Genomic DNA, 263898 nt, shown 5'->3' on the forward strand with positions numbered 1-263898 from the left:
AGTAACTCAGCAGGCCAGGCAGCAAATCTCTGGAGAAAAGGAATAGGTGACGTTTCGGGTCGAGACCCTTTGCCCGAAAAGTCACGTATTCTTTTTCTCCGGAGATGCTGCCTGACCCGCTGATTTACACCAGTGGCGCGGCGGTAGAGTCGCTGCCTTACAACGCCAGAGACCCGGGTTCGGAACCTGACTACGGGTGCTGTCTGTATGGATTTTGTACCTTCTCCCCGTGACCTGCATGCGTTTTCTCTGGGAGCTCCGGTTTCCTCCCACACTCCAAAGACATACAGGTTTATAGGCTAAATGTGTAGGATGGAACTGCAGATGCTGGTTTAAACCGAAGATAGACACAAAATGCTGGAGTAACTCAGCTAACTCCCAGCTAACAATGATCTATTCTACATGTTCCGTCATCTCCATTCCCTTTGTCCTATTTTCACACCTTACACTTCCTTATCTATATATCTCCCTCTCCCATGACATCAGTCTGAGGAAGGGTCTCAACCCAAAACGTCACCCATTCCTCTCTCCAGAGATGCTACCTGTCCCGCTGAGTTACTCCAGCATTTTGTGTCTATCTCAGGTTTGTAGGCTAATTTGTTTGGTAAAATTGTAACTTGTGTATAGTGTGTATAACTAGTGTGTATAGGATAGTAATGATGCATGGGGTGATCGCTGGTTGGCACGGACTCTGGGGGCCGAAGGGCCTATTTTAAACTAAACTAAACTAAACAAGCAGAAGGGGGAAATGTGACAAGCTGTTATAGATGGCTTGGTCTTCTTTGTATCTAATTTGAATCTCAGCCCTGGCCCCGACTGTTCTATATTCCCAGTCTTCGGCTCCATCCACATACCTAGCCCTTGTTTCCAACAACCAGTCCCAAATATACACCTGGCCCACATTCCCAATGTCCAGACCATGCCCCTCACCAGGTTTACAGGGGAGGTTGAACAGGCTGGGGTGGAGTGCAGGAGGATGAGGCATGATCTTGCAGAGGTGTATAATAGCATGAGAGGAATAGATCTGGTAGAGGCACAGAGTCTCTTGCCCAGAGTTGGGGAACCGAGAACCAGAGGGCGTAGGTTTAGAATGAGGGGGGGAAGATTTAATAGGAACCTGAGGGGTAACCATTTTTCACAAAGGGTGGTGAGTGTATGGAATGAGCTGCCAGAGGAGGGGGTTGAGGCAGGTACTATCGTGATGTTTAAGAGGCATTTGGACAGGTACATGGAAAGGTTGGGTTTGGAGGGATATGGGGAAACACAGGCAGATGGGACTAGTGTAGATGGGGCATGTTGGTTGGTGTGGGCACGATGGGAGGAAGGGCCAGCTTCCATGCTGTAAGACTCTATGACTCTGTGACTCCATGACCATTCTGATTTGGAAACATATTTTACCTTTCTTCAGTAAAATCATGGCTGATTTTTTACCTCACCACCACTTTCCTCCAATTTCCTCATATGCTTTGATTCCAATGATATAACAAAATTAATCAATCTCTGTCTTGAATAGACAACTAATTCCGCAGTAATGCAACAGTCACAATCCTAAGCAACCTCCTGCAATAGAAAATCATGTAATAAAATCAATGTGTCATTGGGGCAAATAGATTAAGGGCGAGAGTTTCCGGTTTCCCTTAACAAAGTCACATTTCACTGCAGAGTTTACAAAAACAAAGGACTTTTTTAGTAACTTTGTATATTTGTGTAATGACAAGCTAAAATCATCATATCATATATATACAGCCGGAAACAGGCCTTTTCGGCCCTCCAAGTCCGTGCCGCCCAGCGATCCCCGTACATTAACACTATCCTACACCCACTAGGGACAATTTTTACATTTACCCAGCCAATTAACCTACATACCTGTACGTCTTTGGAGTGTGGGAGGAAACCGAAGATCTCGGAGAAAACCCACTCAGGTCACGGGGAGAACGTACAAACTCCTTACAGTGCAGCACCCGTAGTCAGGATCGAACCTGAGTCTCCGGCGCTGCATTCGCTGTAAAGCAGCAACTCTACCGCTGCGCTACCGTGCCGCTGTATATTAAAATGGCTGTATATTACATTGTTTAATAGAGTAGAAAGGAACTGCAGATGCTGGTTTAAACCGAAGACGGACTCAAAAAGCTGAAGGAATGGATGACGTTTCGGTGGAGACCCTTCTTAGATGCTGCCTGTCCCGTTGAGTTACTCCAGCATTTTGTGTCTATCTATTATTTAACGGAGTATCATTGCACAAGTGTCAATAGGAGCGATTGCTTATCAATTTCAATAACCACCCGCAATGAAAGTAGCAGCTGTATTCTGAAGAGAAAATGGTGTCTGATTGCTGCAGGAAGACTACATGGAAACATGTTTTTACAAGACAGCTTTTTTTCTGCTTGCCAATTTCAAAAGTAACCTTTAAGTGATCCTCCAGTTCCTGATCGGAATCGTTAGGCCTGCATAATATAAATAGTGATCCCTAATTCATCGATCATGATGTACTCAGTGGCTCTGCAGCCAATGAGCAGCACAGCAGTACAACGGTGGAGTTGCTGCCTTACAGGATCCGAGACCAGGATTCGATCGTAACTATGGCTGCTGCCTGTACCGAGTTTGTACGTCCGTCCCCCCGTGACATGCGTGGGGTTTTTCCGGGCGTTCCGGTTTCCTCCCACACTCCAAAGACGTATAAGTTTGTAGGTTAATTGGCTTCGGTAAAAATTGTAAATTGTCCCTAGTGTGTGTAGGACAGTGCTAGTGTACGGGGTGATCGCAGGTCGGCACAGACTCGGTGGGCCGATGGGCCTGTGTACTGCCTAGGTGAGGTCTGCTGTACGATTTTACCGGGTTGTATGCAAAAGCAAAGAATTTCACTGTACCTAGGTACATGTGACAATAAAGTATCGTTGGATCATTGAATCAATAGACAATAGACAATAGGTGCAGAAGGAGGCCATTCGGCCCTTCGAGCCAGCATCGCCATTCAATGTGATCATGGCTGATCTTTCTCAATCAGTACCCCGTTCCTGCCTTCTCCCCATACCCCCTGACTCCGCTATTCTTAAGAGCTCTCTCTAAGAGCAATATCTACATACAAAAGAGAATTATTTAATGTGAAAAGCATTGGTGGCACAGCGGTATAGATCGACCCAGGTTCGATCCTGACTACGGGTGCTGTCTGTACAGAGTTTGTACGTTCTCCCCGTGTGTACGTCCTCCCACACTCCAATTAAGTTTAATACTTAATACTTAAAGCCTCTTTGAAACCACCACAGAACTACCCCTCCCTAGAGATGGTTATCATCGGGAATACACAACTGTGAATCATTATTTACTACCAACACTGATTGCCTTCATATTTGCCTTCATATTAGAGCTGAACAGTAGACAGTAAATCTGTTTGAATGGACTCACAGTGATGAAAATGATTCGTTTTTTTCTCACATTGCGTTTTGTGAACAGTAATTAACTTCAGTGAAATGTATTAACCTGATTTTTGTCACTTATTATTCTCAATGAAAATAAACGCTGCACTTGCTAATCTGATGTGATGTGTCGAGAGACAACTTGTGAACCGCATGTATCTACATAATTTCCAGCCAGCTTCTCCCACCTCACCTCTATTTTCAGTCTCTGGAAAGTTTCTGACCCGAAACGTCACCTATTCCTTTTCTCCAGAAATGCTGCCTGACCCGCTGAGTTACTCCAGCTTTTTGTGTCTGTCTTCGGTATTAACCAGTTTCTGCAGTTCCTTCCTACATAACTAGGAAGAAACTGTCCCTGAATCTGGAGGTGTGCATTTTCACACATCTGTGCCTCTTGCCTGATGGGAGAGGACAGAAAAGGGAGTGTCTGGGGTCAGACTCATCCTTGATTATTTAGTTTAGTTTAATTTAGTTAAGAGGTATGGGGTGGAAGCAGGCCCTTCGGCCCACTGAGTCCGCACCGACCAGCGATCTCCGCACACTAACACTATCCTACGCACATTGCGGACAATTTACAGAAGACAATTAACCTACAAACCTTACAAACCTGTACGTCTTAGGAGTGTGGCAGGAAACCGGAGATCCCGGAGAATACCCACGCAGGTCAATAGACAATAGACAATAGACAATAGGTGCAGGAGTAGGCCATTCGGCCCTTCGAGCCAGCACCGCCATTCAATGTAGGACAAATTTGGTAGGACAAATTAAAATAGGACGTATAGGGTAAATGGTAGGGAATTGAGGAATGCAGTGGAACAGAGGGATCTGGGAATAACTGTGCATTGTTCCCTGAAGGTGGAATCTCATGTGGATAGGGTGGTGAAGAAGGCGTTTGGTATGCTTGCCTTTATAAATCAGAGCATCGAATATAGAAGTTGGGATGTAATGTTAAAATTGTACAGGGCATTGATGAGGCCGAATCTGGAGTATGGTGTGCAGTTCTGGTCGCCAAATTATAAGAAGGATGTCGACAAAATGGAGAGGGTACAGAGGAGATTTACTAGAATGTTGCCTGGGTTTCAGCACTTAAGCTACAGAGAGAGGTTGAACAGGTTGGGTCTTTATTCTTTGGAGCGTAGAAGGTTGAGGGGAGACTTGGTAGAGGTTTTTAAAATTTTAAGAGGGACGGACAGAGTTGACGTGGGTAGGCTTTTCCCTTTGAGAGTGGGGAAGATTCCAACAAGGGGGCATAACTTCAGAATTAAGGGACAAAAGTTTAGAGGTAACATGAGGGGTAACTTCTTTACTCAGAGGGTGGTGGCTGTATGGAATGAGCTTCCGGTGGAAGTGGTGGAGGCAGGCTCGATTTTATTATTTAAGAGTAAATTGGATAGGTATATGGATGGGAGGGGATTGGAGGGTTTATGGTTTGAGAGCAGGTAGATGAGACTAGGGCAGAGAAAGTGGTCGGCGTGGACTGGTAGGGCCGAACGGGCCTGTTTCCGTGCTGTAATTGTTATATGGTTATATGGTTATAATGTGATCATGGCTGATCATTCTCAATCAGTACCCCGTTCCTGCCTTCTCCCCGTACCCCCTGACTCCGCTATCCTTAAGAGCTCTATCTAGCTCTCTCTTGAATGCCACAGATTTACAACTCTCTGACTGAATTTTTTTTTTTCCTCATCTCCGTTCTAAATGGCCTACCCCTTATTCTTAAACTGTGGCCCCTGGTCACGGGGAGAACGTACAAGCTCCGCACAGACAGCACCCGATCGATTCCAGGTCTCTGGCGCTGTAAGTCAGCAACACTACCGCTGCGCCACCATGCAGCTCAATGATGGTGGCTTTGCCGAAGCCGTGTAAATTATTCCGACACCATAATAAGTTGCAGTATGTAACTTTGCAACAAGAGTCACGAAATAATTTCCTGTGGAATAATATAATCCAACTTCATACCCAAACAGAATCCATCCCATTATTATCACTAAATCCTCTGTAGGTTGTAAATATATTTCGGGCATGGAGTAGTGTTTTACTTCTGCTACATGGCACATTTAACAGTACTGAAGTAACAAGTCCCTGGCTCATTAGTACAGAACAGGTACAAGAGTTTTTCTCTAACTCACTTTCCATCGCTGCTCCTGAATGACAGTAACAGAGATAGGATGCCATCCCCAGGGATGTAAAAAGCAGTTGGCAAAGCCAGCAATAGTAACAGCAACCTCCATTTCATTACCCTCAGAGGGACATGCTGAAGAAGGTTGTCGCAATTAAAACTGGTTTTCTTCAGAATAACCTTTTGAGTACCAGATGTCATGTTCTCCTTGTATTGCAGTTGCAAAAATAATTCAGTGTACGTTTCTACCAAAGATACTAGAGGAACAAAATGGACCACTCAGTTGAAATCGCCTATACTGAAGTGTAGTACGCAAAGGAGCAGAACGGCCGCCATTTTAGTAGGCGATCCCGCCATTCGCTATGCCTCTCACAGTGTAATCAGTGTTTTGGGGGAACAATATGTGTGACGATACCATTAAAATGCAGAATATATCTCATCTATCAATTCACAGATTTTTGATATTTTTCTTTTAAAATGTTTCTGCAAGTTTCTGCCTACTAAAATGGCGCCATGACATACTACGGTTTTTAGGGTTGAGTGGTCTATCTTGCTCCTCTAGTATCTTTGGCTTCTACTCTAAAATTATTTATAAATAGAAAAATTTGAAAACTATGATGTTGCAACAAGACGTATTTATTAGATAGGGTCATAGAATCTCAGAGTCATACAGCATGGAAACAGGCCCTTTCGGCCCACTGAGTCCATGCCGACCAGCAAAATTGCTCCACCATGCCGACCAGCGATCGTCCTGTACACTAGCACTATCCTACACACGAGGGACAATCTACAATCTTTACTGAAGCCAATTAACCTACAAACCTCCACATCTTTGGAGTGTGGGAGGAAACCAGAGCACCCGGAGAAAACCCACGCAGGTTACAGGGAGAACGTCCAAACTCTGTACAGACAGCACCCGTAGTCAGGATCGAGAAAATGTCTCTGGCGCTGTAAGGCAGCAACTCTACCGCTAATCCTAAACTGATCCTTGACTGCTGAAGAAAGCAGCAGCTTCCTAATTTACAGGTTTATCTGATTTCCCCGAGGACGTGTCGATGTGCTGAAACTTTTACCTGTGCTCCAGTATTTCCTTACTGTGTTTCACATCAGTAAGCTCTTTTTGGCATTTTATGAATAGCATTGCTCCAGCAATCTGTCAACAGTGAAAGTTAAGGCTAATTATTCACTCAGCAATGTTGCTTGGTCATTTAGATAATTCCAGAGATATCAATATTGTTGAATTCCATGTGGAAAATGAGCCTGCTAGAGGCCCTTTGGAATGTAACAAAGTACATTGATTCCATGTCCACAGTTCAGAGGAGATTCATTGATAAAGCTTGTATGGATCATGCAGAATGTGATTAATTTAGATAGAAACTGCCTGTCACACTTCCCAACATCCACTATTTGTTCCTCATCATTTCATGTTCAGTCGAACGCAAAAAAAGAGTCAAAAACACGTAAATCTTTTTCCCAGGAATGGAAAAATCAAGTGCTAGAGAGCATAGATTGAGAGTGAGAAGGGGAAGGTTTAAAAGAGATGTGTTTAGTTTAGTTTACTTTACTTTAGTGATACAGCATGGAAACAGGCCCTTCGGCCCACCAAGTCCAAGCTGACCAACGATTACCGTACACTACTGCGGCACGGTGGCGCAGCGGTAGAGTTGCTGCCTTACAGCGAATGCAGCGCCGGAGACTCAGGTTCGATCCTGACTACGGGAGCCGTCTGTACGGAGTTTGTATGTTCTCCCCGTGACCTGTGTGGGTTTTCTCCGAGATCTTCGGTTTCCTCCCACACTCCAAAGACGTACAGGTATGTAGGTTAATTGACTGGGTAATATGTAAAAATTGTCCCTAGTGTGTGCAGGATAGTGTTAGTGTGCGGGGATCGCTGGGCGGCGCGGACTCGGTGGGCCGAAGAGACTGTTTCCGCGCTGTATCTCTAAATCTAAAAAAAAATCTAAAACTACACACTGGGGTCAATTTTACAGAGGCCATTTAATCTTGAAACCTGTATAACGGCCAGCTTCTCGTCTATCAAATTAGCTCCCAAGCTGCCGTTGACACAGATCAGGTAGAACGAAAGTTTATGACGCAAGCAATCACAATAACAGAGACCTCCACAACATTTAAAACAGTTAGTCGTTCTTATGTGAAGTTGCAATATAACATATTGGCATACCTCTTGTCATCGACTTGTTATTGATTCGCTTGGTAAAAATCTATATCCTACCCCAATAGACAATAGACAATAGGTGCAGGAGTAGGCCATTTGGCCCTTCGAGCCAGCACCACCATTCAATGTGATCATGGCTGATCATTCTCAATCAGTACCCCGTTCCTGCCTTCTCCCCATACCCCCTGACACCGCTATCCTTAAGAGCTCTATCTAGCTCTCTCTTGAATGCATTCAGAGAATTGGCCTCCACTGCCTTCTGAGGCAGAGAATTCCACAGATTTACAATTCTCTGACTGAAAAGGTTTTTCCTCATCTCCGTTCTAAATGGCCTACCCCTTATTCTTAAATTGTGGCCCCTGCTTCTGGACTCCCCCAACATTGGGAACATGTTTCCTGCCTCTAACGTGTCCAACCCCTTAATAATCTTATATGTTTCGATAAACATATATCATCAATCTATGCAATAGATACGAACTGCCGGATCTATCTTCGGTGGAGATTTCTCACTGATCTTCTTGTCAGTAAGTTCTACAACTGACTACATATTGGCTGTGATTCTATCAGCCGCTTCTTCCCTTGAACTGTTGAACACGTCGAAGCTGGACTTTCTCTGACTCCGCCCAGCCCATACGTAAACATAGCATCAACATCTTAGTGTCCAAAATACAGCAGGATACAAAGTAATATAATAATGTGCAAAAATAACTAATAAATGCAAAATGGCTCCTACAACCTGTATTCCTTTGGAATTCCTTAGAGCGCCAGAGACCCGGGTTCAATCCTGACTACGGGTGCTGTCTGTACAGAGTTTGCAAATTCTCCCCGTGACCTGCGTGGGTTTTCTCCGGGTGCTCCGGTTTCCTCCCACACTCCAAAGACGTACAGGTTTGTAGGTTATTTGGCTTTGTATAATTGTAAATTGTTCCCATTGCGTGCAGGATAGTGTTGGTGTGCGGGGATCGCTGGTCGGCGCAGATTCAGTGGGCCGAAGGGCCTGTTTCTGCACTGTATCTCCAAACTAAACAGTGGGCCGAAGGACCTGTTTCCACGCTGTATCTCTAAACTATATACCTGTAAAAACTTTGTGGAAAAGTATCACTAAGATCAAGCTGAAGCTTGACAAGAATAAAAATTGCCAAGAGCAATGCAAACTCTTTGCTAAAACAGGCATAAATATACAGTAGAAGAGCACAAGAATAATCCAGGCTGAAGGTGACGTTCAAAGTCGGCAGCATCTTAACACCTTGGTGTCACCCGTCTGACAATTAGTGTGCATGATGAGCTTTGCAACCCTGTCTACTTTTGCTGATAAAAGGCACCTGAATTGATCTTTGCATTTACTGAAATAAAATTATTTTAATCAAAAAGGTCTCAGCTAGAATCAATAAAACGTACCAGCTATTTCTCAAAATTAAATCCGTTACACCTAGAGTATTTTGCATTCTACTTGGTAAATTCTTGATAAAACCTTCAACTTGGATTTTTGAGTGTAATCTCCTTCGTGTGTGTGGGATAGCGTTAGTGTGCGGGGCTCGCTGGTTGGCGTGGTCTTGGTGGGCCGATGGACCTGTTTTCGTGCTGCATCTCTAAACTAAACTAAACTCAGTAGGTCAAGCAGCATCTCTGAACATGGAACATGGTCCCTTCCCGAAGTGAAAGATCATCCATCCATGTTCTCCAGAGATGCTTCCTGACCTGCTGTGTTAGTCCAGCATTTTGTGTCTTTTATTTGCTACCATGTCCTTTTTCTCTGATTCTATCATTAAAGTTCTTATTTTGAACGATCCTGACTTTCTTCCGATCAAACCATTATCGTCAGCTGCTCCCGTGAGCTTTATATTCCCATTACTCACATAAGGTGGCACGGTGGCACAGTGGCACAGTGGTAGAGGCTCGGGTTCGATCCTGACTACAGATGCTGCCTATATGGAGTTTAGATGTTTTCACTGTAACTGGGTGGGTTTCTCCGGGTGCTCCGGTTTCCTCCCATATTCCAACGACGTACAGGTTTATAGATTAACTGGCTTCCATAAATTGTCCCCTAGTGTGTAGGATAGAACTAGTGTACATTCTCCGGTTGTGGCTCTGCACGGACTCGGTGGGCTAAAGGGCTCGTTTCCACACTGTACCTCTAAAACTAAAACTTAACCTCATCCACTTTTGAAGTTATTTACGCCCTCAGCACAGCCTCCCATTTCCTTAGTGCAAAGACTGCTTACTTCTAGTGTGAAGAAAGCTCCCAACGTGAAACATCCATTCCCTCCACAGATGCTGCCTGACCTGCTGAGTTCCTCCAGCATTTTGTGTTTTGCTCAATATTCCAACACGTGCAGTTTCTTGTGTCTGAACCTTCAGCTCTATTACTTCACTTGTACATATCAGAGCTTCTGTTCCATTCTTGATGAAGCCTGACCCCAAGCCTTTATTACCATCAGCACCATTCTGCTATCCCAGCTGCCTATCCATTCCCCAGTCTCAGGTAGACACAAAACGCTGGAGTAACTCAGTGGGTCAGGCAGCATCTCAGGAGAGAAGGAATGTGTGTCATTTTGGGTCGAGACCCTTCTTCAGTCTGAAGAAGGGTCTCGACCCAAAACGTCTCCCATTCCTTCTCTCCTGAGATGCTGCCTGACCCGTTGAGCTACTCCAGCATTTTGTGTCTACCTTCTATTTGAACCAGTATCTGCATTTATTTTCCTACTCATTCCCCAGTCTCAATCAACTTCAGGGCATGCATCAATCAAAAATGGAAATGTGTGTGAATGTTATTCGAATAACATTTGGGACAGCACGGTGGCGCAGCGGTAGAGTTGCTGCCTTACAGCGCCAGAGACCCGGGTTCGATCCTGACTATGGACCACGTGGGTTTTCTTCGAGTGCTTCGGTTTCCTCCCACACTCCAAAGGCTTACAGGTTTGTGGGCTAATTGGCTTTGGTAACATTGTGAATTCTCCTCAGTGTGTAGGATAGTGTTAATGTGCGGGGATCGCGGGTCAGCGCTGACTCGGTGGGCCGAAGGGCCTGTTTCCGCGCTGTATCTCTAAACTACAAAGTAAACAATACAATACAAAGACAAAACTTTGATTAAATTAAGAGAGAAACACAAGAAATTGCAGACGCTGGAATCTTGAGCAAAACACAGAGTACTGGAAGAACATAATGGGTCAGGCAGCATCTGTGGAAGGAATGGACAGGCAAAGTTTCAGTTGGGACTTGAAACATCGCCTGCGCATTCTCTCCATAGATGCTGCCTGCCCCGATGAGTTCTTCCAGCATTTTGTGTTTTGCTCAAGATTGGTTTAAACCATTGTTTGAAAATTCTTATTTTTCTTCCCTCGAGTTTTTAATTGACTTTAGAGAGGGATTAGTTTCAGGACAAACATGTACTGTGAAGTTAGGCAATTATGGATTACTCAATAAATAAGACAGTTCAATGAATTACATTTGAGGCATTATAGAAATTAATACTTAAAACATACTGCTAAAAAACACACACACAAAATGCTAGAGGGCTTTTCTTTGCCGTAGGATATAGCAAGACACCGGTAAAATATAAAAGATAACATTGAACAAACATTAAAAGCAGGTCTGATACTCAGGAAAAGGAATGATAACACCATGAGATGAAAAGACACAAGAACACTTATTCATTTAAATACTAAAACTCTTGTTTGTTTGTTTATTTGTGATCGAACTACAGCCAAAACGGTACACGATAGCGCAACAATTTTAGGCCCACCTTACTCACCGTCATCGCTTTAATGGCAAAGCAAGTAGTTTTATTGAAATCGGTGTTATATTTTTAAAGTTATTGACATTTTAAAGTTTAAATCTATCTCCTAGGGAGGGAGGGGGGAGGGAGGGGGAGGGAGGGAGGTGGGGAGGAGGGAGGGAGGGGGAGGGAGGGGAAGGAGGTGGGGGGAGGGAGGGGGGAGGAGGGTGGATAAGGGGGTTTGGGGGGGATGGAGAGGGGGAAGGGGAAGTGGAGAGTGGAGGGGAGGGAGAGAGGGGGGAGGGGGGTAGGAGAGTGTGCTGCACCAATGCAGGAGAGGGTTGGGCCCAACGGGTCCACTTGGTCTTGTATTTAACAAATCTTAAAGTAGGGCAGTAGCAAGCAAACTTGGATCGGGGTGGTTGTGAGTGGGAGAATGGCAAGTTGGTCGATGAATAACATTGAGGTCTGGACTGGACTGCAGATCGGATAAATGTTTGGGAGAAGGGACTGGTGTTAATAAGGTAAAAAGACTTTGTGGATGGGTGGGTAGTGGGCAGAGGTTGGGACCACTGTTGAAAGGGTAAGCCTTGGCTAATTGGAGGATTGGAGGGAAAACAGACAATTGGGAAAAAGATCAGAGTGGCACAGTGGCACAGTGGTAGAGATGCTGCCCAACAGTGTCAGAGACCCAGATTCGATCCTGACTGTTCGAAGTTTGTATGTTCTCCCCGTGACCGCGTGGATTTTCCCCGGGGATTTCGGTTTCCTCCCGAAAATCTCCTGGATGGTCATAAATAATTGTTAATACAAGCACTGTGGACGTTTTCACTGAAAATGGCTTGAATTTCCCCCAAATAATTTTATTTGGCCCACATTTCAGAAAAGGTAAATCCAACCTCTCAACTATTTTGTGTCAACGTGGCTGAACCACAGATATGGAATCGGATTTGTGCCCTGGTTAGGCCTATAAGTAGACAGGGAGGCAGCCCTGAACAATAGCAGTGTGTTTATCCTTCTGAAGTGGAAGAATCTTAAACCAATTTTCATGTTCTCCTTCTTGGAATTCGCTAATCGGTTCAGCAGTAAAATAGTCTTCTTCGCATGGCAAACTGCTAAAACATCTCTGAGACAAACTTCTGAGGGGGAGACTTTGCTGAGCCAGCAATATAACCCACTTACCTAGCAGAATTACACGTGAAAACCACTTAGCATTGAAAGCGTAGTGAGATTTGTTTTTGGCGTTTCAACTGGCTCTGCTTTGAAGACATAGCAAACCATCAGCTGTTTTATTGCTGTCAGTTCAGGACTCATTAGTGTACAGTTATAGCAGCAGCAGCAGAACCTCTCCATGCCACTCTTCATGAAAACTTGCTCTGGGTTGCTCGATGCTGCTATTCCATATTCAGAGAAAGAAAGTTTCCATTTCTCAGTCCTGACACTTTTCACTTTAATGAGCAGAGATTCATTTAAAAAAAAGAGCCTTGCTCGTACCCTGAGCTGAGGAATAGATGCCTATAAAATACATGGATTCAGTTATTGCTGCTTCTGTCTGACACTTTGCACGTTGAGTAAACAAAGTGCGGCTGATTCCAGGGGTAAATTTAGTTTCGCTTGGAGCTGCAGCGTGGAAACAGGCTCTGCGGCCTACTGAATCCGTGCCGACCAGCGATCACCCATTCACACAAGTTTAATGCATCCTACATGTGTAAAAAACTTGCTTCGTACGTCTCTTTTCAACTTTGTTCCTCTCACCTTAACGCAACACCCTCTACTCTTTTGCATTTCCATCCTGGGTAAAAGATTTTACCATCTTCCCTATCTGGGCAGAACGGTGGCACAGCCTTAGAGTTGCTGCCTTTACAGCGCCAGAGACTCGGGTTCGATCTTGAGCACGGGTACTTGTCGATACAGAGTTTGTACGTTCTCCCCAAGAACGTGGGTTTTCTCCGAGATCTTTGGTTTCCTCCCACACTCCAAAGACGTACAGGTTTGTAGTTTAATTGGCTTGGTATAAATGTGCGATTATCCCTAATGTGTGCAGGGCAGCGTTAATGTGCGGGGATCGCTGGTCGGAGCGGACTCAGTGGGCCAAAGAGCCTGTTTCCACGCTGTATCTCTAAACTAAAAAGCTAAACTATCTATGCCTCTCATAATTTTACATACTGTTATTCTGCTCATTAAAGTTATGAGGGGGCGTGGCTGTGTTCTGCAGCTGTGGCTCACCGGCAGTCTCTCTGTCTTTTTTTTGTTTTTGTCTTTGTTATCGTTTAAATGTTTCTTTTGATTTATTTTTAACTCTGTATATGTGGGGGGGGGGGTTGGGGGAAACCTTTTTTTCCAATTTCCTCCTCAACGGAGATGCGACCTTTACCGTGTTGTGTCTCCGTTCGTGCTACGGCCTAACACCGTGGAGTCGGCGGCCTCCAGCTGGGATCGACCTTGAAGACTCCGGTCGCAGGGCCTGGACTTACCATCTCGGAGGCTTCGGCCGTGGGCCCTGCAGACCGCAACATCGGGAGTTCGCAGGTCCCTGGCTGGCGACCGGCTTTCGGGAGCTCCAGCCGTAGCAGCTTCGACCGCCCCGAAGCGCGAGGTTTGATTGACCCGCTCGCAGGCCCCTCATCGCCCTGCGTGGCCTGGCCGCGGCACTTTCCATCGCCCGGTGGGGGCTCAGGACCTTCATCGGCCTGCTCGGCTCGGCCCTGGGACTTTCCATCGCCCGGTGGGGGCTTCAAAAGTCGGGAGCCTCGATCGCCTCTTGGCACCACGGGAGAAGAATGAGGAGGAGATAAGACTTTTCTTTGCCTTCCATCACAGTGAGGGTATGCCTGGAGCAATCACTGTGATGTCTGTCTGTGTTAAAAATTGTAATTGTGAGTCTTGTGTTCTTTATTGTCTACTGCCGGACCCTGACGTGAGAGGACGCTGGCGCTATTTGTTCACCGCTTCTCCGTCAGGATAGTTTGTCGGTTTGTTTTTATGTCTTGACTGTTTTTGTAAAGCGTCTTTGAGCATTTGGAAAAGCGCTATAAAAAATAAATGTTTATTATTATTATTATTATTATTATATACCTAATGCATTTACAATTGTATGAATGAAAGAAAACACTCCCTCTAACGTTATTCAAATAAGCTACCTAGTGAATCGACACGGCACTAACACCTAGACAGGTCTACGCTACCTTCTGTAAGGAGATTACTCCAAATGAGGTCTCACCAAACCTGTTCCTTGTGTGTGTACTCTATCTTCCTGCAAAAACTCAACGCACCTTATTGGCTTTCCTTATTGCTTGCTGTCTTACGTTCTGCATCTGACGGATTCGTTCTCCAAGATCCCACAGCACTCCACCATTTTTTATTTTCTCGCCACATAAAAAAACATTGCGTTTTTTGATTCTTGTGTTCATATTATCAATTATTCCTGCGTTGCACTCGATTTGCAACCTTCCTATCCACTGGCTGACATTTTATCCATCACTTTGCTTCATCACTCTCTATCTCACTTTGCTCGGTATTGTTGACCCAATCAGGGTAGCTGAAGACTAAAGCAAGAGTTTTAGCACAACTTAATCACTATTAGCACACAGGCTACATAAGCATGCAAGCAAACCATTGTCTACTAGGAACTTCTACATCTAATTTAGCGTTCCAGCTTATCATTTCTTACATTAAATCACCACTCTCTGGTTGACTCAGGTGCTGCCCGTGTGCATGAACGGGCCAGATTTGCTCTGTTGGTAAGGAAAATAGTCTTCTTTGAGCATTGAACTCAGAGCCCTTCTTCATGCGATGGTTTAGTTTAGTTTAGAGATACAGCACGGAAACAGGCCCTTCGGCCCACCGAGTCCGTGCCGACCAACGATCCCCGCACACTTACACTATCCCACGCACACTAGGGACAATTAACAATTGTACCAAGCCAATTGACCTACAAACCTGTACATCTTTGGAATGTGGGAGGAAACTGGAGACCCCGGAGAAAAACCCACGCAGGCCACAGTTTAAGAATAAGGGGTAGGTCATTTAAAACGGAGATGAGGAAGAACTTTTTCAGTCAGAGAGTGGTGAAGGTGTGGAATTCTCTGCCTCAGAAGGCAGTGGAGGCCAGTTCGTTGGATGCTTTCAAGAGAGAGCTGGATAGAGCTCTTAAGGATAGCGGAGTGAGGGGGTATGGGGAGAAGGCAGGAACGGGGTACTGATTGAGAGTGATCAGCCATGATCGCATTGAATGGCGGTGCTGGCTCGAAGGGCTGAATGGCCTACTCCTGCACCTATTGTCTATTGTCTATTGTCTATTGTCACAGGGAGAATGTCCAAACTCTATATAGGCAAAAGCCCGTAGTCAGGATCGAACCCAGGCGACCTGCTACGACTGTGACAGTCACCGGCAGTCACCTTAAACAACACCTAAGTGGGACAGGGCCTTTACTGAACAGTTTGCAAAAAAAGTAATTTCACTGCACCTAGCTACACATGATATTGTCCAAACACTGGGACACAGGCGAAGAGAAAATGGTGTGCATTCACAGCAAATATATTTGTAGAAAGGAATAGGGGCTGTATTCCCAAGCTGGAGCCCTCTGAATGCCAATGAGCAGTAAGGGGAGGGAAAGCAATAAAAAGAAGCTTGTGTCAGGCATCAAGAGGTGATTACTGCAAAATGGCTCTCAGCTAAGAGCATAGAAAGCACAGAAATTGAATTAAAAAGGATATTATTAAATCAAACAGAGAGCATGAAGAAATGTAGAGAAGTAAAATTAATAAAACCCAAAGTTGCTTTATAAATATATGAAGAGCTAGCAAGCTAACAAGTTGGGATCCATTAGCAACTAAAATGTCAACCTGTACAGTTTTAGAAGGCATGGGTATGGTATACATTCCATCTACGGTCATAAAATGGCGACACGGTGGCGCAGCTGTAGAGTTGCTGCTTTACAGCGAATGCAGCGCCGGAGACTCAGGTTCGATCCTGACTACGGGTGCTGTACTGTAAGGAGTTTGTACGTTCTCCCCGTGACCTGCGTGGGTTTTCTCCGAGATCTTCGGTTTCCTCCCACACTCCAAAGACGTACAGGTATGTAGGTTAATTGACTGGGTAAATGTAAAAATTGTCCCTAGTGTGTGTACGATAGTGTTAATAGTGTTAGTGTGCGGAGATCGCTGGGCGCGCGGACTTGGTGGGCCGAAAAGGCCTGTTTCCGTGCTGTATATATATGATATGATAAAATAGAGGAGCTATGCGGATATTATTATTATTATTAAAGAGGAGAGTGAAAGAGTAGATGAGATAAACATGGAAAGGTTGGACATTTTAAGAGATTCACATTTTTGAAAGTGATAAAACACCAGACCAAGGTACTGTGTGTGGGTAAGAACTGCAGATGCCTGACATCAGTCTGAAGATGGGTCTCGACTCGAAATGTCACCCATTCCTTCTCTCCAGAGATGCTGCCTGTCCCGCTCAGTTACTCCAGCATTTTGTGTCTGCCAGACCAAGATAACCTCTGTTCCACTCTGTCAGGTAAAGCAAGGAAGGAGATTATGTAGTGGCTGATCCTTCACTTCCCTGTTTTGTCTCACTACAGGAAGAAAGAAACTATATTAATCAACCAACAATATTAATCTTCCCTCGGATCATTTATCAAGGACAGTCAGCATAGATCTATCAGACAAACTTGATTACACTTTTTAAGGAGATAACAAAGAGGATTGATGAGGGTAGCATGCTTTAATGTGGTCGACATGGATTTTAACAGTGTTTTTGATACAGTTCCAGAAGACAGATTGCAATCTAAACGTGAATGGCAAATTGGACCCAAAATTGTCTCAGTGGCAGAAAGCAAATTGTAATGATAGTCAAGCATTGTTGTGACTGGGAAGGCTATATCTATATAAAAATATAGTGATCTGTGTGTGCAGGTAGTCCGTAAAGCTCAGCGGACCATCGGAACACAGCTACCAGCCTTGGAGAGCATCCACACACATGATGCCTCAGAAAAGCCACCAGCATCCACAAAGACTCTTCACACCCCTGCAACAGTCTGTTCGAACTTCTACCATCGGGCAGACGATACAAGGCCTTCTACGCCCGCACCTCCAGACTCAGGAACAACTTCATCCCCAGGGCCATAGCTGCTATGAACCGGTCCTGCTGAGCCGGATGGTCACATCGCACAGTGAACTGGCACAGATCTACTTGCACTTTATTCTGTTTTAAAACTGTTGTAATTTGTTTCATTGGGTTGTTTAAATTAATACTGACTAGCTAATTAATTTATTGCATCGTATGGGAGGCGCATTCCCAATCTTGTTGTACCCCTGTACAATGACAAAAAAGATATATTGTATTGTATTGTATTGTAAATTACCACTGCACCATCTCTGCCGGTCACTTAAAAATGTGGATTTTATTCGTCAGCAAAGTTCCACAGGACTCAATGACAGATAGTCCTTTAGAGTCATAGTCAGCGTGGAAATTGGCCCTTTCAGTCCAACTTGCCCACACCGGCAACATGTCCCAGCTACACTAGTCCCACCTGCCTGTGTTTGGCCCATATCCCTCCAAACCGGTCCTATCCATGTACCTGTCTAACTGTTTCTTAAACGCTGCGATAGTCCCTGCCTCAACTACCTCCTCTGGCAGCTCGTTCCATACACCCACCATCCTTTGTGTGACAAAGTTACCCCTCAGATTCGTACTAAACCTTTTCCCCTTCACCTTAAACCTATGTCCTCTGGTCCTCAATCCCCCTACTCTGGGCAAGAGACTCTGGGCATCCACCCGATCTGTTCCTCTCATGATTTTGTGCACTTCTATAAGATCAACCTTTGTTTGAGTATCAGTGATACTACACAAAGGAGAATAATTACACTAGCGCTTGGTCTACCAATTGCCTGCTGGATCTCTAAGTTGCTAACCGTTTTAACTCTCCTTCCCATTCCTATCGTGACCTTTCTGTCCTGGGCCTCCTCTATTTCCAGAGTGAGGCCAACTGCAAACCGGAGGAAGAGGACCTCATATTCCACTTTGGTTCATAAGTTCATAAGTATAAGAGCATAATGAGGCCATTCAGGCTATCAGGTCCACTCTGCCATTCAATCATGGCTGATCTATCTTTCCCTCTCAACCCCATTCTCCTGCCTTCTCCCCATAACCCCTGACATCCTAATCACGAATCTGTCAATCTCCATCGTAAAGATATCCATTGACTTGGCCTCCACAGATGAATCCCACAGATTCACTACCCACTGACTAAAGAAACTCCTCCACATCTCCTTTCTGTATGTACATCCTCTTACTCCGAGGCTATGGCCTCTGGTCCTAGACTCTCCCATCAGTGGAAACATCCTCTCCACCTTCAATCTATCCAAGCCTTTCACTATTCGGTACATTCACTACTGGGCAGTTGCCAACCTAACTGTATGAACATTGAGTTGTCCTATTTTAGATGACCAACCTACAGAGAACCTCCCACGAGCCTCTCCTGCGCTGATTCTTGAAAGGCTATCCAACAGGTAAAATCCCAAAACAGATACAGTCAAGCACCATTACAGTCTCTGAAATGTCTCATTTCCCATAATCAGTCAGCCAGGCAACAGATAATGATTGTACTAGAAAACAGCCCTGAGTGGAGAATTTTTGCAACGCAATGGCACCAAGGTGAAATCCTCTTTCTCCCAGACAAGCTGCTAAGCAAGACACGCTCATGCACATCAAACCTCCACCAAAGTAATTGAATAACTATAATTGAGCCATCTGGATCAATCGGGCTTTGATCTAACCTACTTGTGCTTTGTCCAGATTCAATACCGAAAAGGAACAAGAAAATGAAGAAAATATGTCGATGAGGGATTTTGAGGTGGGGGGGGGGGGGGGGGGAGGGGAAGGCTGAAAAATATTTTGGACGCCATCTTAAGCTCCCCTTGTATATTAAAACATTTTTGGGCAGCATGTTGGTGCATGGGTAGAGCTGTTTCGTTACAGTGCCAGAGATCCGGGTTCAATCCTGACCACTGGTGCTATCTCTGCAGAGTTTACACATTCTCCCTGTGACCACGTGCATTTTCTTAAGGTGCTCCAGTTCCTCCCATATTCCATAATCGTGACGGCTTATAAGTTAATTGGCTGCTATAAATTGTCCCCAGAGTGTAGGACATAGAACTAGTGTATGGGTGATTGATGGTCATGTTCACGTTCATAAGTCATAGAAGCATTTGTAGACCATTCAGCCCATCGGATCTACTCTGCCATTCAATCATGGTTATCTTTCCCTCTCAACACCATTCTCCTGCCTTCTCCCCATATTCCCTTGACACCCTTACCAATCAAGTATATGTCAATCTCCGCCTTAAAAATACCCATTGACAACCTCCACAGCCGTCTGTGGCAATGAATTCCACAGATTCACCACCCTCCGTGCTGTCTGTAGGGAGTTTGCACGTTCTCCCCATGACCTGAGTGGGTTTTCTCCAGGATCTCTGGTTTCCTCCCACATTCCAAAAAAGTACAGGTTTGCAGGTTAATTGGCTTGGTATAACTGTAAGTTGTCCCTGGTGTGTGTAAGATAGTGTTACTGTGTGGGGATCGCTGGTCGGCTTGTACTCTGTGGGCCGAAGGGCCTGTTTCTGCGCTGTATCTCTAAACTAAACTAAACTAAACTAAACCAATCCATCAATTGGGAAGGAAAATAAAACCAAGATGCTCACCAGAATTAGCACAGAAGGCCTAAATGTCTAAGCACAAAATGCTTCAGGCAGTTTGAGCCTTCAAGATTATCACCTAATGATAAAACAATTATGTTGCCAAAGGGTGTTCCTCTTGCCAATCCATCAGCTCCAAGTCGCATTAATGTAGAAAAGGTTAAACTGGATTGGCTTTGTTCCAGGTGAAATCACCGTGGCAGTAGCTGCATTCCTCAAGTCAAGAGTGTTTTATTGTCATGTGTCCCAGATAGGACAATAAAATTCTTACTTGCTGCAGCACAACAGAATATGTAAACACAGTACACTGTAAACAAGATGATAGACGAGAGAGAAACAAAGTGTGTATGTACACAGTGATGTGCTGCTGCTGCACACTTGTGCAAGACAAGAGTCGGGACAGACCACACACTGGGAAGGATGCACAAGACTGTTTCACACCCTGGGAAGGTATCACAACATGCTGGAGTAACTCAGCGGGTCAGGCAGCATCTCTGGAGAGAAGGAATGGGTGACGTTTTGGGTCAGAAGGGTCTTGACCCGAAACGTCACCCATTCCTTCTCTCCTGAGACGCTGAGTTACTCCAGCATTTTGTGATACCTTCGATTTGAACCAGCATCTGCAGTTATTTTCCTACACAACTCACACCCTGGGAGTATTTATTCACAAAATGCTGGAGTAACTCAGCGGGTCAGGCAGCATCTCAGGAGAAGAATGGGTGACGTTTTGGGTCGAGACCCTTCTTCAGAATGATGTCAGGGGGGAGGGACAAAGGAAGGATATAGGTGGAGACAGGAAGATAGAGGGAGAACTGGGAAGGGGGAGGGGAAGAGAGGGACAGAGGAACTATCTAAAATTGGAGAAGTCAATGTTCATATCGCTGGGCTGCAATCTGCCCAGGCGAAATATGAGGTGCTGTTCCTACAATTTCAGGTGGGCCTCACTATGGCACTGGAGGAGGCCCATGACAGAAAGGTCAGACTGGGAGTGGGAGGGGGAGTTGAAGTGCTCAGCCACCGGGAGATCAGGTTGGTTAAAGCGGACTGAACGAAGGTGTTGAGTGAAACGATCGCCGAGCCTGTGTTTGGTTTCGCCGATGTAAAGAAGTTGACATCTAGAGCAGCGGATACAATAGATGAGGTTGGAGGAAGTGCAGGTGAACCTCTGTCTCACCTGGAAAGACTGTTTGGGTCCTTGGATGGAGATGAGGGGGAGGTAAAGGGACAGGTGTTACATCTCCTGCGGTTGCAGGGGAAAGTGCCCGGGGATGGGGTGGTTTGGGTAGGAAGGGACGAGTGGACCAGGGAATTACGGAGGGAACGGTCTCTGCGGAACGCAGAAAGGGGAGGGGATGGGACGATGTGACCAGTAGTGGGGTCCCGTTGTAGGTGACGGAAATGTTGGAGGATGATTTATCTTCTGCCCTGGGAGTATTAGTTCGAGTCTGCATGAGAATGACTGGGATAAGAGGTCAGCTGCTTTGCATTCAACAGTTCAACAGTTCAACAGAGCTTTATTTGTCATTCGGTACCAAGGTACCGAACGAAACTACATAGCAGTCACACAAAAAAGAACACAAGACACATAACCCCAACACAAACGTCCATCACAGTGATTCCAAACACCCCCTCACTGTGATGGAGGCAACAAAACTTCCATTCTCTTCCCCACGCCGACGGACAGACAGCTCGTCCCCGACCGACCCGCACAGTCCCCGCAAGGGGGTGGAAGTCCCCGCGGCCGAGTCGCACCGGGCGCTGAAACGTCTCGCGGCCGAGCCGGGCGATGGAAGGCCCCGCGACCGAGCCATGCGCAGCTAAGTCCCGCGGCCGAGCCGCACCGGGCGATGTTAAGTCCAGCGGCCGAGCCGCACCAGCGATGAAAAGTCCCGCGGCCGAGCCGCACCAGCGATGTAAAGCCCCGCGGCCGAGCCGCACCGGGCGATGTTAAGTCCCGCGGCCGAGCCGCACCAGCGATGAAAAGTCCCGCGGCTGAGCTGCACCGGGCGATGTTAAGCCCCGCGGCCGAGCCGCACCGGGCACTGTTAAGTCCAGCGGCCGAGCCGCACCGGGCGATGTTAAGCCCCGCGGCCGAGCCGCACCGGGCGATGAAAAGTCCAGCGGCCGAGCCGCACCGGGCACTATTAAGTCCAGCGGCCGAGCCGCACCGGGCGATGTTAGGCCCCGCGGCCGAGCCGCACCCCGCGCCGTGAGGAAGAGACCTAAAAGAGAAAGGTTTCCCCCACCCCCCCGCCACCCCCCCCACCCACACCCCCCCCCCCACCCACACCACCACCCCCCACACATACACAACCAAAAAAAAAAAAAAAACCATCCCAACACCGACACACAACAAAAAAAAAGGAAAAAAGACGAACAGACTGCTAGCGAGCCGCAGCCGTTAGGCGCCGCCACTTCAGCTTTTGAGGGTCACCTGGATTAACAAGATTGATAGTACCGGTTTCCACAGCTGTATACCCAGAGCCTTGCAAATCGGGCTTGCCGAATTGCCTTACACTTTATCTTACGTGACACATGGCTAATATGCTGGCCTGCAGGAAAGAAGCATTTGTGGCTTAATAGGATGCCAAGTTGAAGTCCCATTTTGCTAATGGCCCGTGAATCTGCTATAATTTAAACAAGCAGCTGAACTGTTCCGATGGCATGTTTTCTCACTTCCTATCAGCAGAGTGGCAATCAAGACTCCCTAGCTGCAACGTTCCCCAGCATCGCGCCTGTTGTTTGGAGGGGCCGCCGCGGGAGCGCCCTTGAATCCAACTTGGCCGGTGGTGATGTGCAACTGCTGCTGATGCACACTTGTGGTGCAAGCCACGAATCGTGACAGAACCCACACTGGGAAGGATGCACAAGACACTCTCACACCCTGGGAGTACACAGCTTAGGCAGGTGTGACATTCATCTGCCATCCATGCTGACAACACAAGTAAATCTTACGAGTAAATCTCCAGCCATCTTACGTGTTGAACTTGTTGTCGTTGTTGTTCGTCCTTCTGGTTCGAAGATGACCATGACTTCACTTTCAGTTGGAGGATTGGCGACTGTGGGTCCGGAAGTGACCGGTGAGGCCAATCCGGGCCCGGAAGGCACGCCCACACGTAGGACACAAGTGGATGGGTGCTGTAGTGGAAGTGGAGGTAGCCCGGGCCTTGCGTTTCCTCTGGGCCTATGCAGTGCGTCTGTCCTCTGCTGCACGGGCTCCTGTGGTGAGCTTGCTATGCCAGGTTGGACGGTACAGAGCAAGAGACTCCCAAGTGCTGAGGTTGATGCCCAAGTCTTTGAGGGACACTTTGAGGCAGGCCTTAAACCGTTTCTTCTGTCCCCCTACTGAGCGCTTGCCCTGACACAGTTCCCCATACAGAAGCTGTTTTGGCAGTCGACTCTCGGGCATTCTGGCGACATGGCCTGCCCATCTGGCTTGGGCTTTCCGTAGGAGGGTGTGGACACTGGGGATTCAGGCCCATTCCAAGACCTCTGTGTCGAGAATTTTGTCCTGCCACCTGATGTGAAGGAGTCTGCGTAGGCAGCTCAAGTGAAAGTGGTTGAGTGAAGCTCAAGTAGCTCAAGTAGGCAGCTCAAGTGAAACTTACAAGGAAAATATAAGGGCAGCTGATGGAGCCGCTACCTCACAGCTCCAGAGACCCGGGTTCAATCCTGACCTCAGGTGCTGTCTGTGTGGAGTTTGCAGGTTCTTCTTGTGACCCCTGTGGGTTTTCTCTGGGTGCTCCGGTTTCCTCCCAAAGACGTGCTGGTTTGTCGGTTCATTGTCCTCTGCAAAATTGCCCTTGGTGTGTAGGGAGTGGATGTGAAAGTGGGATAATATATTAGGGTGAATTGGTGATCGATGGTCGGCATGGACTCGGTGGGCCAAAGGGTCTGCTTCCATGTTGTATCTCTAAACTAAACTAAACCAAAAACTCGACCATTTAACAAGTTGAAGACTCCCACCACCACCAACCATACAATTTAAAGGAGTCAGCTCAGTGGCACAGTGGTAGAGTTGCTGCCTTACAGCGCCAGAGACAATGCCTTACAACACTAATGTTCGAACCTGACTATGTGTGCTGTCTGTACAGAGTTTATACGTTCTCCCTGTAACCACATCATGTGCTCAGGTTTTCTCCCACACTCCAAAGATGTACAGGTTTGTAGGTTAATTGGCTTTGGTAAATTGTAAAAATTGTCCCTGGTGTGTGTAGGATAGTGTACGGGATGATCGGTGATCAATGGAACAAAGGGCCTGTTTCCACGCGGTATCTCTAAAGTCTAAAGTAAAGGTCATCAAATGCTGGTTAGTTGCTGGCGGACTTGTTTGGAAAGTTGACTAAGGAACACGAACGTTGTGGGTCGTGAGATCGCGAGGGAGGTGTTTGACAGAGGCGAGGATTTTTTCTTCAACACAAGGCTTCAGCCGAGCCCAGCTTCCTCCAGGGATGAATCAGAATTAATGGACATTCTTTTAGGAAGGAGATGGGAAGAAATTTAGTTGCTGAGAGGGTGGTGAATCTGTGGAATTCTCTGCCGCAAAAGGTTGTAGATAGAAGGTCAGTGGATATTTTTAAGGCAGAGATAGATAGATCTTTGATTAGTACGGATGTCAGAGTTTGTGGCATGGGCAGGAGAATGGGGTTAGAAGGGAGAGATAGATCAGCTGTGATTGAATGGCAGAGTAGACTTGATGGGCCAAATGGCCTAATTCTACTCCTATCACTTATGACCATATCAATGCTTTCGTTACCATTCTTCATCCATGACAGGGAGCATAAGAAACTAATTAGAAAATAAAGAAAGAGAGGTAAAGGGGCACTTACTCATAAGGCTGAGTTTGAGTTTCGTTTATTGTCACGTGTACCGAGGTACAGTGAAAAGCTTTTGTTGCGTGCTAACCAGTCAGCGGAAAGACAATACATGATTACAATCGAGCGGTCCACAGTGTACAAATACACGATAATGGGAATAATGTGAAGTACGTTTAGTGCCAAGATGAAGTCCAGTAAAGTCTGATCAAAGACTGTCTAAGGGTGTCCAATGAGGTAGATAGTAGCTCTGGACTGCCCTCCAGTTGATGGTAGGATAATTCATCCACCATGGGTTGCGTGAGTGATCCTTCAACAACCATCGAACGTTGCAGAAGGTGACTTCATTTCACTAAGGGTGTCCTCATTGAAATACGTCAGCCACAGATTCTACCATAGACACAGAACGGTTTAGCTAAGCTCCATTAAGTTTATGGCTCCAGCCAGACTGTATCAACAGTCATCTGCAGCATCTCGCAGCTTATAGCAGACTGTGGTATTATGGAAGTCACATGTGTGCTCTGTCCCCGCACTCGAGAGCACCAGGCAAGGGGAGGAGTACAGGGTATCACCTATCTTGAATACTCTTTGCCATATAGCATGTTTGCCTCAGACGTTGTGGGATGAAGGGCCTGCTCCTGTGCTGTACCTTTCTCTGTGTAGGGAGGAACTGCAGATGCTGGTTTATACCGGAGTTACACACAAAGTGCTGGAGTAACTCAGCGGGTCAGGCAGCATTTCTGGAGGAAAAGAATGGGTGACGTTTCGGGTCGGGGCTCTTCTTCAGTCTGAAAGTAGAGGAGGGGAGGTGAACTGGAGGTAGGAATAGGCCAGAACAAATCAGAGCCGGCAACAGATGACCAAGGGAGTGTGGAGCCTATAATGGCCCATTGTTGGCTGGGGAAGGGATGATAACGAAGGGATACAGGGATGCGAACAGTGGAACTAGTAGGATGACTAAGGGAGAGGAAGGGGGAGAGAGAAGGGATGCAGGGGTTACTTGAAATTAGAGAAGTCAATGTTCATACCGCTGGGTTGTAAGCTGCCCAAACGAAATAGGAGGTGCTGTTCCTCCAATTTGTGTGTGGCCTCACTCTGACGGTGAAGGAGGCCCAGGATAGAAAAGTCAGCATGGGAATGGGAAGGGGAGTTAAGCTGTTTGGGAGCTGGGAGATGGCATAGGCCAAGACGGACTGAGCGTAAGTGTTCAGCGAAACGATCGCCCAGTTTGCACTTGGTCTCACCAATGCTAGCATGCTCTTTTTGGTTGGCCTGCAAGAGAATCTGTTCTGAAAATGTCAATCATAGCTCAATATCTATTTTATTTTCACTATTAATCATTATAGAGGTTTACAATATCATGAGAGGAATAGATCGGTTAGGCGCACATGGTCTCTTGCCCAGAGTAGGGGAATCAAGACCCAGAGGACATAGGTTTAAGGTTAAGGGGGAAAGATTAATTAGGAACCTGAGGGGTAACCTTTTCACACAAAGGGTGGTGGGTGTATGGAACGAGCTGATGGAGGAGGTAGTTGAGGCAGGTACTATCGCAACGTTTAAGAAACATTTAGACAGATGCATGGATAGGACAGTTTTAGAGGGAATATGGGGCAAACGCAGGCAGGTTGGACGAGGGTAAATGGGGCATGTTGGCCGGTGTGGGCAAGTTTGGCCGAAGATTGTGTTTCCACGCTGTAAGACTCTATGACTCTATAAACTCCAAAATATGAAGGAGTCATCTTTTACATAATCCGATTCTTCCAAAATACTAAACAAAGGATGATGTTGAACTTGGTGTGTCAGGAGTTGCAGATGTCACTGCCTATTCACAAATCTAACCATTAAAGTCTTACACCCATTTAAATTGCATCAACGTCTCATTATACTTAATGGCCTATTCTTAATTATTCAAGTCATTCCAATTTACTGGGAAGATGTAACAAAAAGTAGATGTAGCATTCTCAGGTCTCAAGTGAAATAATAGGAAATTTCAAATGTATAGAAAAGTATTTTATTTCAGTGCTTCAGTAAAATTAGGATCCTCTTTCCTGATGGTCTGCTCCTCGGCTTTTCAAATTGCAATCATAGGTCCAGTATCCTATCTTTGTCCCACCCCCTCCCCTGACAAGAGTCTGAAGAAGGGTCTCGACCCGATACGTCACCCATTCCTTCTCTCCTGAGATGCTGCCTGACCCGCTGAGTTACTCCAGCATTTTGTGTCTACCTTCGATAGGTCCGGTAATGTCATTTGGGAATCCCCTATCATCTCCTCTCTTGCAAACTTCCCAAAGAAGTACAATGAAAATGAAAATGCCTCCGACATTCCCTTCTGATTCATTTAGGGTGATTTATTTCCAATTAGCCCATAAACCATTTTTTATTATTATTTTATATTATTGTATTATTATTAAATTATCAACATATTATTGTTATATTTTTGTTTTTTACATATTGTATATTGGGCTAGTGTCAATATATTCTGTGGGATTCTTTGCCACAGAAGGCTGTAGAGGCCAAGTCAGTGGATATTTTTTAAGGCAAAGATAGATAGATTCTTGATTAGTACAGGTGTCAGAGGATATGGGGAGAATGCAGGAGAATGGGGTTAGGAGGGAAAGATAGATCAGCCATGATTGAATGGCAGAGTAGACTTCTTGGCCTAATTCTACTCCTATTCCTTATGACATTATATTATATTATATTATATTATATTATATTATATTATATTATATTATATTATATTATATTATATTATATTATATTATATTATATTATATTATATTATATTATATTATATTATATTATATTATATTATATTAATTATTATTTTATTATAATATAAATTATTATATATGAATTATTATTTTATATAAATTATTTTATATAAATCATTTTGTGATGTTACTTACATGACTTCATTTGAATTTGGATGCAGTTTGAATTTGCACAAGCACAGAAAATGCTTTGAATTATCTACAGTGCATTAGTTCAGGAACAAAGACAGGTCATCAGATTAAAGAGCATTACTACCTGTTCTTCACTCCTGCACAAAGAGAATTTGCTCTTGATATTGAAATGCTGACAAAAAAAATCTTACATCAAAAAGATATTCTTTGGTTAAACATCCACTGTATTTGTTTCCTTTATAGGGGAGTACATTGTATAGAAGAACTTGATCAAAAACAGTCATTCTATTTACCAGCAAGAAGTTATCTGAAATTTGAAGCAATCCTTACCGAACTTAAGGGCGGCACAGTGGCGCAGTGGAAGAGCTGCTGCCTTACAGCGCCAGGGACCCGGGTTTGATCCTAACTGCGGGTGCTGTGTGTACGGAGTTTGTACGTTCTCCCTGTGATCGCCGTGGGCTTTCTCCGGGTGCTCCAGTTTCCTCCCACATTCCAAAGATGTGCAGGGTTTTTTTTTTGTGTTTTTTTTTAAATCAAAAATATTTATTCAAATATTAAAATAATATATACAATACAATAAAACCAAAACAGAACCCACCACCAGAATACTATACAAACAAATATACCAATTGAAACTATTATACAATTATATTACAATCCCCATCCAGGATACATCCAATCCCCCGCGGTGCCCAGCGGTCCTGGAAATCCCCCAGGGTGCCCGTGGACAGCGCGTAGTCCCTCTCCAACACCACCCGGGCGCGGATGTAACCCCGGAAAAGGGGCAGGCAGCTGGCTCGGGCAGAGCCCTCTTCCACCTGGTGCCGTGAGTCGCGGATGGCCAGTTTGGCCAAGATGTGCAGGTTGGTAGGTTAACTGGCTTCTATAAATTGCCCTTAGTGTGTATGATTTGAAACTGGGTTAACATGGAACTAATGTGTGGGTGATTGATTGTCGGCGCGGACTCGGTGGAAACCTTGACATGAGAGGGGAGATGACATCCAGTATTAGCTGCTCTTTTAGTTTTGAGAAGTAATGGACTGGCTTGAAACAGCTCAATTTGTTATAAATTAGTGCTAGACGCTCAACTTGAGTTAATGCAACGTGACAATAAATTGATGGCCTGACGGGCGTGTTTCCACACCGTATCGCTAAACTAAACTAAACTGAACGGAACTAAGTTCAGGTCAGACTGTTTTCAAGTTTTTAAGCTAGATGCTTACTTGGAGAGAGAAAATGGGCCAACTGTTGGTAAATCATTCCATTAATGCATTCAGCAGTAGTGTCAAGGAAATATCTTCAATTGAAAGTTTAATTGAAAGTTTAAATATTAAAGGCTGGTGCTCATTAACAGCACAACATAAAATAAAATTTATAGAACTCGGCACCTAAATATATAAAAACTACACAGCAAGGCACCTCACCAAATCACACATAGCAGGCACACTGCCAAACCTAATCGCACATTGCTGGGGAAAAAAAACAATCATCAATAATTAAAAAAGATATGTTGGAGGAATGGTGTTGAAGCATCCTATTCCAGGAAACTAACTAGTCGAAAATTATGGGGGAGAAGATAAATAAATGAATCAAAAAATAATAAGCTGTATATTAACTATGGCCTGCACTGTGTGGAGACAGTTTACCCCTCATAGAGATTCCATCACCACTGACATTTATTGCAGTTGCTAAATTCTATCATAAACAAGTGCAAGAAAATGTCTTTGATGGCATTACTTTAGTGAGAACCAATATTTAGTCGAGCACATAGTAAATAGTCAAGACTCCATTGAATGTGAAGTTAGTGCAAAGTGAACATAAATTGAACCTTAAGTATCTAACAGTTATGATTTTTTTTAAAGCAAATTAAGAGCTAAATTGGATGGTACCAGAAAATGTGCAGAGGGACCATGCTACCTGACTGACCCATGCCTCAGTGACAAAGCATAGGTGTGTGAATTATTCATGCTGCCTGTTCAATTCAATGATTCCAGCAACCAAGGCAGTGATAACTGCACAATTCATTGCCGTGTTGAATTCACCTAACTTGAGTGGCTAGCACTAACTTAAACCAACTTGCACTGTTTCAACCTAGTCCATTACCTCTCAAACTAAAAGAGCAGTTAGTACTGGAAGTCATCACCCCTCTCATGTCCACTTCAAGTCCCCTCTCCTACCAATTTAAACATAGAAGCCTGGGCGACACAGTGGTGCAGCGGTAGTGATGCTGCCTTACAGCGCCAGAGACCCGGGTTCGATCCTGACTACGGGTGCTAGTCTGTACGGGGTTTGTACCTTCTCCCTGTGACCTACAAGGGTTTTCTCCGGGTGCTCCGGTTTCCTCCCACATTTCCCAGAAGGGCAGGTTTGTAGGTTAATTGGCTTGGTATAAATGTAAATTATCCCTAGTGTGTGCAGGGATCGCTGGTCATGGCCCGGCAGGGGCCTCAGGTGTCAGAGTCTGGGTCGGCAGAGCGGCCGACGGAGCCGGCGGCTGGGGCCCGGGTCGGCACCACAGAGGCGTGAAATGGGGCATCGAAAGCAGTGACGCCTCCTTCAGTGGCGGTGAAGCGGCAGCAGCGGTGAAGCCTCGCGACGACGAGGCCTTGGTGGTGGTGAAGCCTCGCAATGATGAGGCCTTGGTGGCAGTGAAGCCTCGCAACGATGAGGCCTTGGTGGCGGTGAAGCCTCGCAACGATGAGGCCTTGGTGGCGGGGAAGCCTCACGACGATGGGGCCTTGGTGGCGGTGAAGCCTCGCGACAATGGAGCCTCGGCGGCGGTGAACCTCGTGACAATGGAGGACCACCGTGAGGGGAGAGGGGGAGAACAATGGAGGACCCAGCATGGGGAGACCGTCATGAGGGGGAGGGGGAGAACAATGGACAATAGGGGGGGAGGGGACAAAGGACAATGGGGACCAGCCGGGGCGACTCGGCTTGGGGGGGGAGGGGAACAAAAGGGGGAACCGGCGTGCTTTGTAACTGTCAGCGCCATAGGTGACTGCTGTTTGTATACATTGTGTATTCAAGCACTGAATTTCACTGTGCCTCGTCGCATGTGACAATAAAGTATTCCTTTTCCTGTTCCTTAGTGGGCCAAAGGGCCTGTTTCCGCGCTGTGTCTCTAAAGTAAACTAAACAAAATCTAGAAACACCCTTTAATGCAGTTCCAAGAGATTGCTGGTGCTGCCTGTCTCATGAAATATTAAATCAAGATATATCCACACTCCAAGGTGGATAGAACAGATTCAACAGAACTCTTCAGAAGAGTTCTACCTTCAGAAGAGGTCAGAAGAGAAGAATTCTACTCCTAATACTGCTGTGGAAGACCATCTTGCTGATGCATGATAAAATACTGTGTGTTAATCGAATCAGGGTATCTCAATTTGGCCAAATTAGGATTGAACTGACATTATAAATTACCATCCCAGCAGGTGCACTTAATTATGTATGTCCAATTCACCCACTCAATTAGAGGCATTTTGATTCTTTGGAGACCAATTATTTAGCCAATAATCGTTGCCAAGAAGAGTTAGCACACAGAATGAAGGCCAAACCAAACCAATGATCTCAAGTGGACAATGTTACAGTACATGTGCCATTGTTAATGCTGAGCATGTTGCTACAAGTCTCTGGCACTGTAAGGCAGCAGCTTTAGAGTTGCTGATGCAGAGGTCCTGCCTTATAGCGCTTACCGCACCAGAGACCCGGGTTCGATCCCGACTACGGGTGCTGTCTGTACGGATTTTGTATCTTCTCCCCGTGACCGCGTGGGTTTTCTCCGAGATCTTCGGTTTCCTCCCACACTCCAAAGACGTAGGTTAATTGGCTTGGTATAAATGTAAATTGTCCCTAGTGTGTGTAGTGTGCGGGGATCGCTGGTGATTGAGGCCTTGGTGAGCCGAAGGGCCTGTTTCCACGCTGTATCTCTAAACTAAACTAAGTGAAGCTAAATTCTACCACTGCGCCACTGTGCCACCCCTCGTTGGACAGGTGTGTGCCGATACTATTTTAGTAGCAAACTCTTGAGGTTGGCCTGATTGAAGTCCACAGCTGTCATGAACAAGGCCTTGGGGTACTTCCCCTTTCAAGGCTATTGACAGCGATGTATAGTTGACCCAGTACAGGCTTAGCCTCAGCATGGTACTGGCATGTAGACTGCTGTCTGGATAACATAAGTGAATTCCCACAGCAGGTCTGCCTTGTCTGAACACCACGATGAGCTACATAGAGGTAAAAATAACCCATGCCATCGCCTTGAGGAAAATAGAGAAAATATTCTTTGTGTTCCTCACAAAACAGTAAAACTCTTTGTTTTGCGTACCATCACAGTGTATGCAAAGAGTCGCCTTGCATAGGGCGCCGACAAAGTTTCAACGTATTCATTACAGTCCCCAATGGTCCCTCTTTGTTCTCGAACCCCCTTCCCCCCCCAACACAAGGTCCCTCTTTGTTCTAGTCCGACCTTCGGCACCCACCGCGGGCCCATCCGACCTCTGGTTGGCCTATATTCCTGATGCCTGAACGAAATAAGAGAGAGGATAGCTGTTTGTCTTTGGCTCCTCTAGTTTGCCGTGCGGCACTGTGGCACAGTGGTAGAGTTGCTGCCTTACAGCGAATGCAGCACCGGAGACCCGGATTCGATCCCGACTACGGGGTGTTGTCTGTACGGATTCTGTACGTTCCCCCGTGACCTGCGTGGGTTTTTTCCGAGATCTTCGGTTTCCTCCCACATGAATGAATGAATGAATTAATTAATTAATAAGTTTATTGGCCAAGTATGTGCATATACAAGGAATGTGCCTTGGTGCTCCGCTCACAAATGACAACACAAACAAACGGTTAACAATTAAGAATAAAGCATAACCACATCGAAACAATAAGGATACAACATTACGGTCTAAACATGTGTGTGAAAATAAACCAGAGCAATAAAGAGACTACAGACTTTGGTTATTGAGTAGACATTCCAAAGACGTACAGGTTTGTAGGTTAATTGGCTTAGTAAATGTAAAAAGTGTCCCTAGTGTGTGTAGGATAGTGTTAATATGTTGGGATCACTGGTCGGTGTGGACCCGGTGGGCCGAAGGGCCTGTTTCCACGCTGTATCTCTAAAACTAAAAAACTAAAAATTACCCGAATTCGATCCCGAACAAGATATCTTGGTTGAACAATTAGCACAACATGATTACTACCTCTCTTCACTTATTTTATCTTCATTATATTGCCTCAGCACCACAATATTGGCTAGGCTTTGAAAATACTTCATTGATTGGAAAAGTGTCTCCAAATAGGCTGAGGTCATGAAGGACGCAGGGCAAGAGAGGTTTTTGGTTGTGTTTCCAGAAGACACTGCTGCATTTAGACTTTTAGACATTAGAGATACTGCACGGAAACAGGCCCTTCAGCCCACCGAGTCCGCATCGACCAGCGATCCCCACACGTTAACATTACCCTACACGAGGGAGAATGAAAACATTTATACCAAGCCAGTTAATATACAAACCTGTACGTCTTTGGAGTGTGGGAGGAAACCGAAGTTCTCAGAGAAAACCCACGCAGGTCAGGGGGAGAACGTACAAACTCCGTACAGACAGCATCCGTAGTCAGGATTGAATCCGGGTCTCTGGCACTATAAGTGCAGCAAGGCAGCAACTCTACCGTTGTGCCACCTTGTCCTTATTATATTGCCTCAGCACCCTAATATTGGCTACCCTTTGAAAATACTCCAATGGATGAAAAAGTGTCTCCAAGAAAGAGGAGCCAGCCCTGCCCTCACAGCTGCGGCTTGCCTGCAGTTCGTTTGTCTTTTGTGTTTTTTGTTGTTTTTGTCTTAATTGTAGTTTAAATATGATGTAGTGTTTGTGGTTGTGTGTTATGTGGGGGGGGGGAGGGAACTGTAAAAGTGTCTCACCCGAACGGAGACGCGACCTTTGTTTCTGTGTCGTGTCTCCGTTCCCGCTGCGGCCTACCATCGGCCATGCAACTGGAGCTGGCGGCCTTCGGCTGGGACCACTTGGGCTCTGGTTCGCAGAGCCCGCGGCCCGGATTCACCACCTGCGGCGCTGGCTGCCTTCGGAGGCTGCGGGAGCAGCTGCGACTCGTCTCCGGAGGCTTCGGCGCGGGCCGCGTGGACGTCGGAAGCCCGCAGGCCCCTGCCCTGGGTGGGGGCCGACATTGGGAGCTCCGGCAGCGGCAGCGGCAGCGGCAGCGGCAGCGGCAGCGGCAGCGGCAGCGGCAGCGGCAGCGGCAGCGGCAGCGGCAGCGTCTTCGCCCGCCCCGAATCGCGGGGCTTGGGTCGGCCCTCAGCGGACCTTTCACCGTCCGGCGCGGCGCTTCAGTGTCGGGAGCCCCGACCACCCCGACGTGGCAACTCCAAAAGCCTGACCGCGGGAGAAGACGGCAGGGGAAGAGAAAAAGACATTCTGGCCTTCCATCACAGTGAGGAGGTGACTGGAGGAGACTCACTGTGATGGATGTTTCTTTTGTTTGGTTTATGATTGTATGTGTTATTGCATATTTTTATTACTTATTTTATTGGTCTTATTGTTGAGCTGCGGGTAATTTTTAATTTCACTACACATTTATGTGTATGTGACAAATAAGTTGACTATTGATTGAAATTAGTTGGCGTCATGTACAAGAGAGATTTTTGGTTGTGTTTCCAGAAGACATGGCTGCCTATGAGATGTGAGTGTCCAAAATGGTAGCCATTTTAATTGAAGCACAAACAACATGGAGGTGAATCGATTGACTCTTCCAACCCTCCTGTCTGGTGAGGTTTTTAGAAAACCCCATAGCTTGGGACTTGCTGATTCCACCTTAACGGGGGAGAGAGACTGAAACTTTTTCCTCTTGTACTTCTGCTCTGCTCTTTCCTGAATAAGTGCTGACAGTAGAATTGCAGCAACGACACTTTTGAAGATTAACACCCCTGATTAAAACAGAATCTCTAATTTACATTTGAACTGCTTGCCTGCACAGAAAAGCAGAGCTACCAGAATACCCATGATAATCAAATGTACAAATGACAGCATTCCAAGGGAAAAAACTGTATGAGGCTATTTAAAATTACTACTATAAGTCAGCATAGATGTTTTCTCTCTGTGTCTCATCAGCTTTTTCATTCTGACTTCTCCAGCTCAAACTGAATTTTATCCAGTATTTTACTCATTTCCCTAAAATGAGCTATTGTGTCATAAATCTTCCTGAAGCTTAATAAGTATTATATATTCTTGATGCTTGAGGGAAATAAGAGAAAGGATAGCTGTATAAGTTCATAAGTTCTAGGAGCAGAATTAGGCTATTCAGCCCATCAAGTCTACTCCGCCATTCAATCATGGCTGATCTATCTTTCAACCCCCTTCTCCTGCTTTCTCCCCATAACCCCTGACAGTCATACTAAGCAAGAACCTGTCAATCTCTGCCTTAGAAATATCCATTGACTTGGCCTCCACAGCCATCAATGAATTCCACAGGTACATCATCCTCTGACTAAAGAAATTCCTCCTCATCCCTTTTCTAAAGGTACGTCCTTTTATTCTTTTATAGACCTTTGGCCACTCTAGTTTGCTCTACCATCAACAAGATATCTTGGTTAAACAATTAGCACAACATTATTATTATCTCTCTTCATTTGTACATGTTTTTCTAATAGTTTTATATTCAGTCAAATTGACCAGGGAATCACAGGGTACAAATATGTCCCAGCTATAAATACAACATCATGCTTCCCACTCATTGTACTCAACGTTTGCTGTTCAATTCCTTTGACTATGATATTTCCTCTTTAGTGCAAGCACCCAAGGATGAATGTTTATCCCATAGAATCTCACAGAGCAAAGATGACCATCTGGCCTGTGGTGCCTACGCCAGCTCATTGAAAAAGTTCTCCAATGTAGTCTGATTTTATACAATTTACCAATTTATATCCCCTTTCGGCCATTCTATATTCTAGGGGGCAACATCATGTCCAGCTCTGAATTGATACGTGATTAGAATTTACTTTAGTTTAGTTTAGTTTAGTTTAGAGATATAGCATGGAAACAGGCCCTTTGGCCCACTAAGTCCACACCGACCAATGTCACACATTCACACGAGTTCTGGAAGACCAGAGGCTTGTCGGTCAGCGAGATCCTGTCTGAATGCTCGGTGGGCCGTGGCCCCACCCAAAGGTTCCTCGGTCTAAGTCCCACCTGAAGGGAGCTGAAGACATCAGACGCGAGGAGCAAGGGCCAGTAGGAAGTAATGCCTCCAGCGCCTTCTAGGTCGACATGCAAGAGACTCCCCCCCTGAACCCAAAGATGGCCGGACGAGGAGAGGGACGTGGGCCAACCGGACTTCGGGCTTTGGAAATGGACCAAAACATGGCAAGGCCAGCATGTGTAAAAATGCAAGAAGAATTTAACTGTGCAGTTGCATATGTGACCAGTAAAAAACCATTGAACCATTGAACCATCCCACTTTCTCATCCACTCCATACACATAACAGGCATTTTGACAGAGGCCAAAACACCTACAAACCTCAGGTATTTATTCACAGAATGCTGGAGTAACTCAGCAGGTCAGGCAGCATCTCAGGAGAGAAGGAATGGGCGACGTTTCGGGTCGAGACCCTTCTTCAGACTGATGTCAGGGGGGCGGGACAAAGGAAGGATATAGGTGGAGACAGGAAGACAGTGGGAGATCTGGGAAGGGGGAGGGGAAGAGAGGGACAGAGGAACTATCAAAAGTTGGAGAAGTCAATGTTCATACCGCTGGACTGCAAGCTGCCCAGGCAAAATATGAGGTGCTGTTCCTCCAATTTCCGGTGGGCCTCACTATGGTACTGGAGGAGGCCCATGACAGAAAGGTCGACTGGGAGTGGGAGGGGGAGTTGAAGTGCTCAGCCACTGGGAGATCAGGTTGGTTAAGGCACCTACAAACCTCCATCACCTGGTGAACAGGATAGAACCCCATGTCTCTGGCGCCGTGAGACAGCAGCTCCATCAACTGTGCCACTGTGCCTCCCACTTGCACAATAAGTACTAGATGCTGACTTAGGGCCTAAATTATAGGGAGTGGTCAGCGGTCAAAGACTTTATTCCTTGGAATGCAGGGAGATGAAGGGTGATCTTATATAAAATCATGAGGGGAATTGATAAGCTGGGTAAGGTAATCAACAAGTCGTGGCCACAGGTTTAAGGTGAGAGGGGATAAATGTAATCGAAACCTGAGGGACAACTTCATCTCACAGAGGGTGTATGGAACCAGCTGCCAGAGGAAGTAGTTGAAGCAGGTACAATAACAATATTTAAAGACATTTGGACAGGTACATACATAGGGATGGTTTAGAGGAGTATGGGCAATACGCAGGCAAATGGGAACTAGCTTAGTTGGGGCATTGTGGCCAGCAGGGGCGATTTGTATCGCAGGGCCTGTTTCCATGTTGAACGACTCTATAAGATGAGGAGAAGTTTCTTTAGTCAGAGGGTGGTGAATCTGTGGAATTCTTTGCCACAGAAGGCTGTGGAGGCTACGTCAGTGGATATTTTTAAGGCAGAGATAGATAGATTCTTGATTAGTGTGTAGAAGTTGATCAGTCTGAAGAAGGGTCTTGACCTGAAATGTCACCCATTCCTTCTCTCCGGAGATGCAGCCTGTCCTGCTGAGTTACTCCAGCATTTTGTGTCTACCTTCGATTCTTGATTAGTACAGGTGTCAGAGGTTATAGGGAGAAGGCAGGAGAATGGGGTTAGGAGGGGTGATAGATCAGCCATGATTGAATGGCGGAGGAGACTTGATGGGCCGAATGGCCTAATACTACTCCTATTCCTTATGACCTTATGACTCTATGCTGGTCAGGACCATATCTTTGTGTTAGCTGCAATTGATATATAATGTTTTATTTGTGCAAAGTACACATCTATTTGTTGGTTTACAATATCAATTAAACTCACGGTGATATGCAGCCCAAGCAATAAACACTAGAATGCGGCAGTCACTTAAAAGATTTCCGCCTTTCAACTCTGCTAATGGAAAATATTTGATGGCATGTGCACTGTTTATCACTTGTTGGATTATGACACTAAAACATTTGCTCATCTGAAAAATGCAAAGCTCCAGATTTCAAGATTGTTTCATTCATAAATTCTGATTCTTCTGTACACAGTCAATGGAATGTTTCCATTGTATCTTCAGGGCCTTGACGATATCAAAACTCTGGGCTTTTCGTCAATGTTTTCAAGTTCCATAAGGCAAATTAATTGACTAGGACACTTGCCCAAGCCACATTTCCCACTGAGTTACTCCAGCCTTTTTGTGACTGTCTTACTTTAAAATTAAGACAGACACAAAATGATGGAGTAACTCAGTGGGACAGGCAGCATCTCTGGAGTGAAGGAATGGGTGATGTTTCGGGTCGAGACCCTTCTTCAGACTTTAGTTTAGTTTCGAGCTACAGCGCGGAAACAGGTCCTTCGGGCCACCGAGTGCACACCGACCAGCGTCCCCGCACACCTGTACTATCCTGCACACACTAGCAACAATTTACATTTATACCAAGCCAATTAGTTTACGAACATGTACGTCTTTAGAGTGTGGGAGCAAACCGGAGCTTCCGGAGAAAACCCACTCAAGTCACAGGGAGAACGTACAAACTCCGTACAGACAGGCACCCGTAGACAGGATTGAACCTGGGTCTCTGGCGCTGTAAGGCAGCAACTCTACCGCTGCGCCACCGTGCCACCCGCATCTCAGCTTTGCAGGATTTTTTAATAATTTGACCTGCATAAAAGATTTGGAACTGATTTTCAGTTCAGTGATCTCTTTCCAATTAAAATGAATTAAGATTGGTTGCCATGCTGTTTATTGCTATGTTCCCCTGCACTGATGCAGTTATTGTTAATAAGCCAAGCATTGAATATTTATATTAGAAACATTCATATCTATTTGAATGCCATTAAATCTTATATCTGACATTGACCAGCTCTAAGGGGAGTGTAGTTCTCGATGAGTTTTGACTTATTTTAGTGTATTGTGTTCAGTTTTGGTCACCCTGTTAGAGGAAAGATGTTGTTAAGCTGGAAAGGGTGCAGAAAAGATTTACGAGGATGTTGCCAGAACACATGGGCCTGAGCCATAGTGAGAGGTTGAGCAGGCTAGGACTTTATTCCTTGCTATGCAGGAGGATGAGGGGTGATCTTATAGAGTTGTCTAAGATCGTGAGAGGAAAAGATAGGGTAGAAGCACAAAGTCTTTTATACAGAGTAGTGGAATCAAGAACCAGAGGACAACGGTTTAAGGTGAGGAGGGAAAATAGATAATAGAAACCTGAGGGGCAACGTTTTTACACATGGAAGAAGCTGCCAGAAACTGAGGCAGTCACAATCACAACGTTTAAAAAACGTTTGAACAGGTACATGGGTCGGACAGGTTTAGAGGGAAATGGGCCAAATGCCGGCAGGTGGGACTAATTTTCCAATGTTCTATCGATTCGGGATCTCATTTTCCAATGTTCTATAGATTCAGGATCAGTTCCTGTGGATTGGAGGGTAGCTAATGTTATCCCACTTTTCAAGAAACGAGCAAGAAAAAAAACAGGGAAATTATAGACCAGTTAGCCTGACATCGGTGGTGGGGAAGATGCTGGAGTCAATTATTAAAGAAGTAGACAATAGACAATAGACAATAGGTGCAGGAGTAGGCCATTCGGCCCTTCGAGCCAGCACCGCCATTCAATGTGATCATGGCTGGTCATTCTCAATCAGTACCCCGTTCCTGCCTTCTCCCCATACCCCCTGACTCCGCTATCCTTAAGAGCTCTATCCAGCTCTCTCTTGAATGCATTCAGAGAATTGGCCTCCACTGCCTTCTGAGGCAGAGAATTCCACAGATTCACAACTCTCTGACTGAAAAAGTTTTTTCTCATCTCAGTTCTAAATAGCCTACCCCTTATTCTTAAACTGTGGCCCCTTGTTCTGGACTCTCCTAACATTGGGAACATGTTTCCTGCCTCTAACGTGTCCAACCCCTTAATAATCTTATACGTTTCGATAAGATCTCCTCTCATCCTTCTAAATTCCAGTGTATACAAGCCTAGTCGCTCCAGTCTTTCAACATATGAAAGTCCCGCCATTCCGGGAATTAACCTAGTAAACCTACGCTGCACGCCCTCAATAGCAAGAATATCCTTCCTCAAATTTGGAGACCAAAACTCCAATAACGGCAATGTAAGTAATAACGGCACATTTGGATAGCAATAAAAGGATTGGTCCAAGTCAGCATGGATTTATGAAGAGGAGATCCTTCTTGACTAATCTTCTGGAATCTTTTAAGGATGTGACATGTAAAATGGATGAAGGAGAGCCAGTGGATGTAGTGTATCTGGACTTTCAGAAAGACTTTGATAAAGTCCCACACAGGAGATTAGTGGGCAAAATTAGAGCACATGGTATTGGGGGTAGGGTGTTGACATGGATAGAGAATTGGTTGGCAGACAGGAAGCAAAGAATAGGAATAAACATGTTTTTTTCAGAATGGCAGGCAGTGGCAAGTGGAGTGCTGGGGCCGCAGCTATTTACAATATATATTAATGATTTGGATGATGGAATTAAAAGTAACACTAGCAAATTTGCAGATGACACAAAGCTAGGTGGCAGTTTGAACTGTAAAGAGGATGTTAGGAGGTTGCAGGGTGACTTGGACAGGTTGAGTGAGTGGGCGGATGCAGGGCAGATGCAGTATAATGTAGATAAATGTGAGGTTATCCACATTGGTGGCAAAAACAAGGAGGCAGATTATTATCTCAATGGTGCCAGATTAGGTAAAAGGGAAGTGCAATGAGACCTGGCTGTCCTGGTACACCAGTCACAGAAAGTAAACATGCAGGTACAGCAGGCAGCGAAGAAAGCAATGGCATGTTGGCCTTCATAATGAGAGGATTAGAGTATAGGAGTAAAGAGGTCTTTCTGCAGTTGTACATAGCCCTGGTGAGACCACATCTGGAGTATAGTGTGCAGTTTTGGTCTCCTAATTTGAGGAAGGACATCCTTGCTATTGAGGCAGTGCAGCGTAGGTTCACGAGGTAAATCCCTGGGATGGCAGGACTGTCATATTGGGGAAGATTGGAAAGACGAGGCTTGTATTCACTGGAATTTAGATGAGAGGGGATGTTATAGAAACGTATAAAATTATAAAAGGACTGGACAAAGAAAAATGTTCCCAATGTTGGGGGAGTCCAGAACCAGGGGCCACAGCCTAAGAATAAAGGGAAGGCCATTTAAAACTGAGGTGAGAAAAACCTTTTCACCCAGAATTTGCAGAATTCTCTGCCACAGAAGGCAGTGGAGGCCAATTCACTGGATGAATTTAAAAGAGAGTTAGATAGAGCTCTAGGGGCTAGCGGAATCAAAGGATATGGGGAGAAGGCAGGCACGGGTTACTGATTGTGGATGATCAACCATAGTCACAATGAATGGCGGTGCTGGCTAGAAGGGCCAAATGGCCTCCTCCTGCACTTATTTTCTATATTTCTATGTTTCTATGTAGTGGAGATGGGGCATGTTGGTCGGTGTGGGCAAGTTGGGCCGAGGGGCCTGCTTCCACGCTGCATGACTCTTGTTGGAAAGGAAGCTAGGCAAGGTATAAAAATGGCAGCTTCTGTGACACACTCACAGATGGACACCCTTAAACTGATAGCAAAATCAGTGGCAAGTGCCAGCAGCACACTTGCAAATATTCCACCCCGATCGCAAGGAATGTCTTTATTCCGCACTTTTTCAGAGATTATTACCGTTTATTGCACTGAAACAATGTTCTTCACATCAACTCTTTGCAAGTTTTTCTTCATCTTCTGAGATCTTTTATCTCTCATGGCTCATGTGAAGCGAATTGAGATATCTTTTGTAATAGTAAAAATGCTATAAAAATACAAATAGCCTTTTTTTTTTTAACCAGCTGTGAAAATTGTTTCCCCAGAGCATTTAAACATACCATTTATTTCTGTAACGTAAAAATTGTTAATGAACAAAACTGAAATTCTAGATTGGGAATGATTAGCAAATAACAGCTTGTCACAAAATAATATAAACTTTTGATGAGATTGAATTGCCATTTTGCAAGTTACGTTGCATGGATTTGAAAAGCACTTATGCAAACCCTGGATAATACCTCCCAGTGGCATTCTGCCATTGTTGTTTCCCCATTACTATTATCCCAATATACTCAGCATTTTTGATGAGCTTTCTCTGATTAGCATTATCTCATTATCATCAATATTTCCCACAGGTCCTCTCTCTCGCTTGCTGCATTAACATAACTATTAGCAGTGTGGGTTTTGTCTCATGCTCTCTCGGTCCCATGCTCTTAGACCACGACATAGGAGCAGAATTAGGCCATTCGGCCCATCGAGTCTACTCCGCCATTCAATCATGGCTGGTCTATTTCCCCCTCTCAACCCCATTCTTCTGCCTTCTCCCCGTAACCTTTGACGCCCATACTAATCGGGAAGCTATCAATCTCCGCTTTAAAAATACCCAATGTCTTGGCCTCCACAGCCGTCTGTGCCAATCAATTCCAATGATTCACTTCTCATCATTTTTTATTGTTCCTTCGCTTTTCTTCTCTGTTTTCTCTCTTTTTAATCTCTTATTCTCTCTCTCTCTCTCTCCCTCTCTCTCTCTCTCTCTTTCCCTCAGATGCATTTTCCTTCACCCAGTTTTTCCTTTCATTGTGGGATCTTTGATTTCATCCCACATCCCAAAGATGTGCGGGTTTGTAGCCTAATTGCCCCTTGTGTGTCATAAGGTCATAAGGTCATAATTGATGGGAGCAAAATTAGGCCATTCGGCCCATCACGTCAATCATGACTGATCAATCTCTCCCTCCTAACGCCATTCCCCTGCCTTCTCCCCATAACCCCTGACAACTGTGTAGTAAGTTATGTGAAGGTGCGATAACCTAGAACTGGTGCAAACGGGTGATCGATGGTCAGCATGGACACAGTGGGCCGAAAAGCCTGTTTCCATGCTGTATCTCTAAACTAAGCTAAATTGTACTTTCTACTAACATTACTGTGCAGCAACCTAGCAATGGGTTCTGCCTGTTCAATGCAAAACCAAGCACACGTAGCTTTGATTCCCAAGGGTTGTCAAGCGGAATTCAGCTTAGCATTACTTAATCACATTCTGTCATTATTTTTACTTTACATTTAAAAGTTCTTCCTGAATAAAAGTGCAGTGATTTTAGCTTTGGGTTGAAGATCTCAATTGTAAATTGATTCACTCTGCCATTTATCTCTGTGCAATCAATAAACCTTCACAACTTCAGTGTTTACTCTGGAAGTGACAATACTGGAATCGATATTGGAAAATTAACATTGAGCCACTTCCTGGCTAAAAGGGACGCATTTAACATTCCTTTAAATATTCGCCTCTGGGTGCTTGTTCTCTGCTGTTAGAATTTTCCGCTTTACAGAAGAGGCTTGTGAATAAAATCCATGAGAGGAATAGATTGGGTGGACGCACAGAGCCTGTTGCCCAGAGTAGGGGAATCAAAACCAGAGGGCATAGGTTTAAGGTGAAGGTTAAGGTGAATACATTGTCATAATAAGCAATAGATATTTTAAATGCCCTAAATTGTCTTTGGGTCCAGACCTACTACCACTTGTTCCAGCTACTTGGTTATTAATACCATAAATAATTTTGGATTTGACTTGGGAGTCAAGGGTGTTTAATGTTTAGGCGGGATTCTGGTCTCAGAGGCATCAGTCATAATCATAATCAGTCATCCTCCGCAGATTGTAGCTTCGCATATTTGCCTCCTCAGTGAAGCATATATACCAAATTTACGAACCTGCGCTTCCTTTTACACTGAGTGGGATTACTGTTGCAACTACACGTCATCTGTGGGGTGAATCCAACCAGTCTAAACCCAGCTGATTTTTCCATACTGTCCCCAACGACCCTCACCAACTTCTACAGATGCACCATGGAAAGCATTTTATTGGGATGCATCACAGCTTGGTTTGGGAACAGCTCCATCCAAGACCACAGGAAGTTGCAGTGAATTGTGGACGCGGCCCAGACCATCACACAAACCAGCCTCCCTTCTATTGACTCCAGCACTCTGTGTCTTCTCTAACATACAGTACTTACAGTTGTTCCTCAGAACCACGCTGCATTTTATTTAAAGTGCTTAACCAAATACAGCTGACAAAGGTTTTTTTAATCCAAAACATTATTAAGCAGAGAACAAAGAGGGACCCAGAGTGGGGGGGGGGGGGGGGGGCACGAGAACAAAGGGAGACCATTGGGGGATTGCATCGAACACTTTGTTACTTTGTTGGTGCCCTATACATAGCGACTCTTTGTATACCTTGTGTATGGTACGCAAAACAAAGAATTTCACTGTGACATGTCACATGTGATAACAAAGCATCAATCAACCAATCTGTTCTCAATCCACGGATGCTGCTTGACCGGATGAGTGTTTGCAGAATTTTCTTTTTGTAATTTTAGCGTTCCAGCATCTGCAGGGTTTTGACTTTCATTTCATTCGAGTAGGAATCCAATGCAAAGTCATTAACTTGAAGAAATGAAACCTCAACAATCTTTCTACTTTTTCCATTTTAATCTTTTTATGAGCTCATGTTCAGTCAGGATAAAAAAATACATTCCCCTCTGCATGTACAATTAAAGTTTTTTTTAAAATTAAGTGTTCGTAGTGATTGAATTTCCTCGAGGAGTTTTTTTTTCCCAATCACTGCAACCCCAGTGGAAAATCTGCAGATATCCCAAGGAAACTCGGTAAAGAGTATTTATATAAAGGGTATTATGTGGGGCACTTCATCAGCAATGGATTGTAATCCCATGAGTATGGTTTCTAGAAGTTAATGGTGATGACTGAAGGGGTTACATACATGGCTCACGAGATGTGGTGTAGGAACATTATAGAAGCATAGTTAATGGGATTTGATAGTGCACTCATGTGATTGTATTAAAATATATAACCATTTATATATTCTGCTTAATTCTGGATGTTCTTGTAGCCCCGAGCATTTTGCAAAATCAAGGTCCTTGTTCGGGTCATTTAATTTTGACCACTATGGGTATGTTTTATTCAACACTGTTGGTTCTGACTGGCATCCAATCTTGTTTGGAGATTATGTTTTATAGCGCTACTAGTTTAGTTAAGAGATGCAGCCTGGAAACAGGCCCTTCAGCCCACCGCGTTCACGCTGACCATCGATCACCTGTTCACACTGGTTCTATGTTTTCCCACTTTCTCATCAACTCCCTACACAAGACGGGCAATTTACAGTTGCCGACTGTCCTACAAACCCACAGGTCTTTGGAACATGGGCAGAAACTGGAGCACCTGGAGGAAACCCACACGGTCACAGGGAGGACGTGTAAACTCCAGCTCTCTTGACTGCTCACTAAACCAGATTGTGGTAATCAGAATCAGAATCAGAATCAGAATAACCTTTATTGTCATCCAAAAAAACAAGTCTTTTGGACGAGATTTTGTCACCCACAGTCCAACAATAAGAGCAATAAAAATAAGCAATTACACACACAATCACAAACCAACACAAAGCAAACAAAAAAAGAGAAACATCCATCACACCCTTCCAGTCACCTCCTCACTGTAATATGTGCATCATTGGCAGAGTATGAAAGTTTGAGGTATGAAAGTCAGAGTATGAAAGAATTAGGAGGTTGGTGATATCAGTTCTTGAGTGAAAGTCATTTGAGGATTTGATACCAGGCCTGACAAATAGGGCCATGAAGGTGAAGCTAATGCCTGATGTGTTCACCATCGCACCATCTTGTTCAACTGCACAAGGAACCATCATTGGGATGCTTCACAGCTTGGTTTGGGAACAGCTCCATCCAAGACCGCAAGAGAATGCAGAGAATTGTGAACGCAGCCCAGACCATCTGCACTTCACGCTGCCTCGGCAAGGCCATCAGCATATGCAAGGACAAGTCTCATCCTGGTCACTCCCTCTTCTCCCCTCTCCCATCAGGCAAGAGGTATAGAAATGTGAAAACGCACAACAGATTCAGAGACAGTTTCATTCCAGCTGTTATCAGGCAACTGAACCATTCTATCAAAAACTAGAGAGCGGTCCTGAGCCACTGTCTACCTCATGGGATTCCCTTGGACTATCTTTAATCGAACTTTACTGGACTTTATCTTGCACTAAACGTTATTCCTTTTATCATGTATCTGTACACTGTGGACGGCTCGATTGTAATCATGTATAGTCTTTCCATCGACTGGTTAGCACGCAACAAATACTTTTCACTGTACAGATGCTCCCCGACTTATGATGCCTTGACTTACGATATTTCGACTTTGCGATGGTGCAAACGGCAGCGACCCGTAGCGAGCCGCTGCTCACTTCCGGCCACGTGATCACGTGTATTCAATGCATTTCGACTTACGATATTTTTGGTTTCCGATGGGTTTCTCGGAACGTCACTCCATCGTAAGTTGAGGAGCACCTGTATCTCGGTACGCGTGACAAAAAACTAAACCCAAAAACCTAAAGTAAAATCGAATACATTGCTACCACCACCCTCGCACCATTGCAACCAACATCACTATGAGATATATAAAGAACCCCTCAATTAACTCAAGGGGCATTTAGACAGGCAGATGACTAGGCAGGGGATGGAGAGGTATGGACCAGGTGCAAGCATAAGGTCATAAGTGATAGGAGCAGAATTAGGCCATTCAAGCCCATCAAGCCTACTCCGCCATTCAATCATGGCTGATCTATCTTTCCCTCTTGACCCCATTCTCCTGCCTTCTCCCCGTAACCATCAAGCAGATGGGATTCATCTAATCGTTTAAGAGGCTTTTAGATAGGCATATAGAAATGCGGGGAATAGAGGGATATGGATCATGTACATGTAGATGAGATCCGTTTAACTTGGCATCATGTTCGGCACAAACGTTGTGGGTTGAGGGGCTTGCTCCGGAGTGCCATGTTCTCTGTTCTATGATTTGCAGGTTTGATGATCATTGGGCTGGAACTCTGTCCAATGGAGAAAACTGCGGTAAATTATGTGCTTCATGCAATTCACAAGCATCTTGGCACATCACAAAGTGCATTAGAGCTAGTAAATACGTCCTAAAGTGTATTCAATGAGTTAGTAATGGAAACACAGCAACCAACATGCTAGCTCCCATACATCGCAAGTTGACAAAGGCCAAATAGTCTATTCACTTGTAGTACCATCAAGTAGTAACATTTTTTTTTCATTTTCCATTCTAAATTTCCTGCTGGTTAATATTTATTCAACTGATCATTTTGTTTTGTAGCTTCATCTTATCATACTGGTGATGACTGACGAATGAATGAATGAATGAATGGCTCTGAAAATGTTTAGTGTAGTTTCGTTTGTTATTGATGTCACATGTACTGAGGTTCAGTGAAAAGTCATTTTGTGTACGAGGGAACTGCAATTGCTGGTTTACACCGAAGATAGGCACAAACTGCTGGAGTAGCTCAGCGGGACAGGCAGCATCTCTGGAGAGAAGGAATGGGTGAAGTTTCGGGTCGAGACTTTTCTTCAGACTTTTGTTTTTTTTGGTGTCCAGTCTCTCTTCGACGAGAGTTTAGCAACATGCTCTCTCGCTGCTCCCCCTCTGTGATTACTCTCTCCCTCTATCTTCCTGTCTCCACCTATATCCTTCCTTTGTCCCGCCCCCCTGACATCAGTCTGAAGAAGGGTCTCGACCCGAAACGTCACCCATTCCTTCTCTCCTGAGATGCTGCCTGACCTGCTGAGTTACTCCAGCATTTTGTGAATAAATACCTTCGATTTGTACCAGCATCTGCAGTTATTTTCTTATACTACCTGTTGCTCCACTGCGATTTCTCCTCAAGGTATGTCCACTTTGAAGAGGTTCTCCAGTCTCTCTTCGACGAGAGTTTAGCAACATGCTCTCTCGCTGCTCCCCCTCTGTGATTACTCCTGCCCTCCTACTCTCTCCCTCTATCTTCCTGTCTCCACCTACATTCTTCCTTTGTCCCGCCCCCCCTGACATCAGTCTGAGGAAGGGTCTCGACCCGAAACGTCACCCATTCCTTCTCTCCTGAGATGCTGCCTGACCTGCTGAGTTACTCCAGCATTTTGTGAAAAAAGACAATACATGATTACAATCAAGCCATCCACAGTATACGGATGCAGGATAAAGGGTGTAATGTTTAGTGCACGATAAAGTCCAGTAAAGTCCGATTAAAGATAGCTCGAAGGGCTCTGGTGAGGTAGATGGAAGGGCAGCACTCGAGGTCATTGTTAAACCTGGGTCACTGGCGCTGTGAGGCGGCAGCTCCACCTAACACTTCTCAAAAAGAGCTTCAGAGATATTGACTACTTATTTTTGTCTTTGTCAGCACATATGAGTTAACAGGACCTATTTTTCGCTTGGAAAGTAAGAGAGCAAAATGGAGAAAATAATTCAGAAGAAGGTTAACTGTGGTAAAACTCTGCTCTATTACCCACTTAAGGGCTGCTGCTTACTGTGCTCTACTTAACATAGGTGGGCCGCACTGCACGCACGCCCCTGAAACTCAACGGTTAACTAGAAAAGTCGTTAAACTATTGGGCACTAAAATAAATGAATTAAAAAGTGCGAAGGAGAATTAATTGAAACTGCCAGTTCAGCACTACTGAGGTCCCTAGCAAGCTTGATTAACGGAGTTTTACTGTACGTGGCAAGGTCATTTCTATTCAGCAATAGCTTGTTCCGTCTCGCAGCCAAAATGTCACGATCATTTTCTTTCCATTTTGTCTGATTTTTACTTTCTCAGGAAAGAATAGATCCCATTTGCACTCTTAATCGTTGCCTCTGTGGCATTTTCCCTGCTCCCCACACTAAGCTTCAGAGTAAATGGATCAACATAGAAGCTCCCACTGATTTTGATTGCAAATGAATATAAATGAATGACAAAAAAAAACATTTGCGCAGCGGATAGAGCTTCTGCCTCACAGCGCCAGAGACCCAGGTTCGATCCTGACCTCCGGTGCTGTCTGCGCGGAGTTTGCACGTTCTCACCATGACCGCGTGGGTTACTTCCGGTGCCCCGGTTTCCTCCCACATCCCAAAGACATGTGGGTTTGTTGGTTAATTAGCCTCTGCAAAATTGTCGCTAATGTGTAAGGGAGTGGATGGGAAAGTGGGATAACATAGAACTAGTGTGAATACATGCAAAGAGTAGATGCATCGCTAACAAGCCCAGCATCGAAACATATAAGATTATTAAGATTATTAAGGGGTTGGACACGTTAGAGGCAGGAAACATGTTCCCAATGTTGGGGGAGTCCAGAACCAGGGGCCACAGTTTAAGAATACTGTAGACCATTTAGAACGGAGATGAGGAAAAACTTTTTCAGTCAGAGAGTTGTAAATCTGTGGAATTCTCTGCCTCAGAAGGCAGTGGAGGCCAATTCTCTGAATGCATTCAAGAGAGAGCTAGATAGAGCTCTTAAGGATAGCGGAGTCAGGGGGTATGGGGAGAAGGCAGGAATGGGGTACTGATTGAGAATGATCGGACATGATCACATTGAATGGTGGTGCTGGCTTGAAGGACCGAATGGCCTACTCCTGCACCTATTGTCTATTGTCTATTATCTCCTTCCTAAAAGAACGTCCTTTGATTCTGAGGCTATGACCTCTGGTCCTGGACTCTCCCACTAGTGGAAACAGCGTTCCGTGAACGGTGGGCTCGAGTGCCTCACAGAGATGCCTGGCACTGTCTGAATTTGATGGTAGACGATGGCAAGCTGCATGGAAAGCAGTTTTGATTCATGTATTATTTTGCAAACTATGAATATGTAATAGAAGCTGCTTATTACAGGGAATAACACGAGTGGTGGACTCAGCCCAATCTATCAGGGGTGTAGCCCTCCCACTATCTCTTTGGTTTCTTTGGAAACTCTCTGCTCTCATTTACTTTAATTGCATTTCTCTCCACAGCTTCTAATTTCTTCTGCTTTTCTTCAACTTCTCTGATTCCTGGATGATTTTATTCTATTTGACTCGTCCCGAACTCCGTTTCAGCTTATTTGATCTCTCACTGACTACATTGATTTTTCTTTTTGGGTGGGGTGCTGCTATTTAAGCTAGCCAACTCTTTTAGACTTTAAACTTTAGTTTCAGACTTTAGAGATGAACAACTTGCCAACAAATTCTCAAAACTGGTCAATAAGTTATTTGTTTCGAATTGTCGACAGGAAATAACACCATGTATTTACAAGATTTCAGTTTAGCTTAGAGATACAGCGCGGAAACAGGCCCTTCGGCCCACCGAGTCTGCACCGACCAGCAATCCCCGCACATTAACAATATCCTACATACACTAGGGACAATTTACACATGCAGAAAGCCAATTAACCTACATACCTGTTTATTCACAAAATGCTGGAGTAACTCAGCAGATCAGGCAGCATCTCGGGAGAGAAGGAATGGGTGACGTTTCAGGTCGAGACCCTTCTTCAGACTGATGTCAGGGGGGCAGGACAAAGGAAGGATATAGGTGGAGACAGGAAGATAGAGGGAGATCTGGGAAGGAGGAGGGGAAGCGAGGGACAGAGGAACAATCTAAAGTTGGAGAAGTCGATGTTCATACCACTGGGCTGCAAACTGCCCAGGCGAAATATGAGGTGCTGTTCCTCCAATTTCCGGTGGGCCTCACTATGGCACTGGAGGAGGCCCATGACAGAAAGGTCAGACTGGGAATGGGAGGGGGAGTTGAAGTGCTCGGCCACCGGGAGATCAGTTTGGTCAATGCGGACCGAGCGCAGGTGTTCAGCGAAGCGATCACTGAGCCTGCACTTGGTTTCGCCGATGTAAATGAGTTGACATCTAGAGCAGCGGATGCAATAGATGAGGTTGGAGGAGGTGCAGGTGAACCTTTGTCTCACCTGGAAAGACTGTTTGGGTCCTTGGATGGAGATGAGGGGGGAGGTAAAGGGACAGGTGTTGCATCTCGTGCGGTTGCAGGGGAAAGTGCCCGGGGTTGGGGTGGTTTGGGTATCATATCATATCATATCATATCATATCATATCATATCATATCATATCATATCATATCATATCATATCATATCATATCATATCATATCATATATATACAGCCGGAAACAGGCCTTTTCGGCCCTCCAAGTCCGTGCCGCCCAGTGATCCCTGTACATTAACACTATCCTACACCCACTAGGGACAATTTTTACATTTACCCAGCCAATTAACCTACATACCTGTACGTCTTTGGAGTAAACCGAAGATCTCGGAGAAAACCCATGCAGTCACGGGGAGAACCTACAAACTCCCTACAGGCAGCGCCCGTAGTCAGGATCGAAACCCGGGTCTCCGGCGCTGCAAGCACTGTAAGGCAGCAACTCTATCGCTGTGCCACCATGGCTGCCCTGATGGTTGTGCTTGATGGAAACTGGGCGCTATATGAGGCAGCAGTTTTTCAATGGCATATTTATAGTTTTCATTTTATATTTCATTAACAATCCAGATGTTGGTGAGTTCCAAGGGTAATTTTCGTTTTTTAACCAATAAAAAAACAGAATTGTGCAAAAGTAAACATATTTTGTCTGGGCACGGATGAAGAGAAGGTTTATACTTCTAAAGCACTTCCTGCATGTGTATTAAGATTTTACAGACAAGCAGAACTTTGGCAGTCCTATGGTTTCTGCTGCGAGCATGAAAGGGTAGATTTGTATCAACACCAGGGGTCTCACGCATCTCATATTTATCTATTCAGCGATAAACTGGAAAAAGATTCTACTGATAAAACACTATCAAAATGTCGGCCTTTGAATTTCATGCCAAAGTCAACTCACTTTGTACCATTCAGTGTGAACTGATTCTTAATATTAAGGATCAAACTTCACACAGCTCCCGAATGTAATACGCTACAGTGGGCAGCACGGTGGCGTGGCGGTAGAGTTGCTGCCTCACAGCGCCGGAGACCCTGGCTCAATCCTGACTGTGGGTGCAGTCCGTATGGAGTTTGTACGTTCTCCCCGTGAAAACCAGCATGGGTTTTCTCCGGGTGCTCCGGTTTCCTCCACATTCCAAAGACGCAGAGGTTTATGGGTTAATTGGCTTCGGTAAAATGGTAAATTGTCCCCAGCATGGGGTAGGATGGTGCTAGTGTACGAAGTGCTCGCTGGTCAGCCCAGACTTGGTGGGTCGAAGGGCCTGTTTCCACGCTGTACCTCTAAAGTGTAAAGTCTAAAGTGTAAAGTGTCAACACCCTGAACGGGGAGCCCGAGACCATCATTGTCAACATTTCTGCATTTAAAAGGATAAAATTTAGCTTTGAAACGATTGCTAGAATTATTTTACTATGATGAAACTTTTTAAAAATTGAACTTTGAAAAGATATATCACAGGAAAGGTCACAGATGTGCTGCCATTCAGTCACGTGGCTGTAAAATAAACCTTTCCCAGCAGGGGTGCAGTTTATTATGATTCAGTTTCCACCACTTGCGGCAATGTTGTGACAGTGACAGACATTTGCATTAAACCATCTCTGTAGGTTGCCAATTTATCATCACCACTGGACTCTACAGGTTAAATTAAAAACCAGCTCAATGCAAAGCTCTCTGTACAAGGTGAACAAATAGATCTCAACAGATCTGCTCATTTTGAAGAATTCATTAAAAATGGGTGGTTGTGCTGTTAATGAACCACTAGTTTGCAGTGATTGCAAAGAGCATACGGCTCCCATTTTTATAGGCAATTGGTACGCAGTCAAACATCACGGTCAATGCACATATTAAAAATAACAAGCATTAGAGAATCGCATTTTTTTGAAAAGTTTGATCGCAAGAATGCTTAATAGACAATAGACAATAGACAATAGATGCAGGAGGAGGCCATTCGGCCCTTCGAGCCAGCACCGCCATTCAATGTGATCATGGCTGATCATTCTCAATCAGTACCCCGTTCCTGCCTTCTCCCCATACCCCCTGACTCCGCTATCCTTAAGAGCTCTATCCAGCTCTCTCTTGAATGCATTCAGAGAATTGGCCTCCACTGCCTTGTGAGGCAGAGAATTCCACAGATTCACAACTCTCTGACTGAAAAAGTTTTTCCTCATCTCCGCTCTAAATGGCCTACCCCTTAATTACCCCTTAAGTAGCTCCTCTGTAAATCCTGGATGGATGTGCACACATACATGTGTGTGTGTGTGTGTGTGTGTGTGTGTGTGTGTGTGTGTGTGTGTGTGTGTGTGTGTGTGTGTGTGTGTGTGTGTGTGCGTGCGTGTGTGTGTGTGTGTCCAACATGCACATGCCCATACCTATCCATATACCAACATGCACGAGGATGTAGACACAAGGAACTGCAGATGCTGGAATCTTGACCAAAACATAAGTGCTGGAGTTTGGGCGGCATAGGGGCACAGTTGCTGTCTCACAGCTCCAAATTCCCTGGTTCGATCCTGACTGTTGGTGCTGTCTGTACGGAGTTTGTACGTTCTCCATGTGACCGCGTGGGTTTTCTCCGGGTGCTCCAGTTTCCTCCTACACTCCAATGACGTGCAGGTTTGGATTCTGTAAATTGGCTTCTGTAAATTGTAAATTGGCCTTGGTGTGCAGGATAGTGCTAGTGTATGGGGTTACTGCCGGACGATGTGGACTCGATGGGCTTGTTTCCACATTGTACAGAGTGTCTATTATTACAAACTCAGCAGGTAAGTCAGCATCTCTGGAGGGACTGAATAGACGACATTTTCTGTCGGGACCTTTCTTCAGACTCAGTGAGTGTGTATTCTATGCTCTGTATACACACGACTGCACTCCTATTCACCCCTCCAATTCAACCATCAAATTTGCAGACGACACAACTGTGGTCGGTCTGATCACTGGAGGAGATGAGTCTGCATACAGAGACGAGGTCTGTGCTCTGTCCGGATGGTGCGAGGCAAATAATCTAGCACTAAATACAAGCAAGACAAAAGAAATGGTACTGGACTTCAGGAGACACAGAGCGGTTCCCACCCCACTTCATATAAATGGGGAGGAAGTGGAGAGGGTCTCCACCTTTAAGTTCCTGGGGACCACCATCTCCCAGGACCTCTCCTGGACTGCAAATACCAAAGCGGTAGTTAAAAAGTCACAGCAGAGACTGCACTTCTTAAGACTACTCCGGAAAAACAAACTGAAGGAGAATCTGCTGGTGACCTTCTACCGCTCCACCATTGAGAGTGTACTGGCATACTGCACCACTGTGTGGTACGCTGGCTGCTCGGCTGCAGACCAGAAGGCCCTCCAGAAGGTCATCAAGACAGCAGAGAAAATCATCGGCTGTCCACTACCTTCTCTGAAGAACATCACCAGCTCGCGCTGTCTGAACAGGGCCAGAAACATAATCAAGGACAGCACTCACCCAGGACACGAACTGTTTGCTCTCCTGCCCTCTGGGAGGCGCTACAGGAGCCTAAGGGCCAGAATAAATCGACTCAAAAACAGTTTCTTTCCCTGGGCCATAAGAACAGTGAATGGAAGCACATGACTTGACTACTCTCATTTTGTCGCATATTTTAAAAAGAAACATTTTTTAGAATTTTAGGTGTTAAACTCAATCATTATTTATTAGGTTTTTAAATTGTTTTTTTATTGATACTGGCATTTGTTGTGTTGGTTCGTATGTCTGTGCAATTGTCTTTGAAAGATATGCACTGTCGCACTGTTATCAGCTGTAGCACTTCTAATTTCGTTGTACCTTGCGTACAATGACAATAAAGGCATATTATTACATTATTATTATTATTTGAAACTGCCTCTCACAGGACTTGAAGCAGGTTCCTCGTGACCAGAGTGAATGTAAAGTCAGAAATTCTTCTATTTCTCAGGGTCAAAGAGGAATCACTACCAGCCCAGGCTGGGAAAAGCTGAATATCGTGTAGGAATCCACACGACAGCCAAAACGGTACACCATAGCATGACAATTTTAGGCCCACCTTACTCACCATTTTGGTGCTAATGAAAGAAGCTTAAATGAAATCGGTGTTATATTTTTAAAGTTAATCACATTTTAAAGTTTAAATCTATCTTCTAGGGAGGGAGGGGAGTGGGAGGTGGTTGGAGGGAGGGGGTGGAGGAAGGATAAGGGGGGTTGAGGGGGATGGAGTAGGGAAGAGGGGCAGAGGGAAGGGAGGTGCGGGGGAAAGGGGGGATAGGGGAGGGGGAGAGGGGTTGGGGGGAGGGGAGGAGTGGGGGCAGAGGGAAGGGGAGGGGGAGAGGGGAGGGGGAGGGGGGAGAGGGGGAGGGAGGGGGAAGGGAGGGAGGAGGGGGGAGGAGGGAGGGAGGGGGAGGGGGAGGGGAGGGGGGAGGGGGGAAAAGGGAGGGGAGGGGGGAGTGAGGGAAAGAGGGGAGGGGGCAGGGGGTAGGAAAGGGTGCTGCACCAATGTAGGAGAGGTTTGGGCCCAACGGGTCCACTTGGTCTAGTAATACTCTAAATGTGGCCTCACCAAAGTCTTATACAACTGTAACACGACCCCACAACCTTTATACTCCTATGCTCAATCCAGTGCTGAGAGCCTTCTTGACTACGTACATGTAATGCCACTTTCAAGGAACTATGTCATTGGAATTAATTGCAACAGACGTCTGTGGAGGCCTAGTCAATGGATATTTTTAAGGTGGAGATTGACAGATTCTTGATTGGTAAGGGTGTCAGGGGTTATGGGGAGAAGGCAGGAGAATGGAAACATACAAAACATAGAATATAGGTGCAGGAGTAGGCCATGCGGCCATTCGAGCCAGCACCGCCATTCGATATGATCATGGCTGATCATCCTAATGGGGTTGAGAGGGAAATATAGAATGGCGGAGTAAACCTGATGGGCTGAATGGCCTAATTCTGCTCCAAGAACTTATGAATTTATGAGATTAAGCAAAACATTGTAGTGGAACCCATCTGCCCCTTGCTGTAAGTGATCCCGTGGCAATTTTTTTTTTTTAAAAGGAAGGTGATAATTTTGGTAATCTGACCAATGTTTCCCCTCAGTGAAAAAGAGATTAAACGATGAATGATCTCATTAAGTGCTTGTGGGAAATTGCAATTTCAGAAATTGGCCGCTGTGTTTGCTAAGTCTCCTTGCGATAATAAAACTTATCTGGCAGAGGCTGAACTTCAAAATTAATTAATTGGATGTAAAGTGTTTTGTAACATTATGAGGAAGTGCTGAGCTGCTAGTTTCTTTAATTTTGGTAAAATGGAGTCTGCATTCTTTGATGAAAACGGTTACAATGAATGGTATGACACATTTTACAGCAGGAATGATCCATTAAAGGATAATTCAGTACCAACTCTTAATTAATTACAATTATTGTATTATTGTAGTCCAAGAATCATTTAACAAATCAGGAAAAATGGAAGGCAATTTAGTCCATCGTGCCTCTACAAGTTTTAGACTTTACACTTTAGAGATACAGCACGGAAACAGGCCCTTTGGCCCATCGAGTCCGTGCCGACCAGCGATCACCCTATATACTAGCGCTATTCTACACACTTGGGACATTTTTTTTTACAATTTACAGAAGGCAATTAACCTAGAAACCCGTACATCTTTGGAGTGTGGGAGGAACCCACGCAGTCACAGGGAGAATTTACAAACTCTGTATGGAATGCAACCATAGTCGGGATTGAACCCGGGTCTCTGGCGTTGTAAGGCAGCAACCCTACTGTTTAGCCATTGTGCCACCCTCAAAAAGTCAAACAGGAGCTATCCTGACTAATACCCCTCCCCAGCAATCAAGGCTAATCTATCTTTCCCTCTCAACCCCATTCTCCTGCCTTCTCCCCATAACCCCTATCTATCTATCTCTGCCTTAAAAATATCCATTGACTTGGCCTCCACAGCCTTATGTATTCATTTAACACATTGCTCATCTCCAGTGGTTCCACACATAAATAACATCATTGATCTTGAAGGGGCTCTATTCTCTCCCTAGTTACCATTTTGCCCTTACTATACTTGTAAAATCACTCTGGATTCTCTGTTACTATATCTAACAAAGTTATCTCATTTGAGTTCTGTGATTAGCACACAGAGTCGGCTGGGTTGGGCGCCATCTTGGATCATCCCAGCACATTTGGAAGGATGAGAGGGGGATCTTATACATATAAAATTCTTCGGAGATTGGACAGGCTAGATGCAGGTAAAATGTTCCCGATGTTGGGGGAGTCCAGAACCAGGAGTCACAGTTTAAGAATAAGGGGTAGGCCATTTAGGACTGAGATGAGGAAAAGCTTTTTCACCCAGAGTTGTGAATCTGTGGAATTCTCTGCCACAGAGGCAGTCGAGGCCAATTCACTGGATGTTTTCAAGAGAGTTAGATATAGCTCTTAGGGCTAACAGAATCAAGGGATATGGGGATAAAGCAGGAACAGTGTACTGATTTAGGATGATCAGCCATGATCATATTGAATGGCGGTGCTGGCTCAAAGGGCTGAATGGCCTCCTCCTGCACCTATTGTCTATGTTTCATGTCATGTCCCCTTTACGCCCCCCTGATTTTCACCTCAAGTGTCAGAGTGATAGAGTGATACAGCATGGAAACAGACCCCTTGGCCCAACTTGCCTACACCAACCAACAAGTCCCAGCCACGCTAGTCCCACCTGCCTGCGTTTGGCCTATATCCCTCCAAACCTGTCCTAACCATGTATCTGTCTAACTGTCTAACTGGGACAGTCCCTGCCTCAACTACCTCCTCTGACAGCTCGTTCCATACGCCCACCACCCTTTGTGTGAAAAAGTTACCCCTCAGATTCCTACTAAATCTTTGCCCCTTCACGTTAAACCTATGTCCTCTGGCCCTCGATTCCCCTACTCTGGGCAAGAGACTCTTTGCATCTGTGCATCTACCCGATCTATTCCTCTCATGATTTTACACACCTCCATAAGATCCATTCCTTCTTCGGACAAACCTAGATATATTTCATCCAAACTTGACGACTTATGCATTTTCAAAGATGCGAACCTCCTTAATATTCTTCCGACATTTACCACATTCAACATTTCATGCTCTTTCACCTTAGATACGGCGAATGGTATCAACACTTCCTCTCTTGAAGGTTCAAAATTATTCATTGAATCTTATCCACACCATCAGCCTGCACATCGCCCACTGTTTTGATGTATTTAAATGTCCATTTTAGCATACTTTGTATAATGGCTTCTACATTTTTTAGCACACTTTCCCCACTTATTTAAAAGCCTGTCTGGAATAGTCAGTCTGGAATAGTCACCAAACAATAGGCTCTGACAACCGAAATTGGCCGTGTACATTTCATTCTGGTTTTTTTTGTGTTTCTTTCTGAAGAAACTTTTGTTTAATTGATTGCTTTGCTCAGACGGACTCAATGTTTGGAAAGGGAAACTCTCCAGTGTTAGAACCGAATGTTGGTGTCACGCAGTCTGCAGTCAAATCGAGCATTTGAGGTTGGCATTGTACAAGTCCTTAACATTGTAATTGAAAAATCAAATAACTCCAGTTGCTGAAAACATGAAACACACAAATGAAAACATGAAACATGAAACACACAAAGCTGCAATTGCTCAGCAGGTCGGGTAACTCAATGGAGAAAAGAAACACTGTTCTTGTTTTAAGCTGATGATCTTTCTATAACCTAAGATTGGAACCTAATTAACGTCTTAATGAAAGATCAGGAACCTGAAACATAAAGGTCATAGAACATTGGAACAGCACAGCACAAGAACTGGCCCTTTGGCCCACAATGTCTGTGCCGAACATGATGCCAAGACCATTACTTACCTACCTGCGTATAACCAATCTCCCCCCATTCCCTGCATTTCCATACGCTAATCCTTGTGAATGCCGCTTTTAAATGTCGCTGATGCATCTTCTTCAACCACCACCCCCGGCATTGCGTTCCAGGCACTCCACCCCCCTCTGTAAAAAAAATCTTCCCGTCTACTTTAAACTTGACTCCTCCCACCTTAAAGCAGGGCGGCACAGTTGCGCAGTAGTAGAGTTGCTGCCTTACAGCGCCAGAGACCCAAGTTCAATCCTCGCTACAGACGCTGTCTGTACGGAGTCTGTACGTTCTCCCTGTGACCGCGTGGGTTTTCTCCGGGTGCTCTGGTTTCCTCCCACATTCCAAAGATGTCCAGGTTTGTAGGTCAATTAGCTTCTGTACATTGTCCCTAGTGTGTTGGATAGAACTAGTGTACGGGATGATCGCTAGTCGGCGCGGACTCTGTGGGCTGTGTTTCCACACTGTATCTCTGAACTAAACCAAACTAAACTATGCCCTCTAATATTTGATTTTTCCATCCTGAAAAAGATTCTGACTGTCTACCTCATCTAGTCCTCTCATAATTTTGTATACTCCTATCATGTCTCCCCGCAACCTCCAGCGTTCCCTTCCAGAGAAGGCAATTCAAGTCTGCTAACCTCCCCCTGTAGCCCAACCCCCCCCCCCCCCCCCCCCCGAATCCAGGCATATTCTGGTAAACCTTCCCGAAATGGGGGCGATCAGAACTGCACACAATACTCCAAATGTGGCCTAACCTATGTCCTATAAAGCTGCATCGTGACTGGATACAGAGAGGAACAAACATTTCTGTCTCCACAGATGCTGTCTGACATGCTGAGTATATCCAGGAGACACAGGAGACCGGGGAAGCTGGAATCTTGAGGGGAAAAATTGCCAGAGAATCTCAACAGGTCAGGCAGCATCTGGGCAGAGAAACAGACGGACGACGTTTAGGGTCGGGACCCTGCTACAGACTCTCCATTTCCAGGAGCCTATTTTTATTCCAATCACACTGAACCCATCTGAAATATTCTTACAAATCAAATCATAAAAAGCATTCTGTCTACTCTTCATGTCAAGTAATGTTGGCAGAAAAGAAAGATTACAACTCACATTTTCATTAATTCCATCGCAAAGCAAAAAGTCAATAACATATCATGCTGTGTGAATTATAAACTATGGGCTTACTTGAAATTTGTAATGTATCTCAACTGCATGCTGTTGTTTATAGAAATAAATCTAATATTAGCTTTGATGGCTCAAAGGTTGTAGTCTATGTGACACTGACACAAAAATCCTCAGTGTCAGTGCTTGGCTATGTTAACTTTGATGCTTGTAGTTATAAGTGGAACAATGTCATCAGGTGGCATCAATATGTGATGAGCATTTGAAGGCACTGGGCCTCTACTCACTGGAGTTTAGAAAGATGAGGGAGGACCCTCATTGAAACTTACCGAATAGTGAAAGGCCTGGATAGAGTGGATGTGGAGAGGATGTTTCCACTAGTGGGAGAGTCTCGGACCAGAGGCCATAGCCTCAGAATAAAAGGTTGTGCCCGTAAGAAAGGGGATGAGGAGGAATGTATTTGGTCAGAGGGTGGTGAATCTGTGGAATTCAGTGCCACCGATGGCTGTGGAGGCCAAGTCGATGGATATTTTTAAGGCGGAGATTGACAGATTCTTGATTAGTAAGGATGTCAGAGGTTATGGGGAGAAGGCAGGAGAATGGGGTTGAGAGGGAGAGATAGATCAGCCATGATTGAATGGTGGAGTAGACTTGATGGGCTAAATGGCCTAATTCTGCTCCTAGAAACTATGAACTTATGAACCACTGTTTATCAATAAAATTTCATGACGTATCTAAAGGCAAAATATTGCAGATGCTCAAAATCTAAAATATAACAGAAAATACTGGAAATACTCAATGGGTGTAAAGACATCTACAGGTGGAGAAACAGGGTTAATATTTCATGTCTATGGCCTTCCATTGAAGCAGTAATTTCATCAACGTTTTCCCTCCATACATGCCATCTAGACTGGTCACTATTGCGAGAATCCTCTGTGCTTTTTGACTAGGTGTGTAGTTTCACATTATAGTACACCTTGCGGGGAATATAAAAAATGACTGTAAATGACTGTAAAGGCTACTTTAGATATGTAAAAACAAAAAGATTAGTGAAGACAAATGTAGGTCCCTTACAATCAGAGACAGGTGAATTTATAATGGAAAACAAGGAAATGGCAGAACAGTTAAACGAGTACTTTGGTTCTGTCTTCACTAAGGAAGACACAAACAATCTCCTAGAAATACTAGGGGACCGAGGATCTAGTGGGCGGGAGGAACTGAAGGGAATCCACATTAGTCAGGAAATGGTGTAAGTTAAACTGTTGGGACTGAAGGCAGATAAATCCCAGGGCCTGATGGTCTGCATCCCAGAATACTCAAGGAGGTGGCCCTAGAAATCGTGGATGCATTGGTGATCCTTTTCCAATGTTCTCTTGACTCTGGGTCAGTTCCTGTGGACTGGAGGGTAGCCAATGTAACTCCACTTTTTAAGAAAGGAGAGAGAGAGAAAACAGGGAATTATAGACCAGTTAGCCTTACATCGGTAGTGGGGAAGATGCTTGAGTCGATTATTAAAGATGTTATAGCAGCGCATTTGGAAAGCAGTAACAGGAACGGTCAAAGTCAGCATGGATCTATGAAGGGGAAATCATGCTTGACTAATCTACTGGATTTTTTTGAGGATGTAACGAGTAGAGTGGATAAGGGAGAGCCAGTGGATGTGATGTATCTGGACTTTCAAAAAGCCTTTGACAAGGTCCCACACAAGAGATTAGTGTGCAAAATTAGAGCACAAGGTATTGGAGGTAGGGTATTAACATGGATAGAGAACTGGTTGGCAGACAGGAAACAAAGAGTAGGAATTAACGGGTCCGTTTCAGAATGGCTGGCAGTGACTAGTGGGGTGCCACAAGGCTCAGAGCTGGGACCCCAGTTATTTACAATATATATTAACGATTTAAACAAGGGAATTAAATGTAACATCTCCAAGTTTGCGGATGACACAAAGCTGCGAAGAGGATGCTATGAGTCTGCAGGTTGACAAGGATAGGTTGGGTGAGTGGGCAGATGCATGGCAGATGCAGTATAATGTGGATAAATGTGAGGTTATCCACTTTGGTGGCAAGAACGGGAAGACAGATTATTATCTGAATGGTGTCAGATTAGGAGAAGGGGATGTGCAACGAGATCTGGGTGTGCTTGTACATCAGTCACTTAAAGTAAGCATGCAATGCTTATGGTACAGCAGGCAATGAAGAAAGCTAATGGCATGTTGGTCTTCATTGCGAGAGGATTTGAGTTTAGGAGCAAGGAGGTCCTACTGCAGCTGTACAGGGCCCTGGTGAGACCACACCTGGAGTATTTGTGCAATTTGTGTCTCTTAATTTGAAGAAATACATTATTGCTATTGAGGGAGTTCAGCGTAGGTTCACCAAGTTAATTTGCGGGATTGCAGGACAGACATATTGTGAAAGAATGGATCGACTGGGCTTGTATTCACTGGAACTTAGAAGGATGAGAGAGGATCTTATAGAAACATATACATTTTTTAAAGGATTGGACAGGCTAGATGCAGGAAAAATGTTCCCGATGTTGGGGGAGTCCAGAATCTGGGGGTCACAGTTTAAGAATAAGGGGTAGGCCATTTAGGACTGAGATGAGGAAAAATGTTTTCACCCAGAGAGTTGTGAATCTGTGGAATTCTCTGCCACAAAAGGCAGTGGAGGCCAATTCACTGAATGCATTCAAGAGAGAGTTAGATTTAGCTCTTCGTGCTAAAGGAATTAAGGGATGTGGGGGGAAAGCAGGAACGGGGTACTGATTTTAGATGATCAGCCATGATCATATTGAATGTTGGTGCTGGTTCGAAGGACCGAATGGCCTACTCCTGCACCTGTTTTGTAATGTTTCCGTCAGCAATCTGACAGCAATGGTGCCCGGACCGTCACACAAACCAACCTCCCTTCCATTGACCCCATTCACCGTCCTCACATTGCCTCGGCAAGGCCAGCAGCATAGTCAAGGACAAGTCACAGTATTGTGTACAGTTTTGGTCTCCTAATTTGAGGAAGGACATCCTTGTAATTGAGGCAATGCAGCGTAGGGTCACGAGTTTGATCCCTGGAATGGCGGGACTGACATATGAGGAAAGATTGAAAAGAACGGGCTTGTATTCATTGGAGTTTAGAAGGATGAGAGGGGATCTTATAGAAACATATAAAATTATAAAAGGACTGGACAAGCTAGATGCAGGAAAAATGTTCCCAATGTTGGGCGAGTCCAGAACCAGGGGCCACAGTCTTAGAATAAAGGGGAGGCCATTTAAAACTGAGGTGAGAAAAAAACTTTTTCACCCAGAGAGTTGTGAATTTGTGGAATTCTCTGCCACAGAGGGCAGTGGAGGCCAAATCACTGGATGGATTTAAGAGAGAGTTAGATAGAGCTCCAGGGGCTATTGGAATCAAGGGATGTGGGGGGAAGGCAGGCATGGGTTATTGATTGGGGACGATCAGCCATGATCACAATGAATGGCGGTGCTGGCTCAAAGGGCTGAATGGCCTCCTCCTGCACCTATTTTCTATGTTTCTATGTATTGCCTTTCTGCTGACTGGATACCATGCAACAAAAGCATTTCACAGTACCTCGGTACACGTGACAATAAATTAAACTGAACTGAACCGATGGCTTTGTGTATATATATCTTTATTTATAAATATTGTGCATTTCAATATACTGTATATTTAAATTGTACACATTTTCAAACATTACAAGCTGTCAGTCACACATTTCTTTAGTGTCCGTAATTTGTAAACTAAGACAGTGCAGTACCACAGAAATATTGACCAGTTAGATGGAGGTATTCAAGAACACTGTGCAATATATCACCTTAATTCACAAAAGCCAACATACTACAGAATCCAATAAGCCCAACAGTCAAAAATGGTGTCTTGGTGGCCTTTTGGATTCAGCTGATACATTTCATATTTCATCAAGTCATTACTTTGAATGAGGTGGAGATGACCTTGCTGATTCACAAAGAAAAGAAGTTGGAAATGCCAAATTGGCAATACTTTGCCATCAATAGTTTGCCATGGACAAGACTCGTGCTCAACCTGTGGCCCGACCCAGGTTGGGCCTACCTGTGTGAAAGGTGATACCTTCTGGACGTCATTCCTCAACACGAATTATATCATTACAGTGAGGAAGAACCATATTTCTAACCGGCAAGCAAAAGGAAAAAAAACACATAATGAGGCGGGCTGATGGCCGGAGAGAGAACATAACCTGGAAGACCCACAAAATTGTCTTTGTCACAATGACGCCACACAAAAACGACTGATAGTTTCAACCAACACGAAATTACTTCATCTTATTGCACATTTAAAAGACGGTGAGTTAAAAAGTGACCATAAAACTCCCCACTTCACTATTGTCCCTATAACCCTTCCATTATTTAGTTGGCCCTTTGTAAGAATTAAGATCCCTTATGTCCAACTGAAAGAGAGAGGGGGGGGGGGGGGGGGAGGGGGGGGGGGGAATAGAAGGTATGTGTTGTCCTGTTTAATTAACTGTCTAAGAATTGGTTAATGAATTTCTAGATTCTGCACTAATACAAGAACGAGGCCACAGACCACAAAGAGACCAAAGCATAACGCATAAATCACATCTCTCAGTACCAAACATTCAAACGAATTGAAGTATAAATATTCTAATAAGTTCAGACACAGTGCAGGGATACCACTCTAGCCCTCAAAAGGGTATTGATTCTTCGACTTAACCTGAAATTGGTAAACTGATCTTCAGAGACCTCCTTTATAGCAGTAGTCCACGGAAGAGACAAAGTTGTGCTTAAACAGGTATCACAAACGTACTGGAAATAAAAAGTCACACGTTGCAGGAGAGAGTTGCACAAAACTCCAAGGGGAAGAATACTATTATTCATCGAACAGCCCGTCAGTCGTAATCCAATTAAAACATCACACAGTGAATACTGAATCTCACAGTCACACGTTAGTTAGTTTGGCTAAGTCTGTTTTGCACCAAACCTATCCTGTATACTTCTCGAAGGAGAACAAATTGCCAACTTCAGCAGATTGGAGTCTGGAGTAAAAATCTTTCCATAACTTTAGAGTCGGGGGCACTTGTGCAGTCAGTGTACGGAATCTGCTTCGAACCTCATTACTGACACAACCTTCCAATGTGCTTTTTGTTTGTTTGTAGGATGCATATATCTTTGTTACTTTAAGCAAGCTGGTGACGTTTGCTTGTGATGCAGCTGTACGATATTTCAGAATGGAATTGTTGAGTGAAATTCCATTTGTCTTTTCTCTGAGAGCACCTACAAGTGAGAGCGGCTAACTTTGTTTTAATTTGTCTGCGATAAAATACCAACATCTCCACAATGAACAGCACGGCAACTGAAGTCTGATTTACAATCTGCACACTTAATACATGCAGGTATCGGAAGCAAGGCGGAGGACGGAATCAGAACCAGGAGATCAGTGTGACCAGGAGCAGAGTTGGCTCCCTGTTTATTTTTCAAGAAGAGATATTTTGCTCCTCTTTCTGAAGGTTTGTCACCGGCAGAAGTTCCATTTCATCAGGTCGCTCAATGATTCCACCTCGGTGATTGAGATTTCCAATGGAATTTGACCAGCAGCAAATAAATGATCTGGAAACTCAAGCAATGGTTCCCACTCGGGCCTTGTCCTGCGTCAGTCCAGGACTTGGCGCAAGGGAATAACACTTTAGAAAACCAGTTGCCGATGAGAGGAGGAAGCGGTCTCAAACTCAGAGAAGGGGAGACACAGAGCGATGAGGGTCCAGGTGCACTACGGTGAGGGGAAGTATCTGCAGCCCAGGAACAGGGAACATTGGAGAGCCCACAAGCATAGAAGGGAAGGCAGTCCAGGCCCGAGGGTCTCTGTGCGAGGACTTGGCCCACGTCCTATAGATGGTACTTCCTCAGCAGGTCAAGTTGCCAAGGATACTTTCGCTCCGGGAACCTGTCGGGTATTTTGATTTTTAGAAAATCTTGGATGCATTTCTCGAGTTCCTCCTCAATAGTCAGTTTCTCTTTGACTTTCTTCTTGCCGGCGTTGGACTCCCTGGATCCACCACCGGTCAGTGTCCTCAGGAGGTCGCTTTTCCTGCGGAACTCGCTCTGCTGGACCTGCTGCACCGGCCCTTTCTTGGCCGGCCGGTCCAGGGTCTGGATGTTGGTCTGCCGGCTCACCGGGCCGCAGATCACCGTCTCCTGGGGGGAGCTCGCCTCCGACTGGCTGTCGCAGCTCGACGTGGACAGTTCGTTGCAGGAGGTCACGCTGCCCCCGTCCCTCTCGCCCTTGTCGTTCCTGCAGCCGCACTCGCAGTGCAGTGAAGGCCACCGCGAGGAGCTACCTGCAACACAGACCACAAACGGCATTGAGCCAAAGGAAGAATGTAGGAGAATAACTGCAGATGCCGGTACAAATCGAAGGCATCACCAAATGCTGGAGTATCTCAGCGGGTCGGGCAGCATCTCTGGAGAGAAGGAATGGGTGACGTTTCGGGGTCAGGGCCCTTCTTCAGACTGAAGAAACGTCACCCATTCCTTCTCTCCAACATGCTGCCTGACCTGCTGAGTTACTCCAGCAATTTGAGCCAAAGGAAAGTCACAACACACTCACAATCCCTGTTTCACCTTCTGCAGTGTCTGGAGGAACTGCAGGTGCTGGTTTACACCGAAGGTAGACACAAAATGCTGTCGTGGGGTAGACTGACTCCTGACTCCCCTCCCCAATCTTTGCTCATCCCCAATCCTTTCCATTCGTCACTTTAATTTCAAGTTCCATGTGTCTTGTGTTTTATGACTGCTGGCAGATCAATTTCCCTCCTGGGATAAATAGTTCTATTGTATCGTATCGGAACAGCGCGACAGGCAGAAGGGTCTCGACCCAAAACATCGCCCATTCCTTCTCTCCAGAGATGTTGGTTGTCCCGCTGAGTTACTCCAGAATTTTATGTAAAGTGTTTGTTAACGGCACGGTGGCGCAGCGGTAGAGTTGCTACCTTACAGCGCCAGAGACCCAGGTTTGATCCTGACTACAGACAGGTGCTGTCTGTACGGAGTTTGTACGTTATCCCATTGACTGTATGGGTTTTAGACAATAGACAATAGGTGCAGGAGTAGGCCATTTGGCCCTTCGAGCCAGCACCGCCATTCAATGTGATTATAGCTGATCTTTCACAATCAGTACCGCGTTCCTGCCTTCTCCCCATACCCCCTGACTCCGCTATCTAGCTCTCTCTTGAAAGCATCCAGAGAATTGGCCTCCACTGCCATCTGAGGCAGAGAATTCCACAGATATACAACTCTCTGACTGAAAAGGTTTTCTCCGCGTGCTCTAGTTTCCTCCCACACTCCAGAGACGTACAGGTTTATGACTATCAGATAATGCATGGCATGATTTAATTTCTCCCGCAATAGCCCAAAAGGAGTATTACATATGGAAAGTGTAACACTTTGACCTTCTGAGGTGAAAATCACATCCACCATGAAAGCACAAACAACACAGAGACTTGATTGAATTTGTGGAGTAAGATAAGATGGCCCTGAAATGTTCATAATTGCATTTCACTCCAGGGTAAGTAAGATTTTACTTGTGAAGCACGCAATCTAATTTCCTGGCCTTAATCGACTGTTCTTCAATGCTTCTGTTGTTCATTAGAGCAACAAAGTTTTGTACCTATTGAAGCATTGTTTCCCAGGTTACTTGCTAGCCGCATGACAGCCACATATGTTTTCGTTAAACCTCATTACGCCTTTACAACGAAAACAACAGATTCAGATTTCCACAGATAGACACAAAATTGTTGGAGTAACTCAGCAGACACATTGGCACAGCAGTAGAGTTGCTGCCTCACAGCACTTCCAGCACCAGAGACTGTCTGTACGGAGTTTGTACATTCTTCCTGTGACCGCGTGGGTTTTCTCCGAGATCTTTGGTCTCCTTCCACACCCCAAAGATGTACAGGTTTGTAGGTTAATTGGCTTGGTATAAGTGTAAATTGTCCCTAGGGTGTACAGGATAGTGTTAATAGAAACATAGAAAATAGTTGCAGGAGGAGGCCATTTGGCCCTTCGAGCCAACACCGCCATTCATTGTGATCATGGCTGATCATCCACAATCAGTAACCAGTGCCTGCCTTCTCCCCATATCCCTTGATTCCACTAGCCCCTAGAGCTCTATCTAACACTCTTTTAAATTAATCCAGTGAATTGGCCTCCACTGCCTTCTGTGGCAGAAAATTCTACAAGTTTCAAAAAGTTTCTTCACACCTCAGTTTTAAATGGCCTCCCCTTTATTCTTAGAATGTGCCCCTGGTTCTGGACTCCCCCAACATTGGGAACATTTTACCTGCATCTAGCTTGTCCAGTCTCCTTACATCCTTCTAAACTCCAGTGAATGCAAGCTCAGTCTTCCCAATCTTTCTTCACATGACCGTCCCGCCATCTTGGGGATTAACCTCGTGAACCTACGCTGCACTGCCTCAATAACAAGGATGTCCTTCCTCAAATTAGGAGACCAAAACTGCACACAATACACTAGATGTGGTGTAATGAGCGGGGATCGCTGGTCGGTGCAGACTTGGTGGGCTGAAGGGCCTATTTCCGTGCCTGTATCTCTAACCTAAACTAAACTAAACTCAGTAGGTCAGGCTGCATCTCTGGAGAAAATGGATAGGTGACATTTTGGGTTGGGACCCTGTTTCCGTCTGATTGTAGTGATGGTGGGGGAGGGGGGAGAAACTGGAAGCAAGAAAAGACCAGGCCAAATCAGAGCCGACAACAGATGACCTTAGGTTGAGTGGTCCAGAAACACTGCCTATGCATGTTCTCCAGAAATGCTGCCTGACACGCTGAGTTACTCCAGCATTTTGTTTCTATCTTTGGTATAAATCGGCATCTGCAGATTCTTTTTATTACAGATTTCCACCGTTTGTTTCCCCAACTTGTATGCTCGTCTTCATTTAACCAGCAAGTAAGACACCTGGAGCAACACTGAGCAATGATGGTCCTTCACTCTTTGTCCTGTCACTTTGAAGAAGAGGCTTCTCTTTGTCCTCATCGCTCTGGATGCAAATAAGAATCACGTGCGGAAATTCAAACACTGGGCAGCACGGTGGCGCAGCGGTAGTGAATGCCGCCTTACAGCGCCAGAGACCCTAGTGCCGCCTGTACGGAGTTTGTACGTTCTCCCCGTGACCTGCCTGGGTTTTCTCCGAGATCTTTTTCCTCCCACACACCGGTGGTAGAGTTGCTGCCGTACAGTGCCAGAGACCCGGGATTGATCCTGACCACCGTCGTTGTCTGTGTGCTGTACTGTCTGTACGTTCTCCCTGTGACCTGCATGTGTTTTCTCCGGGTGCTCCGGTTTCCCCCCACACTCCAAAGACGTACAGGTTTGCATGTTAATTGGCTTTGGTACAATTGTAATTTGCCATTGGAGTGCGGGATAGTGCTAGCGTACGGCGTGATCACTGGTCGACGCGGATTAGATGGACCGAAGGGCCTGTGTCCCTAAAGTCTAAAGTCTAAAATTTCTAGAGCCTAAAAGTCTAAAACTGAAAAGTGGTGATTGGGAGCCCCTGCCCAGATGAAGTAAGATCCAGCCCATTTCATTAAATTGAATAAAATCACAGCTCTACTGGAACTTTAATTTGAGCGAGACAAGAATCGCTGTTCCATATTGCAATCTATCTTCAATCCATAGGTCCTTCCTGTACATCTCTCCTGTGGGAGCATGTCAGATGAGCCTAACCTCTAATAAAGCTGTACGGCCTACTGTTCTAAATGAGGAAAACCTTGTAGACTGTCCTCACGCGATCTTTTCTCCCTTTGTGTGTGTCAGACTCCTGAAGCTTCAGACTGCTGCAAGTGGCTATACCATCTGTTGTACTGCATTGATATGCTCCTGTGTATTGTAAGATTATCATTCATTAGATGTTCTGTTCTGTGTATGGTGGAGAGGAAATCTCCATGTGTACTGCCTGTCACTTCACCCACCAGGGCGATCAGCAGAACCTGCACCAACATGTCTTTACATTGCTATCAGTGTGCCAATTGCAGTTCCTTTGATTGATCCCCACAATTATAGTTGTAAAGGTTTCCTATTTACGTGATTAAGGCTGCTTGTACTCACTCAGGTTTAGGTTTAGACTTATTTTGTTTATTATTGTCACGTTTGCCGAAGTACAGTGAAAAGCTCTGTTTTGTATCTAATCAGATCAGACAATAATATACATGGAGTCATAGTTGAATTTAGTTTATTGTCACGTGTACCGAGGTGCAGTGAAAAGCTTTGCGTGCTAACCAGTCAGAGTCATACCGTGTGGAAACAGGCCCTTCGGCCCAACTTGCCCACGCTGACCAACAAGTCCCATCTGCACTAGTCCCACCTGCCTGCTTTTGGTCCATATCCCGCTAAATCGACCCTATCCATGTACCTGTCTAAATGGGTTTTTTAAACGTTGCGATAGTACCTGGCTCGACTACCTTCTCCAGAAGCTTGTTCCATGCACCCACCAACCTTTGTGTAAAAAAGTTACCCCTCAGGTTCCCATTAAGTCTTTCCCCCTCACTTTTAAACTAATATCATCTGGTTCTCGATTCCCTTACTCTGGTCAAAAGACTCAGTGTGCATACCCGTTCTATTCCTATCATGATTTTCACTCCTCTATAAGGTCACCCCCTCATCCCCCTGTGCTCCAAGGGATAAAGCCAATCAAGTCAAAGGGGAAGATACAGAGTGAACAATGCAGCTCTCTGCTTCTCTTAAGCTCATAAGTTCATAAGTTGTAAGAGCAGAATTAGGCCATTCAGCCCATCAAGTCTACTCCGCCATTCAATCATGGCAATAGACAATAGACAATAGACAATAGACAATAGACAATAGACAATAGACAATAGACAATAGACAATAGACAATAGGTGCAGGAGTAGGCCATTCAGCCCTTCGAGCCAGCACCGCCATTCAATGCAATCATGGCTGATCACTCTCAATCAGTACCCCGTTCCTGCCTTCTCCCCATACCCCCTCACTCCGCTATCATTAAGAGCTCTATCCAGCTCTCTCTTGAAAGCATCCAACGAACTGGCCTCCACTGCCTTCTGAGGCAGAGAATTCCACACCTTCACCACTCTCTGACTGAAAAAGTTCTTCCTCATCTCCGTTCTAAATGGCCTACCCCTTATTCTTAAACTGTGGCCCCTTGTTCTGGACTCCCCCAACATGTTTCCTGCCTCTAATGTGTCCAATCCCCTAATTATCTTATATGTTTCAAGAAGATCCCCCCTCATCCTTCTAAATTCCAGTGTATACAAGCCCAATCGCTCCAGCCTTTCAACATACGACAGTCCCGCCATTCCGGGAATTAACCTAGTGAACCTACGCTGCACGCCCTCCATAGCAAGAATATCCTTCCTCAAATTTGGAGACCAAAACGGCACACAGTACTCCAGGTGCGGTCTCACCAGGGCCCGGTACAACTGTAGAAGGACCTCTTTGCTCCCATACTCAACTCCTCTTGTTACGAAGGCCAACATTCCATTGGCTTTCTTCACTGCCTGCTGTACCTGCATGCTTCCTTTCATTGACTGATGCACTAGGACACCCAGATCTCGTTGAACTCCCCCTCCTCCTAACTTGACACCATTCAGATAATAATCTGCCTTTCTATTCTTACTTCCAAAGTGAATAACCTCACACTTATCTACATTAAACTGCATCTACCATGTATCCGCCCACTCACACAACCTGTCCAAGTCACCCTGCAGCCTTATTGCATCTTCCTCACAATTCACACTACCCCCCAGCTTAGTATCATCTGCAAATTTGCTAATGGTACTTTTAATCCCTTCGTCTAAGTCATTAATGTATATCGTAAATAGCTGGGGTCCCAGCACCGAACCTTGCGGTACCCCACTGGTCACTGCCTCCCATTCTGAAAGGGACCCATTTATCCCCACTCTTTGCTTTCTGTCTGTCAACCAATTTTCTATCCATGTCAGTACCCTATCCCCAATACCATGTGCCCTAATTTTGCCCACTAATTTCCTATGTGGGACCTTGTCGAAGGCTTTCTGAAAGTCGAGGTACACCACATCCACTGACTCTCCCCTGTCAATTTTCTTAGTTACATCCTCAAAAAATTCCAGTAGATTTGTCAAGCATGATTTCCCCTTCGTAAATCCATGCTGACTCGGAATGATCCTGTTACTGCTATCCAAATGCTCAGCAATTTCGTCTTTCATAATTGACTCCAGCATCTTCCCCACCACTGATGTCAGACTAACTGGTCTATAATTACCCGTTTTCTCTCTCCCTCCTTTCTTAAAAAGTGGGATAACATTTGCTATCCTCCAATCCACAGGAACTGATCCTGAATCCATAGAACATTGAAAAATGATCTCCAATGCTTCCACTATTTCTAGAGCCACCTCCTTAAGTACCCTGGGATGCAGACCATCAGGCCCTGGGGATTTATCAGCCTTCAGTCCCATCAGTCTACCCAAAACCATTTCCCGCCTAATGTGGATTTCCTTCAGTTCTTCCATCACCCTAGGTTCTCCGGCCCCTAGAACATTTGGGAGATTGTGTGTATCTTCCTCAGTGAAGACAGATCCAAAGTAACGGTTTAACTCGTCTGCCATTTCTTTGTTCCCCATAATAAATTCCCCTGCTTCTGTCTTCAAGGGACCCACATTTGCCTTGACTATTTTTTTCCTCTTCACGTACCTAAAAAAACTTTTGCTATCCTCCTTTATATTATTGGCTAGTTTACCCTCGTACCTCATCTTTTCTCCCCGTATTGCCTTTTTAGTTAACTTTTGTTGCTCTTTAAAAGAGTCCCAATCCTCTGTCTTCCCACTCTTCTTTGCTATGTTATACTTCCTCTCCTTAATTTTTATGCTGTCCCTGACTTCCCTTGTCAGCCACAGGTGTCTCTTACTCCCCTTAGAGTCTTTCCGCCTCTTTGGAATAAATTGATACTGCAAACTCTGCATTATTCCCAGGAATACCTGCCATTGCTGTTCTACCGTCTTCCCTGCTAGGGCCTCCTTCCTGTAAATTTTGGCCAGCTCCTGCCTCATGCCTCTGTAATCCCCTTTGCTATACTGTAATACTGACACTTCCGATTTTCCCTTCTGCCTTTCCATTTGCAGAGTAAAACTTATCATGTTGTGATCACTGCCTCCTAATGGCTCTTTTACCTCTAGTCCCCTTATCAGATCAGGATCATTACACAACACTAAATCCAGAATTGCCTTCTCCCTGGTAGGCTCCAGTACAAGCTGTTCTAAGAATCCATCTCGAAGGCACTCTACAAACTCTCTTTCCTGGGGTCCATTTCCAACCTGATTTTCCCAGTCTACCTGCATGTTGAAATCTCCCATAACCACCGTAGCATTACATTTTTGACACGCCAATTTTATCTCCTGATTCAACTTGCACCCTATGTCGAGGCTACTGTTTGGGGGCCCATAGATAACTCCCATTAGGGTCTTTTTACCCTTACAATTTCTCATTTCTATCCATATTGATTCAACATCTCCTGATTCTATGTCACCCCTTGCAAGGGAATGAATATCAGAGCAACCCCACCCCCTCTGCCCACCTGTCTGTCTTTTCTATACGTTGGTATCTGTAGCGCACCAGTTCCACAGACAAAGTCCAACATCCACAATGGGGTAGAAGTGAATCGGACTGTACCCTAGCATATGGAAGGATCATTCAGTAGCCTGATCACAGAGGGGAAGAAGCTGAACCTGAGTCTGGTGGGACTGGCTTTCAAGCTTCCGTACCTTCAGCTGGACAGGAGCAGGGAGGAGAAGAAGGCACCACCGGGGTGGGACAAGTCTTTGATTACGTTGGCTGCCTTTCCGAGGCAGCGTGAAGTGTAGATTGAGTCACAGGTGGTAAGTCTGGTCCGTGTGATGGACTGGGCTACATCTGCTACTCTCTGCAATTTCATGTGATCTTGGGCAGAGCTGTTCCCAAACCAAGCTGTTATAATCTTTGCTGCTCTTAGATTTGCCATAATTAGATGAATGTCACATATATTAATAGAACGATGCTTAATTTAGAGGTGCAGCGCGGAAACAAGTCCTTCGGCCCACCGAGTCCATGCTGACCAGCGATCACCCTGTACACTAACACTATCCCACACACACTAGGGACAATTTACAATTTGTACCGAAGCTAAATTTACTTACAAACCTGTACATATTTGGAGTGTGGGAGGAAACCGGAGCACCTGGATGCATAAGAGGGAGAAGGAACAATCTCCTAACAGACACCACCTGTAGTCAGGATCGAACCATGGTCTCTACTGTTGCGTTAATGTGCCGCCCCACTGCTGTTCATAAGTACTTTGCCAAGTATTTGATATACATTAACAGGAAAGGATGATGTTTTTAAAACTACATATTATTTAAACTTGTTAGGTAGTTGAAGCAGACATAATTGATCCTTGAATATAGCAATAGACGATAGACAATAGGTGCAGGAGTAGGCCATTCGGCCCTTCGAGCCAGCACCGCCATTCAATGTGATCATGGCTGATCATTCTCAATCAGTACCCCGTTCCTGCCTTCTCCCCATATCCTTAAGAGCTCTATCTAGCTCTCTCTTGAATGCATTCAGAGAATTGGCCTCCTCTGCCTTCTGAGGCAGAGAATTCCACAGATTTACAACTCTCTGACTAAAAAAGTTTTCCCACATCTCCGTTCTAAATGGCCTACCCCTTATTCTTAAACTGTGGCCCCTGGTTCTGGACTCCCCCAACATTGGGAACATGATTCCTGCCTCTAACGTGCCCAACCCCTTAATAATCTTATATGTTTCGATAAGATCCCCTCTCATCCTTCTAAATCCCAATGTATACAAGCCTAGTCGCTCCAGTCTTTCAACATATGACAGTCCCGCTATTCCGGGAATTAACCTAGTAAACCTACGCTGCACGCCCTCAATAGCAAGAATCTCCTTCCTCAAATTTGGAGACCAAAACTGAGTTTATTATTGTCACATATACTGCGGCACAGAGAAAAGCTTTTTAGTTTAGTTTAGTTTAGTTTAGTTTAGAGATACAGCACAGAAACACGCCCATCGGCCCATCAAGTCTGCGCCGACCAACGATACTTATTACACTAGCACACGCAACACACTAAAATAAGGGACAATTTACAATCTTTACAAAAGCCAATTAACCTACAAACCTGTACATCTTTGGAATGTGGGAGGAAACCAGAGCGCTCAGGAAAACCCAAGTGGTCACGGGGAGAACGGTAAAAACTCTGCACAGTCAGGATCGAACCCGTGTCTCTGGCGCTGTAAGGCAGCAACTTTACCACTGCAGCTCTGTGCTACCCTGTTTTGTTGCATGCTACCCCAGAAAACACTTTTTTTCTAAATTTATTTCCGGTCAATACAATACAACAGATTGACCATACAGCTGCGAAAGTTAAATAGTGCAAAATCATTATATCAAAAATAAAACAATATAATCACACATGATATCCTCTGACCGAAAAAAAAGGTGCAGGCAGAAGCCAAAGCTTATTGTGCCTACCCTTAATACTTAACAAAGCATTACCCCAACTAGCCAAAATAGCAGTGAAACAAAAACATATAAAACAAAATATAATTTAAAAAAAACACAGCATCATAAGTCAGAAGTAGATAAACAAAACATAGAAAGAAACACAAATATAATCAAGAAACATCATTTCTGTCATGTCAGTGATTTCTCAGTACTGATCACATGTATCTTTTAAATATCATATTTTTGAACATTTTCTTGAATTTACACATATTACTACATTCTTTTAATTCATAGTTGCAACTATTCCATAAATTGACCTCTTTACATCTATTTTTCACGTTTGTCTTTACCCTCTTTTTTTCAAACATATAATTTCCCCTGAGTGAATACCTGCTCTCCCTCTCTGAAAACAAACCTTAGATACAGTCGGGAAGTGTTCTTTCTTTTGCTCTAAACATTATTTGTAGAGCATTAAAGTCTACTAGGTCCATACATTTTAGGGCATATGATTTCATAAATAATGGGTTGGTTGGGTCATTATAACCACCCTTATTGACAATTCTAAGAGCTCTTTTTTGCAACCATACATGATTCCAGTCTAGCTGTCCACAGTGTACAGATCCAGGATAAAGGGTATAATGTTTAGTGCAAGATAAAGTCCTATAAAGTCTGATTTAAGATAGTCCGAAGGTCTCCAATGAGGTGGATGGGAGATCAGCTGACGAGAAGAAGGTTCCGTTGCCTGATAACAGCTGGAAAGAAACTGTCCCTGAATCTGGAGACGTGCTTTTACACACTTTCGTGCCTCTTGTCTGATGGGAGAAGTGGAGCCAAGTATATAAAAGAATATGATGTCATGCCATTTAAATAGAGTTGAGATGCACGTTAAGTGCAATCTCATTGGATAGTAGAACAGACCCAGTGGGTAAAATGACCTATTTCTGTCAGCATGTAACAACATCAGAAATAAGGCATTCAGCCATTTCATCATTCACTAAGATCACGTTGAAAATCTTTCCTCAACTACAGGTTTCAACATGCTCCATAAAATTCCTTCTCATCAAAGGATAAACAAATATTCTGAGGATCCACAGCTGTCAGAGAGAAAAATATAATTCCTTAGATTTAGTCACTAAAGGGTCTGTCCCACTTAGACGATTTTAAGGCGACTGCCGGCGACTAGGCTGTCGCCGACAGCTCGCCGGGGTGTCGCGGGCATGATCGTGAGGAGCCTTCCAAAAATCGTAGTGGATCTCGGCGCGTCGCGGCAAAATGTCGCCAGGTAATGATCCTGATCTGATAAGGGGACTAGAGGTAAAAGAGCCATTAGGAGGCAGTGATCACAACATGATAAGTTTTACTCTGCAAATGGAAAGGCAGAAGGGAAAATCGGAAGTGTCGGTATTGCAGTATAGCAAAGGGGATTACAGAGGCATGAGGCGGGAGCTGGCCAAAATTGATTGGAAGGAGGCCCTAGCAGGGAAGACGGTAGAACAGCAATGGCAGGTATTCCTGGGAATAATGCAGAGGTTGCAGGATCAATTTATTCCAAAGAGGTGGAAAGACTCTAAGGGGAGTAAGAGACACCTGTGGCTGACAAGGGAAGTCAGGGACAGCATAAAAATTAAGGAGAGGAAGTATAACATAGCAAAGAAGAGTGGGAAGACAGAGGATTGGGACTCTTTTAAAGAGCAACAAAAGTTAACTAAAAAGGCAATACGAGGAGAAAAGATGAGGTACGAGGGTAAACTAGCCAATAATATAAAGGAGGATAGCAAAAGTTTTTTTAGGTACGTGAAGAGGAAAAAAATAGTCAAGGCAAATGTGGGTCCCTTGAAGACAGAAGCAGGGGAATTTATTATGGGGAACAAAGAAATGGCAGACGAGTTAAACCGTTACTTTGGATCTGTCTTCACTGAGGAAGATACACACAATCTCCCAAATGTTCTAGGGGCTGGAGAACCTAGGGTGATGGAGGAACTGAAGGAAATCCACATTAGGCAGGAAATGGTTTTGGGTAGACTGATGGGACTGAAGGCTGATAAATCCCCAGGGCCTGATGGTCTGCATCCCAGAGTACTTAAGGAGGTGGCTCTAGAAATAGTGGAAGCATTGGAGATCATTTTTCAATGTTCTATAGATTCAGGATCAGTTCCTGTGGATTGGAGAATAGCAAATGTTATCCCACTTTTTAAGAAAGGAGGGAGAGAGAAAACGGGTAATTATAGACCAGTTAGTCTGACATCAGTGGTGGGGAAAATGCTGGAGTCAATTATAAAAGACGAAATTGCTGAGCATTTGGATAGCAGTAACGGGATCGTTCCGAGTCAGCATGGATTTACGAAGGGGAAATCATGCTTGACAAATCTACTGGAATTTTTTGAGGATGTAACTAGGAAAATTGACAAGGGAGAGTCAGTGGATGTGGTGTACCTCGACTTTCAGAAAGCCTTCGACAAGGTCCCACATAGGAGATTAGTGGGCAAAATTAGGGCACATGGTATTGGGGGTAGGGTACTGACATGGATAGAAAATTGGTTAACAGACAGAAAGCAAAGAGTGGGGATAAATGGGTCCCTTTCGGAATGGCAGGCAGTGACCAGTGGGGTACCGCAAGGTTCGGTGCTGGGACCCCAGCTATTTACGATATACATTAATGACTTAGACGAAGGGATTAAAAGTACCATTAGCAAATTTGCAGATGATACTAAGTTGGGGGGTAGTGTGAATTGTGAGGAAGATGCAATAAGGCTGCAGGGTGACCTGGACAGGTTGTGTGAGTGGGCGGATACATGGCAGATGCAGTTTAATGTAGATAAGTGTGAGGTTATTCACTTTGGAAGTAAGAATAGAAAGGCAGATTATTATCTGAATGGTGTCAAGTTAGGAGGAGGGGGGGTTCAACGAGATCTGGGTGTCCTAGTGCATCAGTCAATGAAAGGAAGCATGCAGGTTCAGCAGGCAGTGAAGAAAGCCAATGGAATGTTGGCCTTCGTAACAAGAGGAGTTGAGTATAGGAGCAAAGAGGTCCTTCTACAGTTGTACCGGGCCCTGGTGAGACCGCACCTGGAGTACTGTGTGCAGTTTTGGTCTCCAAATTTGAGGAAGGATATTCTTGCTATGGAGGGCGTGCAGCGTAGGTTCACTAGATTAATTCCCGGAATGGCGGGACTGTCGTATGTTGAAAGGCTGGAGCGATTGGGCTTGTATACACTGGAATTTAGAAGGATGAGGGGGGATCTTATTGAAACATATAAGATAATTAGGGGATTGGACACATTAGAGGCAGATAACATGTTCCCAATGTTGGGGGAGTCCAGAACAAGGGGCCACAGTTTGAGAATAAGGGGTAGGCCATTTAGAACGGAGATGAGGAAGAACTTTTTCAGTCAGAGGGTGGTGAAGGTGTGGAATTCTCTGCCTCAGAAGGCAGTGGAGGCCAGTTCGTTGGATGCTTTCAAGAGAGAGCTGGATAGAGCTCTTAAGGATAGCGGAGTGAGGGGGTATGGGGAGAAGGCAGGAACGGGGTACTGATTGATAGTGATCAGCCATGATCGCATTGAATGGCGGTGCTGGCTCGAAGGGCTGAATGGCCTACTCCTGCACCTATTGTCTATTGTCTATTGTCTATTGGTATCGTTGCTTATTGCGGGCGCTGTCGCATGCTGTCCCCAGGTTTGCTAGGTTTTCTTAGAAGCACATAATATTAAAATAAGTAAAGTCATTTCAAAAAACCATAAAATGCTTGTGTTTAACCAATTTATTTACCGTCAGAACATTTGACAGGTAGATTGGAGGCGACAGTTTGACGGTCAGGTAAGCGTGGGAATTTTCGCGATGTTTATGCCCATCAGCCATTACATTTAAAGTGGGCTCCAAACCCAGATATGCAACCCAGAAACCAGATATGCATCTCCCTTACATTTTCAAAGAATGCCCACACACTTTTCACCAAAATCCACTGAACCACTTAAAAAAAAAAAAAATTAATACAGCTATTAGCAAACTGGAAGTAAATCCAGTTTATGCCTTGTTACAGTGAAGCTTGGTTTTCAAGTAACCCGGGCAAGTTTTTTTTATATCAAAACTCTCAAGCACTTATCGACTTGTCAGTGATTTCAGCGAAAATTAGGACGCCGGAGAAGCATTGTCAGCATGGGAATTTTTGCGATATTTATGGCCATCAGCCATTACATTTAAAGTGGGCTCCAAACCCAGATATGCAACCCAGATACTAATAGCTGTATTTTTTTTAAATACAGCTATTAGTAAACTGGAAGTAAATCCAGTTTATTCCTTGTTACAGTGAAGCTTGGTGTTTAAGTAACCCATACAAGGTGTTATAGTTCAAAACTCTCAAGTACTTACCGACTTGTCAGTGATTTCAGCGAAAATCAGGACGCCGGAGAAGCATTTGCAGCGTGGGAATTTTCGCGATGTTTCCGAAGACACTGTAATCTCGACCTGACTCGGCATTGTCGTGGTTATTGGCGTCGGGTAAAGAAAATTTCGGCGATCTGCTACGACTTTGACAGTCGCCGGCAGTCGCCAAAGAAATCGCCTAAGTGGGACAGGCCCTTTAAGTAAAGAAATGTTCTATCATCTCAGACCTATGACACTGTGATTGGAAGTTCACAACTTGCTGCTCAGGGAAAATATCCTCTCAGAATCTTCAAAGTTTCAAAGGGCGGCACAGTGGCACAGCGGGAGAGATGCTGCTTTACAGCGCTTGCAGCGCCAGAGACCCGGGTTCGATCCCGACTACAGGTGCTGTCTGTACGGAGTTTGTACGTTCTCCCCGTGACCTGTGTGGGTTTTCTCCGAGATCTTCGGTTTCCTCCCACACTCCAAAGAAGTATAGCTTTGTCGGTTAATTCGCTTGTTATAGATGTGAATTGTCCCTAGTGTGTGTAGGATATTGTTAGTGTGCAGAGATCGTTGGTCGGCGCAGTCTTGATGGGCTGAAGGGCCTGTTTCTAATAGTCTAAGGGTCTTCAATGAGGGAGATAGGAACTCAGAACTGCTCCCTAGTTCGTGATAGGATGGTTGAGTTGCCTGATAACAGCTGGGAAGAAACTGTCCCTAAATGTGGAGGTGTGCGTTTTCATACTTCCGTATCTCTTGCCTAATGGAAGAAGAGGCAGTGACTGAGTGACTAGGCGGGAGAGATAGATCAGCCATGGTTGAATGACGGAGTAGACTTGATGGGCCAAATGGCCTAATTCTACTCCTATCTCTTATGATCTTATGCATTAATTTTTCACTACTTCCACATTCAAGATTTGTTTCCAGTCTATTTCTATCATAAAATAATTTGTACCTGCATGTAATCATTCTATGCTTCATATAAAAAGCCATCCTCGTCCAAATCTGATGAACTGTCGTTTCTGCCTCCACAGATGCTGCCTGACATAGTGAGCATTTTTAGCAAATTAAAAATATATATATTATACCAGCAGTTTATCATTTGAACTGAAACCTAATTTTCTGTTCTCTTCTTCCCGCCTTTCATGAGTAGCTCTCAACTTATTAAGTTGTAATTAAAACATAAAAATGGTGGGAGATACATAAAGACTTGCATTAATTGGGACAACAGTGCCTTTTAATTTGATCAAAAGACAGCTCTGCAGCACGATGTTATATAAGCCATTGTTTCTTTTGCGGATGGAGTAGATGCAGATTAAGTATGGCACACGCTGACAGCTAAGTGAGTTTATGTCGAATATAATAGCTCATGAAATCCGTGCCTTTTTACTATATCACTGCACACAGATGCCGGCTTTATCTGGTTGCTATTCATTCATTTTATATTTTTCACTGGGCTGCCATTCATTTTGTGGCAGAGGTAGGTGTAAACTAATGAAAGGCTCTGGGATCCAACCAATGCTCAGCTCATCAAGGGAATCTCAACCCTAGATAGTCACAAAAAGCTGGAGACTTTTCACTCAGCGGGACAGGCAGCATCTCTGGAGAGAAGGAATGGGTGAAGCCTCGGGTCGAGACCCTTCTCCAGACTGACAGTCACGGGAAAGGGAAACGAGAGATATAGACGATGATGTAGAGAGATATAGAGCAATGAATGAAAGATATGCAAAAGAAGTAAGGACGATAACGGAAACAGGCCACTGTTTGCTGTTTGTTGGGCGAGAACGAGAAGCTGGCGCGACTTGAGTGGGGGAGGGATGGAGAGAAAGGGATGGAGAGAGAGGGTTACTTGAAGTTGGAGAAATCAATATTCATACCATTGGGTTGTAACCCTGTCTGTAACCCTGTCTGTAAACCCTGTCTGCCTGGAATCTGATGGCTTGTACAACGTGTTCTGTCGCCATTGCCTGTACAAGATAAAGGGTCACAATGGCAACAGCAATTACACAGCTTACGCTTTTAAAAATCTAATCCGGGTTTGTCGAGCCATCATCCTTCCTGTATTCCCCTGTGCCTCGCCAAAGTATAGCCACATCAGTCCAAAATGACTAGAGTTGAATCATTAACTTTGCATCTTGTTCAGGGGGGCAAAAGGAATGTTTTCTAATCCGTGCAGAGTTTAAAAATAAATCGTCACTCTCTATCCATTCATCTATATACTAAAACTCTCGTTTGGTATCTTGTTTGTGACTGATCTTCAGCCAAAACGGTACACGATAGCGCGGCAACTTTAGGCCCACCTTACTCACTATTATCACTTTAGTGATAATGCAAGTAGTTTTATTGAAATCGGTCTTATATTTTTAAAGTTATTCACATTTTAAAGTTTAAAAGGAGGGGAGGGGGAGGGGAGGAGGAGGGAGGGAAGTGGGGGAGAAGGGAGAGGGGATTGAGGAGAGAGGGAAGAGGGGGTTGAGGAGAGAGGGGAGGGGGGGTTGAGGAGAGAGGGGAGGGGGGGTTGAGGAGAGAGGGGAGGGGGGGTTGAGGAGAGAGGGGAGGGGGGGGTTGAGGAGAGAGGGGAGGGGGGGTTGAGGAGAGAGGGGATGGGGGGTTGAGGAGAGAGGGGAGGGGGGGTTGAGGAGAGAGGGGAGGGCAGGACAGGGTGCTGCACCAATACAGGAGAGGTTTGGGCCCAACGGGTCCACTTTGTCTAGTATAAAATGTAAGTTCGCTGAAGAAAATATTTTCAGTATGAAAATAGATCACAGTGCAGACAAGTTTACTTTCTGACAGAAGTATGTATAATTCATCATCGATATTGAACGTAGGTGTATTGGCATCACAACAGTTATGTTCAAAAGCTGAATGATATTCCTGGTGATATGTACCAGGAAACTGAGACGAAGATACCTGGCACATCTATTTTTTTTTTAGTTATCTTCTCTATTATTATCCCTGTCATTTATCAGAGGAGAGAGAGGCTAGGCAGGCATCCTTGCCATTTCATGACGGCACATCAGGAGACAGAAATTGACCAAAAACAAATGGATCTCCTTCAGGCAACAAAGATGCTGCATTTTAAAGGTTATCTATTACAGAGGTATTATCAATAACATGCTCTTGATAGTTGCAATGATGAGCTTTCACAATGGATCCAGGGCAGATATTCCCTGCTGTTTCAGGCAACTGAACCATCCTACCAACAACGAGAGAACGGTCCTGAGCTACTATCTACCTCGTTGGAGACCCACGGAATATCTTTGATCGGACTTTACTTGACTTTATCTTGCACTGAACATTATTCACGTTATTCCCTTTATCATGTTAAGTTGACAACTGGGTAAAATGACGGCTTTAACTAACTTTAGATCAAAGAACAGAGCCCTTGCTTCTAAAGTCATGGAAACTAATTAGAACAACTTGCCAGAAGGCAGTATGCTGAATCTTGCTGCCCTGTCAGAAACATTAGGTACCTCATAATGTGGGCATCAAGATAAATAGTACATCCATTTTGTTTGAAGCCTGGAACTTCATAAACAGACCACCATCGAGACCATGGAGTGTGGGAGCCATTAGTAGACAGCGGGATAGATTAGTTTTATTAAAGAGGACAGTAGAGGTTAAATGAGAATAAACTTGTACAAGATTATCTACAAGTTGGGATGAGTCATGTGCAATGTTTGTAGAATGTGCAGCAACGTTTCAGCAGCATTAGCACACAGTGTAATAGAGGTTGCCTAACCCTGCCAAATCTATCAGCGTCGGGGGGTCACTCATAGGTGGCTGTGGTTGCAACTAATAAAATTAATTGGCAAATGCTGCAGTGATCCTTCAAATAATTAAAGTTCCCAATTAGTGAATGTGTTTCCTGGTCCGAATGCTGATTTCAACATTGCTGCGGAGCTTTATAGCCTGGCGTTCTGGCAGCTAATTCTGTCTGAGCCGCCCTCTGCTGAGAGCAGAGTTCAGAAACGGACTGCTTTCTAAGGCTGGAAAAATAAAATTGAAGCAGTCACTTACACCAGGCTGGAAATGTTACAAGGATTTTTACGAAATACCCATAAGGGCAGAGTGGAGCACTGCTGAACGTCAAAGAGTCAAACAGCACGGAAACAGCCCCTTCTGCCCAACTTGTCCATGCTAATCAAGGTGCCATATCTAAGCTAGTTCCCATTTGTTCCCTTTGGGCCCATCTATATACTAAAACTCGTTTTTGTTTCTTCCTGAACTACAGCCAAAATGGTACACTTTTTTATTTGCGCGGCAATTTTTCGGCCCACCTTACAGAAGGTGTGTTAATTCTCTATTACGGTCTCTATTACGGTCTCCTTTAAAATTATAGGCCACAATTAGGTTTATCCTTCCTTCAGCAAACACAGTATTTCATGAAACAGTTCAGAAATACACAGAATACTGTCCTATGGGGCCAGTACCTTCACATCAAGCCAACAATAAGAGACCCTTCTTCAAACTGAAAGTCGGGGAGAGGGAAACGAGGGATATGGAAGGGTACAAAGAGAATGTAAGGTGTGAAAAGGACAGATCAAAGCAGCCAATGCTCAAAGAAAGGCAGATTGGTTCAATGTTAGCTATGGGGAAGATGACGACATTGGCACACAAACAGTAAAATTAATCAGGAGGACAGTGAAACTAGTCGGAGGATTAGGGTGGGGGAGGGATGGTGAGAGAGGGAATACAAGGGTTACTTACAGTCAGAGAGCATCTCAGGAGAGAGGGAATGGGTGACGTTTCGGGTCGAGACCCTTCTTCAGACTGAAGGTCTGAAGAAGGGTCTCGACCCGAAACGTTACCCATTCCTTCTCTCCTGAGATGCTGCCTGACCTGCTGAGTTACTCCAGCATTTTGTGAAATAAACACCTTCGATTTGTACCAGCATCTGCAGTTATTTTCTTACACTTACAGTTAGAGAAATCAATAATCATATCGCTGGGTTGTAAGCTGGCCAAGCAAAATGAGGTGCTGTTCCACCAATTTGCTTTTGGCCTCACTCTGACAGTGGGGGAGGCCCAGGACAGAAAGATCAGTGTGCGACTGGGAGGGGAGTTGAAGTGTTTAGCAAGCTGGTGGTGCGGTGGTAGAGTTGCTGCCTTACAGCGCTTGCAGCACCAGAGACCCGGGTTTGATCATGCCCACGGGTGCTGTCTGTACGGGGTTTTGTACGTTCTCCCTGTGACCTGCGTGGGTTTCCTCCCACACTCCAAAGACGTACAAGTTTGTAGGTTAATTGGCTTGGTATAATTGTAAATCGTCCCTTGCGTGCGTAGGAAAGTGTAAATGTGCGGATCACGCTGGTCAGTGCGGACTCGGTGGGCCGAGGAGCCTTTTTCCGCGATGCATCTCTAAATTAAACTAAGCTCAACCGAGAGAGCCAGAATACAGGCTGCCTCCTGAAAGCTGTTTGCAATTGTGATTCAGTAACATTGACAGTTGTTACTGATAAGAATCAACAGTCTTACCAACATTGTTGACTTTTGCAGAAACGTTGCGGGAAGCTGAGCAAAGTTAGTTAAATCCGCGAATTTAGAACGTCTTAATACTTCAATCAGGCTTACATGTGGCTTGTGTCCTTATCTTTGCCACCACCTGCCACTTGAATACAGGGTCTCTGTTGGGTTATGTTCCATTTAACTTCCCTGTTGAATGTTTTCTGTGTGATCAGATGGAGCACAGAATAGTGTTGCAAAAAAAAAAGTCATTTTTGTGAAATAGTTCCTTTTTTTTTTGTCAATACAAATACCCCTATGTCTGCACAACACATCAATTTAACCAATTCTCGTAAGTGTTCCGTGTTAGAGCAGGTTTGGACTGACATTGGACACCACTCTGCAAGTCCTTTTATTGATCCAATATTAGTATAAAGGGCGTAGAGGTAGAGCTGCTGCCTTGCAGCACCAAAGACCCAGGTTCGATCCTGACTATGGATTCCTGGCTGTACGGAGTTTGTACGTTCTCCCTGTGGCACGATAGGTTTTTTTCTCCGGCTGCTCCGGTTTCCTCCCACTCTCCAAAGGCGTACAGGTTTGTCGGTCAATTGGCTTCAGTACAAAATTGTCAATTGCCCCTCGTGTGGAGGATAGTGCTAGTGTACGGGATGGTCACTGGTTGGGTTTCCACATTGTAACTCTAAAGTTTAAAGTACAGTATCCACATTCCTGCTCATCCTTTCTCTCCACCCACCTACATCCACCTAGTCTTGCTGGACTATAGGAAGGGTCTCAGCCCGAAACGTCACCTATTCCTTTTTCTCCAGAGATGCTGTCTGACCCACTGAGATACTCCAGTTTTTTTGTGTCTCTTATGGAATTATCTCGATGCCTGATTAACATCCATCTCTCAAACCAAATGCATGAATTATTTACCTCATTGCTCATTCCTGAGCTTTTGACATTCGTAAATTATCTATTACCCGCGCCTGCAAAACCACTTCAAAAATAATTTGTTCATTGCAAATGGCTTTGGGGATGCCCTGATGATATGAAAGATGCAACATAAACCCATTATTGTTTTCACACCAGTCACTTGGCAAGGCATAAGACCACCCCTCACTCACCACCCACAAAGTACCAAAGTGAAATTGTATCACATCCAGTGCCACAGCCAGCAATGGTCAATACATCTCATTCTCTGCACACTCGTTCTGCACGTATATTAACAGTGGAGTGCAGATTACCCAGTGCATTAAACTGTGTTGCTTATTTGTTGCAGTCTCCTAACACATTCATTAGCTCACACTGCCTACTTGTGAAGTAATAGCTCATACTAATTGCACGTGCAATAAATTGTTTAAAAATAAAAAAAAGATCCACTTGACAATAATTGTGGTGCAAATTATAGTGGGGCTGATAAGCACAGTTTTCCTTTCCTAATATAAAATTAGCACCTTTAATTTTAGCCATCGGAATAAAATGGCAGGGAGAGGCTATGAAAACGCATCCAAATTGGGTGATGAAATTAAGTTCACGCTGTTAAGGTCCAGAAATAGCTCGTGGGATCGACTGCTGGTGAGGTTTTTTTAAAAAAATCCAATTTACGAACTTGCAGGTCCCACTATTTTGACTGTCAAGCCTCATTTATATCTCACTGAGCAGTTGCTCATGCATTTCCCCCAGTTGACGAGCTGCCTGTCCGATTTGAAGAGCCCCGTGACACCTCCAGTCGTTTCAAGAATGGATGCAGCTCTAAATACCAGACCTCAGTGGAAACATGCCGCTGACAGGTCGGGGCAGCACAGCGGCAGAGTTGCTGCCTTACAGCGCCAGAGACCCCAGGTTCGATCCTGACCACGAGTGTTCTGTGCACTGTAAGATCATGGTATAAACTATCATGTAATAACATTAAAAACCCACAATATTGAGCGCAGGAGGATGAGGTGTGATGTTCACAAGTTATAGGGGTAGAATTAGGCCATTCGGCCCATCGAGTCTACTCCGCCATCCAACCATGGCTGATCTCTGCCTCCTAATCCCATTTTCCTGCCTTCTCCCCATAACCCTTGACACCCGTTCTAATCAAGAACTTGTCTATCTCTGTCTTAAAAATATCCACTGACTTGGCCTCCACAGCCCTGCGGCAATGGGTTCCACAGATTAACCACCCTCTGACTAACAAAGTTCCTCCTCACCTCCTTTCTAAAAGAGCGTCCTTTAATTCTGATGTTGTGGCCTCAGGAGGATGAGGAGTGATCTTATCGAGGTGTACAAAATCAAGAGAGGAATAGATCGGGTAAACAATAGACAATAGACAATAGGTGCAGGAGGAGGCCATTCGGCCCTTCGAGCCAGCACCGCCATTCAATGTGATCATGGCTGATCATTCTCAATCAGTACCCCGTTCCTGCCTTCTCCCTATACCCCCTGACTCCGCTATCCTTAAGAGCTCTATCCAGCTCTCTCTTGAATGCACAGAGTCTTTTGCCCAGAGTAGGGGAATCAAGAACCAAAGGACATAGATTTAAGATGAGGGAGGAAAGATTAAATGGGAACCTGAGAGGTGACTTTTTTACACAAATGGTGGTGGGTGTATGGAACGAGCTGCCGGAGGAGGTAGTTGAGGCAGATACTATCGCAACGTTTAAGAAACATTTAGACAAGTACATGGATAGGATAGGTTACGATGTGGACTAAATACAAGCAGGTGGGACTGGTGTAGATGGGGCATGTTGGTCGGCGCGGGTGAGTTGGGCCGAAGGAACTGTTTCCACGCTGTATGACTCTCTGACTCTATGCCTCCAAGGGGAAGAAGAAGTGGGAGAGAAAATGAGCCAGGCACAGTAAGGAGTGCAAGAATTAAAATCATTCATTTAAGCATGCAGTCTTAATATTCAGTTGTGTCAATAAATTTACAAAGACATCACTGAGCAATGAATAAGCAGATGTAATCAGCAAGATTTTTAAGAGCTTGCTGTTACTTGTTTATTTACTAAATTTATCATTAACAATGCTTTTTGAGCAAGATTACCTATCAGATTAATACCATAAAATGACATCACATTACATTTAAATTAAACATTCCATCAGTAAGAAGATATAATTTTCGAAACATGCATTCACATTGTCATGAATTAAATGTATTTTAAATTGTTCATGTTGTTTTTTTAAATTTAAGTGCTGATATTAAAGACAAGAATATAGGTAAGCTTAGAACTCGCAAATAAAATTGAGGTTATAAGGCAGCACCTTATAAGTCAGATGTGCACCATCTATTCTAGCCATGAATATATTCAAAACATTTACTACCACAACAAAAACGTCTTTAAAGTTCAAAACTGCCTTTCCCGTAGACCAATCTTCACAGCACAAGTTGAGCAACTTCTCGGAAATGTCACGACAAACTTGAGATAATGCATCAGAGGTAACTGAAGATTTGGACAACAGCACCTGACAAAGTTTGAGCTACTTGCGTAGGAGGGAACTACAGATGCTGGTTTATACCGAGGTCGGAGACAAAATGCTGGAGTAACTCTGCGGGTCACGCAGCACCTCTGGAGAAAAGGAAAAGGTGACATTTCGGGTCGGAATTCTTCTTCAGGCCCAAAACGGTTCTGAAAATTGTGAGTTATTTGGAGTGCAACAGACAAAATCCCCCAATAAAGGACACAAAGTGAATTGAATTGAATTGAATTGAATTGAATTGAATTGAATTGAATTGAATTGAATTGAATTGAATTGAATTGAATTGAATACATTTTATTAGCCAAGTATATACATACAAGGAATTTGCCTTGGTGCTTTGCTCGCAACAACACGATATACAGTAGACAATTAAAAATAAAACATTATAATTTAAACATGTGACGAATGAAATAAAATGCCAGAGCACAAGGAGGCTACCGACTTTTGGCTGTTGAGCAGAGCTGCTGCTCGTGGAAAAAATCTGTTTTTATGTCTGGCTGTGGCGGCTTTGACAGTCCGGAGTCGCCTTCCAGAGGGAAGTGCTTCAAAGAGTTTGTGGCCAGGGAGATGATCTTACCCACTCACTTCCTGGCCTTGCAGTGTACAGCTTGTCGATGTGGGGGGAGGTTTGCAGCAATAGGTAGGCTAATTGGCTTCTGTAAATTGTCCCTAGTGTGTTGGATAAAACTAGTGAAGGGATGATCATTGCTCGGCATGGACTCGGTGGGCCGAAGGGCCTGTTTCCACGCTGCATCTCTAAATGAAACGGTTATAACATATGATGAGCGTTTGACAGCACTGAGCCTGCACTCGCTGGAGTCTAGAAGGATGAGGGGGGACCTCATTGAAACGTACCGAATCGTGAAAGGCTTAGGTGGGGTGGATGTTGAGAAGGTGTTTCCACTAGTGGGAGAGTCTAGGACTAGAGGTCATAGCCTCAGAATTAAAGGACGTTCCTTTAGAAAAGAGATGAGGAGGAATTTCTTTAGTCAGAGGGTGGTGAATCTGTGGAATTCTTTGCCACAGAAGGCTGTGTAGGCCTTCAATTGATATTTTAAGGCAGAGATAGATAGATTCTTGATTAGTACGGGTGTCAGAGGTTATGGGGAGAAGGCAGGAGAATGGGGTTTGGAGGGAGAGATAGATCAGCCATGATTGAATGGTGGAATAGACTTGATGGGCCGAATGTCTTAATTCTGCTCCTATCACTTATGTCCTTATGAAACAATACTAAATATATCTGAGACTTGAGAGGATCAATGGGAGATTTAAGGAGCCATGCTGCTGTGTGACTTCACCACAGATACATTTACAAATCTCTAAACCCAGAGAAAATCCTTTTGTTGCAGTTATGAAGCTTAAATTCTCAGTCTGTAATTTTTTCTGAAGGCAGTCTACTTTCATTACTATACCACTGTAGATGTAAAGAATCAGTCTCAGAAGTGAACCTATAATCCAGCACTATTTCTATTTTTTAAGCTGCCTATGACTAGAGGCCAAATGGCCATTCATTATTACCAGTACCCTATAGTTCATTCCATCTACTGTATGCTTCTTTTGACTGCTTTCCTTATCTGGCATCATTATTATCTATGTGTAGGAGGGAACTACAGATGCTGGTTTACACTAAAGATGGACACAAAATGCTGGAGTAACTCAGCGGGACAGGCAGCATCTCTGGATCGAAGGAATGGGTGACGTTTCGGGGTTGAGACCCGTCTTCAGACTGAGAGTCAGGGGAGAGGGAGACACAGAGATATGGAAGGGTAAGGTGGGAAGACGAGAGATCAGAGGGGACAAAGTTCAAGGAAAATGTGGAATAGATTTTATTCGCCTTCCCTTGTCAACGTCCCCCAACTAACAATGATGGATTCTACATTTCCATATCCCTGTGTCTCCACCTCCCCTGACTCAGTCTGAAGAAGGGGCTCAACCCGAAATCTCACCCATTGCTTCTATCCAGAGATGCTGCTTGTCACTGCTGGAGTCACTGCTGGAGTTACTCCAGCATTTTGAGTCAATCGTTATTATCTAAACACATGAACCTTGAAATTCTTAACACCTCCCCTCTTCCTACATTTGCACCATTTACAAAGCACTATATTCTAATTTTTTTATATTCAAAGTGGGTTAACCCACATTTGCCCACAATAAAATGCATTTGCCACAATTCTACTAATTCACTTAATCCATTAATATCCCTTTGTTATGTGATGTTTCTGACCACACTTTAAAATGCTATCTAGTGTCATGTCATTAGATTTAGATTTAGAGATACAGCGCGGAAACAGGCCCTTCGGCCCACCGAGTCCGCGCCGCCCAGCGATCCCCGCACATTAACACTATCCTACACACACTAGGGACAATTTTTACATTTACCCAGTCAATTAACCTACATACCTGTACGTCTTTGGAGTGTGGGAGGAAACTGAAGATCTGGGAGAAAACCCACGGCGGTCACGGGGAGAACGTACAAACTCCGTACAGACGGCGCCTGTAGTCAGGATCGAACCTGAGTCTCCGGCGCTGCATTCGCTGTAAGGCAGCAACTCTACCGCTGCGCCACCGTGCCGCCTTATTGAACATGAATACGTGATTCCCTCTAATTATACTGAATCGTTGAGGACCCATCGCACAACTCCATCGAATATACTTCCTCGAAGTGGGCCAGCCTATTTTCTAGTTTGTTTCCTGCTAAATAAGCAAATTACTGACCAGTAATATAATTTCCCTTTAATTCTATGTTCTCCTACTTTAGTTAATATGTTTTCAACATGCCTTCTGGAGCTCCATATGACATCCTCATCAAAGATTCAATTATGTTCCTCAGAAATATAAGGTGGCACAGTGGCATAGCTGGTAGAGCCCCTGCCTCACATCTCGAGAGACCCCAGTTCAATCCTGGCCTTGAGTGCTGTCTGTGTGGAGTTTGCATGACAGCATGAGTTTCCTCCGGGTCTCCCCCCACATCCCAAAGACATGTGGATTTGTACATTAATTGGCCTGTAAATTTGCCCCTATAGACAATAGACAATAGGTGCAGGAGTAGGCCATTCGGCCCTTCGAGCCAGCACCGCCATTCAATGTGATCATGGCTGATCATCCACAATCAGTACCCCGTTCCTGCCCTCTCCCCATATCCCCTGACTCCGCTATCATTAAGAGCTCTATCTAACTCTCTCTTGAAAGCATCCAGAGAATTGGCTTCCACTGCCTTCTGAGGCAGGGAATTCCACAGATTTACAACTCTCGGGGTGAAAAGGTTTTTCCACATCTCCGTTCTAAATGGCCTACCCCTTATTCTTAAACTGTGGCCCCTGGTTCTGGACTCTCCCAACACTGGGAACATGTTTCCTGCCTCTTGTGTGTCCAATCCCTTAATAATTTTATATGTTTCAATAAGATCCCCTCTCATCCTTCTAAATTCCAGTGTATACAAGCCCAGTCGCTCCAGTCTTTCAACATACGACAGTCCCGCCATTCCGGGAATTAACCTAGTGAACCTACGCTGCACGCCCTCAACCTACGCTGGCACTCCTAGTGTGTAGGGAGTTGAAAGTGGATTGATGTAAAACTAATGTGAATGGGTGATGTGATTAGCATGGACTCGGTAGGCCTGTTTCCATGGCACAGCTCTAAATAAAAAGACCACGCTTTTCAAATCTATAGTCTTTCTCGAAACAACTTAAAATGTTGTCTGTTTAATCACATTTTCACTTGTAGGTATTAAGCTAAATAATTGGTAATTCTGTGGATGCCTACATAACACAATGGTATATGAATTTTCCTATTCTAAAGAAGTAGTTCCTGAACTGATATTTTAATTATGATCTCATTGACTCTCTATAATAGAAACCATTTGGATCGCTTTAATGTTGTTATTTCCTTCACTGCTGTTATTTGCTGATGTTCATTTTAACGAGTTCCCTTCTCTGATTCAATATTCCACATCAGTGCTAAGTATGGCATTTCAATCACTCATTGCATGCACATTCACTTCCATCATGTTGTATTCATGACCATTAGACCTTATTACCAGAACTAGATTAAGAACTATCATTTGTAATCCAGAATATTGAAGGAATGATTAACACAAAGTTAGCTTTTATAACATAAATAATACTGACCCAGAACTGGGCAAAATCAAAGGAATTTAGTTTAGTTTAGTGTAGTTTTGTTTAGTTTAGACATACAACATGGAAACAGGCCCTCCGGCCCACCAAATCCATGCCGAATGAGGTACAGTGAAAAGCTTTTGTTGCGTGTTAACCACAGAGAGTTGTGAATTGGTGGAATTCTCTGCCACAGAAGGCAGTGGAGGCCGATTCACTGGATGCATTTAAAAGAGAGTTAGATAGAGCTCTCCGGGCTAACGGAATCAAGGGATATGGGGAGAAGGCAGGAACGGGGTACTGATTTTGGATGATCAGCCATGATTATATTGAATGGTGGTGCTGGCTCGAAGGGCTGAATGGCCTACTCCTGCACCTATTTTCTATGTTTCTATGTTTCTACAAAGTCCAGTAAAGTCCGATCAAAGATAGTCTGAGGGTCTTGAGTTTGACTTGATAGTGTTTATGCATGGCAGGTCCGATCTATTTGGATAGCATGCAAAATAAACCTTTGCACTGTACCTCAGTACACATCACAATAATAAACCTAAAGCTAAACCTGATCGGCATGAAAATTCTCAACAAGTTCCATTCTGAATGATGTCATTGAATCTGTTTCCACTACTACCCCTGATTGTTTCATGATTGAGGCACATAATAGCACAGGGGATGGGGGGAGAACAACAGAGGAGCCAGCAGGGGTTCTTTGTAACTTTGTTGGCGCCCTTTACGTGGTGACTACTTGCATACCTTGAGTATGCAAGCAAAGAATTTCACAATGCCTTGTCACAGGTGACAATAAAGTATTCCATTCCATTCCAAAACCCAAAGGAGGAAAAATTAAATCATACAGCTGCTAGAGCTGCTGCCTCACAGCTCCAGAGACCTGGGTTCGATCCTGACCTCAGGAGCTGCCCGTGTGGAGTTTGTACGTTCTCCCTGTGGGTTTTCCACGGGTTTTTCTCCGGGTGCTCCGGTTTCCTCCCACTTCTCCAAGACATGTAGGTTAATTGGCCACTGTAACGTTGCCCTTGGTGTGTAGGGAATGGATGAAAAAGTGTGATGACAAAGAATTAGTGTGAACAGGAGATGGACTGGGGAACCTGTTTCCATGTTATATCTCCAAACGAAAATTAACTAAATTGAATATTGAATATTAACACTTGGAATTATTTTTTGGACTTGTGTTCCAAAAGGCACTTAACCTCATGTTGATCACAGTCATTTTCAGAGAGAATGCCTCGTGCAAACCTCACTATCTGTATCCCTCAATTGTCCAGATCCGGTATATTATGAATGAAAAGTAACTATGAAGGAGATATCTAGGTATTCAAATTGCCCATCAGTTTCATCCTGGAAGTGTCACATTCAAATCCCAGGGCTTTCTCTCATTTGAATTCTTTTGCCCCAGTCATGGAAATTTGATCTTTCCTCAGGAGCACTTACCAATTAAGTGCTGTGCGATTTAGAAGCACTCCATCTCGAGTGTGGGAGAGGAAAAGCAGACATCCTTCAGAGTGCTTGATCTGATTCGTACTTTTTTTCCCCCTACCAGCTGTGCAGAGACTAACAGGAATCAAAAGAGACTTTACTGCAAACACTGCACAAGGTTTCTGGCATGAGCAACCATGGTGAGAAATGGAAAGCAAAGAAAATATAGAGGAACAAACAGGGATCATACAAAGTGTGTAGAAAGGAACTGCAGATGCTGGTTTCCACCAAAGGTAAACACGAAATGCTGGAGTAACTCAGCGGGACAGGCAGCATCTCTGGAGAAAATGAATCGGTGTATTTTCAGGTCGAGTCGATTCTTCAGACTGAGACTCAGGGGAGAGGGAAACTGGAGGTATGAGGAGGTACAAATAATCTTGCTTAGGCAACTTGCAACCCAGCGGTATGAATATTGATTTCTCCAATTTTAAGTAGCCTTTGCATTCCCTCACTCACCATCCCTCCCCTCCCTTGTCTTCCTACTAGTTTCACTGTCACCCTGCTTAGTGTCATTGTTCGTACCCCCTTGTTATTACCTCTTCCACAGCCAACAATAGACCATTGTGGGCTCCACCTTTCCTTGATCATGCTTGCTGGCCTTGATTTGATCTTTCATTCTTTCATCCTTGGGAAAAGTCACGGATCACAGGAGGAACGTACAAACTCTATACGGACACCTCCCCTAGACAGGATCAAACCTGGGTCTCTGGCACTGTAAGGCAGCGACACTACCGTGCCGCCCTGTAAAAGACATTCTGACAGGTACATGGATAGGATAGGTTTAGAGAGATGTGGGCCAAATACGGGCAGGTGGGACTCGTGTGAATGGGGCATCTTGGCCGGTTTGGCCAAAGGGCCTGTTTGGCCAAAGGGCCTGTTCCACACTGCATGTGTCTCTGACTCTATGACCCAAAATCCAAAAAAGACCAAGAGTGAAAATCCCAGACCTCGGACAATTCTCTGCACATCCCAGTTTTCATGAGTTACAGTCGAGCATTCACTGAAATTGCATCATGTGATACTCAGACATATGGTACTACACAGTCCAATTTCTGCCACCATTTGATTAAAAGTATGTTCTTTACCGCAAAGACGACGCATTTGGTTTCTAAATTATTATTTTTCAATCTGCCTTAATGTGAATTAGCCGGCAGACGAGAAATAAATGGAAAAAGTAGTGATTAAATTATGTTGCCAAAGATAATGCCTGCCTAAAAATTCACCTCTGGCCAACAGTGAAAGACAATGGACTGAATTTCAGCAATAATGTACTGAGTGCAGATGCTACGAAAAAGCATGTTCAAGACCATAGGTCAGGCATATTTTTTTGTAGTATTACTGTACTAAAGTGTAGCCGTTCTATTTCAGGAGACTTAATCTAGATAGCACAAACCAATAACCTAAATATACCTACAATTAGTGTGTAGGAAAGAACTGCAGATGCTGGTTTACACTGAAGATGGACACAAAATGCTGGAGTAACTCAACGGGTCAGGCAGCATCTCTGAAGAAAAGGAATAGGTGATGTTTCAGGTCGAGACCCTTCTTCAGAGCTGCTTCCTAACCCACTGAGTTACTCCAGCATTTCGTGTCTATATTCCTTTGTAGATTCTTCACACCCTCCACATAATTCTTCACATAACTTTGTATCATCAGACTCGGTCCGTAGAAGGGTCTTGACCCAAAATGTCACCCATTCCTTTTCTCCAGAGATGCTGCCTGACCCGCTGAGTTACTCCAGCATTTTTGTGTCTACCTATAGCTGCAGTTAATCAGTGAATCAATAGCCACGGTCTAAATACAACAGAAATGACAGGTAATATGGTGGTGCTGGCTCGAAGGGCCGAATGGCCTACTCCTGCACCTATTGTCTATTGGCTATTGTCTACTGTACATGTTCTCGAATATCTTATTTTAGATATCTTATCTAATTAGATTATCTTATCTAATAACAATTAGATCATGTTAATTGGAATCTGAGGGGTAACCTTTTTCACACAAAAGGTGGTGGGTGTATGAAACGAGCTGCCAGAGGAGGTAGTTGAGGCAGGGACTATTACAACGTTTAAGAAAGTTAGACAGATACATGGATAGGACAGGTTTCGAGGGATATGGGCTAAACGTGGGCAGGTGGGATGTAGATGGGACATGTTGGTCGGTGTGGGCAAGTTGGGCCGAAGGGCCAGCTTTCACACTGTATGACTCTTTGACTCGATTACTTTATCTACTCTAACTTTACTCTTCATTAATTTTCATTTCAACTTTCTTACCCTACTAATGGTTTATCTTTCTATAAGTATAAGATTATATTATTGATATTATTTAATATTTGTTCACTGATCAAGTCCCCCATACGGCTTCTCTCTTCAGGATGATAAAGTATCCCAATGTCCTTGCACAGCCCTTTATTTCTTTTAGTTTAGTTTAGTTTAGTTTAGAGATACAGCACGGAAACAGGCCCATTGGCCCACCGAGTCCGCGCCGACCAGCGATCCCCACACACTCACACTATCCTACACACACCAGGGACAATGTACAATCTTAACCAAAGCCAATTAACCTGCAAACCTGTACATCTTTGGAATGTGGGAGGAAACTGGAGAAAAACCCAAGCGGTCACGGGGAGAACGTACAAACTCCGTACAGACAGCACCCGTCGCCAGGGTTAAACCTGGGTCTCTGGCTCTGTAAGGCAATAGACAATAGACAATAGACAATAGGTGCAGGAGTAGGCCATTCAGCCCTTCGAGCCAGCACTGCCATTCAATGCGATCATGGCTGATCACTCTCAATCAGTACCCCGTTCCTGCCTTCTCCCCATACCCCCTCACTCCGCTATCCTTAAGAGCTCTATCCAGCTCTCTCTTGAAAGCATCCAACGAACTGGCCTCCACTGCCTTCTGAGGCAGAGAATTCCACACCTTCACCACTCTCTGACTGAAAAAGTTCTTCCTCATCTCCGTTCTAAATGGCCTACCCCTTATTCTTAAACTGTGGCCCCTTGTTCTGGACTCCCCCAACATTGGGAACATGTTTCCTGCCTCTAATGTGTCCAATCCCCTAATTATCTTATATGTTTCAATAAGATCCCCCCTCATCCTTCTAAATTCCAGTGTATACAAGCCTAATTGCTCCAGCCTTTCAACATACGACAGTCCCGCCATTCCGGGAATTAACCTAGTGAACCTACGCTGCGCGCCCTCAATAGCAAGAATATCCTTCCTCAAATTTGGAGACCAAAACTGCACACAGTACTCCAGGTGCGGTCTCACCAGGGCCCGGTACAACTGTAGAAGGACCTCTTTGCTCCTATACTCAACTCCTCTTGTTATGAAGGCCAACATTCCATTGGCTTTCTTCACTGCCTGCTGTACCTGCATGCTTCCTTTCAGTGACTGATGCACTAGGACACCCAGATCTCGTTGAACATCCCCTCTTCCTAACTTGACACCATTCAGATAATAATCTGCCTTTCTATTCTTACTTCCAAAGTGAATAACCTCACACTTATCTACATTAAACTGCATCTGCCATGTATCCGCCCACTCACACAACCTGTCCAAGTCACCCTGCAGCCTTATTGCATCTTCCACACAATTTACACTACCCCCAAGCTTAGTATCATCTGCAAATTTGCTAAAAAGGCAGAATCTCTACCGCTGCGCCACCATGCCACCCCTTGTGAAGAGTTCTCTGCTGTCTTCTGCATTCTCCTCAACACCTGCTGCTTGTCTTTTGCAATGTTTGGTGACCAGAACATACATTCAAGTGTGGAAAATCAGTCCCTTAACAAACCTTGGCATAATATTAGTGCATTTATCTTTCTGCATAAGCCCACATTTATTTGCATTTTAATTGCTTTGACATCAAGCCTCAACATTGAGAAAGATATTATTCCCAAATCTGTTTTAAGTTTCTCTCTACTAATTATTGCATGCTTCTTCCATTTCCTTCACCCAAGGCCCAATGCTTCACAAGTGAATATTAAATTTCATTTGTGTTTGCAGTTGATAACTGATCCAATTCCTTCTGCAAATCTTAAACACCATAGCATGAAGCATTTTTAACTCACCCTGTCTGCTCGAAAGTGTTGCAACTATTTCCGGGAAACATTTAGACACTGTTGTTGATCACTGTTGTGGCAGAGGGTAGGGTTGCCAACTGTCCCGTATTAGCCAGGACATCCCGTATTTTGGGCTAAGTTGGTTTGTCCCGTACAGGAGCTCCCTTGTCCCGTATTAATAGGGTTGCCAACTTCCTCACTCCCAAATAAGGGACAAATGGTGACGTCACCGCTCCACGCTCCACGTGACCTCACCCAGCCAGCGGTCACGTGCTCCCGCTCCACCAATGGCGGCCGCCCAGTCCACCATTGGTGGAGCGGGGTCATGTGGCCGCTGGCTGGGTGAGGTCACGTGAGGCGCGGGGTGGTGACGTCACCCTTTGTCCCGAATTTGGTAGTGAGGAAGTTGGCAACCCTAGGTACAGGTGACAGGGGTTATGGGGGAGAAGGCAGGATAATGGGGTTAGGAAGGAGAGATAGTTCAGCGATGGTTGAATGGCGGGGTAGACTTGATGGGCCAAATGGCCTAATTCTGCTCTGATCACTAATGAACTTATGAACTTATGAAGGATGACTGAGAAACACACATTCCTTGCTAATGGTATTTGCCGTATTATCCGTTTTGCCAGACGAACAGAGGGCGGGGGGGGGGGGGCGAGATTCTGGCCCGCAAAGATGGCCTCAGAGTTGGCTATGGGAACAGAACTGCTGGCTCTGACCGGGCCGGAGTTCCAGAGCCCCCGCCATAGGGGGTAAATTCGACCCGTGGATCAGCCGCGGAAGTCCCGATGAGGTCAAGATCGGCTGCCTCACCCGGCCTAGGCTGACACATTTTCGGGGGGGGGGGGGGGGGGGGGGACTGGATGTAAAAGTGGAATAACTTAGAACTAGTGTGGATGGGTGATCGACGGGGGGCCAGAGGGTCTGTTTCAATGCTGTATCTCTGGAACTAAAACTGCAGATTCTGTAATCTTGAGAAAACCCACAAAGTGCTGGAGTAACTCAACGAATTAGGCAGCATCTGTGGAGGGGGTGGAGAGGTGACATTTCAGCTCACGACATTTCTTCGGACTGATTCCACCACAATGTTCTTTGGTGGACAGTGGATTCTACCACGGTTTTGGCAATAGAAGTTTTGCTTTTCGAAATCATCACCTGGATTTGTGGATAGTGACACAATTAAACTAACAATCCTGGCATAACTATACGCTCGGGTCTTAATATCGAAATAAAGAAATGATTGTTGGTGGGTCAGCCCTCCTCAAGAGGCGACGTTAATTTGGGACATTTTTCATTGCAATTAGAAGTCTTCTGAAGGGACATGAAGTTGTGGTTACTAAGCACAAACAAGCCCCATTCTGAAAAACCATAGACATGCTTCTATTGCATAGGATGTGAGAATCCTTTAAATGGCGTGCTCAATCACCGTGGTTACTAATTGGCAAATACTCTGGGCTCATTTTGAAAACATGGGCTGTATTTTCCTCGAGATAAATATTTCAAAACGTAATGGATTTTGAAGATAAAGAAATATTTTTAATTGATTCATCTGTGATATCTAGACTTTAACTCTCACTCAAGAATGTATGTTCAGTTAGCATACATCGGACGTAGAACAGTGCAGCAAAGTAACAGACCCTTTGGCCCACGATGTTTGTGCCTAACAAGAAGTCAAGATAAAGTCATCTCATCTGCCTGCTTCTGATCCATATTGCTCCATTCTCTGTAAATCCATGTGTCTATCTAAAAGCCTCTATTGTAACTGGCTCCACCACCACCCTTGGCAGTGCGCTTGTGGGATCCATCACCATCTACGGAAACAATCTTGCTCTGCACATCTCCTTTAAACCTTTCCCCTCTCACCTTAAAGGTATGCGCTCTTGTCTTTGACATTTTGAAGGATGAGAGGAGATCTTATCGAAACGTATAAGATTATTAAGGGGTTGGACACGTTAGAGGCAGGAAACATGTTCCCAATGTTGGGGGAGTCCAGAACAAGGGGCCACAGTTTAAGAATAAGGGGTAGGCCATTTAGAACTGAGATTAGGAAAAACCTTTTCAGTCAGAGAGTTGTAAATCTGTGGAATTCTCTGCCTCAGAAGGCAGTGGAGGCCAATTCTCTGAATGCATTCAAGAGAGAGCTAGATAGAGCTCTTAAGGATAGCGGAGTCAGGGGGTATGGGGAGAAGGCAGGAACGGGGTACTGATTGAGAATGATCAGCCATGATCACATTGAATGGCGGTGCTGGCTCGAAGGGCCGAAGGGCCGAATGGCCTCCTCCTGCACCTATTGTCTATTGTCTATTGTCTATTTCCACTCTGGTATAAGATAGCTAGTTTACTCTATCTATGCCCCAACTAACTTTAAATCTTCAAAAACTTCTGGGCATGGTCATCTCTGAAGATCTGTCCTTGGCCCAGCACATTGATGCCATCAGAAGGAAAGCTCATCAATGCCTCTACTTCCCCAGAGGTTTGAGGAGATTCGGATGTTGCCAGATAGTCCATCAAATATCCACAGGTGTACGGTAGAAAGCATACTGACCAGTTACATTGTAATGGCAAGAATGATGGGGATGCAGAAAGTGATGGATATTGCACGATCCTTCATATGAGTTGACCTCCCCACCATCGAAGGGATCTACAGGAAGTTTTGCCTGAAGAAAGCAGCTATTATCAATAAAGATCCACGTCACCCTGGCCTTCCTCCAAGTTCAAAAATAGCTTCTTCTTGTCAACCATCAAGTTCTTGAAATGCACTGCACATCCCTAACCACAACTACAATGGACATTGTACAGGTTAATGGCTGGCTCTATTCTGGTCTGGTTACTTTATGCGGGTCTACCACCAATTTTCCAGCAACTGATGGTCCGGCACCTCCTTTAATCCGGACACAATTACGAGAGCGCACTTCAAATTCCCGCCGGAAATCCCCCCCCCCAAAATGAGGCGGCCAATCTCAACCTCATCAGGACTTCCGTGGCTAGACCTAGTGCAATTCGCAAACGGCAGTAAGACCTTTCGGAAATGTCCCCCCGAAAATGTGGAGCCTAGGTCGGGTGAGGCCACCGATCTCAACCTGAGCTCGTGTTTCCTCAGTTCAACGGCGCTTCTGCCCCATGGGGGCCATGAGGCAGCCGGGAAAACCATGCCGTGGGTAGCCGCCGATCCGACCCTCACCGGGACAACCGAGGGCAACTCATTAACCGGCGCCCGGGCTGCCCGTGCAAGAAATGCAAGTTTTGCTGTAAATTAATTTATATTTAATTTCTATTCCACCAGGGGGCGCCGCACGATGGCTGCCTCGCCTACAGTCTGTCTGTCCTTTTCAAACTCTTTTGTTATTTTTGGTAAGTTTTAAAAGTTTGTGTAAATGTTCTTTGGTTTGTTTTATGTGGGGAGTGGGAGAGGGGGTCGGGGGAAACCTTTTTTCAATCTCTTGCCTTGCCGGAGATGCGATTGTTTTCCGGATCATATTTCTGCTCGCTCTGCGGCCTAACATCACGGAGCTGGAGGTCTTGCCTGGGACTGACCTTGAGTCCCCGCGGGGGCGTGGACTTATCATCTGAGCCTGCGATCCCTTGCCTGGGATCGACGCTCCAATGCAGCCTGCGGACTTTAACATCAGGAGCTCGCAGTCTCGGGTTGAGACCGGTCGGGAGCTCCAAAAGCTGCACGAGGTTCGACTGGTCCCGCCCTGGGGTAGATCGCCGGCGCGGGGGAGCTGAGATCCCCTCTCCCGATGAAGGAGCTTGAATGCCCCGACTAGGAAGGCTCGCCGCCGGCTACGGGAGTCAAGATCATCCCGTCAATGGAAGGTTAGAGCCCCCGACTGCTGGAGGCCAATGAAGGGAGAGATTGAACTGTTTTTTCACCTTCTATCACAGTGAGGAATGTGGAGGAGTCACTGTGGTGGATGTTCATGTTAAAATATATTTTGTGTGTCCTGTTGCTTTTTATTGTTATGACTGTACGGCAAATGGTGCTTCAGTGACATGGGACGGGTATAATTAATGGGCCAGAGGTGTATTGTTGAATTATTATTCCGTGGCCTCTGTTGGTCCTGCAGAGCGGATAATCCAGCAAGGCTCTGGAACCAAGGCTGCCAGAAACTGGGGCGGCACAATGGCGCCGCGGTAGAGTTGCCAGAGACCCGGGTTCAATCCTGACTGATGCTGCTAACTTTACGGAGTTTGTACATTTTCCCCGTGACCTCCGTGGGAATTCTCTGCCTCAGAAGGCAGTGGAGGCCAATTCTCTGAATGCATTCAAGAGAGAGCTAGATAGAGCTCTTAAGGATAGCGGAGTCAGGGGGTACGGGGAGAAGGCAGGAACGGGGTACTGATTGAGAATGATCAGCCATGATCACATTGAATGGCGGTGCTGGCTCGAAGGGCCGAGTGGCCTACTCCTGCACCTATTGTCTATTGTCTATCTTCAATTTCCTCCCACACTCCAAAGATGTACAAGTTTGGAGGTTAATTGGCTTGGTGTAAATTGTTAAATTGTCTCGAGAATGTGTAGGATAGTGTTAATGTGCGGGAATCGCTGGTCGGTGCGGACTCGGTGGGCTGAAGGGCCTGTTTCCACGCTGTATCTCTAAACTAAACTAAACTAAAATCAGTGGTGGACCTGTATTATTGATAATTTATTGGATTATTGATTATTGTTTATTTATTTGTTGTGTTGTTACATTAATGTACCTGTATAGGTGCAGCAGGTAAGAATTGCACTGCTCAACGAAATACTGTTCATACTCTACTCTAACCACAAGAATCGCTCCATATAAACTTGCTTTAATTGTTTCATTTCATTGAATACTCACCCCAACACTATCCATAATTACATTAATGGGATGTACAGTGCATCCAGTTAGTCACGAATACCAGGAAACATTTTATTATTATTATTACATGAAAGTGCTTTAAAATGTCTGGAAGAATTTGCATAAAATCATATTTCCACAAATCAAGTCATTCATACCCTAGGGAGTCCCTGTACTTTAATGCTTTTTTAAAAATATTATTTTTTTAACTTCCGAAAAAGGATTTAAAGCAATTTTGATAATTGTAAAGTATCTCTGAATAGCTGAAAATATTTAAGACCTGTTTAAAAAATTCTCAATTTTTGATTACATTAGGTAAATTACTTTATTGTCATATGCAGCAGGGTGCAATTAAATTCTGTGTTCACATGAAAATCACAGAGTAAACAGTATACATACGGTAATAACCTATGCAATAATAGCACAGCGTGAAACAGCAGAAATTACTTTAGTTTAGAGATACAGCGCGGAAACAGGCCCTTCAGCCAACAAAGTCCATGCCAACCAGTATCACTCCGTACACTAGCACTATCCTACACGCTAGGGACAATTTACAATGTACAGAAGAAAATTAACCCATAAACCTGTACGTCTTTCGAAAGGGAAAGGTTGAGCAGGCTAGGGTTTTATTCCTTGGAGCACAGGTGGATGAGGGGTGTTCTTATAGAGGTGTACAAAATCACAGAGTCTTTCGCCCAGAGTAGGTAAATCGAGAAACAGAAGACATAGGTTTAAGGTGAATGGGAAGATTCAATGGGAACCTGAGGGGTAATTTTTTTTTACACAATGGGTGGTGGGCGCATGTTACAAGCTGCTGGAGAAGGTAGTTGAGCCAGATTCTATCGCAATGTTTAAAAAATGTTTCGACAGGTACATGGCTAGGGCAGGTTTAGAGGGATATGGACCAAAAGCAGGCAGGTGGGACTAGTGTAGGTGGGCCATGTTTGTCGGCGTGGGCAAGTTGGGCCGAAGGGCCTGTTTCCACGCTGTAAGACTCTATGACTAGTAATTTCCATAATGCATCTGTACTGGCTTGTCAAGCGATGAAGCAGCTGTGACTCTGTATCTGGCCTTGTATCTTGTCAAAGGATGGCACGGTGGCGCAGCAGTAGAGTTGCTGCCTTACAGCACTAGAGACCCGGGTTCGATGCCGACTACGGGTGCTGTCTGTACGGAGTTTGTACATTCTCCCCGTGTCCTGCGTGGGTTTTCTCCGAGATCTCTGGTTTCCCACCACACTCGAAAGACGTAAAGGTTTGCAGGTTAATTGGCTTATGTAAAATTGTACAATGTCGCTGGTGTGTGTAGGATAATGTTAATGTGCGGGGATCACTGGTCGGCGCAGACTCGGTGGATCGAAGGCCCTAAGTCAGGCAACTTGGAGAGGGGTGAGTCTGGGCAGGAGGGCAGGGCCTCAATGGTAAGCTCTTTGCGGCCTGGTTGCTATTGAAGCCTAAATGCCTTGCCGTTAGTGAAGAGGCACACTTATATGCCCTTTGCATCCAGATGCCCTGTGCAAGGAGCAGTGTGCTCAACCCTGCCTATCCAGACCATTACTTGACCTTAGTACTCCATCATTATTCGGACCTTATCCGTGTCCTTATATGGACAGGTGGGAAGATTGATATTGGTTCTAAAAATTAAAATTGATTTTGCATAGTAGGAGTTTATATTAGTCATGGGAAGAACTTTGCTAGCTTAACCTTGCACTAAACGTTATTCCCTTATCATGTATCTATCCATGCACTATAACGGCATGTTGTAATCATGTATGGTTTTTCTGCTGAGTGGCTAGCACGCAACAAAGGCTTTTCACTGTACCTCTTTTCATGTGACAATAAATCAAACTAAACAGTCATACAGTGTGAAAACAGGCCCTTCGGCCCAACTTCCCACACTGACCAACATGTCCCATTTACACTCGTTCCACCTGCCTGCATTTGACTCATATCCCTCTAAACAATAGACAATAGACAATAGGTGCAGGAGTAGGTGCAGGAGTAGGCCATACCGCCCTTCGAGCCAGCACCACCATTCAACGTGATCATGGCTGATCATTCTCAATCAGTACCCCGTTCCTGCCTTCTCCCCATACCCCCTGACTCCACTATCCTTAAGAGCTCTATCTAGCTCTCTCTTGCATGCATTCAGAGAATTGGCCTCCACTGCCTTCTGAGGCAGAGAATTCCACTGATTCACAACTCTCTGACTGAAAAAGTTTTTCCTCATCTCCGTTCTAAATGGCCTACCCCTTATTCTTAAACTGTAGCCCCTTGTTCTGGACACCCCCAACATTGGGAACATGTTTCCTGCCTCTAATGTGTCCAATCCCCTAATTATCTTATATGTTTCAATAAGATCCCCCCTCATCCTTCTAAATTCCAGTGTATACAAGCCTAGTCGCTCCAGCCTTTCAACATACGACAGTCCCGCCATTCCGGGAATTAACTTAGTGAACCTACGCTGCACGCCCTCAACAGCAAGAATATCCTTTCTGAGGCAGAGAATTCCACACCTTCACCACTCTCTGACTGAAAAAGTTCTTCCTCATCTCCGTTCTAAATGGCCTACCCCTTATTCTTAAACTGTGGCCCCTGGTTCTGGACTCCCCCAACATTGTCCTATCCATGTACTTGTCTGCATGTTTCTTAAATGGGCAGTTATTGTGCAGTTATTGCCGGAACTTATCAGTGAGGATACATGTTGGCAATTCCCTTTGAGTCATCTAACTAAAAGAAATTGTACTTTCCACAGTTGGTTTAACAAACAAGCAGACCATTAGATTGGACTATGAAACATTAATAGATTATAGTTACCAGTGTTTGATAACGGCGAATATTTCTAAATGCCATTATTAAAATTGTACATTCTGTACTTAAACATATTAAAAATGTGTAGCGCCACAAGTTCACAAGTTACGTTACACTGGTGTTAGAAGGAACTGCAGGTGCTGGTTTACACCGCACATAGACAAAAAATGCTGGAGTAACTCAGCGGGACAGGCGGCATCTCTGGAGAGAAGGAATGGGTGGCGTTTCGTGTTGAGACCCTTCTTCAGACTTGTTCTTCAACAGCAGTGGGCACTTGTTCCAGATCATTCTACGGATTAATTTGGAGCCACACATGCTGTTGATCAGTAACTTAAATTGTAGATCAAAACAGGACAAAAGTGAATTAAATTCCAAACCAATGTCTATTATTGCATCATTTGGCCCTTGTACAATGTGCTAATCACACAGAGCAAATATGCAAGTTACTATCTCTCGGTGACATCGCCAACATTAGGATGATCCAGACATGATCCATGTTATAAAATTATGAAAGGTAGAGATGGGGTTGACAGTCAGAACCTTTTTCCCCAGGATCGAAAAATCATGCAGAGATGCCAATTCTGGTTTAGACAAAGCACTGGAATCATTCAATGGGTCAGGCAGCATCTTTGGAGAATATGGAGGGTGACGTTTCGAGTCGGGACTTGACCTGAATAAAATGGGCTTTCCAGATGGCATACTAATCCCTCAAGCACAGTTCTGAAGCAGGGTCACCAAACGAAGCATCACCCATCCTTTTCCTCCAGAGATGCTGCCTGACCCGCTAAGTCTGTCTTAGTCATAGTCATAAACATACAGAAAAAGGCTGGGTGACGTTTTGTGTTGAAACCCTTCTTCAGACTAAAAGGGGGGGGGAGGTGGGAAACTAGAGGTAGGAAAAGGCCGGAACAAATCAGGGGCGGCACCAGCTGACCAAGGAAGGGTGGAGCCTATAATTGCCCATTGTTGGCTGGGAAAGAGGTGATAATGAAGGGATACAGGGATGCGAACAGTGGAACTAGTAGGATGACTAGAGTGGGGGAGAGTGGGGAGCGACGGAATGCAGGGGTTACTTGAAATTCGAGAAATCAACGTTCATTCCACTGGGCACGAAACACGCAAATTGGAGGAACAGCACCGCACATTTCATATTTCATATGGGGAAGCTTTTAACCAGCGGCATGAGTATTGATTTCTCTAAGTTCAAGTAACCCTTGCATCCCCTCTCTCTCCGTCCGTCCCCCACCCTGGTCCTCTTGTTAATTTCACCGTTTGTATTCCTTCGTTATCACCTCGCCCCCAGCCAACAATGGACCATTGTGGGCTCCACCTTTCCTGAGTCATCGATGCGACTCTGCTCTGTTCGGTACCCTCCTGTACCTCTAGTCTCCCCCTCCCCTGAATCTCAGTTTGATGAAGAAGGGTCTCGACCCTATTCCTTCTCTCCAGGGCTGCTGCCTGGCCCGCTGAGTTACTCCAGCATTTTGCGCTTGGCTTCATACCGCTGGGCTGTTGTAAGCTGCCCAAGCTGGTTCTACATTGTGTAAACAGAAACAAATGTTCACAATCAGTGCCCCGCTGCTCCATTCATTCACAACGGCGGCGTTTTGGAGTTAAATCCCACACTGCACCAGTTCAGAGAATGCAGATGGTTGTTACTGTAGCAACAGAGCTCCAGAATAATGGGTCTCCTGGGCAGAAGCTGTGTTGCCAGATTGGGACAAACACGTCCAATTGGGCTTGTCTTTTCTTTTACTCCATCAGCTATACGTCTGCTTACATTTTCCTTTTACCCAATTTTTACCTCTTGTGTGGCACACAACCGCCCTCGTCTCTCCCCGGTTTTGAACAGTCACCAGTTATCCCACAACTTAGCACTGTTACTCTCAACGTTTCCCACCTTATGCATTCTTGGCAGGCATTCGACTTTGAAGGCACATGAGCACCACATCTTCCCTCTCCATTTGAAAAAATAAGCATTCACTGTGGACTTCAGCAGCGGACAAGCCTGAAACATAACCTTCATATCTCACCCTGCTGCATGGTTAGACTTGTGGACTTCACATAGACAGCGTGGAAACAGGCCATTCGGCCCACCGAGTCTGCAGCGACCACGATCACCCTGTACCTGAGCACTATCCTACACACTCGGGACAATTCATAATATTACCAAGCCAATTGACCTACGAACCTGCATGGAATGTATGCTACACACAGATAGATACCCATATGTAACCATCTTTGGAGTGCGGGCGGAAACCGGAGCACCCGGAGAAAACCCACACAGTCACAGGGAGAACGCACAAACTCGGTACAGACAGCATCTGTAGTCAGGATCGAATCCAGGAATCTGGTGCTGGAAGGCTGCAACACTAGTTTAGTTTAAGTTAGTTTAGAGATACAGCACGTAAACAGGCCCATCGAGTCCGCACCGACCAGCGATCCCCACTCATTAACACTACCCTACACAAGGGTCAGTTTTTACATTTATACCAAGCCAATTAACCTACAAACCTGCTGGTCTTTGGAGCATGGGAGGAAACCGAGGTTCTCAGAAAAGACCCACACAGGTCACATGGAGAACGTACAAACTCCGTATAGACAAGCACCCGTAGCTAGGATTGAACCCGGGTCTCTGGCGCTGCAAGTGCTGCAAGGCAGCAACTCTACCGCTGCGCCATCGTTCCGCACTACTGCAGCGCTACTGTTAATCGGCTTTGGAAAGCATGCGTTTCGAGCAGAACCAATTAACTGAAAAGAATGAACGAAAGGCTTACATTTACACCTCACCTTTTATGACCTCGGTATGTTCCAAAGTGTTCCAAGGCGATGATGAATTTGCTGACACCAAGATGCTACAAATAGCAATGAATTGGCTGGTCCAAATGGCTGATTTAGTGTTGATTACTCCTCTAATTGCTGAAACCTTCCCTGCTCTCAAAGAGTCACAGAGTCATACAGCGTAGAAACAGGCCCTTCGGCCCATGCTGACCAACATGCCCCATCTACACTAGTCCCACCTGTCTGCATTCAGTCCATATCCCTCTAAACCTGTCCTATCCATGTGCCCGTTTCCGCACTGTATCTCTAAACTGAAGGTGCTTGGAGCTATAGAGCGACACACTGACTCTGACATGTTGCCTGCTGCTAAATATCTGAAGGACTGTTGCTACTTCAATACCACTCCTGCGACTATTCTTGGAGTTGATCCAGAGACCATACAGAAATTCATTTCACTCATTTCTACATCAATTTGATTCACTCTGGGTTCAGCACAGTGCACCAGTCACGTAATATCAGTCACATGAAACAGCTCGCTTGGTGCCACCTACAGGTACTATATTGTGGAAGGTAGCAAACCATTTTTACAATGATGCTTTGTAGCATACAATAATGGCATGTCCGAAAAATCCATCCACAAATCCATCTAGACATCAAGTGTTCAGGTTGGTTCATCTACTCCAAGAGAGCACGCCAACAACTTTACTTCCTCAGAAGGCTTAGGAAGTTCAGCATGTCCCCAAGAACTCTCAACAACTTCTACAGATGTGCCGTAGAAAGCATTTTATCAGGATGCATCACGGAGCTGGCTCGGGAACAGCTCCGTCCAAGACCGCAAGAAATTGCAGAGAATTGTGGAAGAAGCCCAGAACATCACACAAACCAACCTCCCTTCCATTGCCTCCATTTATACCTCACGCTGCCTCGGCAAGGCCAGCAGTATGATCAAGGATGAATCTCACCCCGGTCATTCCCTCTTCTCCCCTCTCCCATCAGGCAAGAGGTACGAAGTATGAAAACGCACACCTGCAGATTCAGGGAACAGTTTATCAGACACCTGAACCATCCTATCATCAATTAGAGAGGTGTCAATTGTCAATTTCCATTTATGAATAAGATGACATAATTGTTAATTATTTCAGTTTAGCCAAAGGGCATTACTTTAGTTTACATTCGTTTATTTTATTTTAGTTTAGTTTAGTTTAGTTTAGTTTAGTTTAGTTTAGTGCGGTCTTCGACGGTGCTGTTCCCAAACCAAGCTGTGATGCATCCCGATAAAATGCTATCTACGGCGCATCTGTAGAACTTGGTGAGGGTTGTTGGGGACACGCCATTATTCCGGCGAGCCTGTGACCATCAACCAGCCCACATACACCAGTTCTGGAATACAGGCATGCGTGTAGGAAGGATCTGCAGATGCAGGTTTAAATCGAAGATAGACACAAAATGCTGGAGTAAGCCAGCAGGACAGGCAGCATCTCCGGAGAGAAGGGATGGGTGAATTTTCGGGTGAATTTCGAGAAGGGTCTGAAGAAGGGTCTCGACTCGAAACATCACCCATTCCTTCTCTCTAGAGATGCTGCCTGTCCCGCTGAGTTACTCCAGCATTTGGCGTCTATCTCTGGAACACAGGCATAATCCACTTCCTCCTGGAAGTCAGAATCAACTACCCGGCACAAACTAGTTCTGATCGGAGAATCATCATCATCTGGTGATGTACCACACCACGCATTTAACTACTAAGTTCTGAGAGAAATTAAGAGAAAAGCTTTAATTCAATTAGTTGCAATTATTTTGCTGTGGTGAACTGTCTAAAATTACCTGTTCTAGTGGAGTATAATTTGGAGTGAATCAGATTAAAAACTAATTAATTATCTGTAGTTTATCCACTCGAACCGAATTGAACAACAAACAGGTTCACTTTACCTGGCATCTAAAGCATATTACTGAGTTTCTATTTATAAATAACAACTTCAGCTTTTTTTATAAATAGTGCAACAACACAACCATAACTTGATCTGCATTATAACAAAGGCAGTAAATCAATCCTCTCAGATGGACAAGTAGAACTTTAAGGTGAGGGGGGGGGAAAGATTTAATAGGAACCTGAGGGGTGACTTTCTCACACAAAGGGTGGTGGGTTTATGGAACGAGCTGCTGGAGGATGTAGATGACGCAGGCACTATCGTAACATTCAAGAAACATTTACACAGGTATAGAGGGATATGGGCCAAACGCAGGCAGGTGGGACTAGTGTGGATGGGGCATGTTGGTTGGCGTGGTCAATTTAGCCCTGTTTCCACACAGTATGACTCTAGAAGTCTATGACACTTCTCATTTTTTACCTGAATCATCCCAAATGCCATAAAAGAATGAATTCCTGTATCTTCATGAAAATCTTCATTATGTTCTCCATGATGGAAAAGCAAAAGCAAAAGCAAAGCCCGGAATAGAAATTGGTCTCTATTGTACCATAATATACTCTCTATTAAATTGACATGGACTCTCTATTTTTGCTCTGCAACCTGTGGTTCCAAGTGCTGTTTTATTATCCAATTCTTAGGATTTGTGTATCAGAATCCTGTAATCTCTGTGCTTTTAAGCGTGTTTGACATCGATGGTTAATATTACGGGCAATAGGATGCAGATGCAGGAATCTTGAACAAAGACAAAGTGCTGGAGGAACTTAGCATGTCTGGCAGCATCTGTGGATGGGAAAGGGCAAATTACATTTTGGGCCGGTTCCCTTCATCATACGAGGAGTTGATGTTATCTGCTTATTGTTCCCTCGGAAATGTACGATTTCACATTTCTCCGCATGAAGTTTTATCTATCTAACTTAAAGAACTGATTTGTCTAAATCCTCGTGAAGTCACCTTCTCTTTTAATCACGCTGTATATACTAAGGAGAGTAATAGCCCCGAACAATGCCCTATGGAAGATTGACACAAAATGAGAGAGTAACTCAGCGGGTCAGTTATCAACTCTGAAGAAAAGAAATAGGTGACGTTTCGGGTCGAGACCGTTCTGACAGTCAGGGGAGCGAGACATGGAAACAGAACCTAGAGTCATAGTCATAGAGTGATACAGTGTGGAAACAGGCCCTTCAGCACAACCTCCCCACACCGGCCAACAATGTCCCAGCTACACTAGTCCCACTTGCCTGCGCTTTGTCCCTATTCCTCCAAACCTGTCCTTTCCAAGTACCTGTCTAACTGTTTCTTAAACGCTGGGATAGTCCCAGCCTTAACAACCTCATCTGGCAAATTGTTCCATACACCCACCACCCTTTGTGTGAAAAGGTACTCCTCAGATTCCTAACATAGAAACATAGAAAATAGGTGCAGGAGTAAGTCATTCGGCCCATCGAGCCAGCACTGCCATTCAATATGATTATGGTTGATCATCCAGAATCAGTACCCTGTTTCTGCTTTCTCCCCATATCCCTCGATTTCATTAGCCCTAAAAGCTATATCTAACTGTTTCTTGAATTGGCCTCCACTGCCTTCTGTGGCAGAGAATTCCACGGATTCACAACTCTCTGGGTGAAGAAGTTTTTCCTCATCTCCATCCTAAATGGCCTACCCCTTATTCTTAAACTGTGACCCCTGGTTCTGGACTCCCCTAACATTGGAACATGTTTCCTGCCTCTTATGTGTCCAATCCCTTAATAATCTTATATGTTTCAATAAGATACCCTCTCATCCTTCTAAATTCCAGCGTATACAAGCCTAGTCGTTCCGGTCTTTTCTTCCAAAAATGCCATTTGCTTCCTTCATTGCCTGTTGTACCTGCATGCTTACGTTCAGTGACTGATGTACAAGGACACCCAGGTGTTGTTGCACCTCCCATTATCCTAATGTGACATCATTCAGGTAATAATCTGCCTTCTTGTTCTTGCCACCAATTAAATTCCTATTCAATCTTTTCCCCTTCACCTTGAACCTATGTTCTCTGGTCCTAGATTCCCCTACTCTGGGCAAGAGACTGTGCATCTACTCGATCTATTCCTCTGGAAGATATGACTGCTTAAATACATCAGACACCATTTTCCATTATATAACCAACTAGATGATTGTATTTGAGATAAGAAACTGCAGATGCTAGAATCTTGAGCAAAAAACAAACGCTAGAGGAATTCAGCATCTGTGGAGGAAATGTACAGATGATGTTACAGGTAAGAACTATTTTTCAGATTCTTTCATTAATATCAGGCAGGTCTGGAGAAGGGTCCCATAAGGTCATAAGGTCATAAGTGATAGGAGTAGAATTAGGCCATTCAGCCCATCAAGTCTACTCCACCATTCAATCAAGGCTGATCTATCTCTCCCTCCTCACCCTATTCTCCTGCCTTCTCCCCATGACCCCTGGTACCTGTACTAAGGAAGAATCTATCTATCTCTGCCTTAAAAAATATCCAATAATGGCTTCCACAGCCTTCTGTGGCAAAGAATTTCACAAATTCACTAAAGATTTTTTTTTTTTTTTAATTTTGTTGATTTTTTTTTAGATTTAGAGATACAGCACAGAAACAGGCCCTTCAGCCCACCGGGTCCGTGCCGCCCAGCGATCCCCGCACATTAACACTATCCTACACCAACTAGGGACAATTTTTACATTTGCCCAGCCAATTAACCTACAAACCTGTACGTCTTTGGAGTGTGGGAGGAAACCGAAGATCTAGGAGAAAACCCACGCAGGTCACGGGGAGAACGTACAAACTCCGTACAGTACAGCACCCGTAGTCAGGATCGAACCTGTCTCTGGGGCTGCATTCGCTGTAAGACAGCAACTCTACCGCTGCGCCACCGTACGATTTCTCCTCATCTCCTTGCTAAAAGAACGTTCTTTAATTCTGAGGCTATGACCTCTAGTCCTAGACTCTACCACCAGTGGAAACATCCTCTCCACATCCACTCTATCCAAGCCTTTCACTATTCTGTACGTTTCAACCTGAGGCATTGCTTGTCCATTCCCTCCATGGTTGCACCCAGATCCACAGAGTTCCTCCAGTCTATCTTCCAGTCTGAAGAATGGTTCCGACCCGAAATGTCACCCATCCTTTTTCTCCAGAGATGCTGCCTGACCCACTGAGTTACTCCAGCACTTTGTGTCTATCTTCAGTCTAAACCAGCATGTGTAGCTTCTTCCTATACCTTGATCCATCAGGACATCAACATTTACCAATCGCACATGTACATCAATACACAGTGAGGATTGAGTTGTATTTCCACATAATGGACATACAAAATACCCAAGTCATGTTTATATATTGTGTTTTTAGATTAAAAAATCACCCATATAGCCCTTAAAAGTTTGGCACCAAGTGCTGGAGTAACTCAGCGGGTCAGGCAGCATCTAGAAATAATAATCAGGGGTAAAATAGATATTGGAGGGTTACATTAAAAATGGAGGGGTGGCATAGAATTTAAAGGCAAACATTTTTACAGTAACCTGATGAATCTTTTACTGTAGAAACAAAGAAGTGCAGATGCTGGTTTACACCTAAGATAGACACAAAGTGCTGGAGTAACTTAGCAGGTCAGGAAGCATCTTTGGAGAACATGGATAGGCGACGTTTCAGGTCAGAACCCTCAGACTGACGAAGGGACCGGACTGAAACATCACCCATCCCTGTTCTGCAGAGATGCTGCCAGACCCTCTGAATTACTCCTGCATTGTGTCTCTTTTTTGTTGTTGTAAACCAGCATGTTCTTAGTGTCTAATAAATCTGTCATAGGTAAGAATATTTCTTGGTCTCTGTTCTTCTATTTTTACTTGTCACTTTCTTGCTAATTCTCGTAGTCTGTGAATATCACTTTGCTGACTTTCAGCTTGCTCCTCATAGCTCATTTTCCCACCAAATATCTTCTTTCTCAGCAAAATTGGACGTGTGAAATTCTGTCGGCTCCATCATTAATATCCAGTGGAAATCTATTTAGGTAGCGTTGATCTCTGTACCAGCCTAATGGAAGCAGGCAACTAAATTTAAAATCATCTTTACATCCCTATCTGCTCCTGTAATATTTCCTCCATCCACGTTAATACGTCACCCTCAAATCCCATGATGTTCCATGTGAAATGTGACATAGAAACATAGAAAATAGGTGCTGGAGGAGGCCATTTGGCCCTTCGAGCCAACACCGCCATTCATTGTGATCATGGCTGATCATCCACAATCAGTAACCAGTGCCTGCCTTCTCCCCATATCCCTTGATTCCGCTAGCCCCTAGAGCTCTATCTAACGCTCTTTTAAATTCATCCAGTGAATTGGACTACACTGCCTTCGATGGCAGAGAATTCCACAAATTCACAACTCTCTGGGTGAAAAAGTTTTTTCTCACCTCAGTTTTAAATGGCCTCCCCTTTATTCTCAGTGTGGCCCCTGGTTCTGGACTCCCCCAACATTGAGAACATTTTTCCTGCATCTAGCTTGTCCAGTCCTTTTATAATTTCATACGTTTCTATAAGATCCCCTCTCATCCTTCTAAATTCCAGTGAATTCCAGTGAATACAAGCCCATTGTAATCACTGGAATACAATGGGCTTGTACATGTGGCGTATTGTAACGTAACTTATCAAATGCCTTTTTAAGGCATTGCTTGACTCTCCCGATCCTGCTTTGCCGTGCCCCCACCTCTGGTCCAGCTTTCGTCCACACCCCCCCCCCCCCCCTCCCCGTCACCACAACCAGTCTGCAGAAGGGTCCGGACCCGCAGTGTCTCCTGTCCATGTTCTTCAGAGATACTGCCTGACCTGCTGAGTATAGATGCAGTGTGGAAACAGGACCTCCAGCCCACCGGGTCCGCACTGACCCACATGTTCACAGAGAGAACGCACAAACACTGTGCAGACAGCACCCGTAGTCAGGGTCGAACCTGGATCTCTGGCGCTGGAAGGCAGCAACTCCACCACTGCACCACCGTGCTGCCCACGACCTGCTGAGTTACTCCAGCACTTTGTGTCTTTCTTGGCAAGTGATGGACGGATACAGGTGAGGGGGTGGTTGATTGACAGACGGGTGAAGTAAGCGACAAGAAGGCTGAAGAAAGATCTCGACCCGAAACGTCATCCATTCCTCCTCTCCATCGATGCTGCCTGTCCTGCCGAGTTACTCCAGCATTGTTTGTGTAATTTCATTGACTCGAGCCCCAGGGAGGTGGGGAAATGTCCCTCCTTGTGCTGTTTTCTAACACTTCCAGTTAATTGTGCACCTTCAGTTTTTTCAGACAATTGGTTCTTTTAGAGATGCAGCGCGGGAATAGGCCCTTCGGCCCATCGAGTCCATGTCTACCAATGATCACCCATACACCAGCTCTATCCTAGACACGAGGGACAATTTACAGAAGCCAATTAACCTACAAACCCACACGTTCTTCTTACAGTCAAATCTCTTCAAGATGTACTCAAATAATTAATATGTATAACCAAAGAACTGCAGATGCTGGTTCATACCAAAGATAGACACAAAGTGCTGGAGTAACTCAGCGGGTCAGGCACGACAGTCTGAAGAAGAGTCCTGACCCAAAACGTCACCCATTCTTTTCCTCCAGAGATGCTGCCTGACCCGTTGAATTACTCCAGCACTTTGTGTCTATCTTTCAAATAATTAATACTTCTGCTAAAGTCAGCGGCTCGCAGATTACATATGTTTAGTGAACTAATAAGGGAAATGGAGCAATTCTTTATTCGTAGTATTAAGATTCAGTGCTAAGATTCAGAGCTAAAATCTATCAGAGCTAGAGTGTTGTGGTGTTATTTCCAATCCACACACATTAAATAGAGTCAGTGCTGGGGTTACTGGATCATTAAATGTCTTCCTTATATTCACGACACAAACATCACTTCTCATTTGTTAACAGACTCTCCTTTCAATTTGTTTTAATCCTAGCCAGTGTCATGGGTGGGTAATTTCCTACCGCAATTGGTGGCCAGGCAATTACTAGTGGCAGTGCCAGCATAGGTATTCAATCCATTTTCTTTCTTTTAATTAGGTTTTTTTTCCTGCAAAATTCATCAGTCTATTCATCGGTGTATGCATGACTGCTTTGGCTTTGCAAATACCTGACCTTTATGTGCTGCGTGGCCCAGATCTAACTCACTCCCACACGTAATAAGCTGCTGTTCAAAACTAAAAGAATAATGTTGTTCCCTGCCAGAGCGGGGAACAGCCAAGCTTACGGCAGCCCAGCAACAGAGACATTTGCTCTTACCTCTGTTGTCATGAATTCAGGTTGTAAACCTACCTTACACTCCACAAGTCCTGTGTGTTGTAATACACAGTAAAGTGTTGTCCCGTCTGTTACAATCAGGTTGGCACGTGCCTAACATCTGCGATGTACTCGAGGGATTCCACTGATGCCATCAACACTGAGAGTGAAGCCTCATTAGATGAACCGCCGGCATTCTGCGCAAGGCACCTGCTTTTACACTAACACACACTCTGGTCTGTTGTGCTGTTGTGTTGTTTCTCCAATTGCCACCGCCATGCTTTATCATAGTTTCAATGTTTCTATCCATCATCTAAAAACTCTCATAAGGTCATCAGGAATAGGAGTAGAATTAGGCCATTCGGCCCATCAAGTCTACTCAGCCATTCAATCACAGCTGATCTATCTCCCCCTCCTAACCCCATTATCTTGCCTTCTCCCCATAACCTCTGACACCTGTACTGATCAAGAATCTATCTATCTCTGCCTTCAAAATATCCACTCTGTACTTTAATTAAATATGTTCATAAGTTCATAAGTTACAGGAGCAGAATTAGGCCATTCGGCCCATCAGACATACCCCGCTTTTTAATCATGGCTGATCTATCTTTCCATCTCAGCTCCATTCTCCTGCCTTCTCCCCATAACCCCTGACACCCGTACTAATCAAGAATCTATCAACCTCCACTTTAAAAATATCCGCTGGCTTGGCCTCCGCGGCCTTCTGTGGCAATGAATTCCAATGCTTCTCACTCTTAATTGACTAACAGCAGCATTTGACCAGAAATCTGTTTCTTTAGACTTTAGTCTTCAGAGATACAGCGTGGAAACAGAGTCCACCAAGTCTGTGCCGACCAGCAATCTTCCTGTACACGAGCACTATGCTACGGACTGGGGACAATTTACAATTTTACCGATGCCAATTAACCTACAAACCTGTACATCTTTGGAATAAGGGAGGAAACCGGAGCACCCGGAGAAAACCTACGCAGGTCACGGGGAGAACATACAAACTCTCTATAGATGGTACCCGTAGTCAAGATCGAACCCGGGTCTCTGGCACTGTAAGGCAGCAACTCTACCGCTGCACCACTGTGCCGCCTTTCCCATTCCCTTTTCATTATAAAAACATATAATCTGAAAGGATTACAAATTACCATAGAGATTTTTGCAAAGACTGTGCAATGCATCAGAATGGTTTATATATCAACATAAAAGCTAAAGTCAGCAATTTATATCTAAATAGTAACAAGAAATAGGTTTAGATTTTGATTTAGGTTTGTTATTGTCACATGTACCGAGTACAGTGAAACACATTGTTTTGCATGCTCACCAAATAGTTCAGATATACCATATCGTTCGTACTCACGTACTATCAGTCTACCCAATGCTATTTCTCGCCTATTGCAAAAAAAATTCAGTTCCTCTGTCTCCCTAGATCCTCTGTCCTCTAGTACACCTGGGAGATTGTTTGTGTCTTCCTTAGTGAAGACAGAACCAAAGTACCTGTTCAATTCTTCTGCCATTTCCTTGTTCCCCATAATACTTTCACCTGTTTCTGCCATCAAGGGACCCACATTTGTCATTACTAATCTTTTTCTCTTAACATACCTAAAGAAGCTTTTACTATCCTTCTTTTATATTCTTGGTCAGTTTACCCTCGTATTTCATCTTTTCACCCTGTATTGCCCTTTTTGTTACCTTCTGTTGTCCTTTGAAAGTTTCCTAATCCTCTGGCTTCTGGCTACTCTTTGCTGTGTTATACGTCTTTTCTTTTAGTTTTATTCCATCCCTAACTTCCCTTGTCAGCCACGATGGCCTCTTACTCCCCTTAGAATCTTTCTTCCTCTTTGGAATGAAATGACCCTGCATCTTCCGGACTATGCCCAGAAATTCCTGCCATTGCTGTTCCACCGTCATTCCTGCTAGGATCCTTTTCCAGTCGACCTTGGCCAGCTCCTCCCTCATGCCTTCATAGTCCCCTTTGTTCAACTGCAACACCGACACTTCTGATTTAACCTTCTCCCTCTCAAATTGCAGATTAAAACTTATCATATTATGGTCACTATGTCCTAGCGGTTCCTTTACCTTGAGTTCCCTTATTAAATCTGGACAACTTTAAGTGAAAGATTCCTGCATTTGAGTTGGATCAGTCTCGTACCAACTCCTCCACATTCCTCTCATCCTTCCACAGTAGGTGTTGGCTGAACAAAATGTTAAAAAAAATTCAAAACCCAATTATAGATGCCAATCTGTTTCAACAAAACATCTCCTCAGCAGTTGATTATGAGGACATTGCCAGGACTTGAGAACCTGAGCTAAGGGGAGAGGTTGGGCAGGGGTAGGACTTTACTCCTTAGAGTGCAAGAGACTAAGGGGCGGTCTTATAGAAGTGTGTAAAATCATTAGGGGAATAAATAGCCTGAATACACAGTAGGGGGATCAAGAACCAGAGGATATGTATAAGATGAGAGGAGAAAGATTTGATAGGAACTTGAGAGACAACTTTTTAACTCAGTTATATGGAATGAGTTACAAGAGGAGGTAGTTGAGGCAGGTAAAATAACAGCATTTAAAAAACACCTGGAGAGGTACATGGATAGGAAAGGTTTAAGAGGGATATGGACCATAAGGGTAGGGCATTTAGGACTGAGATGAGGAAAAACCTTTTCACCCAGAGAGTTGTGAATCTGTGGAATTATCTGCCACAGAAGGAAGTGGAGGCCAATTCACTGGATGTATTCATGAGAGAGTTGGATATGGCTCTTAGGGCTAACTGAATCAAGGGATACGGGGAGAAAGCAGGAACGGGGTATTGATTTTGGATGATCAGCCATGATCATATTGAATGGTGGTCTTGGCTCGAAGGGCCGAATGGCCTACTCCTGCATCTATTTTCTGTGTTTCTATGTTTCTATGGACCAACTGTGGGCAAATAGGACAATTTTAGATGGGGCATCTTGGTGGTCATGCGCAAGTTAAGACTCTATGACTCTACAATTCTATGACTCTATGTTTGTCTTCATTTTTTTCTTAGTTTACCACTGATAAGGACATAAACATTCAAACATAGTCCTAGGGACCATAAGATTGACAGATGATCTGGCAATCCTAAATACTCTAATCACTGGCTGTGTGCCCATTTCAGGGAGAGCAGGAAATTACACAGACAAAAAAAGCATCTCTTACATGAATGCATTATGTAAAAGCAGCCACGGTCATTTAAGGAGAGAGGCTACATTCTGGCTAAGTGGCAGGGTACGTTACTGAATAAAGACATTGACTTTAGACTTTTTAGACTCATCTCCTTCCATTGAAGGAACGTTCTTTAATTCTGAGGCTATGACCTCTGGTCCCAGAATCTCCCACTAGTGGAAACATCCTCTCCACTCTATCCAAGCCGTTCACTATTTAGTAAGTTTGAATGGGGTGGCCCCGCATCCTTCTAAACTCCAGCGAGTACAGGCCCAGTGCTGTCAAACACTCATCATATGTTATGACCGTTTCATTTAGAGATACAGTGTGGAAACAGGCCCTTTGGCACACCGAGCCCGTGCTAACCAGCCATCACCCCGTACACTAGTTTTATCCTGCACTCACTAGGGACAATTTACAATGGGGTTGAGAGGGAAAGATAGATCAGCCATGATTGAATGGCAGAGTAGACTTGATGGGGCAAATTGACTACTTCTGTTCCTATCACTTATAAACGTATGAACAACTGGAAAGCGTGCACACCAAAGCTTTTCACTGTACCTCGGTACACGTGACAATAATAAACCAAGACCTCTGTAATGAGGGATCATGCAGAAAGTTGCTGCATAAGGTCGTAAAGAAGATGTAAGGCATATTGGCTTTTATTAGTTATGGCAGTGAGTCGGAAATTAATGTTGCAACTGTATAAAACTTTGGCTGGACCACATTCGGAGTATTGCATGCAGTTCTGGTCACCACATTACAGAAAGGCTCTGGAGAGGCTCACCAGGACATTGCCTGGATTAGAGAAAATTAGCCAAAAATTAGACAAACTTGGAATATACTCTCTGGAGCGTTGGTATTTGAGAGGCAATCTGATAGTATATAACATTTTGAGGGACATTGATAGGGTAGGGAGTCAGTGTCATTTTGCCAGGGTGGAGATGTCTAATGTGGAAACAGGAACTGCAGATGCTGGTTTACAAAAAAGACACAAAGTGCTGGAGTAATTCAGTGGGGATGCAGCATCTCTGGAGAACATGGATAGGTGATGTTTCGGATCAGGACCCTTCTTCAGACTGAAGAAGGATCTTCTGAAGAAGAGTCCTGACCCGAAATGTCACCTTTCCATGTTCTCCACCGATGCTGCCTGACCCACTGAGTTACTCCAGCACTTTGTGTTTGGAAATGTCTAATACGAGAAGGCAAAGAATTAGCCGAAAGGGGGGAAACTTTAAAGGAGGTTTGCAATGTACGTTCTTTACAGAGAGTCCTGGATGTTTGGAACATGCTGCCAGAGGATGTGGTGGTATGAGGTGGTACTAGATACAATAGTAACATTTGAGGGTCATTTAGACAGGCACATGAAGATGCAGTGAATAGGAGGTTTAGACCACGTGAAGGCAGATCAGCGATGGCACAGTGGTACAGCGGTAGAGTTGCTGTCTTACAGCGCCCTAGACCCGGGTTTGATCCTGACCACGAGTGCTGTCTGTACGGAGTTTGTACGTTCTCCCCATGACCCGCATGGATTTTCTCGGGGAGCTCGGTTTCCTCCCACGTCCCAAAGACGTACAGGTTTGTAGGTTAATTGGCTTTGGTAAAGTTATACATTGTCCCCAGTGTGTGTAGGACAGTGTCAGTGCGCGGGGATCGCTGGTCGGCGCGGACTCGGTGGGCCGAAGGGGCTGTTTCCACGCTGTATCTCTAAACTAAACTAAACCAAGATAGGAACAAACATCTGGTGTAACTCAGCAGGCCAGGCAGCATCTCTGGAGAAAAGGATTAGGTGACATTTCGGGTCGAGATCCTTCGTTTGACTGAAGAAGGGTCTTGATCCGAAATGTCACCCTTTTCCTTTTCTCCAGAGATGCTGTCTGACCTGCTGAGTTACTCCAGCTTTTTATGTCTATCTTCGGTTTAAAACAGCACCTGCGGTTCCTTCCTACACAACTAAGGTAGGATTAGTTTAAATTGACATAATGGTCAGCACAGACATCATGTGTGGGGAGGACTTGTTCCTGCACTATATTGCTCTATATTCTATGTTCAATGTTCTACTTTAGCAAACCCACTTCGGAAAGGAACCATAATGCAAGTGCATCGGACTCCAGCTTAAATATTAATGAAGTCTAATTTTGTTTCTGCAACACGCCCTGGTCGGCCTTGAAGGAGAGGAAGCAAATATAAAATGCTGTGCACTTCATGCAGAGAAAGAATGAGCACTCATCACTCACAGTCGTACATCCTGAGTGCCCCCCTGCACACTTAGCGAGGTCATGAATTAATTTATGAACTGAAATGTCAGTCCGCAAGCCTTTGTGAGTATAAACAAATTGCTTGTGTAAAAATCACTGTGAATGCTGCACAATAAAAGAGCTTTTGTTGTCTTGGGACAATTGGGAAAGCACTTAAAGCCCAGCTTCCATTACTTGCACCCCTGGAGGTAGTCCACACAAATGTAAAATGCCTACGTTAGGACACTTTATAAATAGTCCAGAAAGATACGGCAAATGGCTTGAAAAATACTGATGAAATGTATTTTAGGAATGTGGTGGATTAAAAGTATTGGGTTAAAAAAAGTTTCTTCAGGCAACCGGACCACCCTACCACAACCAGAAGCAGTCCTGAACTTGTATCAGACTATCCTTGATCGAACCTTACTGGCTTTACCTTAGACTAAACATTATTCCCTCATCGTGTATCTGTACACTGTGAATGGCTCGATTGTCATCATGTATTGTCTTTCCGCTGACTGGTTAGCACACAACAAAAGCTTTTCACCAAACCTCGGTACATGTGACAATAAATAAAACTGGACTGATGTCTGAAAATTATCTGCTTGCAATGATCATACAAATAATAACAATGATACTTCTTAGATTTTGACTAAGCCATATTTAAATCATTTATGTGCACACATTCAGCGGCACATCAAGACAACTCTGTCTTGTCCCTGTCTCCACCCATATCCTTCCTTTGTCCCGTCCCCCTGACATCAGTCTGAAGAAGGATCTCGACCCGAAATGTCACCCATTCCTTCTCTCCTGAGATACCGCCTGACCTGCTGAGTTACTCCAGCATTTTGTGAATAAATGCCTTCGATTTGTACCAGCATCTGCAGTTATTTTCTTACACATCAAGAGAACTCTGGTCTGCTTCCTGCTGTAATGTGTCCAACTGAAAAATCCATGCCAATAGGTCAGGACATTAGTGCTAAGCCACAACCTTAAGACAAGGACAAACTAATCAATTATAATGAGCGAGAAATTGGGCTGAGATATCAAATGTTTGTGATCTTATGTGGTGAGATGTTATCAGAGGTTAGGGTCTTGCCTTCTAAGCAAGTGTGCAAACCCAAGCATATTATACTGCATGGTGAAGGTGTACATTTTTTATCCTGTGATAAAGGGGGGAGGGGGGGGGGAGGGAGGACCTCATTGAAACTTACCGAATAGTGAAAGGCTTGGATAGAGTACGTGAGGAGGATGTTTCCACTTGCCGGTGAGTTTAGGAGCAGAGGCCATAGCCTCAGAATCAAGGAAGATGAGGTCGAATGGCCTAATCCTGCACCTATAACTTATGAACTTAAGTTCAGATTGGAATGGCTCATTAACAGCACCTGGGAAGACTAACGAAAGCTCACACGGGTTTTTGGAGAGGCAACTGCAGAACAGGTTTGGTTACATCATAAGCCCAGCATCCTGTGTCTCAGGGAATTGAATGAGCTAAGACTGTCGGCTGCTGGAGAAAACAGCTTACAAAAATAATAAACAATTGGCTTCCAAATATTTCATGCCGTTCAAAAATCCTGCGGTGGGATCATTCAGCGGGTTAGAAATCCCTCCCGGAATGGCAGTGCAACATGACTCTACCAGTGGGATCAATGCAATTCACGGAGGAGTTTCTTGTCAATACCGAAGGAAGTTAGCTTCGTGCTTCTGTTCTAAATCTTTGTTTCAAGTGTCTCGTGTTACTGGCAACTTACGTGGATGTGCCACTGTCTATTTTGAGAGTCATTGATTCTGAGAGTGTGCCAACCAGCTCGCTTTCCTTCAGCTCGTTCTTGCACTAACAAAAGCAGATGACTCGGGGGGGCCCTGAGACTATTCAAATGTGATCAGGACACAGAATTACTTCAGTTTAGTTTATTACTGTCACGGGGGGCCCTGAGACTATTCAAATGTGATCAGGTCACCTCGGTACAGTGAAAAGCTTTAGTTTGCACGCTAGCCAGTCAGCGGAAAGACTGTACATGAATAATACAACCAAGCCATCCACACTGCACAGATCAAGGATAAAGGCTACAACATTTAGTGCCCAGAACTTAGAACAATACAAGATAGACACAAAATGCTGGAGTAACTCAGCGGGACAGGCAGCATCTGTGGGGAGAAGGAATGGGTGACACTTCAGAGTCTGAAGGGTCTCGACCCGAAACATCACCCATTCCTTCTCCCGAGAGAGAGAGATGCTGCCTGGCCCTCCAGCATTTTGTGTCTATCTTCAGCTTAAACCAGCATCTGCAGTTCTTACCTACCTACACATAGGACCGTACAGCACAGGAACAGGACCCTCGGCCCACAATACCGGTGCCCAGCATGATGCCAAGACCAACTCTTATCTGCCTAGGCGTAATCCATATTCCTCCATTCCCTGCATATCTATGTGCCTAGCTAAACATTTTTAGTTTAGTTCCGACATACAGCATGGACAAAGCCCCTTCGGCCCAAGGCTCCATGCTGACTCTCCATCACCCATTCCCATCAGTTCTATGTTATCCCACTTTCTCATCCACTTCCGACACACTGGTGGTAATTTGCAGACGCCGATGTACCAACGAACTCCGCACGTCATTGGGATGCAGGAGAAAGCCGGAGCGCCTGGGGGAAATCAGGGAGGACGTGCAAAGCCCACGCAGACAGCACCCCAGTCAGTGATCCCTAGTCCATCACTGGTACTGACCTCCCTGCCATCGGCGGGATCTCCAAGACATGCTGCCTCCAAAAGGCAACCAAGATCATCAAAAACCCACACCCACCCTGGCCTCATCTCACGACTACCATTGGGAAGAAGGCACACGAGCCTGAAAACTGTGACCTCCAGGTTCAAGAGCAGCATCTTTCCAGCAACTATTGAACACTGCACAACACGAACCATGGCCCTATCTCCCCAGCTATGATCTACAAAGGACATTATTTTGGTTGCACTACGGAGTTTGATTTGCACTATTGCGGCCTGGCTTCCTAGTGTTACCAACATTAATTTATTGTATTAACATCTATTATTGAATATTTATTTGTGTATTAATGGATTAATGGGCCTGCAAAGATGCAGCAAATAAGAATGTAATTGTTCCGTTGCAGGTACATATATGGCAATTAAACACTCTTGGTTCTTGGCTCTCTTCAGCTGCAGATGCTGAAAGATGTGGAGACATATTCCACATTCATAAAGATGTTCTCTGACACTAAAAAAGACTGACAGTTCTTTCCATTCATCTATAATCCAACAGGAAACGCACACTGAGATGCAGGCATTTAGGGAGCTGGGCCGAAACGTGTTGTCTGAATAATGAAATATTTAGCAGTAAAAACTTGAGTGACTCCTCCAGATTCAAAGCTCTCGTCCACCAAACAGCATAACTACTTACCTTACAAGATTGAAATCAAAGACTAAGAAAAGGGGGACTTGAGTGTATACGGTGTTGGTGGAACTAAAACACCATATCCCAGTCAACGCTAGACTGAAGCTTCAAGGATAGACTGAAGACTTTGCCAATGCTGGAGTGAAACATGCCCTTGAGTACAGATGCTCCTCGACTTACGCTGCTTCGACTTACGATATTTTGCCTTTATGATGGTGCAAAAGCGGAGCACATTCAGTAGAAACCGTACCTCGAAACTTGAATGTTGACCTTTTCCCGGGCTAGCAATATACGGTATGATACTCTCTCGTGATGCTATGATGCTCGGTAGGTTAGGCAGCTATGATGATCGGTAGGTTAGGCGGCTATGATGATCGGTAGGTTAGGCGGCTATGATGATCGGTAGGTTAGGTGGTTATGATGATCGGTAGGTTAGGCGGCTATGATGATCGGTAGGTTAGGCGGCTATGAGATTGGTAGGTTAGGTGGCTATGATGATCGGTAGGTTAGGTGGCTATGATGATCGGTAGGTTAGGTGGCTATGATGTTTGGTAGGTTAGGTGGCTATGATGTTCGGTAGATTAGGCGGCTATGATGATCGGTAGGTTAGGCGGCTATGATGATCGGTAGGTTAGGCGGCTATGATGTTCGGTAGGTTAGGCGGCTATGATGATCAGTAGGTTAGGCGGCTATGATGATCGGTAGGTTAGGCGGCTATGAGATTGGTAGGTTAGGTGGCTATGATGATCGGTAGGTTAGGTGGCTATGATGATCGGTAGGTTAGGTGGCTATGATGTTTGGTAGGTTAGGTGGCTATGATGTTCGGTAGATTAGGCGGCTATGATGATCGGTAGGTTAGGCGGCTATGATGATCGGTAGGTTAGGCGGCTATGATGTTCGGTAGGTTAGGCGGCTATGATGATCAGTAGGTTAGGCGGCTATGATGTTCGGTAGGTTAGGTGTATTAGATGCATATAAAATTCGACTTACGATATTTTCGATTTACGATGGGTTTATCGGAACGAAACCCCATCTTAAGTCGAGGAGCATCTATCTATAAAACATAAAGTGCTGGAGGAACAGTATGTTCGGCAGAAACTGTGGAGGGATTGATAGGTGACATTTTGGGTCAGAACCCTTCTTCAATTTATACACAACTTTGGGCTTATTATACAAGACATTTGGGAACCTGGTGCTTGCTGGTCACCATTTGTTGAGGAGGTCCGGAGAATAGGTGACAAGATCTGATTATCAGGGGCAGTTCTGGGGAGAGGCCTTGAACATTCCAGCAGTGAGACTTTGCTTCCTAGGCATGAAGAGCTTTTGTACCCTTTCCTCGCCCCACGTGCCCCGCGAGTGCACAACCACTCAAGATCACAACAATAGCAGAGTTGTGGATAATGTGGACAATAGACAATAGACAATAGGTGCAGGAGGAGGCCATTCGGCCCTTCGAGCCAGCACCGCCATTCAATGTGATCATGGCTGATCATTTGTCACGGTTGTCAAAGCAATCAACAATTCAACAATCAACAATAGTAATCAAACGGCACGGTGGCGCAGAAGTAGAGTTGCTGCCTAACAGCACTTGCAAGGCTGGAGACCCAGGTTCGATCCCAACTACGGGTGCTGTCTGTACAGAGTTGGTACGTTCTTCCTGTGACCTGCGTGGGTTTTTTCCGAGATCTTTGGTTTCCTCCCACACTCCAAAGACCTACAGATATGTAGGTTAATTGCCTTGGTGAATGTAAAAATCGTTCCGTGTGTGTAGGATAGTGTTAATATGCGAGATCACTGGTCGGCGCAGACCCGGTGGGCCGAAAGGACTGTTTCTGCGCTGTATCTCTAAACTAAACTAAACTAAACTAAACATTCTATAGACCAATTGGAAATATGGGCAGGGAAACGGCAGATGGAATTTAATCCGAACAAGTGTGATGCGTTGCACCTTGGAAATGGAAGAGGAAAGTATAGAGTTAATCGTAGAAGCTTTCATGTTTTAATCTGTACTTTTAGTTTCGAGATACAGCATGGAAACAGGCCCATCGGTCACCCATTCACGCTAGTTCTATGTTATTCTACTTTTGCATCCACTCCCTACACATTAGGGGGCAATTGTTACGAAGGTTAACCAACCTACAAATCTGCATGCCTTTGGGATGCCGGAGGAATCCGGAGCACCCGGAGGAAACCCATGAGAACACAGGGCAAACATGCAAACTCCACACAGAGAGCACCCAAGGTCAGCAGCTGTGAGGCAGCAGCTCTACCGGCTGTGCCACTGTGCCATCCATGTACGGAGAGGACTTGGGATGCAAGGCCAATGCACCTTGAAACTGGTGACACAAGTAGACAGGCTAGTAAAGAAGGCACACGGCATACCTGCCTCCATCTGCAGGGACAATGAGTATGAAAAACAGCAAGTCATGTTGCGGCCTTGTAAAACTTTAGTCAGGACATATTTGGAGAACTGGATGCAGTTGCGGTCACCACACTATGGGAAAGATGCGGAGGCAAGGTGGCGTAGCGGTAGACCTACAGCCAGGGACTGGGCTTCCATCCTGACTGCAGGTGCTTGTCTGTACGGAGTTTGTACGTTCTCCCCATGACCTGCGTGGGTTTTCTCCGAGATCTTCGGTTTCCTCCCACACTCCAAAGGCGTACAGATTTGTAGGTTAATTGGCTCGGTGTAAATGTAAAGTTATCCCTGGTGTGTGCAGGATAGTGTTAACGTGCGGGGATCAGCGGTCGGTGTGGACACGGTGGGCCGAAGGGCCTGCTTCTGCGCTTTATCTCTAAAACTACAAACTAAAAACTAAATCTCTGGAGAGGGTACAGAGATGGTTTATCAGGATGTCGCCTGAATGGCGGGACTGTCATATGTTGAAAGACTGGAGCGACTAGGCTTGTATACACTGGAATTTAGAAGGATGAGAGGGGATCTTATCGAAACGTATAAGATTATTAAGGGGTTGGACACGTTAGAGGCAGGAAACATGTTCCCAATGTTGGGGGAGTCCAGAACCAGGGGCCACAGTTTAAGAATAAGGGGTAGGCCATTTAGAACAGAGATGAGGAAAAATCTTTTCAGTCAGAGAGTTGTGAATCTGTGGAATTCTCTGCAGTGGAGGCTAATTCTCTGAATACATTCAAGAGAGAGCTAGATAGAGCTCTTAAGGATAGCGGAGTCAGGGGGTATGGGGAGAAAGCGGGAACGGGGTACTGATTGAGAATGATCAGCCATGATCACATTGAATGGCGGTGCTGGCTCGAAGGGCCGAATGGCCTACTTCTGCACCTATTGTCTATTGTCTATTGTCTAATTAGAGAATATTAACCAGAAGAATGTTTAGGATAAATTAGGATCGTTTTCTCTGGAGCGCCGGAGGTGGAGGGATGATCCGATAGAAATATATAAAATTATGAAAGTCATGTATAGGGCAGATCAGAACTTTTATCCCAGGATGGAAATGTCAAATACTCAAGAGCATAACATTAAAGTGAGAGGAGTAAAGTTTAAAGGAAATTTATGAGGCAAGTTTCAGGCCTGAAGCAGCTTACAATATTTCACTACAGGGCGAATCTATGATTCCAACACTCTTTAACAAAATGGGTCGATGTGCTGAATTTATGGGTGGATATACTGAATTTATTCACTGAATCCTATGACTGGCTTTGGTCATTAATGCACAGGCTTAAATAAAAGCAAATAGTCGTGTCATAAACCTAAATATATATCGCCGAGTTTATTTGTCATTTGTTGAATTCCATCGAAACCATGGCTGTCCTGTCTACCCTCATTATTATGAACCTCTTTAGAATGGACTTTGCTTATAGAGGACGTAATCTGTTGTAACCAAGGTGCCTGATTGCCTTGAGAACAAAGGATCGAGTTCATTGCTTCACCGTTTTTTTTATTTATAATGCTTAAAGTATTATGTGTTTTGGGTTCTTTCCTGTTCATTTTATGTTCATGTGTATTGGCTGTTTTTTCCAATACCGTACATATTTACCCCCTTTACTCATTTAGAGTGGACAATCAGCAATAATGGACACCATTCCTCCCCCCCACCCCAATGGTCCATTATGACAAGGATCATTTGTATTATACAAAGTGAATCGACAATGGCAGAAGCCTCTTGTCTAAATACCGACAACTACCCCATCATCTACCCTCCAGGTAAGGCTTCAAACGTTGCAGAAACTCCCTGGAGAGGCAAAAAACAATAAGGTGTGTGAAAAGAAAACAAATCTCTCACCCACCTTGGAATGCTGTCTGTGTGAAGTTTACATGTTCTCCCTGTGACCACCTGGGTTTCCTCCGGGTGCTCCGGTTTTGTCCCAAAGAGATGCGGGTCTGTAGGTTAATTAGCCTCCGTAACTATTGCCCCCTAGTGAGTAGGGAGTGGATGCACAAGTGGGATAACATAGAATTAGTGTGAATGGGTCGATGGATCGATGGTCGGCATGGTGGGACAAAGGGCCTGTTTCTATGCTGTATCTCTAAACTAAAACCAAAAAGTAATGAATGCTCCTGCAATTTACTGTATACTTTCCTCTTAAATTTCCAAAGTGCAGAAAGACCCTGCACGGTGGCGCAGCAGTAGAGTTGCTGCCTTACAGCGCCAGAGACCCAGGTTCAATCCTGACCACGGGTGCTGCCTGTACAGAGTTTGTACGCTCTACCCGTGACCTGCTTGGGTTTTCCCCGAGAGCTCCAGTTTCCTCCCACACACCACAAACATACAGGTTTGTAGGTTAATTGGCTTGGTATGAATGTATAAATGTAAAATTGTCCCCGGTATGTGTAAGGTAGCGTCAGTGTGCGAGAATCGCTGGTCGGTGCAGACTGGGTGGGCCGAAGGGCCTGTTTCCACGCTGCATCTCCAAACTAAACTAAACGAAAAAAGACAGTCCACAAAACAAGAGGAAATGAAACAGTTAATCGGGGTTTGGATAAGCTGCACACTGCTGTTTCTGCTTCGGCAGCCAGCTTTGGCAGTGCAAACCACCAGCCACATCACCATTTTTCCATTCATTGGGTAGGTGCATTGAATGGGTTCTCGGAGCCCCAGGATAGCACAGTTACCTTCCCTGAAATGGAGATTCATTTCCTCAAGAGGAGAGAGACAATGGTGAAAACTGGCATGTCTCACTGTCAATTGTGTTCCAGCTAACCAATTAAGTAATTGTATTAAAAGTAGCGATGGGGAAGTCAATGAACAATGCATAATAGAAGGGATTTTCTAACATAAGCAGTCACCAAGAGAATACAGCTGGCAAATAAATAAAATATGTAGCATAATTTTCCGTTGTGGATCAGGAACCAGCCATTAGCTTTATTGATCTCTACACCAGATAGATCATGAATCTAAGTCATGTAATCATTTTACTCTTTAAACTTCGGGGCAACATTTTCCAGAGTCTTTCCCGATTTCTTATTGCAATATCTAACAGGGGGCAGAACGCCAGAGGACATCCTCTCTCCCTGTGGCTATCAAACTGTACAACTCCTCCCCCTCCTGTCGTGGGGTGGACTGACTCCCCTCCCCCCCCCCCCACCCCCCCCCCCCCAATCTTTGTTCATCCCCAATCCTCATGTTTCATGTATTTTGTGTTTTATGATTGTCGGCAGATCAATTTCCCTCCTGGGATAAATAAAGTTCTATCGGATCATATTGTGCCGTATCATATAAAAGGGAATTGTAGGTGCTGAAATCTTGCGCATTAAAACACACAAAGTGCTTAGCAGATCAGACAGCATCTCTGGAGAACATGGATAGGCAACACGTCTCTTTTAGCTATAAGGTGATGAACTTGGGGGCAAACTTGGATTGGTTTCTCTTCTGGCTGAGGGGAGACCTGATAAAAGGGATGTATTCAAGAAAGAGTTAGATATAGCTCTTAGGGCTAACTGAATCAAGAGATATGGGGAGAAAGCAGGAACGAGGTACTGAATTTGGATGATCAGCCATGATCATATTGAATGGCGGTGCTGGCTCGAAGGGCCGAATGGCCTACTCTTGCACCTATTTTCTATGTTTCTATGTTTATACAAAATTATGAGAGGCAGAGATAAGGTAGACAGTCAGAATCTTTTACTAGGTGGAGATGTCGGACCCTAGAGGGCAGCGCTTTAAGGTGAAAGGGGCAAATTTGAAAGGAGCTGCGTGGGGCAGGTTTTTTAGACAGCAAGTGGTGGGTGCCTAGACCCTGCCGCCAGGGGTGATGGTGGAAGCAGCCACTGTAATAGCTTTAGAAACCCTTTAGAGAGGCAGATGACCATGAAGGAAGGGATATGTAAAACATACACTGGCAGAGGAGATTAATTCAACCTGATATGTTCAGCATGGACATTGGGGGCCAAGGGGCCTGTTCCTGTGTTGTGCTATTCAATGTTCAGTTTAGTTTAGAGGTACAGTGCGGAAACTCGCCCTTCGGCCCATCGAGTCCATGCCGACAGTAATACTGTCCTACGCATTAAGGACTATTTACAATTTTTACAGAAGCCAATCAACGTATAAACCTGCATGGGAGAAAACCGGAGCACCCAGGGAAAAGCTACGTGGTCACAGGAAGAACGTACAAACTCCGTAAAGACAGCACCCGTGGTTAGGGTCGAGCCCGGGTCTCGGGCGCTGTAAGGCAGCAACTCTGCCGCTGCGCCACCGTGCCGTACGGTGTTCTGTGTTCTATGTTCTATATGGATTGGGCAATCTAGACAAAGGTTCTCAACCCAAGAGAGTGACTGTCTATTTACCTCTACAGATGCTGCCTGACCTGCTGTGCTCATCCAGCTGCTCTCCATATTTTGCCACAGATTGAGCACCTGTGGCTTCATGAGGTTGGAACTAAGTTTGCAGTTTGTCCTCCATTCCCCCATAGGAATTGTGGAGGTCAGGAACCACACAGGCATCCTCTCTGTCACCACGTTATGAATGATTGAACATAGATCATCTGACGTGCTTCTATTCTTTGCTTGAAATATAATCGGCCCACTCCATGTTAGTTAACTTAGGCAGGAACTGTCAGTAATAGCTGAGCTGGGAAAGGAAGGGTTTCCTGAGGGAGTTTCCATTACAATCCCTTGGCGTTTTGCATGGGAGATGGTATATATCCAGTGGAAAATCCGAGCCAAACAGTTCACAGAGAGGAGGAATTAATAAAATAATCCAAAATGGGAGAAGGAAAATAATTAGTCAGTTTCTGTCAGCAACAGATATATATTTTAGTTAGCCACAAAGAATATATAAAATCACTTGTGTATAATCTTCTTTCATTAAGCTGTGGAAAGATAGATTCCTGAAATAACCTGCGTTATCTTCTTTGGAGAGAGAACTGTACTTTTGTTTAGGGATACAGCGTAGAAACAGGTCCACACGGCACGGTGGCGCAGCGTTAAAGTTGTTGCCTAGCAACGCCAGGGACCCAGGTTCGATCCTGCCTACAGGTGCTGTTTGTACGGAGTTTGCATGTTCTCCATGCGACCGGGTGCTCTGGTTTCCTCCCACACTCCAAAGACGTTCAGGTCCCCACGCTGTATCTCTAAAGTAAAGTAAACTAAAGTAAAAGGCCCTTCGGCCCACCTAGTCCGTGCTGACCAGCGATCACCCCGACACCACATCTAATCTACACACTGGGGATCATTCACAGAACCCAATTAACGTACAAACTGCACATCTTTGGAATGTGAAAGGGAGCTTTGGGAGAAAACCCCGCAGGTCACGGGGAGAACGTACAAACTCCATACAGATAGCACCCATGGTCAGGATAGAATCCGGGTCTCTGGAGCTGTCAGGCAGCAACTCTCCTGCTGCGCCACCATGCCGCACCTTAAAATGATCCATTGAAATCATTTGGTAAATTAACTCTGCCTGGAAATTGGATCAAAAACCAAATCCCAGCTGCCATCAATTTCAACATAGTTCCATAATCATCATTGTGAATTATTATCTGATATATTTAAACTGTGCCATGCAAGACATTGCACCTTTGATGGATAAAAATTATAGTTAACATTTAAGTATTTTCTTGGCAAAAACATCACAGTCAAAAGGCTGAAACATTTTTATCCACCAAAACACTGCAGGTATTACCACTAAATTCAATTTCCCTGGACTCCTTTGCCCCTCATAAAAATAAATCTAAACAAATGGACATTGATCTTTCAAAGAATCTGTGCAATTGTTTGATTTTTTTTCCCCCCCCAAAGTGATTTCATCTTATTGAACCATTGAGAGAGTCTTGATTTCAGAGAAAGCCATGCACACTTTGATAATGATGGGACATAGGGTTATGAAATCAGTATAACATTGACAAGCAGATCATTAAGCCAGAGATGGAGGGCCCACAAGGGAAAATACTGCATTACAGAAACAGAAATGTTCCTATCTTTCAGAGACTGCACGCTGGTACTTCTTTTCCTTGACTGTATGCGGAAAGCAGACAAACACATTTTCTGTGTCAGCGATTATGGGTCTTTGGCACACTCTGAGATGGAGCTGGGCATTCGAGCATTAAATAGTTGATGAAAGAATGGGTCGACTGGGCTTGTATTCACTGGAATTTAGAAGGATGAGAGGGGATCTTATAGAAACACATGAAATTCTTAAAGGATTGGACAGGCTAGATGCAGGAAACATGTTCCCGATGTTGGGGGGAGTCCAGAACCAGGGGTCACAGTTTAAGAATAAGGGGTAGGCCATTTCGGACTGAGATGAGGAAAACCTCTTCACCCAGAGAGTTGTGAATCTGTGGAATTCTCTGCCACAGAAGGTAGTGGAGGTCAATTCACTGGATGTTTTCAAGAGAAAGCTCTTAGGGCTGAAGGATTTAAAGGGGGTATATATATATATATATATATATATATATATATATATATATATATATATATATATATATATATATATATAGTGTAAGAAAATAACTGCAGATGCTGGTACAAATCAAAGGTATTTCTTTCACAAAATGCTGGAGTAACTCAGCAGGTCAAGCAGCATCTCAGGAGAGAAGGAATGGGTGACGCTTCAGGTCGAGACCCTTCTTCAGACTGAGGTCTGTATATATATATGTGGAAAAAGCAGGAACGGGCTACTGATTTTAGATGATCAGCCATGATCATATTGAATGGCGTTGCTGGCTCGAAGGTGCGAATGGCTTCCTCCTGCAGCTATTTTCCTATGTTTCTACGTTTCTAGTCAGCAAGGACCATGCCAAATATGAAAGCAATAATGCAGAATTACAACATGTAATATATGCATTACAATACATACCCAAATCATGGAAGTTTTGATTATATTTCCAAAAAACATCAGTCGACAACCCATTAGAAAGTGAAAGTTGACATCCCCTATACTTAATGCACAAAATAAGCTACTAGGGTGGCACGGTGGCGCAGCTGGTCGAGTTGCTGCCTTACAGCACCAGGGACCCGGGTTCGATCCTGACTACGGGCACTGTCTTTACGGAGATTGTACATTCTCCCTGTGACCTGCGTGGGTTTTCTCTGGGAGCTCCGGTTTCCTCCCGCACTCCAAAAACGTGCCGGTTTGTAGGTTAATTGGTCTGGTATAATTGTAAATTGTCCCTAGTGTGTGCGGGAATCGCTGACTCGGTGGGCCGAAGGGCCTGTTTCTGCGCTGGATCTCTAAACAAAACTAAACTACTGCCAGGCATTAAAGATTTGTACCAGAGTTTTAGTGTTGCTGTTTGGAACAGTTTCTTCCCAGCTGTTATCAGGCAACTGAATCATCCTACTACAACCAGAGAGCAGTGCTGAACTACTATAAGACTATCTTTGATCGGACTTTACTGGCTTTACCTTGCACTAAATGTTATTCCCTTATGATGTACCTGTACACTGTGAATGGCTCGATTGTAATCGAGTATTGTCTTTCCCCTGGCTGGTTAGCACGCAATAAAAACCTGTGTGCTGTACTTCGGTACACGTGGCAATAAACTAAACTGAACTGAACTATTGCTATTGACTCTGTAACTGCAGTGTGACTCACAGGTAGCATTCACTTGGTTCAGACAAGTTTGCTGAATAGACAAAAAGGCTCAGAAATCTCCGTATAAATGCAAATTACCCTTGACAAGGCAATGCTCGTGAAACTTTAGAATGTCAAGTATCGCCTTAAATCATTTTATATCATTGCGATTTCAAACTCATTTTAAGGCCAAAAGAATTGCACAAGAAAAACCCAGCAGAGAAAATAATACATAATAAAAGTAACCAAGAATTATTTTGCTTTGATAATGATCATTCAAAGTCAGAAATCATTAATATTTCAACAAAGTAAAAAGTAACAGACTAGCATTTCCTAACAAGCGTAAAATGAGGCTTCACAGAGGTTCGGTGCCAGCTTTTTCCACGTCGGAATAATTTATTTAGATTGATAAAATGCAAGGGAGTGTGAGTTCAGGGGCATGTATCGCAGGCCCTTCATGCAAAGGGGTGGCACGGTGGTGCAGCGGTAGAGTTGCTGCCTTACAGCGCTTACAACACCACAGATCCAGGTTCATTCCTAACTACAAGTGCTGTCTGTACGGAGTTTGTACCTTCTCCCCGTGACCGCGTAGGTTTTCTCCGAGATTTTCGGTTTCCTCCCAATCTCCAAAGACGTGCAGGTTTGCAGGTTTGTGTCAGAAGGAACTGAAGATGCTGGTTTAAACGGAAGATCCTGGCAACATCCATGTAAATCTTCTCAGCTCTCTTTGCATTTCAATGGCATCTTTTCCTGGCAGGATGACCAAAACTGAGCACAATACTATAAGTGCGGCCTCACCAATGTTCACTTCACAAGTGACGGGAGCAGAATTAGACCATTCGCCCCATCAAGTCTACTCCGCCATTCAATCATGACTGATCTATCTTTCCCTCTCAATCCCACTCTCCTGCCTTCTCCCCATAACCCCTGACACCCGTACTAATCAAGCATCTATAAATCTCTGCCTTAAAAATATCCATTGACTAGGCCTCCACAACCTTCTGTGGCAACGAATTCCACAGATTCACTGCACTCTGGCCGAATGAGTTGGAGAGATCTTCTTCCTACATCAGTCTGAAGAAGGGTCCCAACCCGTGACGTCATCTATCCATTTCCCTGCACAAATGATGCCTGACCCGCTAAATTTAGTTCAGTTTAGTTTAGAGATACAGAGCGGAAACAGGCTCTTCGGCCCACCAAGTCCACAACGACCAGTGATCCCCGCACACTAACAGTATCCTACACGCACTAGGGACAGTTCTCCTTTATACCAGGCCAGTACGTCTTTGGAATGTGGGAGGAAACCGAAGATCTCGGAGAAAACACGCGGTCACGGGGAGAACGTACAAACTCCTTACGGAACGCGGATGTCTGCCGCTGGAAGGCAGCAAATCTTCCGCTGCGCCACCGTGCCGCCAGCATGCTGCTTTGTTTAAAATGTGCAACTAATGTTTCTTCATGATTGATACGCAATACCATTGAAAGAGCCCAGACAATTAGGCATTAATGGCACAGTTTCAGCCGAAGCAGGATAAGAGCAAAGCCATCCGAACTACATGAAGAAAAATGCGTCCATTTAACTCTCAGTAAATCTATTGTTTAACTTCTATTACCAGCTAATTGTCCATGTAATTTCACAAATACACCGCCTTGTTTTGCCATGGAGATAGTGAATCTAGATTTAATTAATGCATGTGCCAGGATTTATGAATGTTTATTCATATCTCTTTAGTTTCTTATTCATTATTTAATTGTTTTCAGCCACATTCCACAGAAACAATCAAACACACTTTACCGAGAAAAGTCACAGAGTGCTGCAGTAATCAGCGAGTCAGGCAGCATCTCTGGAGCACATGGAGAGGTAATGTTTCCGGTCCAAGTCTGAAGGGTCCCGTCCCGAAACGTCGCCCATCCATGTCGTACAGAGATGCTGCTTGACCCATTGAGTTACTCCAGCACTTTGTCTCTTTTATCATAAACCAACATCTGCAGTTCCTTGTATCTACACTTCACCAAAAAGTTATAGCGTGAAAACAGGCCCTTCGGCCCATCGAGACCGCGCTGACCAGAGACCACTGCTTCGATCCAACACACAAGGGAAAATTTACAAAAGCCACACTCCAAAGATGTTCAGGTTTGTAGGCTAATTGGCTTGGTAAAATTGCAAATTGTCCCTAGTGTGCGGGATGGCTGGTCGGCACGGACTCGGTGGGCCGAAGGGCCTGTTTCGACACAGTATCTCTAAACTAAACAAAACAACAGAGTAAAAAATTTAATTCATACAAAACCTGGAGCGATGCTGCAGGAAGTGCAGCAGTAAATGAAGATGCATAATGTTAATTAAAATGTTGCAATTCAATTTATTTCACATAATTACAGGTAACCCTCACATTACTACGGAGGGGAGGGAGGAGGGCTGATTTTGCAGAAAAGAGTCCATCTTGCAATCTTCCATAACATGAAGCCACATCATCAGTGCATGCATCAAGAAATGCAAGTTGAAGAAGGATTACTTTCTTTAACCACATAAATTCTATGAGAGCAAATTTTATTCTATATCTTGAATTTTTGGCAAGTGGTGCACGAACTATGTAAGGGTCAACTTCTGGTACAGCAGCTGCCATGCAGCGCCAGAGGCCCGAGATCGATCCTGACCTCGGGTGCTGTCTGTGTGGTGTTTGCTCTTTCTCCGTGCAACCGCGTGGGTTTCCCTCGGCTTCTCCGGTTTCCTCCCACATCCCAAAGAACATGCGGATTTGCAGGTCGATTGGTGTCTGTAAAATTGTCCCTGGTGTGTAGGGAGTGGAATATAAACCGGATAATATAGAACTGGTGTCTGAAGAAGGGTCTCGGCCCGAAACATCACCCATTCCTTCTCTCCAGAGATGCTGCCTGACCCGCTGAGTTACTCCAGCATTTTGTGTCTACCTTCGATTTAAACCTACATTCGCAGTTTTCTTTCCTACACTAGTGTGAACAGGTGATCGATGGTAGTGCAGACTTGGTGCGCCAAAGGGTCTGTTTCCATGCTGTAGAAGTAGACTAGATAGCCATAGCCTCAGGGTCATTTGTATATGATGCTATTCACTTCATTGTTAGTTTTATAAAGGAACATTCTGCCAGCTGTATCAGGCTGATATGCCGTGGTTCAACACTGAACACCTCCAGATTCAGGGACAGTTTCTTCCCAACTGTTATCAAGCAACTGAACCATTCTTGGTTAATTCCCGGAATGGCGGGACTATCATATGTTGGGACTATTTTGGCGGGACTATCAAAACTGGAGCGACTGGGCTTGTATACACTGGAATTTAGAAGGATGAGAGGAGATCTTATCGAAACGTATAAGATTATTAAGGGGTTGGATACGTTAGAGGCAGGAAACATGTTCCCAATGTTGGGGGAGTACAGAACCAGGGGCCACAGTTTAAGAATAAGGGGTAGGCCATTTAGAACTGAGATGAGGAAAACCTTTTCAGTCAGAGTTGTGAATCTGTGGAATTCTCTGCCTCAGAAGGCAGTGGAGGCCAATTCTCTGAATGCATTCAAGAGAGAGCTAGATAGAGCTCTTAAGGATAGCGGAGTCAGGGGGTATGGGGAGAAGGCAGGACCGGGGTACTGATTGAGAATGATCAGCCATGATCACATTGAAAGGTGGTGCTGGCTCGAAGGACCGAATGGCCTCCTCCTGCACCTATTGTCTATTGTCTATTGTCTATCCTATCAACAACCAGAGAGTGGTCCCGAGCAACCATCTATCTCATTGGAGACATCTTTAATCGGACTCGACTGGAGTTTATCTTGCGCTAAACGTTATACCCTTTATCCTGCATCTGTACACCATGGACAGATTGATTGTAATCATGTATAGTCTTTCCGCTGATTGGACAGTACGCACCAAAAAAACTTTTCGCTGTGTGACAAGAATAAACTAAACTAAACTAAACTAAACTAAACTGAAGAGCAGACACAGTCGGTGCCAGTTCTTTTGAGGAAGTATTCTCTGGATTCTGAGATTGAGGAAAATTTGTGACCATAGAGAAGATCACAGTGATAGAAGAAAACCAGGATCTGTGATGACTAGAAGGACCAAGACTGACTGGCAATGTGGGTTGAGGGCAAAGAGATTGAAGTACGGTGAGAATCACTACATAGACTCAGGAGGCTGTAAGAAAGGAATCAGGATGCTGAAAGAACGTAAAACGTAGAACATAGAACAGTAGAGCGGAGGAATAGACAATAGACAACAGACGATAGACAATAGACAATAGGTGCAGGAGTAATTCTTGCTATTGAGGGTGTGCAGCGTAGGTTCACTAGGTTAATTCCCGGAATGGCGGGACTGTCGTATGTTGAAAGGCTGGAGCAATTAGGCTTGTATACACTGGAATTTAGAAGGATGAGGGGGGATCTTATTGAAACATATAAGATAATTAGGGGATTGGACACATTAGAGGCAGGAAACATGTTCCCAATGTTGGGGGAGTCCAGAACAAGGGGCCACAGTTTAAGAATAAGGGGTAGGCCATTTAGAACGGAGATGAGGAAGACCTTTTTCAGTCAGAGAGTGGTGAAGGTGTGGAATTCTCTGCCTCAGAAGGCAGTGGAGGCCAGTTCGTTGGATGCTTTCAAGAGAGAGCTGGATAGAGCTCTTAAGGATAGCGGAGTGAGGGGGTATGGGGAGAAGGCAGGAACGGGGTACTGATTGAGAGTGATCAGCCATGATCGCATTGAATGGCGGTGCTGGCTCGAAGGGCTGAATGGCCTACTCCTGCACCTATTGTCTATTGTCTATTGTAACAGGAACAGGCTCTTCCGCCCACCATGACCGTGCTGGACATGATGTCAGGTTAAACTAATCTCCACGGCCTGCACGTGATCCATATCTTCCCCCAGAGCTACCTACCCGAACCAGGCAGCAGTCCTGAACTACTTTCTACCTCAATGGGGACCCTCGGACTATCTTTGATCGGACTTTACAGGCTTTACCTTGCACTAAACGTTATTCCATTGCTGTGTATGTACTGTATGTACAATCGAGCCATAATGCGAATGGCTCGATTGTAATCATGTATTGTCTTTCCACTGACTGGTTAGCACGCAAGGAAAGCTTTTCAATGTACCTGGGTACACGTGAGAATAAACTAAACTGAACTGAACTGAACTGAGTTGAACTGAACTGAGTTGAACTGAACTGAGTTGAACTGAACTGAGTTGTACTGAACTGATATCCTTCCATTCCCTGCACTTCCACGTGCCTATCTGAAAGCCCCTTAAATGATACTATCGTATCTGCCTCCCCCACCGCCCCATGCAGCGCATTCAAGGCATCCGCCATCCACTGCAGAGATAACCTGTCCGCACTTCTCCTTTGAGCTTTGCCCCTCTCACCTTAGAGCTATGCCCTCTAATCTCTGATATTTCTGCCCTGGGACAAAAAGGTTCTGACTGTCTACTTTGTCTATGCCTCCCATTATTTTACAACCTTCTCCTTCCCCAGCCTCTAATGCTCCAGAGAAACCAATCCAATTTGCCCAACCCCCTTGCGGCTAATACCCCTGTAGCCCAGGTGGAATTTTCAATCAACACAAAGTCGAACGGAGGTATCTGCATGCAGTTTAGTTAGATGTGTTTTTGTTTGTGATTGCCGACTGATAGATTCTCTGGAGGATACACATAGATTGCCTGCGAGCATTGTTTTGTGCCCTGACAGGTCTAAAGCATTGTTATGACACCCACAAGGCTGGATGCTAGATGCTGTATCATTTGTCCCTGACATTGAGTTGCCTATTTAGAGACTTGTAATCATGTACATCATTAACATTGGCATAGGCTCATGTTCGTTTGCATTTCCCACGTCTTTTGCCTGCACATTCCCGGCACTAGGCATTCCTGAGAGAGCTGCACACGGACATAATTATTTATCCTTATTTTAAACTCATCTCTTGCCATACCTGCTGCGAGTCTAATGCTAACAGATGAAACATGAATATTATTTATGTACCACTGAAATAACAATTTTAAGCAGAAATAAGGGAACACTCTTGAATTGGCTCTGATGTTTGCTTCTCAGAAACAGAAATGCATTCTGAAATGATTAGAATCTTGAAAATATTGAATGTATAAACAAATTATTCACAGTGTGTGTGAATTGCTCTTCCAGCTCATATTTTATTATTCGTTCTCACGATCATGGCATTTATAGTCTTCTCCAGCTTTGCTGTTTTTCTGGAACTGATTAATGGAGATAATTTATATAAGAAAATAACTGCAGATGCTGGTACAAATCGAAGGTATTTATTCACAAAATGCTGGAGTAACTCAGCAGGTCAGGCAGCATCTCGGGAGAGAAGGAATGGGTGACATTTCGGGTCGAGACTCTTCTTCAGACTGATGTCAGGGGGGCGGGACAAAGGAAGGATTTAGGTGGAGACAGGAAGATAGAGGGAGATCTGGGAAGGAGGAGGGGACGAGAGGGACAGAGGAACTATCTAAAGTTGGAGAAGTCGATGTTCATACCACTGGGCTGCAAGCTGCCCAGGCGAAATATGAGGTGCTGTTCCTCCAATTTCCGGTGGGCCTCACTATGGCACTGGAGGAGGCCCATGACAGAAAGGTCAGACTGGGAATGGGAGGGGGAGTTGAAGTGCTCGGCCACCGGGAGTTCAGTTTGGTCAATGCGGACCGAGCGCAGGATCATGGCATTTATAGTCTTCTGCAGCTTTGCTGTTTTTCTGGAACTGATTAATGGAGACAATTTACTTCAATGGCTTCTAAGCGTTGGCCTACATAAGGCTGAATTCCTGGTTTATTTTAGCCCAGAAGATGTAGCAGAATCATGCCATTCGGCCCAACAAGTCTCCTCTGCCATTCCATCATAGCTGATCTATTTTTCCCTCTCAACCCCATTCTCCTGCCTTCTCCCTCTACGGTTTAATACCCTTACTAATGAAGAACCTATCAATCTCTGCTTTAAAAATACCCATTGATGTGGCCTCCACAGCCGTCTGTGGCAATGAATTGCACAGATTCACCACCCTCTGACTAAAGAAGTTCCTCCTCATCTTTTTTGTTTCTCTCTTCACTCTTCATGGTGTATAAACGAAGCCACGGACTGACAGTGTTGAATATCCGGGCAATTGCCATTGAGTTCTGATTTTAAAAGACTGGCAGAGGCACTTTAAAAGCATAGTGTCATAGAGTCATAGAGTGATACAGTGTGGAAACAGGCCCCTCAGCCCAACTTGCCAACACCGGCCAACATGTCCCAGCTACTCTAGTCCCACCTGCCCGCATTTGGTACATATCCCTCCAAACCTGTCCCACCCACATACCTGTCTAACTGTTTCTTAAATGTTGGGATAGTCCCTGCCTCAACTACCTCCTCTGGCAGCTTGTTCCATACACCCACCACCCTTTGTGTGAATAAGTTACCTCTAAGATTCCTATTCAATCATTTCCCCTTCACCTTAAACCTATGTCCTCTGGTTCTCGATTCACCTACTGTGCTTGCACAAGAGATCTGTACATCTACCCGATCTATTCCTTTCATGATTTTGTACTCCTCTAGAAGATCACCCTTCTTCCTCCTGTGTCCCAAGGACCAGAGTACCAGCCGACTCAATCTTTCCCTATAGCTCACATCCTCTAATCCTGGCAACATTCTCGTAAATCTTCTCTGTATCCTTTCCAGCTTGGCAACATCTTTCCTATAACACGGTGCCCAGAACTGAACACAATACTCTAAATGTGGTAAGGACTTTCCCTACAAGTTAGCACCCCACTTATCCCATTCCCATTGTGCAGACGGTGATAAAACTGTGGTTTAATTATCACAGATTTTAATTACATTTTTTTGGTTTCATTTTTGTTTTTCGGAAACAGGCTCTATGGCCCACCAAGTCCGCTCCAAGCTACACACACTAGGGACAATTAACATTTATACCAACCCAATTAACTGACAAACCGGTAAGTCTTTGGAGTGTGGGAGGAAACCGAAGATGTCGGAGAGAACCCACGCAGGTCATGGGGAGAACATACAAACTCCGTACAGACAGCACCCGTAGTCAGGATCGAACCCGAGTCTCAGGCGCTGTAAGCGCTGTAAGACAGCAACTCTACCGCTGCACCACCGAGCCGCTATAAGTGTCGCGCAGGAATAAAATGAAATGTTTTTAATCGAGCTAGTGTGAGACATCTACAGATATCCATCACAATGTTTTAGAGATGCTACAGTAAACAAATGAAAATTCCCACAGTTCCAAAGAACCCAATACGGAATGAATACAATCTCTCCCAAACGGAAACGACTCACATCTCCACTTTCTGTAATTGAGGCAAATTGGCTGGTGTGGAGAACTGAGGGTAGACACAAAATGCTGGAGTAACTCAGCGGGACAGGCAGCATCTCTGGAGAGAAGGAATGGGTGACGTTTCGGGTCCAGACCCTTCTTCAGACTTGAACTGAGATGAGATTGACTCAAGATTAGATTACCGGTTCTGTCAGAGAGTGTTCTGGCATCAACACCATCAGTACCTACTGTATGTCATATGTTACTTCTAACCAGTTCTGTGACGAAAATAATCAATTTACCGTCATAACGTGAGTAGCCCGTGGCAAGATGCATGTCTGAAAATATACTTTAATATAACCAAAACTGGGCTCAAACATAACTCTGACAACCTAGGGGCATCCCACAGTGTCTAAGAAGCACTTACATGCTTTTGAGGTTCATGCTCATACGTTCTAGGAGCAGATTTAGGCCATTCAGCCCATTAAGTCTACTCCGCCATTCAATCATGGCTGATCTATCTTTCCCTCTCAACCTCATTCTCCTGCCTTCTCCCCATAACCCCTGACACCTGTACTAATCATGAATCGGTCAATCTCTACTTTACAAATATCCATTGACTTGGCCTCCACGACCATCTGTGGCAATGAATTCCACAGATTCACCACCCTCTGACGACAGAAATTCCTCCTCATCTCCTTTCTAAAGGTACGTCCTTTTATTCTGAGGCTACGGCCTCTGGTCCTAGACTCTCCCACTAGTGGAAACATCCTTGCCCGCCCAGAAGAGGAATCATGTTGCAGCGTAAGGGAACTGGAACTGCAGCAGCCAATTTGTACACAGCAAGATCCCACAAACAGCAGGATGAGGTGAGATCACTGCAAGTGAGTCACAGCTAGCATTAAGCACAGTATAAATAATGAATCATACCTAATGGTCCATTGTTTGTTGCATTGATCCGTTCAAAATAATGAATAATCCATGAGCCCCATCTTAGCACATTCTTGGCTCCAGGATCAGACATTCGCATCAGTAATTATTTTATTTTTAATTCACCTTGTCAGAAGAGGGGTAGTGAGTAGGCAGCTCAGTAAAATTAAGAGGATTACTTGGAGAATCAATTTATGAAACTAATTACAATTTAAATCAAAGTCTGTCTTGCTTTCTTCTTATGGTTTTTCTTACAATTACAGATTAGTTTAGTTTAGTTTAGTTTAGAGATACAGCGCGGAAACAGGCCCTTTTGGCCCACCGGGTCCGCGCCGTCCAGTGATCCCCGCACATTAACACTATCCTACACACACTAGGAACAATTTTTACATTTGCCCAGCCAATTAACCTACAAACCTGCACGTCTTTGGAGTGTGGGAGGAAACGAAGATCTCGGAGAAAACCCACGCAGGTCACGGGGAGAACGTACAAACTCTGTACAGACAGCACCCGTAGTCGGGATCGAACCCGGGTCTCTGGCGCTGCATTCGCTGTAAGGCAGCAACTCTACCACTGCGCCACCGTGTCGCCCTAGATTATAAACTGTGTGTCAGACCAGATTCTATAATGTGACATAAGAAAATAACTGCAGATGCTGGTACAAATCGATTTATTCACAAAATGCTGGAGTAACTCAGCAGGTCAGGCAGCATCTCGGGAGAGAAGGAATGGGTGACGTTTCGGGTCGAGACCCTTCTTCAGACTGAAGACGTCCGATCTATAATGTGACGTTGTTTATCCACAATCCATCAGACTATTAAAGCACCACTTGTTTGAAGAAAAATGCTGATAGCTTTCATCTTCGGAGCATCCCAGAAACCTTTCCTCTATCTAGTCTAGTTTAGTTTAGTTTATTGTCACCTGTACCGAGGTACAGTGAAAAGCTTTTGTTGAGTGCTATCCAGTCAGCGGAAAGACAATACAAGATTACAATCGAGCCATTGACAAAGTATAGATACGTGATGAGGCAATATTGTTTAGCACAAGTTAAAGCCAGCAAAGTCCAATCAAGGATAGTCCGAGGGTCACCAAAGACGAAGATAGTAGTTCAGGAGTGTTTCAAATCATGGTATTGTAATAGTATAGTTTGTCATCAGGGAAGGAAGGACAAGAGATGGAAAATAGGAGATAGAGTTATAGAGTCACAGAGTGATATAGTGTGGAAACAGGCCCTTTGGCCCAACTTGCATACACGTACTAACATGTCCCAGCTGCATTAGTCCCACCTGCCTGCATTTGGTCCACATCCCTCCAAACCTGTCCTATCCATGTACCTGTCCAACTGTTTCTTAAATGTTGGGATAGTCCCAGCCTCAACTACCTACTCTCGCTTAGATGGGGCATCTTGGCCGACAAAGACAAGTTGGACTGAAGGGCCCATTTTTGTTCTGTATGACTCTATGAGTCTAATGTCATGAAATATGTTGGTCCTCCTCTTCTCTATCACAAATAATTCATATGCCTCCCATACTGATCTTGCTGCTTTGAAATCCTACCTGATAGAAGTAAGCTCTATTAAACACTCGCTAGAGGGAATTGAAACATCAGCTGTGATGATTGAGTTTCTATTCACAAGGGACTCCGACAGGTTTAAATAACCACCTGAACAGCCTCTCAAACTCACCTCCATTTCCCTGACAGCTGCACAAGCTCAACACAGGGCAGAGTTAACACAATTTTTAACTCTACCAAACAATAAAGGGTGCAGGGAAGATTTACGAGGATGTTGCCAGGTCTCGAGGGCCTGAGCTATAGGGAGCGGTTGGGCAGGCTGGGACACTATTCCTTGGAGTGCAGGAGGATGAGGGGTGATCTTCTCAAGGTGTGTAAGGTTATGAAAGGAATAGATAGGTTAGATGCACAGTCTTTTATCCAGAGTAGAGGAATCTAGAACATCAGACACCTTTGTGTACTTAAGGTGAGGGGGGAAAGATTGAATAGGAACCTGAGGGGTGACTTTTTTATACAAAGGGTGGTGGGTATATAGAGCGAGTTGCCAGAGGAGGTCGTTGAGACAAGTACTATCACAACATTTAAGAAACATTTAGACAGGTACATGGATAGGATAAGTTTAGAGAGATATGGACCAGATGCAGGCAGGTGGGACTAGCGTAGATGGGACATGTTGGTCGGTGTGGGCAAGTTGGGCTGATGGGCCTGTTTCCACGCTGTACGACTCTATGACTGAATTGAAAAGTCCTTATTCACATCATCTGGGCAACTTAATTGTCCCACTAAGTACACAGCCACTTCCTGTAAAGAAAACATGATGTTGGCACAGAACAGGCTAAGGCTTGATAAAAGTACAAAACGCTGCCTTTTACGTCTTTTAATCATCGTGCACAAATGTTATGATGCATTGTCAAACACAAATTACAATTTGCGCATGTCAAATTTAATTTGTAAAACATTTGCTTTTTTATTTTGATAGAACTACACTGAGATGTCACCCTACAACTAGTATGGGTGTGAGCATAATGGCATTCTAAAGGCAGATTACACCATCGTATGCACATCAACATATGAAGGTCCACCACTGATGTTCCAGCTCCCTTGGTTGCAGAGACTTGTCGGATTATTCGTTCCGCCGGACCAAGGGAGGTCACGGGCTCCGGGAGGAGTTGGACGTTAATGGAGTGGTCCGCCCAGGCCGCCGGGGGGCCGAGTCGGCTTCGGATGTCGGCTATGGGAATGGATCTGCCAGATCCGGCTGGGCCAGAGTTCCAGACCACCCACCACACGGCGCACGTTTGACCCGCCGATCGGCCACATGAGGTCAAGGTTGGCCACCTCGCGCGGGCTGGGCGCCACTTTTTCGGGGGGGACTCCGGGGGAATGCATGTGGGTGGGGGGGGGGGGGGGGATTTCAAGTGCACTCTTGTCATTTTGTCCGGATTAAAGGAGGTGCCGGTCCACCAGTTGCTGGAAAATCGGTGGGGGACGTGCATTATGAACTTCATCACGTCACAAGAAGGAAACTTCCTCGATTATTTCTCCTTAGATTTTGCTCGCTATTCAACGTTTTTTAAAACAGTTCGAATAATTTCTGTTATTTGAAAGGTTTTTTTTTTCATCTTTCACCTCCATAAAACCTCTTAATTTCTTTGCCTGAAATATCATCTAAATATTCCCTCTGGTCCTCCCTTTCGTAAGAACACATTGACCAAGGATTGATTGATGTGTAAACGCTGAGTTTTGAACATTACACCATTCACAAAGTGAATCAGGAAATACAGAGCGGGGTGGCGTAAAGAGGGGGGGAGAGGAGATTGAATGCTACATCAATGGCAAATATGAAAACCCATAAAATGCAGGACATTAAACTCAAGATGTCCTCAAAGTTTATGTTAAAATTCAGATTATAGCAGAATCACATTACCAAATAAAATGTAGAAATAAGGAACTGCAGATGCTGGTTTACAAAGAAGAATGTCTTTGGAAGGGTTCCAACCTGAATCGTCACGTATCCATTTTCTCCAGAAGAGATGCTGTCTGCCCCGCTGAATTACTCTGTCACTTTTTTTCATATCACCAAACTGTGTATTGCAAATCTACCAACATTGATCTTGTTATCTCGATAATAGAATTTCCCACCCAATGAATGAAGAACTTTAGGGCTGCACGTTAGCACAGCTATAGAGTTGCTGCCTCACAGCGCCAGAGACCTGGGTTCGATCCTGACTGTGGGTGCTGACTGTAAGCTCCCCCATGACCATGTGGGTTGTCTCCGGGCGATTCAGTTTCCTCCCACATTCCAAAGACGTGCAGGTTTGTAGGTTAACTAGCTTCTGTAAATTGCCCCTGGCTTAGAGTGTAGGATGCGAAAGTGGGATAACACAGAACTATTGTACAGGCGATCGGTGGTTGACGTGGACTCGGTGGGCCAAAGGGCCTTTTTCCATGCTATATCTCATCTCTGTATCTCTAAATTCTAACGAACAGACTGTGCATTACCACCTACATGTACGCAGCACATCCAGAGTACTCAGACAGACCGTAACAATCCACAGTTGGCCATAAAACCTGAATGCAAAGGCAAGACTTATTTTGATCTAAAACAGATTCAATCATTCAATGTGTAGGAAGGAACTGCAGATGCTGGTTTACACGGAAGATAGGCACAAAATGCTGGAGTAACTCAGAGGTACAGGCAGCTTGTCTGGAAAGAAGGAATGGATGATGTTTCGAGTCCAGAAACATCGCCCATTCCTTCTCTACGGAGATGTTGCCTGTCCTGCTGAGTTGCTCCAGCATTTTGAGTCTATCTTCAATCATTCAATTTATTTCTTAATGCAACATATCATACATTTTTTATTCAAATGTGATGGAAATATTGTATATCCTTACTAAATTACTAAAGTAACTCGGACAGAATTACTTGTTAAACTTTGACCACCCCTCTTGAACTTGCCCAAGAGGTTTGAATCATTAATCTGGTGGTAACGAAGAGTGTCAAAGAATATGGGGAGAAGGCAGGAGAATGGGGTTGAGAGGGTAAGATAGATCAGCCATGATCGAATGGCGGAGCAGACACTATGGGCTGAATGGCCTAATTCTGCTCCTATGTCTTGTGGTCTTATGGTAGAGACATTTAAAGACTTTTATAGAGAATCATGGGAACTTTACGCTTTCTCCCTATTGGTTTTGTTTTTATTTCCTGTAGTCAAACTTTGAACAGAACCTTTCTCTTCATGTTAGTCTGAGAAAGTCACCCAATCTGACACATCATAAAAGTTTCACATGCCCCTTTGCTATTTCTTTCTGAAGTATTCATCTATGTCTGATGAATGTCTGTTGGAATTTTACTGCACGCACTGAACAATAGAAAAGTTTAATTTTGAAATTAAACATCCCTTCTGCAAATAGTGTTCAAACAACTCTGGAGTATTTCACAAGAAACTTTATTTGAAATTCATATTTTGAGCCAATATATTTAGGATTGCATTTTTCATCTGTAGCTATGTTAAACTTTAAGCATCAGATTTGATTTGACTTATTTTGTTCAAGTTCAGGATAACGACCTTGTAAAATATTTGCTGCTCAGATTCCACACCAAAACCTTGTTTGTGAAATATATCGCGGCCTTACTCTGCATTTACGATGATAGTAAAATTATTTCAAAGGCAGTGTTAATGCCACCTATTAAATGAGAAAGAACATTTTTATAATTGATACACACCCAAACCTCATTTAAAAAACACTCTCTTAAACCCAATTTCAAAATATGGCGCAGTGGTAGAGTTGCAGCCTTAGAGACCCAGGTTCGATCCTAACTAAGGGATCTGTCTGTACGGAATTTGTACGTTCTCCCAATGACCGCGTGGGTTTTCTCCGGGTGCTCCGGTTTCCTCCCACATTCCAAAGACATGCAGGTTTGTAGGTTAATTGGCTTCTGTAAATTGCCCCTAGTGTGTAAGATAGTGTTAGTGTACGGGTGATCGCTGGTCGGCGGGGACTCGATGGGCCGAAGGGCCTGTATCCACGATGTATTCCTAAACTAAACTAAAAATTGTAAAGATGAGGTAATACTATTAAAGATATAGGAAGTTAAAGTAGAAAATCTACTCCAGGAGGTGTAAACCCATGATTGTTAAATCCCATGAAGAAAAAGAGAATGTTGGTGATTCTTTTAGAGGGCAGACTGACCCCAATCAGGATTCCCTCAACCATCAACAAGATGGCGGAGAGCCCCAAGGGTAATGCTGGCTTTGCTGGTGTTGGACTGTGGTTCACAAGAAGCCACTGCTGTTTGCATGTGGCAAGGAGGGAGGGAAGTCAGTACCACCCCAGGGTGTTGGCATGGCTGGAAGGTGGAGCTCCCAGCTCGGGTGGTACATTTGAGGTGCAATCCCACATAAACACTGGCTGATTATTCACCCCAAAACTCATCAAATCCATCAAACCTGTGATTCCCTTTGTTTCCCTGCTGTGTTTCCCCTTCCACATGACCTTTAGAAAGAGTAGGTTGCTGATATGTTAGTGGCACTTAAGGGCGGCACAATGGCACAGCGGTAGAGTTACTGCCTTACAGCGCCAGAGACCCAGGTTCGATCCTGACCACGGGTGCTGTCTGTATGTGGTTTGTATGTTCTCCCCGTGACCGCGTGGGTTTTCTCCCACACTTCAAAGACCTACAGGTTTGTAGGTTAATTGCCTTGGGTAAAAATTGTAAATTGTCCCTAGTGTGTAGGATAATGTTAGGGATTGCTGGTCAATGTGGACTTGGCTGACCGAAGGGCCCATTTCCATGCTGTATAGATATCTGAACTAAACTAAACTAAAAGAGAGACTTTTGGATAGGCACATGAATTTGCAAGGAACGGGGGTGTATGGATTATGTGCAGGCAGATAAGAGTTGGTCTTGGCATTTTGGTCGGCACGGGCATTGTGGGCCGAAGGGCCTGTTCCCTTGCTGTACTGTTCTATGTTCTACTGCCATTAAACAAAGTGCCAGGTTGTGTCATTGCCTGCCATTGTACTAATGGGGATAATCAATAATATGGCTGCACCAATTGTCAACAGAAACAGTATGTCCAAATAACATGAACCCAATCATCAACCACTTCATACATACGGGTGACTTTGCAATTTCCCCAATCTAGGAAGGTTAGTATGGCCACTGAGACATGAAGAGATCCAGCGTTACTGAAGTCACTAACATTGCGTTTCACTCATACAAATCAATGGACAAACCAATTTGACAAATAAGGGTTCACACTATTGCAGGTAATTGCCCATGCACTTTCTCTGCATGAAGGCTATTGCACCTTTATATCTACTACAACAGAGTTTAAGCATAACTTGCTAATATATACAGCGCATAAAATCACAGTAACAAGTTGCAGTTCACAGTATCTTTCTTTTACACGATTCCTCTTCCTTAGGTTCGCAGAAGATGGCTTTCCGAATAACTTGCATCACTGAGACCGAGATCGTTTTTAGGCTGAAGAAGGGTCTCGACCCAAAACCTATTCTTTTTCCCCAGAGATGCTGTCCGACCTTGCCGAGTTACTCCAGCTTTTTGCGTCTATCTTTAGTCTTTAATTTGTTTAGTTCAGTTTATTTTGTTATCACATGTGCCGAGGTACAGTGAAGAGCTTTTGATGAGGTACGATGAACAATGGTGTCTCAGATCAGTGAGAACTTTGAGTTTTACATTAAAGGCTCACTCACCCTCCCAAAAGAATAGTACAGTCGGGGGGGGGGGGGGGGAGGGGGAGAAAGGAAAGGACACTAGGATGAGGCCCCAAGGAACAAAGTGGCCATACGGGACAGTTGTGTACGGTTCCAGCACCAGACCATTCAGGAAGGGGGTTAGGCAGAAGGTGTGTGTGAATTCAGAGTAAACATTCATCAAGGGTTTCAGGAACTCAGAGGAAAGATGAATAAAAAATGGGTTTCAGGAAACTTGAGATCTGGCAACATCCCACCCGAGACCCCTGAAACTACTCGCTGCCAGTATGCAGGAGATGGTGGCCAAGATGACATTCCTCCTTGTCCAGATCTGGTGGCTAGGCAGAGGCTGAACCAGCAGGACAGTCCAGTAGTTCTGCTTCACTGGGGTGCACACAGAGTGGTTGGCAGACCTACAAAAGACAAGAGGACGGATCTGTCAACTTTGGGCAGAATACCATGAACTATACTTTTTCTTTGCAGCAAGTGTTCCTCAATGCTACACGGCTCCCTTTCATTGGCGTCTACCTCTGTTTGCACTGGGACCGAAAGTGGAGTGGTGAACCTGTGGAATTCATCGCCACAGAAGGCTGTGGAGGCCAAGTCAATGGATATTTCTAAGGCAAAGGTTGATGGATTCTTGATTAGTACGGGTGCCAGGGGTTATGGGGAGAAGGCAGGAGAATGGGGTTAGGAGTTAGATCACCCGTGATCGAATGGCAGAGTAGACTTGACGGGCCAAATGGCCTAATTCTGCTCCTATCACTTATGAACTTGTGAGCTTCCGGAGGCGACACTAATCTGTGCAAACTTTCATTTTGCACGGGAAGAACATTTCAGTTCCTTTTGTGTCGACCGACACTCATGACTCGACACGTTGAGCAGCTCAAGAATATGCAAGAGCATCATACAGGGTGACTAGACATAGGAGAAATAAAATCAGCCACTCTTGAGAGTAAGGGCATCAAAGGTTACGGGGAGAAGGCAGGAGAATGGGGTTGAGAGGGAGGGATCGATTAGCCATGATTGAATGGCGGAGTAGACTTGATGGGCTTAATGGCCTAATTCTGCTCCTATGTCTTATAGCCTTATGGAATACTGTGCAATTGGTGTCTGGAAACATTTTGATCTGAAATATCAGAAATATTAATATTTCACGTCAAAAACGTTTTTATTCTGACACATCAACTCCACAGCTTACAGGCAGGTTTCACTGCAATGGCACATTGACACAGAGGTAGAGTTGCTGCCTTACAGCACCAGAGACCCGGGTTCAATCCTGACCACGGGTGCGGTCTGTATGGAGTTTGCACATTCTCCCTGTGACTGCGTGGGTTTTCTCCGGGTGCTCCGGTTTCCTCCCACATTCCAAAGACCTACCTAAGGTTTGTAGGTTAATTGGCTTCTGTCAATTGTAAATTGTCCCTAATGTGTAGGAGAGTGTTAGTGTACGGGGTGATTGTTGGTTGGCGTGGATATGGTGGGCCGGAAGGGCTGTTTCCACACTGTGCCTCTCCGAACTCTAATGGATAGGACAGGTTTGGAGGAATATGTGCCAAACACAGGCAGGTGGAACTAGTGCAGCTGGGACATGTTGGCCGGTGTGGGCAAGTTGGGCAGAGGGGCCTGTTTCCACGCTGTATCACTCTATGACTATGACATGATAAGGGAATAGTGTTTACTGCAAGGTAAAGCCAACAAAGTGTGAACTATGATAGTCTGCTAGTATCATGAGCAGAGGAAACCTCAGTATAAAACAAATAATGTTTGGAATATTTTATGGAAGAAATTAGATAACAATTCTGAAGAATTAAACTTAATTTATTGTTAAAATTATAGGAAAGAAGTGGGATAATAATAAAGTGGCATTTTCTATTCCTGTTAGTATTCAGTTCTGTACTATCGTAGATAATGTATCCATAACCATGTCTAAACTTTCCAGACATACCAGTTGAGTTTTGGGGCATTTTCAGTGTCTTTTGTTTTTTCATTTCAGATTTTCACCATCTGCCTGGATTGGAGGGTTTCAGCTACAGGGAGAAGTTGAATGGACTTAGATTTTTATTCTCTGGAACGCCGAAGGTTGAGGGGAGAATTGATAGAAAAAATATAATGTTATGAAAGGCATAGAAAGGGTAGACTGTCAGAACCCTTTTCCCAAGGTAGAAATGTCCAACATTAGAGGACTTGGCCGTTAAGTGAGAGGTGGAAAGTTTAATGGAGATATACGGGACAAATGTTTTACACAGACGGTAGTGGGGGCCTGGAACACACTGCCAGGGATGGAGGCAGATACGATAGCGGTGTTTCCGAGGCTTTTAGCTAGGCATATGGAAGTGCAGGGAATAGAGGGATATGGATCATGTAGAGGGATATGGATCATGTAGAGGGATATGGATCATGTAGAGGGATATGGATCATGTAGAGGGATATGGATCATGTAGAGGGGTATGGATCATGTAGAGGGGTATGGATCATGTAGAGGGATATGGATCATGTAGAGGGATATGGATCATGTAGAGGGATATGGATCATGTAGAGGGATATGAATCATGTAGAGGGATATGGATCATGTAGAGGGATATGGATCATGTAGAGGGATATGGATCATGTAGAGGGATATGAATCATATAGAGGGATATGGATCATGTAGAGGGATATGGATCATGTAGAGGGATATGGATCATGTAGAGGCAGATGAGATCAGTTTAACTTGGCAATGTTCGGCACAAACATTGTGGGCCGAAGGGCCTGTTCCTGTGCTGTACTGTGCTATGTTCTATGCATTTTCAATTTGAGTAGGGAGTATATGCTTATAACGAAGGAAATATCCCTATGTGGCCAATCTGTTTGGTGACCCTCATGAATGTAACATGACCAATAATCATCCCCTGTAACCCGTCACTAAATAGTACATAATGGAGGAATAACCCCATGACATTCCTAAATAATTCAAAATGATTGTAAAGTGCTATGTCTTTTCCACACCAAAAATCCATCTGTACAGTAAGGCGAAAGAAAATATTCCATATTGCTTGGAACTAACTGCAGGATTTCAATAGGTACATAACATTTCCCCTTTGATCCCATTTGGAAACAAAACGAATTCTCTGAAAATTTAAGGTGCATAAATGATGTAACAGAACAGGTTGAATTCATGTCAGTCAGAAAGACTGGACACTGCTACCTGATAAACAACGACTGTTCCTATAAATATACACATTAAGTGAGGAGATGGATATGAAGCCCAAGTATTGATCTTGCCACAAATTAGCATTACATTTACCGCAGTCCAACTAGCAACCTCATGATGATATTCTCTTGAATTCTTAACTAGCTTGAATCCTCGGTATCTCACTCATACCAAGCATCCAAGCCAATTGGGGATTTCAGGGACCATCATCATGATTTGAAAGTGTGGGAAGGAACTGCAGATGCTGGTTTACATCGAAGACAGATATGTTCTTTGTTTTTAGAGAGCATAGAAACAGGCCTTTTGGCCCATCAAGTCCACGCTTACTATTAACCTGACAATATGAATGAATTTCTTTAGTCAGAGGGTTTAGTTTAGTTTAGAGATACAGCGCAGAAACAGGCCCCGTGTCCCGCCGACTCCGCACCGACCAGCAATCCCCACACAATAACACTATCCTACACACACTAGGGACAAAACTTACACTTACACCAAGCCAATTAGCCTACAAACCTGTACTCTTTGGTGTGTGGGAGGAAACCAAAGATCTCGGAGAAAAACCACGCAGGTCATAGGGAAACCCCGTACAGACAACATCCATTGTCAGGATCGAACCTGGGTCTCTGACGCTGTAAGGCAGCAGCTCTAACGCTATGCCTACGTGCAGCCCTAGGGAGGTGAATCTGTGGAATTCATTGCCACAGAAGGTTGTGGAGGGCATGTTTTTAAGGTGGAGATTGACAGATTCTCGATTAGTACAGGTGTCAGGGATTATGGGGAGAAGGCAGGAGAATGGGATTGAGAGGGAAAGATAGATCAGCCATGATTGAATGGCGGCGTAAACTTGATGGGCCGAATGGCCTAATTTTATTCCTAGAACTTATGAATTCGTGAACTTATGAAATTCTCATTCACACTAGTTCCATGCTATCTCTCTTTCATCTCCACTCCCTACATACTGGGGGCAATTTACAGAGGCCAATAAATCTACAAACATGTACTTCTTTGGTATGTGGGAGGAAACCGGTGAACTCGGAGAAAGTCTATGTGGTCACAGGGAAGGTGTGCAAACTTCAAACAGACTGCACCCCAGGTGAGGATTGAACCCCCAGGCCTCTGGCGCTCTGAGGCTGCTCCACTGTGCCACCATGTCAAATTGCATCCAGTGTTTGCCAAATAGATCATATTTTTGGTACAGAAAGTTATTCCATTTTCTGTTGTTGCACAAACGCAAAACATCAAAGCGTAATCAAGATAAGAAGGAAACCTTTCATTTTTTATCCAGTTACACGTTCAGAACCAAGATTGAATGCCCTTTTAAACTCATGACCAACGCAGTATATACGGTACGTGTAGATATCTGGAGATTACAATGATGATAATAAAGATAATGTTCACTCCATTTAGGGACACTTCTCATTCCTACCCCAAAACTTTGTAGCAAAAAATTAAGCCGTAGTCACACTTTTTATTGCTAGTCAAAACCATAAAGGACTCTTTGAAGCAAATAAAGTTGGAGCGTTGCATTTTTGTTTGTAACATTGTGTCCTCAGTCTCTCAGCAATTTTCAGGAATCACAATATAATATTTCTTCTGATAGATAAATAAATAAATATCATGTTATCTCTCCTCATCCGACAATTATTAATCACAATGGACATGACAGGTCTACAAGGAAAGGTACACGATTCAAATCACCAGTCCATTCACGCAGACCAGCAAGGTTAAGTTTCCGTACAAATCAGACAGCCTTAATGGATTTTTGTCAACAAGAATAAAAATAACAATATTTTCAAAAATAAACTAGAATATTAATGAAGCGCTGAAGTTTTCCCATACAAAAAAACGAATTTCCTTCTGATAAATCATTCGCCTGCCAATGTTCCGGAATTAATCAAATTAGTTTCTTCCATTCCAGGCACACCCTGAACACCCAGGCGGCTCCAACCAAGACCACAAGGAATTGCAGAGAGTTGTGGACGCAGCCCAGACCATCACGCAAACCAACCTCCCTTCCATTGACTCCATCTACACCTCGTGCTGCCTCGGCAAGGCCAGCAGCATAATCAAGGACTGATCTCACCGCGGCCACTCCCACTTTCCCCTCTCCCATCAGGCAGGAGTTCCAGAGTTTGAAGCGTATACCTCCAGGTTCAGGGACAGTTTTTTTCCCCAGCTATAATCAGGCAATTGAACCATCCTCCCATCAACTAGAGAGAAGGGGGAGAGAGACTTGTCTCCTCATCTCTTCACATAAATTACTATTAAAAACACAAAGTACGTGCTATAGCACCAAGATAAGCGCTCAATCAAGAAAACCAGGCTCAAAGCCAAAGTAGTGTCTAAACTGCCTGTACACGCTTATGCTAAGGACAATAACTAACTCCAGATGCAATAATAAGCTATCCACATGTTAACAAGCACATTTTAACAAATGATCGTGTAGATGCCAGTATATCATTGGGGTTATCAAGTGGGCATCTCCCTTCATTGGTGTTTCATTGAGTTCGGGCCATGACACCTCGGGAAGGCTCAACAGTTAGTCCAGGCGTCCCAGAACCACCCCCCTCTCAACACCTATGCTTCCAGTATCGACTAAATAAAGGAAACTTCAGACAATTAATTCACTCAAGCAAATGCCACGCACTTTGCATCCTGCCTTACACTTCTACTACCCCATCATTGAACAGTCGTAGCGCCACAAATACCAACCTCGCATAAAACCAAGATACCAAGAAAAGAAAGTAAGCCGGGTATTCTCATGTGCTTCCAGTGATCTACAAAAGATGTTTCTTCGAAGCAAACAATATGTAATGCTATTGTCAACAAATCATATTAATCTCGGGACATCGAGAACCCATCAGTGCCTCTGTTTTCCAGGGTACATTTTGGTGATATACACAGTTTAACTTCGGGATATTTGTAAGTGGCATTGATTTTAATGGAGGGACAAAGTCATAATAATTATTTCCCAAGAAGAGTTATAGTTCTATCTGGTGAGAAAGTGCCGGGAAATTATAGAAAATCACAAGTGATGAAAGGCATAACTCATGTACACTATCATTTGTTCTTTAAATGGAGTCATAAAACTAGCTGTACGAGTTGCAAATCCATCTCTATTACCATAATGCAACTAAAAAGATAATTATTGCCCAAGTGCCTCTCCGATTATTATTATGCAAAGAGAACAAGTGTCCTCGGTAAATGCAATTTGTTTCCCTTTTATGTCGAGGACATGGAACGGGTTGGGAAAACAGGATGAGTCAAAATAACCTCCTTGTAACCTTACAGCAGAAACAATGCTTCACAATTAAAAGTTTCTTCAGTTATAGGAGGCATAAGTCATCAAGGCTGAATAAATTGAGTGGAAGGCTGCCACATTTCCAAGATTAAAAGACTCCTTCTCTCAGTCTCGCTGTTCACTCATGCCTGGTGTTTGAATATCACCTTAGAAAGTTTTATACAAAATTGCTGACCGAGAGATTCTTTTAAATTAGAATGCCTGAGAATATATTAATTGCCTCAGTACATTTGTCTTACATTTCTCCAACATCAAGTAAAACTTGCATTCCCCTCTCTCTCTCTCTCTGTCCCTCCCCAACCCAAGTCATTGAACTAGGTTCAAAGTCGTCTTGTTGAGTCTCATTGTCGATAACTCATTTTCACCTAGCCTACAGCTAACTGTTGCCTTTAGCATCATTACTTTTTTACATATCTTTTATTCATTTGTTCTATATCTCTCTATTTCACCATCTGTATCTCTCATTTCCCTTTCAGTCTGAAGAAGGGTCTCAACCCGAAACGTCACCTATTCCTTTTCTTCAGAGATGCTGTCTGACCCGCTGAGTTACTCCAGCTATTTGTGTCTATTTTCAATCTTACAAAGATACTGCACAGATCCCGGATGAGTTACCACCAACAGGAGAACAAATAGAAACCAAATGACCAAGGTACTTCCAATCTCAATGAGGGACTTACTTCTCATAAGCTGCTGAATGGATATTTAACTCAAATTTCAAGGATCATTGATGTCCCTCAGTACTATAAATACCTACTTATGCATGAGATTGAGCAAATATTTCAGAAGCACTGGAAGGAACAAATACAAATGACAATGAATTAACCTTACCAGCTAATGATTTTTCCGTGAAGTTCAGCTCTTCATAATACGTTCAAAAGCTGATGAAATTGCTTCCAATCTGGCAGCATTATGGAACTTTTCTTTAGAGATGTAGAGTGGAAACAGGCCCTTCGGCCCACCGGGTCCAGGCCAACCATAGATCACCTGTTCACATTAGTTCTATGGCGTCCCACTTTCTCACCCACCCCCTCCTACACAACAGGGGCAATTTTACAGAGGACCAATTAACCTACAAACCCGCACATCTTTGGGAGGTGGGAGGAAACCGGAGCACCCAGAGGAAACCCAGGCTGTCACAGGGATAACGTGCAAACTCCACACAGTCAGCACCCACGGCAATTTTGGGTCCTTGAAATTTGTAGTGGGCCTCACTCTGTGGTGGAGAAGACCAATGATGCCCAAACATTTGGTGTGGGAATGGCAAGTGGAAGTGAAATCTCATGCAGCTTGGTCAGCACAGTGGTGCAGCGGCAGAGTTGCTGCCTTGCAGCACCAGAGGCCTGGGTTTGATCCTGACTATGGGCGCTGTCTGTACAGAGACTGTATATTCTCCCTGCGAATGTGTGGGTTTTCTCCGGGTGCTCCGGTTTCCTCCCACACTCCAAAGATGTGCAGGTTTGTAGGTTAATTGGCCTCTGTAAAATTTGCTCCCTAGTGTGTAGGATAGAAGTATTGTACGGGTGATCGCCGGTCGGAGTGGACCCGGTGGGCCGAAGACCTTGTTTGCATGCTGTATCTCTAAACTAAACTAATCTGAACTAAACTAAACTAAACTCAGTATGGTTATGTAAGATGCTGGTACAAATCGAAGGTATTTATTCACAAAATGCTGGAGTAACTCAGCAGGTCAGGCAGCATCTCAGGAGAGAAGGAATGGATGACGTTTCGGGTCGAGACCCTTCTTCAGACTTCTTCAGGACACGAATGCTCTGTAAATCAATTGTCCAGTCTAGACTCGTCAATGTAAGGGAGACCACATCGGGAATACTGAATACTCAATGGTTAAAATAGCTCTCACCAATTTCTACAGATGCACCTTAGAATTTTTTCCAACAGGATGCATCACAGCTGAAGAAGGGTCTCAACCCAAAATGTCACCCATTCCTTCTCTCCAGAGATGCTGCTTGCCCCGCTGAGTTACTCCAACTTTTTGTGTCTATCTTCGGGTTAAACCAGCATCTGCAGTTCCTTCACACACATTTGCTATGGCAACTGCTCTGCCCAAGACTGCAAGAAACGGCAGAGAGTTGTTGGCACAGCCCAGTCCATCACGCAAACCATTGTTCCCCATCTCCCCCTCCCCCTCAGCTCTATCTACACTGCCTGCTGACTCGGGAAAGCAGCCAACAAAATCAAGGACCTTTCAAATCCCGGTCATTCTCTCTTCTTCCCTCCGGCAGAAGGCACAAAAACATGAAAATGTGTACTACCAGATTCGAGAACCGTTTCTTCCCTAGTTATCAGACTCTTGAATGGACAAATCCTCCAATCTACCTCACTGCAAGCACTAGCAATTTTTCTACCTGCATGTTCCCGACTGCTTTAACACTATATTCTGTCAGCATCTATTGTTATCAGACTCCTAAACGGACCTCAGCCAACGTACCCGAAACACAGCTAAATTGGACTTAAAAAGAGGACTTTGGAAATGAACGAAAATTGTAATGCAGCAAACTGGCATAAACGCCCCCCGCCAAATCAATTACTATTCAATCCGATCTTTTTTATTTATCCAAGGGGCATGAGGTTTGCAGGCTGAGGCTGTACATAATTGCCCACCCTGAATTGCCCTGGAGTAGCTGGCTGAAAGCTGCATTCTTGAATTGCTGTAATCCTCAAACTGTGGACATACACACACTATTAGGGAGGGAGGTGCAGATTGTGACCCAGGGGTGATGGAGGAACGGACAAATGCTGAATCTGCTACATTCAAACAGGCAGTGGTGAGAATTTAGCAGTGAATGTGTTGAATTATTTGCCACAAAAGGCTGTAGAGGCCAAGTCAGTGGATATTTTTAAGACAGAGATAGATAGATTCTTGATTAGTACAGGTATCAGAGGTTATGGGGAGAAGGCAGGAGAACGGGGTTAGGAGGGAGCGATGATAGACCAGCCATGATTAAATGGTGGAGTAGACTTGATGGGCCGAATGGCCTAATTCTACTCCTATTCCTTATGACCTTATGAATTACTCCTGTACTTAGTCTAGCTTAGTTTAGAGATACATCAAGGAAACAGACCCATCTAGTCCACGGTGTTGATTAATCACCCGTTGACACTAGTTCTAGGTTATCCCACTTTCGCATCCACTCCCAACACATCAAGTGCAATATTTACTTTCTACAATGGCCAATTAGCCTACAAACAAACCCGCACGTCTTCGGGATGTGGGAGGAAACCGGAGCACCCGGATGAAACCCACGCAGTCACAGGGAGAAACGTGCAAACTCCACACAGACAGCACCCAAGGTCAGGATCGAACCAGGGTCTCTGTCACTGTGTGGCAGCAGCTCTACCAGAGTTTCTCCAGGAAAGATTTCACTGGACCTCCCTTTCCTGCTAATAGCCTCATTTGTTTCATTTCATGAACTGCTGTTTCCCACGGAGCTTATTCAAAGCAGCTGGTAATGACATACTGACATCTTATAGTCAGTCATTATCAATAGAATATTAATGTTAGACGCAAACAATTCCAGAGTATAACAGCCATGGAGCGTTGTTAAGGGACAGAGTAAGTGCCCTTAGATTTTAAATGCTCCCAAAAGAAGCGATAAAGATTGCAAGGCAATCAATTCAGTCCATCTGCCCACAATTATTTAAATGTTGGCACAAAGTGCTCTTCTTGTGCCATAAGAAAGCCACCCACTTTCCACCACTGTGATCTTTAACCACCCACGTCCGAGGTGCATTTCCCAGTGTGAAAATAAGAATACTGTTTAGCCACAAATTGGACTAACTCCAGTAGATTTATGTATCCCAACAGTGCAAAGGTTGGCAGACCACAGTGACATCTATATACTAAAACTCTAATTTGTTATCTTGTTTGTGACTGAACTTCAGCCAAAACGGTACATGGTAGTGTGACAATTTTAGGCCCACCTTACTCACCATCGTCACTTTAGTGATAATGCAAGTAGTTTTATTGAAATCGGTGTTATATTTTTTAAGTTATTTACATTTTAAAGTTTAAAAGGAGGGGAGGGGGAGGGGAGGAGGGGGGGGGGGAAGGGGGGAGTGGGGGAGAAGGGAAGGGGGGGTTGAGGAGAGAGGGGAGGGGGGGGGGGGAGGACAGGGTGCTGCACCAATGCAGGAGAGCTTTGGGCCCAACGGGTCCACTTTGTCTAGTTCCAGTTAAAACAGAAAAAAATATCATAAAAATAGCTTTCCAACAAATTGTGGTGGTTTCCACTATATTAACAAAATCTAGTTTATTTTTGCTCAGAGAAACAGCGAGGAAAGAGGCTCTTTGGCCCTCTGAGTCCATGTCGACCAGCGATCACCAGCTCACACTAGTCCTATCCTACACACTAGGGACAATTAACATCCAATCCTGTACGTCGTTGGAATGTGAGAGGAAGCTGGAGCATCACAGGGGGAATGTGCAAACTCTGCACAGACGGCGTCTGTAGTCAGGATTGAACCTGGGTCTCTGGCGCTGTGAGATAACAACTCTACCGTTGCCGTGCCGCCGTGCCGCCCGAACAAATGACAGAGTTGAAATTTGTGTTCTGTTCCACTAACCTACGCTCGATTTCAAAGATGGTGACTAGAAACCAAGAGCATTCAATTTAAACATTGACATGAAATGTGGCTTAAATTGTGGACAACAGCATCACTTCCACCATAATATCGTCAAAGTAAGCCCGCTGCATGTCGCTCTTCACTGCTCTGTTCCTTTTAAGTGGTAGAGATTTGCATAATTTGTCAGTGGATGTCAATAATGTCTTTCATCGCTTTACAATCCATCAATCAATTTTATGAGATATTACATAAAACTGAGCAAAAGAAGTATTTTATCCTCGATTTTGGACAGAGGTGGTCCCAGCACAGATATTACTTTCATGGATTATTGTCTTAATGAAAAGAAATAGGGAGGCACGGTGGCGCAGCGGTAGAATTGCTGCCTTACAGTGCATACAACGTCAGAGACCCGGGTTCAATCCTGACTATGGGCGCTGTTTGTACGGCATTTGTACGTTCTCCCCGTGACCTGCGTGGGTTTTTTCCCAAGAACTTTGGTTTCCTCCCACACTCCAAAGACCTACAGGTTTGTAGGTTAATTGGCTTGGTATAAATGTAAAAATTGCCCCTAGTGTAGGATAGTGTTAGTGTGCGGTGGTCGGTGTGGACTCGGTGTGCCGAAGGACCTGTTTGCTCGCTGAATCTCTAAACTAAACTAAAATAATCCATTTGTTCGGCACTATTAGTGGAGACTTGAATGATGCTACAATGCATGACATTATTGTAAACTGTGTGGTGATTTAGAATGAAAAGAATCTGTCAAAATGCTGACACATAACATTGAGAATGGGTGGTTAGCTGAATGCTTGTGTGTTATAAACTGCAGTTCTACCGCTTTATATTTACCAGGCAAAGAATCTAAACCAGACTCCCAATATTCATTGCAGTGATGGTGAAATCTTTAAGTGAGACTAGACCAAGTGGACCCGTTGGGCCCAAACCTCTCCTGCATTGGTGCAGCACCCTCTCCCCCCCGCCCCCTACCCCCTCCCCTCTCCCCTCTCCCCCCACTCCATCCTCCTCAACCCCCTTATCCTCCTTCCTCCCTCACTCCCTCCCTCCCTCCCTCCCTCGGAGATAGATTTAAACTTTAAAATGTGAATAACTTTAAAAATATAACTCCGATTTCAATGAAACATTTTCCATTAGCTCCAAAGGGATGATGGTGAGTAAGGTGGGCCAAAATTGTTGCGCTATCATGTACCGTTTTGGCTGTAGTTCAGGAACAAACAAACAAACAAACAAACAAACGAGAGTTTTAGTATATAGAATAAGTGAATCAATACCATCAATTCTTTAGGCAGAATCAGAGGTTTTATACGCCCTAATGCATTCACGGACCCTCAACGCCCAAATATATAGTGGTAGAGCTACTGCCTCACAGCAACAGAGACCCAGGTTCGATGCTGACCACAGGAGCTGTCTGTATGGAGTTTGTACGTTCTCCCTGTGACCGCGTGGGTTTTCTCCGGGAGCTCTGGTTTCCTCCCACACTCCAAAGACGTACAGCTTTTTAGGTTAATTTGCTTTGGTAATTTGTAAATTGTCCCTAGTGTGTAGGATAGTGCTAGTTAGTGTACAGGGTGATCATTGTTCGGCAAGACTCGGTCGGCCGATGGGGCCTGGTTCTGGGTTGGATCTCCAAAGCAAAGTCTAAAGTCTATTGTGTTAACTGATAGTAACTTGCTTCCACCATAGTTCTGCGGGTTCTGGGATGGGGGTTTAGTTTAATTTAGTTCAGTTTAGTTTAAAGATACAGCATGCAAATAGGCCCTCCCACACACAGAGTCCACGCTGGCCATCAATCTCTCAGTCTCACTCCCTACACATTAGGGCCAGTAGCCCCTACAGAGGCCAACTAACCTACAAACGTGCACAACATTGAGTATAAGACAATAACTGCAGATGCTGGTACAAATCGATTTATTCACAAAATGCTGGAGTAACTCAGCAGGTCAGGCAGCATCTCGGGAGAGAAGGAATGGGTGACGTTTCGGGTCGAGACCCTTCTTCAGACTGATGTCAGGGTCCCGCCCCCCTGACATCAGTCTGAAGAAGGGTCTCGACCCGAAACGTCACCCATTCCTTCTCTCCCGAGATGCTGCCTGACCTGCTGAGTTACTCCAGCATTTTGTGCACAACATTGAGATATGGGAGGAGATTCACCCAGTCACAGGGAGAATGTGCAAGCTCCATGCAGACAGCACCCGAGATCAGGATTGAACCCGGGTCTGTGGCATTGTAGGGCAGCAGCTCTACCAGCTCTTCCACCCTGCCGACATGGGGTGTATATGTCTACCCCTTCTGTCGTGGGGTAGACTGACTCCCCTCCCCCCCCCCCCCCCCTCCCCAATCTTTGCACATCCCCAATCCTTTCCACTTATCGCTTTAATTTCATGTTTCATGTATCTTGTGTTTTCTGACTGTTGGCAGACCGATTTCCCTCCTGGGACAAATAAAGTTCTATTGTATAATATCGTATGGTATGGTATGAGCCACTTCTGCTGTCCTCCTGTTGTCAGTTTGTGGCCTTCACTGTATTTCTTCGGAGACACTTGAAGTGCTTGTATTTCCCTAAGAGGTATCTCCACCGGTTTGATCATTCCTGAGCCAGAGATTTTTTTGGATCTAGATTTGGGGATTCTCTTGAAACATCCTTTCTCTTCTTCCTGGCAAACCCTACACATTACAGTGCTCCGAGTAATGGATTTGGTCTCAGTGCTGAAGAACCATGGTCAAAGTCTCCACTGATCCATGATCACTGAGGTATCACAAAATGCTGGAGTAACTCAGCAGGTCAGGCAGCATCTCTGGAGAGAGGGAATGGGTGACGTTACGGGTCGAGACCCTTCTTCAGACTGATGCATGATCACTGATGTTGCTTTGCTTCACTCACCCCATACATTGGAATCAAAAACCAGTGGACATGGGTTTCAGGTGAGGGGGGAATGATCTAATAGGAATCTGAGGAGCAGGTCTTTTTTTTAAGACAAAGTGTGGTAGGCATATGGAACAAGCTGTCGGAGAAGGTAGTTAGGCAAGTATTATCACAATGTTTAAAAAACATTTGGACAAGGACATGGATAGGACAGGTTTAGAGGGATATGGGCCAAACGCAGGCAGCTGGGGACTAGTGCAGTTGGGGCATGTTGGTCAGCATGGGCAAGTCGGGCTGAAGGGCTTGTTTCCACACTGTATGACCCTATGACCATGACTCTGTGAATCAGGTTGGCTTAATTTATTATTGTCCCCCACTTTGTGTACCTTTGAGGGGAAATGGGTGGGCATGTAAGAGAGGCGAAATTAGGGTTGGAGTGGATGGGAATTGATGGGATTGCTGCATGAGCTTGCACAGACTCGATGGGCTGAATGTTCTCCTCTATCTCAAGGAAGAGAATAATACCATAGGCTTGATGTAATTGGCTGGGAGCACAATAAATTCATAGAGATAGAAGATATTCAGTTCAGTTCAGTTTAGTTATTGTCACGTGCACTGAGGTACAGTGAAATGCTTCTGTCTCGTGCCAACCAGCCAGCAGAAAGACAGTACATGATTACAATCGAGCCATTCGCAGTGTACAGATACATGATAAGAGAATAACGTTTAGTGCAAGGTAAAGCCAGTAAAGTCCGATCAAGGATAGTCCGAGGGTCACCAATGAGGTAGATAGTAGTTCGGGGCTGCTCTCTGGTTGCGGTAGGATGGTTCAGTTGCCTGATAACAGCTGGAAAGAAATGGTCTCTGAACCTGGAGGTGTGCGTTTGCACACTTCTATACCTTTTGATGGGAGAGGGGAGGAGAGGGAGTGGCCAGGGTGCGGCTCGTCTTTGATTATGCTGGACTGAAGGGCTTGTTTCCACACTGTATGACTCTATGACCATGACTCTGTGAATCATGGCTTGCCGAGGCAGCGTGAGGCGCAAATGGAGTCAATGGAAGGGAGGTCGGTTTGTGTGACGGTCTGGGCTGCGTCCACAATTTGCAGCAATTTCTTGTGGCCTTGTATTCTTGCTCAACTGAATTGATTAAATTGAATTTGCAATCGCGGGAGGCTGCAAAGTATTTGGAAAGATTTCAGTCTCTGTCACAGGCCGAGCAAGCAAAATAACAATGACCAGGTCACAGCCATCATCTGAGGTCGTTTATATTGAAATGCGAACATAGTTTTTAAAAGCTCTCCACCCACTGAACTACAAAGACATAATTCATATTACTTCAGCTGCCCCCGGTAATGTTAATTCAACAGGGTACTCAACTCTTAAAAACACTTTATAAACACTCAAGGAGATTACGACATGACTGGAAGCCCCAGGGTTCAGGAAGTCTTAGAATTATTATTTTTTAAACATCCTCACTGATTCCTGTGACAGCAAGTCTACTTGTCTGAAAACTTAGCTTCAAGTTTTTGCTTGTTATCATTCGTTTCAAATTCAGCACGAAGCATCAAAGTGCTGGAGTAACTCAGCGGGTCAGGCAGCATCTCTGGAGAACACAGATAGGTGACGTTGCACAGAGTCCTGGAGTAACAGACAGTCAGGCAGCATCTCTGGAGAACATGGATAGGTGACATTTCACAGAGTGCTGGAGTAACAGTCAGGCAGCATCTCTGGAGAACACAGATAGGTGACGTTTCACAGAGTGCTGGAGTAACAGACAGTCAGGCAGCGTCTCTGGAGAACATTAATAGGTGACATTTCACAGAGTGCTGGAGTAACTCAGCGGGTCAGGCAGCATCTCTGGAGAACATGGATAGGTGACGTTTCACAGAGTGCTGGAGTAACAGACAGTCAGGCAGCGTCTCTGGAGAACATGGATAGGTGACATTTCACAGAGTGCTGGAGTAACTCAGCGGGTCAGGCAGCGTCTCTAGAGAACACGGATAGGTGACGTTTCACAGAGTGCTGTAGTAACAGCCGGTCAGGCAGCATCTCTGGAGAACATGGATAGGTGACGTTTCACACAGGGCTGGAGTTACTCAGCGGGTCAGGCAACATCACTGGAGAACATGGGTAGGTGATGTTTCACAGAGTGCTGGAGTAACTCAGCGGGTCAGGCAGCGTCTCTAGAGAACACGGATAGGTGACGTTTCGGGTCGGGAACCTTCTTCAGACTCTTCAGACTGAAATACAAGCCTGACCCAAAATGTCACCGAACCGTGTTCTCCAGGGATGCTGCCTGACTCGCTGAGTTACTCCAGCGTTTTGTGTCTTTATTTTGAAAATCAGTGTCTGCAGTTCCTGGGGTTGAGTGGAAAAGATAGATCAGCCATGATTGAATGGCTGAATCGACTTGATGGGCCGAATGGCCTAATTCTGCTCCTTCAACTTATGAATTTATGAACTAAAGCTTCATTGCGCAGCGAAACATGTTTCTCCAGTGAAATCTTTTACAGGGAAAATTAGCTATCAATTCCTTTCTTATATTAACTTCCTTTCTGTTTGCATTTGTTTTTCACAAATATTACACATTAAAAATTCACACCTGCGAGATCACATAATTTTAGGTCAAATACATATTAACACTGAGAACACAGCCATTTGCATTATACAACAAAGCTGGGAGATACAAATATGGTTGCTAGAAATATAGGAGAGTGTTTGCTAATCATCCGTTCTCATGCCCTGCATTGTACTTGTAATTGAATCTCCTGCAGCGTGAGCAGAGATTTGCCTGTAGCCTGGCATTACAGGCTTTTGTGTGTTTTGGAAGTGCCAAAGCTATCATCTATAACAGGTGTTCAGCCAGATAGCCCCACTGACAAGATAGTCACAGTTTTATTTTGCCCTCCAGATATACTAACTTGCTGTTCTGTTCCCAGAAGCTGGCTACACTGCACCACAAGTAAGACCAGCTGTCAATAGCCCCTTGTTTTTATTCATTGATTCTATTGCATCTTCAAGGTAGAGCTGTTGCCTAGGTTCGATCCTGACTATGGGTGCTGTCTGCGTGGAGTTTGTACGTTCTACATGTAACCGCGTGGGTTTTCTCCGGGTGCTCCGGTTTCCTCCTACACTCCAAAGACGTGCAGGTTCGTAGGTTAATTGGCTTCGGTAAATTTGTGAATTGTCCCTGTTGTGTAGGATAGTGCTAGTGTACGGGGTGATCGCTGGTTGACACGGACTCGGTGGGCCACACAGCCTGTTTCCACACTGTATCTCTAAAGTCTAAAGTCAAGTCACTGTGAGATATTGTGTTTCCTTATAATAAATGCCTGTGTGCTTGATGTTATTTTTTCACTCCTTTTGTATTAAAATAAGAAATTAAACATTAGCTAATAATTACATTTGAGTCTTGATTCTACAATTTATGACAACACTTTGGAAGTAGTAATGGCAATAAGGTCCTTTGGACATTTTAAGTGATAAAAAGGTTCCATGTGAATCAAAGTTCTATTTCTTAAAAATATAAGTTGGACTTCAGAAATGGCTATGTAAGTGTTTGAAGATCTCCTGGAGTTATTGAGGTAATCTGCACAGAAACAGGCCCTGAAGTCCATTAAGTCCACACTATGTCACAAAGCATCTATTTGTACTTAATCATTCACTCAACCCTGTTTTTTACAATCTTTCCACACACAATCCCCATAACTTTTTCACGCAAATGTTGGTCGGTATATGGAACTAGCTACTGCGGGAGGTAGTTGAGGCAGGTACCATTGCAACGTTTAAGAAACAGTTAGACATGTACATGGATAGGACAGGTTTGAAGGGACAGGGGCCAAATGCAGACAGGTGGGACTAGTGTAGGTGGGACATGTTGGCCAGTGTGGGCGAGTTGGACCGAAGGGCCTGTTTCCACGCTGTGTGACTCTATGATTCTGTCTAATCCCATCAACTCCCCCAGATTCTATCCTCACCTTAATCTTCGGGGCAAATTCTTAAATCAAGTGGGAGAAAACTTCAGCACACAGAGCAAGCTCTCTGTGTCACAGAGCGAAAGTGCAAACTCCACACAGAGAGCACCAGAGGTCAGGATTAAAGCCCGGTCACTGGAGCTGTGAGGCAGCAGCTCTCAGCTGTGCCAACCAAACAGCAACCTATGTTAATTTTGGTTCATTTTTGCTTTGAATTCTTCACTTGTCAGGTTTAAATAATTACAACCTTCCAAGAACATGACATACTCTCAAAAACAAATCATTAGTTGTGCTCCAATGCTTTGCAGAGTTCTTTATTTGAGTAGATAAAAGTTCAGTGTTTCATATATAATTGTTGAATGTACCGTTGAATACCTCCGAATATCAGAGTCATAGTCATCCAGCGCAGAAACGGGCCCTTTGGCCCAACTTGCCCCTGCTGACCAAGATGCCCCATATACACGAGTCCCACCTTCTTGCATTTGGCCCACATGCCTCTAAACCTTTCCTGTCCACGTACTTATCCAAAAATGTCTGGAGGTTATTTATCTCATCAGGATATTCACCGGCCAACATCCAAATAAATGTATCCTTGAAATCTTCTCTAAGTGCCAGATCAGAAAGCAGTTGGTCTATCCTCACGAGAAATGCCGTACACCATACTGCCATTTGCAATACTCTACACTGCACCATAGTACATACGACACGATACGATAAAAGATTATTCATCCCGGGAGGGAAATTGGTCTGCTGACATTCACAACGTACACAAAAACTTGAAATTAAAAGTGAAAACAAAAAGAAAAAGACAAGCGACTGTTGGCGAGCTGCCGTGTGCACAGCGCCTTCACCGGAACAAACAAACAAACAAACAAAGACTTATCCCCTGGGCAGAGGATTGTAAACTAGAGTGCCCCCCCCCTCCCCCTCACCGGGTCCTCCTTTGTTCTTCCACTGTCCCTCACAGCGGTCACCCCACGCCCGGTCCCCATTGTCTTATATATATATACATGCACACTGTACATATACTCTACACGATACACTACAGAGTAACTGACTGTTACTCACTCATCAGCTAAGAACTCATCTCCCAGCGAGTCCAGGGCCAAATGAACCACTGGTTAACAGAAGATCTGCCTGTGAGGGATATGGGCCAAACGTGGGCAAATGGGACTAGCTTAGATGGGGCATCCTGGTCAGCGTGCATGAGTTGAGCCGAAGGGCTTGTTTCTGTGTTGAATGACTTGATGACTATGATATAAAAGTCTGAAGAAGGGTCCCCACCCCAAACCTTACTTGTTCCTTTTCTCCAGAGACGCTGCTTGGCCCACTGAGTTACTCCAGCATTTTGTGTCTGTCTTCTGTGACTATGACTCAATAATACTGCATGGAAGTTGACCATATGGTCGATATTACCACAGTTGTAATTTAGTTTTTCTTTAGTTTAGTTTAGAGATACAGCGCGGAAACAGGCCCTTCGGCCCACCGGGTCCACGCCGACCAGCGATCCCCGCACATTAACACTATCCTGCACCCACTAGGGCCAATTTTTACATTTACCAAGCCAATTAACCTACAAACCTGTACGTCTTTGGAGTGTGGGAGGAAACCGAAGATCTCGGCGAAAAACCCACGTGGTCACTGGGAGAACGTACAAACTCCGTACAGACAGCACCCGTAGTCGGGATCGAACCCGGGTCTCCGGCGCTGCATTCGCTGTAAGGCAGCAACTCTACCGCTGCGCCAGCGTGACCGACCTACGTAATGTGTTCACAATCTTAAAACCTTTGAAAAGAAAAGGTCTGTTTATTGAAGCATGAGTATATGATTCTGAAAGCAAATGTAAAAATATGAAGCAAGTTAAATTCAATGATCCCTGAGGCAAGATAGCAACATGCAATCAGCTGTGCCATTTCAGTGCGGACAGTCTATCTTGCAATGTCTGTTCATTCCCATGAATATCGGGACAAGCTGCCTCCAGCCATACTGTACATTGGCCAGATACGTAGGGGATGGGGGCAACCAACTAGCCTACAGACCTGTAAAGACACAAAATGCTGGAGCAACTCAGCACGTCAGGCAGCATCTCTGGAGAAAAGCAAAGGAAAAGGAAAAGGAATAGAAACATAGAAACATAGAAAATAGGTGCAGGAGTAGGCCATTCGGCCCTTCGAGCCTGCACCGCCATTCAATATGATCATGGCTGATCATCCAGCTCAGTAACCTGTATCTGCCTTCTCTCCATACCCCCTGATCCCTTTAGCCACAAGGGCCACATCTAACTCCCTCTTAAATATAGCCAATGAACTGGCCTCAACTACCTTCTGTGGCAGAGAATTCCACAGACTCACCACTCTCTGTGTGAAGAAATGTTTTCTCATCTCGGTCCTAAAAGACTTCCCCCTTATCCTTAAGCTGTGACCCCTGGTTCTGGACTTCCCCAACATCGAGAACAATCTTCCTGCATCTAGCCTCTCCAACCCCTTAAGAATTTTATATGTTTCTATAAGATCCCCCCTCAGTCTTCTAAATTCCAGTGAGTATAAGCCTAGTCTATCCAGTCTTTCTTCATATGAAAGTCCTGCCATCCCAGGGATCAATCTGGTGAACCTTCTCTGTACTCCCTCTAAGACTAGGAATAACCGACAAACCTGTACATCTTTGGAGCATGGGAGAAAACCCACGCAGGTCACGGGGAGAACGTACAAACTCCGTGCAGACAGCGCGCGTGGTCAGGATCGAACCCGGGTCTCGGGCGCAGTAAGGCAGCAACTCTACCGCTGTGCCACCGTGCCTCCCTCGACCCACTGAGTTCCACCACCAATTTGCTTCTTGCTCCAGACCAGCACTGCGCCGCCCTTAATGTTGGTTAACAAAAACGACAAAGCACTAGAGTGGCACAGCGGGTCAGGCAGCATTTCCGGAGAACATTGATAGGTGACGTTTCGGGTTTGGAGTCTTCTTCGGAGGAAAGGTCCCGACCTGAAACGTCACCCATCCACGTTCTCCAGAGATGCTGCCTGAACCCTTGAATTACTCCAGCACTTTGTGTGGTCAAACCCAGAGCACCGAGAAGCAGATGCAAGTTCTAATGATAGATGCTCTCCTTTGCACCACAAGACTCAGGCAATGCTCGATTCACCACACCTCAGCACACATCTGGCAACGATTTCTAGCAATCAGCACTCACCTCCTTCATACACTAGATGGCACTGCGTGGCGCAGCAGTAGAGTTCTGCCTTACAGCGCAAGACACCCAGGTTCAATCCTGACTACGGGTGCTGTCTGTGTGGAGTTTGTACGTTCTCCCTGCGACGGCGTGGGTTTTCTCCGGGTGCTCCGGTTTCCTCCCACACTCCAAAGACGTGCAGGTTTGTAGGTTAATTGGCTTCGGCAAAGATTGTAAATTGTCCCTCGCGTGTAGGATAGTGTTCGCCGGTCAGCGCAGACTTGTGGGCCGAAGGGCCTGGTTCCGCTCTGTATCTCCAAACTAAACTAGTAAATCTGGTGTGGCTACAAGCCTCACATACACACCCCCAACAGCCTGAACATATGGCCGGGTAATCAGCCATAATAATCCACATTACACCTGGCACACTTCCACCTCTATTTCAGGAAAATGTGGCACAAAACTGGATGCAATGTGAACTACTCAGAGTCATGCTCAAATCTCCATGAAGAGATGGTGCTGGCTATTGAGATACCTATCCCTGCATCTTGGCACCATTAAGTTCATTAGGTCATAAGAGCAGAATTAGGCCATTCGGCCCACCAAGTCTACTCCGCCATTCAATCATGGCTTAGCTATCTTTCCCTCTCAACCCCATTCTCCTGCCATCTCCCCATAACCCCTGACACCCGTACTAATCAAGAATCTGTCAAAGGGAGAACGTACAAACTCCATGCAAACAGCACCCGTAGTCAGGATTGAACCCGTGTTTCTGGCATTGTAAGGCAGTAGCTCTACCGCTGCGCCACCGTGCCCACCTACGACCCACTGAGTCCCACCACTCATTTTTTCCTTGCTGCGGGGAAACACTGCACTTTCTTGGGTCTCCAAGAAGATGGACCCAGAACAAAGATGATCATCTGGCTCTTGGGCGCAATGTCTCGTGATTTCATTAATGAGTTGGCATGGTGTGAGTTCTGCTAAACAGTCATCATCTTGACTTTGGCTGCTCTCTCTCTCTCTCGGGAAAGCCTTTCTCTCATCTGTATTGGGAACTGAATAATGAACGGTGGGCAAAATGCCAGCCAGGCTCTCCTGAAGCCACCAGCTCTCTATGTTTCGGTACAGTACATAACATGTACTGATTGCAATGTCTAAGGAGTGTACACTTTGGTGAGTTAGGGACTCGGGTGAGCTAGAGGCAACAGCGAGGTGTGTTCTTTGTACAAGATGAGCTCGTCTAAGAAGAAAGGAGTGTGGCAGAGCACTTTCGACCTGTGTCCTAGAGTCATAGAGTCACACAGCATGGAAGCAGGCCCTTCAGCCCAACTCGTCCATGCCAGCCATGATGTCCATCTAACCTAATCCCATTTGCCCACATTTGGCTCATATCCCTCTTAGTCTTACCTATCTATGTACTGTGTCTGTTTTAAATGCTGTTATCATACCTGTTATCATCAAGTACCTCCCTTGGCAGCTCGTTCCATATACCCACCACCCTCCAAGTGAAAAATTGCCCCTCAGATTTGTATTAAATCTTGCCCGTAAACATATGTCCTCTTGTTTATGATTCCCCTGCCCTGTGTATCTATTCCACTCATGATTTTATAGAATGCGAAGTGGGCACGTGTTTAGTTTGGTTTAGAGATACAGTGCGGAAACAGGCCTTTTGCTCCACCGAGTCCGTGCCGACCAGCGATCCCCACACATTCACACTACCCTACACACACTAGGGAGAATTGTTTAACATTTATACCAAGCCAATCAAGCTACAAACCTGTACGTCATTGGAGTGTGGGAGGAAACTGAAGATGTCGGGGAAAAAAACCCATGCAGGTCACGGGGAGAGCCCACACAGATAACACCCGTAGTCGGGATCGAACCCGGGACTCTGAGCTGTGAGGCAGTAGCTCGACCTCTATGCCCTCACACAGAAAATTACACAGACATGTTGCGCAGAAGTTACAGAAAATCAAGGGCAGTGTCAGAGTAATAAAAAAAAGAACAGGTAGGTAACTCCGTGAGAGGCATCTTGCTTTCCAACCAGTCCCCAGGTCTGAATGCAGGTGGGTGAAGGTGTCCCCTGGAGAGTTGAGTGAGAGTCACGATCATAACATGGTGGGAGCTCAGGTGCGCAGGCCCCGGGGGGGGTTAGGTCCTCAGAGCAACAGTTGCAGGAGATTCCATGTTTTCAGGAGGGAGATGCTGCTTTGCTGTTGAACAATCTTCAGTGGAAGGGTAAAGACAGAGAGTTGGAATAGCTCAGCGGATCAGGCAGCATCTCAGAACATGGATTGGTGACCATAAATCCAGCTCAGGCAGCATCTCAGGAGAACATGGAACATGGACAGATGACCATACATCTCGCTCAGCGGATCAGGCAGTATCTCAGAACATGGATTGGTGACCATAAATCCAGCTCAGGCAGCATCTCAGGAGAACATGGAACATGGACAGGTGACCATGTTCCCCTGAGATGCTACCTGATCTGCTGCGTTACTCCAGCCCTCTGTGTCTACTTTTGTGGACATCTGCAGCTCCTTGCTTCCCCATTTCAAGGGAAGTGTGAACAGCCAGAGGCCATGTTCCATTTTGGTACCAACAGCGTAGGTAGGGAAAGGGTTGAGATCCTGCACGCAGGTTTTACGGAGTTGGGAAAGGGATTAAGAAGCAAAAAGACGAAGAAAGGGTAGTAATCTATGGATTAATCCTGTTGCCAAGTGAGTAGTGAGTAGAGAAAGACATAGGCAGTACATGTGAACGTGTCACTGGCATAACATTGCAGCAGGGAGCAGATTAGACTCATGAGGCACTGGCACCTGTCCAAAGGGAAATTGAGACTGGCACAGACAAAACAAGAGAGCTGGAGTAACTCAGTGGGTCAGGCGGCAATCTCTGGCGAGAAAGGATGGGTGGCGTTTCGGATCAGGACAAAACATCACCCGTCTTTTTTCTCCAGACATGCGCCTGACCCGCTGAGTTATTCCAGCACTTTGTGCCTATCACTTTGTGCCAGTATCTGTAGTTCTTTGTATCTACAGAGAAAACAAGCTCGGACCTCAGCCCAGCCAGGGCCACAGTCCTGTGTCCCCCTGTGGGGGAGAGTTGAACTTCACTTGACGGGAGAGTTGGAAGCTGAGCAAAGATTCAGAAGGGAGGAGAGTAGAACTGGAAATCAAAGGCAGAGATTTAATGAGAGGGTTTGACAGGCAGGACAAACATGTGAGAAAAATGACAAAAATGATTAGATTGAGTTTTGCTTAAAATAACTTATATCTAAATGCAAGGAGCATAGTCATAGAGTCATGGAGTGATACAATATGGAAACAGCTCCTTCGGCCCAACTTGCCCACACCGGCCAACATGTCCCAGCTACACAAGTCCCACCTGCCTGCATTTGGCCCATATCCCTCCAAACCTGTCCTATCCATGTGTCTGTCTAACTGTTTCTTAAACGTTGCGATAGTCCCAGCCTCAACTACCCTCTCTGGCAACTTGTTCCATACACCCACCACCCTTTGTGCGATAAAGTCACTCCTCAGATTCCTATTAAACCTTTTCCCCTTCACCTTAAACCTCTGGTCCTCAATTCCCCTACTCCGGGCAAGAGACTCTGTGCAACTACCCGATCTATTCCTCTAATGATTTTATACACCTCTATAAGATCACCCAGTGATCTGCAGCTGTGCTGGGGGCTCTGATGAATACATGGAAGTATGATGTTACAGTGGCTATTGATATGTAGCTTACAGAGGAAGGTGAGAGACATCTGGGAATTTAAAGAAGAGATCCCGGCTCTGATAGGAAATTATATCAAATGAAGTAATATCTGCTGAACTGAAGAACCGAGGGAGTGTCTGAGGGTAAGATTATTTATCATTAGCTTGGATACTTCACTGATTATAGTTAAATACCAGTTAAGGACACACACTGAACTTCTTATTTCTAGATGTAGATTTTTAGATTTAGAGATACAGCGCGGAAACAGGCCCTTCGGCCCACCGAGTCCGTGCCGCCCAGCGATCCCCGCACATTAACACTATCCTACACCCACTAGGGACAATTTTTACATTTACCCAGTCAATTAACCTACATACCTGTACGTCTTTGGAGTGTGGGAGGAAACCGAAGATCTCGGAGAAAACCCACGCAGGTCACGGGGAGAACGTACAAACTCCGTACAGATGGCGCCCGTAGTCAGGATCGAACCTGAGTCTCCGGCGCTGCATTCGCTGTAAGGCAGCAACTCTACCGCTGCGCCACCGTGCCGCCCACTAAATTCTCTCTCGTTTATTATATTGTTTACAGTGCACTATGTTTACATATTCTGTTGTGCTGCTGCAAGTAAGAATTTCATTGTTCTATGTGGGACACATGACAATAAGACACTCTTGACTTGACTCTTGACGAAATGTAATCTACTATGGCCCTTTGGGGGAATACCTATAAAACAACACCTACAAAGAATTCATATGTTGTAGTCTATGCTGCAACATGGACTTGTTGAGTCTAGTCCCTGCACTCTGGAAGAGACTGTAATCTCAGCAAAGCTGTTTTGGATCTCTGCACACTGGTCTCTGGTGCGGGAAATTTATGGCGACACAGTGGTGCAGCGGTAGAGTTGCTGCCTTACAGCGCCAGAGACCCGAGTTCGATCCTGACCACAGATGCTGTCTGTACGGAGTTTGCACGTTCTCCCTGTAACTTGCATGAGCTTTCCCTGGGTGCTCCAGTATCCTCCCACACTCTGAAGGCGTTCAGGCTTGTAGGCTAATCGCCTTGGTAAAATTGTAAATTCTCCCGAGTGTGTGTAGGATAGTGTTAGTGTGCGGGGGGTCACTTTTCAGCACGGACTCGGTGGGCTGAAGGGCCTGTTTCTGCACTGTAGCTTTAAGCTAAACTATGGTAAACTAAGATGAGATGCAATCAGCTCTCCCTGATTGGGATCTTCAGTGCCGTTCCTTCTGGGACCAATCACTCATCCAATCACTCATCGCACGAATCAACATCCGCAACACACAGATTACCCATTTCATTTTGCGGAGTTGTTTCTGAAATCATTCTGCTACACCATAGCTTCTGTGCTTGGGCCCCATATCTGAGGAAGGATGTGCTGGCTCTGGAGAGGGACCAGAGGAGGTTTACGAGAACGATCCCAGGAACGAGTGGGTTAACATATGATGAGCGTTGATGGCACTGGGCCTGTACTCGCTGGTGTTTAGAAGGATGAGGGGGCACTTCATTGGCAACTACTGAATAGTGAAAGGCCTGGATAGAGTGGATGTGGAAAGGATGTTTCCACTCGTGAGAGAGTCTAACACCAGAAGGCACAGCCTCAGAATAAGAGGACGCACCTTTAAGGAAGGAAGTGAGGAGGAAGTCAGAGGATCATGTATCTGTGGAATGCATTACCACACATGGCTGTGGAGGCAGTCATTGGGTATTTTTAAGGCAGATATTGACAGATATGTCATTAGTCAGGGTTTCAATGATCATGGGGAGAAAGCAGGAGCATGGGGTTGAGAGAGAAAGATAGATTAGTTTAGTTTAGTTAAGACATACAGCGCAGAAACAGGCCCTTTGGCCCACTGAGTCCACACTGACCAGCGATCCCCATACATTAACACTATCCTACACACACCAGGGACAATTTACACACATATCAAGCCAATTTACCTACATACCTGTCTCAGAGAAACAGGTCTCGGAGAATCCTGCAGACCTCGGAGAAAACCCACCCGGGCACGGGGAGAACGTACAAACTCTGCACCCGTAGTCAGGATCAGCAATGATTGAATGGCGAAGTAAACCCGATGGGCCGGATGACCTAATTCTACCCTTATGATTTGTGAACAGGTGTGAGGAGGTTCAAGGTGTTTATGCAATATGGCATTATAATACAGTGGTTAATTTTTTCTTAGTGTTTATCTTACATCACGTCCTGTGTATTTGGAAACATTACAGATATCCTCTTGGAAGATGAAGCTCGGGTTTGGAAGATGTCAAGTAGATGGTCAATGTAAAAGGTGAGTTTGGGAGATAGGGAATTTTAATATTCCCCAAACATGGAATTAAGTTTAGATTGGATCTGAATGAAGACATAAGATGAACCACAGCCCTAGAATAAGGGGACCGAACGAAATCCACTTCCAGCAAAATGAACAGAAGGAACTAGTCATGCCGATCCCAAGTCACAGGAGAGATATATTTCAGTACAGATAATTCAAAAAAGTAATAATCATGTTTGTACTTCTGCTGCACAGTATTGGTTACATGGGCTTCAAACAGCCTGCATTCCCTGTCTCTCCAACAGGTGGTGTCAGATCATATAACGCAATCTGACTGGAAAAATTAACTCAGTCACGGACGAAACAAGAAATTATGTGGAATGAACAGTGTCTCAATGCTCACCTGCAATGTGTTTTATAATTACAAAAAATTAATAAGCAGTGCCAGCAACTTTGGAGTGCTTTTTAGGAAGGTTTAGCTTAAATACTAATAGACTTATTCAATTCATCAGGGCGGCACGGTGGCGCAGCAGTAGAGCTGCTGCCTTGCAGTGCCTGAGACCTAGGTTCGATCCTGACTACGGGTGCTGTCTGTATGGAGATTGTACATTCTCCCTGTGATTGCATGGGTTTCTTCCGGGTGCTCCTGTTTCCTCCCATATTCCAAAGACGTGCAGGTTTGTAGGTTAATTGGCTTCTGTAAATTGCCCCTGGTGTGTAGGATAGAACTGGTTCAAGGGTGATCATTAGTTATCATGGACTCAATGGGCCGAAGGGCCTGTATCTCTAAAAACTAAAACTAATGTCTATATCATACACCTTTACCTCCTTCCACTGAAGGTACATTATTATAAAAAATACTGTGCCACTAACATGAAACTTGATAGATTCTGAATCTTTTGAACTCATAAACACATTTCAAATCATATATGTTGATTATTTTTAATATTGTCTTTTCACCTATTTTTAATATTGTCTTTTTACCTTACTGATGTCATTTTTTAATTCTTATTTATCCTTGGAATATTACTGCTGAGGTGACCTGTTGTCTTGTCAAAATACATTTCATTGTACCGTTGACACTGTGCCAACCTACATATGACAAATAAAATGTAATTTATTTATTTATAATTTATCCTTCCACTCACAAATATCCCTTCCACACAGAATATCCCTGGTTAACGTGTCATTAGAAATAAGAGCCTAGATTTTGCTTTGATAGAAGTCGTGAGGTTACTCTGCAGTAAATTGGGAATCAAATTTAAGAGTATACATTTGGGTGTGAATGCCCAGAAATCATGAGGGTTTCTTTAGTTGTGCTCTGTTCCTCCAAACTTGAGGAAGGATATTCTTGTTATTGAGGGCGTGCAGCGTAGGTTCACTAGGTTAATTCCCAGAATGGTGGGACTGTCGTATGTTGAAAGGCTGGAGCAATTAGGCTTGTATACACTGGAATTTAGAAGGATGAGGGGGGATCTTATTGAAACATATAAGATAATTAGGGGATTGGACACAGTAGAGGCAGGAAACATGTTCCCAATGTTGGGGGAGTCCAGAACAAGGGGCCACAGTTTAAGAATAAGGGGTAGGCCATTTAGAACGGAGATGAGGAAGAACTTTTTCAGTCAGAGAGTGGTGAAGGTGTGGAATTCTCTGCCTCAGAAGGCAGTGGAGGCCAGTTCGTTGGATGCTTTCAAGAGAGAGCTGGATAGAGCTCTTAAGGATAGCGGAGTGAGGGGGTATGGGGAGAAAGCAGGAACGGGGTACTGATTGAGAGTGATCAGCCATGATCGCATTGAATGGCGGTGCTGGCTCGAAGGGCTGAATGGCCTACTCCTGCACCTATTGTCTATTGTCTATTGTCTATTGTCTATTGTGCAACCTTAACATTATTCACTGATGGACTCCTCAGCTCAGCAGAGAAAGCGTAGAAAGTGAATGGAATGAAAGCCTGATAGTCCTGGAGTTGAGACATCTACTCATTAACCTCAGTAGAACAGGACTGGTATATTCAGCATCCAGTGTACGCTGCTGAATTTCTAATGGTGTGATCAGTCAACATTATTATCAGAGATTCTTTGACCCCAATAGTTTAATTTTACAGTTCAGTCTTATATTTGCCCTTAAAATTGAATTGCTATTGCCATTACATTTTAAACCTCTATTAATCTTTCTGCAGTGACTTAGATTGTTCTTTCTTTGTGGAATATATTTCTTTGTATAGACCGGATTTGGCCGGCAAGAATTCTTCAGTTCGCTTGCTTGCATTGTTGCCAGTACAATTGGTATGCACTACAGATACCACCCCAAAGATAAGGCCTTCTGACTCCGAACCTGTACTGACTCCCAGTTAAACACAACCTTAGCTTTAAAATTCATATCCTTATTTTCACCCGCGGTGCATAGAGCAAAATAACTGGGTTTGCTAATGAAACAGAATTATGTGAAGAAAATTACGTGGATGGTTTGAAGAACCTACAAAGGAATATAGACACAAAATGCTGGAGTAACACAGCGGGTCAGGCAGCATCTCTGAAGAAGGGTCTCGACACGAAACGTTACCTATTCCTTTCCTCCAGAGAAGCAGCCTGACCCGCTGAGTTACTCCAGCATTTTGTGTCTATCTTCAGTGTAAACCAGCATCCAATACGAAGGAATAGAGCCTGGTCAAATGCGTAAGTCAGAGGGTGGCAAATATGATGGAAACAAGGGATTTCCCATTTTTGAAAGGAAGAACAGAAAAGTTGAATATTCATATCTGGTGAAAATATTGGAACATTTATTTTGGTGAATGGAAATGGTCTTTATCTGTGGATTCATGAAATGCAAAACATTAACATGCAAGTATGAGCAAGCAATTTATAAAGCAAATGGTTTGCTGGCCTTTAGTGCAAAGAGATCACAGTACCAGTGGAATGCATACAGTTACACTTCATACGAGAGTAAAGCAATGATGAGAGTCACTGTTTAAAATGGACGACTTTAATTTTCTAATATCATGGTCATTTTTTACATATTACTCAGTGCACTCTATTCCCATTAGGTAGTAGACTCGAAGCAAGCAAAGTGCCTCATGCTGCCTCGGCAAGGCCAGCAGCATAATCAAGGACAAGTCACACCCTGGCCACTCCCTCTTCTCCCCTCTCCAATCGGGCAAAAGGTATAGAAGTGTGAAAACGCACAGCTCCAGATTCAGGGACAATTTCCTCCCAGCTGTTATCAGGGAAATGAACCATCTTACCACAAATAGAGAGCAGTCCTGAATGACTATCTGCCTCATTGGTGACCCTCGGACTATTTCTGATCGGACTTTACTGGCTTTACCTTGCACAAAACGTTATTCGCTTATCATGGATCTGAACACTGTAAATGGCTCGATGACTGGATAGCACGGAACAAAGCTTTTCATTGTACCTCGGTACACCTGACAATGAACTAAACAGATGTATTCTGAGCTATAAACTCCAGAGATGTTCTCCAGAGATATTGCCAGACCCACTGAGTTAATCCTGCACTTTGTGATTTTTTTTGTAAAGCAGCATCTGCAGTTCCTTGTATCCCCTATAAACTGTGCCCCCCTGCTGTTGCGTTGTACCACATAGTAGATCAGTCAGGTCTTGCCAGGGGAGTTACTGTCTTTTACCTCCAGTAACCCAAGTCCGATCCTTACCTCTGATGCATTCTGTGTGGCGTTTGCCCGTTCTCCCTGTGACTGCGTGGGTAACCCCTGGCTGTTCATGTTCCCTCCCACCTCCCTGCATCTTGATAGCTTAATTGGCTAATGTTTGGGGCAGTGTTGTGTAGCAGGGGCAGACTGATAAAGGATCCTGGCCTTTCAGTTGAATGTAAGACTCAGTAGCAGAGTAAGACTATCGACAGTAAGGAAGGCAAATGTAATGCTAGCAGTTATTTCGAGAGAGCTAGAATACAAAAACAGGGATGTAGTGCTGTTTTGAGCCCCATATCTAAGGAAGTGTTGGCATTGGAGACGGTCCAGAGGAGGTTTACGAGAATGATCCCGGGAATGATTACGTTAACATATGATAAGCGTTTGAAGGCAATGGACCTGTACTCGCTGGAGTCTAGAAGGATGAGGGGGGACCTCATTGAAACTTACTGAATAGTGAAAGGCCTGGATAGGGTAGAGGTTGAGAGGATGTTTCCACTAGTGGGAGAATCTAGGACCAAAACCTCGGAATAAAAGGATGTAATTGTAGAAAGGAGATGAGGAGGAATTTCTTTATTCAGAAGATGGTGAATCTGTGGAATTCATTGCCACAGACAGTTGCGGAGGCTAAGTGAATGGAGATTTTTAAGGTTGAGATTGTCAGATTCTGGATTAGTACGGGTGTCAGGGGTTATGGGGAGCAGGCAGGAGAATGGGGTTGGGTGCATAAAAGATAGATCCGCCATGACTGAATGGCAGAGTAGACTTAATGGGCCGAATGGCCTAATTCCGCACCTGCAACTTTTGAACATAACCTTTTCTCCCTCACAGCGAACAATGAGTTGCCAGTAGCTTGGGATGTATCTACCAAGCACCCTCTGTCTTACATCTGCTTACCGATGACAGGCAAGCCACCATCCTGACAAATTTGTTCACAACCGAGACAATCTCAAAGAAAGCCAATGTCATATCAGTGTGTATCATTGTTCCAAGATTTTTTCCTTGTTCTTTCTCACTGCAATATTACAACAATCTTCCCATGGGAGTGGAACTAATCTTCAGAACTAACTGGAAATTGTTTAACCTACAGTGGCTGCAACTCCAGAACCAAGGTCACTTCACCTTCAGTAGCTAAGCTGCGGAATGATGATTGTACCCCACAGCAGAATTCTGCAGCTGGATGTAAAAGCAACGGGACAATGCTTTTAGCGCATGGATGGGGTCAGGGTAGCGCTTGGAGGGGTAACCACAGTCCATTGATAACTTCGATGCTGCCACATTCTTAAGAGCCATCTATGATTATATCCTTTGCTGTTGGTCCGAGCTGACAATGGTGAGTTAATGTTCACCCCAATTAGTTTTAGTTTAGGTTATTAATGCCATATTTAGCGAGGTACAGTGAAAAGCATATGATCCAGTCAAAGAAAAGACTATGTGTAGGAAAGAAATGCAGATAGACACAAAAAGCTGGAGTAACTCAGCGGGACAGGCAGCATCTCTGGAGAGAAGAAATGGATGATGTTTTGGGTCGAGACCCTTCTTCAGACTGGTTAGGGATAAGGGAAACGAGAGATATAGACGGTGATGTGGAGAGATAAAGAACAACGAATAAAAGACATGCAAAAAAGTAACGATGATAAAGGAAACAGGCCATTGTTAGCTGTTCGTAGGGTGGAAATGAGAAGCTAGTGTGACTTGGGTGGGGGAGGGATGGAGAGAGAGAGGGAATGCCGGGGCTACCTGAAGTGAGAGAAATCCATATTGATACCATTGGTCTGTAAGCTGCCCAAGCGAAATATGAGATGCTGTTCCTCCAATTTGCATTTATTTGAGTTACTCCAACATTTTGTGTCTTTCTTTGGTTTAAACCAGTATCTGCAGTTCCTTCCTACACAAGGAACTGCAGATGCTGGTTTACACCGAAGATAGACACAAAATGCTGGAGGTAATTCAGCAGCACAGGCAGCATCTCTGGAGAGAAGGAATGGGCGACTCTTCTGGTCGTGACTTCAGACTGAGGGTCGCTGACTGATGGGAATTGTTGGTCGGCGATGACTCAGTGGGCCAAAGGGCCCATTTCCACGCTGTATCTCGAAGACTAAACTAAACTGTCTGATGCTGTGAAACCAGCATTAGAACTTCTCTGCTTCCACATGTTATTTTATTTTCTCATCACCAGACATATGTCACTCCGGCTTGACAACACGAGCTTTTTTTTTTGCAGGGAAGTGTTTTGGCACTACTTGAATAAAGAAGTGTTTCTAAATTTTTGCCAACATGAAGGTATCACACTTGTAATCAGTAGAATGGAAGACCTGCCAAATCAAAGTCAGCAATTCTATTCAGGATCTAGATGTAATCCGGATTAATATTAAAGGGTTCAGAGACTTTAATCAGACTTTAGAAGGTCAAGTATAAAATCACATTCAAATCAAGTTAAGACAGCTGAGATGTGGTTTAATTAGCTTAGGTTTAATCAAAGTTACTTACTTGCTATTTAACACAACACTTCAAAGCCACTAGTATACTCCAAACGTTTGGCTTAGAATCTTAATTGCATTGTGTGTACATTTCTGCTAAAGCATTTCTTCAAATATAGTCTGTGTTTAACTTTTTTGTTTCCAAAGTAGCAGTGAAGGCTGATATCTGATCGTGGCATTTCAGAGGCGTTTTAGATGTGCAGGGATTGGAGGGATATGGGTCACGCATGCAGGCAGGGGAGATTAGCTTATCTTGGTATCACATTCAGCATGGACATTGTGGGCTGAAGGGCCCGATCCTGTGCTGTACTATGTTCCATGTTCAAAGATTTACCAGATTGATTCGTGGGTAGGAGGCACGTTTGTCCTCTGACCGAAGATTATGCTGACAGGGCCAATACTCTCTAGGTTATAGACGAACAAGAAGTGATCTCGTTGAAACGTAACAGTACAAAACGTTTCTGGGACGTGAAAGGGTGGAAGCGAGGATAATAGATCTCCTGCCTGAGTTGACCAGAAACAGGAACCAGAGTCGGCAATTCAAGACAGATATGAGTTGAGATTTCTTCACCCAGAGCGTAGCAAATCTTTGGAATTATCTGCCCATGAGAATCACTGAGTCTCAGTCACTCAGTGCATTCAAGTCAGAGATCAATAGGGCGGCCAACCAATACGGTGGTGCAATGGTTGAGTTGCTGCCTTACAGCGCCAGGGACCCGGGTTCGATCCTGGAAGACTAGGAAGACTAGTGGGAGAACTGGGAAGGGGGAAATTGTGCAAATTGGAGGAACAGCATCTCATATTTCGCTTGGGCAGTTTACACCCCAGCGGTATGAACATTGACTTCTCTAACTTCAGATTGTTCCTCTTTCCCTCTCTATCCCCTCCCCCTTCCTCCCACTAATCTTCCTGTCTCCTACTATATCCTTTCTTTGTCCCGCCTCCTCCCCTGACATCAGTCTGAGGAAGGGTCTCGACCCGAAACGTCACCCATTCCTTCTCTCCAGAGATGCTGCCTGACCCGCTGAGTTACTCCAGCATTTTCTGTCTACCTTCGATAGTACAGAAAGGTGTCGCTCAAGTAAAAGACCGTCATTGGTTTTATTGAATACCACAGCGGTTGTGAAGTGTGAAAACAGCCTACTCGTTAGTTTTTTGTTTAGTTTCGTTCAGAGATACAGCGCGGAAACAGGCCCTTCGACCCTCCGAGTCCGTGCCGACCAGCAATCCCCACACATCAACACTCTCCTGCACACACTGGGGAGAATTTACAATTTTACCAAGCCAATTAGCCTACAAACCTGTACTTATTTCGAGTGTGGGAGGAAACCGAAGCACCCAGAGAAAACCAGGGAAAAAAAACTGAAGAAGGGTCTCGACCCGAACCGTCACCCATTCCTTCCCTTCTGAGATGCTGCCTGACCCGCTGAGTTACTCCAGCATTTTGTGTCTACCCAGAGAAAACCCACGTGGTCACAGGGAGAATGTACAAACTCCGTACAGACAGCACCCGTAGTCAGGATGGAACCCAGGTCTCTGGCTCTGTCGGGCTGCAACTCTACCGCTGTGTCGCCATGCCACCCATCTTGTTTCATCTTCTTGTGTCTTACGTAATGACAATTTCCAGCAATAATTCAATATTTGGACAATTCTTCAACTTTTGTTGTCCATTTTAAAATGCCACTGGTTCGTGTGCAGATCAACAGAATCATTATAAAACATCATGTCAACAGGAAAAGGTTTGGAACAATCAAAAAGTAATTTATCACAGAATCGTCATTAGATCCTGGAAGCATACTGAGTATGTAATTATTTCACAATGCAAGTTGACAGTGAACTTATGATTAGCATAGACCGGACTCTGCTTATGAAAACCTATTACGCTCCACAGTGTATCTAAATAACAGCAAAGTCTGACGAAACATATGAGTTTCAGTGTCCTCCAAGAGGCAAAATGGCATATAAGCCCATCTTCTGCTGGGAACAATGACGTTTATCTTTCACCTTTAGAAATGAGACAAGAAGGAGTTTTTTTAGACAGAGTTTGGTGAATCTGTGGAATTCATTGCCGCAGATGGCTGTGGAGGCCAAGTCAATAGATTTCTCTGACTTTAGATAGCTCCTCTGTCCCTCTCTTTCCCCTCCCCCTTCCCAGTTCTCCCACTGTCTTCCTGTCTCCAACTACATCCTTTCGTTGCCTGCCCCCTCTCCTGACATCAGTCTGAAGAAGGGTCACGACCCGAAACGTCACCCATTCCTTCTCTCCTGAGACGCTGCCTGACCCGCTGAGTTATTCCAGCTTTTTGTGATACCTTCGATATTTTAAAGGCGGTGATTACAGATTTCTGGTTAGTAAAGATGTCAGGGGTTATGGGGAGAATGCACAAACTCTGTACAGACAAGCACCCGTAGACAGTGTCTGGCACTGTAAGCGCTGTAAAGCAACGACTCTACCACTGTGCCACCATGTCGCCCTGTCTCTAACAATGTAAAATAACACAAAAGCAGTTCTAAAATTGCAAACTTTTAAGTTCCATTAATCTATGGAATATCCTTGGTGTCAGTGTTCATTTTCAGTTACAACAGATGAAATGTTCTGCTAAGCCTCGTGTGAATGTACTTTATCTTCGATGAAGCTATTGCCCTTAATTAGGCCGACCTGAAATGAGTGCTAGGATTTCAGGTAAAAATGGAAATAGTCAAGTATAATGTTTCACAATTCCCCTGTAACTCTCCTGCTTCTGCAGCACAGTATAGCCCCAACTCTTGTCTCCACAAGTGCTCACCACTGAACAAGAGAGTATTCAGAGAAATGCAATTATGATTTCAGATGATCACACTTTTACTGATCTATGGTATTGCATTGCACTGCAGCAATTATTAATCGTACTAGATATATTAGACGGCACAGTTACGCAGCGGTAGAGTTGCTGCCTTACAACACCAGAGACCCGGGGTCAATCCTAACTACGATTAACTACGATAACTATGAGGTCCACTCGTCCCTTCCTACCCAAACCACCCCATCCCCGGCACTTTCCCCTGCAACCGCACTAGATGCAACACCTGTCCCTTTGCCTCCCCCCTCAACTCCATCCAAGGACCCAAACAGTCTTACCAGGTGAGACAAAGGTTCACCTGCACCTCCTCCAACCTCATCTATTGCATCCGCTGCTCTAGATGCCAACTTATTTACATTGGCGAAACCAAGCGCAGGCTCGGCGATCGCTTCGCTGAACATCTGCGCTCGGTCCGCATTAACCAAACTGATCTCCCGGTGGCCGAGCACTTCAACTCCCCCTCCCATTCCCAGTCTGACCTTTCTGTCATGGGCCAGGCCCACTGGAAATTGGAGGAACAGCACCTCATATTTCGCCTGGGCAGTTTGCAGCCCAGTGGTATGAACATCGACTTCTCCAACTTTAGATAGTCCCTCGGTCCCTCTCTTCCCCTCCTCCTTCCCAGATCTCCCTCTATCTTCCTGTCTCCACTGTTGTAATATATAAGACAAGGGGGATGTTGTGATATTGCTGGGACTACTTTGTGTATCCAAGGACTACTTTGTATGCCTGTGTATATAAGTGATTGGGGTGATTAGGCGGTCACTCTGGATGCAGGTGGCCACGGAATAAACAGCCTGGAGTTGAGCTCCAGCAATGTAACCTTTTATACACGTGTACTCGTGGTCCTTCCAGAGTCACCACAAAGGTACAACAAGTACCGGACCACGAAGTACAACATGGTGGCAGCGGCTTGGTGTTTCGCCTAGGGAGGGAATGAAGCATGCCCGAGCAGAAAAGGTTACATTGCTGGAGCTCAACTCCAGGCTGTTTATTCCGTGGCCACCTGCATCCAGAGTGACCGCCAAATCACCCCAATCACTTATATACACAGGCATACAAAGTAGTCCTTGGATACACAAAGTAGTCCCAGCAATATCACAACATCCCCCTTGTCTTATATATTACAACATCCACCTACATCCTTCCTTTGTCCCGCCCCCCCTGACATCAGTCTGAAGAAGGGTCTCGACTCGAAACGTCACCCATTCCTTCTCTCCCGAGATGCTGCCTGATCTGCTGAGTTACTCCAGCATTTTGTGAATAAATACCTTCGATTTGTACCAGCATCTGCAGTTATTTTCTTATATTTCTCTAACTACGAGTGCTGTCTGTATGGATTTTGTACGTTCTCTCTGTGACCGCGTGGATTTTCTCCCACATTCCAAAGATGGGCAGGTTTACAGTTAATTGGCTTCAGTAAAATTGTAAAATTGCCCCTAGTGTGTAGGACAGGGCTTGTGTACGTGGTGATCGCTGGTCAGTGCGGACTCATTGGGTCAAAGGGTCTATTTCCACGCTGTATCTCTGAAGTCTGAAGAATTGTCTAAAATTCCTCTCCCTGCTATTTTAATGGAGCCTTAACCCACTGACCTACCTTTACGTGATTCTGTAACCACCAACCCATGCTGTACAGAAATGTTGCTTTATGTTAAATAAATGGAAACCCTGCCTTCACTTGAAAATACTGAGAAAATTGGATAATATAACCTTTAATAATTGGAGTATGGTGTTTGCACCTAGCGTGGAATTGAGAGAAAAGTACGTGTAAAATGAAGAGGGTTCAAATTCAAATTGGGGAGAAGGCAGGAAAATGGGATTAGGAGGCAGAGATCGGCTAGGATTACATGGCGGATGCAAAGGTGGGATAAAAGCGAACCAGTGTGAATGGCTGATCGATGGTCTGCATGGACTCGATGGACAAAGGCCTGTTTCCATGCTGTATCTAACTCAAGTAAGTTACTCCATCACTACATGTCTATCTTCAGTATATACCAGCATTTGCATTTCCTTTCTACACATTTGTGTCTGCTCCACTGCGAAATCTCCTCACGATATGTCAGGGTGTCAGGGGTCATGGGAAGAAGGCAGGAGAATGGGGTTGAGAAGGAAAGATAGATCAGCCTTGACTGAATGGTGGAGTAGATTTGATGGGCCGAATCGCTTAAGAAGTTCCCTTCCTCTCTCCGACGGGAGTTCTGTGAGTCCCTCTCTCACTGCTCCCCCTCATTGCTTCACTCTGGCCTTTTCTTACCTCCAGTTCCCACCCCACTACCTCCAGTCTAAAGAGGGTCCCAACCCGAAACCTCCCCCAGCTGTTTCCCCCAGAGATGCAGCCTTACCCGTCTAGCTAAGAAAATTAAAAAGCTGTGTTGCTGAAGTTGGAGTATGTTGATTGGTATAATATTCTTCTGCTGTAATTATGATAAAAGTTTAGCTCTAATTAAAATGCTTGGTGCTATGAATACTTAAAAGCCTCTCACATTCAGGGCTGGAAGCAGGGCAGAGTTAATCAGGGCAGATGGAGAAGAAAATTGAATTCAATACACAGTCTTATTTCTACGAGACATAAGTCAGAATGGCTTTCTTTGGAGATTGTAAGTGTTAATTAAAGAGGTTAATAGTTTCACAGCGCATTTCCAATTCATAGCTTTAAGGCAAGAGGGACAGAGTTTAAAGGAGCTGCATGGGGTAGGTTTTTCTACACAGAGGATTGTGAGTACCTGGTACGCACTGCCAGGGTGGTGTTTGAAGCAGGTACAATAGTGCCATTTAAGAGATTTTTGGACAGGCACACATGGATATGCAGGGAATGGTGGGATATGGATTAAGTGCAGGCAAATAAGACTTAGTCTTAGCTTCATGTTCAGCAAAGACATTGTGGTTCAAAGGGCCTGTTGGTGTGTTGTGTTTTGATAGTACTCCTGGAATAATCCTGTTTTGCCTCTTAAATAGTAATATTTAATTTTTCTTTACCAGTTTACATTTTTTTATTGTTACTGTCAGAGTTGATTCACTGGTAAGACTATTAGTTTAGTCTAGTTTAGTTTACAGATACAGAATAGAAACAGGCCCTTCGGCCCACCAAGTCCGCTCCAAACAACGATCCCCGCACACTAACACTATCCTTTAACACTAGGGACAATTTACAATCTTTACCGAATCCAATTAACCTACGTCGCTGGAGTGTGTGAGGAAATTAGAGAACACAGAGAAAACTCACACAGGTCACGGGGAGAACGTGCAAACTCTGTACAGACAGCACCCGAAGTCAGGATCGAACCCGGGTCTCTGGCGCTGCAAGGCACCAATTCTACCACAGCGCCACCCGTGCCACCCCTTACTTCTAACTCAGTTGGATGTGGGTTTAAGCGAAGCAGCAGAGACTTCTGCACTGTTAGAGTCATCATCGTCTGGGCGAAATGCCAAACTCAGACCTCATTTGGCTTTTCAAGCGGACATTAAAAGGCCCACATAAAGCCGGGTGGGTTAGAGGGTTCTCTCGGTGCCTCTTTCAGAGCTTCTGCCCTGACGCCACTATATGGCAATGAAAGGCCATCAGCTTGAAATGTTGTGTTAATAGAGTAGAAATACTTCAGTGTGTAAAAGCATTCATTGCAAGAGCACTGCACCGTGGAGTTGCCCTGGTTTTAGTTGAGGGATGATATTTTAATACACCCCGTATAAAATCCTTCAGATAGACACAAAATGCTGGAGTAACTCAATGGGTCAAACAGCATCTCTGGAGAAAAGTAATAGGTAACATTTCGGGTCGAGGCCCTTCTTCAGATCCAGAATCTGAAGAAGGGTCTCGACCCAAAACGTCAACAATTCCTTTTCTCCAGAGATGCTGCCTGACACGCTGAGTTACTCCACCATTTTGTGTCTATCTTTAGTGTAAACCAGCATCTGCACTTCCTTCCTATCCATGTATAATCCTTCATGAAGGTTTGAAAGTCAAATCCCAAGCCATCAGCATTCAAAATCCCATTGGAGTTAAATTCTATTAGGACCAATGAGGAATGTATTTAGATATATTTTCAAACTATCTTAAAGTCCTGGTGATTCATTGTAATCCTGTTAGACCAACCATTATTTTACTTAAACATTGGCAGAACCTACTAGGAATTGGCCCTGACCTCTGGAAGCCTATCAAAAAAACAATTTTGATTCAAGGAAATGTCAGGCTAGGGGGTGGCGCGGTGGCGCAGCAGTAGAGTTGCTGCCTTACAGCACTTGCAGCGCCGGAGACACGGGTTCAATACTGACTACAGGTGCTGTCTGTACGGAGTTTGTACGTCCCCCCCGCGACCGCGTGGGTTTTCTCCGAGATCTTCGGTTTCCTCCCACACACCAAAGACTTGCAGGTTTGTAAGTAAATTGACTTGGTATAAGTGTAAATTGTCCCTAGTGTGTGTAGGATAGTGTTAATGTGCAGGGATCGCTGGTTAATGCGGACCCGGTGGGCTGAAGGGCCTGTTTCCACGCCGAAACTCTCAACTAAACTAAATAAATCTTCCATTTGCTAACGCTGGTATACAAAGGATCAGCTCTCCCAGTGTCGTTACTTCTATAACGTAATAAACAGATTTAACAAGAGATTTCCCACCCTGGTGCACGTAGTGAGAATCTGGTAGCTGAGCTGTCACGGATAGTGATTCTACATATTGCTGCAAGACTTTAGGCAAGGTGAGCAAGCTGGCAAGTTTAAAACAAACAGAAAATCCTGAAACATTTTCAACAGATCAGGCTGCTTCCATGCGAAGCGAAACAGGGCTAATGTTTTAGGTTGACAATCCTTTATTAGATTTTCATTTCCGAGCTAATAATCAATGTTCAGCCCTGTCACCTCTAACACACTGTCACATTTTACATTAGACTGAACCCAGAATCTATTTTCCCCATAAATTAGCACTATCCTACACACTGGGGACAATTTACAATCTTTACCGAATCCAATTAACCTGCAAACTTGAACGTCTTAAGAGTGCGGGGGGAAACCGGAGCAACCGGTGAAAACCCACGCAGTCACGTGGAGAACGTGCAAACTCCGTACAGACAGCACCCGTAGTCAGGATCAAACCCTGGTCTCTGGCACTGTAAGGCAGCAACTCTACCGCTGCGCCACCGTGCCGTTCTTGCAGCTGCCATCTAACCCGCCAGCAACCATCTCTGCAGTGAGCTCATGAGGATTATGCTGCACTCTTCCAGCAACAGAGGGGTTCTGTTGCTTAAAGAAAGGCTGAGGTCCTGAGGAGAGAGTATTGGAAGAGTGCTCCCTTACAGTGTAAAGGCTAGTGAAGAACAGTCCGCTCGGGAGTAATGTTCTTTGTTTCGAGATACAGCGTGGAAACAGGACCTTCGGCCCACCGGGTCCACACCGACCAGTGATCCCCACATATTAACACGATCCTACACACACTAGGAACAATTTTTTTCATTTACAAAGTCGATTATGCTACAAACCTGTACATCTTTGGAGTGTGGGAGGAAACCGAAGATCTCGGAGAAAACCCTCGCAGGTCACGGGGAGAGCATACAAACTCCGCACAGACAGCATCCATAGATTTTTTTAGATTTAGATTTAGAGATACAGCGCGGAAACAGGCCCTTCGGCCCACCGAGTCCACGCCGCCCAGCGATCCCCGCACATTAACATTATCCTACACACACTAGGGATAATTTTTACATTTACCCAGTCAATTAACCTACATACCTGTACGTCTTTGGAGTGTGGGAGGAAACCGAAGATCTCGGAGAAAACCCACGCAGGTCACAAGGAGAACGTACAAACTCCGTACAGACGGCGCCCATAGTCAGGATCGAATCCTGATCTCCGGCGCTGCATTCGCTGTAAGGCAGCAACTCTACCGCTGCGCCACCGTGCCCGTATTGTGAAATAAAACAGATAAACCCACAGAGCAGCAATAAGGCACTCATGACAGATGATTGCCAAAGACGTCTCTAAAGGGAGCAACACAATGCGAGTGCAATCTGTGAATGATTGCATTTTGTGAAGTTCTAGGCTGTAAATATAAAGAAAACAACTTTTGACTTTGGCATATCAGGCACTTGAGAATTGTATGTATGGTCACCAATATTCCAACATGATTTAGTGCCTGCTGTTGGAAGGAAATATACAAGAGAACAATGAACAAATCTTCTACGTCATTGCAGTCTCTTTCGACATATCAATATCTTTCATGCATTAATAGCAGGTCATGATTTAATTTGGGAACAAAGGGAAGAAAGCTGGTGAAAAAGTTTACTTTGATTTTCTATTTTCTGGGAGTTTCAATGGCTGCAATTTAATTTTCAATCTAGACAAAGAAAAATTATTACATAATTCATTGAATCTCTCTTCTGCATTGTACTGTCTGAACATAAAGGAATTTCATTTTAAATTAAATAATTTGCATCAATCGTACTTACTTAAAGGACAATAAAACCCAGCGGAAGTAGAATCTGAAAGTCTGGTGTCATATTTATTAGATCATATCCATTAATAGCTAAATTCAATCCTTTTCTTGTTGGTATTACTTAAAATAATTACAGTACCGATTATTTAAAAGTCTTAGACTGCTTCAGAGATCTGCTCATTCACATTTGCCGAATGTAATTATGAGCGTTGCACACAATTTCCCAATGATTATGGATCTTTTGTTAACCCAGCAGTAATAATATCAGCTAATCTTCATGTCTAAATGTCCTAATGCATCACAGACACAGAAAACACTGTCAGTCAATGATTGTGGATACTGACTGACACATTCATCAACTGAAATATTCCTATCGCCAGAGTCAAGCTAGACCATGAGGTGAAATACTTTCAAAAGGATAAAGACAGAACTACATCTTTGAAAGTGGCAGGATATTGAGAAATCACTTTATTTTCTCCCCTCTCCCATCAGGGGTCACAGCTTAAGGATAAGGGGGAAGTCTTTTAGGACCGAGATGAGAAAACATTTCTTCACACAGAGAGGGGTGAGTCTGTGGAATTCTCTGCCACAGAAGGTAGTTGAGGCCAGTTCATTGGCTATATTTAAGAGGGAGTTAGATGTGGCCCTTGTGGCTAAAGGGATCAGGGGGTATGGATAGAAGGCAGGTACAGGTTACTGAGCTGGATGATCAACCATGATCATATTGAATGGCGGTGCAGGCTCAAAGGGCCAAATGACCTACTCCTGCACCTATTTTCTATGTTTCTATGTTTCTATCAGGCAAGAGATACAGAAAATTGAAAACGCACATCTCCAGATTCAGGGATAGTTTCTTCCCAGTTGTTATCAGGCAACTGAACCATCCTATTACCAATTAGAGAGTAGCCCTGACTTACCACCTACCTCTTTGGAGACCTTCGGACTATCTTTAATCGACCTTTACTGCACTTTATCTTGCACTAAACATTATTCTCTTTATCATATATCTAACACACTGTGGACAGCTTGATTGTAATCATGTATAGTCTCTCCGTTGACTAGATAGCATGCAACCGGTACGCTTTTCACTGTACCTCAGGACACGTGACAATAAACTAAACTAAACTAAACTAAAATAAGCTCAACTAAACTATGAAGGACCCTGTCAGCACGGAATTCAAGAGAAAACTACCACAAAGGGTTAAACCAGGAGATACTGCTAAGGAGAATACTTTTTGCCATATTTTAGCACTTGCATTCAAAGTTGAATTTGCTTTAATTGATTATTATTATTAGATGCTACCTTATAAATCACGAATACATGGCAATTTAAAAACTTAATATGATCTAAGTTGTATTTTGTGGTGTTCCCATTATTAAATCGCAAAATACTCAATTCAAAATCATGTTTAGCTAAACCCGGGAACAATAGTATTTACCTTCTTTCAATATGAATTCTGGTCACAACATCATTATACAACTTCAAATGATGAGAATTCAAACTGGAAAAATGAGCTGCAATCAGTGAACAAGGAGTAATATTTAACATGAAGTGGAGACACAAGGAACTGCAGATGTTGGTTTACCAAAAAAGACACAAAGTGCTGGAGTAACTCAGCGGGTCGGGCAGCATCTCTGGAGAACATGGATAGGTGACGTTTAGAGTCAGGATCTTTCTTCAGACTATCATTTAACCTAACCTCTTTAGCAGAGATATAAGTTCATAAGTTCATAAGTTATCAGAGCAGAATTAGGCCATTCGGCCCATCAAGTTTACTCCACAATTCAATCATGGCTGATCTATCTTTCCCTCTCAACACTATTCTCCTACCCGTACTAATCAAGAATCTATCTATCACTGCCTTAAAAATATCCATGGACTTGACCTCCACAACCTTCTGTGGCAAAGAGGAATTGGGGAAATAATAATAATAAGAGGCAAGCAAACTACCAATAACAAAGACTGCAAAATGCATAAACATATTCAGCAATACACCGTGGCAATCAAGGACTTAGATGGAACAGAATCTAATCCAAATGGAGGCGGAAATCAATAATGTATGCAGTTGTACTATTTCTGGATGGGGACTCTTAATGCATTAGATAGTCTTTTCCAGTCCCTTTCACACATTTGTAATTCTACTGTTCTTCAAAAATATTGAACACGTCAAGTTTGCAGCAAGAGGACTTGAACTGTGTTGAAATCAATTGAAAATAACAATGAAGTGATGTGTTGAAGTGCAGAGTTGTCTGTCTTTCTCCTTAAGGCTACACAGAGGTTAAACACTCTGGCCCATGCCTGTTCCTCCCCCCTGGGTTATTTTAAAAACAGCTGCCATTAAAGGTAGAGTAGAAACAATATTAACTGTATACTGGATGGCTCGATTGTAATCATTAATTGCCTTTCCACTGACTGGTTAGTTCATGTTCATAAGTTATAGGAATGGAATTAGGCCATTCGGCCCATCATGTCTGCTCCGCCATTCAATCATGGCTGATCTATCTTTCCCTCTCAACCCCATTCTCCTGCCTTCCCCCTATAACCCCTGACACCCGCACTAATCTCTATGAGTCTTATGACTCGCTGATACTAATATGCAAGAGTATGAGGCTAAGAAGGAGGAGGTCTTGGTTGGGAGGTTTGCGGATGACACCAAGATTGCTGGGCTCGTGGACTGTGAGGAAGGCTGTCAAAGTATACAGCAGGATACAAATCAACTACAGAAATGGGCAGAGACATGACAGATGGAGTTAGTCCAAGGTCGAATGTAAGAGGAAGATATACAACTAATGGCATGACCCGTAACTCATTGATGTACAGAGGGATCTTGGGGTCTCAGTCCATAACTCCCTGAAAGTATCAACACATGTAGATAGAGTGGTAATGAAGGCATTTAATATGCTTGCTTTCATAGATCAGGACATTGAGTATGAGTCAGGATGTCAAGATATACCTCTTAGGGCTAACGGAATCAAGGGATATGGGGAGAAAGCAGGAACAGGGTACTGATTTTGGTTGATCAGCCATGATCATATTGAATGGCAGTGTTGGCTCGAAGGGCCGAATGGCCGACTCCCTCACCTATTTTCTAATCAATCATATTATCAATCTCCACCTTAAAAACTATCCATTGACTTGGCCTCCGCAGCCATCTGAGGCAATGAACTCCACAAATTCACTGCCCTTTAAATAAAGAAAATCCTCATCTCCATTCTAAAGGTATGCCCTTTTATTCTGATGGCCTCTAGTCCTATGCTCTCCCATTAGTGGAAACATCCTCTCCACATCCACTCTATCCAGGCCTTTCACTGTTTGGTAAGTTTCAATGAGGTCACCCCTCATCCTAAACTCCAGCAGGTACAAGCCCAGCGCCATCAAACGCTCACGATATGTTCACCCTGTCATTCCTGGGATCATTCTCATTTGCACACAACAAACGCTTTTTACTGCACCTGACAATCAACTACTACAATTTACTACACGTGACAATCAACTAAACTTCAAACTTCAACTTCAAAATTGAACAAAAGCAGAAAATACTGGAAACACTCAACAGGTCAGGACGCATCTGCAGGAAGGGAGACTGAGTCATTGATTTGGTTTAGGGTGCCTGCATGCTGAATATTTTCAGTATTTTTCATTGTTGTTTTCGATTTCCAATTTTTGCTGTTAAATGGGATTTTGTTTAGGTGGCACAGCGGTAGAGTTGCTGCCAGAGACACGGGTTCGGTCCCCGCTACAGGTGCTGTCTGTACGGAGTTTGTACGTTCCCCCGTGACCTGCATGGGTTTTTTCTGGGATTTCCGGTTTCCTCCCACACTAGCCCCGAGAGCTCTATCTAACTCTCTCTTAAATCCATCCAGTGATTTACAACTACAAGATTATTTCATGTGACAATTATTTCTCCTTCTGCAATCCTCTCTCTGCACTTATTTATATTTTGGCTCCCAACTTGTAGACTTGGTTTCTAAGCAAACAATTACTTCACCAAAGAGCATGAGAGCATTTACCGTCTGTCGGGAATGTGTCCTGTGCTCTGTTGATGATCCTGTTGGTCATTGTGCCTCTGCAAATGGGTAAATGCCCCTTTATGAGGGTGACTGATTGACCAGGAGCATCCATCCAATTATCCAGGACCGTCAGACGGAAGCCAGCCAGCCGAAAGGGAATGACAGCATTAAGTGTAAAGGTTTGGCCACGCTGTCACCATGTCCATTAAAATATTCAGTGCACTATAGAAATCAGACAGCAAATTTCTGTTACATCTTCCCTGGATGTGTGCGGAATATATTAACTTAATATTTATAAATTATTTATTCTTTAGCTTTTGCTGCGGGTTTTAATGTTTTAGAATTCGATTTTCTTTCAATACTCATATGATAGTATAAGGAAGTACAGTAATGAGCACAATATATATTTGTAAACTTTTTAATATGTTCTTTTTACTCCGTTAAGACTTCTTTCCCATTTCATGGGAAAACAGACTCAACCCGTTCTCAAAGTCACCTTCAGACCATCATTATATCATGGCACAGACCTGGTACATTACACATTATCCCACGGTTTAGGCTTTTTTTAGTCTAGTTTAGAATAACAGTGCGGAAACAGGCCCTTCAGCACAGGGAGTCCATGCCAACCAGCGATCCCCGCACACTAACACTATCCTCCATACACTAGGGACAGTTTTTCCCAAAACCAATTAACCTACAAACCTGCATGTCTTTGGAATGTGGGAGAATACCGGAGCACCTGGAGAAAACCCACGCGGTCACATGGAGAACGTACAAACTCCATACAGCCAACACCCGTAGTCAGAATCGAACCTGGATCTCTAGCGCTGTAAGGCATCAACTCTACCGGTGCCACCGTGCTACTGGTCAATTGCTTCGTTCAATCTACTAACTTCTTCAAATTGTTCACCTTAGTATCTGACTCAAGACCATAAGGCGACGTACCTAACCCTGAAGGAAGATTAATATTGCATTGACATTCACGTCTCTTTAAATATCTCATTGACCATACAAAAGATGGTGTGCCTTGTAAAAATGAAAAAGAAATGAATATTGTCAGTGACTGTGAGACTGATGATATTCAATCCACCATCAAAATAAATTTGCTGCACACCAAAGAAATATAATTTCTTTATGACTTTCAATGTCATACTAAAATATTAATGCTATTTTTGCCATTATTCCAAAGTGTTTTATATCTGGCAGATGAATTGAATATTACACTCTGGAAGGACATATCACATCAGATCTTAAGAAATATTGCATGTGACAGGACCCAGATAAATCTTCACACCTTCTGGCACTCTCACAGCTACCTCTGATAACATCCCAAAAACACGAAGCCATCAGCACATTTCACAAATTATTAAATGAATGATTGTATCTGCAGTTCGAATCCAAGATAAAAATAGGTCAGAGATTCCCATGGTGATTTAAAGTTGTGGGTTCCCTACAAACAGTTGTTGACCAACTTTGTTTCACTGGGCTGTGAGCTGTATACTTAAGAGTCATAGAGCCGTACAATGTGGAAACAGGCCCTTCGGCCCAACTTGCCCACACTGACCAAGACGCCCCATCTACACTAGTCCCACCTGCCTGCGTTTGCCCCATATCCCTCTAAACCTGTCCTATCCATGTACCTGTCCAAAGTTAGACACAAATTGCTGAAGTAACTCAGTGGGTCAGGCAGCATATCTGGAGAAAAGGAATAGGTGATGTTTTGGTTCGAGTCCCTTCTTCAGACTATGGGGGGCAGACAGCGGAAGTGATAAAAGCAGAGATGGTCTGTGATATAATGATAAAACCAGAGATGGTCTGTTCCTGTCCAAATGTCTTTTAAACATTGTGATAATACCTGTCTCAACTACCTTCTCTGGCAGCTTGTTCCATATACCCACCACCCTTTGTGCAAAAAAGGTTGCCTCCTTAGGTACCCTATTAAATCTTTCCCCCTTCAACTTAAACCTACGTCCTCTGGTTCTCGATTCCCCTTCTGCATGTTAAGACTGCACCAGGATTCATGGAACGAGAGACAAATTTTTTGAACTGCATCCAAGGACAAGATGATAGAAATACGCCGATCAACCCACATCAGGACGATGAGTCGCACCATAGCTCATGACCATACAGTTTTACAAGAATTCTGTTACAATGGAGTTGTGGCCTGCAGATTAAAGTCATGCCCTGCAGATTAGTTTAGTTTAGTTTAGTTTAGTTTAGAGATTCAGCGCGGAAACAGGCCCTTCACCCATCAGGTCCTCGCCGACCCGCGATCCCCGCACATTAACACTATCCTACACAGACTAGGGACAATTATTTTATTTGTTTTACATTTACCAAGCCAATTAACCTACAAACCTGTACATCTTTGGAGTGTGGGAGGGAACCGAAGATCTCGGTGAAAACCCACATGGTCACGGGGAGAACGTACAAACTCCATACAGACAAGCACCTGTAGTCGGGATTGAACCCGGGTCTCCGGCGCTGCAATCGCTGTAAGGCAGCAACTCTACCGTTGCGCCACCGTGCAGTGAGACAGTGGGTTTCAAAATTCTTGACTTCACCACAATGATATAACCTGGGTCAGGATCATGGGTGCCATAATGAGGCAGGTCAGGTTCACCAAGTCAGTGGATCCATTGTGGACCTTCATGCATTCACAACAGTTGGACAAGGCGCAAATTTGCTGAGGACCTAGATGCACTTCACACCTGGCCCCTCAGTTCTTGGGGCAGGGAGGGCCAGTGTAAGTAGCACAATCGCTATCCATTTGAGTGGGGTTGCTGCGGTGGAGTTGCTGCCTTGCAGCGCCAGAGACCCGGGTTCAATCCTGACTACGGGTGCTGTCTGTACGGAGTTTGTACTTTTCCCTGTGACCGCATGGGTTTTCCCCGGGTGCTCCAGTTTCCTCCCACACTCCAAAGATGTACAGGTTTGTTGGTTAATTGGCTTCTGTCAATTGTAAATTGTCCCTAGTTTGTAGGATAATGCTCGCGAAGGGGTGATTGCTGGTCGGCGGAGATTTGGGTGGGCCAAAGACTATAGACAATAGGTGCAGGAGTAGGCCATTCGGCCCTTCGAGCCTGCACCACCATTCAATGTGATCATGGCTGATCATTTTCAATCAGTACCCCGTTCCTGCCTTCTCCCCATACCCCCCTGACTCCGCTATCCTTAAGAGCTCTATCTAGCTCTCTCTTGAATGCATTCTGAGAATTGGTCTCCACTGCCTTCTGGGGCAGAGAATTCCACAGATTTACAAAGGGCCTGCTTCCCCACTCTACCTCTAAAGTAAACTGGTTTATACATTTTATTTATATTTTATTTATTTATATCAATGCTTCTGATTAACTTCTAGGTTTAACTTCTGATTAACTTCGAGGATTTCAAAATGTTTCTTTATTTTCATTTTATTTATTAATATATTAAAAATTAATTAAGCCTCCTGGCAGTGTTTTTATACATCTCTGATTATTGTAAACATTTTTTTAAAGTGCCTGGAGTTGTCTGGGGAGTTCCAGGGGACTGAACAGTGCAGCTGGAGTCACCACTTGCAAGCTAATCCTTCAACAAAGGTTAACTGCAAGTGAAGGATTTATTTATTTTATTGCCTTTTAAGTCGTACTACTTTATTTAATCAAGCTCTCCAACTTTAAGCGGTAGAGTTGCTGCCTTACAGCGCCAGAGACCCGGGTTCATCCTGACCACGGGTGCTGTCTGTACGGAGCTTTTACGTTCTCCCCGTGACCTGCGCGGGTTTTCTCCTCCCACGCTCCAAAGATGTGCGGGTTTGTAGGTTAATTGGCCTCTGTAAATTCCCCTTCGTGTGTAGGGATTGGATGCATTAGAGAGACAAACGGAATTTGTATCAACAGGTGAGGCAGCAGCTCTTCCAGCTGAGCCACTGAGTCATCAGTTATATATAACTTTTCGTTTTTAACACAAATGTTTCAACGTTTATGAGAGAAACTTAAATTATGATGAATATTGCACTTTAACTAGTTAACTGAAATGGCACTAAAGTGGGTGGTAGTGTAGATAGCGAAGATGGTTGTCAAAAATTGCAGCAGGAACTTGATCGGTTGCGCAGTGGGGCTGAGGGATGGCACGTTTCTTAAAGGCTGTGATAGTACCTGCCTCAACTATCTCCTCCGGCAACTTGTTCTAAACACACACCACCCTTTGTGTAAAAAAGCAACCCTTCGGGTTCCTATTAAATCTTTACCACCTCACCTTAAATGATATCTTCATGATAGCGGAGTCAAGGGATATGGGGAGAAGGCAGGAACGGAGTACTGATTGTGAAAGATCAGCCATGATCACGGTGAATGGTGGTACTGGTTCGAAGGGCCGAATGGCCTACTCTTGCACCTAGTGTCTATTGTCTATTGTTAAACCGATGTGCTATGGTTCTCAAATCTCCTACTCTGGGCAATAGACTCTGTGCGTCTACTTGACCTATTCCTCTCGTGATTTTGTACACCTCTATAAGATTACCCCCTCATCCTCCTGCAATCCAAGGAATAAAGACCTAGCCTGCTCAACTTCTCCCGATAGCTCAGTCCCTCGAGTCCTGGCAACATCCTGGTAAATCTTCTCTGAGCCCTTTCAAGCTTGACAACGTCTTTCCTGTAACGTGGTGAGTAAAAATAAGCACAATACGCTAAATGTGGCCTCGCCAATGTCTGATAGAACTGTACCATGACATCCCAACTTCTATACTCAATACTGATGAAGGTCAATATGCCAAATGCCTTCTTGACCACCCTATCCACCTGTGATGCTACTTTCAAGGAATTATGTACCAGCGCTCCTAGATTCCTCTACTCTACAACGCTCCCCAGAGCTCTAACGTTCACTGTTTAGGTCCTGCTCATGTTAGACAGCCCAAAATGCCACACCTCTACCTTTCCCTGTATTATATTCCATCAACCATTCCTCAACCACTCATCATGATCAAGATTTGCTGTAATCTTTCAGCACTATCATCACTATCTAAAATACCACCTACGTTATTGTCAAATCAATAATTCTTCAAAGAAATTATTAAAAGAATTTAACATTAAACTTTGCTCCAGTGATCAGCTCAGAAAGCAGCTGTAATTTTTTAAATGTCGATGTAAGGAACTGCAGATGCTGGTTCACAATAAAAAGGCGCAGGGCGCTGGAGAAACTCAGCGGGTCAGACAGCATCCCTGAAGAACATGGATAGGTGACATTTTGGGTGGGGACCCTTCTTCAGACTGATTGTAGTAGGGGAGAGAAAGCTGGAAGATGGGTACAGGTGGTACAGAGACTGGCAAGTGATAGGTTTTCTGCATGTTATAGTCACACATCTGTTCAGCTTCTGCTCAAGAGCTACAGCTGTTCAAAGAGCAAGTTACTCACACCTTCTCAAGGGCAATCAGGAATGTGATTAAATACTGACCTTGTAAGCAATGCAAACATCTCACAGAATAAAAATAATCCCTGTTTGTCATGGACTATCACCCTTTGGGATGTGCCAATGTTCAGTTGTTGTATCTCTGTCTGGAGAACCTGGCCCAATAGTCTCCAACTGATGTGTGTACTTGATGAACTAGCTGCAAGTTCTACTCAAAAGTCACGCTGGTTTTCAAAATCAGTTCCATTCAAACTTAATGTGTAGGAAGGAACTGCTGGTGCTGGTTTACAACAAAGATAGACACAAAATGCTGGTGTAAAGCAGCGGGTCAGGCAGCATCTCTGGAGAAAAGGAATAGGTGAGGTTTCGGGTTGAGACCTTACTTCAGACTGGTCTGAAGAAGAGACCTAAGTTTGAACCTGACTACGGGTGCTGCCGTACGAAGTTTGTACGTTCTCCCTGTGCCTGCGTGGGCTTTCCCCGGCTGCTATGGGTTTCCTCCCACACTCCAAAGACGTACAGGTTTCTAGGTTAATCAGCCTCGGTAAAAATTGTAAATTGTCCCTAGTATGTAGATTAGCGCTAGTGTACGGGGTGATCGCTGGTCGGCATGGACTCAGTGGGTCGAAGGGCCTGTTTCCGCTCTGTATCTCTAAACAAAACAAAACAAAACAATCTCTAAACGGTTGCGCTCACCATGGGCTGGTTTAGGACAGGGTTAGAAGGTGCATCCTGTCCCATGTTAATGATTCCAGTGTTGAATAGACCACACAAAGACGTAATTGTGATCTGCCTATACATTTCAAACCACAGAAACAAATGATGATTCTTCACTTTGAATGTCACTCCAGCTCCCTTTCCCATCTCTCCAGCTTCAGTCTAACCATCCATAGCTACCATCTAAATTAGTCCCTTGTGTTCAATTTGTACATTTCTAAGACTTAACGATTCCACAGGTCCATTTGGAGCCACTGTCATACCATTGATGATTTTCCCTGCCTCATGCAATATTTCCAGTGCACAGTCTCACGTGCAATCTCCCCTGGGTGATCATCTGCGGCTGCATTCACTTCTCTTACATTTAACAGTTGGTATCGTCCTGTCGAGTTTCACTGTCTGTCTTAACTCGTTACCCCACAGCCAACAATGGGCCATTGCGGGCTCCACATTTCCTCGATCGTCGTTGCTTTAAGTCATAAGGTCATAAGTGATAGGAGTAGAATTAGGCCATTCGGCCCATCAAGTCTACTCCGCCATTCAATCATGGCTGATCTATCTCTCCCTCCTAACCCCATTCTCCTGCCTTATCCCCATAACCTGACACCTGTACTAATCAAAAATCATTCTATCTGCATTTCTTCCATTCATTTGTCCTAAGTACCATTAATATCTCTCGTTCCCCTTTCCCCCGACTCTCAGTCTGAAGAAGAGCCTCGTCTCGAAAAGTCACCTATTCCTTTTCTCCAGAGATGCTGCCAGACCCGCTGATTAACTCCAGCTTTCTGTGAATGTCTTCGGTAGCCTGTAAACCATGTAGCAGTTGACATAATTGGGTCTAGGTTCTGTGGTACCCCAAAACGATGGGTGAGGTTTCGGGTCGGGACCCTCCTTCAGACTGAAAGTAGAGGGGAGAGAACTGGAGCTAAGAATAAGCCAAATCGCAGCGGGACAAAGAACAAGAATCAATTAACATTATGTGCTGAACAATTAAATGTTTGCAACATGTCACACATCACATCCCATCTCAAACTCGTTGCCAGTTGTGTGTTATCAGTGAAGGTTTCTCTGCAAATGGAAAGGCAGAAGGGAAAATCGGAAGTGTCGGTATTACAGTATAGCAAAGGGGATTACAGAGGCATGAGGCAGGAGCTGGCCAAAATTGACTGGAAGGAGGCCCTAGCAGGGAAGACGGTAAAACAGCAATGGCAGGTATTCCTGGGAATAATGCAGAGGTTGCAGGATCAATTTATTCCAAAGAGGCGGAAAGACTCTAAGGGGAGTAAGAGATACCTGTGGCTGACAAGGGAAGTCAGGGACAGCATAAAAAATAAGGAGAGGAAGTATAACATAGCAAAGAAGAGTGGGAAGACAGAGGATTGGGACTCTTTTAAAGAGCAACAAAAGTTAACTAAAAAGGCAATACGGGGGGAAAAGATGAGGTACGAGGGTAAACTAGCCAATAATATAAAGGAGGATAGCAAAAGTTTTTTTAGGTACGTGAAGAGGAAAAAAATAGTCAAGGCAAATGTGGGTCCCTTGAAGACAGAAACAGGGGAATTTATTATGGGGAACAAAGAAATGGCAGACGAGTTAAACCGTTACTTTGGATCTGTCTTCACTGAGGAAGATACACACAATCTCCCAAATGTTCTAGGGGCCGGAGAACCTAGGGTGATGGAGGAACTGAAGGAAATCCACATTAGGCAGGAAATGGTTTTGGGTAGACTGATGGGGCTGAAGGCTGATAAATCCCCGGGGCCTGATGGTCTGCATCCCAGGGTACTTAAGGAGGTGGCTCTAGAAATAGTGGAAGCATTGGAGATCATTTTTCAATGTTCTATAGATTTGTGGATTGGAGGATAGCAAATGTTACCCCACTTTTTAAGAAAGGAGGAGAGAGAAAACGGGTAATTATAGACCAGTTAGTCTGACATCAGTGGTGGGGAAGATGCTGGAGTCAATTATAAAAGACGAAATTGCTGAGCATTTGGATAGCAGTAACAGGATCATTCCGAGTCAGCATGGATTTACGAAGGGGAAATCATGCTTGACAAATCTACTGGAATTTTTTGAGGATGTAACTAGGAAAATTGACAGGGGAGAGTCAGTGGATGTGGTGTACCTCGACTTTCAGAAAGCCTTCGACAAGGTCCCACACAGGAGATTAGTGGGCAAAATTAGGGCACATGGTATTGGGGGTAGGGTACTGACATGGATAGAAAATTGGTTGACAGACAGAAAGCAAAGAGTGGGGATAAATGGGTCCCTTTCGGAATGGGAGGCAGTGACCAGTGGGGTACCGCAAGGTTCGGTACTGGGACCCCAGCTATTTACGATATACATTAATGACTTAGACGAAGGGATTAAAAGTACCATTAGCAAATTTGCAGATGATACTAAGCTGGGGGGTAGTGTGAATTGTGAGGAAGATGCAATAAGGCTGCAGGGTGACTTGGGCAGGTTGTGTGAGTGGGCGGATACATGGCAGATGCAGTTTAATGTAGATAAGTGTGAGGTTATTCACTTTGGAAGTAAGAATAGAAAGGCAGATTATTATCTGAATGGTGTCAAGTTAGGAGGAGGGGGCGTTCAACGAGATCTGGGTGTCCTAGTGCATCAGTCAATGAAAGGAAGCATGCAGGTACAGCAGGCAGTGAAGAAAGCCAATGGAATGTTGGCCTTCGTAACAAGAGGAGTTGAGTATAGGAGCAAAGAGGTCCTTCTACAGTTGTACCGGGCCCTGGTGAGACCGCACCTGGAGTACTGTGTGCAGTTTTGGTCTCCAAATTTGAGGAAGGATATTCTTGCTATGGAGGGCGTGCAGCGTAGGTTCACTAGGTTAATTCCCGGAATGGCGGGACTGTCGTATGTTGAAAGGCTGGAGCGATTGGGCTTGTATACACTGGAATTTAGAAGAATGAGGGGGGATCTTATTGAAACATATAAGATAATTAGGGGATTGGACACATTAGAGGCAGGAAACATGTTCCCAATGTTGGGGGAGTCCAGAACAAGGGGCCACAGTTTAAGAATAAGGGGTAGGCCATTTAGAACGGAGATGAGGAAGAACTTTTTCAGTCAGAGAGTGGTGAAGGTGTGGAATTCTCTGCCTCAGAAGGCAGTGGAGGCCAGTTCGTTGGATGCTTTCAAGAGAGAGCTGGATAGAGCTCTTAAGGATAGCGGAGTGAGGGGGTATGGGGAGAAGGCAGGAACGGGGTACTGATTGAGAGTGATCAGCCATGATCGCATTGAATGGCGGTGCTGGCTCGAAGGGCTGAATGGCCTACTCCTGCACCTATTGTCTATTGTCTATTGTCTATTGTCTATTGTTTCCAATGTGCTACAGTAATTTGCATTTCTCTCTGCCAAAGGTTGAGAAGCCGTTAACTTTATGTTCAACATAGACACAAAATGCTGGAGTAACTCTGCGGGGCAGGCAGCAACTCTGGATTGAAGGAATGGGTAACGTTTTGGGTCGTGACCCTTCTTCAGACTCAGATGCTGCCTGTCCCTCTGAGTCACTCCAGCATTTTTGTGTATATCTTCGGTGAGAACAGCAGCTGCAGTTCCTTCCTACAACTTTATGTTCAAAATGGCGGGTCATTAAATTTGTGGAGAAAAGACAAGGCCGATGTGGAGCAGCGGTAGAGTTACAACCTCACAGCACCAGAGATCCAGCTTCAATCTCGACTACAGGAGCTCTCTGTGAAGAGTACGTACGTTCTCCCTGTGACCCCAATTGAGAAACTGAGAACGGTAGAGATGCAAATAATATTGAGAGTTCAAGTAAACAAACCATCTTTGGGACCACCAGATGCTTACAAAATAAACCAATCAAGAAACCTAATGGAGTGTCAGCCTTGCTTTATCTCAAGAGAGCGTGATTATAAAAGGGAGGAAGTCATGCTTCACTCACTCCAACCATGCAGCGCCATATTCAATCCTGTCTGCTATACTTCATAATGCTTATTTTGACCTTGTAGAGGTTACATACAGATTCACAAGAGTTGCGCTGAGAGTGAGAGGATTAAAGTGTGAGGACGTCTTGCATAAACCACCTTTGGATTACTTTATCTCTAAAAGGCGAAAGGGAGATCCAACAAACGTCCGACAGTCGTAGAAAAAGAGAAACAATCTCTCTGATGGGGAAATAAAGAGCAAAATCTGGGTCATTAGGAAGAATACAGGGAGCAATTTTACATCCAATGTGCTGCAGTGATCAGGATTTCTCTCTGCCAAATGCTGAGAAACCGTTAACTTTATGTTCAAAATGGAGGACATTAAATTTGTCCAGAAAAGACACTGCGGATGTGGGGCGGCACGGTGGCGCAGCGGTAGAGTTGCGGCCTTACAGTGCCAGAGATCCAGGTTCAATCCTGACTATGGGAGCTGTCTGTAAGGAGTTTATACATTCTCCCTGCGACCGCATGGGTTTCCTCCGGGTGCTCCTCACTCCAAAGATCCTCAGGTTTGGAGGTTAATTGGCTTCGGTGAAAATTGTAAATGATCCCTAGTGTGTAGGATAATGCTAGTCTATAGTGCATAGTGCTAGACCAGTGATCGCTGGGCTGCGCGGATCCGGTGGGCCAAAGGGCCTGTTCCCACGCTGGATCTCTAAAGTCTAACAGACTAAAGATACTGTAATCTGGAACAAAAGTGAGAACATTGGACGAACTGGTAGAACTTAAAAAGACATTTTGACAGCTGCATGGATAGGAAAGGTTTAGAAGGATCTGGGCCAAACACGGGCAGGTGGGACTAATGTAGATGGGCCAGCTTGTTTGGCATGGGAAAGTTGGGCCAAAGGGTCTGTTTCCTTGCTGTATGATTCTATGACTCTATAGTTCAGCATGTCAAGCAGCAAAGCTGATATTGCCCAGGGATAACCACTTTAACAATCTTTTCTTAGCAAAATTATGGACCTTGTGATATTGAACAAGCTACCTCTGATTGTGACTTCCACCAGAATATCTGACCTCTACCTGGTGCCCCATTGTCTAGATTGGTAGAATGACTTTTTTCATACATTTGCCTTCTTAACTGCTAACCCTCAATGATTTAGAGACATCGAGTCATAGAGTCACATGGAAACAGGCCCTTCAGCCCAATTTGTCCCCGCCGAATAACATACCCCATCAACACTAGAAAATAACATAGAAACATACAAACATAGAAAATAGGTGCAGGAGTAGGCCATTTGGCCCTTCGAGCCAGCACTGCCATTCAATATGATCATGGCTGATCATCCAAACCCCGATCCGGTTTCTTTCCCCATATCCCTTGATTCCATTAGGCCTTAGAACTAAATCTAACTCTCTCTTGAAAACATCCAGTGAATTGGCCTCCACTGCCTTCTGCGGCAGAGAATTCCACAGATTCACAACTCCTGGGTGAAAAAGCATTTCTTCTTCTTGAAGCAGCTTTTCCTCATCTAATGAGGAATCTAATCATCAACTGGTCCTCACTTTAAATCTTTGGTTTTGGATTCCATTACTCTGGGCAAAAGACTCTGTGTGTTTACCTAATCTATTCCTCCCATGATTTTATACACCTCTATAAGATCACCCCCTCATCCTCCTGCGTTCCAAGGAATAAAGTCCTAGCCTGCTCAACCTCTCCCTGTAGCTCAGGCCCTCAAGTCCTGGCAACATCCTCGTTAATCTTCTCTGCATCCTTTCCGGCTTGACAACATCTTTCCTATAATATGGGACCGAAACTGAACACAATATTCTAAAGGTGGCCTCACCAGCATTTTACATAACTGCAGCATGACCTCCCAACTTCTGTACTCATAACTCTGACTGATAAAGACCAGTAGATCCCTCAATACTTCACACACGTGCAGTCACTCTCCATTTAATAATAATCCTTTGATTCTTCTTACCACGCTTGCACTGCACCACATTCAACTTCATTTGCCAGGTCTTTGCCCAATCACTGTCTATCTATGTCCCATTGCAGAATAACAATATCCTCATTACAACATGGTCTTCCACCTACTTTTGTGTCATCTCCAACTAGTGATGCAGTTGATGATGCCATTGAACGTCCAGAGTTGATGGCTTAGAACATTTCTTGTTGGAGATTTTTGTTGCTCGGCTTTTTTGAGTCACAAGGGCCAGTCCCTCCAGTTTCACTCAGGAGAGTGTCAAAGATGTGGTGCTGATAATGTGAAGATACTACTAATGCCCAACAGATGCTGTGTCGAGTTTAATTTAGTTTTAGTTTAGAGATACAGCGCGGAAACAGTGCCTTTCGGCCCACCAAGTCCGTGCTGACCAGCGATCCCCTCACACCAACGCTATCCGCGAAGAGCGGCACGGTGGCGCAGCGGTAGAGTTGCTGCCTTACAGCGAATGCAGCGCCGGAGACTCAGGTTCGATCCTGACTACGGGCGCCTTCTGTACGGAGTTTGTACGTTCTCCCCGTGACCTGCGTGGGTTTTCTCCGAGATCTTCGGTTTCCTTCCACACTCCAAAGACGTACAGGTATGTAGGTTAATTGACTGGGTAAATGTAAAAATTGTCCCTAGTGTGTGTAGGATAGTGTTAATGTGCGGGGATCGCTGGGCGGCGCGGACTCGGTGGGCCGAAGGGCCTGTTTCCGCTCTGTATCTCTAAATCTAAATCTAAATCCTACACAAACTAAGGACAATTTACAATTTTACCAAGCCAATTAACCTACAAACCTGTACGTCTTCGGAGTATGGGAGGAAACCGGAGAAAACCTATGTATGTCACGGGAAGAACGTACAAACTCCGTACAGACAAGCACCCATAGACAGGATCTAACCCGGATCTCTGGCGCTGCAAGGCAGCAACTCTACCGCTGCCCCTCAAGTTCAGATGTGCAAGGAGGGCTTGACGTCCAATTTCACAAAGAACACAATCTCACCTGGAAATGATAATGAATGTGACTCACTCTGGTTAAAAATCAATTTTAGAATGCACTGCATTTTTAAAAAACCATAGCGTGTGTAATCCAATCACAAGACAAATATGTTCTGGTTGATACACCTATGTGCTGTATGACCAAAGATTTTAATCATAGACAGTAAATGCAATTTAAATAACTGTGTCTGACAATTACTGCATTCAAATTTGATTAAGTGTGCCGTGCAGGTCCTTTGTTAACCTTCTGTTTTATTTTCATCTGATCATTATCGTGAAATATTATGTTGGGCTCCAACTTTTTTCTTCCCAATCTGCTTCTTCCAGCTTGATGCAATGTGCTACATGATGTAATCAGCTTTTTTTTGCGTACTATATCGTTGGAAGCATTTAATTTTGTCAGATGACGAGAAACATACCTAGAAACAATTCATAATAATTTTCTGGGTAGGACACACAGGATTAATTATATAAACAGAATTCTTAAGCTCCAAAATCTGGCAACAAGGAATAGGCATTTATTTTACAAAAGTTCAGAGCCTTGCTAGCTCAGTTTTACTCACAGCAGGCTGCATAATCATTGCGTTCAGCATGATTTCTCCCACAGTGGTTGGAGCTTCAGTAATTTACTATTTTAAATTTGTTTATAAAGATTGCATCCATTTATCTGTGCTGTCCTACTTCTACAGCTAAAGACATCGCAGATCTCACCAGTGGCTTAAATGCCAAGCTGAATGGAAAGGCCAAGGACATAAATCTCAAGCTTGCTGGTGGGGTTTTTTTCCGGGCTGTTTCGGAAAAACGCAGCCAACATAATCAAAGACTGGTCCCAAACCGGCTATTCCTCCTTCTCCTTGCTCCTGTCGGGCAAAGGGTAGAGAAGCTTGAACGCGCACCACCAGACTCAGGAACAACTTCTTCCCCTCTGTTACCAGGCTTCTGAATGGTCCTCCCATAAGCTAGGGTACTGTCCAACTCACCTCTAACCCATTGCAGACATTGGACTTTGTCTAGGGAACTCATGTGCTACTATGCGGCACGATGGCGCAGCGGTAGAGTTGCTGTCTTACAACGCTTACAGCACCAGAGACCCGGGTTCGATCCCAACTACGGATGCTGTGTGCACGGAGTTTGTACGTTCTCCCCGTGTCCGCATGGGTTTTCTCTGAGATTTTTGGTTACCTCCCACACTCCAAAGACGTACAGTTATAAATGTAAATTGTCCCTAGTGCGTGTAGGATAGTGTTAATGTGCAGGGATCACTGGTCGGTGCGGACTCGGTGGGCCGAAGGGCCTGTATCCGTGCTGTACCTCTAAACTGAACTAAACTAAACTAAACTAGATGCTGAGAATATATTCTGCACTCTGTTTCTTCCCCTTTGCTCTATCTGTTGTACTTGTTTGACTTGATTGTGTTTATGCAGAGCATTATCTGATCTTATTAGACAGCATGTAAATCAAAGCTTTTCACTGTACCTCGGCACACATCACAATAACACATCAAAATCTAACCCTAAGTTTTTGGACATCTTTCGGATCACAGTTAATTCCTGATTTTACAATGGAACTTGCATGCTGACACATAAATATATCCCTATCAAAGTAATAAAAGCTATCATTACCAAAAATATTCCACTCCTTATATATGTTGTTCATCTTGGTGGAAAAGGAATACATTTAAAAAAACTCCAAAATGTAATTGTAAAGCAACCAGAATGGCTCAACATACTGACGGGCTGATACTAAAAAATGGTTGCCCATTATTTAAATGTTCAAAATGTGAATGGGTTCTGGTTTGTTCGGTTGGCTCTGTGTCACTTATCCTTGCTTAACAGCTGCTGAAGCTGGCTGTAATACCGAGCTTTCTCTGCACATTTCTCATGATCTCCTTTGCCAGTTTGAATGTCTCGTATGATGAGAAAATATTAACTGCATCAGCAACGTCCAACTGGAAGTAAGGGTCTTTGAACGCAAGAAGCATAAGCAGATGTAGGATAGATGGCCCCTTGAGTCTGCACCACCATTCAGTAGGATAATGACTGATCTTATCTTGGCCTCGACTCCACTTTCCTCCCTGATCCCCATAATCCTTCATTCCCAGCAGATTCACTGGATAGTTCAAAAATCTGCGTATCTAAGTCTTGAACATTATAATGATTCAGTTTTTACAGCTCTCTCTCTGCAGAAGAAAACTCCAAAGATTCACATCTCGTTGCGAAACTCCCCATCGTCTCAATCTAAATAGCTGAACCCCTCATTCTCAAACTACCTCCCATAGTTAGGGCAGCACTGTGGCGCCAGAGACCCGGGTTCAATCCCGACTATGGGTGCTGTCTGTACGGAGTTTGTACGTTCTCCCCGTGACCGCGTGGGTTTTCTCCGAGATCTTCGATTTCCTCCCACACGCCAAAAACGTAACAAGTTTGTAGATTAATTGGCTTGGTATAAGTGTAAATTTTCCCTAGTGTGTGTAGGATAGTGTTAGTGTGCGGGAATCACTGGTCGGTGTGGAGTCGGTGAGCCAATGGGCCTGTTTCCGCGCTGCATCTCGAAACTAAAATATCTAAACTTCTAGACAGACACGAAATGCTGGAGTAAGTCAGCGGATCAGGCAGCATATCTGGAGAGAAGGAATAGGTGACGTTTCAGATTGAGACCCTGCTTCAGACCCGACTCGAAACGTCAACTATTCCTTTTCTCATGGGAAGCTGCCTGACCCGCTGAGTTACTCCAGTTTTTGTGTTGTCTTCCGTTTAAACCAGCATCTGCAGTTCCTCCCTACACATTTTGTCTCACATACTTCTAGAATCCCCAACAAAGAGCAATATCCTCTTGGCATATACATTTCCAGCTTTCCAGATAGATCGCCTTTCATTTTACTACATTCTAGTACAATCAAGGTGTTGTGTCTCCTTTGAACCATCTCCAATCCAAGAATACCCTTTCTTAAATTACAAGACCAAAACTACATGTACAAGTGTGGTCTTGTAGAGCACCACAGTGGCACAGCGGTAGAGTTGCTGCCTGAAAGCGCCAGAGACCCGGGTTCAATCCTGACTAAGGGTGCTGTCTGTACACAGTTTGCACGTTCTCCCTGTGACGGCCTGGGTTTTCTCCAGGTATTCTAGTTTCCTCCTACATTCCAAAGATGTGCAGGTTTGTAGTTTGATTGTCAATTTCCATAAATTGTCAATTTCCCTTGTGTATCAGATCGTGCTAGTTTACAGGGAGATCGCTGGTCGGTACGGACTCGGTGGGCCGAAGGGCCTGTTTCAATGCTGTAACTCTAAAGTAAAGTAAAAGTATGGTCTCATTAAAGTTCAGTCGAGTTGCAGCAAGCCTTCTCTACATTAGTATTCAAATCCCTTCGCACTATAGCCGAACATTCAGACTACTTGCTACACCCACATGCTAACTTTCTACACTTCATTTATGACACATCTCTTTACGCAGTACCATTCTGTAGTCTGTCTCCAATCAAACAGATTGCTGCTTCAGTTTGCTTTCCACTGAAGTGTATAATCTCATGTTTCCCTTCTTAGGGTGGTGAACCTGTGGAACTCTGCCACATAAGGCTGTGGAGGCCAAGTCAGTGGATATTTTTAAGGCAGAGATAGATAGATCCTTGATTAGTACAGGTGTCAGAGATTATGGGGAAAAGGCAGGAGAATGGGGTTAGGAGGGAGAGATAGATCAGCCATGATTTAATGGCAGAGTAGACTTGATGGGCCGAATGGCCTAATTCTGCTCCTATCACTTATGATCTCATGCTCTTATTGGAGGCACAAGGAACTGCAGATGCTGGTTTACAAAAGGAAACACAAAGTGCTGGAGTAACTCAGCTGATCGGGCAGCATCACTGGAGGACATGACTAGGTGATGTTTAGGGTTGGGACCCTTCTTCACTCTGATTGTAGTCTGCAGAACTGCAATCTTCAGCCAATCCAAAACGTCACCTATCCATGTCCTCTAGAGATGTTGCCTGATCCACTGTGTTACTCCAGCACTTTGTGCTTCTTCCCTGCTTAATACTGTATCTGCCATAGTCTTGCAGTGCAGGAACTAGTAATGATGCAGTTTCCATTTTCTTCCAAAGACAGCCCAGACTGGCAAATGCTGACAAAGTCACAGTACAGATTTTTTAATTGGTGTCTCATTGTTGATTTTAGGGCGATGTGCTTTTGGTTTTTAGTGAGTGCACTCAAAACATCCACTTTATGTTGGCAAGGCGAAGAAACATGTATTGGCTAGTTGCTGAGGTCATTAGGTTTATGATTGATCAAGAATATATTAACTGCACAAGTAACTTGTGTTTCTAGGTGCTTTGACCAACTAACAATTTCACCTCATCTATATCCCTTTGCACACTCTGCAAACATGCACCACAGCATGGTTTGGGAACAGCTCTATCAAAGACCGCAGGAAATTGCAGAGAATCGTGGGTGTAGCCCAGACCATCACACAAACCAACCTCCCTTCAATCGGGGGAAACTCCCTGTCCCGCTGAGTTACTCCAGATTTTTGTGTCTATCTCCTTTTCACTGACTCCATTGACACTTCACGCTGCCTCAGCAAGGCCAGGGGCATCATCAAGGAAGAGACTCAGCCCGGCCAAACCCTCTTCTCCCCTCTCCCATCAGGCAGTAAAAACATATTTCAATGTTATTTAAATGCGTGGGACTTATTTTTGGTATTTTAATTTATTTCAATATTTCTTTCAATTTTTAAATGTTCCCAGATGCTTTTGAATGTTTGTGATTCTCAACAACGAAAACAAATGTTCATTTTTAATGATTCTTCACATCTTCCCAGCCCTGGGGAGGGGGTAGGGAGAAAGGGCAGGCAGTGAGGGGGTAAGGGTGGGGCTTCGCCGGCTGTCATGGCCATTATGTGAGAGCAGCAGGCCACTAGCAGGGGGAGAGGCCTTTAGCTAATCCATACTGTGTTCTGCTGGGAAACACCATTGAGTTGCTGGTCAGGCTCCCAGTGGGTTATGCCAGGACCACAATGGAAGGGGCAACGTTGTCCAAGGGCAGGTCGCTGGCATTCTTAGTATCAATGGAAAGATCTTCCCATTGCATCTCCTTTTCACTGACTCCATTGACACTTCACGCTGCCTCAGCAAGGCCAAGGGCATCATCAAGGAGGAGACTCAGCCCGGCCAAACCCTCTTCTTCTCCCCTCTCCCATCAGGCAAAAGTGGTGCAGAAATGTGAAAACGGACACCTCCAGATTCAGTGGCAGTTTCTTCCCGGCTGTTACCAGGCGACTGAACCATTCCATCGACAACGAGAGAGCGTTCCTGTGCCTTTCTGCCCGATGGCAGGGGTGAAACGAGTGTGTGGGTCTTCGATGATGCTGGCTGCCTTTATGTGGCAGCAACTCGGTAAATCCCTTCGGTGATGGGGAGGTCAGAGCCCGTGATGGACTGGGCAGTGTTCACAACCTTTTGCAGTCTTCTTCGTTCACTCATGCACGCGTCAGTCAAGTGAGGCTGATAACTCCCAGTGTCACTCGTAAACTAATGGCATCACAAGCCCATGTAACATGTTTCCTCCCCTGTCAGCAGGAATCAGAGCTTTTGAGTCAAACTTTCATCATTCATTAAACACTCAGAAGTGCGCTGTCCTGAAATCAGCGACGGGATGTCAGTTAGACAATGTGCACTGTGACATTGATGCCTTGCACACAGCATTTGCCAGTCTCAGTTTTCAATGCACCGTAAAATGGGAACGACTTCAGTGACAATCTCTTCACTGTTCGCAGGCTTTTATACAAATCACATCAGAGCTGCATGCTGTGATCACTGCCGCTTCGTCACGCCAACCTCACTGTGGCATCGAGATACGCACAGCACAGCACTTCTTCAGGACAGGCCATTTTTTTCTCTCAAAGTGCTGGGGGAACTCAGCAGGTCAGCAGTGTTCCTACCAGCGCACGCTGCCCTCGGGACGGCTGCTGCGGAGAGGAGATGGTTGCCCACCTCCTCGCAGAGTGTGGATTTGCAGAGCGAGTCTGGAGAGGTTTGCAAGGGTCCCTTGTCACGGTTTATTCCAAACAGCTCCGTAGCAGAGGACTGCGTGATTTACGGACTGTTCCCAGGGCCGCGTTCAGAGACGGGCGTCAAGTGCTGCTGGAAGGTCATCAACTCGGTGAAAGACGCTCTTTGGTCGGCCCGAACCTTGTTGACCTCCCAGCGGAGCGAGAAGCCTGACAGGGAATCTTGCCGATTGGCCCGCTGCAGACTGTAGGAGTACGTGCTGAGCGGCGCGTTGAAGCTTGGTGCAGCCAACGCCAAGGCTCTGTGGAGGAGGACCACAGTCTAGGGTCCTTCCGCTGCTGGACATTGGGGGGGGGCAGAGTGTGGTGGAGACGCCCGTCAAACGAGGGAAGGGACATCACACCAGGGGGTAACATGGGTGGCAAGGGTTGTGTAGACACTACTTTGCGATGCGTTGAATGTATGCATGGCCTCCGAGAATGTCCTGTTTGGTATATATTCTTTACACTGAATAAAGTTTATTTTGATTTTTCAACAAAGGTAGGCATGGTTCCCTGACTAGACTGCCCAGCTTGTCTGGCGAAATGCCTCATCGCCTGAACCCACCAACAAGCACCAATCCGAAACGTCACCCATTCCTTCCCTCCAGTGATTCTGCCTGCCCTGCTGAGTTACTCCAGCGTTTTGTGTCTATCTTTGGTGTAAACCAGCATCTGCAGTTCCTTCCTACGCACTGCTTTGGTTAACGTCCCCGATACCTTTTCTACCAAACAAAATGCTGGATTTTAAAGGAAACGCACTTTAAAAGATGACTGTGCATGCACGAGCGTGTCGCGATCTTGCTTGAACTGTGGACTCCATCTGTGCATGCTAAGATCTTAAATGTTGTCACGCTATTTCATTGTTGTCAAGGAAACTGTATTAATTGAGATTTCAGCCGGTGGGGTGCCAAGAAATACTTGCCAAGAAATATTGGCGATTCTCAGCAACTATGCTACACTGATAAATCTACCCGGAAAAAACTCCCAACTCCAGCTGGATATCAAGTCTCAACTCCAATGGGATCTCATGCATGTTGAGACAATCAGCCTCTCCTCACCTATTCTCTCTTCAATTAAATTCCTCACTGTTCAGAGAAACAGTGGCTAAATGTGGCAGATAAATAAAGCACAATCAGAATCGAGCTGCTTTGAATGATCAAAAGACTTTTTATAGGAGGTAGGAAGAAACTATTTCATCATTATGGGGCGGCACGGTGGCGCAGAGGTTGAGCTGCTGCCTTGCAGCGCCAGAGACCCGGGTTCGATACTGACTAAGGGTGCTGTCTGTACAGAGTTTGCACGCTCTCCATGTGACCACATGGGTTTTCTCCGGGTGCTCCAGTTTCCCCACACATCCATTTAGGTTTGTAGATGAATTGGCCTCTGGTAAATTGCCCCTAGTGAAAGTGGCATAACATAGAACTAGTGTGAATGGTTGATCGATGGTCGGCATGGACTCGGTGGGCAGAAGGGCCCATTTGCAGGCTGCACTTTTCAATCAAAATAGACTATTTTACTCTATCTGATTCAGTCAGTAAAAACATATTTCAATGTTTTTACATGCGTGGGACTTATTTTTGGTATTTTAATTTATTTCAATATTTCTTTCAATTTTTAAAAGTTCCCAGATGCTTTTGAATGTTTGTGATTCTCAACAATGAAAACAAATGTTCATTTTTAATGATTCTTCACATCTTCCCAGCCCTGGGGAGGGGGTAGGTAGAGGGGGCAGGCAGTGAGGGGGGTAAGGGTGGGGCTTCGCCGGCTGTCATGGCCATTATATGAGAGCAGCAGGCCACTAATGGGGGAGATGCCTTTAGCTAATCCTTACTGTGTTCTGCTGGGAAACACCATTGAGTTGCTGGTCAGGCTCCCAGTGGAGGGTTATGCCAGGACCACAGTGGAAGGGGCAGCGTTGTCCAAGGGCTGGTCGCTGGCATTCTTAGTATCAATGGAAAGATCTTCCCATTGCATAGCCTAACCAACATTGGGCCCACTAAGTTGCTAGTTACCAGGCAAGCATGAAAAGAATGGATTACTGGCAGTAAGGACATCAGAGAGCCGCATTTGGTGAAGCTGCTGCCCCACAACGCCACAGGCCCGGGTTCGATCCTGACCTTGGGTCTTGTGCCCGCATGTTCTCCCTGTGGGACGGCACGGTGGCGCAGTGGTGGAGTTGCTGCCTAACAGCACCAAAGTCTCAGGTTCAATCCTGACTACTGGTGCTGTCTTTCCAGAGTTTGTCCGTTCTCCCTGTGACTGTGTGGGTGATCTGGTTTCCTCCCACATTCCAAAGATGCTCAGGTTTGTATGTTAATTGGCCTCTGTAAATTATCGCTAGTGTGTAGGGTAGGAGTAGTGTATTGGTGATCGATGGTCAGCGTGGACACAGTGGTCTGAGGCCTGTTTTCATGCTGTTTCTCTAAACTAAAGCAAACCAAAGTATGATTGCGTGGTTTGTTTTCCAGCTGCTCTGCTTTCATCCCACATCCCAAAGACGTGCAGATTTGTTGGTTAATTGGCCCTTGCGTGTCGGAAATGAATGAGAAAGTGGTAAAGCATAGAGCATGGAATTTGCACGTTTTCCCCGTGATCGCTCGGGTTTTCTCCGGGTGCTCCGGATTCCTTTCATCTTTCCAAAGCTACGCAGGTTTGTAGCTAATTGGCTTCCATATATTGTCCCTGGTGTGTAAAATAGAACGAGTATGAACGGGCAATTGATGGTCGCCATGGACTCAGTGAGCCAGAGGGCCTGTTTCCACGCTGCATCGTTCAATCGGTTAAGTTGTTTGAGGCAAGGAGCGGTCACTTCAATGAACAGACCACATGCCGGGCTGCAACACAGGGAAGCCAATTAGCCGCTATAAACCTCCAGAACTGCAGTGACATTTATCAAACTACACAGTCAACCATTACTGAGACCCGGACATTAACATATACAATGAGTGAGCTAGCTGCTGTAAAATCATTACAGTTCCATTATTTAATAAGACGGTCGTGGCATGGAGAAGATTGGAATTCTAAAAATAGCTTTTGGCTTCCTCACGCATTTGTGCAGGGCCGGATAACATTCAGTTTTACCCCAGTGGAGGCAGATAGATGCAATGGACTGGGGCGATATCCAATTGGAACTATATACTTTCGCAGCAAACGTAAGGAAAGGTTGATATCGGCGTGGCCAAATCCAAATCATACCTCTTGTGTACTAATGGGAGCTTTCCCGAAATTATTGGCTCCAACGTAGGATTGGATAAAGGCCGTTCAATAAGTTCATGGGTGATCGATTCTATTCTTTCAGCTACGCGAATCATTGAATAGTTTAACTAATAAGGAGAAACTAAGACCCTGGTGTCATTCTTCACTACGTTTCTTAAATGAAGGAGAAGAATCCTGGCAATGAAGACCTGCAGTATTGTAGTAGTTCACTACAACACCAGTGCCAGTGATTTTAAGGAATTTGGCAGAAGATTAAACCTGTGTGAGAGAATATGTCAAGATAGACTTCCTTTTTAGGCGGACGGTGCCAGTTTTATTTCATTTGAAAAAGCTGAAAGGTTGCTTCCAAATATAATGAGACATCTGTTAACAAATAACCTTCTTTCTTTAAAAGAATGCCTCAACATCAACATTTTGTTCCTTTCCTCAGTCTGCTGTAATATTGCTGAGAAAATATTGAAATTTTTACAGCAATACTGTAAAATATTACTGCCACACATTTTGATAACAGCCAACTTCCAAGGTGAGGTAGAGCTGGTAAAGTCGCTGCCTCACAGCGCCAGGGACCCATGTTCAGTCCTCACCTCGGGTGCTGTCTGTGTGGAGTTTGCACGTTCTCCCTGTGACCTTCCTCCGGGTGCTCCGGTTTTCACCCACATCAAAAGACGTGCAGGTTTGTAGGTTAATTGGCAAATGAAAAAAATTGGCCCTAGTGGGTGCGAAAGTGGGATAACATGAAACTAGTGTGAACGGTTGCATAGATTCAGTTGACTGAAGGGCCTGTATCCATGCTGTATCTTTCCATTAATTAATTATTATTATTATTATTGATTATTTATTTGTCTGTTTTATATATATATATATATATATACACATGTGTGTGTGTGTGTATGTACATGTACATGTGTGTGTACACTTACATATATATGTGTGTACACATACATATATATATGTGTGTACACATACATATATATATGTGTGTGTGTGTGTGTGTGTGTGTGTGTGTGTGTGTGGTTGTGTTTGTGTGTGCGTGTGTGTGTGTACATATCGTCTATTATCACACTAGAATTTCATTCTTCCATTTCGGGACATATGACAAAACACTCTTGACTCTTGAATCGTCCTGAAGGAACTCATCAAATGTTAGATTGCTTGACTTAGCACTTAAACAGTGAACAAAGCTACTGCGTTGGCCGCAGAAAAAAAGATTCCGTGACCAACCTTTACAGAAAAAAATGAAGGAATGGGGGATTGAGTCTGATGCCATTTGGGCAGTAAGAAGATGTTTTAAAGAAGCTGGAGGAACAGCTTTCGAAGAGGCTTTCAGAAGGTTGAATGTAACATGTTAAAATCCAGTTTCCAATTTAATGTGAAAGAACAAGGAATAAGCCATTTAATTTAGTTTATTGTCACGTGTACCGAGGTACAGTGAAAAGCTTTAACCCCTAAATCAGAAAGGGAGAAAGTTTGGATGTATGAATGGAGAAATAAAAGATTGAAGACTGCCGACAAAAGGGTTTGCAATCAAAAGATCAATTTGCCTGTCCAGACAGAAGTACAGAATTTGGCATGAGAGGGGCCACATGAATTGGTAAGGATGATATCATGTTCTGCAGAGATCTGCATCATGGGTCACCTTTTGTCCGACATAGAGGTGTACAAATTCAACAACTGAGGGAGAACAGGAGGTGGCAATGGCGATTTGCTATTATTGGACATACCATGATACTAGGTCGAGTCAAAGTTGAGGACATCCCCTGACCCTACAGCGATTCCCTGTAAACCACAGTATCACCATCTCCAAAGATGGACACAAAAACCTGGAGTAACTCAGCGGGACAGGCAGCATCTCTGGAGAGAAGGAACGGTTGACGTTTCAGGTCGAGACCGTTCTTCAAACACCATCTCCAGTGGATGTGATGGGACAGGACATATCCAAGGTTGTAGTTTCAGTTTTGTTTATTGTCACGTGTACCGAGGTACAGTGAAAAGTGTTTGTTGTGTGCTAACCAGTCGGCGGAAAGACAATACATGATTACAATCGAGCCATTTACAGTGTATGGATGCATGATAAGGGAATAACGTTTAGTGCAAGGTAAAGTCAGTAAAGTCCGATCAAAGAGAGAGTCCGAGGGTCAGCAATGAGGCAGATAGTAGTTCAGGGCTGTTCTCTCGTTGTGGTAGGATGATTCAGTTGTAATGGAGCAGTATTGGTCTTTGCCAGAACTGCATGATTCTTTGAGTAAAACTATCATTGATTACTCTGTGGGATCGCTCTAGTAACGTAAACACTAGCCCCTAGATGGCCATGACATAGACTTTGGAAGGTTGACAGAGCCCATATACATCTGGTGCTTAAATCAAAGCCAAGCTGCCCATCTGGTTTGATTCTTACAGTATTTCAACAACAATTGTGAAGCAATTGAATAGCTTGCAAGACTTTTTCATAGGAGATTAGGATTAAACCACTGTGGTTGTGCAGATGCACAAAGGCCGAAGCAATTGTGGGCAAGAGATTTACTTCCCTTAAGGACATCAATGAATCAATGAATCAGTCTGAAGAAGGGTCTCGACCCGAAACGTCACCCATTCCTTCTCTCCCGAGATGGTGCCTGACCTGCTGAATTACTCCAGCATTTTGTGAATAAATCGATTTGTACCAGCATCTGCAGTTATTTTCTTATAATGAATCAAATCTGTTTTGATAACAATCTGAACAATTCAGTCTGAAGAAGGATCTTGACCCGAAACATCACCTATTCCTTTTCTCCACTGATGCTGTTTGACCCACTGAGTTACTCCAGCTCTTTGTGTCGATCTTTGATAACAATCCATTTTGATTTTTTTAAGAATTGCAGGTTATTTAATCATCTTAATTTATTGAAATTCCGTTCCCCATAAGCCATGGTGATGTTTGAAATCATGCCTGCAGATTGAACTCCAAGCTTTCTGTTTACTATTTCAGTCACAGTGTGACTGCCTCCAGTCCCAACACATCATTGACTCCAAGTTTCAATAGACAATAGGTGCAGGAGTAGGCCATTCGGCCCTTTGAGCCAGCACCGCCATTCAATGTGATCATGGCTGATCATCCACAATCAGTACCCCGTTCCTGACTTCTCCCCATACCCCCTGACTCCGCTACCTTTAAGAGCTCTATCTAGCTCTCTCTTGAAAGCATCCAGAGAATTGGCCTCCACTGCCTTCTGAGGCAGAGAATTCCACAGATTTACAGCTCTCTGACTGAAAAAGTTTTTCCTCATCTCCGTTCTAAATGGCCTACCCCTTATTCTTAAATCAGTACCCCACTCCTGCCCTCTCCCCATACCCCCTGATTCCCAGAAAGTTGCTCGTAATTACCAAAGTAATTGCCAATATACGGAGAATATATTTAAGTCCACACAACCATGATCCCTCCAAAGGGGTAGAAATAGTTTTTTTAAACATCAATTGATAAAACTCAGCAAGTTGACTCAATCATGGAATCAAACAGCATGGAAACAGGTTCTTTGGCCCAACTTGCCCATGCCAACCATGATGCCCCATCTACACCAGTCCCACCTGCCCACATTTGGCTCATGCCCCCCTAAATTTTTCTTATCCATTTACCCAGTCAAATGTCTTATAAAATGTTGTTATAATACCTGCCTCAACTAGCTCCTCTGGCAACTCGTTCCATATACCCATCACATTCTGTGTGAAAAAATTGCCCCTCAGGTTCCTAATAAATCTTTCCCCTCCCACCTTAAATTTATTTCCTCTAGTTCTTGATTCCCCTATTCTGGGTAAAAGACATTGTGAATTCACCCTGTCTATTTCCCTCACATTTTTCTACACTCATAGTGAAACTTAAGTTGATCCCTCCACCCTTTATACTTTTTCTTTTTGCACGATCTATTGTACTTGAGCATGGCTTGACTGTCCATAGAAACATAGAAAATAGGTGCAGGACGAGGCCACTTGGCCCTTCGAGCCAGCACATTCATTGTGATCATGGCTGATCATGCACATGTAGAGTATGACATGACTGGATAGTTTTTCATTGTATCTCAGTACAAATGACAATAATCAACCAATACGAAGATCATCAACAACAATTGCCCTACCTGTTCAAAAACTACTGAAGTGAAATAGAAAAAAAAACATGAAATACACCTGCTTATAAAGGTCACCATACAATTACAAAATTATAGAAATTATAGAAATGTGACTGCAGGTAGCATAAATTCCTTGTGAAAGTTCACCCATTTAATTAACTGGATTTACAATGTTGCACAATTTGAGTGTAGCACATTATGACAGAGTAATGGGAGAAAAATTATTTCACTCAAAATAGTCAGCTTTTAACCATCTTGAAGCCTTAAGAATGAAATCTAGGAATGCAACGAGGAGTTAATTCTCTTCAACATATCTTGTGCCTCAGATGCCAAACATCTTAATTCATGGTTCCTTCTTTCAGTCGGGCCTGCAATTCACCAGTCAAAAACAGTGACCAAAACTCATAATAACCATATTTTATTTTGCCTTGTCTTTTTTTAAAAAGTCATCTGTTTTCAATCCTTCCATCGGCACCGGCAGAAAAGCCAACAATAGAATTGAAAACAAAGCAACTGCAGCTTTTGGGCTACAAGTATCATTATTTTCACGTTTCTGTGACACACTTACTGATCCTATACAAGGAATGGGGAACCAGGTTAGTTCAGTCTGAAGAAGGGTCTCGACCCGAAACGTCACCCATTCCTTCTCTCCCGAGATGCTGCCTGACCTGCTGAGTTACTCCAGCATTTTGTGAATAAACCAGGTTAGTTATTGGAAACCAAACTGTATTTGAAAGATTATAATCTACCAACCTACCTCATTGCAGAATTTGGACTTTCTCTGTAACTGTAATGCAACAATGCCATTACACTCAACTCTGCACTGTGGTCTTGCACTAAGTGTTGCACTTGTGTATGACTTGATTGTACTCATGCATTGTATGATTTGATTAGATTGGATAGCATGCAAACCAAAGCCTTTCGCTATATCTCGGTACACGTAACAATCATAAACCAAAACCAAAAGATGAAGGCTAAGTTACTGAGCAAGACAGATCGATAATTTGTCAGCTATTAAAAAAGAGTATGAAGATTCGTACAAGAAATGGCAGGGGTAAGAAATCTGATGTGATCTAAATGGTGAAAACTCACATCAAAACACTAGAAAATGAAAATGAACTAATGAACAGTGAATACATATGTATTGAAAATATATCTACACAGATGGCTATGTGAAGCATTGGTATGAATCTTGATTTTCTCCCCATTAATCATTAGATAATTCAATTTCAACCCTTATTTATTTGAAGACTGTAATAAGCATTATGGTGTTCCACCTAATCTGCAATATAATTACAGGGCTGGCTTCAGGTTTTTTTTAAAGAGTTATTTTGTTCGTATTTTCCAAATAAAGGATTGCATAATTATTCTAACATTTAGTATGTGGTTAAATGGATGACTGAATAAATTTCAGGTTTTATGCAACTATTAACTTGACATTTGCAAAGCAAATGGTGACATCTCATCCTTTTTAAGGTTTAATAATTCAGAGCCCCTCTGTTCCATTTTGTTAATTAAAGATTATCAAGTAGCGACTAACAATAATCTAACGCCTTCAACAATCTATTATGACCATATTCAACCATATAATTAACCAAAAAGGGAAAATTAAATCTACAGGAGATGCCTCGTGAACAACAATTTAATCAGCAATAAAAATGCCACACTTACTTGGAAGGTCCAAACTTCCACCCCATCTCCCCACCAACTACAACCCTGGCCCTCACCATGCTGCTTCTAACTTAGACCCACATTTTTACTTAGGCCTTAAGTCTTAGGTCTAAACTTTAAGTCCATCAATTCTATGCCTGCTCCTTCAGCAATCACGTCGATAGCAATGGCCACTATTTGCAGCAAAGCATAAAGTGCTGGAGTAACTCAGCAGGTCGGGCAGTATCTGTGGATGGAATGTATAGGCAACGTCTCCTTTCGGGATATGTCTTCGTGCAGTATGGAGGATCCAGCACTTTGTGTTTTTCTGCTCAAGATTCCTGCATCTGCAGTTCCTTGCATCTCCTTGACTCATTATTTCCCCTGGAACCTATTCTTTCTCACCACCCCACTCGTTCCATTCTGACTTTCCTGCCTCCCCCACCCCCTGCACACTCGGGCTAATTTACAGCCATTAACCTACCAACCATCTAAGGGATATGAGAGGAAACTAGGGCACAAAGGAAACTCAGGCAGTCACAAGGAGAACGTCTAAACTCCACACAGACGGCGCCAGAGTTCAGGATTGCAACATTTCCTGTCGAACCATTATGCCACCCTAGCTACATTAGCTAATCTCAAAGAGACATTACATTTCCATTGGTAATGAGTTAGATTCATCTTCCATTTTCTGAGATTGATGTGCCTAATGGCTCTTACTAGATTGGGAAGTTGCAATAGTTTCCTGACCATTTTAGTCCTGGAGATCAGTTCAGTTTAGTTCATTGTGAAGCCAGAGGATGGGATATAGGTAGAAAGGGGCACGGTTTGAGTGTCAATTTGGTTTATTGTCACGTGCACCGAGGTACAGTGAAAAGCGTTTGTTGCGTGCTAACCAGTCAGCGGAAAGACAATGATTACAATCGATTCATTTACAGTGTATAGATACATGATAAAGGAATTACGTTTATTGCAAGATAAAGCCAGCAATGTCCGATCAAGGATAGTCCAAGGATCATCAAAGAGGTGGATAGTAGTTCAGCACTGGTCTCTGGTTGTGGAAGGATGATTCAGTTGCCTGATAACAGCTGGGAAAAAAACTGTCCCTGAATCTGGTGGTGTGTGTGTTCACACTTCTATAACTTTTGCCTGATGGGAGAGGGGAGAAGTGGGAGAGGCCAGGGTGCGACTATCCTGTGATTATCCTGCTGGCCTTGCCGAGGCAGCGTGAGGCACAATTGGCGAGATTGCTAATTGGGAAAGAGCACACTAGAATGGTTATGGAATGAGCTACCTTTCTGCAGGTAACATCCAACACCATGGACAGGAGCAGCAATGTAAATGGGAATGCCATCTCTTCCAGGGTTCCTATTCTGTCCTCCACCATCCTGATTAAGACATATATCATCAGTTCATTATTGCTAATTCAATATCTTTATGCTCCATACGATTCCGGAGAGGCAGTCAGGCCGCCAAGGACAAAGAGATCCCAGGCGAGAGCGCGGGTGGGTGTGGGGCACCAAGAACAGAGAGGGGAGACACAAAATGCTGGAGTAACTCAGCAGGACAGGCAGCATCTCTGGAGAGAAGGAATGGTTGACGTTTCGGGTCGAGACCCTTCTTCAGACCAAGAACAAAGGGGGACCTGACGGTGGGACCACCACAAACAAAGAAGTATGGAGGGGGGAGGGGCGAGGGGGGGGGGGGGGAAGAGGAAGGAGGGACCTATCTGGGGTGGGGGGGGGAAGGGGCGCCGAGAATAAAGAGGGACCAACGGGACTCTAATGAGTACTTTTGTGACTTTGTTGGCGCCAGATAGGAGGCGACTCTTTGCGCACTTTCTACGCTGTATGCAAAAGAAAGGGATTTCATTGTCACGTGTGACAATAAAGTCTCATTGCATCATTGAATCCTAATTTAATAGTCTAATGGGATCACCTTTATCGCAAATGAATAAAGGCCCATCATTTTCACCAGCCGAGAAGAACCAAATAAGCTACACAGCGAGAGCTCCTGCGGATCTTACTAACAGTAAGAAGGATCTTGGACACATGGAGAGGGGCAATCTAATGGAGCAGCAAGTTGGGGGTCACCTCTCTGGGATCCCTCTCCCATGTCTCCATTGGCATCCTGAGTCTCGATCTTCCCCCCTGATCTTCCATCCCTGCACGGTCACACACGCCCTCCGCCGCCATATCCATTCTCTGTTTCAATGGGAGATCGCTGAGGAAACTCCACTACATATCCACCTTGGGTCTGAGATGCATCAGAACTCAGCATTTATTCAGTGGGCCAAGTGAGAAGTTGTTGCTAGCTAGCAAAATTAAACCCCCAGGCCTCTTTTGTCATTCCTTCGAAAAAAAGGCAAGATTTGGTTAAGTTAATTAATGGTTTGTAAAGCCTTGAAGGAATTCATTCTGTGAGTTGAAAATTTGTTCACTCGCTGACAGCGAATAAAAGATATTATGTCCCAGTTATAATAATAACTCAGGGTATGAAAATGAAAAAAATAAATGCTTCTTAGAATAAATAATAATGGAAGTATTAAATAGCTCCTCACTCTACGTTTTCGTAAATAAGGTGCTAATACAGACCGCAGATACCATGTGTAGGAAGGGACTGCAGATACTGGCATATATTGAAGATAAACACTCATATTTTGCTTGGGCAGCTTACAACCCAGCGGTATGAACGTTGATTTTGCTCATTTCAAGTAACACCTGCTATTCTCCACCTCCCACCCCCCGTCTCTCTCCCCCTCCTCCACCCTAGTCATCCTACTAGTGCCACTGTTCGCATCCTTGTATCCCTGTCGTTAGCACATCTGCCCCAGCCAACAATGGGCCATTGTGGACTCCACCCTAGTCATCCTACTAGTTCCACTGTTGGCATCCTTGTATCCCTGTCGTTAGCACATCTGCCCCAGCCAACAATGGGCCATTGTGGACTCCACCCTTCCTGGGGTCATCTGTTGCCGGCACTGTTTTGGTCTGGCCTTCTCTATCTTTCAGTCTGAAGAAGGGTTTACCCCAAAGATCTACACCGTATGCTGGGGTAACTAGGCGGGTCAGGCAACATCTCTGGAGAAAAGGAACATTTGATGTTTCGGGTCGGAACCCTTCTTCAGACTGAGAGTCAGGGGAGAGGGAAACTAGAGGTATGAAAAGGACCAAAATGTCACCTATTCCTTTTCTCCAGAGAAGCTGCCTGACCCGCTAGGTTACTCCGGCATTTTGCGTCTATCCACAGAAATGTAATTGTATAGTAAAGCATGAATATAGTACTAAGGCGAACTGTAACACAATACACATATGAGCTGTTCACGACAGTGTAAAATATATTGAAAGTTCATGACTGACTTTTGTTCACTAAATACTTGTTTCCAAAGCCATATTTGTGTATGGTTTATCATAATGTGAACAGACAAAGCCCTGATACACACTACCCAAGAGGTTTAGACTTGTATCTGTAGCAAAAGAGGGAAACATCAAGTAAGCTATTGCAGATTGGAATATTTAACTGCTCCAGAATATTTATTTGGGCATAAAATGCAAGAATAGACAGATAGCCATAAAAAATTCAAAATGAAATATTGCACTGAAAGGTAACATAATATAACAAAGGAAACTTTATCCCATCCAGTGGTCTCCCATGGATCATAATTATACTGTTCATCGTGTTTGGCATGGAAGGCAAACAGAGGCTTTGGTCAATGTTGTTTTATAACCTGCCTACATTGTCCCACTGGAAACCTCATCAAATCTAAATTTATCATGCCATTCCACAACTTGTGTCTTAATCCACAATTTCCTTCTTCATACGAGAGAAATGCAATTATCACTGCAGATAAATGTTGACTCAGGAGGAACAGTAGATCAACAGCTCCCTTAACAATTTAGCACAGCGTTGCAAAATGAGCGCTGCCATTCAATTGCTGATGCATTACCTAACGATTTGCTCAGTTTTCTCGCCCACCACCCGGCTTGTCTCTTAACCCACGCTCCCGTTGTGCACAGTGATCTTTCCACTATGAATGAATTGGCTTTCTGCTTAAATCGTATTTGCTTAGAACATATGATGAGCGTTTGACGGCACTGCGACTGTATTCGCTGGAGTTTCGAAGAATGAGTGGGGGGGGGGGGGGCCTCATTGAAACGTACAGGATAGTGAAAGGCTTTGATAGAGTGGATGTGGCGAGGATGTTTCCACGAGTGGGAGGGTCTAGGACTACAGGTCATAGCCTCAGAATTAAAGGGCGTTCTTTTAGGAAGGAGATGAGGAGGAATTTCTTTAGTCGGAGGGTGGTGAATCTGTGGAATTCTTAGCCACAGAAGGCTGTTGAGGCAAAGTCAGTGGATATATTGAAGGCAGAGATGGATAGATTCTTGATTAGTACGGGTATCAAAGGTTATGGGGAGAAGGCAGGAGAATGGGGTTAGAAGAGAGAGATAGATCAGCCATGATTGAATGGCAGAGTAGACTTGATGGGCCAAATGGCCTAATTCTGCTCCTATCATTTATGATCTTGTGAACACCTTTGCTTAACTCGTATTTGCTTAAGGGCAGCAAGGTAGCACAGCGGTAGAGTTGCTGCCTTACCACACCAGAGACTCAGGTTTAATCCTGACTATGGGTGCTGTCTGTACAGAGTTTGTATGTTCTCCCCACCACCGTGTGGGCTTTCTCCAGGTGCTCCAGTTTCCTCCCACACTGCAAAGACAGAAAGGTTTGTCGAATAACTCAGCATCATCTCTACAGAGAAGGAATGGGTGCATTTTGGATCGAGACCCTTCTTCAGACCCATTCCTTCTCTCCAGAGATGCTGCCTAGCCCGCTGAGTTATTCCAGCATTTTGTATCTATCTTCGGTGTAAACCAGCATCTGCAGTTCATTCCTACAGGTTTGTAGATGAATTGGCTTTGGTAAAAATTGTAAATTGTCCCTAGTGTGTGTAGGATAGTGTTAGTGTACGGGGTCACTGGTCAGTGCGGACCTGTTGGGCCGAAGGGCCTGTTTCCGTGCTGTGTCCCTAAACTAAACTCTAATGTAATACGGTTCCTACTAATTCATGTTTACAATAAGTGAGTCACGCAAAAAATCAATGAATTCACCTTGAATACTGATGCAAATGTTCAAGCAATACTGGATTACTGTCTTATCAAACTGGTGAAACAAATTGAAGAGCAGATCCATCCTTAACCCTTGGAAATAGCACCACATCAGTCCTTGGAAACAGCACCTCACAAGATAATGAATATATCTTGTCAATTAAGCTAATGCACATTTTGTTACTGGTTTCAATTATTGAGATTAGAACAATGCATTCGATTAACAATCATGAAGCCTGCCAGTATAATCTTTGCCAAGGAAATATAGAAGCACATGTTCTCGTAGAGTCATAGAATCATAGAGTCTCACAGCATGGAACTGGTAACTGCTAACCATCATCAATTTAGAGACATCGAGTCATAGAATCAAAGAGTTATACAACGTGGAAACAGGCCCTTCGACCCAACTTGCCCACACCGACTAACATGTCCCATTTACACTAATCCCACCTGCCTGCGTTTGGCCTATATCCCTCTAAACCTGTCTTATCCATGTACCTGTCTAAATGTTTCTTAAATATTGCGATAGTACCTGCAGCTAACTCCTCCGGCAGCTCGTTCCATACACCCACCACCCTTTATGTGAAAAAGTTACCTATCAGGTTCCTATTAAATCTTTCCCCCCTCACCTTAAACATATGTCCTCTGGTTTTCGATTCCCCTATCTCTGGGCAAAAGACTGTGTGCTTACCCGATCTATTCCTTTCATGATTTTGTACACAATGTTCTCACCATTGATCAATAAATTGTTGAGTTCAGACTATTCCAGAGGAGAGGCTTGTACTTATAATTGGAAAGTTCCTCCATGACACTGGGCATTCCTAATCACCTGGGAACCCTCTTACCTGCAGAAGTCTGCAGTCAAGATCCTGCTCCAAGTTAAAGTGGTTTTGTGAGTAGGCAAAAGGTGAGTTTGGTGAACATCAGTGAACATCCAGACCAGGGTTTTCAGTTGCAACGCAAAGAAAATAACTTTAGATTGTTCTTAATGGATCTTACCACTGATGGGGAAAAATGCACACTTAAGGGCCTGTCCAACTTAGGCGATTTTTTAGGCAACTACAGGTGACTAGGCTGTCACCACACGGTCGCCGGGGTGTCACCTGGATGGTCATGAGTCGTCTCCAAAGAGCCGTAGCATCTTTCTGGTCGCCGCTGGATTTTCAGAATGGTGAAAAAATTTTGGCGACAGTGGGTTTGACGCCAATGAGCGTAGCTTGACGTCTCCTGACGTAGGTGCTGTCGTAGGTTGTCGCCAGATGACGTAGGCTGACGCCAGTGCTGACCGGTGAATTCCATGTGTGGGCTTGATCTGATCACCCATCAGTGCAGGTTTTGTATGTTTTTGCACTTGTATTCTGTTTAAAGTTTGAATTTTAAAGTTTGAAGTTTGAGGTTTATTGAAATTTATTACAATATTTTTGTTGTATGTTCTTAGCAACTTTTTTTTTTTAATTGTTTGTTTGAATATCAATAATGGAAATTCTTGACATTTTGACGGAAAATTGATGTATGAAGTTATTGTATTTCAGTTTCTCATGGTATCCCTTTCAAATAGTCATGATGCAGAATGATTGGAAACCCTATTAAGGGGTTGGACACGTTAGAGGCAGGAAACATGTTCCCAATGTTGGGGGAGTCCAGAACAAGGGGCCACAGTTTAAGAATAAGGGGTAGGCCATTTAGAACTGAGATGAGGAAAAACTTTTTCAGTCAGAGAGTTGTGAATCTGTGGAATTCTCTGCCTCAGAAGGCAGTGGAGGCCAATTCTCTGAATGCATTCAAGAGAGAGCAGGATAGAGCTCTGAAGGATAGCGGAATCAGGGGGTATGGGGAGAAGGCAGGAACGGGGTACTGATTGAGAATGATCAGCCATGCTCACATTGAATGGCGGTGCTGGCTCGAAGGGCCGAATGGCCTCCTCCTGCACTTATTGTCTATTGTCTACCATAGGGAAACTGGGTGAAACGTGAATTGTCATCAGTTGTCTTCAGTCTTTAGGGTCGTAGCTTGTCGCGGGTGGACGCAGGTTGACTTCGGTTGTCGTAGGCTGTCGCCTCTGTGGTGGTAGGTTGTCGTAGGTGCGGTCGTAGGTGGACGTCCGACTCGCGACGATTGGGTCGCCAGTTGTCGGTAGCTTGCCTTAACTTGACGTCGACTAGGCGGTAGGTTGTCGTAGCATGTCGTACTCGTTGCCGTAGGGGGGGTCCAGTCGCCGGTTTTTCGGCGACCTGCTACGACTATGGCAGTCGCCTAAACAAAATCGCAGAGCTAAAATCCACAAACAAAATCCTGGCATAGGTCCCCTGGCGGTCTGGGTGCTGGAGGATGAAGTACAAGCTTAGGTTGACTGCGTCATCCGCTGATCTATTTGCCTGGTATGCAAACTGCAGGGAGTCCACCAGGGAGTTTATGATATTTTTCAGGTGGGCGGGCCAGCACAAGTCTTTCAAGTGTCTTCATGATTACAGAGGTCAGTGCGACAGGCCTGTAGTCATTAAGACTAGTGATCCTTGGCTTTTTGGGTATGGAAACAATAGTGGAGACTTTGAAGCAGGCAGGGACAGTGCAAGTTTGCAACGACTGATTGAAAACGTCTGTGTAGACTGGTGCCAGTTGTTCGGCACAGAGCTTGAGGGTAGAGAGGGAAACATTGTCCGGTCCTGGAGATTTCCGGCTTTTCTGTCTCCTGTATAGCTTTTCCATCTCCTCAATTGCTATTGTTAGTTTAGTTTAGTTTAGTTTAGAGATACAGTGTGGATTGGGCCCTTCGGCCCACCGAGTTCGCACTGACCAGTGATTCCTGCACATTAACACCACCCCACACACACTTGGGACAATTTTACCTTCATACCATGCCAATTAATTTACAAACCTGTATGTCTTTAGAGTGTGGGAGGAAACCAAAGATCTCGGCGAAAACCCACAAGGTCACGTGAAGAATGTACTAACTCCGTACAGACAGCACCCACAGTCGGGATCGAACCCGGGTCTCTGGTGCTGTAAGGCAGCAACTCTACCGCTGCACCACCGGGCCACCACCACGGTAGGTTGCAAGTTACTTGTTTTTGGAAGAATGAGAGACAGCAAGGTAATGAGATTTAGGGAACGGAAGACACAGGTTTGAGATTTGAATGGGCCACTGTTGCTGAAGCAATCATATTTGTAAATATCACCAATAATTAATCTGGTCTAACCGCAATGATGCTGCAGCCAAGAAAGCACACCACACCCCTACCCCATCAGAAGCCTAAACAAATTCAGCACGTCTCCAATTATTATTACCATTTTCCACAAATGCTCCACTAAAGCGTCTTCTCTGATGCATTGCAGCCTAGTATGGCAACTGCTCTACCCCAAGACTGGAAGATATTGCAGAGAGTTGTAAACACAACCTGGTCCATCATACATACAAGCTTCTCTCTCATAGATACCATCTATGTCTCACGCTGCCTCATGAAAGCAGCCAACATCATCAAGGACCACTTACACCCCAGCCATTCTCTCTTCTCCCCTCTCCCATCAGGGAGAAGATACGAAAGGTTGAAACCATGTACCATCAGATTCAAGAACAGTTTCTTCTCTGTTATTAGACTTTTGAACAGACTTCACATATGATAAGATAAATTCCTGATAGAGTCATAGATTCATATAGCGTGGGAACAGACCCTTCGGACTAAATTGCCCACACCGACCAACACGTCCCATCTACACTAATCCCACCTGCCTATATTTGGCCCATATCCCTCTAAACTTGTCTTATCCATGTACCTGACTAAATGTTTCTAAAACATTGCAATAGTGGCTCTTACATTAAGCAAGTTTGGCCACCCCTGCAATAGTACCTGTCTCAACTCGTTCCTCCAGCAGCTTGTTCCATAGGCTCGCCTACCTTTGTGTGGAACAACTCACCCCTCAGGTCCCTATTGAATCTTTCCCCTTAAAGTTATGTCCTCTGGTTCTCGATTCCTCTACTCTGGGCAAGGGACTCTGTGCTTCATTCCTCTCATGATTTTGTATAGCTCTATAATATCACCCCTCACCCTCCTGCGCTCCAAGGAATAAAGTCCTAGCATGTCCAACCTCTCCCTATAGCTTAGGCCCTCGAGTCCTGGCAACTTCCAATTTACCTCAGAGTGAGCCTTATATTTTTTTAATCTGCATTTTCTCTGTGCCTATAACACTACATTTTGCACTCTGTTTATTTTCTCATTTGTACAGGTATAGGAATGGTTTGTGTGGGTAGCATGCACAACAATGTCTTTCACTGTTCTTTTAGGAAGGAGATGAGGAGAAATTTCTTTAGTCAGAGGGTGGTGAATCTGTGGAATTCTTTGCCACAGAAGGCTATGAAAGCCAAGTCAGTGGGTATTTTTTAAGGCAGAGATAGATATATTCTTCATTAGTACAGGTGTCAGAGGGTATGGGGAGAAGGCAGGAGAATGGGGTTAGGAGGGAGAGATAGATCAGCCATCATTGAATGGTGGAGTATACCAGATGGGCCGAATGGCCCAATTCTACTCCTATACCTTATGACCATATATCTGCATACCAGACAATAATACAGCAAACCCATACCAATTTGGAAATGACCAAGAGACCAAAATTGTAGCGATGTAAATAGTTCGGAAAATTGTAAGCATGGGTTGATTTGAAAAGACAAAGAGATCTGGCCCGTAGAAGGATTGAAAAACAAAAAATGGAAATGTTAAAATCAAGACATTGCTTAATGGAGTTGGAATTAAGATCAAGGGTGATCGTAAATGGGAGTCGATTGGTCATGGGCACCTTGTGCATGCATGTTGGATCATCTCAAGTTTACAAAACGGTCCAGTGTTGCTTAATTTCCCTTATCATGTATCGATACACTGTAAATGGCTCGATTGTAATCGTGTATTGTCCTTCCGCAGGCTGGATGGCGCGCAACAAAAGCCTTTCACTGCACCTCGGTACACGTACACATGAACTAAACTAAACTGAACTGATCTGTGGATTGGACAAAAAAAACAGAATAGTCAGGTCGTGGGCTTAAAAAAAGAGTTACCGTTAAAGAGTTTAATTGAATTCGCTGAATACTTAAACGACCTCCTCCTTGTTAATTTCGACCAAGACCTATCACGTTAGGAAATTCCACTCGTTACAAAGAGCTCCTGGGCAATGTTTTAGTGATCTGCACTTGAACTGAATGACCGCCATTGCGTTTCACAACGAGTTAATTCAGCCAGAAGGAAATATTTTCAAGTAACACTGTGGCAGGCGCGACATTATTGTGTGACTTCGCGACGATATTATATGAGTATGTTTTGGCAAAAGCTCGAAAGATAGTGTGTGCCACTCTCAGCGTCCAAGCCCCTGGCATTTTGGATCGAAAGCACTGACGACCACTGATTTTACTGGAGATATAATGTAACATTTCAACATTTACATGTATTTTTGTAGCGAAAATGCCGCCTGATAAGACAACGTTGACCAGTTTCTGCCCTCTGAGCTGCCTATTTCGCACTGATGGTAAGAGAATATCACATTGCAATAAACTCACTTGTCCAAGGGAAATCGCATGAAGAGTTGTGCAGGTACTCGGCTAATACTACACAAAACTTTTGTCAGGAGAAGACACAGTTCGTCACTGCTCCTTGCGGCTGTACTGGGTGAACACGGTTGAATCCCCGACGTTGGAAGCACACAGACGGGAGGTAAAACCTGGTTTTATACGAGTTGCTGGTATTTCAAAGCAGCGGTTAGATATATTCTTGCCTTATTGTGTGGATCAGACAATACCACCCCCCCCCCCCCCCTCCCCAGGGGCCACAGTTTAAGAATAAGGGGTAGGCCATTTATAACTGAGATGAGGAAAACCTTTTCAGTCAGAGTTGAGAATCTGTGGAATTCTCTGCCTCAGAAGGCAGTGGAGGCCAATTCTCTGAATGCATTCAAGAGAGAGCTAGATAGAGCTCTTAAGGATAGCGGAGTCAGGGGTATGGGAAGAAGGCAGGAACGCGGTACTGATTGAGAATGATCAGCCATGATCACATTGAAGGGCCGAATGGCCTCCTCCTGCACTTATTGTCTATTGTCTATTGTCTAAATCAAGGCAGGCAGCATAAAATCTAGTAGTCAGAATGGCAAACCGTGCGCCAATTTAGGAAGTTAATACTGTGTATCAGTGCCTCCACTTACACTCGCTGCCGTTCGACAGTGTGACTCATAGAAACATAGAAAATAGGTGCAGGAGTAGGCCATTCGGCCCTTCCAGCCAGCACCGCCATTCAACATGATCATGGCTGATCATCCAAAATCAGTACCCTTTTCCGGCTTTTTCCCCATAGCCCTTGATTCCTTGAGCCCTAAGAGCTAAATCTAACTCTCCCTTGAAAACATCCAGCGAATTGGCCACCACTGCCTTCTGTGGCAGAGAATTCCACAGATTCACAACTCTCAGGGTAAAAACGTTTTTCCTCATCTCAGTCCTAAATGGGCTACCCCGTATTCTTAAACTGTGACCCCTGGTTCTGGACTCCCCCAACATCGTGAACATTTTTCCTGCATCTAGCCTGTCCAATCCTCTAAGAATATGTTTCTCTAAGATCCCCTCTCATCCTTCAAAATTCTAGCCAATACAAGCCCAGTCGACCCATTCTTTCATCATACGTCAGTCCCGCCTTCCCAGGAATTAACCTGTTGAACCTACACAGCACTCCTTCAATGGCAATAATGTCCTTCCTCAAATTTGGAGACCAAAATTGCACACAATACTCCAGGTGCGGTCTCAATGGGACCGTGTACAACTGCAGTAGGACCTCCTTGCTCCTAAACTCAAATCCTCTCGCAATGAAGGCCAACATGCCAATTGGCTTTCTTCACTGACTCGGTGCCGGCGCACGAAAGGGTAAAGAACTGAGCCACTCGCAAGCTGCAGGAACGGCGGGGACAGACATTTCTGACTAGTTTGGTTTTTTGGCTGCCTCGTTTTTTTAACGTCATCTTGCCCTGTAAATGGTGCCCGTTCTTGGCGCTTGAAAGCATGACAGAACCAACATGTGCACGCCTTGGACACAGGCAAAGTCCGGCACAATCTGTCCTTTAACTCTGTGCATTATCGGCTCCGTCAAAGAACTGCCATTCGGCCGTCATTTGCTGTCCACCTGACATCCGTACTAGCCCCGTTCGCCATTAAATACTATAGCAAAATTACAACGTGTCTTTAGAGTTGCTCGAAATGGACGACAGAGAAGTTTGTGCTTAACTCTTCTCTGCCGTCCAGAGGGGTTTGTGTACACAGTCGGCGCGGGAGGAGGGAGGGAGGGAGGGAGGGAGGGAGGGGAACGTTTGAACGTTGCTTCCGGGCATAATGGTTTGTTCAATGTTGGATTTGTTAATCGAAACGTGGTCCATCGTGTCGGCTCAACTCGGTCAATGGTGAACCGTGGTCGGAGAAGGAGTGTACTCGTGTTGGGTGGTGGGTGTTGGGAGGTGAGTGTGTGGGGGGGGTGGGGGTGTAGCGAGATGTGTTTGAGATGGGGGTGGGTGTGGTGATGGTGAGAGGGGCGATGTGGGGGATGGATCTGGATGTGGACGAGATGGGGGTGGGGGTGGGGGTGGTGGCGTGGATTGAGGGGCTGGATTGGGAATGGGTGGTGTGGATTGGACGTGTTGGGGATCGATGAAGGAGGTGTCTAGGTAATGGGTGGCGAGAGTGGACAGGATATTTTGGGGAATTGATGGTGAGTTTGGGTGGGATGTGGTGCGGCCGAGTGGATGGGGTGTCTCGGGGATGGATATTGGGTTTGGGTGGGATGTGGTGCGGGCGAGTGGCTGGGGTATCTCGGTGGTGGATGGTGGGTCTGGTCAGGATGTAGTGGGAATAATTAGAGGGGGTGCCTCGAGAACGGATGTTAGGTCTGGACGGGCTGTGTTGGGGATGGGAGGCGTGGTGTGTGGAGGATGGGTGATGGGGTTGGGGGGGATGTTGGGGATGGGTGGATGGGGTATGTGGAGGATGGGTGATGGGTTTGGGGATGTGTTGGGGGTGGTGTCTAGGAGGTGGATATTGGGTTGGGGGTTATTTTTGGGATGGGTGGTGTCTGGAGGATGGGTGGTCGGTTTGAGGGTGTGTTGGGGATGGGAGGGGTGTCTGGGGAGTGGGTGTTTGTTTGAGGGTGTGTTGGGGATGGGAGGGGTGTCTGGGGAGTGGGTGTTGGTTTGAGGGTGTGTTGGGGATGGGAGGGGTGTCTGGGGAGTGGGTGGTAGGTTTGGAGGGTGTGTTGGGGAGGGGTGTCTGGGGAGTGGATGTTGGCAGTGGAGTGGATGTGTTGGGGATGGGGGTGGGGTGGTGTAGATCCCCCATTGAGCGGTGGGTGTGAATGGCAAGGTGTTGCTGGGTGGGTGTGGAGACCAGTGCGGGCTGGGTGTGTGGAGGCTGTGCTGGGCGCCAGGTGTGTGTGGAGTACTGTGCGGGGTGGGTGCGGGCTGGGTGGGTGTGTGGAGGCTGTGCTGGGTGCGTGGGGGCTGGGTGTGTGGGGGCTGTGCTGGGCGCCACGTGTAAGGGTGCGGGCTGGGTGTGTGTGGAGTACTGTGTGGGGAGTGTGTGTAGTACTGTGTGGGCTGGGTGTGTGGGGGCTGGGTGCGGGCTGGGTGGGTGTGTGCGAGCTGGGTGTGGGCTGGGTGTGTGGAGGCTGTGCTGGGCGCCAGGTGTGTGTGGAGTACTGTGCGGGGTGGGTGCGGGCTGGGTGGGTGTGTGGAGGGTGTGCTGGGTGCGGGGGGTGCTGGGTGTGTGGGGGCTGTGCTGGGCGCCAGGTGTGTGTGGAGTACTGTGCGGGGTGGGTGCGGGCTGGGTGGGTGTGTGGAGGGTGTGCTGGGTGCGGGGGGTGCTGGGTGTGTGGGGGCTGTGCTGGGCGCCAGGTGTGTGTGGAGTACTGTGCGGGGTGGGTGCGGGCTGGGTGGGTGTGTGGAGGGTGTGCTGGGTGCGGGGGGGGCTGGGTGTGTGGGGGCTGTGCTGGGCGCCAGGTGTGTGTGGAGTACTGTGCGGGGTGGGTGCGGGCTGGGTGGGTGTGTGGAGGGTGTGCTGGGTGCGGGGGGGGGCTGGGTGTGTGGGGGCTGTGCTGGGCGCCAGGTGTCAGGGTGCGGGCACCGTTGTACTCACGGTAGAAGAGGTACTCCGTGTAGCTGCTCCACGCCCTGTCGTCGGCCGCCTGCCCGCACGCCGAGCCGGTGAGGGAGGAATTGGTGCCGAGCAGAGTGAAGCCAGCCTCGGCCAGTGTGTCGAAGGCTCTCTCCAGTTGGCGGTAGCGGAGGTAGAAGCGGGACGTGTACCTGTCCGGGGTCCGGTCTGGGTCCCTGCTTTGGTTGACGTTGTCCCCAAACACCTCCTTGAGGAGCCCGACGCGCCCACAGGTGAGGATGCGGGGGACCCGCCTGAAGAGCCGGGCATCTCCCTGCATGATGTCCCGTCCCAACACACAGGAGCCCCGGTAGCCCAGGGTGATGAAGCCGGCCCGGCGCTCTGCCGTCTGGCTGACTGGCCGGGGGAGGTCACTACCCTGAGACACCTCGTCCTGGTCACTGTGTGATGGATCCTCCAGGCCTGGGCTGGGGCTCTGCCTCTCTTCAGGGCTCAGCATCCTCACCAGGTCCGGCAGCTGGAAGAACTCAGCCTCCCGCCTCAAGCGCATCTTCTCCGGGAACAGGTCGGGCAGCACCACCGAGCGGTCCCGCAGGTAATCCAGGATGTATCGGAACAAGAAGCCGTCCCTGTCGATGAAGAAGCGCCCTCGGTTGTCCCGGGCCAGGTCGGGGCCGCCCGAGTTCCTCTTGTGCCCAAACATCCTGCCCAGGACCGAGTTGGGCAGGTTGGTCAGTGTGGACAGCCTGGTGAAGTAGACCTGACCTCCCACGTTCAACTCCACCACCTCGGGCAGAGCCTCGCCGCCGCTCTCCTGGGTTGACACGGCCACTGCCCTACAGTTGGCATTCACAGCCATCTCCACCAGCCCTCCCTCCCCGCCAGCCAGCTGGTCCACACCCCTGCTCTCTGCTCCCTGCAACGGCCCAAGTGGCCGGGTTCTCCCCACCCCTCCTCTCCCCTCCCCTCCTCTTCTCCCCTCCTCTCTCCTCTCTTCCCCTCCCCTCCTCTCTCCTCCCTCCCTCCTCTCCTCCCCTCCCTCCCCTCCTCTCCTCCCCTCCCCTCCCCTCCCCTCCCCTCCCCTCCTCTCCTCTCCTCCCCACCCCTCCCCTCCTCCTCTCCTCTCCACCCCTCCTCTCCCCTCCTCTCCTCCCCTCCCCACCCCTCCTCTCCTCTCCTCCTCTCCTCTCCTCTCCTCTCCCCTCCTCTCCCCTCCTCTCCCCTCCTCTCCTCCTCTCCCCTCCTCTCCTCTCCTCTCCTCTGCTCTCCCCTCCTCCCCTCCACTCACTCCCTGCCGGTTGCCGCGGGCTCGCTGCGAGCCCCGCTCTCCCTTCCCCACCCGAGGGCTGGGGTCCGCTGGGGCGACGCTGGAGGCTCGGGTAACCTCCGCGCTAGGAGCTGCTTTCTCCCGGGCTGTTCCTAGCCCGCCGCCGGCCTCGTTGATCTAACCTCCCTGTGTCACATCTCAGAGAGGCACAGAGAGAGAGAGAGAGAGAGAGAAAGAGAGAGAGAGAGAGAGAGAGAGAGAGAGAAAGAGAGAGAGAGAAAGCTGCTGGGAAGCGAGTCTTACATCATCTCCCCAAGAACTCACACCGCCTCCTGTCGAGATTCACTTTTATAACTTGTGGGCTCGGGATGAATCAGGTTCACAGGCAAAATAAAAACACCCTCTCTCCCTCCCTCTCTCTCTCTCCCTCCCTCTCCCTCCCTCCCTCTCTGTGCTCGTTCTTGGCTTCGGCATCTCTGGCCACTTTTGGACTTGGACACTTTCAGAGACTCCGCCTGCCACCCACCCCACCCCTCCCCGTCTCCATCTTGCTGGATTCCACTGAGATTTCTCCACCACGACCACAGTTATCATTGTGCATCAAATGCCCTCCGTCAGAACCACGGTCTGGCCTTCACCCCCCCCCCCCCACCCTCCCCTCCTCTGGCTCCTGTGGATCAAATCCATTAAGATGCTGCGAGATGTATTTTAGTACAGGTGGAATAAATGATGGGATAAAGCTGTAAATGTGCGGGCGAGGTGACCCGGCGATCAATAAAGGCTGATAATACCAGTCTACGCCAAGCAGTTGGACGATTCAGAAACACGACGAGAGGTATCTTGTATCCAAATACCATGGTCGCGCATGAAGTCAAAGTTTGGACCACGGCCGACACAAATGGTCCCATTGATCGGAAACGAGCTTCGATCGCCACGTTAATGGGTGTGAGCAGCGAGGAACTGGATTGCTACTGATATTGGGAGCAAATATCATCAGAGCGAGTTAAATACTGGAAAACTAGAAGTGCGTAATTGGATCCAAAAATCATTCAGGCAGCGCCTTCCTACACTAGTAATCACACACGGCGGCTAAAAATAGAACGATTAAATATGTTAAACGATATAGGATTGACATTTTTCCTTCTCGAGAAAAAAAAAATTAAACCATATCCTAAACAACAAAAAAAAGCACATTTATAACTAATGGTTATCGCAGTTAATTCAATTGCGTAAAATAATCCACAGAATTCAATCCTTTTCCTTTCAGAGAGCATGCATCTCTCGAAGCTATTTCATATTTCAGTGGCTGTTTGGATCAGGAAATGACAATTTCAGAGCAAGGAACAGTGCAGATAGACAAAACATGCTGGAGTAACTGGGTGCTGCCTGACCCGCTGAGTTACTCAAGCACTTTGTGCCTCTCTTCGGGGTAAAGAGAGATTAAGCTACAGAGAGAGATTGAACAGGTTGGGTCTTTATTCTTTGGAGCGCAGAAGGTTAAGGGGGGACTTGATAGAGGTTTTTTAAATTTTAAGAGGGACGGACAGAGTTGACGTGGGTAAGCTTTTCCCTTTGAGAGTGGGGAAGATTCAAACAAGGGGACATAGCTTCAGAATTAAGGGACAAAAGTTTAGGGGTAACATGAGGGGTAACTTTTTTACTCAGAGGGTGGTGGCTGTATGGAATGAGCTTCCGGTGGAAGTGGTGGAGGCAGGCTCGATTTTATTATTTAAGAGTAAATTAGATAGGTATATGGATGGGAAGGGATTGGAGGGTTAAGGTCTGAGAGCAGGTAGATGGGACTAGGTCGGAGAAAGTGTTCGGCATGGACTAGAAGGGCCAAACTGGCCTGTTTCCGTGCTGTAATTGTTATATGGTTATATGGTTATAAACCAGCATCTGCAGTTCCGTTCCTTCTTGCAGATCCACAATGTCCACGCTGAACATAATGCCTGGTTTAATGAGGGAGTGCAGCGTAGGTTTACTAGGTTAATTCCCGGAATGGCGGGACTGTCATATGTTGAAAGACTGGAGCGACTAGGCTTGTATACACTGGAATCTAGAAGAATGAGAGGGGATCTTATCGAAACGTATAAGATTATTAAGGGGTTGGACACATTAGAGGCAGGAAACATGTTCCCAATGTTGGGGGAGTCCAGAACCAGGGGCCACAGTTTAAGAGTAAGGGGTAGGCTATTTAGAACAGAGATGAGGAAAAACTTTTTCAGTCAGAGAGTTGTGAATCTGTGGAATTCTCTGCCTCAGAGGGCAGTGGAGGCCAATTCTCTGAATACATTCAAGAGAGAGCTGGATAGAGCTCTTAAGGATAGCGGAGTCAGGTGGTATGGGGAGAAGGCAGGAACGGGGTACTGATTGAGAATGATCAGCCATGATCACATTGAATGGTGGTGCTGGCTCGAAGGGCCGAATGGCCTACTCCTGCACCTATTGTCTATTGTCTATATTGTCTATTGTCTAAACTAATCCCCTCTGCCTGCACATGGTCCATATCCCTCCATGTGCTATCTTAAATGTGGGTTAAAAGACTCTAAAGGTAGCTGTCTCAGTCATCACCACCCCTGGCAGTGTGTTCCAGGCCCCCAACACTCTCGGTTTTAAAAAAACATGCCCTGCATATCACTTTTAAACTTTGCCTCTCACCTTAAACCTCAGGTGAAGATTTCACATAGGATTTCACATTCCCGCCCTGGGACAAAATCTTTGACTGTCTACCCTATCGATGCCATTCATGATTTGATATACTCCTATCAGGAAGAATAGAGACATAGAAAAATAGGTCTATGTTTCTATGTTAGGTCTATGTGCAGGAGTGGGCCATTTGGCCCTTCGAGCCAGCACCGCCATTCAATATGATCATGGCTAATCATCTAAAATCAGTACCTCGTTCCTGCTTTTACCCCATATCCCTTGATTCCTTTAGCCCTAAGAGCTAAATCTGACTCTCTCTTAATAACTTAATAACTGAAATAAAAGAAAAAGATAAAACCAGCATCACCACTGATTTCCGTAAATTTCTGTAACTGTAGCTTTAGAATCTGTCAATTTATATAATAACCCATTTTTTCCTTATGTTCTTATGGACTTAAATTCTGGCACAACTCTTTTGTTAATTTTATTCAATTCAATGATTCAATGATTCTTTATTGTCACGGGCATTGGTATAGTGAGATTCTTTGTTTCTGTAAAATCATACAGTAGACTTCACCTAGGCAGGTGACGTTTTCAGTCAGAGAGCTGTAAATCTGTGGAATTCTCTGCCTCAGAAGGCAGTGGAGGCCAATTCTCTGAATGCATTCAAGAGAGAGCTAGATAGAGCTCTTAAAGATAGCGGAGTCAGGGGGTAAGGGGAGAAGGCAGGAGCGGAGTACTGATTGTGCATGATCAGCCATGATCACAGTGAATGGCGATGCTGGCTCAAAGGCCCGAATGGCCTACTCCTGCACCTATTGTCTATTGTCTGTGGTCTATTGGCAGTACACAAAGAGTCGCCACGTTTCTGGCGCCGACAAAGTTTCAAAAGACCTGAGTACAATCTTCTCGCAGCAGTGCACCAGCCATATGGCCACAGGCAGCTCGCCAGGTCATACAATTAATATATAAACCAGCAGTTTGGATCGTGTAATTCCCTACTTGGATATCCTTGGAGCTTGATGAGGTACAGAAGCTGAATTCAAAACATTTATTTCAGCCGAATCCTGGAAATGCTGCAAATTAGGCGGCATCAAAGAAAGGCAAATGGAGTGAACGTTACATAGAAACAGAGAAACATAGAAACTAGGTGCAGGAGTAGGCCATTCGGCCCTTCGAGCCTGCACCGCCATTCAATATGATCATGGCTGATCATCCAGCTCAGTAACCTGTACCTGCCTTCTCTCCATACCCCCTGATCCCTTTAGCCACAAGGGCCACATTTAACTCCCTCTTAAATATAGCCAATGAACTGGCCTCAACTACCTTCTGTGGCAGAGAATTCCACAGACTCACCACTCTCTGTAACGTCACAACTTTCAGAAGGTGGGCATGAAAGTTTGCAGCTCTCAACAAAGGTGCTGCCTTCTGAGTATTCTCAGTATTATCTGTTTTTACTTCAGATTTCCAACAGCCACAGTTAGGTGCATTTTGTTTAGCCGAAACTTGTCGTTACAGACTGGTGGGCAATGATGGTTTACGTTAAGGTAAGGAGAATGGGAAAAAGCACAGTGTGTAGGAACTGCAGATGCTGGATCACACTGAAGATAGACACAAAATACTGGAGTAACTCAGCGGGAAAGGCAGCATCTCTGGGGAGAAGGAATGGGTGATGTTTCGGGGCGAGACCCTTCTTCAGAGTGCAGGAAGACTGTCTGAAGAAGGGTCCCGACCCAAAATGACACCCGGAGAGATGCTGCCAGTCCTGCCGAGTTAGTCCAGCATTTTGTGCCTATCTTCGGTGAGAAAAGGGGTGGCAGAGAAGGGATATCTGCTGGAATATTAGTGAGAAGGTCTTTCAGCTGATGATCCTATCGTCCAGCAGACTTCAGTAAGGGGCAAAGTTGAAGGAGACTTCACTTGCTGTAGGAATGCTCGTTGAGATGTGCCACAACTGAAGCTGCAGTGTAAGGCCAGAACCATCAATGGAGCAAAGGTGGAAATAAATTCATTTGTTTGTTTCAAGAAATGTCATTTCAGGATGATGCTAGAAAAGTACGTCACTGTAATGGATGGGCTCTAACCCCCAAAATGGGCTGCATTTCATCTGCCTGAGCTGACAACAGCAGGCATTATGAATTCTAAAGGCCTAGGAGCTCAAACATACGATAGGGAGCCATCATTGGGACTTACATTGCCTTCAGAGCACTGCACGAGAATCAGGAGTTGGACAACCATTGCAAGCATCGAGGTTCAACTGACTGACCCAGAGTTGATGAATTTACCCTTTCGCCTTTTCTCAAAACATTTTCCTTCTGTTCTTAGTTTTAGTTTTGGAGATACAGTGAGGGAACAAGCTGACCAACGATCATCCACACACCAGCTCTATCCTGCATATCAGGCCATTGACCTGTCCGTCGACCAGTAAGTAGGAGCTCTGTGGCGGGAGTGTCCCGGGGAGCTGCGCGGGCCCGGTCCACCCGCCGAAGAACCGCACCGCCAACGAACGAAGACCGGAACGCCCCCCGGTAGGCCCGACTCACCCCACAGGCCTCCCAGGGGACTGCGGTGAAGCCTGCCTGGCTGGGCTGAAGGAGCCTCAGCGGTGGCAGTGATGGGAGCCTCGCCGGCGACAGCGGATGCCTTGGCGGCAACGGGAGCCTCGGTGGCGGTGGGGCCTCGCAGTCGATGAGCGTGAGGGGGGGAGGGGAAGACAATGGGGACCCGACGTGGGGGGACCGCTGTGAGGGACGGTGGGAGAACAAAGGGGGACGCGGCGTGGGGGAGGGGGGGAGGGGCACTCTAGTTTAGAATCCTCTGCCCAGGGGATAAGTCTGTGTTTGTTTGTTTGTCTGTTCCGGTGAAGGCGCTCTGCACACGACAGCCAGCCAACAGTGGCTTGTCTTTTTCTTTTTGTTTTCACTTTTAATTTCAAATTTTTGAGTACCTTGTGTGTTGACTGTCGGCAAACCAATTTCCTCCCGGGGATGAATAAAGTTTATCGTATCGTGTCGTGTCGTAGTAACAATTTACAGAAGGCAATTAACCTACCAACCTGCATGTGTTTGGAATGTGGGAGGAAAATCAGAGCTCCTGGAGAAAACACGCAGGGCCACCGGGAGAACGTGCAAACTCCATGCAGACAGCACCTCTAGACAGGATCGAACCCGGGTCCCTGGCACTGTAAAGTAGCAACTCTACCGCTGAGCTACCATTGGCAGAAGATACAAACATGTGAAAGATGTATCACCGGACTCAGGAATTGTCTGAATAGACAATAGACAATAGACAATAGGTGCAGGAGTAGGCCATTCAGCCCTTCGAGCCAGCACCGCCATTCAATGCGATCATGGCTGATCACTCTCAATCAGTACCCCGTTCCTGCCTTCTCCCCATACCACCTCACTCCGCTATCCTTAAGAGCTCTATCCAGCTCTCTCTTGAAAGCATCCAACGAACTGGCCTCCACTGCCTTCTGAGGCAGAGAATTCCACACCTTCACCACTCTCTGACTGAAAAAGTTCTTCCTCATCTCCGTTCTAAATGGCCTACCCCTTATTCTTAAACTGTGGCCCCTTGTTCTGGACTCCCCCAACATTGGGAACATGCTTCCTGCCTCTAATGTGTCCAATCCCCTAATTATCTTATATGTTTCAATAAGATCTCCCCTCATCCTTCTAAATTCCAGTGTATACAAGCCCAATCGCTCCAGCCTTTCAACATACGACAGTCCCGCCATTCCGGGAATTAACCTAGTGAACCTACGCTGCACGCCCTCCATAGCAAGAATATCCTTCCTCAAATTTGGAGACCAAAACTGCACACAGTACTCCAGGTGCGGTCTCACACGAAACGTCACCCATTCCTATCCAGAGATGCTGCCTGTACCGCTGAGTTACTCCAGCATTCTGTTTCTATCTTCGGTATAAACCAGCATCTGTAGTTCCTTCCTACACAACAGTTTCTTACACTCTGTTATCAGACTACTGAACAGTCCTCCCAAAAGCTAAGGTGCAGCCCAGATCTTCCAACCTACCTTATTGCAGACATTGGACGTTTTCTCTGGAACTGTAAAGCTCCAGTGCTGCAAATCCATGTTCTGCATTCAGGTATTCTTTTCTTTGCACTACCTTTGCCAAGTCAGTGGATATTTTTAAGGTAGAGATAGACACATTTTTGATTAGAACGGGTGTCAAGCTGTTATGGGGAGAAGGTAGGAAAATGGGATTAGGAGGCAGAGATCAGCCATGATTGAATGGCGGAGTAGACTCGATGGGCCGAATGGCCTAATTCTACTCCTATAACTTGTGAATCTGTTATACCAGTCTTACTGTCTCCGACTACATTTTATCTCTGTACTGCGCACTCTCCTAACATGAGTCTGAAGAAGGGTCTCGACCCGAAACATTACCCATTCCTTCCCTCCAGAGATGCTGCCTGACCCGCTGAGATACTCCAGCATTTTGTGTCTACCTTCAATTTATATCAGCATCTGCAGTTCTTTCCAACACATACTTGTGTATGGCTTGATTGTGTCCGTGTATAGTATCATCTGAGTTAATCGGATAGCACACAAACAAAAGCTTTTCCCTGTATCTCGGTATACATCACGACAATAAACCAATATTAATAATGGGTAAATACCCCTCCCCCCAGCCCCAAAGCTCTGTATGCCACAGGAGATCAAGTAACTAGCTGCATTTTGCAGGCTACAGATTGTTTCTCTATTTGATATCTTCCACTGACAGGGAAGTCAGGCTAATTTGAGATGGTGTGTGAAATCAAAGCTCAAGATTTCCATTCAAACATGTTGGAAATATTCCAGCGCATTAAATTATGTTTTGTTGAAACATTTTCTTTCAGATCTGTGTTCATATTATGTAACAAACTTTTATTTTCAGTGGAATACATTTACAGCACATTTACTGGGCTGCACAGTGGCACAACAATAAAGTTGCTGCCTTTCAGTGCCAGAGACCCGGGTTCGATCCTGACCACAGGTGCTGTCTGTACAGAGTTTGCACGTTCCCCTTGTAACCACGTCGGTTTTCTCTGCCTCCCACATCCCAAAGACACGCAGGTTTATAGGTTAATTGGTTTCTGTAAACTGTCCCTAATATGTAGAATAGAACTAGTGTATGGGAGATTACTGGCCGGCGTGAACTCGGTGGGCCGATGGGCCTGTTTCCACGCTATGCCTCTAAATCTAAAATCTAAAATTAATTCAATGGAAACTGAGGCCAAGAAACTCAAAATGTTTTACCAACAAGTAAATGCAAATTGATCAATAACGTTTTGAGCTTGAATGTTTTCATTCTGAGCAGCATGGTTGGACATTTCCAGCCTTTTTCCGCCAGCTAAAGTAGTCACATTCTTTCCATTGTACTTTGCTTTGTTTAGTGATATGAAATATATCCAATCAAGTGCAAACATTTCACATAAGATTATTCATGATGCACTGATGGATCTGAAGTGTGACCGTTGAATCATGCCAGTCGGAGGGGGTTTTTGGATACATTTATTAGACTGTCGCTGGATAAATGCCATGTCAATTTTCTCAGGTGTGACTGAGCCTAATTTACATTGGACTCAGCCCAAAATAAACTCCTTCTGCTTTTCTTTCTTAAGCGAACTGCTGATCTAAAGAGGAATACGTATAGTCTGAAGTAAGTACACTTTCTATGCAAATTATATAGATTTCAAATAGAGTCATCTGACAAGCGAGAGATAAAAATGTAAGTCTCGAATCCTTTTTATCACAGCCGTGAAAACTGTGAAGTGTCAGTCCCGAGTCTCAGCAAAAGCATCCCATCATCCTTCTAAGCCTCCCAGTTGATAGCATGGTAGACCCTGCAATTAAGATTTAAGGGGGGGGAAATGAACGATAATTATAGAAGCCATTTAAAAAAAATCATTTAGGATTGGAATTCAAGTTGGTATGCCGCTGTTTTCTAAATGCTCCATAAATTGAATTCTAATTACCCAAAAGTCAAGGGAGAACGCACATGAAGTATACCTCAGAAGAGAAACTCTGAAATTCTGGATGAGCAAACTTCAAGGAGTGAATTTCAATGAGATTTTTATTGGAAGCGTTTCTACTCCAAAGTACTAATCCATCACCCCACCCACCACTTTACCCAGCAAAAGGCAGACTTAGTGAGTGGCGTGGTTTTGATCATACTAATAAATCTCACACATCTTTTTTTTAAAAATCCAGATATAAAAGTGAACATCAAACAAATAAGCTATTTATTAGGGTAGGAGTGTGTACATAATGACAACACTTGGCAGCAATGTCGCTAAGGCAATAACATTCCGTTGTGTGAAGAGTGTAAGATCTACCAAAACTATACCACGCCGGGAAAGAATGTGAAAAGCTCTGGTGCTGAGCTAAGGGACTTCTCTTATTCTTGGGCAAATCAGAACAACATATTTATCTTCAGCCTTGAAACGAAACAAAATGAAAGGGAGCAAAGAGCTTTGTTAAAGTTGGCATTTCCTTCTCGGAAAGTAAAGTAACAACACAAGACCTTTTACATTTACAAGACCTTTTCTTCTATCGTGGGGTAGACTAAGACTAACTCCCCTCCCTCCCTCCCCCCCCCCCCCCCCCTTCCCAATCTTTGCACATCCCCAATCCTTTCCACTCCTCACTTTAATTTCATGTTTCACGTATTTTGTGTTTATGACTATTGGCAGATCAATTTCCATCCTGGGATAAATAAAGTTCTATCGTATCGTATCGTACTTTATTCCCTGAGCTGTTGGCCACCTGAATGCAGAATCTATGACTTCATCCCTGGAGTAGTCATTTAGAAGAAAAGCTGAGACACATCTACTTACATATAGGATGGTAGAGATATACTGTAAGCTCACTGCCTTAAATAAGCAGCAGATGATAACTAATATGGTCAACTAATATTATTTACAACAAGGACACAAAGTGCTGGAGTAACTCAGCATAGGTCAGACAGCATCTCTGGATAATATCTGTAGGCGATCTCCCGGTTGTCAAACATTGTAATTCCCCTTCCCATTCCCATGCTGACCTATCTGTCCTGGGCCTCCTCCACTGTCAGAATGAGGTCCCACACAAATTGGGGGAACAACAAGGGCGGCACGGTAGCGCAGCGGTAGAGTTGCTGCTTTACAGCGAATGCAGCGCCGAAGACTCAGGTTCGATCCTGACTACGGGTGCTGCACTGTAAGGAGTTTGTACGTTCTCCCCGTGACCTGCGTGGGTTTACTCCGAGATCTTCGGTTTCCTCCCACACTCCAAAGACGTACAGGTATGTAGGTTAATTGGCTGGGTAAATGTAAAAATTGTCCCTAGTGAGTGTAGGATAGTGTTAATGTGCGGGGATCGCTGGGCGGCACGGACTTGGAGGGCCGAAAAGGCCTGTTTCCGGCTGTATATATATGATATGATATATGATGATATGATAACACCTCATATTTTACTTGGGAGCTTACAACCCAGCGGTATGAACGTTGATTTCTCTCATTTTAAGTAACTCCTGCGTTCTATCCACTCTCCTTTCTCCCACCCTCCCCCAGCGTAGTCATCCCACCAGTTCCACTGATCGCATCCTTGTATCTATCCTGTTATCACGCCTTCCCCGGCCAACAATGGGCCATTATGAGCTTCACTTTTCCTGAGGTCACCTGTTGCCGGCCCTGACATGTTCTGGCCTTTCCTCACCCCCAGTTTATTCCCATCACTACTTTCAATCTGAAGAAGGGTTCCGACCCGAAAAGTCACCTATTCTTTTTCTTCAGAGATGCTGCCTGACCCGGTGAGTTACTCCATCATTTTGCGTCTATCTTCAGTATAAACCAGTATCTGTAGTTCCTTCCTACATATCTCTGGAGAACGTGGATAGGTTCTTGCACCAAGACTCTTCTTCAGACTCTTTTTACAACTATTTTTACATTATTTTTAGAACTCTTTACAACTCTTTACAACTCTTTACAACAAGTTCATAACTATATTTATTTACAACTATTCTCTTCAAAGCATCAATGTGCCCTGACACAATTGACAGTGTCCAATCACGAACGGTTTAGTGGAAAAAAAATACAAATATTTCAAACTTTGAATAAGTAATAATAATTCAGGAAATAAAAACTCAGTGTAAAAATCATGATGCCTTCAATAATGATCCTTTCTCCAAATCAGCATATAGGAATGATTAAATGTAACAGGAATGAATTGCAGACCCTGGTTTACACCAAAGATAGACACACAAAATCCTGGAGTAACTCAGTGGGTCAGGCAGCATCTCTGGAGAAAGTGGCGAGGTGACGTTTCGGGTCGGGACCCTTCTTCAGACTGATTGTAGGGGGGAGGAACTGGGAGCAAGAAAAGAGCAGGACAATCAGGCCGGCAACAGATGACATCAGATGACATCAGCCGGATAGGCTGAATCTTGGCTAGAAACATTGTGATCCCAAGAGGGATACATCGGTGTGCACTGTGAAAGTGTTTAACCTTTTAATGGAGCAAGAGGAGAGGGGAACATTCATATAAGTCACCTAAAATAAGGCATATAGGAATATAATATGTAGGAATGATCCATTTATTTTGATGGCATTCCGTCTTTAAAACCAATCCTGTTACCTTTGGTAGACTTGACTGTCTTTACCTTGCACTAAACGTTATTCCCTTATCATGTATCTGTACACTGTGAATGGCTCGATTGTAATCATGTACTGTCTTACCGCTGGCTGGTTAGCGCGCAACAAAAGCTTCACACAAAAGCTTCACAGTCAGAGGGTGGTGAAGGTGTGGAATTCTCTGCCTCAGAAGGCAGTGGAGGCCAGTTCGTTGGATGCTTTCAAGAGAGAGCTGGATAGAGCTCTTAAGGATAGCGGAGTGAGGGGGTATGGGGAGAAGGCAGGAACGGGGTACTGATTGATAGTGATCAGCCATGATCGCATTGAATGGCGGTGCTGGCTCGAAGGGCTGAATGGCCTACTCCTGCACCTATTGTCTATTGTCTATTGTCTATTAACAATAAGCTAAACTGAACTGGGAGACACAAACAGCTGGAGTAACCCAGCGGGTCAGGCAGCAGCTCTCGAGAAAAGGAATGGATGGCATATCGGGCCGGAATCCTTCTTCAGACCTGTAACCTTTGGCCTCATTATACAGTCATTACACCTTATGACAATCTCACAGTATCATCCTCTGTTACTTTAATAGATAATAGACAATAGGTGCAGGAGGAGGCCATTCGGCCCTTCAAGCCAGCTCCGCCATTCAATGTGATCATGGCTGATCATTCTCAATCAGTACCCCGTTCCTGCCTTCTCCCCATACCCCCTGACTCTGCTATCCTTAAAAGCTCTATCTTGTTCTCTCTTGAAAGCATTCAGAGAATTGGCCTTCATTCATTGATCACTACACTCTCATTGTAGCCTCATTTCCCCTTCACTAAACTACCCCGTTTAGCTCTCACAGCAATCTCACCTTCCCTTCTTTACAGTCTCGCCCCTTCATCTGATGGCTTTATTACCGTCTCTGTGCCTGATCCATTGCCACACCCTTGCCACATTACTATTTATGAGATCAACCCAGTTTCACGTCCATCTGCTGGTAACACCTGGAACACCCCCTTGTGGCTATGGAGATTCGTTCAAACGCAAGTTTTAAATAACTATGTTTCAGGGAATCATTTGCAAATATAATCAGGACATCTGCTGGTTGCTCCAAAACCATTAATCAATGTAATTTAAATGCATTGAAATGGTGCTTGCATTCGTCTGCCAGGGATCCTTTTAAAATGTTACTGCGGAGCTCACAATGGAACATCCAGCCACCACTGTCTCATGGAGACGCTGGCCAAATCTCATTTAAACCCATTTGTGAATCTTAGGACCAGAAGAATTAAAGCTCGATGTAGATGCTGCTGGCATTGTGACTATTGTTTCTGGGTTCCTTTCAACTCCAGATTATTTCACTCCGCTAACAAAGGCTTAACAAAATTTAAGCACCTCAGAATAGGAGCAGGAAGATGCCATACAGCTGTTTAAGCCTACACTGCTACCTATTAACAACATAAGTTCATAGGTTCTAAAAGCAGAATTAGGCCATTCGGCCCATCAGGTCTAGTCCGCCATTCAATCATGGCTGATCTATCTTTCCTACGTTCATAAGTGATAGGAGCACAATTAGGCCATTCGGCCCATCAAGTCTACTCCGCCATTCAATCATGGCTGATCCATATTTCTCTCCCATCCCCATTCTCCTGCCTTGTCTCAAGAACACCTGACATCCTTACTCAATATGGCTGATCATCTATCCGTGCCCCATTTTCCAGCACCATCCCTGTATCCATTGATTAGATCATTGGATGGAAACAGACCCTTTGGCCCACCGAGTCCATGCCGGCCGCCGATCACCCATTTACACAAGCTCTATGTTATCCCACATTTGCATTCACTTCTTATACGCTAGGGGCAATCCGCCAAAGTCTATTTACCTACAAATCCACATTTCTTTGGGATTCCCTGCAGTCTCCACAAATCAATCAATCTGTTTAAGAGCAGCACAGTGGCACAGCAATAGAGTTGCTGCCTCACACTGCCAGTTCGATTCTGACTACGGATGGTGTCTGTGCAGAGTTTATTTGTTCTCCCTGTGACCTCATGGGGCTTCTCTGGGTGCTCCAGTTTCCTCCCAAATTCCAAAGACATGCAGGTTTGTAGGTTAATTGGCTTCTGTAAATTGTCCCCAGTGTGTAGGATGGAACTAGTGGCTGGTTAGAAACAGAAACATGGTAAAATAGGTGCAGGAGTAGGCCATTCGGCCCTTCGAGCAGCACCGTTATTCAATATGATCATGGTTGGTCATTTAAAATCAGTACCCCGTTCCTGCTTTTTCCCCCATATCCCTTGATTCCTTTAGCCCTAAGAGCTAAATCTAACTCAGCTCTTGAAAACATCCAGTGAATTGGCCTCCATTGCCTTCTGTGGCAGAGAATTCCACAGATTCACAACTCTCTGGGTGAAAAGGTTTTTCCTCATCTCAGTCCTAAATGGCCTACCCCTTATTCTTAAACTGTGACCCCGGTTCCGGACTCCCTCAACATCGGGAACATTTTTCCTGCATCTAGCCTGTCCAATTCATTAATGACTTTATATGTTTCTATAACATCTCCTCTCATCCTTCTGAATCCCAGTGAATACAAGCCCAGTCGACCCATGCTTTCATCATATGTCAGTCCTGCCATCCCGGGAATTAACCTGGTGAACCTACGCTGCACTCTCTCAATAGCAATAATGTCCTTCCTCAAATTAGGAGACCAAAATTGCACACAATACTCCAAGTGTGGTCTCTCCAGGGGCCTGTACAACTGCAGTAGGACCTCCTTGCTCCTAAACGCAAATCCTCTCGCAATGAATGCCAACATGCCATTAGCTTTCTGCACTGCCTGCTGTACCTGCATGCTTACTTTCAGTGACTGATGTTCAAGCACACCCAGGTCTCGTTGTACCTCCTCTTTTCCTAATCTGACACCATTCAGATAATAATCTGCCTTCCTGTTCTTGCCACCAAAGTAAATAATCTCACATTTATCCACATTATATTGCATCTGCCATGCATCTGCCCACTCACCCAACCTTTCCAAGTCACCCTGCAGCCTCATAGCATTCTTCTCGCAGCTCACACTGCCACAGTTTTGTGTCATCCTCAAACTTGGAGATGACACATTTAATTCCCTCGTCTAAATCGCTAATATATATTGTAAATAACTGGGGTCCCAGCACTGAGCCTTGCGGCACCCCACTAGTCACTGCCTGCCATTCTGAAAAGGACCCGTTAATTCCTACTCTTTGCTTCCTGTCTGCCAACCAGTTCTCTATCCATGTCAATACCCTACCCCAAATACCATCTGCTCTAATTCTGCCCACTAATCTCTTGTGTGGGCCCTTGTCAAAGGCTTTTTGAAAGTCCAGATACACCACATCCACTGGCTCTCCCTTATCCATTCTATTTGTAACATCCTCAAAAAATTCCAGAAGATTAGTCAAGCATGATTTCCCCTTCATAAGTCCATGCTGACATTGACCAATCCTGTCACTGCATCCCAAATGCGCTGCTATAACATCTTTAATAATCGACAAGCATCTTCCCCACTACAGGTGTCAGGCTAACTGGTCTATAATTCCCTGTTTTCTCTCTCCCTCCTTTCTTAAAAAGTGGGGTTACATTGGCTGCCCTCCAGTCCACAGGAACTGATCCAGTCGAGAGAACATTGGAAAATGATCACCAAGACAGAACCAAAGTACGTTTAACTGTTCTGCCATTTCCTTGTCCCCAATATAAATTCACCTATCTCTGACTGTAAGGAATCTACATTTGTCTTCACTAATCTTCACTAACCCCAAGCTTTCTTTCATGCCCTTTTCCCCCCCACTTAATCAACAGAGGACAAAGGGGTTAATTAAGTGGGGGGGAAAAAAGGGCATGAAAGAAAGCTTGGAGTTAGTGAAGATTAGTATAAGTCCTCCGGTTTGCTGCTTCCTCTGGTCAATTTGTATGCCTCTTCCTTGGATTTAACACTATCCTTGATTTCCCTCGTTAGCCACGGTTGAGCCACCTTCCCCGTTTTATTTTTTCGCCAGACAGGGATGAACAATTTTGGAGTTCATCCATGCGGCCTTTAAATCTTTGCCATTGCATCTCCACCATCAACCCTTTAAGTATAATTTGCCAGTCTATCCTAGCCAATTCCCATTACATACCTTCAAAGTCTCCTTTCTTTAAGTTCAGGACCCTGAATTAACTGTGTCACTGCATCCTAATGCAGAATTCCACCATATTATGGTCACTGTTGCCCAAGGAGCTTTGCACAACAAGATCGCTAACTAATTGGTTGATCGTTGGTCGGCTTGCACTCGGTGGGCTGAAGGGCCTGTTTCCACGCTGTATCTCTATACTAAACTAAGTGGTTACAATGCCTGAGTCTCCACAGCATTCTGGTGTAGAGGATTCCAAAGGTTCACCACTTTATCTCATCCTAACTGGCCTAACCCCTATTCTCATCTGTGCCTCTGGTCCGAGGACTAGAGGCTTCAGCTAGCAGAAACATTCTCCCTTCATCTGACTCCTCAAGACCTTTATGAATTTTGTTTGTTTCAATGACATATCTTCTCAACTCTGGAGAACACAGATGAGGTCCACTCGATCTCTCTGCATCTGGAACTGTGAGGGAAGGAACTGCTGATGCTGGTTTAAACCGAAGATAGACACAAAATGCTGCCTGACCAGTTAAGTTACTCCAGCTTTTTGTGTCTATATTCCTGGAACTGGACTGATGAACCTGCACACATTGCCATCTGTACCAAACACATCTTTCTTAGGCGAGGAAACCAAATCTGGACACAGCACTCCAAGTGCAGCTCATCAATTGTAGTAAGACCTCCTTACTCTTGGGTACAAATTCTCTCATAATAATGGCTCAGATAATATTGATCCTTTTAATCATCTGCTAAACCTGCCCATCTGCCTTCAGCAACTTATGTGCGACCTCAGATAAAACTCTCTGAGCTAACATTGGCATTCCATTTTCTCTTCTCCTCCGTCGCTAAAATAGCCCCTTAGACTGCAGGGGTTTTCTCCGAGATCTTCGGTTTCCTCCCACATTCCAAAGACGTACAGGTTTGTAAGTTAATTGGCTTGGTATAAGTGTAAATTGTCCCTTGTGTGTGTTAATGTGCGGGGATCGATGGCCGGTGTGGACTCGGTGGGCCGAAGAGCCTGCTTCTGTGCTGTATCTCTAAACTAAAGCATTTTCTGATGCAATGCAGATCTCCAGTTAAACTACTCTGGAAGGTGCTTCTAGCTATTTTGTTTATGCCACGGATAGAAATATTTCTGCGACTTTAAACTGCTCCACTGGTGGCCGCGGTTTCAGCAGCTGAGGCTAACTTGAACACACTCCCAACAGCACAGCAAACAGACCCGTGGCGAATTCGTACCACTACCTGCCTGATCTCCATGGGGGAAATCAACATCAAAGAGCCACTGTTAACATTTGGAGATCACTTCCAGCTGCAAAGCAAAGAGCTGGCATCTGGAGCCACTTATTTTTACCAAGCAGACTGAATGGTAAATGTTTCATTCTGACGCGATTTAACAATCTGTTGGCCCAGGAAAGCCCACCAGCCATCTGGTGCTATGACAAGCCTGTAGAAAGGTGCTCAGGTGGGTGGGACTATACAAAGCCAAGTTTGAGGCAGTTGTAGATCACGCCCTGCTAGGCTGGGCCACCAGTGGCCCACACTACTAGCCAAAATCTTTCTCAACAATTGTTATTTCTTTTGCATTCATGGTTTGAACCAACCAAATCAACAAATCTGTGCCAGTTATTCCCTCAGCAGCTAGGCTTGGTTTTGACCCGTTGCATAAACCCAAGGACCTTATTCCTTGGAGCGCAAGAGAATGAGGGGTGATCTTGTGGAGGTGTACAATATCATGAGAGGAATAGATCAGGTAAATGCACAGTCTTTTGGCCAAGGAAGGGGAATCAGGAACTGAGGACATAGGTTTAAGGTGAGGGATGGAAATATTTGATAGAAACCTGAGGGGTCATTTTCTACACAAAGGGTGGTGGGTGTATGGAACGAGCTGCCGCAGGAGGTAGTTGAGGCAGGTACTATCATAACGTTTAAGAGATATTTGGACAGGTACATGGATAGGACAGATTTAGAGGGATATGGGCCAAGCGCGGGCAGGTGGGACTAGTGTAGATGAGGCATGTTGGTTGGCATGGGCAAGTTGGGCCTAAGGGCCTGTTTCCATGCTATATGACTCTATGACTCAACAGATCAGTGTGTTTCTAAGTTAAAGGCAGGTGCCCACCGTGACTCAACAACATTTATCAAGCAAAATAAAAACAAAGGAATATTTCTCCCCCCCCCCCACTTCAAAAAAATCAATGTAATTGTCAAACTACCTGAGAATAAGCTGGAAGACTTTTATTAAAACCTTATTTAGATAAAAAAATATGTCCTCTGTGCTTAGTAACACGGTTTTAATTAAACAAAGTGAATATTTACGGACGATTCTCCAATCAATCCAGCTTCGTATGCCCCAAGGCACCTCCGATTCACTGGCAAATACAGTATTGGCAATAAACACTCCCATCTAAAGGATCAAACGCACATAGAAATAGCATTTTTCTTCAGTCAATTTCACTTTAAAGCAAGCAAAAAAAATGTTGGATTTTTAAAAGCAAAGAAGTCCACAATTAGTGTCCATCATGCATTTTGTTGGAAACAAAAGCACCAGCAATCAGATTTTGACGTGTGATAGAATTAGACAGAATGATAAATGCAGAGCAAAGTCTAAAGAGCTATGCAGAGAAGGCAGAGAGATGGTTGTTGGTGGACAGGGTGCATGGACTGTAGATGGATGGAGAGGCATACAGCAATTGATCACCAAACGCTGAGGTTAATTTTGTATTAATATCTTCAAGACAAACTGGGGATTCCAGAAATGGGGAACCATCATCCTTCACCTTTTACTTTTAGTTTAGTTTAGAGATACAGCGTGGAAACACACCCTTCGGCTCAACGATTCCCCGCCGACCAGCAATCCCCACACATTAACACTATCCCATACACATACTAGGGACAATTAACAATCAAACCAAGCCAATGAACCTACAAACCTATATGTATTTGGAGTGTGGGTGGGAACCACGGCGAGCACCCAGGGAAAACCCACGCGATCACAGGGAGAGCGTACAAACAGCACCTGTGGTCAGGATCAAATGCGGGTCTCTCTGGTGCTGTAAGACAGCAATTCTTCCAGGTGCACCACTATGCCGCCCCATTTAAATCTCAATTAAGTCATGTTATTGTTAAATTTCCCCTGCACCTCATGTTACTTTCTCAACGAAGCCAAAAAAGCAAGTGGTATTGTAGACAGTAAAGATGGCTACCAAAAATTACAACAGATCTTGATCAGCTGAGGGACGGTTAATGGAGTTCAACGCAGATAATCATGATGTGTTGCGTTTTGGGAAATCAAACCAGGCGAGAACCTTTGCAGTAAATGGTAGGGCCCTGGGGAGTATTGTGGAGTAGAGGGATCCAGGAATGCAGGTACATAGTTCCTTGAAAGTGGCATCATAAGTAGATAGGATAGTCAAGAAGGCTTTCATCAGATATTCACAAAATATATATACATATATGTGTTTGTGTGTGTGTATATACCTGTATATATGTATATGTGTATGTATGTGTATATATGTGTATGCGTGTGTTTATTGTCTACCATTCTTGTTGATAGTTACCTGCATGGAACCCACCTACAAATCTGTCGCTGAGACCTGATGCTCCCTTTCACTTCATACCCACCACCTTTACCACACATCATCCACATTCTCCCTCCCACTGAGTTGCTCATTTCATTCCTCCCATTTTCTCCCTCCTAGGATCCAACTGCTTATTTTGATAAAAAGGACTGGTCTTTCTCTCCAACATCCACCTGACCCCTGGCACACACAGACACACAATCCATTTGTGTCTCTTTTTTCCTATTACCAGCAAGCAGTAATCTTTAGAAAATTGTATTAGTGGCTACTTGCAAAGACTTCTCACTAATATCATGCAAACAGACTGCACATTAAGCTGAAGTTACAGTAAACTGCTCTTGAAAGCTTGCATTTTACTGAAAGCTGGCATTGTAAAAAAAAATTTTTTTAAACTTTAGTTATTTAAATCCATTTATTTATTGGTCTCACGGTGCCACTCAAATGATTTTTCTTCATACCACTGTCATCTTTAATGTGATTTTATAACGAAAACCTTACATAACTTTCTTATCACGTTAAAACATTTCAAGACACCATAAAACTGCTACCGACTTGTCTCCAAATGACATAAGAAGATATTAGATGAGGTCAGAAAAGTCAGCTCTTTGGTGGTTTTAAGAGAAGGTAGAGGTTGAGAGGTCGAAAGGTTCAGGAATGGAATTCCAAACCTCAGTATCTTAGCTACTGAAAGCTAACGGTGGAGCAATTGAATTCAGGAATGATCAAGAGGACTGAATTAGATGAACACATCAGTGGGTTGAGGCAGTGGGAAGAGCTTGAAAGCCAATATGATACATTTTAAAATCAAGCCAACAGTATGATGGAGGCCAACATAGGTCAGTAAGCACAGGGGTTATGTGTGGACAGGAACATGGACAAAGAACAGGACAGCACCGGGACAGTCCATTCAGCCCATAATGTCTATGCCAAACATAATGACAAGACCACCTCTTATCTGCCTGCATGTAATCCATATCTCACCATTGCTTGCATATCAATGTGCCTATCCAAAAGCCACTTAAATGCCATCTGCCTCCACCATCACCCTTGGCAGCTTGTTCCAGTTACCTGCCCCCCACCTTCTGTGTGAACCATTTGTTCCACACATCTCCTTCTTCCTGCCTGTAGGCAGGGAATGAATTGCGTATCCTCAGCGGTGAGGCCTGCACAGAGGTGGTATGGGGAGGCAGAGGAACGACTCCGGGACTACTTAGCGTTGGCAGACTGGGCGATGTTTAAGGCTCGGCAATGGACCCGAATCAATACGCCATCGTTGTTACCGATCTCGTTAGGAAATATGTGGAGGAGTGTTTTCCCATGAAAACCATCTGATTATTCATCAACCAGAAGCATTGGATGAACCAGGAGGTCCACAAATCTCCCGAGGACCAAATCGTGAGCGTTCAAATCTGGCAACACAGAGACATACAAGTCGTCCAAATATGACCCTGATAAACACAAAATGTTGGAGTAGCTCAGAGAGGCAGGCAGCATCTCTGGAGAGAAGAAATGGGTGACGTTTCGGGTTGATACCCTTCTTCAGACTGATAAGGCCCTGATCATGCTATCAAAGGCTGAAAGGGACTTTTGCTCTAAGCTGGTGGATGAGGCGGATGGTCGGCAACTGTGGCAGGGCTTGCACGCCATCACTTCCTACAGGGCGAAATCAGGGTGCATCTCAAGCGACAGCGAAACATCACTTCCACACAAGCTCAATGCATATTACACACTTTGATGGGGAGAACACTGGTGTACCCGATGGTATTACAGTCACAGGGGCCGACATCAGAAGATCCTTCAGGAGGGCGAACCCTCGAAAAGCATCTGGACAGATGCCTCAGAAGGCAGTGGAGGCCAATTCTCTGACTGCATTTAAGAGAGAGCTAGATAGAGCTCTTAAGGATAGTGGAGTCAGGAGGTGTGGGGAGAAGGCAGGAACGGGGTACTGATTGAGAATGATCAGCTATGATCACATTGAATGGCGGTGCTGGCTCGAAGGGCCGAATGGCCTACTCCTGCACCTATTGTCTATTGTCACACCAGGTCGAGTTCTTATAACCTGTGCAGACCAACTGGTTGGAGTTTTTGTGGACATCTTCAACTTCAAAGTGAAGTCTACCCTAGTCATAGAGTAGAAACAGGCCTTTTGACCTAACATGCCCATGGCAACTATGCAATCAATCTTTTCCCTTTAATAGACATGAAATATCATTGGATTCTCCATAAATTTATCTGCCAGAGCTGTCGAATGCCACCTTTTAGTTCCGATTTCCTTCTTAAGCATGCTTCTCAATCCTCTATATTCCTCCAGGAACACACTTGATCCCACCTGCTTGTACCTGATCCATGCTCCTTTTTTACTGATCAGAGCCTCAATCTTTACCAAAGCCAATTAACCCATATGCCTTTGGCACGTGGGAGGAAACCGGAGCACCCAGAGAAAACCCACGCAGTCACGGGAAGAACGTATTTGCTCCGTACAGACAGCACCCGTAGTCTCTGGCGCTGTAAGGCAGCAACTCTGCCGTGTTGCCTGCTATGGGCAGCAGAAATGCAGAGTTACGGTCACACCCAGATCAGCCACATTCGTATTGAGCAGTGGAGCAATCTCCTTCTTCATAAGATACACTTGACAGCTGCAGGATGGGGAGCAGGCTCTCAGAAGGTTATATCCACCAAAGTTATTCTGAGAGCAATTATCCTAATTAGAATCTGCAAGACCTGCATTGCCAACAGCTGTAAAAATGACCGCAGTC

General features: G+C 44.8%; 1 protein-coding gene across 2 annotated transcripts; it reads right to left on the minus strand.

Moving 5' to 3' along the window:
- Nucleotides 1–63410: 63410 nt before the first annotated feature.
- On the minus strand, nt 63411–241823 carry LOC144600050 (BTB/POZ domain-containing protein KCTD16-like). 2 transcript variants are annotated; one of them, XM_078411409.1, is made up of 2 exons: nt 240920–241823; nt 63411–66110 (listed from the first exon to the last, which is right to left on the minus strand). In XM_078411409.1, the coding sequence occupies exons 1-2, from the start codon at nt 241755–241757 to the stop codon at nt 65659–65661; spliced, it is 1290 nt and encodes a 429-aa protein (XP_078267535.1). In that variant the 5' UTR covers nt 241758–241823; the 3' UTR covers nt 63411–65658. The 2 variants fall into 2 exon arrangements, with proteins under 2 accessions (XP_078267535.1, XP_078267537.1); XM_078411411.1 differs by lacking the exon at nt 63411–66110 and adding an exon at nt 149729–152564.
- Between the last annotated feature and the right edge of the window lie 22075 nt (nt 241824–263898).

The sequence above is a fragment of the Rhinoraja longicauda genome, chromosome 14 (genome assembly GCF_053455715.1).
Source record: "Rhinoraja longicauda isolate Sanriku21f chromosome 14, sRhiLon1.1, whole genome shotgun sequence".
NCBI lineage: Eukaryota > Metazoa > Chordata > Chondrichthyes > Rajiformes > Arhynchobatidae > Rhinoraja > Rhinoraja longicauda.

Excerpts from the sequence above, each read along its gene's own strand:
- LOC144600050 (XM_078411409.1), bottom strand. The coding sequence starts at position 241,757 with ATGGCTGTGAATGCCAACTGTAGGGCAGTGGCCGTGTCAACCCAGGAG. Across the intron at positions 66,111-240,919 it reads CACGGAGTACCTCTTCTACC|GTAGCTCCTCGCGGTGGCCT; the intron begins GTGAGTACAACG and ends TCTGTGTTGCAG.